The sequence below is a fragment of the Cupressus sempervirens genome, chromosome 6 (assembly GCF_028749045.1).
Source record: "Cupressus sempervirens isolate cs-2001-9-10 chromosome 6, ASM2874904v1, whole genome shotgun sequence".
Taxonomy (NCBI): Eukaryota; Viridiplantae; Streptophyta; class Pinopsida; order Cupressales; family Cupressaceae; genus Cupressus; species Cupressus sempervirens.
Window position 1 is genome coordinate 655,369,022 of NC_143123.1, and position 288,358 is coordinate 655,657,379.

Below are 288,358 nucleotides of genomic sequence, written 5' to 3' on the forward strand. Positions count from 1 at the left end.
TAAGATTTACTACTAAATACTTTGAAGTAACACACATTAGGTTTATATCCATACCATAATTCAAAAGGTGTTTGATTTGAATCCTTCATCAATTGAACTCGATTCAAGGTATGAACTATAGTGTTGATTTCTTTTTTCCAGTATTTGATAGCAACATTCTTTTCTATAATAAGGGTCCTTTCACAATCCATGACTGATCTATTCCTTCTTTCGACAATGCCATTTTGTTGAGGTGTACCAAGTGTAGACACTTGTCTTTTGATTCCTCTCTCATTGCAAAATTCATTGAATTCATTAGAATTGAATTCTCCTCCTCTATCTGATCTTAAACATTTCAGTTTCTTTCCTATTTCTTTCTCTATTCTAGCCAGATACCATTTTAACTTTTGAAAAGGTTTTGATTTGTCTTTTAAATACATAACTGTCATCATCTTAGAATAATAATCAACAAATAAAATAAAGTACTTATCTCCTATGTAGCTTTCTATGCCAATAGGTCCACAAAGGTCTATATGTATTAGCTCCAACACTTCTTCAAAATGATAGTTTTTTCTTTTGAAACTTGTCTTGCCTACCTTACCAATTTGACAATTCTTTCAGATGCCCATGCGAGGATTCTTCAGGCTTGGAATGTCTCTAACCCTTTTGTTCTTGCTTATGTTTATTGGGTTATCAAAATTCACATGATATAACCACTTATGCCATAACTAGCTTTCTTCTACTTGAGCAATGAAACATGAAATTCTATTAAGACCTAGGTAGAATAGATTACCTTTTGTTTGCTTGCCAGTCCCAACTAGATTTCCTTTCCCATCCAATAGATTGGCCTTTCTATTAATGAATTCTACCTTGAATCCAATGTTATTCAATTGAGTCACACTAAGTAGATTATGCTTGAGTCCTTCAACCCAATAAGCATTATCACATTTAAGATCATTGTTTAGTGCAATACAACCTTTACCTTTCACATAACATGGTTCATCATTTCCAAATCTAACACTTCCACCATCATAGTGTACCAAGTTATCAAATTTAGAATTGTCACTAGTCATATGGTGAGAAAAATTAGTATCAATAATCCATGTATAATTCTTACTAATATCTGAAATAAGTTCCATCTTATCATTCTCATCATCTAATTCATCCTTAACAACAATGTAGACCATTTCATCTTCTTCTTCACTACTTTCAAAATCTTTAGCAATGTAAGATTTCTTACCTTTGTCCTTGTAGTCCTTGTAGTCCTTGTAGCTTTTGAAGTCATTCTTTCCCTTGTACTTGTCATTCTTCATTTCTTCTTTGCCTTCTCCATTTGGACACCTTGCAACAATTTGACCAACATCTTCACAAGAAAAGAAGATCAAAGAAATTTTGCCTTTGTACTTCCCTTTGACCTGGGGAAATATTCTTGCAAGTAATGCTTCAATAACTTCAATATCTTCATCCTCACTGTTAGATTGCCTTTTAGATTTTGTAGCTTTCTTCTCAAGTGATAGATTGGCTTGAAATGTAGACTCAAGGTTGCTAGTGTTAGGAACATAGTTGTCATAGTTATCTAACTCAAATGTTGTCAACCTTCCGTTAGGATTAAACTACAAACTGAAATAACAATTACATGCAAATATAACCAATAATAGAAAATAATAGATCACATAGAAAATAAGACAAGACACCAAGATTTAACATGGTTCATCCAATCCCTGGGCTACGTCCACCAAATAGCAAGTCCAATATTATTATGATCTAGTGATTACAGCCTAATTACAATCTGTAATCCCTTATAGCTCAATATCGCCACAAGAATCAATTTTTACATCACAACAATGAAACAATCCCTAACCCTAAGCCCTTTTATACAAGTAATTTTATGTCGCTTTAGGGTTACAACATGTTGGCCATATGTACAGTACTTCCCTAATGAGTCACCACAAACTAAAAATCTCCTACTTAGGGACTAATCAGACTCCACACTAGACAACAATCTCCCACTTGGAGACTAATCCTGTAGCAATACCACTACCACATGGGGCTCCGACTAGATCAAACCACCTTGGACTCTGTTGTTCTTTTATTCATGTTCAGCTGAGAAGACCAACCAAAGCTAAAGAGGAATTTAGCTTCTCCCTTGGCACTATCTTTGTAGACATATTTGCTGGATTGTCATCTGTATGTATCTTATCTAAATTTAACTATCCATCATGCAAAATTGACCAAATGAAATGGTACCATAACTATATGTGTTTTATCTTTGAATGCATAGTTGAATTCTTAGCAAGATGAATGGCACTCTGGCTATCTGTAAACAAATAATTATCCTTTTGAGGATGTCTCAATTCTTCTGAGAAGAATTGAATTCATATCATCTCCTTCACTGCCTCTGTACTAGAAACATACTCTACCTCTGTAGTGGATAAAGCATTAACCTTCTGTAACCTAGAAACGCAACTCATGAGTGCCCCACCAACAATAAATACATAACTTGTAGTACTCCACCTAGTATCAATATCCCCTACCAAATCTAAGTCAACATAGGCTAGTAAGTCAGTAGTAGAGCCCCCAAAGTGTAAACAATTATTGGATGTTCCTCCCAAATATCAGAGAATCTATTTGACTACATTCCAATGCTCAATTCTTGGATGACTCATATACCTGCTAACAACTCCCACTACATGTGCAATATCTAGCCTTGTACATACCATAGCATATATCAAGCTTCCTATAGTTGAAGCATAGGGTACCTTGGACATCTTATCCTCCTCTTCTTTTGTCTTGGGACACATCTCCTTAGTCAATTTCAAATGACCAGGTAAAGGTGTGCAGACAACTTTAGCATTCTCCATAGAGAAATGTTGCAACGCCTTCTCAACATAATCAACCTGAGATAGCATCAATTTCCTATTCTTCCTATACCTACAAATATTCATACCAATGATTTGTTTCACTGCCCCCAAATCCTTCATAGCAGATGCATGTGCTAATTGGCATTTCAGCCCCTTAATCTAATCCATGTTAGACCCAGCTATAAGCATATCATCAACATATAAATATAAAATAATGTAGTTGTCATCATCCAACCTCTTAAAATAAACACAATGATCTGAATGACATCTACTATATCCATGGTCATGCATAAAACTGTCAAATTTCAGATACCATTGTCGAGGTGCTTGCCTCAAGCCATATAAACTTTTCTTCAATCTGTACACTAAGTTCTCCTTACCTTTGACCCCAAAACCCTATGGCTGAGCCATATATATCTCTTCAACTAAATCACCATGAAGGAAGGTTGTTTTAACATCAAGTTGCTCCAAATGCAAATCTTCAGTAGCCACAATACTTAAAACAGTATGGATAGAAGTTGTCTTAACAACATGAGAAAATATCTCATCAAAATCAATGCCTTTTTTCTGTGCAAATCCTTTTACAACTAACCTGGCTTTAAATCTTGTCTTACCTCCATCCTCTTCTTTCAACCTGTAAACCCACTTATTCTATAAAGCCCTTTTTCTTCTGCAAGCAACTGGCATAAATCCCAAGTCTTATTTTTCAGCAAAGAGTCCATTTCATCTTTCATTGTAGACTCCCACTGAATCTTAGTATCCACCTACATAGCTTCGTCATAACATTCAGGTTCACTAGCATCAATAAGTAAAATAAAATACAAAGAGTGAGAAAATCTTTGTGGATGTCTAATTTGCCTTGTTGACTGTATAACATTCACTACTGTGTGTGGTATTTGTTGTTGCGGTTGTTGCACATCATGAAGAATTTCTAGAACATCATCTTTTGGAGTATCATCCAGCACTACATAATCATCTTCTTTCTTCTCATGTTGCTGCAATAGATTTTTGTACACTTTCTCATTGAATATGACATCCCTGTTTCTTACAATTTTATGATTTTCAAAATCCCAAAGCCTATAACCCAATTCATTAATGCCATATCCAACAAATACACATTTCTTTGACTTAGCTTCCAGCTTGATTCTATTTTCAGAATCTATATGACCAAAAGCTTCGCAACTGAAGGTTTTGAGAAAAGAATAACTTGCCTTCCTACCAGTCCATGCTTCCTCTGGAATACCACAACCCAAAAGAGTAGAGGAACCTTTATTAATGAAATATACAACAGTATTGATAACCTCTACCCACATGTGTAAGGGCAACCTAGCATGCAACCTCATGCTCCTTGCATGCTCCATGATAGTCTTATTCATGCGTTCAACCACTCCATTTTCTTGTGGAGTCCTTGGAACAATTTTTTGTCTATGAATGCCATTAGTGAAGCAATAATCTTCAAATTCATGACTGCAATACTCGCCACCATTATTAGATCTGAGACATTTTAATTTCTTACTAGTCTCATTTTCAACCAAGGATTTCCATTTCTTAAAAGTTTGAAATACATAAGATTTTTGTCTAATGAAATAAACCCACACTTTTCTAGTTGTGTAATCAATGAATATAACATAATAATGAAAGCCACCAAGGGAAGATGCCTGAGCTAGTCTCCATACATCGGTATGCACAAGCTCTAATTTCTCTCTTTTATTTTCCTTCCCAGTCTTCACAAAACTCACTCTCTCTTTTTTTCCATACACACAACTTTCATAGAAATCTATATTAACACATTTCAGACCTGGTAGAACTTTCTTTGAATGAAGTACTTTCATACCTTTCTCACTCATGTGCCCAAGTTTGTTGTGCCATAACACTGTATCAGAATTTATAGCAGTTATTTGTTCTCCTTGCTCAACTACAACAATTGTTCCTGAACATTCATTTTTCTTTGAAAAAATTAAAGTAGACGGAACAATATGACCTGTACAAAGATATAAGATGCCTACTTTCACACCCTTTTCTACTACAAGGGAACCTTTTGAAACCTTCCAATTTTTATCATTAAAAGTAACTACACAACCCTCATCATTAAGTTTCCCTACTGAAATTAAATTCCTACTCAGCCTTGGAACATGTCTTACCTCATGTAGTAGCCAATTATTTCCATTCTGCAACTTAATCTTAACTTTTCCCTTTCCAACAATCTGATAGGGTTCATTATCCCCCAAATAAACAAGCCTAAAATCCCCTTGGACATAATCAATGAAATAACCTCTATGAGGTGTAGCATGAAATGAAGCACCATAATCTAAAACCCATGAATCATCAACACTTTCTAAAGATAGAAGAAAAGCACCTTCTTCGGATTTGTTACTTACCACATTTGCCTCCTTGTCTCCATCTGGTTTATCTCCTTCATTTTTCTTTTAAATCCAACAATCTTTCTTTTTATGCCCTGGTTTCCCACAGTACTAGTAGTCATTTGGTCCTCTCGATTGAGACCTCCTCCCTTTTGACTTTCCTCTTGATTTTCCACAATTTCTAGAATTACTTCCTCTCTTGGTTGTTCTACCTCTACTTTGTGCATTCAAATAACGTACTGATGTAGATCCACCTAAAGTTTTCCTACAAGTTTCCTCACTCAAAATAACATTGATCACATCATCATATTTTATGGTACTAGATCCAGGAACAGAATTGCTCACAGCCATTACCAAGTCGTTCCAACTTTCAGGAAAAGAACACAAAATCAAGAGAGCCCTAATTTTTTCATCAAAATTGATATCCATAGAAGATAACTAACTAGTAATAGTATTAAACTCATGTAAATGATCCGTAACAGATCCACCTTATGCCATTTTCATATTAAATAAATGCTTCATGAGAAATACCTTGTTTGAAGCAGAGGGCTTTTCATATAGTTTTGCTAGGGTTTGCATCAACTCTTTCATAATCTTTTCTTTTGTAACATTAAATGCCATTGATGGTGCTAGGCATGATCGAATGCTTCCAAGTGTCTTTCTGTACAAAACATCCCGGTCATCATTTGACATAGATCCCTTATTCTTGGTTTTGCCTTCTAATGGCTTGAATAAATCCTTCTGATAAAGATAGTCTTCCATTTGCATCTTCCATAATTGAAAGTTTTTCCCATTAAACCTATCAACCCTCATCTTATCCTCATCTTCCATTGCTTCAACTCAACTATGAGACTTTCTAGCAAATGATAACTAAAAAAAAAGCTCACTCTAATACCACTTGTTAGGACTAAGCTACAAATAGAAATAACAATTACATGCAAATATAACCAATAATAGAAAATAATAGATCACACAGAAAAGAACACAAGAACCAAGATTTAACGTGGTTCACCCAATCCCTAGGCTACATCCACCAAACAACAAGTCCAATATTATTATGATCTAGTGATTACAACCTAATTACAATCTATATTCCCTTACAGCTCAATATCACCACAAGAATTAATTTTCACATCACAATAATGAAACAATCCCTAACCCTAACCCCTTTTATACAAGTAATTTTATGCCACTTTAGGGTTACAACATGTCAGCCATATGTTGGCCACAACATTGGCCATGGCCCAAAATAAAAATTTGGGTTGTTGCCCCAAATCCCAAAGAATTTATGAAGTATGTACAGTACTTCCCTGATCAGTCACCACAAACTAACAATCTCCCACTTGGGGATAGATTAGACTCCACATTAGACAACACATTCTACATGGCTACATAGGTAGATTCGTACTTCTTCTTCCCCTAGTCCCTTATAATTCCTTGACTAGTCTAAAAAACCTCCTTTCCTCTATATCATCGTCTTCATGCTTAGGTTGTTCATGTTCTTGCCTTGTTTCATATTCCTCTTCATTAGTCTGATCCACTTATCTCCTTGGTTCCTCTCTTTCTTTTTCTAAGGCCTTTATCCTTTCAATTTGTTGAAGCCTCTCCTTTCTACTTTGCATATCCTCTCTTTCCCTTGCATCTTCTAACTCCCTCTTCTCCCTTCTCTCCCTTTCCAAGGTTTGTTCTAGCTCATCTATCCTTCTTGTCATTTTTTTTTCTGGTGACATCTCTTTTGGACTCTTAACTTATCTTCCTCAAGGGCCTACTATATACTTTGAGACCACTTGATTCATAGGGTATGAGGATTTTAGGCTCTAAGTCCAATTTGTTGATAAAAAGCTAAAGTATTACTAAGTTTCCTTGCTTGTGACTATGGCACCATAAGACTACAAGAGGCAAAACTTCAAACTAACCCTTTTCGATGACTCCAAACACTTATTCCAACCTAATAAGGTGTGATATAAGTATTTTTAAAGTTATATCCTTTTGTCTTCCTGATAAACCCCATCTTGCTCCATTTAGGCCTAGTAGCCCAATTAAGCCTCCAATAGTAGTTTATGGTCATTTTATCCAAACCTTCCCAAAAAACTTAATAAACAAATTACCTTTTCATATTACTATAACATATCAAAAGTTCACCTGCTATTTTTTTGGATCACTTATAATGTACTCACACTCTAGACTGGTTTTAAAGGTAAAATGACCCATTTTTAAAGGAAGTACCAAAATTCTCAACCCCAATCCTTGTAACTCAGGAGAGAGTTGTACTATGATCCCAATTAAGGATTTCTCATGTCAATTTTGGTTTTATGGCTTCATTTACTATCAAAACCCCAAAACCCTCACCAAATTACTCCAAAACCTAGGGATTTCTAATTGGAAGCTTTCCAAAGACTTATATGATCAAGTAAATGACCCTACACCTTCTTATTGGTCATAGAAGACTAAACCATCATCAGAACATTATTTTTCTAAGGAAAATATCCCAATATTATAAGGTAGTCACCAAATCAATGTACCTTTTATCGACCAACTTAGAGGATATCCTTACAACACTTAGTTCTCCTACCTAATTTATGTTATCAACATATTTTATATGTCAGGAAGGGTCCATTCCATTATTATTGTGGGCTCATTCATAGAATGGATCTTGTTTTCATTGAATCTACCAAATTGTTATGGAAAATGCACTAAGATCCTTAAGTGCAATCAGCACAAATGATGGAACTAATTACAAACTGATCAAATAACCATATAATAACTTGAACAAGAATAAAAATAAGATGTGTGAATAATCTACAATACAAAAAAATCACAAAGATCTTCAAATCATTCACTTTGCAATAAATAAGTATCCTTTTATTGTCAATCTTGTGATCAGTTTGTACAGTCACGTGCTTTTATTCTTCTCTGGTCACCAAATTTGGATAGGCTTGAATAAGGTGTAAGCCAACCTCCACAACTAACTCCAATCATTTGGAGTTCATTAAACATTAAAAAAAACTTAAAATATAGTTTCCCTCCAAAATGCAACTAATTTTTACAATTCAAAATTTGAAGTTGTAACTTTATTTTAACTAACTACTATTTCCTTCTAACCTATCATTACATGGGATTTCATCCTTCAAGGGTCATTTAACATTGGTATTCATGTTATACATCAAATTTGACACTTTGGGTCGCGATTGGCCTATATTACATCAAATTTAGTCCTAGGATCCAAGACCATTAGGACAATTAACCTTTAAATGTTTATCATTGCTTCCAAAGGCTATCAATAGGTCCCAATTGACCTTTATACCTTCAATATTCCATCCATTTTCCTATTATGCCTTAATGTTCGAAATTGATGGCTTGGGTGCTCCTGCACCAACATCCTACTTGCTAGGTATGTCTTGAAGCTACTTATTTAGGCAAACAATCGCATTCTAAGTGCATGTTACTAAATTTTTACACATGTTAAAATTTAATTTCACTAGTGCATCATGTTCCACGTAATGTATACATTCCTTTGTTCTCTAAATTAAATTAGTATTTATTGTAAATCATTTTCATTATGTACAGAAATTAAAGCCAAAATGTTTATTGTATTAATCATCAAATGATATCTACAATTTATGTACAATTGACGAAAATGAAATTAACATGATGAATATAAATGTATCTCCTACACAAGGCTATGAAAATAGCCTCTAATAATAATACTTTATATTCTATAAATATGTAAAGAACATTAAAAGAAAATAAAATAAATATGCAAAGGTTCAAAGGGAACTAGTCACTGCCAATAATGTCTGGTTGTGTCCCTTGCCTTGATCTTGTCGTAATGTCCACTATTTTGAGTTATGGATCCAAGTCCACTAGTTTTGATATTTCAAGCATAAAAAAAATGAGTTAGATGTAATGGATCTAAGAAATGTTGGTATCTCATCTCATGCATATGCATGCTACTCTAAAAGGCATGTTTTACATTTGCATAGAGCTGAGAGAAATATTAGTAAAAGGTCAAACATAAATGTGCCAAATCAAAAACCACATCAAGATAATCTACAAAGTATTAACTATATATGAGCATCAGAGGGATATATAACCTACATAAAACCTTTTGTTTGTATTACACTATTATCATGATCATCAAAGCATCATTCATAATAATAGAGCATTAAAGTGGACAAACTTTAATATTGTTTGAAACCTTTTGTTTCATGTTGTCATAATAAACAAAGTATTGAATGTATGAAGAAGGCATAATCTAGAGGTATGAATAATCAAGAATTAATCAAAATGATGCTAAAACTATGAAATGAATAATATTCCATGTGCAGATAGAGGTGAACATCTACCATGTGTGAAAATAATGTTACTTTTAGCAAACTTCCAAATGATTAAAACACAATATATGATATTATTGCTTGCAAGAGCTCTTCGCATTATTCAAGCATAATAGATGTTCATGTTGGTATGCTTCTCAAATAATGTTCCTTAATGAAAAGAAGTATTTGAGAATCAACTTTCCATTCACTTTAAGTATTTACTACAAAAAATTGTAAGAAGAAAGGGCACATAATGCAACAAGGGAAATCATCACAGTGTGGATGAATGGACTAAGTGCTCACAAATTTTCATCAGCAATAAATTGGAAATATTATGATAAGTATGTTGGTATATACAAATATCTTTTCAAAAGGATGATGTGAAGTCCTACAAGAAAAAAATGTTGAAAACTACAATTGGAACAATTGTTATATTTTCATTGATGTCAAATCTTATTAGTGAAACAATTTGTTATTTGACTTGTGTGTCATATCTAGATGAATGATGAAGAGGATTTGAGAAGTTAGACACAAAAATAACACCTAGAGGAAATGTTTGTTAATCTCATATTGGTTTTGACAAGTGAGTTTCTATACACTTAAGTCATTTACTTAGTTTATGTTGAACAAGTAACATATGTCGAGCATAACATATAAATTAGAGCATGCCAAGTAAATAGTGAGGACCGAATCACTCATGTACCGAGTCACTTATATTTTGAGACACTAAGTGTCGAGAAGACAATATGTGCCAAGCGATTCAAGAACCGAGCAATCAGTACATGCTAAGTCATTCAAATGCCAAGTGACATCATTAAAGTCACAGTATGTGTCAAGCACAAGGACTTCAAATGTCAAGTAACACAATTTTGTCATAGTTGTTTGTATTGGCACAAACTACTATGTAAACCATTTTTGGGCTGACTTAAGGATTGAATTAGGATATTTTGTTGATAAGGACAAATATTAAGTGGGAATCCCTATGTATTTCATGCATCCAATCAGGTAAAAGGAAGGTTAAAGCGACAATATGGATGAATCGTAGTCGTTGATTCATACCTAACCCTAAGTCACCTAGGTCTTCTTAAGGAGGACAAACCCTAAACTTCTTATGTGTGAAAAGAATGAATGAATGATCAAGGAGAGTTTTGCAAGTGCAAACTAGGACATTCATGGTGACCAAGCCATTGTGATCTCAATTGAATTGTAGAATCAATTAAAAGGAGAACAAAGGAAGGAAATATTGAATAGTAGAGAGACATCTAATCAAGAAGGATCAAGTACATCATAGAATAGAGGTGATTTATCATCAAGCATCAAAGTGCTAATTGTAGGATCATTGCTAAGACATTCTAACAGGTGAATCAGTTAAATCTCTTAACAGAGAAGTCCTAGCATGCTATATTGAAATCCTCTAACAAAGTGTTTACTTAATTGTGAGTTCAAGTCCTTTAATTAGGCACACTTCTAATAGGGTGTTGAAATCCTCTAATAGGGTGAGACCTAATAGTCATTGTAAGCTTTTAAAAAGGTAGACCTTTCAGAGGAGATCATGTTTCATGATCAAACATTGAAACCTTCATTGGATACAATTTATTGTTGTAGTAATGAAGGTTTATGGGTGTCATCCCAACCCCAATTTTACCTTCTCATTGGAGGGTTTCTGGGTAATCATATCTTGTTTCATATATGTGTGAAAGCTTACTTGTTTACATGCTTTAGATGTATATGCTTTAAATGGTATTTTAGTTTACTTATTGAATATGTGAGATGGATGTGTGGTGAATATTCTTATGGGTTAAAAGTTGCACTAATTCACCCCCCTCCCCCCCCCCCCTCTCTTCCTTGAGTTTACCTTTCCTATTTGTTATTCCAACAATTGGTATCAAAGCATAATTCTCTGAAAGTGAATCCTATCAATTTTGAGGAAAGATCTTAGAAATGGAAGTCTACAAGTTGGGAAAAGTTATTGCGAACTAGAAGATTAAAATACAACTCATTCTACATTAGTTGAATGAAGCAAGAGATGATCTAAAGAAATCATTGAGAAGAAGGAAGGAAATTTCTATTGAGGAGAAAGACACACAATACTGAGAGATGGATGCTACTAAGCTATTTGCAAATGGAAACTCTAATGAATTTGATGTAGCAGTTGCAGATCTAATAGAAAAGCATAGAACCCTAGTCAAAGAGATCAAAAATATTAAGATAGAGCAAGAATCATAAGCCATATTACTATGTGAGGTGACCAAACAGAAAAAGAAAGCTATGTAAGACAAAATCATGATTGAAGATGACAAAAAGTTTTGACCAGTAGACTGGAAGAGAAATCATCAAAGGTAACTAGCATTGCTAACATGCAATTAGAAACTTTGGGTCAAATGATGATTGCAAATCATGAACTGAAGGCCAAGGTTATTGAAATAACAAAACTAAAGTTGAAAAATGAATAGTTGAGCAATGATCTGAAAAGGAAAAAGGAGTTTGTTGAAAGTTTCAATAAACCAAATGAAGCTACCAAGTACTTTGAACAATTGATGAGATCTCCTAGATCTGACAATGATAAATTTGGATTGGAATACACAAGTACTGAAGAAGGAGAATTATCCAAAAGTGTTGAAGAAAGAAGCAACAAAGGTAAGAATTCAAAACCTACTTGTCATAATTGTGGTAAGAAAGGACATATTGCTAATGTGTGCAGGAGGAAGACTGTAAATTAGAATGTTAAGCAAAAGAGCATAGATCGCAACCATAAGTGTAACAAAAAAGGTCATCAAGCACATGAATGCATAACCAAGACCATACACACTCAAAGATTTGAAGGATATTGTTATAACTATCAGAAGTATGGACATAGAGCTTTTGAGTGCAGATCCAAACCCAAGTGGTCATCAAACAAGTAGACAAAGGTAAAGTACAATGGAAACTCTAATAATTGGGATTATAACTCAAGGTATAGTTGTCACTGCTATCAAGAGTATGGGCATGTTCCAGAGAATTGTATTAGAACACACTTCAGGAGTGACTACAAAAGATGGTTGATTTACACCACATATTTTAATTGTTTGAAGACTAGTCACATCAGTTGATATTGTCCAACAAGGTCAAAGGCACCAAGTTGTGAGTTCAACAAAGGAAAAGGAAAGGCATATATTGAAAATGTCAGAGATGAGATGAACAAGACATGGAAGAAAAAGGAGGATTGCAGTACATAAAGTGTAGATGAGATCACTTCACCCAATGGGTCAGGTGATCACACCTCATCAAACTAAGAAATCAAGAGATATGTGGGACTAATATTTAAAAGATATACCACACATTAGTTCCAAGGATTTAGTTTTGAAAAGATTATATATGCATGAATAAAGATGCAAAGTGTTATTAGAAATCAAGGAAAAATCTTTAAGTTTTGTCAGTTTTTCATGTTACTATCAAGCATCAAAGGTTTCTTATGGTTGCCGAGTAAAATTTTAGTGGATGCCAAGCTAACAAAATTGATTAGTTGAGGTCGAGCTCATAATGGTTGTTGAGTGAATGGAAAGACATGTGGATTATGAGTAAGCTAGAAATCAATTGATGTCGAGCTTATAGTTGTGTAAGCACTTAGCATTAATTGTAGTGTTTTAAGGGCTATTTGATCAATTTATGCTCATTTAACATCATTTAAATTTGAGAAATAAGATGAAGAGCTAAAGATGATCTTGATAATTTCATCTAAGCATTTGCAAGAGATTTGAACAACTATTTGACACCATTTCATCAGGATTTGTAAGGTATTTACTGAGTACCAAGCTACGTAGTTTCAAATTTTGCAAACCCTAGATATATGTGATCGCATCTAGTTCTTCTAAATAATTAAAGGTGTAGAGGGACAAGAGATTCTAAATGTTCACTTAATTCACAATGAGATCAAACAACCTATTTTTAAGGCTACTCTAGATACAGCGTATAAGCAAGATCCCTCTGGTGCATTGTCTATGATACCACTGCAAGTCTTGATAATTCAAGATGTCAGGAATTGTGACAGTTGCAAGATTGGAAGAATAGGTGATATGGAAATTGGAGAAAAATATGGAAGACTATGTGAAAATGGATCATTGAAGGAAGAATGCAATATTGTCGAGAAGAAGGAGTTAACTCGTGCCCTAGATTTTCCAGATGTCTTCAAAGCTAAGTGGATTAAGATTTTCTTAAGCAGAATTCATGATAGCTCGATATGGTTACAAAATGGGCCAGTTAAAATTACAAAGAAAATTGTTTATAGGGTAACAAGGTATCCAACCCTAGATTGGCCAAAGACTATGAGAAGTAACTCAAAGGAAGTCATTAAAAAGAACACAAGGGTTGTATGGAACAAAAGGGAAATGGCAATTGACACAATCACAGACCCCCTGATAGCTTTTGCAGTAAGGGTAATAGCACACAAGTTATATCAATCAAGTAGATTAAGTAGTGCACCTTGAAGTGCAATGGATATGGGCTACAAAATTGTGAAGAAAGATCATACTTATGATCTTGTCAAGTTGTAGTTGCAACAATTGATTGAAAATTTGGGAGCAATAAGGAAAACAAATAGTGCTCAATATAAATTCAGATCTATTCTGGTATGTATTTTCTTCTATGTTTAGAATACATTTCCTACATTTGGTAAGGTTGCATGGAAGACAAATAGATTAATTGTAGTACATAGAGGATAATTCATTGAACAATTAGGTGATAACTTTGAGTCAGTCATGACTAGTTATTTTAAATATTGTAAACAATCTATGAATAAGAGATTAAGGATTTTGGTATCATTAGTGGAGAAACATTATAATGATGTTTGCTTCCTAGTTGATACTGATCACACATATGTTCAAGCAACAATTCTTATAGTGAGATGGCTAAGGCCATTAGGTTATGATATCAATGTTGATGAGGCCTCTGTAGCAATCACATCATTACTTGTAGAAGAAGTGGAAAAAGAAGCCAAAGAATTTGGTAATTATGATTTGGCCAAATAAAAAATCACCATGCCTCTATGATCAGGAAGAAGAACAAACAGGTAAAGAAACTAAAAGAAAATTTTGGTGAAGGAGTCGAGGAAGATGATGAAGAAGAAGAAGACACACAAGCTTAAGTACCACTGGTACTAACACAAGGTCAAGGAGAGGATCAACAAGAAGAGGAAATAGAAACTACAGAAGGTGTCGAGGGAGAAGAAGCCAAGGAAGCACCTATTCTTACTAACAAAAAGAAAAGAAAGGTAAAGACACAAGCAATGACAAAACCAAAGAAGGTTGCAAAACCAAGCTAGCCTAAAACAACAACACCTACCACAAGGGCTAGTACAAGAGTCACTGCACAGAAGGCTAAAGAGGTAGCCAAGCCTAAAGAGTAGCAAGGTGGAGCACATAAAAGACCAAGAAGAAAATATATTGCTCAGGTTGTATCTAATGAGGAGAAGACTGAATTTGATGACAACAGCCAATTCCAAGTGGTGAGTCACAGTCCCTCCTCAAAACTAGATATTTTATGTGAGAACATTAGAAACAATGTTGATTTTCTAGGTTTCTCTCACATTGAATTTGATAATCTTGGAAAGATTGAGAAGAACCAAGTAGAGGAGGCAATATATGCCATGATGGATACTTTCAAGAAAGCTCCTCTAGAAATGTCCAACTCCGTACCTAAGAGTTTATATGACAGAGTTGAGAAGAAATGGCACTATTGTTTAGACACGTAGAAGAAAATTAGGGAGATAGCCTTTGCTCAAGTTATGTCAAAACTTAGCAAGGCAAAAATGTCTAAAGCCATAAAGAAACATGTTGTGATATTTTTACCTAAGTATAGGGAATTTAGCATATTACAGAAAAACATAGAGGATGTTGTACTAAAGTTCAAACAAATGTGGAAAATTACACATGGACTAGCTACAACCAAAGATGATGAACAAGAACCTATTGAGGTAGAAGATTCCTATGAACAAGGAATAGTTGAGGGAGGCACTGATATGAATATTGATGATCAAGCAATAGCTAAGGAAAAGTAGCAACCAGAACATAGTGTACAAGATACACAAATGTCGAGTGCCAGCCCTCCATAGGTGATAGGTACAAACACTAAAACTATCAAATTAAAGGATGTTTCTAGTTCTATTGATCATAAGATCAATCCCCTAATAGAGGAATATTTTTAAAGGATACTTATCCAATCTACACTACAAGACAAATTATGTGACAACCCTATATTGATAAGTGTAGATAAAATTAAGAAGTCAGAGACTATGACTATAGGGGAGGAAGTGAAAATACAAGAAACATCTACAATCACTCCTCAAGTCACAAGTGTACAACCTTCACAACCCTTAGTTGTATATCAAAGGAAGGAGACAATAGGTTGCACTGTGAATACACTCATGGAAGGCACTCTAATCTCAAAAAATGCACAAGAACTTGAAAAAGACAAGGTTGAGATAGTTGAAGAAGATAAGGTGGAAACACAAGTAAATGATGGGACACAAAGCCAAATAGGTCAAGTAGATGCACCTGCACCTCCAGCACAAGATCAAGGTGCAGCTAAAATCAAAGAGGTAGAAAAGAACAAGTCTAAAGAGACAAATTTGACACCCATTCCAAAGGATCTAGTAGCAATTCAGGCCCTGGTGACATTACCAGAATCAAGAACTCCTTCCAATCAAACTCTTTAGAGGCCGAGCACAGATGCTACACCATTGCAATTCTCAGTGTCGAGTCCTAGCTCATCTAAGGTAGAAGAGGTAATTACTTATTGAGATGTTAGTCTAGATGAAGAAATTGTATTGCCCAAGTTTTATTATGCAACAATAACAATTGAGCAGATGGGTATACTACAAGAGGCCCTAGCAAGGAAGAAACATCAAGAACTACTCAAAAGGGAGCATAGGCACAAGCAAGCTTTGATTGAGATTAAAGACATTTTCTTAGATGCATTTAGTCTCCCTACACCAGATGAAACAAATCCTATCATTGAATAATTGACCAACATATTGGAAAGAGTAAGTGACCAAGACCTAGATACTAATGTCAAATTATTAGAATGATCTGAGAAGAAGTTTCAAAACAAAGTAAATGAGAAGATATCTAGTGATATTGCACTAACACAGGTTGCATTGGCAACTAAGATAGATAGTGTGAAGAAGGTACTAGAGAACATTTTCTCTTTATACACCAAATTGTGTAATCTAAACTCTTCACATAGGAGATAAGGAATCACATCCTGAGCTTGGAGAGTCAAATGCAGTCATCTGGTGCAAAATTGTGCATGACTCTAGCTTAAAGTGATAAACACTTTCGAACCCTTTTGTAATCCCAAAGTTAGTTAGCATCATTACAAGCAGATGAAGCCAACATAAGGGCTAAACTTATTAGCATTCAATCTACGTTGACTCCTCACATGGAGATTTTACACAAGGAGCTAGGCTATGCAGAACCACTTATGAAGAAATACCCCAATCTTTCTACATTAGATGGCTTAGTACGCCTTGCTGTTGAGTTGGCCATCCAAATTAAGTCTTTGGAGTTAGCATGTGATAATTGGATGCAGCTCTTAAAATTATACTTGAGGTCCACAAATCCTTTTTGGACAAATACATTATTAGTGCATAACCCATTGACATCAATGTCAAAAAGGGGGAGTAAGAGCAAGTGGGAGAGCAAGCAAGTAGAAAATAGAGAAAGAGTATCAGTTGAGGTAAATCTACTCAGTATGAGAAAGCTTTTAATATAGAGTATAGTATAGTATAGAATAGATCAAACAACTCAGGAGGATTTATAAGATTCTAAGGTATAGGTGATGTTGCAAAATTTTGATATATTGAAATTTTGTATAGAAGTCGAGTAGTCATTTATGTTATGCTCGTAAGAATAAGAGTATTAATGTATGACCTAGTATTTTTGAGACTCATGTCAAAGGGGGAGATTCTTAATCTTAGATTGGTCTTGACAAGAGAGTTTCTATACATTTAAGGCATTTACTTAGTTCATGCCAAAAAAGTAACATATTTCGAGCACAACATGTAAATTAGAGCATGCTGAGTCACTAACATATGCTAAGTCACTCAAATGTCAAGCAAACAGTATGTACTGAGTGATTTAGGAATCAAGCAAGCAATGCATGCCAAGTCATTCATATGTTGATTGACAACATTGAAGTTACAGTATGTACCAAGCACCAAGGACTTCAAATACTGAGTAACACAATTTTGTCACAGTTGCTTGTATTGGCACAAACTACTATGTAAACCATTTTTGGCCAACTTAAGGATTGAATTACTATATTTTGTTGATAAGGATAAATCTTAAGTGGGAATCCCTATGTATTACATGCATCCAATTAGGTAAATGGAAGGTTTAAGTGGCAATATGGATGAATCACAATTGTTGATTCATACTTAACCCTAAGTTACCTAGGTCTTCTTAAGGAGGACAAACCTAAACTTCTTGTGTGTGAAAAGAACGAATGAATGAATGATCAAGGAGATTTTTGAAAGTGCAAACTAGGACATTCATTGTGACCAAGGCATTATGATATGAATTAAATTGCAAAATTAGTTAAAAGGAGAACAGAGGAAGGAAATAGTGAATAATAGAGAGACATCTAATCAAGAAGGATAAAGTCCACAACATAATAGAGGTGATCTATCATCAAGAATCATAGTGCTAATCGTGGGAACATTGTTGAGACATTCTAATAGGTGAATCAATTAAATCTCTTAATAGAGTAGTCCTAACAGGCTATATTGAAATCCTCTAACAAGGTGCTTACTTAATTGTGAGTTGAAGTCCTTTAATCAAGCACACTTATAATAGGGTGTTGAAACCCTCTAACAGGGTGAGACCTAACCGTCTTTGTAAGCTTTTAATAGGGCAAACCTTTCACAAGGTAGATCATGTTTCATGATCAAACATTGTAACCTTCATTAGATAAACTTTATTACTATAGTAGTGAAGATTTTGGGTGTCATCCCCACCTAGTTTTACCTTCTCATTGGAGGGTTTATGGATAATCATATCTTGTGTCATATATGTGTGAATTCTTACTTGTTTACATGCTTTACCTTTCCTATTTGTTATTCCAACAAGGTTGAGTTATGAGAAGAAACTAAAACGGGCACTTGATTAGTTAGACTTTGATAGGATAAAGTGATTGTTCAATCATACTACAAGCGAAGAAAATAGTAGTACTTCAGCCTTTAAGAAGTGATCGAGTATTGACCAAATGCATAGGCTTGACTGAAAAATAAAGCAAAAGATAAAGGAAATCACAATATATGTTGAGTGATGCTACTATCGACTGAGTGCTAGTATAAGATGAGAAAAAGTATTGTCGACTGAGTATCAGTATCGATTGAGTGTTAGTATACACATCAAATAAGAATGTTAGTAGTAATTGAGTAACCCAGTGATGACTGAGTGTTAAAAAATACTATTGTCCAAGGGACAACATTTTTACAATTGATGTAAGAATATCCCTAGTTGGCTTGCAATCCTACATGTTGGAGGGATTTTGGCTTGAAGATGTGGACTTGATCACCAAAGGAGTGGTGCTCAATCATTACTAGGCATAGTTTTGACCTAGGAGCTCGATAAACACTAGGAGCTCGAAATACTCTTTGGAACTCAGCATGCTTTGGGAGCTTGACATGCTCTAGGAGCTTGGCATACTCTTTGGAGCTTGGCATGCTCTAGGAGCTTTGCATTATCTGGGAGCTCAGTATTGCTTATCGTTTGGTTGATGCTCAACTTAGTTTTCTCTGGCACTTGGCTTGGTCTTGGTTCCTTTCAGTGCCCAGTTGTCTGTGAGCCAACTTTTGACATTTAATTTATGTATGGATATTTAATTGGTGTTGTAGTTGACTTGTGGTTCAACATAAATTTAATGTGAGGGATTTAATTTAAATTGTAATGAACTGGGATGACTAGTGGTTTGGTTGAGTATAAGTAAGGGGTTTTGTGGAGTCTTTAGGCATGCTGAGGATTAAGATCATCTAGCTTGGAGAAGGGGATGAAGGGTAGATGTGAACTTTGAAGAGCTAGTAGCTATGGCTTTAGAACTAGAGGATTGATTGGTGGACTTGAGGGTACAAGTGTGGATTCTTCTTGGTGTTCTTATCCAGTTGTGGTTTTGGACTAGTTGGGATTGGGATTGCAAGTTGGATCTTTTTGGATCTTGCAAAATTGTTATTATAATTGCTATTGTCTTTGTCCCTAATCTGGAAGGCCTTACAACTAGGCATATTGCATGTAAATAGTTATATCTATGAATAAAGAGTTGTGATTTGGTATCTGATCTTGCATTATTGTTGCTTGTTGTTGTGTTTTTGTTTGTGGTTATTTGCTGAAAGTTTGGACATCTCCTTTGGGGATTCTCCTACCTTGTACTACATCAGGTGGTATCAAAGATAGGTTGTTCTTGAGTGTGTGAACCGATCACTGAAGTTGAGGCAGTTTGCACTAGAATCTTGGGTTGGAAGTGAAGGTTGATCTAGTGGAGCTGATTGACCTTCTAGATTTGCGGATCTATTGCTTTGGGTTTGCAAAAATTTTGGAAGATGCCTCCAAGAAGATGGACCCTAGGGAAATTTATGATCTCAGTGATGTTGTGGAAGAAAGGATCTCTGAGAAGATTAGACTAGAATTCAAATCTAAGATTGCATTGATGAAGGGTGACGTGATTACTAAAATTGTGAGTGCTTTAGGTGGTATAATTAGGCATGCGGGTCCAAAAGATGGCTATGAGGAAGTTGTTGAAGGCTTTGAAGTTATTGGATCTAGTGGTGAGGACAAAACTGGTCATGTGGAGAGACCTATTGGAACTAGGGTTGGTTAGTTTGCTAGCTTGGGATCTCAATTGAAGATGAAGCATAAGATGGAGGTTTCTAATTTCTTAGGTACTTTGACTCCTGAAGACCTGATTGATTGGATTGGTAAATTAGAAGACTAATTTGAGCTTAAGGATGTTGAGAATCCACTCAGAGTGAGGTTGCCACAAAACTAAGTTGAAAGTGTAGACACCTAAAAATCCTTTAGAAAATAAAGTATTTTTATTTTCTGAAAAATTCCTGATGACATCATCATTTATTAATTAATTAATTAATTATTTATTTAATTAATTAATTTTTATGCCATTAAATCCTTTTATCTTAATTAAAAATATTTAATTAAGGAATCCCTCCCAAAAATGTTTAAATCTTATTTAAACATTATTTCCTTATTTATTAATTATTTAATTAATAAATTGACCAAAAATCCTAAAATAAATAAAAAATTTATTTTTTTCCCAAAAGTTGGCCAATTTCCTTATGACCAATAACCTCTTCCAAAATCTTCTAATCCTTCTTTAATTTTGATTAAAGGCTAATCCCATCATTTCTTACCCCTAATCCCAACTCAAAATATTTAATTAAAGTTAAATATTATTCCTCATGTTTATTAAAAAAGTTTTAATAAATATCTCCTCAACCCAAACCCTTGAAATAAATAAAACTTTATTTATTTCCTAAAAATCTAATTTATCCTCATCCTAAGAAGTTCTAGACTCTTCTAGAAAGTCTTTATCCTCATCCTAGGAAATTCTAGACTATTCTAGAAAGTCTTTATCCTCATCCAAAGTCTAGACTCTTCTAGAAGATGTCTTTAAACCTAATCCTAATCCCTTCCTAACCTTGTCACATTCCCTAAACATGGGTTAAGACTTACTAACCCAAGCCAAAGTTAACAAATATCTCCTCCTTCACCCACCCTCATTAAATGCCATCCACTTGCCTATCCCTAAGCTAATCCTAAACCATCCTAATCCATCCTCTAATCATTTGCACAAGCCTAAGCAAACTTAAAACCTTCCTAATCAAGTCCAAGTCGAATTTGCTCTCATCACCCTCAAAATATCTCCACCATAAAACTTTATGAAGTCCACTAGGTCATAAATGACTCTTACAAGCCCTTTTATTGCTCTTACAAGTCATTATGAGGGTCTTTATGAAGATTTTATCCCTTGAGCCTCCTTTGTTGACTCATCCTTCCCTTTTTCTCCATCCTCTCACCATGTGACATGTGTCACTCCTTGATTGGTTGTAAGGAAGCACAATCCATGTGCTCTCCTCTCATGCAATCTAAGCCCTCCATGAGCTTTTTCCCATCCTTGCATCTTAGCCCTCAATCCCTCAAGCCTCTTGCCTATAAATTGGATCCTTCCCCTTTGCAAAATAACACAATCCATGAAGTAAAGTTATAATGCTATTTTGAGAGCCAAATCCATACTAAAGCCATCTATCCACACCAAAAATCCACAATCATCCATTGAAGCCTTTGGAAGCATATTGAGCATACATCCTATCCATTTAGATAAAGCTACTCAACAAGAGAGCTTCTTATTGAGAGAGTCCATTAATGGCTCATATTCTCAATTGAGAGCTCATCTTAGTCTATCTTGAAGTTTATGAATTTTGTTTAGTTTGTAGAAGCTTTATTTAAATTTGGTTTCTATTAGCATACTAACATTGCTCATATACATTTTGGCACGCCCGGTGGGACCCCGCATGGGTCATCTTCATTAGCTTTTTTTAGTCAAGTTTTGTATGTCATTTGCTGATTTTGGCTAATTTTTCTTGTTTTTGTGATTGGTAGGATTGTATAAATTGGTTTTGTAGGTCCACATGAGCATGAAGAAGACAAAGGAACTCATAATCTATCTCATAGTGTTTGCAGATTTTTCAAGCTTATAGGTGGACAAAGAACTTGAAATTCTTCTTCTTCTTCTTGTCTATATTCTTCTTATTCCATCTACTTCTTCTTCTTCTTCTTGTGGGAGATCTTGGCCATTTTTTTTTAAGGAAGCAAAATCATACACACTTCTTTTTAGTGCTTAAAATGAACCCCCAAATCATACTTAAATCCATTGAAAAATTAAAAATTTGCAAAAAAGAAAAAATCTTTTAACAAGTGAAACTAAACCAATCTAATCATTTGCATCCTTGCAACATCAAGGTTTTAGATACATTCATGCAAAATTAGGAACACTTCATTTTTGGGAATTTAAAAAGAACTTCAAGTTTCCATTTCAAAAGGTTCAAAATCAACACTAAGTGCACACTAAAGTTCTTTTAAAAAATCTCATGAAAACTAAGAGTCCTAAATGGTTGCCAAAAATTGTCCTAAAAGCTTTGTTATTTGTTCCAAACAAATGTCTTATCGCAAAATCTTGAATGTTTCTTAGGATTTTCATGCATCAAAACAATCTAGGAATATCATTTTTGGGCTTAAAATATGCAAACTAGAACACAAAATCTTGAATGAAAACCAAAGTCCAAAGAGTCATTTTCACTTTTGAGTCCAAAACAATCTTGAATGATCTAAGGTTAAAACAAAGCACTTCAAAGTTCTTAAAACAACACACAAAATCTCAATCTTGAATGCTCAAAAGAAAACACTTGAATGTTTAACCACTTTTCTTTGAATGCATGTTGCTAAAATCACTCTTGAATGCCATGGATTAAAATCAAATTTTCCTTGAATGCATGGTTAAAACAACAAATCCAATCTTGAATTCTAAGGATCAATTAACTATTGCAATATCAAACACTTCATTTGGAGCTTCTAAAAATTGAACAAAACAAATCTCTTTTCCACATGCAATCTAGGTAAAGTTTGATTTTTGGACATTTAAGAAACCTTGTTAAGTTAAAATACAAATTTGCAAAAATCAATTTGAGTAGTTCCTTGGACTCACCTCTTTTCTAATCACCCATCAAATATTAACCATTGGTTGCAATCTCAGCGCCATTTATGGGGATGGGTCTACTTGAAAAAGGTGTTAAATGTTCCACAATCTAACTCACTCACTTGGTCTTTGAATTTTTGCTTTAACTTTATCAAAATTCTTAAATGATCAAAACTTTAGATTAAATCGATCACACTTCAAGTTTGGGCACTAAAATTGAACAACAACTGACGTGGAGAGCCTCTGGGTGCGCGCTTGAAATCGAATCTCACACACTTTTGTTTTGGGCTTAAAACAAACTCACACTCAATCTTGAATGCCTTAAAGAAAATTAATCGATACTTGACATGGAGGGCCTCTGGGTGCGCGAGTTTTCTTTTGTTGACCCTAACTCTTCTTATTGTTTGCATTCTTCGATCGATTTACTTTTGTTGGCGCTTCAAGTTGGAATAAACATTGTATCTTAAACATGAGTGCTTGCAAAGTCTAGATCAGAAAACTTAAGCGTCAGTTGGTAAAAGAACAAGCGTGTTTTTTAGCCCAAGGTCATCCAAGTCTTCTCTCCCCTTGTCATCTTTCGAGGCCATCTTGGGTGCATAAGATTAGGATCCAAAACCTTGTTCCTTTTTAGGAGGCCTACTTGGGGATTTCATCACCCCTTGGACGACCTCAACTCCAGCGTTCTGGCGGAGTATAAGAATCGGAAGGTGAATCGAAAGACACCTCTCTTGGGATCAAGATTTTGTCACTCGGGCTAAGCCTCAAGGAACTTTATACCCTTGAGAAGTGAAAGAGGAGAAGTGGGTTACCGCTCCTCTCGGCTGTGTGACATCTTTTTGGTCTCATCTACGGATTTGGGCCTCACGTACCTTGGGTATATCGAGGACTCCTTAGCTAAACCAACTGTCAGCCTTGTAGACAACCATCTAGGATGTTAATGTGTTTGAGGTGACTGATTGAAACATTTGTAGAACATACACACTCCTTGGCGCAAGTATCACTTTCTGAGAATCAAAAACTTCTATCTGGTTGTTTCTATCTATTGCTTGATCTTTTATTTGTTGAATGAATGTTTGCCAAACTTGGTCAATCCTTGCTTAGGGCATACTTAGCGTAGTCACTGCCTATTCTAGAAGTTGAACTAGTTGAAGCAAAACAACCAAGATCTCTCAAAGCCAAGCAGATTCAGAAATTGATGTCAAAGCAACCCAAACCCAAACAGAAGTTCCACAAAGTTAAACTCAAACCATCTCTAGCATACCAAGAACTTTCAGCCAAGAGAAAAGAAATAACACCAAGCCCACGAATTGCCAAACTCTACAAAGTAGAGGACAAAGCTACCGACAAAGCACTTCAAGAGGCCTGGTTAGAGCGCACCATCAAATTTAGCCAACATCCAGGAGTTAATCCTGCTTATGCCTTACCAACTAGGCATGATTTCTATGATTAGACACCCTTGTTTCTCCACATCTTCTTGGATAAGCTTCACTTTAGAGTCATTTTTGTAGAAAAGCCAGCCATCTTAGGTTATCCCCTTAAGCATTATTAGCTCATCCATCTCATTTAGAATCAAACCATCTAGCCAGCAATCAAAACCTCACATCCAAGCCTTAAAAATTGTTGTCACTTTTGCCAAAAGTTTGTCACTCCTAAAATCTTCCAAATCCATCAATCTCACCAAGGTTATCCCTTTGACAGAGCTTTGTCTAGGGTGATCCAGCTTTGTCACTTTTTATCCCTCATCACCTTGAGCTAAAGGTTGGGATCCACAAGTGGTCAATCTCGTGTTCTTCCTAAAGGATCATCAGTCTATCCTTAAGTTGACACAATCACCACCAAGCTTACACATAGGAAAGCAGACCTTTCGTGCTTTGGCAACATATCTTTGAAGTTAGAATCTCCAACCCAATCCTCCTTAGGTTTTGTCATATAGCTTTGCCTTAACCTAGGAAATCATTTGCATAGAGAAGCCTTCTCCCTTTTGCATCCATCAGCATTATTGCATCTCATCCCTAGGAGCATTTTTCATGCCACCTGTCACTCGCTTAGCCAAGAAGAAAGAAACAATGGAGCCCTATCATTTGGATCGAACAGCCTCACTCCCCTTGAGCACTCAGCCATCCTTCAGCCCAGAGAAAGCTATGCCATCATGTACTGACATTGAAGCTTTCATGAACCAACCAGGAAATGCAGTGTTGGTAAATGCCATTATAGACAAGAACAAAGAGACAATCATGGCTAATTTTCGAAGGGAAAATGTAGGAACCTTTGACTTTGGAAGACCCCCTCCATTATCAGATCCATCTCACCCATTGTTTGGGCAGCTACCACCACCCATAGGCTCTTATGATCCAAATTATCCTCAATATATGCCAAAAGAAGAGCCTCCAGCCAATCCATATGATCCAACAGACCCAAACATACCATCATCCACCCAAGTTGAAATCTCCATGCCGCAAGCCAACCCAGCCACCACCACTCCATCCTTGGTTCATACCTCTCCGCTCCAAACCCCCTTTACCCAAAATAGCTCACCGTTCACCCCCTTCACTATTGCTGCTGCTGCTCCCCAACCCAGCCTTCCAAATCCACCCATCTACCAAATCAGTGCTAGCATCTTTGGCCAACCTCAGCAATATACAACAGGGATGCCACCCATGGGGCCAAGTAATCAACCTTTCATCACCCCCAGCTTGTTCACTGCAGCCCAACACACAATCCCATCATTTCCATTAGGTCTTGGGAGCTCAATACCATTAGCCACAAATCTACAAGCTACTACCCTCACTCCACAAAGCTATCAAATCCCACAAGCTACTACCAATTTTCTACCAAGCTCTCAAGTGACCCCAGCCCCTGCCACCACTCTACCAAGCTTCCAAATCCAACCACAAAGCTATCAAACCCCATCAGTTCCATTCCCAAGCTTTCAATTCCCACCACCTCCACCACCAACTAATCCATTACCTCCAATTACCAACTACTTTTCAATGCCACTTCTAGGAGGTAATCCACCACCCCAGCCAACCACCAATTATTTGTAGATACCATCCCAAATGGGGGCACAACCCACATATATTGGTCAAACCCCACAAGCCCCCCGATCCTTTCCCCAAGCCTCTCAACCATCTTATACCTTACCTCCACAAAGCAATCCATTTATCCCACAGCCAGCTTATGTTCCTCAATCCCAACCTCAAATCCCATATCAACAGCAAGCCTCGCAGCACATGCAGCAATATGCGCCACCTCCCCCTCAGCAACCTATCATCCACCATGCAGCTGCCCAAACAATGTACAATCCCTATCAGCAAATCCCTCATAGCCATCCATATTCAGTGGCCCCATCCAGCACATACCTACCTCAAGGCACTCCTACATTGGGGGCACCCCAGCCATCACCTATCAATTCAGAATGGGAGCAAATGAAGATAGCTCTGAAAGCCATCCAAGAAGGGAATGATCCGAAGACATTCAAGTTTGAGAATGTGTGTCCTTACCCATTTGACAGAGCCATTACCATGACACCATTTCCCAAACACTTTGAGGTACCCAAATTTGACAAATTCAGAGGAAAAGGAGACCCTGTCACACATATCAAAGAATTTTACATGCACTGTCAGGACGTAGCATACAATGATGTCTTCCTCTTGCACCTTTTTCCCAAAAGCTTAGCTGGACCAGCTCTTGAATGGTTTTATAGAATCCCCTATGGTACAATTATAAACTTTTCTGAATTATCTGAGGCATTTGTAGCCCAATATGCCCATCTTGTTGAAACAGAGCTATCAATATTTGATCTTGTCCACACCAAGCAAAAAGGTGGAGAAAGCCTTGCCGAATACCTGCAAAGATGGCAAACCCTTACCACCCGCATATCCTGCACCTTGCCAGAACGCCATGTTGTGAAAATGTTTATTGATAATGCCCATCCTAGCTTGGCTCACCACATGACCATGAACTGTTTGCAAACCTACAAAGATATCAAAGAGAAAGGAATGATCCTTGAGCAAGGACTCATTAAAGATGGTGTGGTCAAGCTTTACAAGGAAGCCAACCAAAATCAATCACATTCCAATGACAAGTCTAGGTATTGGAACAAAAACAAGCACGTTGCAACAGATGGCGTCACTGACACCAGACATGTGAATATTGTTGGTCCTTCTCACAACCAGTCCAACCCACCATATCAACCAAAAAATCAACAAGCTATCAACTACCAACAACAGAATAACCAAAGCTATCAAAACCACACTCCAAGACCCAACTTTCAAGGGTCTAGCAATCAAGCTAATGCCATCAATGTAGCTGCAAGACAAAAGCCTAGATTCCAACCTACACCTAGAAGCTATACACCCCTTGGTGAGCCATTGGATGTCATTTTTGAGAAATTAGTCAAAGAAAACCTCATCAAATTTCCTCCTACCCAGCAAATTGACCCAAGCCAATCCAAAGCTGCATGGTACAAAGATAATGAGTATTGCAAATTTCATAGGGTAAAAGGTCACACTACCCTCAGATGCATGAAACTGAAAGACTATGTGCAGGACCTCATTGATCGGAAGGAAATCACTGTTGGTGCCCAAACCTCTCCCAATGCAGGCTTACAGATCTATCAAAATGCTTTTCTTCCACACCACAACCATAATCCTGGAAAAGCACCTATCCAAACCAACAACAACAACACCAACAACTATCAGCCAAACCAACAGCATGGGAAGAACAATGACCACACTTCATCCTATATAGACTATGGTAGCCTTATAGGTTGTATATCTGAGAAAGAGCCTTCCGTCAATGTTATCAATATCCAAGGACCAAACAATGAGTGTGCAGTCACCACTCGAAGAGCGCGATTTAACATCGCAGGCCCACCTGTTACACCAACACCATCAGCTCCATCAAAAAGCCAGTACAATATCTTGGAACACCTTGGGAACATGCCAGCCCAAATCTCCATTTTAGACCTTCTTCGCACTAGTCCTGTGTACAAGAACATCCTTGACAGTGCTCTCATAGAATCTCGTGTCCCTTCTAATATCAATGCTACTGATTTTCATAATCTTGTTGGACACCTCTCATCCTCATGTGCCCTATCGTTCAAATCCACCGACATACCCGTGGTCGACCCAGATCACACCCTTCCGCTTCGCATAGCCATCATGGTATCCAACTTTGCTGTAAAAAGAGTAATGATAGATAATGGATCAGCCTTGAATATTTGCACCCTAAAATTCATAAAACAAGCTGGGTATATTGAGGCAGATATCATCAGTGAGGTTATCACCATCAAAGCTTATGACAACTTGGAAAGAACCACAGAAGGAACTATTTTGCTGCCAATCAAGGTTGGGCCAGTCATCCAAGAGACACTCTGCCATGTTATTGATCTAAACCTACCATTTAACATCCTCCTTGGTCGCCCATGGATTTATGCCATGAAAGCCGTTCCATCCACTTACCATCAGTGCATCAAATTTCCGCATCAAGGCACTGAGATAACCATCCATGCCGATCCAGAACCCTTTGCTTACTGCAATGCAGTTGAAGCTTCATATACAAACCATTGCCCTGGAATTGATATCGGCACATCCATCGCCAGCTCATCCCACACTTATAATGACCCAGAAACCATCCTTGCCTCTACCCTGTCTACCGTGAAGATCAATAACAAAGGTTGTGGAGAGTATAGTCTGTCAGATGCATTTGCTGTCGGGGCACTCCCACTTGATCCACATGCCCATGGACGACCGACATATCACAAAGCTAAGGAAATTCCACCTCCTCGATACAAACAGTTTGGCCCAACAACCTTTGTATCCTCGAAAATCCCTCTTCATGAGGAGCTCACTCCAGATATCAACAAATGGTTACATAAGGATGCACCTCAAAGAAATCAAGCATGCCTTGATCACTTCAGCCAAAAGTATCCCCAAGAACATAAGCTCATCACTGACAAATGGAACTATCAAGGTGGTGGTCTAGGACCAGAAGAAAGAGGCATGCAGTGCCCCATCGACGCACACAAGTGGGAATCGAAGTCAGGTCTTGGCTTTGGCATACCCACAACTGGGGGCACCAATGAGAACAGTCACGCTTTTTCGAACATTCACCGCAACCTTGTCGAAATCGAAGACATTCCTGAGGAAGTTGAAAAGAGAGCCTACGACGATATCCTAGACCAAATCTCCCTCGGAGACTCTGTTCTCCAAGAACTATCCATCCACCTCATTGACCTACCACTCGCCCATCCACAACTCATAGATTGGGACCAACCAAGTGTCATTCACATCGATGAGTTCACATCAGAGGAGGCACTTCTAAGATTCATGGGAGCTGAAACTCCTCACAAGAAAACAAGGCCAGATTCTGCCTATATCTACAAGCTAGATCCCAAGGGGTATTTTGGAGAAAATCCCCAACCTAGTTCCGATACACCCAAAACTGGAACTAAGGTGAATCTGAGACTAGCTAAGGCAATGAAGAGAACCCCTCAGCAAGAAAATCCAGAGCCACAAGAAGAACATGAGGATTTAGCATTGCCTCCTCAAGATAATCGACCAGAGGTGTCTTCTATTCTAATTGAGGATACTCGAGAAGTCAACATTGGTTCTTCAGAGATCCCCAGACTTGTTCACATTGCTGCATCCCTATCACAAGACCAAGCTGACCTCCTCTTTGAGGTCTTAAGAGAGAATATTGGCCGATTTGCATGGTCATATCAGGACATGCCAGGACTTGATCCAAAGCTTGTAGTTCATCATCTTGCAGTTGATCCAAAGATCAAGCCCGTCAGACAAAAGCTTAGAAAAATGCACCCCAAGGTGGCATTATTGGTCAAAGCTGAATTAGAAAGAATGTTAGCTACTAAGGTTATCCGACCTATCGACTACTCAGAGTGGATCTCCAACATGGTCCCTGTCACTAAACCTTCTGGTGACATCAGAATCTGCATTGATTTTAGAGATCTTAACAAAGCTTGTCCAAAAGATGATTTTCCCTTGCCCAACATAGATATGATTGTAGATCTTACAGCTGGACATGAAATTTTGTCCCTCATGGATGGATTTTCTGGGTATAATCAAATCAAGATTGCAGAAGAGGATCAACATAAGACATCATTCACTACCCCTTGGGGAACCTTTTGCTACAACATGATGCCTTTTGGCCTAAAGAATGCTGGGGCTACCTATCAAAGAGCTATGACAGCCATTTTTCATGATCTCATCCATAGCATTTTGGAGGATTATGTGGATGATATCTTGGTCAAGTCTCATACCTTCATGGATCATCTTGCTGACTTGGAGAAAGTCTTTGATAGGTTAGCCAAATATCATCTCATGCTGAATCCCAAGAAATGTGTCTTTGGGGTCACATCTGGCAAGCTTCTAGGCTTCATAGTTTCTAAACAAGGTATAGAGATCGACCCCAAGAAGGTCAAGGCTATCTTAGACATGCCTCCTCCCCAGACACTGCGACAACTTCGCTCTCTTCAAAGAAAGCTCCAATCTGTTCGGCGCTTCATCTCCCAGCTTGCAGATAAGTGTACACCATTTTCACATTTACTAAAGAAGGATGAGAACTTCAAGTGGGATCCTTTATGTCAGCGCAGCTTCGACCATCTCAAGCAGTATCTCATCAATCCCCTTATCTTGGTTCCACCAATTCCTAGTCGTCCCCTAATTTTGTACATATCAGCAACACCTACTGCTCTAGGGGCACTTCTAGCACAGCTTGATGACTACAAAAGAGAAAGAGCCATCTACTACATTAGTAGAACCCTAGTTGGTTATGAACTCAATTACACTCCTATGGAAAAAGCTTGTTTGGCAGTTGTCTTCTCAACTCAAAAGCTTTGCCATTACATGCTAAGTCATACCATCCAACTAGTCTCCAAGATTGACCCTCTCAAGTATATGCTCTCTAGAACAGCACTTACAGGCCGTTTGGCCAAATGGGTTATGCTCCTTAGTGAATTTGACATCCAGTATGTGGATAGAAAGGCAATCAAAGGGCAAGCTATAGCAGATCACCTAGCTGATGCACCTCTAATAGATGCTTATCCGTTGATCACAGAATTTCCAGATGAGCATATCTGTCTAATTGAAGAACAACCCCCATGGAAACTTTACTTTGATGGCTCATACACATCTCATGGATCAGGGGCAAGAATATTGTTGGTCACACCTCAAGGAGATTACATTCCAAAAGCCTTCAAGCTACAATTCCCTAGCACCAACAATATAGCTGAATATGAGGCCCTCATAGCAGGATTAAAGATAGCTGTAGAATGGAACATTTTTGAGCTACAAATCTTTGGCGATTCTCAGCTCATCATCAAGCAAGCCCTAAATGAATATCAAACCAAAGATGAAAAGCTATTACCCTACAAAGAGCTAGTTGATCAGCTAACCCAACATTTTACAAAGCTTTAGTTTACACAAGTGCCTCAAATACAGAACAAAGCAGCAGATGCTATGGCTACTATAGGCTCGCTCTTGGAAATTCCCCAAGCAACTACACAGTATGAGTTTTTAGTGGAGCAGCTCCTCACACCCGCTTATGCGAATGAGGATTCAAACCGTGTTTGTATCTTGGTTGGTCCCCAATCCCCTTGGTACCATGAGATTCATGCTTACCTTAACGATGGTATCATATCCCCTCACCTCACACGTACCCAACGCCAGAACCTCATCCGAAAATCATCCCGCTATGTTATCATAGCCAATACCCTATATCGTCGGGGTTATCACGATACTCTCTCTCGATGTTTAGACCAAAATGAGGCTGCGATGGTGTTAAAGGAAGTACACTCTGGACTTTGTGGTGATCACACGAGTGGTATTGTCCTAGCGCGAAAAATCCTTAGAACAGGCTACTATTGGCCTACCATTGAAGAAGACTCCTGTGACTTTGTCAGAAAGTGTCTCCCATGTCAGCAGCATGCAAATCTTGTGCACGCTCCAGCACAGGATCTACAGCCTATTGCACCACCTTGGCCTTTCGCTTGTTGGGGCCTTGATCTAGTTGGAACTATCACACCCCTCTCATCTGATGGACATAAATGGATAATAACAGCTACAGACTATTTCACTAAATGGGTTGAAGCAGTCCCCCTAGTCTCAGCTACAGGAGTTCAGGTCTCCAAGTTCATCTTGTACCACATTGTTTGCCGCTTTGGCATCCCATCCACCATCTTCACTGACCACGGAGGTAACTTTGAAAATCTCAACATGGAAGAATTATGCACTTCCCTCCGCATCCATCACCGCTTTTCTAGCCCATATTTCCCACAAGGTAACGGCCAGGCAGAGGCAACTAACAAAACCCTCCTCAAAATTCTAAAGAAAGTTGTCAATGATTCCGGCCGTGATTGGCACCTACAAATAAATCCAGCCCTATGGGCCTATCGAACTTCCTTCCGTACATCCATAGGCACAACTCCATACTCCCTAGTCTATGGTGCCGAAGCAGTACTACCTATAGAGGTTGAACTTCCCTCCTTGCGCATATCTTTGCAAGGGCAAATATCAGATGAAGAATATAGAGTAGCTCGGCTCACCCAACTAGATCTCTTAGACGAGAAGCGACAACAAGCCTATGATCATCTCACAGTCTATCAAACTCGTCTCAAAAGGAATTTCAACAAGAAGGTGCTTCCACGACACTTTCAGCCAGGTGACATGGTCCTTAAAGAAAACATGAAAGTCCAAGCAGATCGAGAAAAGAAAGGCAAGTTTGAACCTACATGGCTTGGTCCTTATGTTGTCACTACTTCCTTTGGCTCCGGAGCTTATCAGCTATCTACACCAGAAGGAGAACTCTTGAATGATCCTACCAACATCATTCATCTCAAGAAGTTCTATGCTTGAAGATCCTTGGTATACCCAGCTTTTGAAAAATACAAAAAAAAAAAAAAAAAAATAGTAAAGAGAAATAAGCGTCCAATGGTGAAGACTTGGCAATTCAAGCGCCTTGGATAGGTACCTTGGTGAAAACCTGGTAATTCAGGCACCTTGTGTACTAAAGACTAATCCATTATCTATCACTATCTTATCCCTCATCCATTCACCCACCATCCCATTAGACACACTTGCTTGTTCCCTTGATGTTCCAACCAAATATCCAAAATCTGATGAAGCTTGTAAATACCTCCTGTACAGCTTGTAAAATCTTGTACCAAAGCTTGTATTATACCTTGTAAATCTCGTACCATACCTTGTATATCCAAATCTTGTCCAAAGCTTGTACCATACTCCAAATTGTAGATAATCTTGTATCCTAGCTTGTATCCTATCACATGCACCCAAAGAATTCCATTTTCCTTAAGCTTTTCACAAACCATCTACCTATCCACCTATCAACAATTATAGACATCCCATCCTTCACAAAACATTTCCATCTCACAAAAAACCAAAACATGAACAAACTTGTACATTTGTAACATATCTTGGTCGGTCAACCTGTACATCCTCTTTAACTTAGTACCATTGTATCTATCCAGCTTTCGTGTCATTTCATCCTTGATCAACATCTTGTACACACCACACAGCTTGTTTAGCTATTTCAATGCATCCTTTAGCTAGATCTCCTGTCACCAAAGTGTTATCCTTCTTAGTTCAGCTTGCCAGACGCACCACTCATCCCGATCCACCAACTTAGGTGCTCTCCGATAGGTCCTTGCAGGATATAGCTTTCCTCAAGTCTAATCTTGGTCCGTTAGTACCTCGTCCTACCCATCTTGTTGGCAAACGGCTCTCTTTTGGATTTTCACTTTCTTTTGATTTGGAATCTCCCCTTTTGGGTCTTGAAGTATCTTTTCCAAGCAATCTCCTTGTTCCCTCCTCAAGGTTGCCACGATCTTCCATATCATGGTATGCTGCGAATGGGGAAATTAGAGTGTAAGGTCTTGATCAAGTCTTTCTTTTGTTTTTCTTTTCTGCTTGTGGGTTACCTAGTGTCGGTTCCGCACTGCTTCCTCTGGGATTCATGTGTGATGCTTGGGCAACCCTTGCGTGTTTGTTTTGAGTCAGTTTGTCAGTCCTCTGGACAGTTGGTGAATAGGCCTTGATGTTCTTGGTAACCTTGGCAATTAACCAATAGTCCTATAGCAAATCTAGTGCTCAACTACATGGTGGTACTTCTCTTTGAAGTATCCCCTTGCTCAAAAAGCTTCAATGGAATCCCTTCATCTCCATTATCCCCCATCCATATCCAACATCCATCTCTCCTACCCCAGCTGATGCATCAGTATCTCTTTGAATCACTCCTCACTCTTAGCTTTAGGGATCCACAATCCTAGTCTTAGGGATCCACCAATCCAAATCAACCCACCAAGCCTCATCTTTCGAGATCCACAATCCTAGTCCTAGGGATCTCCGAAACCCATCTTCCACCAATCTAACTCTTTGAAATCCTGTTGCATCAGCTTTATAATCCCCTTATCCATCTCCCTATCCTGGATTCTTTTTTATAGCGCTCCGCTCCTTCATCCTCTGCAATCCCTGAGATCTTAAGCTTGCTTCCTCTTGTGCCTCTGATTCTCCCTTTATCATTCTCCCATAGTAAGAGTTTGAGCTAATTCAGCCCCTTCTCTTTGCCAATCTGAGTTTCCTTGTTCATCCGAGATTATTATACTTTTTAAGAAGCCATCGAGCCTCGCTTTCTCTCCCCGCCGCCTTCTTGAGGGGGCAACTCGCAGTCCATTCTCTCCTCTTCTACTCTAGCCTTGGGCATCTTATTTTCTTATCTTTGATGTCATGCCACTTGCGGCATCACATCAAAGAGGGGCAAAATGTAGACACCTAAAAATCCTTTAGAAAATAAAGTATTTTTATTTTCTAAAAAATTCCTGATGACATCATCATTTATTAATTAATTAATTATTTAATTATTTAATTAATTAATTTTTATGCCATTAAATCCTTTTATCTTAATTAAAAATATTTAATTAAGGAATCCCTCCCAAAAATGTTTAAATCTTATTTAAACATTATTTCCTTATTTATTAATTATTTAATTAATAAATTGACCAAAAATCCTAAAATAAATAAAAAATTTATTTTTTTCTCAAAAGTTGGCCAATTTCCTTATGACCAATAACCTCTTCCAAAATCTTCTAATCCTTCTTTAATTTTGATTAAAGGTTAATCCCATCATTTCTTACCCCTAATCCCAACTCAAAATATTTAATTAAAGTTAAATATTAATCCTCATGTTTATTAAAAAAGTTTTAATAAATATCTCCTCAACCCAAACCCTTGAAATAAATAAAATTTTATTTATTTCCTAAAAATCTAATTTATCCTCATCCTAAGAAGTTCTAGACTGTTCTAGAAAGTCTTTATCCTCATCCTAGGAAATTCTAGACTATTCTAGAAAGTCTTTATCCTCATCCAAAGTCTAGACTCTTCTAGAAGATGTCTTTAAACCTAATCCTAATCCCTTCCTAACCTTGTCACATTCCCTAAACATGGGTTAAGACTTACTAACCCAAGCCAAAGTTAACAAATATCTCCTCCTTCACCCACCCTCATTAAATGCCATCCACTTGCCTATCCCTAAGCTAATCCTAAACCATCCTAATCCATCTTCTAATCATTTGCACAAGCCTAAGCAAGCTTAAAACCTTCCTAATCAAGTCCAAGTCGAATTTGCTCTCATCACCCTCAAAATATCTCAACCATAAAACTTTATGAAGTCCACTAGGTCATAAATGACTCTTACAAGCCCTTTTATTGCTCTTACAAGTCATTATGAGGGTCTTTATGAAGATTTTATCTCTTGAGCCTCCTTTGTTGACTCATCCTTCCCTTTTTCTCCATCCTCTCACCATGTGACATGTGTCACTCCTTGATTGGTTGTAAGGAAGCACAATCCATGTGCTCTCCTCTCATGCAATCTAAGCCCTCCATGAGCTTTTTCCCATCCTTGCATCTTAGCCCTCAATCCCTCAAGCCTCTTGCCTATAAATTGGATCCTTCCCCTTTGCAAAATAACACAATCCATGAAGTAAAGTTATAATGCTATTTTGAGAGCCAAATCCATACTAAAGCCATCTATCCACACCAAAAATCCACAATCATCCATTGAAGCGTTTGGAAGCATATTGAGCATACATCCTATCCATTTAGATAAAGCTACTCAACAAGAGAGCTTCTTATTGAGAGAGTCCATTAATGGCTCATATTCTCAATTGAGAGCTCATCTTAGTCTATCTTGAAGTTTATGAATTTTGTTTAGTTTGTAGAAGCTTTATTTAAATTTGGTTTCTATTAGCATACTAACATTGCTCATATACAGAAAGGACATGTTGCTCTTTGGTGGAAAGAACTATAAAGAGGAGGAAGGTGATATGAAGATCACTAGATGGAGGTTGATGGTGACTAAATTAAAGGCTAAGTTCATTCTTGGTGAATATGAACTTGAGTTGTTTAAGAGGTTGCAAAATCTAAAGCCAAAAGATATGATTGTGAAGGATTATATCGAGGAGTTCTACAAGTTGAAGATTTGATCTAGGTGTATAGAATTGTCAAAGGAAAAGGTAGCTTGGTACAATAATGGTTTGAGATTCAATATTGGGGATGAGGTTGGTATGTTGAATATTTTTTCAGTTGAGGATGCTTATATGTATGCTCTAAAGGTAGAAGATAAGTTGAAGAGGAAAATTCAAGGTAATGCTAGCGGGAAGGAGAAGTAGGATAACTTGGCAAAGGCTAAAGTAAGTGTTGAAGGTGAAACAAAATCTTCTAATTAAAAGAGAAGGATAGATAGAGGTGGGTTTAGTGGTAATTGTTTCAGATATGGTGAAGAGGGGCATAGATCTTTTGAATGTCCTTGTGGTAGGAATGTTTCTATTGTGGATGAGGTTGTAGTCCAAGATAGTCAACTTGAGCAAGGAGAGAGTTTGCTAGCTCGGTGAGTACTGGTTGGTTTGAGGACATTGGATTCTTGTTAGAGAACTAGTTTGTTTAGGACTTGTTGTAAGTATGGTGGTAAAGTCTACAAAGAGTTGTGATTTGGTATTCGATCTTGCATTATTGTTGCTTGTTGTTGTATTTTTGATGTGTGGTTATTTTTTGGGGTTTGGACATCTCCTTTGGGGATTCTCCTACCTTGTACTACATTAGGTGGTATCAGAGCCTACAAAGTGATTGTGCATGGTGGTAGTACTGACAACCTTGTTGTTGAGGAGATGGTTTAGAAACTTGGTTAGAAGAGAGTGAGACACCCTTATCCTTATAGGATTGGTTGGTTGCAAGGTGAGCATGCTTTGGAAGTGAGGGAATAATACCTTGTTGATTTCTAGATTAGGTAGTGTAAGGATCAAGTATTGTGTGATATTGTGGACATGAATAGTTGTCATGTGTTGTTTGGTAAAGTTTGGCAATGTGATTGCAGGGTTGTGCATGATTGTGTCAAGAATGTGTTTACCATTGAGAAAGGTGGAAGTATTCCCTAATTTCTTTGCAGAATGAAGAGCTTGGTAGGAGGAACCTGAGTACTGGTAGTTGAGTTGAGTTGAGAGATTCTAAAAAGATTGAAGATCAACATGGAAAATAGACCTATAGCACACTGAGGATAGATGTGAAGAAGTAGAAGAAGAACAAGGAAAGAGAGTACAAGTTGAAGACTTGGATGATATGTATGTGAAGAACCAATTTGGGATTTATGTGTTGAATACCAAAAGATGTTTTTCCAGCTATTGAGAACATCTTTCCAAACTTGGGGTGTCTAATGCAGGAGCATCCCTGGTTGGCTAACAATCTTGCATGTTGGAGGGATTTTGGCTTGAAGATGTGGACTCGGTCAACAAAGGAGTGGTGCTTGGTCATTATTGGGCATAGTTTTAGCCTAGGAGCTTGGCAGAAACTAGGCACTTGGCATACTCTATGGAGCTTGACAAACACTAGGAGCTTGCCATACTCTTTGGAGCTCAACATGCTCTGGGAGCTCGATGTGCTCTGGAAGCTTGGCATACTCTTTGGAGCTCGACGTGCTCTAGAAGCTTGGCATACTCTTTGGAGCTCGACATGCTCTGAGAGCTTGGAATTTCTTATGGTTTAGCTGATGCTTGGCTTGGTTTTCTTTGGCACTCAAATTGGTCTTGGTTCTTGTTGGTGTCGAGTTGTTTGTGAGCTAACTTTTTGCATTTAATTTATGTATGGGTATTTAATTTGTGTTGTAGCTAACTTGTGGTTTGATATATATTTAATGTGAGGGATTGGATTTAATTTGTAATGAATTGGGAAAACTTGTGGCTTGGTTGGGTATAAGTAAGGGGTTGTGTAGATTCTTTAGGCATGATGAGGATTAAGATCATCCATCTTGGAGAATGGGATGAACGGTAGATGCAAACTTTGGAGAGCTAGTAGATGGGGCTTCAGAACCAAAGGATTGCTTGGTGGACCCAAGGTACAAGTGTGGATTCTTCTTGGTGTTCTTATCTAGTAGTGGTTCTAGACTATCTGAGATTGGGACTGTAAGTTGGATCTTGTTAGATCTTGTAGAATTGTTATTGTAATTGTTGTTGTATTTGACCCTAACTTGGAAGGCCTTATAGCCAGGCATATTGCATGTAAATAGTTATATATATGAATGAAGAGTTTTGATTTGGTATCTAATCTTGCATTATTGTTTCTTGTTGTTTTGTTTCCATTATGTGGTTATTTGTTGTGGGTTTGGACATCTCCTTTAGGGATTCTGCTACCTTGAACTGCATCAACAGTTTATGAGAAAATCATGATTTCTAGCCGATATAGTTGATTTCTTAGAATATGTAAAGTGTGTTAAAGATAAGGATCGATGATGTAGAATATTTAATGCAAGGAAAGAATTAGGTAAGTGATCAATGGATTAATTTGAAAGAGAAGTTTCTAGAAAAGGAAAGGATGAAAAACAAGGTGGACAAATTTATTGAATGTGTTGAATCTAATCAAAATTGTAAGATCTATGATGGTGTTTATGCAGAAATAGATCAAGGCACAAGAGCTAAGCTCATGTTTGTGTGAGTGGGTGTGAAGACCTAGCCAGTTTGGAGAAATTGTTGATGTTATTGACTGGTGAATCTAAGCAAGAGGCTGAATAAAGTTATGAAGGGTGATTGCTTGAAGGCTTGGCAAGAAAATCAGAGATAGAGATCGACATGAAGGCTAGTTAGTGGACTAGCTTATGAATAGAACTGTGATTTCTATTTGTAAAATGAGTTGTGCTTATTTAGATCAAAATATCTTGTTACTTTCTAACCATTGTATCAATATTGAATCCTTTAATCAAGGTTGACCTAACAGTCATATATAAATCCTTTAGTCAAGGTGGCATTCTAATGGAATGTTCTAAAGTCCTCTAACAAGGCCATTCCTAATAGGGTGATTAAATCCTTTAACAAGGTCATATTTAATAGTGAGTTTTGTAACCATTAACAGGGTTGGCTCCTAACATAACTCAATTTAGAAGAGTGAAAAGATTGGTAACATGTTAGTGGTGGTTTTTTTTTCCAAATTGGGTTTCCACATTAAATCCTAGTGTCAAACTTGTGTCGATGTTATTTGTGATGAGTTATTGTTAATGTTTTTAGATTCTAGATAGTGGAGTACTAGTTGATATTACTAATATTATGCTATAGAGACCAAGCTAATAGGTGTTGAGAGTTGAAGTAGTTTATGTGTTTGTTTGTTCAATTGGTACATCTGGACCTTGGATAACTGATTCAGCCCCTCCCCCCTCCCCCATTAATTTTAAATATTCTAACAATTGGTATCAGAACATTGGTGGTTGTAGATAAAATTTTGAAGTTACTTAAAGCTAAAGATCAAGATGTACAAGAAGGAGGTGCCAAGATTGAATAAAGAGAACTTACCTGCATGGAAAAGTTTGATGAGGCTAATTCTAGCAGGAATTGGTGATGGTGCAATACATTTTGTGGACAATGCATATGTAGCGATAACAATTATTGCTCTAACAGCTCAATAACTAAAAGAGAAGCAAGAACACAACCAAGCTATGCCTAATTTGATGACATAAAAGATTTCAAGATTGCTAAGGAAATGTGAGACATGTTATAGACCATCTATGGAGGAGACAAGAATATTCTGAGAGAAAAATCAAAGAGTTTGAGAGGAAAGTTTGGTGAAATGATAATGATGGAAGGTGAAATTATAGTTCAGTATTGTGGAAGAATAAAAGAGGTTGTAAAGGTTATAAGAGGATCCAATTGAAAGATTGAGGATGAACTGTGATCAGCAAGGTATTGAGAACTCTACTTCCTATTTATGTTATTAGGGTTTATGCAATACAAGTATTGAGATGTACTCCTAGTAATAACCTAACTCTAGAAGGCATGTTTGGTAGGCTTACTTCTTTTGAGATGTCAAATTTTGATAACTTCACCCCTACCACTATTGAATGCACTTTTAAATCACACCCAGTTCTTAGTAAGAAAAGAAAAGGAAAATGTGTGAAAAGTGATAGTTATGTTTTTTATGACGAACTTGATGAGCTTGAAGCAATGATGGCTAGAAGACTTCCAAGAGGTAGAGGGAAATTCAAAGGTAAACTTCCAATAATATATTTTTCATGTAATAAAGTTGATCATATTGTTGCAAGATGTCTTGGTAGAGAAGACAAGGATGAAAGAAAGGAAAGCAAGTACAAAGGAAGAAGAGATGGTCGAGCAATAGGAGAAAATGAACTACAAAGAAAAATGTAAGAAATCTTGTTATATTGTTGAAGAAGAAACTGATAATGAATCTGAAAGTAATGATGAAAGAAGATTATGATGAAGATGAGAAAACTACACTAATATCTTATGTGAATAAAAGTGATAGATGGATAATTGATAGTGGTTGTTCAAACCAAATGATTGGTGATAAAAGTAAATTTGAAACTATTGGACCATACAAGGGTAGTTGTGTTAAGTTTGGTAAATGATGTACCATGTCTTATAAAAGGTAAAGGATAAATATAATTGACTGACAAGATCAAGTGTGAAATTTTTTATTGGGTTGAAGAACTTAACTATAATCTTTTGAGTGTTTCATAGTTGAAGAAATTAGGATACAGAGTTGAATTCCATCGTACAAAGTTGAAGATATTTGGTACTGATGGTAAACTGATTGGAAGTGGTGATCAAACAAGAGGTAACTTGTTCTATCTAGATTTATTTGACAAGACATGTTTGTTTTCACAGTACAAAGATATATGGTTATGGCATAAGAGGTTATGTCATGTGAATTTTAACAATTTTGTGAGCATTAGTAAGATGAAGAGAGTGAGAGGTTTTCAAAAAATGAAGAAACTTGACAATACAATGTCAATTGGGAAAAATGACAAAGTCTAATTTCAAGAGCAAGACATATTCATGTAATGATATTTTGGAATTGGTTTATATTGATCTTTGTTGACCTATTGGTGTTCAAAGATATTTTGGAGACAAATATTTCATTCAATTTGTTGATGACTATTCTAGGATGATGACGATGATGTTTCTTAAAGAAAAATCTAATGCTTTTTAGTTGTTTAAGTGGTATTTGACCAAAGTTGAAAATGAAATAAGAAAGAGTTTTAAGTGCTTGAGATCTGATAGAGGTGGAGAATTTATCTCTAATGAATTCAACACATTCTAGAATGATAGAGGAATCAATAGGTAGATGTCAACAACTAGGACCCCTCCACAAAATGGAATAGCTAAAAGGGGAAATAGATCAATCATGGACTATGCTAGAACACTAATGATGGAGAAGAATGTATCAAAGAAGTATTGGAGAGAAGTTGTAAGTATAATAGTTTATACTTTGAACAAAGTACAAATCAAGAAAGGCACAATGTTACACCCTTTGAATTGTGGTATGGATATGCACCTAATGTGAAGCATTTTAAAGTTTTTTGGAGAAAATGTTATATACTAAAGGATAATAAAAATGAAAAACTTGATGCTAAAAGTAATGAAGGCATATTCCTAAGCTATTCCACTAAGAGCAAAACTTATAAGTGTTTGAACTCTAACACTAACAAAGTTGTGGAAAGTGCAAATGTGAAAGTTGATGAATATGCAGAAAAGCATGAAGTTGAATGCAAGACAAAACCTGAAGACTATAGTACATTCATATATGTGAATGAAGGTGCTCCCTGCACCCTACCTAAACAAGAGAACAAAGCTACAAAACAAAAATAAAATGGGAATGCTAAGCTACAATATCCAAATGTTGAGCAATAAAATATGGGTGCCAAGCAATAGAAAAATGATTTTGAGGTACATGTTGAAGGAGTAAAAAATTAGAAGGTAATGACAATCAAGTAAAACCTGAAACAGAGGGAGTAATGAACTTGAAATCATTTTTCAAGATGAACCTGTAGAAGAAGAAAGAAGGAAAGAACCTATACTAGAAAAATATGTGAGAAGACATCATGCACCTGAGAAAATCTTTAGAGATAAAGAATTTGAATTCATGACAAGGAAAAGACTCAAAAAAGAGGCATGTTTACTTTGTGATTTTGAGCCCAAATCAGTAAAATATTATTTGGAGAATGAGGACTAGATTCAAGCAATGAATGAAGAAATTGAGTAGATAGAAAATAACAAAATATGGACACTGGTACCTAGACCTAAGGAAAAAAATGTTATTGGAACAAAGTGGGTATTCAAGGATAAATTCAATGAAAAAGATGAAGTCACATAGATCAAGGAAAGATTGGTATGCAAAGGATATTCACAAGAAGATGGAATTGACTATGAGCAAAAATTTGTCCCCTATTGCAAGATTAGAAGGAGTAAGAACACTACTTGCATATTCTTCTTATAAAGTATTTAAGGTATATCAAATGGATGTCAAATCTACATTTATAAATGGAATACTTGATAAAAAGTCTACATTGAGAAAATAGAAGGATTTGTAGATCCTAGCAAGAAGAATATGATATGCAAACTACACAAGGCTCTATATGATTTGAAACAAGCCTGTAGAGCATGGTATGAAAGGTTACACAATTACTTGGTGAAGACTGGATTTGCAAGAACTAATGACAACATTAATCTATACTTGAAGATTGGTAATAATAATGAGGTATTGTTATCTAAGATCTTTGTTGATGATATAATATTTGGAGGAAAGGAAACATTATTCAAATCATTTGCTAAAGAGATAAAGAAGGAAGTTTAAATATTTATGTTTGGTGAGATCAACTTATTTGTTGGTTTACAAGTCTATCAAATGAAGCAAGGTATCTTTATCACTCAATCAAAAAACATTAAGGAGATAATACAAACATTTGGTATGGAAGACTCAAGACCAGTTAGTACACCTATGGCTACAAGACACAAGTTATCTAAGAATGATGATTCTATTGATGTCAACCAGACACTATATAGATCAATGATTAGAAAACTACAATATGTTGCTTATAACAGACTTGATATTGCATTGGTAGTTGGGATAGCTGCAAAATATTCTATAAGATCTAAAGAGAATCACATGATGAATATAAAAATGATACTGAGATATCTGAAAGGAACAGAAGACTATGGATTGTATTACAAGAAGAATAACAAGTTCGAGCTGAAGTTTTTTAGTGATTATGATTGGGCATAAAATGTTGATGATAGAAAAATTACAATTGGAGGAGAATTATTTCTAAGAAAGAGACTAGTTTCATGGACAAGAAAGAAGTAGAACTACATTTCTGAATCAATAGTTGAAGCTGAATATGTGGCAGCAGCAGTGAATTATTCAAGTATCATATGGATCAAGAAATTATTGAAAGGAATAAAGGAAAGAGATCATTGATCGAGTTGTTATCTATTGTGATAACACTAGTGCTATAACCATATTAAAGAATCTTGTAATGCACACATATACTAAACATATTGCTATCGAGTATCATTACTTGAGAGAGCTAGTTCAAGACAAAGAAGTAAGATTGTAATATGTAAACACTAAGGAGCAAATTGTTGATATTTTTACTAAAGATTTACTTAAGGATGCCCATAAATATCTAAGAGGTAAATTTTTTTGAAATTAACAATGGGAAAGTAAGTTTTGAGAGGGTAGGGTGAATTAACACTTAAAACTTTTACCTCTAAAACATTTCACCATACATCCATCTCATAACTTCATGTAAACTAAAATATGTAAGCATTCATCACATCCAAAGCATGAAATAAATCAACACATAACACATAAGATTTTGGTTACCTAGAAACCCTCCAAGGCGAAGGTAAAATTGGGGTGGGGATGACACCCACAAATATTCACTACTGTAGTTGTAATGTGTGGCCTATTATGGATACAAAGTTTTGATCATAAACTATGATCTACCTTGTTAAAGGTCTTCCCTGTTAAAGGATTACTAAGACCGTTAGGTCTCACCTTGCTAAAGGATTTAAACTCACAATGAAGTAAGCACTCAGTTAAGGGATTTTCAAAAGCCTGTTAAGACTACTCTATTAAGAGATGTACTCTATATCACCTATTAGAATTACTCAAAACCTTATCCTTCAATTATCACCTTACTACTTGATGTCAGATCTCCTCTTTACTGGTTATCTCTTGATCCTCTTGTTCAGATCTATCTTCTCTAACCTTTCACTACTTGTCTATGTTCTTCTTATACTGATTCTTCATTGTATACCTTTTTCCTAGTCATCTTCTCCATGTTTCTTTCACACTGGATACTCTGCTTAGTATCCTCCTTCACAATATATGTTACCCTTAGGGTTTACTTCTTTTATAAACATCATGGAGACAAAATTAGGTTAGAATCAATGGTTGTGGTTGATGCATATTGCCACCTAATGCTTTCCTCAATCTGATTGGTTGCATGCATAACATAGGGATGTGTAACATGACTCCCTCCTTATTTCTTATAATCAAAAATTCATGTTCATGTCAGCCAAAAATTATTTACATATAAGTTTGTTCCATTACAAACATCATGACATAGACTATTCACTCGGTATCAATATGCTCCGATGTTCGACCTTCACTACGCTCTATATATTGATACTCAACTTTTGAATGGCTTAACACTCACTCTTGCTTGGCCCCTAAATCAATCAATGCACTTTGTTTTCTCAGCTCCTTCTATTTGCTCAGCACCTAAGTGACTTGGAACACACTGACTACGCAGCACATACTCATGCTCGACACTAACTATCATATTACTCGGCATGTATTGTCTAGAGACTTATGCTCGACATGCTCTATTTACTTAGCTACTGATCACTTGGCTCACTCTATTCACTTGGCATACACTATGCATTCGGCTTGCACTATTCTTTGCTAGATAATGACTAAGTGTTTTGTCACTACAATATCAAAACCACAATGAGATTAACAATCTCCCCCTTTGACATGAGTGGAAAAAGCACTTCGTCATGGTATATGCATTCCTTCATGCATAAGTCAGATAATGTATCTTCTCTGCTAGACTTGTATGCAAAATCTTCAAAATTTCAAATTTTGCAAAAAAATGTTGAAGTTACCTTATTAATTTTACTCCCCTTGAGTAAATGTTTCACTTATGTTCTATAACTCCCTCTAAGTAGATATTGACCTTGAAAAAATCTTCAAAATTTTCAAAAATTGATATAATCCCCCTTTTTTGACACTTATGTCATTTGGGTGGTACACTTAAAGTGTATTTGTCTAAAATTGGCTTATGTATCTCCATAATGATTTTGAACGTTGAATCCCAATTATCAGTGGTTATATATAGAGATTGAATTTGAATTTCTAGTTGTGTTGCTAGATCAACTAAGCCTTCAGGAGTAGAAAGATGGGAATATTTTTTTTATCAATATCTCAGCATAGGCTAGTTCCTTCTACAAAACTTCCATGTAAGGGGTCAGATGGACTATTTATTGATCAATGTCCATCTTATGTTTGCATACTTGGCTTGTAACTCGGCAAGCCTACTCTATGTCATCAATAACCTCTAAAAATGTACTTGACTAGCTCCAAGAGATTGTTTCAATGTAGTACCTATCAATTGTAAATCTCCTTGCAGTTGGTCAATAGAATGTTGAGTTTCATTGGTCAATATATCAACGTTGAATAACTTAGTATGTAGAGAGAAAATATTGTTTAATACTATTTTCACACTATCCATTTTGGTTGACAAGTTAACCTATCTCAATGCAATGGCACTGGATATCTGATCGAGGACCTTTGTGTGGAATTTTCTCTTAGACCATTCCAATAATTCAAATTTGGTCTCAAGGTCCTCATCCTTTATCTTGTCAACTATGTGGAAAAGTTTCTCTATAATAGGCTTATTAGATAATGAATTTGAGAGACTAAAAGCATCAATGAAAATGTCTTTGATTTCATACAAAGCTTTATTTTCCTGGTGCTCTCTCCTTAAAATTCTTGTCTTTTCTTCCTTTGTAGAGCCTCTTGAAGAACATTAATTTCTTCAAGTGTGATTCTTGTTAGATTAAACATTGGTAATACAATCACCTCATCTAAACTTACATCCTCAAATGATGTAGCTTCAACACTCTTAGGTATACTAGTACATAGCCTTAATATCTACAATGGTGTAGCTTGAGTACTTGGCCTTTGAAGAGTCTAGTTGTTGGGAGGAGGTGTACTGACTGATAAAGTTACCAGTGTCTATATAGCTACATGTTCCTCAGTCTCAATAGTCATCTTATCATGTTCCTGTTGTTCAACCTCTATCTAATCTACATTAGGTTTCTGTGAGGTGAATGTAGGATTCTTTTCCTTATCCTTTTTCCCCTCATTCCCCTCATTGTCAATTATGACAAGTGCTAGCAACCTTGAGCTTTGTTGACTCAAAAGTAATGTAGCTTGGGTATCTGACTTCTTCTCCTTCATCTCAATAACAACAGTAGGCATTGAAAATGGTTCTTGATTAAGCTCATCTTGTTTTTCCAAGGATACAATTTGAACAATTACTTGTTCATGAGGTTCCTTCTCTTTAACATCTACAACATGTGAGGGCTCAAAAGATGTGCCTTGTTATATCTTAGTGGATGCAATATCAACCTTTTGAGATTCATCAATCCATACCAATACAAGATTTGTGCATGGTAGAAGAATATTGATGGATTCCTGTTGCAGTGATTTTATGTCCTCTTCACTCAATGGATTTACATTCTGAGTGGACTTATTAGGTATGTCTTCAATGGTTACAAACTCTTTCTCTACATTTAGGGACTGGTGCTCGACACTTGAGCATCCTATACATCTTGTGCATTTTCCTCAGTTGTTTCATCCTTTTCTTTTGTTGTATCCTCCTTTTCTCCTCTTACTATTGTGTTTTCCTTTTCTTGGTCTCCCTTCTCTTCCACAGCTTTGGTGGATAACTCATAGATAACTTTCCACAGTAACTTGCTTTGGGTTACCACCTCTTCTACTTTATTCCTCAAAATGTTAAATGCTTAGTACTTGGGAGCAAATCACCCTTTGTATTTCTCTACAACCTTTATAATCATTATTTTTTCAAGTTCAGGCATAAGGTTAAAGTAGCCTATCTAATTTTTTTTCAGTCTCCAAACTGAACTTCCACTTCTCAACTCTCTCATATAGGCTTTTAGGAATAGAGTTAGCAATCTCTAATGGAGTGCTCTTAAATTTGATCATCATATCATAAATAGCCTTTTCATGACTTTTTTATCCTCACTCCCTAACTTATCAGAATCAATCTACATTGGTCTTTACATTTTCACTTAAATTGTCAATGTCAGATGAGAGATTGTTTAAGTCATCAGATTCTGTCTTCTCTATTAGAGAAAAAGGTTTATTTTATTTTATTAATTAAATTACCTTTTCTCCCTTCTTAATATTTCACTTTATGCACCTTTTACATTCTCATTTAATAATTAATTAGTAATTATTAAATAACATTTACCTTTTAGGTTACCCTTTTTGGGTTTTGATCTCCTACTATAAGGATAGATCATTTGTAATTATATTACATCTTTTTCATTTTTGAGAATACAATTTGCATATTTTCAGAGCAAAACCCTTGCCTCCTCTTGTCTTTTTCTTCTCTGTGACATGTTTCTACATGCAAGTATTATTCTGGCTTTGTGGATTTGTATTACTCAAATCCTTCATGGTATCAAAGCTAGATCTATTGTAGCTTGTGTAGCATTTGGATAAATGAGAAAACAAGGGTTTGACAGAACAAATTTGACATTTTTTTGGCATTTTTCTTTGATTTTTGGAGGTGCAATGACAACAATTCAAAAAAAAATAATTACAGAGGTGATTTTCAAATAGCAATATCTCCCTCATACATAATCCTTTTTCCAAGTAATATTTTTTGTTTTGGGGTAGAATTTTGTGATTTACATATTGGTGCAAGTTGTTTGTGATCTCTATTTCTAAATTTTTCTTAAAACATAGAAATCTTGATTTTTACAACGTCAAAGGCTTTATTTAGGTTCATATGGACACATATTTCGGTGCTATTTTTTAAAAAAGTGCATGATTTATTGTCTACTTTCTAGATCTAGTATTAGTTTGGAGTAATATTGAGTGGAAATAGTACTTTCAACATTTGGTCAATTTTTGGCCTACAAAAAATAGTTATTTGTGATTCATATCTGAAGCTTTTTTGCTCTTCTCTCATTTATGCATTCCTTCTAGCAGTTGGGTTTTGGTTTTTGTATTGTGAGGGGAGTTTTGTATTATTGTTTCTATTATTTACATCAGTAAACCAGAAATTTTTTCAAAAACAATTCAACACCTTCAAAAACAATGATCGAGACCTCTTCTTCTCTAGAACTTTTGACCCCTCATAATTATCACACATGGAAGACCTTGATGACACTGCTTCTCTGATCAAAAGGCTTGTGGTCTTATTTAGATGTAGTGTAGCCAATTTTATAGAGGCCTTTTGAGGTCATGCAACACAGAAACAAGATGGATGAGGCAATAGGATTGATTGCCTTACAGGTCTCCGACAATCTACAGTTTCATCTTGATGGGTGCAATACCCCTCTAGTTATGTGGACCAAGCTTGAAGTCTTGTTTGGTATAGTGAATGAGTTTAGGGCACTTTAGATTGAGACATAGCTTACCTCGTTTATACTAGATTATTTTCCCTCCATTAAGAAATTTTTGATGAAATTCAAACAACTAAGATCTTTATTGCAGGGTTGTAGGAAGATGAAGACTAACACTGAGTGTATCTACCTGATTTTCTAAGCTTCGGGGAAACTTTCAAATTTTTTCTTCTACCTTCTATTCCACCAAAGATGCTTTGGGTAATAGACTTGCCATGCCAGCCTTTGAGGTTTTTGGTGATCGGTTGACTTGAGAGAAAGCTAAGCTCTCTCAGTTGGATTCTCTCACAGGCTCACAAAATCATGCATTGGTAGCTTGGCCATCTCCATGGATGAAGGAGAAGATTCATAAATCTCATTATATAGAGTCTCAGATTGATTCTAGCACTCACAGTTCATCAGGGCTACCTCCTCCTAAATGGGGTATATCAAATCCAAAAAGAACGAAATGTGCTTATTGTAATAAGCCTAATCATGATGAGTCACATTGCTATCATAAGAAGTTAGATGGCTATGCCAAACATGTTTAAGATTTGACAGCTCTCCTTCAGAAGAGCAACATTGATATCCCTTCTAATCCTCACAAACCTTCTTCATCATCATCATTTTAGTCAGATGGTAAAGATACAAGAAAGGGTTAAGCACCATGTGCAACCACTATTCTTCATTCTTCTAGATGGTTTCTCGATTCAAGTGCTTCACACCATATGGCATCTTCTTAGGATTTGTTCTCTTCTTTTGAGGCTTCTCCTACTTCACACATTTTGATGGGGAACAACACTGTTACGAGTGTATGTGGGAAAGGTTCAAATGACATTGATGATGGTATATTTCATGATGTACTTTGTATTCCATCTTTGTCCTCTAACCTTCTCTCTATTTATTAGATTACACATAGTGGGACAAGGAAGACGGTTGAATTTGCACAAGATCCAATGCACATTAGAGATGGTGAGACAAGCAATATTATTGCTACAGGGACTGTTGATCATGCTTCCCGCCTATATTCTTTCTCACATTTTGGTCCACCATCTCCACTATCAGAGACTTACTCTTTTTTTTTTATGAGAGTCTACGGAGGTGAAGTTAGGTCGCTTGAACTTATGTGGTCTTCCTAAGACTAGTGTTGTGACTTCTACACCTCCACCTCCTATTTAGATTCCATCTCTTGCATTGGATTACTCTTCAACATTGCCTACTATTGTAGCTCTAGTCATCGAGCCACCTACTGCAGTTGTTGAGGATATATTAGAGGACACACATCTCCTCTTAGATGACAGATTCAACACACCTATTATCTCACCTCCATTGAAGATTCCATTTTAGGATTCTCATGATTTCTCCTTTGAGCATCAACTAGGATTTCCAACTACACCTTACATACATGGGTTTTATCATCCTTGTCCATTGCCTTTATTTCCTTCACATTGGAGCCACATCGGTATGTTCATTGACACAAGAGTTCTTCCATTCTGGGGGGGCTATGGAGTCTCAAGCTTCTATCATGGAGGAAATAGAGTTTTTCCCACTGGATTTTCTCTATTTCTTTGTTTCATGGAGATTTAATTTTGATTGGGTACCTCATCAGGCCTTGTTACCAGGACCCAAGTTTGTTTTCAACATTGTAGTTTCCTTGTATTATTTGTAGCTGCATTATTGCTCATCTTAAGGGGGGGTGTTAGAGAAAAAGGTTAATTTAATTTAATTAATTAAATTACCTTTTCTCCTTTCTTAAGATTTCACTTTATGCACCTTTTACATTCTCATTTAATAATTAATTATTAATTATTAAATAACACTCACCTTTAAGGTTACTGTTTTTGGGTTTCAATCTCCTACTATAAGAATAGATTGTTTGTAATTATCTTACATCTTTTTCATTTCTCAGAATACAATTTGCATATTTTTAGAGCAAGCCCTCGCTTCTTCTTGTCTTTTTCTTCTCTATGATAGGTTTTTACATGCAAGTATTCGAGGACTTCATGGATTTGTTTTGTGTATTTCTCAAATCCTTCATTCTTATCATCTTAGTCACCTTGTGGATTGTAGTTTCTTCTCAGCTTCTTAGCAAATTGACTCAGATCTATTGTGGCACTTTCTCTTTTTTCCTTTTGCCTTTGTCTCTTTGGCTTTTGTAGTGGCAGCCCTTATGCTTGACCTTGTCAAAGGTGCAACTGGCTTCTTTATAGTTTCCTTTTTTTGTTTTCTTTGGTTTCTACACTGCCTTCTATTGTGCTTTCCTCTTCTTTCCAGTTTCTTTAGTTTCTTGCTTGAAATCATCTTTGTCCTCACCTAATCCTTGAGTCAATTCCAATAGTGCTTGGCCTTCTTCTTCTTCTTCTTCTCCTTCACCAAATTTTTCTTTTAACTTCTTCACCATCTGTTCTTCTTCCTTATAACTGTGGCAATTTGTAAGTTAAATCCTTGATTTTTCTTCCTCATTATTCCCAAAGGATGTAGCATCCTTGTCAATCTCTTATGCCAGCAATGTAGTAATAGCTATTGAAGTTTCATCAACATTAATTTCATATGCTAAAGGTCTTAACCATCTTACCCTTGGAATTGTTCCCTATACATATGTGTTGTCATCATCAACTACAAAACATATATCATTATAATGTTGTTCAACTAGTGACACATGAATTCTTGACCTCTACTTTATAGACTTCTTAAAGTATTCAAAATAACTGGTCATTACTAATTCAAAATTATCAATTATTTCTCAATGAGTTCTCCTATCTGTTGAGTAACAAATCTGTTTGTCTTCCATGTAACCTTGTCAAATGTAGGAAATGTATTTTGTACATAAAAGAATGTGCAAACAATGAGTGAGGCAAACTTACATCAAGAACTCTTTTCCTTTTGGATAGCTTCCAAATTTTTGATAGTTGTTGAAGTTGTAGCTCGGATAAGTCATAGTTGTGATCTCTCTTCATAATCTTATAACCTAGGTCAATGACAATGCATGAGACACTATTGAGTTAGCTAGACTAATAGAACTTGTGAGTAGTCACTCTTACTACAAACACTATAATAGGGTCTATGATGGTGTCAATTGACATTCCATGTTTGTTACACACAGCTCTAGTATTCTTTTCAATAATGTCTTTTGCATTGCTTCTAAATGTCTTCGACCTATCTAGGGTAGGATACCTTGTCACTCTATGAATGATCCTCTTAGATATTCTAATTGGTCCACCTTCTAACCATATCTGATTATCACAAATCTATCTCAACACTATCTTTATCCATTCAGTCTTAAAAACTTGGGGAAAATCTAGGGCACATGTCAACCCTTTTCTCTCTACAATATTGTTTTCTTCCCTCAACACACCATTCTCACACAACTTCTAATAAGTTTCTCTTATTTCTAAATCTCTAACCTCACCTATCTTGCAAGTATAACAACATTGTATATCTTGGATCATTAAAACCTTTGGTGGTATTGTTGATAGCACACTAGATGGATCTCCTTTATATGCAATCTCAGGAATGATACAGAATGAAGGTTGTCTCACATCATCGTTAAACAACTAGACATTAAAAACTTCCTTCCCCTCTTTCCTAGGTGTTTATGAAGAAATTACTATCATCTTGACTTTCTAGGGTTTGCAAAACATAAAACAATGTAACTCGACACAAGTTAAATACCTTTCAAATCTGTTGTATGATGTCGAGTTGCAATTGAATCTAGTTTGCAAATGCTTAAATCTCCTTTCACAAATCACCTTCATGCTCTTCAAACTCTGGTAAGTGAAAATGACTCAAAAAATTGAGTATATAGCCTTCAAAACCTTGCATTTAATGATTAGTGCATATCCAACTATTCACTCCATCACTATAGGGTTGTCTAGTATGCTCGACTATCATAGTGAGCTTGGTTATCACTACCATACCTTCATTACTCGACAGTAACTAAAAAACTTTCAATGCTCAACAACAACAAAGAAAGTAACAAAACAATAGATTTTCTCTTTTTTCTAATCACTTAATTGCATCTTTTCAATTATCCTTTTCATTACTTGAATGCTTGGAGCTAATGCATACAACTAAAGCATACAACCTCATTCAACCATCTAATGTAATTATCTTTGAAATGTGTCTTAATGCAATTAAACATGACCATACTTACCACAATAATGACAATTGTACCTTGTATTGTAGTCCCAATCATAAGTATTCCCATGATGATGTACCTTGGTTTGCTTGTTCGATGTTCACTTTGGTCTAGATCTAAATTCATATCCCTTATGTCCATGCTTCTAACAGTTGTAATAGTATCCTTCAAATCTCTAAGTGTTGATGGTCTTTGTCTTACATTCATGTGCCTGATGTCCTTGCTTTTTGTAGTTATGGAAATGTTCCTTGAATTTTTGCTTAGGATTTTGATTTCCAGTATTGCTTTTGCAGGAATTTGTTGTGTGACCCAATTTCCATAGTGATAACAAGTGGGCTTGTTGATCCTTCCATTATAGTTCCCTTTTTAACCACTTATAGATGATTCTCCTTTCTCAGTGATAGAATATTCCAATCCAACAGTGTCATTGTTTGACCTTGGTGTTTCCATCAGTATTTCAAAGTACTTTATGGCTTCATTAAGTTTGTTAAGATTTTCCTTTTCTATCTTCAACATTTTGTAGTAGGGTATTTTGTGTTTCAAAAGTTATAATCTTAATGTCTTTCCAATTTAGTTCTTGATTTGTAATCATCAACTAATTCATCATATCCAATTGAATGCTTGATAACTTTTGCACATATGATGACTTCTCTTCAAGTCTATTAGCTAGTAGTATTTTGTCTTTTTCAATCATGACTCTATCTTGTTTAGCTTTCTTTTTCAGTTCAGTTATCTCACATAACAATATTGGCTGAGTTTCTTATCCCCTCTTCAGATTCCTGACTTCATCATTTAGGTTTCCATCAAATCTACAATAGTTGCATCAAATCCATTTGATTTTTGGTCCTCAAACAATCCAGTAGTGTCTTCTTCTTGATATTGAGTGTCATTTTGTTGAATGGACAATTCTTTTCTTTTCTTCAATGACTGTTGCAGTTCATCTCTTGCCTCCTTGAGTTGATGTAGGGAAAGCTCTATTTCAATCTTCTGGTTCTCAATAGTCTTTCCCAATTTGTAGACTTACATCTTCAAGATCTTACCTCTAGATTTGTCAAACTTTCTTTTCTAGAGAACAAATCTCTGATACCAATTGTGCAATTAACAGTGGGAAAGTAAGTACTAAGAGGTAGGGGGAGTGAATCAGAACTTAAAACTTTTACCTCTAAAACATTTCACCATACATCCATCTCATAACTTAACATGTAAACTAAAATATGTAAGCATTCATCACATCCAAATCATGAAATAAATCAACACATAACACAAGATTTTGGTTACCTAGAAACCCTCCAAGGAGAAGGTAAAACTGGTGTGGGGATGACACCCACAAATCTTCACTACTGCAGTTGTAAAGTGTGGCCTATTGTGGCTACAATTTTTTTTATCATAAACTATGATCTAACCTATTAAAGGCTTACAAAGACTATTAGGTCTCACCTTGCTAAAGAAGTTAAACTCATAATGAAGTCAACACTTGGTTAAGAGATTTACAAAATTCTATTAAGACTACTTTGTTAAGAGATTTACTCTATATCACCTATTAGAATGATTCAACACCTGATCCCTTGGTTAGCACCTTATTGCTTGATGTTAGATCTCCTCTTTACTGGTTATCTCTTGATCCTCTTGATTAGATATATCTTCTCTAACCTTTCATTGCTTGTCTCTATTCTTCTCAAATTGATTCTTCATTGCTTAACTCTATCTTAGCCATCTTCTCCATGTTTCTTTCACACTAGATACTCTTCTTAGTATTCTCCTTTGCAATATATGTTACCCTTAGGGTTTACTTCTTTTATAAACATCATGGAGACGAAATTAGGTTAGAACCAAGGGTTGTGGTTGATCTATATTGTTGCCTAATGCTTCCCTCAATCTAATTGGTTGCATGCATAGCATAGGGATGTGTAAAATGACTCCTCCTTATTTCTTATAATCAAAAATTCATGTTCATGTTGGCCAAAAATGGTTTACATATAAGTTTGTACCGTTATAAATATCTATGACATAGATTGTTCACTCGACATCAATAGATTGTTTTTGAAATATCTATGGCATCTTTATATACAACCAACTACAAAGACTTTTGAAAAACATCTTTATCAGGAGCATTTTTCAAGAAGAAATATAAAAGGAAGTTACTTTACTCATATGTTTCCATAAACATGGTACAAAACAATGATGAAAATACTAGACAAGCTACACATGTTTCATTTAGACAGTGTATCATTCATAAGAACAATAGTATTAAAGGATAGTAGGGTTTGTTATTTACTGAGTTTAAAACAAAAAATAGATGCAAGAAGAAATGTATTAAGTGTTGCATGAGCTCCTAAGGTACGAATTATAAGAAACTGCATGAATAAATATTTGAAGAGATGTGGTCTCTATCACTCTTAACATTTTAAAAAGTGGTATGAGCTTAGAGGTGTAACAAAATACTAATCAGAATGATGCCATCGAATGAGTTGATTACCATTGCATTTTAGTTATTTTCTATGTGGTGTGACAATGATAGAAAAACATTAATATTAAACAGATTATTAGTAGATACTTTCCAAGACAATAGCAACATGTTTTCATCTAAGATACAACAATGAAATTCTAGAGTGATCATTTAAAATATTATCATTATAGAGAGTGGATGTAAATATAATGTACCACATAAATGAGAAACTTTCAACATGTGATACAAGGTGTGTGAGAATGTCATTGACAAAAAAGTTAAAAGAGACAAATGATTGTGAAATTCAAAATACTTGAAAATGAACCTATGACTAGTGAAGATTTTGTACTATAACTTCTATGAGAGCATAGGAGATTAAATTACATTGAAATATTTCAAGGAAAATAGGGGATACAAACATTTAGTAGAGAATAGAAAAATATAAATATATGTAAAAAAAACAACAAAAAATAAGTGTTAGAGGCATCTAGTGATCACAATGGTGTCATTTCAAAAGACAAAATGAGTTTTGTATCAAATATAGTCAAGTTCATGAATTATTAATTTCTAATAGTAGAGTGGATATTACTAGTTCAAGAAAACATGGCATCATGCAAAGGAAACAAGATCTAAAATCAATATTCCATTAATATCGTGATATTAAGAGGAAATTTATGCAAAAAGAACAAAGAAGATGCAATAATGAATTTTGAGTGGGCATTTCATGATGTATTTGTACAAAAATTAAGGTTCATGAAGAGAAAGTAACAACACTCACTACTTCCTAGTGAAACCTATGTTTTCTCCAACCCTTATGCAAATAAAATGAGGATATTGTATATAGTGGCTTTGGACATTTATACACATCACAAACATAATAAATATATAACAAACAACATGTTCCTTAATATTGAATCATTATGAAAATAATGAATGGAGAAAAAGAATAAAGAAAGCTATAGAAATGAAAAAAGAAAGAGCCCTAAATTCCTCTTTTAAAAATTTCTCATAGACCTATGGCCTTTATCCATCTACAATAGAAAAGTTTGCCTTTGGTTTTGACAGAAACAATTTATGTGGATTCTATTGGAAAATAATGGCAAACCCTTTATGAGAGAACTTCAACTTTAGCCTTCTCATTTCTTGCTACAAATAAGAGTCATTTTTATGGGAGGAAACAATTTTGCTTTTAAAGAAAATACCTATATTTTAGAGGAGAGTGACATCATACCAATACAAGTTCTTGCCTCATACAAAGACCCTAGAGGAAAAGGGAAGAACCAAACCCTTGTAGCTACACCAAAGGAACTCAACCGCTAGAAAGAGAATTCATAAACAAAAATAGGAAAATGAGATGGAACTTAAGTCGTTGTGTCAAACTCTATAGTGCAGCATGTAACTATGACCTATAAATATTTGTAGAAAAAAAACCCTGTTTGAAAATCTCACAAGCCTATGATAGTTGTGGCGGTCTTAAAAAACAAAAGGAAAGTTGATGTTATCATTTTTGTGACCCAAGATCTTTGAAACCGACAAGAGTTTTAAATGGGAGACAAAGAAAATTGCTAATGAGTGAGATGTTAACAAATATTATTTGCGAAAACCCCATTTCTCTATTTGAAAGGAGTAAAAACTTATCTTCATGGTAGTGATTCCTGTCATCAAAAACAAAAAAAAATGCTATACCGAGCTCTGTTGAAATCCAACTGAACTAACGAAAGGGGAAAATAATTTCACCTAGATATCATAATGAAAAGTGATCAGAAAAATAAATATAAAAGCTTACATATTTAAAAGGATGTTCAAGCCACAACTAGTATTTTTGTGTGAATACTTATTAGAGACTCCAAGAAATGTCGAAAGAGGGAAAGAGTACATAGTATAAGAACCCCATAAGTTGATCATCAAGCAAGTCATGGAAAAGAATATGGTCAAAAACCCTAGGCATAGGAAATTTCAAATGACTTTTAGGGTTACCTTTTGCCCTTATCTTCCCAAAAAAAAAATTGTTTAAAAGTCTTTAGGAGTCCGATCATGCTTGGATATGAATAATGTGTGTTAGGTATTATAGTAGTATATTTTTATGAATTATTCTAGACAATGTATTGATACAATACTTAGTATGTTGAATTTTTTATTGTTATTGCATTTAATTTCTCATTGTAAATAATCTTAATGAAATTGGCGTGTTCTAAATCAATTTATTAATATTAAAATCAAGAATACAATATTAATAAATATGAATTGTGACTTGAAGCATAAGGGGGAGATGTCTCTTCCAAATAATTTGCATTGAAGGTAGAAGTTAAGTCACGGTGCAATGGTATTGAGTGGTCATTACCATGTGTCAAAGGGTAGATGTGGACTTTCAATTGAAGTTGGAGACTTTTTGAGTCATTTTAGGAGGGTTCATAAAGTCTATTTGACTTGTCATCATTGTTAATCCCTAAGTTATGTTGTCTATTAGTGCCATACACTTAGTGACTCAGAAGGCAGGATTATCTAGTTGTCACTGCAACTGAGTCATCCTATATAGGTCAAGAAAAGGAATGAAGACTTGTAAATATTATAAGTCAAGTATCGAGCAATAGTTATTGTCAAGCATGCTAATGGTTGCTAAGTACTCACATGATTGTCGAGCTAATCAAAGATAACAATGGATGTTGAGTTAGGCAGAGTTTAGTAGAAGTTGTGTTTAATATAGACCAAGTTATTTAGTTTGTGCCAAGCATAGTTGAGGCCGAGGGATAGCATGAAAAATAGTTTATGCCGAGTGCCAGTATGTTGTAAGTGTCAAGTAACATAATTTTACATTTTTGTTTGGAATGGCACTAAATTTAATGTTAACCATTTTTGTTGATCTAGAAGCATGTTTTGAAGGATGAGGAGTTAATGAAGGAGGTAATTTCACATTTTGTTGAGGATCATTAGTCCCTAGGCAAGGGATTCCACCGATCAGAGAAATTCAAGGTCAAAGCAGAAAAATGATTGATTCTAGATCATTGATTTGGATCTAGAAGGTTCACCCAATCATCTATTTAAGAAGGTTCTATGATAAGTAGGAGATAATTTCTATAGCAAGTCAAATTGTGATATTGCTATCAGGATTTAACTGTGATATTTTCAGTCAAACTCATTGACCCATGTTTCATGAGTAGTGATTCGACATGAATCCATCTCTCATGAGAATAAATGGAACACTTACCACTCATTGGATCTAGGTGATGCTCACTGGGGTGAAGCACTGAGACTTCCTAGGAGGTCACCCATCCCAGTACTACTCCATCCTAAGCGTGCTTAACTACAAAGTTTCCTCCATGGTTAAACCCAAAGCTTGCAACCCCATTTACAAAACCTTCACCAAGTGTCATGCCTTATGAACCATTCATTAGAAAGCCCCTTAAGCTCATCAATTGATAAGTAGGAGATAATTTCCACAGCAAGTCAAATTGATAACCTCACGAAGGCAAAATGGAATGGCCAAGGTATGTCAATCAAAATTATTGAGGATCCAATGAATGAGTTTTCAGATCATGTGATTGGTCACAAGTTTTATCAGTTGAGCCGACTGAATAGTGTGTAATGTGTAGCTATTGACATGGGCTATAAATAGGGAAAGAAGGACCACAACTATGACTTGGCCAAGTTACAATTGATATATCTTGTAGAGAACCTTGGAGCAATTAGAAAGGCCAAGAATACTTCATGTAAGTTTTGTTCCCTCATCTTACGTATATTTTTCTATGTACATAACTCTTTTCCCACAATTGGAGATGTTGTTTGGGATAAGACCAAGTTTGTGATTGAGCAAATAAATGAATTTATTACTTAGATAGGTGAGAATTTTGAGACCATTATGGATGGTTATTTTGAAGACTTCAAGAGGAAGATGAGGAATAGGTTTAGAATACCTAAGTCAGTTGTTGATCATTATTATGATAACATATGTTTTCTTGTAGATACAAATTACACTTATGTATAGGTTGTTATACCTAGGGTGGCATGGCTAAGGCCTATGCATTATGAAGTCAATATTGATGACGTGTCAATTGTCATCACAACTTTGTTAGCTAAAGAGATTGACAAGAATGTCAAGCCATTTGGCACATATGAGACTACAAAAATAAAGATGATGATGTAGACCAGAGTCCCTAAGCTGGATAGAAAGAGAAAGAAGATGATCCAAGACTTGGAAGGTAAGCTTGGAGAAACACCACTATAGATTACTGAGGGTAAAGGTGAAGATCTTATAAGTGATGAAGATGATGGAGAAGATGAAGAAAAAGGAAAGGAACTTCTTGTTGTCGAGCCCAAAGAAACTAAAGGAAAAGTTGCAGTAGTTGAGCCTAAGGTGAAGAAGAGCTTAAAGAAAGTGGCAACTATACCCACTTCCACACCATAGAGAGTCACCAGGAAGAAGTCTAAGGCACACAAATCTTGTAGCAACCGAGCCGGTAAGAAAAAGACTAGTAAAGATCACAAGGCCAGTCAAGGGAAAATAATCCTAGGAAGAGGACATCTGAAGCTAAAGGGGATGAGCAAGGCCAACAAAAGAAACCCAGAAGAAAGCTAGTTGTGAAACTAGATGATGATGAAGCTAAGAGGATTGAGTCAGATGACTTGAGCCAATTTTAGATTGTACCAAGGAAGGAGCCTCAAGACATTGATAAGGTTTGTGATAATGTGAGGAGTTCAACAGGACTACTTGGGTTTAACCATATCAAGTATACAACTTTAGAAAAAGTTGATAAAGAGAAAATAAAATAGATAGTTATAGATATGATGGTGAATTTTAAATATACACCAACAGAGCTAGGTAAAGAATTACTAGAAGACTTGTACAATAATATTGACGTAAAATAGAAATGGGAATCTACCATAGAAAGATAAATGAGAGAGGCTACATTAGCCCAAGTTATGCCTGATTTAGGAAAGCAACATATGTCAATAGCCATGAGAGATTATACAAATAAATTTATGTCAAAGACAAGGGCATACAAAAATTTGAGAAATAAATTTGAGGATAGGGTGGAAGAAAGTTTTTGGACTAATGCTTGCAGATGTAGAGGGAGAAGAAAAGGAAGAGAAGTATGTGAAATGAAAATTGAAAATGACTTTTAGGGTTTTCATTTGCCCTTATCTTCCCAAAATTTATTTTGTTTAAAAGTATTTAGGAGTCCAATCATGCTCGGATATGTATAATGTGTGTTAGCTATTATAGTAATATGTTGTTATGAATGATTCTAAATAATGTATTGATACAATACTTAGTATGTTGATTTTTTTATTAATATTGCATTTATTTTCTCATTGTAATTAATATTAATGAAATTGATGTTTTATAAATCAATTTATTAATATTGAAATCAAGAATGCAGTATTAATAAATATGAATTGTGACTTGAAGCATAAGGGGGAGATGTGGCATCTCAATAATTTGCATTGAAGTTAGAAGTTAAGTCATGGTGCAATGGTGTTGAGTGGTCATTACCATGTGTCAAAGGGTAGATGTGGACTTTCAATTGTAGTTGGAGATTTTTTGAGTCTTTTCAGGAGGGTTCATAAAGCCTATTTGACTTGTCATCATTGTTAATCTCTAAGTCATGTTGTCTATTAGTGCCAGACACTTAGTCATTCACAAGGAAAGATTATTCGGTCATCACTGTGACTGAGTCATCTTATAGAGGCCGAGAAAATGTACGAAGACTTGTAAATATTCTAAGTCAAGTGCTAAGCAGTAGTTACTACCAAGCATGCTAATGGTTGCCAAGTACTCACATGATTGTCAAGCTAATAAGAGATAACAATGGATGCAAAGTTAGTTGGAGTTCAGTAGAAGCTGAGTGTTATATAGACTGAGTTATTTAGTTCATGCCAATCATAGTTGAGGCCGAGGGACAACATGAAGAAACATTTTATGTTGAGCGCTAGCATGTTGTAAGTGTCAAGTAACAGAGTTTTACATTTTTGTTTAGAATGGCACTTAATTCAATGTTAACCATTTTTGTTGAGCTAGAAGCATATTTTGAAGAACGAGGAGTTAATCAAGGAGGTGATTGCACATTTTTTTGAGGATCATTAATTCCTCGAAAAGGGATTCCACCAATCAAAAAATGCAAGGTCTAAGCGGTAAAAGGATTGATTCTAGATCGTGATTTGGATCTAGAAGGTTCACCCAATCATTTATTTAAGAAAGGTCTATGACCTAATTCGTAAGGTTGTCATGTGCATGAGAAGTTTGAAGGGTTGGATGCATGCAAGTTTGAAGGTGGATCAAACAGTGTAGAGACCAAGCAATATAGTGAAGTGCAAATATAGAGACATATCAGATTAGAGAGGTGATCGATTAATGAACAAAAGAGATTTGTTATCCACATATTAGTGCAAATCGAAGGATCAGGTATTGATACATTTTAATAGGTCTCTTGGGGTTTAAATATCTTGACAGAGTGATCCTAATAGACCTTTGTAAATCTCTTAACAAAATACTTAATTAATTGTAAGGTTAAATCCTTTAGTCAAGGTACACTGTATAAGTCTTGTAAGCTCTTAACATGGTGAACTTATAGCCCTAAAAAGAAAACTTTACTACTGCGATAGTGAAGATTTGTGGGTGTAATTCCCGCCGCAGTTTTACCATAAGCTTGGAGGGTTTTTGCATAACCAAATCTTTGTGTTTATGTGTTATGAGTTACTTTACATGTTTGTGAGTTATTCATGCTATTAGATGCTAGATTTGATTAAGCATTTTAGTAAATGTTCATTTAACTTATGGTATTGTTGCGATAAGGCTTAGTGGTGAAGATATCATATTAGATACTTGTTAAGTGTTAAAGTTTTCATAGATCTTGATTCACTCCCCCCCACCCTCTCAATATCTTACATTGTATGTTATATTTCCAACAATCATGTGGGCATAATGGAGGGATAGTTTGGCATTTATTTGGCATCTTTTGGAGCATCTAGAAGGTCTATATTCTGGGCTTTTAGTTTCTATTCGACCTAGGAGGTTCCACTTTTGGAGGTAGCAGTTACGAGCAGTTGGGAGTGGTGATTTAATATAGCCATTCATTTGTACTTGTTGATTATTTAGTTTTGGGCAAAGTCTTTTTATTTTCTGAGCATTGTGCTTCTTCATTTTTAGAATTGTGTTAGGTTGGAGGATGTATTTTCAGAGCCATTAAGAGCAATAATACACCATTTTTGGGTCTATCTTGTGATATATTATTGTATGCAATTCAATGATTGATGTTAAGTGTTCATTGTATTTCATTTTCTAAAATCTTTAGCATTTTTTATGTTTCATTCTCCATCTTGGAGTTATAGTGAGTTATATTCGTAGGTCATACGTTGTGTAGAGTTATTTGAAAATATCATTTGTAATTTGTATTCTTCTGATGTTTTCTTGCAAAGTCTATTTATGAAATACTTATATGAACATGGTATCCATCAAGATTGTACTTCTTGAGATAATTGTATATTCTCGAGTTGTGTTAAGAAAATTATAGTTTTCATTCTAGTATTGTTGGTGTATCACCTTATTTGTTTGTGAAAGTTTAAATGATCATAATCTTCTTTTCCCTTTCCCATCAATTTGTTTAAGTTAGTATAGGTGAAATACCAGTTGAAAACTAAGGAACCAACCTAGAATTTGGAGGTTCAACCATTCAAATATTTTATCGACAAGCTCATGGTTGTTCCCATGTTCTTCAACAATGCTAGGATTGCTAAGTGTCAGGTGCATTTTTAGGAGTCAATAGTGCACAAACAACCAAGGATCCGAGAGAGCACTTAAGAGCACTAGAGAGTTTCTCCTATGAGGTTGGGATGTAGGTAAACACCACCAAGGCTAAGATCATGTTTTTCTATTCAAAGAGGAAGAAGAAACAAGTTAATGTCCTCCTTGAAGGAAGTATGCTTGAGATTGTGGAAGAATACAAATACGTAGGAATTAACTTTCACAATATGCTCAGTTGGGAACTTGTAGAGCTAAGCATGCACAAGGAGGATGGAGAACTTCATTATTGCTATAGAATAGGCATAGCCAAACAAAACTATGGGATTGGAAAGCCAAGAAAACTCTTTTTGACTTTTGGTTGCCCCTGTTATGTTATATGGATGTGAGGTTTGGGGGAGTAACCTATCTAATCACAAATGGAAACAAATTGAAAGAATACGAAAAACATCTTATCACTACTAGCCTTCAAGTCAAATCAACAATTCCATATGAGACTCTCTTGGTTAAAAAAAGTATGTTCCTGATGGAAGCTTCAATGATTATTTGTTTATTAAGCTATTTACACAAATTTGAAAATATGGATAAACATCGTTGGCCCAAGTTAGTGGTCAATTAGAGATTAGTCCATAGAAAGAAGAGGTTGATGCTATAGAACAAGAAATGGTTGTGTAAATGGGATATTGACACAAAAAATGTTCTACCACCAATTAAGAGATAGAAAGATTTGTCCTAGAAGAATGTAGGGGCTACCACGTGTAAATATCAGATGGGTAGGAAATACCTCCACAATGGAAAGAGTGCAATCCCACTTAGGGTCATATGACGATAACAACTACTTAGTGGAAATTAATGTTAAAATTAGATTGTTAGTGGCATCGTTGAGAACCATATCTTATCATTTGTGGTGTGAGATATGTAGATGGACGGTTCCCAAGGATGATTGGCAATAAATAATTTGTATTTTCTACAATAAAAAGATCTGTTTAAACATAATGTATTTTCTGCAAGAACATTTATTTTTAGATGTGTTGCTTACGAACACCCGTGAGTAAGGTGAGAACAACTTAAAGAAGAGTTGTCTACATCAACTTTTTGACAAAGCAAAGATTGTACAAAACCAAGAAAGCATTCATAACAAGAGTGCTAACAATTAAAATAGGTTAGATTTATGACACATGGTCGATTTATTAATTATTATTATGTGTAATCGATACATAGTCCCTTAGGTCTCTTAGACATGAGTGAGATACCTTCCCTCATGAAGGCATTTGTTTATGCCCACGTCGACCAAGCCAAAAATACAAGCCAAAATTTAGGGCACTCCCTCGTCTGATTAACACTTGGCAAGGTTTTATCCCGATTATTTTAATATCCGATATGTTCGTTGATGCGATCAAACAAGGAAATATTAAAATAAAAATAATATTAATGAACATACAGGCGGAGTTCGACTGAGTGGCGTCGTCTCGTGCTTCTTTCTGAATGCAACGTGACAGAGCTCTTTAATTTGAAAACAAATTTTGTTAGATCACGTTAAATATGATTGCGATCTGAGAAATAACAGAATGGCGTTAAAACTTATGTTCTGCTTGGCATTGCTATTTATGGTAGGCCTTTATTGCAGTGTCGAAGGCGAGAACAGAATTGATCCCCAGTGGCAGCTGCTCACTCGCAAGAATTTCTCTGCTCAGATCGACCAGCACGAATTTGTGCTGCTTATGGTTACCGTTCCATGTAAGTTTGTTTTATTGTGATTCTTGTTTACAGCTACTCAAATATTTTCGGTTTAGAATTAACTTGCAAGCTGCCTGCATTTAGTTGACTCTTGTATTTATTGAAACACCGTTTTCGTTTACTATAGTCTTTTGTTTACTACCGTTATCGCCATTTGGTATTAGAAACAACTTACAAGCTTCAATTTAATTCATATATGAAATTTAGTAAACCAAGGGTTTGTTCTGCTATTTATTTGTCGATCTCTAAAATTCCCTCGGGACTCCGTCAGTTTAGTAACCATGATTGAATTGAATCTCCATTGTCACATGTACGTCACATCTACAATTGGATGTGGTAGATTATGCAATTCCAAATATCAATAATTATAAATATTGCTATACAATTTGATTGTGGGGATTTAAACACGAAACTCCACTATGAAAGTCTTGATGATTCTGATGTAGGAGTATCCTTGGGTAGTTGGCACTCCTGTATGTTGGAGTGGTTTTGACCTTGGAGTTAGAATGAATGAATGAATGAATTGAATGAAAGATTTTTAATGACATTCACGAGGCCATAAGGCTACGGGACACATAAAATTCCTAGTCAGCCTGATGTGATTTTTCCAGACTCTCTTTTGTTGTGAATCTGCATAAGTAAAATAGCCCCCTTGAGGACTTCGTTGAAAAAGGTGATACTTGGTCACTATTAGGTTGTTCCTGGTTGTAGTTTTGCGCGAGGAGCTCGGTGACCAAAGGAATTTGGTGATGCTTGTAGGAGCTCGGTGGGCGTGCTTGCTTGGTGATGCTTGGCTTGCTTGGTGGTTGTTGCTGATGCTCGGTGGTTTGGCTCATCGAATGATGTTCTTGGGAGTTTGATCGACCCACTTGGTGTATTTAGTTCGTGTTGCGCATGATTGTGACGTGGATCAGTCGTGGGATGTGTGAGGACCTATTTGGATCTTGGTTATTTATCCTATGTGGATTTAATGATTTTTGTAAGCCGACTAAGGCATATTATGTTTGTTTGGGTTCTAGATGATTCTATTTGCAATAGGGTGACTTGTGGCTGTGCAAGTGTATAAGGAGGGGTTGGGGTAGTGTTTAGAGAATTAGTTAGAGAATAGCAAAAATTCGAGGAAGGAATCTGGAGTTGCGAATTTGTATAGCCGAGTTGGTAGCTGAGTGTGGGCTTAGGAAACAAGAAGATTGTTTGGTGGCTTGCGAGCACAAGTTTTGATCTTGCTTGGTGTTTCTACCAGATTGTTGTGCTGTTACAGATCTAGGCTAGCTAGGGTTTATTGGATCTTGTGAAATATTGCAGAATTATTACTTTGTATTTGGCCGTAACCGGGGAGACTTTACAGCCTAACACATTGCATGTAATCAGTTGATTTATGAATAAAGAGTTGAATTTGGTATTAGATCTTGTGTCTTGTGTTGTATTTCCGCTGTGTGGTTATTGCTGGGGACTAGATCACCTCCATTGGGGGTGCATCTAGTCTTTCACTGCATTAGATTCACTTCCTGGGCTCATTTCATTTAATTGGGCTCATTTCAACTCTAGTCTTTATTTACTATCATCCTTTTCAATTGGGATTATGAGCATTTTAGATTTTGTGGATTCAGTTACTGTTGTAATTACTAAAAACTGGTTTGGAAAAACAATAATGCAGAGTTGGGATTGGATGCCATTTTATTTTCTTGTATGCTATTTTGTTTTCTGGGTAAATTTTGGTTGAGGTTGTGGGTTTGCTTCAGTCCAGATTAAGTTGGAATTCTTGTTGTCGTTTTTACTATACAGTGCACCAAAGTTGTGTTTGAATTTCACTCTGACTTTTTAAGGTGGATAATTGGACCTGGTTTGTGATTTTTATAGTTCTGCCTATTACAGCTAGATGTTTTATTTATTGGGTAGATCTTGGTTGAAACTATGGCTTGCCTTCATTATGATCAAGTTGGAATCAATACCTTGATTGTTGTATTACAATTATGTCTCATTTCTGTTAGAGTTACTTTCTGCCTTTTTTCAATGGGGATTTAAACATAGGTCACAGTTTAAGAGCTGTCCTATTACCATCAGACTAAGTCTGCAGCCCCTGAAATGCACTTAACAAAAGTTCCACCATTACCTCCCGTTTTTGCTGCAGTTGCCAAGAATCAAATAAGAAGTTCTATTGTTAATGGGTAGGAAGTTGAAAATATTAAGAATTGTGATATTGCTATCAGGATTTAACTGTGTGATTTTGAGTCAAACTCATTGACCCATGTTTCATGAGTAGTGATTCAGCATGAATCCATCTCTCATGAGAATAAATGGAACACTTAGCACTCATTGGATCTAGGTGATGCTCACAGGTTTTGCAAATGGGGTTGCAAGCTTTGGGTTTAACCATGAAGGATTCTCCGTAGTTAAGTGTGCTCAGGCTGGAGTAGTACTGGGATGGGTGACCTCCTAGAAGTCCTGGTGTTTCACCCCTGTTAGCATCACCTAGATCCAATGAGTGCTAAGTGTTCCATTTATTCTCATGAGAGATGGATTCATGTTGAATCACTACTCATGAAACATGGGTCAATGAGTTTGACTCAAAATCACACAGTTAAATCCTGATAGCAATATCACAATTTGACTTGCTGTGGAAATTATCTCCTACTTATCAGTATTAAGAATGATTGGAGCAGCAAGGTGAAGAGTCAAGCTTATACTTTTGATAGGTTCTAGAAATCAATTGATCTGTGGCTTTCATCATCATCACTGTATTGTATTTGGGAAGTTTGGAACTAGATAAAGCACTTGCAAGTGCACTATTGGAAAAACAATAGTGCAGAGTTGGGATTGGATGCCATTTTATTTTCTTGTATGCTATTTTGTTTTCTGGGTAAATTTTGGTTGAGGTTGTGGGTTTGCTTCAATCCAGATTAAGTTGGAATTCTCATTGTCATTTTTACTATACAGTGCGCCAAAGTTGTGTTGGAATTTCACTCTGATTTCATAAGGTGGATAATTGGACCTGGTTTGTGGTTTTTATAGTTCTTCCTATTACAACTAGATGTTTTATTTATTGGGTAGATCTTGGTTGAAACCATGGCTTGCCTTCAATTATGATCAAGTTGGAATCAGTACCTTGATTGTTGTATTACAATTATGTCTCATTTCTGTTGGAGTTACATTCTTCCTTTTTTCAATGGGTTATTTAAACATAGGTCACAGTTTAAGAGCTGTCCTATTACCATCAGACTAAGTCTGCAGCCCCTGAAATGCACTTAACAATAGTTCCACCACAACCTTCTGTTTTTGCTGCATTTGCCAAGAGTCAAATAACAAGTTCTATTGTTAATGGGTAGGAAGTTGAAAATATTAAGAATGATTGGAGCAGCAATTTGAAGAGTCTAACTTATACTTTTGATAGGTTCTAGAAATCAATTGATTTGTGGCCTTGGACATGTCAATCGGGTTCTTTACAACGCACACAATATTTTTATTTTGATGATTTTAAAAATTTAAAATAACAAGGTTTTGCAGAAAAAAAGAAGGCAACTTCCAATCTGAATGCTACTATCAAAATTGTTTTCTCTTTATATTTAATTCTTGCGGATTTTGAAATTGCTTCTTGTTAGTCTTTTAAAAAATCTTGAAAATTTAACCAAAACTTGTGGTCGACGGAGTTTTGGGTATGGAGACGATACGGTGTGTTTTTGGTATGGGTACTTGTTAGGGTCAATTTTGAGGGGATGGTAGAGTAAAGCTATTAAAAATTAGGGGAGTTTTGATATAGATAAAGAAATTTCAAATATACATATCATAAAATTGATAAAGCTTTCATCCAGTTAGCTTGTGGTAGCTGATCAGGTAAGTATTGTACACTTGCCATGTATGCTTGTCGGGGTTCGGGGGTGGTAGCCCCTGAGAAAACATTTTTTGGAGCTGACATGTTTTAACCTATTCTAGCCCTAATTTTGTAAGCTACAAAATGCTTGTATAAAATGGCTTAGGGTTAGGGATTTGAGGTGTGATGGTGATTTAGTAGCTTGTTGTAGCAGTATTGAATTGTAAGGGATTGCAAATTGTAATAAGGAAGAAATCACTGGATAATAAAAATATTGGACTCACTATTTGGTGGACGTAGCCCAGAGATTGGGCAAACCACGTTAAATCTTTGTGTCTTGTGTTCTCTTCTTGTGTGCTTCATTCTTTTATGATATTGGCTATATTTGCATGTAATTGTTATTTCTGTCTCTCCTATCCTAACACATCCTAGACATTTAAGAAGCTTAATATATAGCATCAGAGTTGGGTTAAGATTCCACATGTGGATCGATAAGCAAATGAACAAAATTCAAACGCTTTCATTGTCAATATATGACATACAGATAGCAAAATCGCCCAAAGGCCCCACGTTTCAAGCATGAAATCACATAAAATATTAAAATGTAAATACTATAAATAAACTTCTAAATAGTAAACATAGAAGTCCATAACAATATATAATTAACCATAATCAGTAGATGGTAGGTGTAAGAGTCTTAATCAAGTAGATGTGATACCCTAATCTCCTCTATCAATTGTTGTTCACTTGACCAATTGCTTCTTCTCTTGCTGATCTTCTCCTCTGGGAATGTGAAAATGGATTTCTTTTTCTTCTTTTTGGTTATCGTATGCTTAGATTAGGTTTTGGTATTGTTAGATGTGGTTTGGGTGTCCTTGTGGGCTAGCTAGCCTTTAATCTGATTCCTCACTTTAATCCCTTGAGGGCAAAATTCTTGAAGTCTTCAAATGTAGTCTTGCTTCTTCCAAACAATGAATAATGCAACATCAAAACCTCTTCTACTTTTATCCGATACTGACCAAGGTCTATTTTTGTGAATAAAATCTCATTTTGTTCTCCATATTCTGTGATCATCAATTTTATTCTTTACATGCTATCTACTCTAATCTGATTTGGAACTCCTCTCCAAGGCAACCACATGTGCGAGAAGTCTGTAGCCATGTATCTGTTCGATCTTCTCGACCAGTTCCTTCCTTGAAGCATGTCATATCCATCTGGTATGTCCACCATAGAAACACCAATGAATTGCGCAATTCTTGGATCAGCCACTAACTACTTGTGGATATTATTCAACTCTTCGATTACTGGGACCTTAGTCTTATCCAGTTGAGTGACTTTTTTGTTTGTGCTATTGGGGATCAAACCAAATCTTCCACATACATTTAATGCCATCACATTGCTTGTTGACCAAATATACCAATAAGTTCTGTAAAAGTTTCCCAGTTGTCCTTAGGGAGAGAAGAAACAGGGCTGGCTGATATTTTTCTTGGTATAAAACAATTGTATCTTGCTTGAAGTCTTTCTTCTCAAAGCTTCCTCCAACTATTGAATTTTCACTTTTAATGGTAGCCTGATTCCGATCAGTGTCTTCATTCCTTGTAACATCTTGAGTTGTGGTGGTACTTGCAAGTTTCTAATTTTCATTTCCCATTGCTTGTTGAATTACGCGCTGGGAGCTTCGTGTGGCATAAATAGAGCTGATCTATCTTGAATGTTGTTGCATGCCCCTTGACCACCATATTGCGCATTTTGAGCAAGGTTTGACTTTTGAATTGTGTTGGGTGCCCTTTGGATATTCAATATGTTTTGTGTGGCATTCAATGCAATTTGAGCAACATTTTCAGGAATAGCATTATCATCCAACTCACTCAGTTCCCCTAATCTTTGGGCATACTGTAGGGGCAAACTCAGTTTAACTTTCTTCACCTATTCAGTCACACATTGATTCAACCTCTTCAATTCATCTCCATTAGTAGTGTTTTTTGCACTTTGCTTGCATATGGACGAGTCTTTTGGATGATTTTGAACTTTGCTTTGCATTTGGTTGTTTAATGTGCTAGGATTCCTCTGACACTCCTTAGTCCTGAATTCCTCGGTATTGTTGGAGTGGTACTTGCCTTGTTCCCTTTACTAAAACACTATTTTTTAATGGACGGAAAAACATAACCTTGTTCCTCACTTGTTTCAGTTGCTGATGAAAATGGAAACTTAAAGTCTGGCATCTCTACTAGACCATTAGCTAACACTGGCTAGAACTTCCCATTTTGCTGTTCATAATTTTAAATAACGGTGTAAATGAGAACTACTCATAGTTTAAAACATGATCATGTCTTACGGTTGGCACAATCTCTTATCCAGTTACAGTAAGTGTCTCTTGATCATCTGTGTTCTTCTTATCTTCTTGGATAATATTAGCAACTACTTGGAAGTCATGACATTGCATCTCAAAATGTTGATTCATATTGTGCAATCTACACCAATTAGGTAATGTTGTTTTTGTTACGAGCGCCCTGCCAGAATTTGGTAGATTGTCCAATGGCAACACCATCTTTCTGTTGTTAGGTGTTGTGTTCCATGTCTTCTTCTGATAAGCTTGGTTGTTTCCTTGCATGTTGCCTTGATTTTCTCTCTGATTGTTTCCTTGATAAGTATTTTGCAGAGCTTGTTGAGTCTTTAACATGCTTTGCATATGATTGCTTTGATTCCTCAAATCGGTGATTTTGGTTGACAACTTTTTCATTTGCTCAACAATTTCTTTGATCTCATCCTTCTTGTTGATGTGAGTTTTATTCCACTACAACATGCAAAATCTAAAACTTAATGTTTTTGAATTAAACAATAGATACTCAATCCTCTCTTGATATAAGGTCACTTGTTAGGCTAAGCTTGCAAAGCGCGATCACAAAATGACTTTAAGGTTCTTTAAATTGTGGATGATCATTTAGTGAAATAATATGATTTTCTGGTAATGAGTTAGGGGACTTATGCTGTTCATTCAATGGATATCAACTGCTTACACTTTTAAAGATTTAGCTTCACAATGTGCAATGAAAATATGGTTGAATTTTCCAAAATTTTCACTTCAATTGAAACATGACGTCTACTACTACTTGTACTCCTAACCATAGTTGGAAAACTCGCCAAAGGAAAAAACTCGCCAAGCCCCCCAAAAGTTTAATCTGAAAAAACTCGGCAATTTTAAAAAAAAACTCGAGAACCTAAAAAACCGCTGAAATTTAATTAAAAATACATTTATTTTGCAAAATTTACTGAATGAGAAGATGCATCTAATAAGTTAATTAAAGACAATACAAAAGAAACAAGCATAGTTTAGATATATATAAATGCATAGTGCATACAAAATTGCATTCTCATGCCGAATGCTCATGACAGGAAGCAAAATAGTAAATAGTTTCAATCTGTCAAACTAGAAGTAAATACTAAAAGTCTAAATACATCAATGATCAATACAATCACATCTTCCTCTTTCCACTTGCACTAGTAGGAAAGCGAGGGGGTCTAGTCCTAGAAGAAGTGCCCCGCATTGGGATAGGGCGTGAGCTGCGTGATTGTGAACTCTATGGTTGTGCCCCCTCGCTCAACTGGCTCGGGGTCCTGGAAGAGGATGCATCTCCTCCTAATGGTAATGCCTCATCCTTTGAGCCTGAATCATCATCTTCCTCGTCCTCATCCTCAATGTCATCCATTGTGAACTGAAAATCAGTTTCAACATCCCCCTCCGTGGCTTGCCTCTCCAAATCAGCGATCTCATCCGGTGTAAACAATGGACCTGGCTCCTGTGCTGTTCAATTAGAATAAGGATCTATCTCATCTAGATCAAGTGGACTAGGTAGTTCTGAGATCTGTGCCTTTTTTATGCGCAACTTAAGATTATAGTGCACATAAACAAAGTCATTAAGCCGTTTTTGAGTCATTCTGTTTCTTTTCTTTGTGTGGATGGACTCAAATAAGCTCCAATTGCCCTCACAATGGAATGAGCTACAAGGTTGAGATAGGACTCTGAGAGCAAATTTCTTTAAATTGGGGGTATTGCCACCCCAACTTGCCCACCAAGAATCTGTAAAACAAAATATAAAAAGTTATAAAGCAATAAAAAAAGATGATAAAAAACACAACTTATCAATCAGCAAAAGTTTTAAAGTTTGACGCTTTACCTGGTGCTTGAGTAGATCTTGCTCTCTTTGCTAGCATAGAAGAGAACAAAGGACCCCTCGATTCCACATAGATTTGTTGTTCGGTCACAATAAGGTCTCGCTCCGCTTCACTGGATATCATTCTCTCAATGCATTTAGAGAGACCTTCCATGACCTCTCCATTAGGATTTGAGTAGGAATCATCAACCCTAAAACAAATAGAAAATGATATCAAGTCTTACTACAAAACCTTAAAAAGTAGAGTAAAATAAAGTCTTAGTAAAATCCCAACTTCAAGGATAATCATAGTACCTGAATTTGGGGTTGAGGAAGTAGCCTGCTGCATGAATGGGTTAGTGGAGCATATTGTACCACCTCCTATCAATTGTTTCCCAAATGGGGTCAAATCTGAGACTGTCCCCATGATAGTAACTTCTAACAGCCTCTTTCGCCTATCCATGGCCTCATAAAGACCTCCCATTGGGGATTGCTGCCCATCACATATGCGCAAGACTAGAACCAGGGGCAAAGACATCTACATTTGAAATTGAAAAATACAAATTAGTTAATAACATAGTAAGTTATGAAATAATAATGAAACTTGAATAAACTAAAAATATAATGTTTTGATTCTTGAAGTTGAAGTTACCTCCACAATCTCCTTAGCCTTTGCAAAAAAATTATCATCAAAGACTATCCGTGCCACAGCCTCTCCTTCGGGCTTCTTTGAATAAGGTGAAGCAACCCAATCAGCACACACAAACAACCCAATCAGCACACACAAACATTTGTTTCAAAGCCAATATGTGGTCAAGAATACTTTGCAACGTCAAGAAGACCGTTGCAAACCTTGTCATAGTAGGTCTCATCAAATCTTTGCCTTTAGTGGCCTTTCTCATCAAACTGAGAACCCATGGGTGATTATAGATATATTTGGTGACCCGCCTAGCATCTTCCACAACTGGACTCACCCAATCAAGTTTTTCTATGTCCTCCAAAAGGGACGTGCTGCACAAGGTGACCAAAAAAGTGTGGGATGCCTCTCTTGGAGGTTTCTACCTAAGAGATTAGCAAAAAATCAATAATTAGTTACAAATACAAACTTTCCATATTTAGTATTTACAAATTACATCAAATCTAAATTGAATACCATAGCATTACATTCATGATTCATATTGATTCGAACATAAAAATTAAATTTACCTGCTGCCACATATGCTGCTGCATTATCTGTGATTATTTGCACCACATTCTCTATTCCCACCTCCATGACAACATTCTCCAACATTAAAGCCAATATGGCTGCATTTTTCACTTTGTTGGAGGCATCAACAGATTTCTAAAACACCACATCATCTTTGCAAGCAACCAAGAAATTAATGATGGTTCTACTTCTTCCATCTGTCCACCCATCAGATAAAATGGTGCAGCCATACTTCTTCCACTCTTTCTTTTGGTCTTCTATCAATATTGTTGCCCTGCCAACCGCTTTGTCAAGCAACCTACAAAATTTAGGTGTAATATAAAAATAAAGTGTTAGTAAAAAATAGGAAATAAGTTATAACAATTAAGATTTAAAATATAACAATGAACTAAAGTGAATCACAATTATTTACAATAACTAAATAGTAAAATACTAACCTTCCACTCATATCCTCGCGATTAGGCGGCTTTTACCCTTGGCCCGATATTGTCATTGCATTCACCATATTGACCCAATAGGGACTATCAACTGCATTCATTGGGATATTGTTGAAAAACCAAAAATCAGATGCTGCAATATCAGTTTGCTCATGCACCTCCTTGAACCATGCAGTGCCCTCTAATGATGGCTGTGCTCCAGGTGTGTATCCCTGATGTGGATGGTGATGAAGAAGTAGGAGATGTAAAAGAAGTGGAACTAGTAAAAGAGATATTTTGTTTGCGGATCCGTGGGCACGAAGAGATCTTGGTATGTTCTCAAGTGCTTCTTCTTCTTCTTGCATATCAAAAGGAGCTCCTTCGGATTCAGCTATGGCTGCCCTCATAGCTAATTTCGCCCTCTCCCTATTCAATTTTTTCTCTTCAACAGCTGCAAGTAGGGCATTGATGAATCTTTTTTCTTCATCAGTTACCTTGAGACAAGGATTTGAGTCATGTCTCTTTATGCCTGCAAGGTGGTATTTGAGCTGGTTTATGCCTCCAGAAATAATTCTCTCACATGGAATGCATATCACCTTCCCAACATCATTTGGAGCTTCATAGGCATACCGCCATGCCTTATCTCTTGCATTTTTAGACCGAGTTCCTATATATCCAGATGGGCATGGTGTTTGTGGTCACTCTTCTTGCAGGTTTGTCATGTTTTCTTAATGCTTGACCACTACCCTACACATAAATTTATAGAAAAATGAATAAACAAAGTTAGAACTTACTCAACTTAGAAGTTAGAAGTTAGAAGTTTAGAACAACTAGGGTTTCAACTTTCAAATGATTCAAAGTTCAAGCATAGAGTTAAAATGATTTTAAATGATTTGAAATCATTTACAAACAATAACAAAAACAATAGGAACTTTGCTTAAAACTATAAAAAGTTTTCAAACAATGATAAGATGAACATACTTGGAAAGAAATTTTTCTTCTAGATCCGGTTGGAATCCTCTAAAATCCACTCAAATCTGCCTTGAATCACTTGCAATCAGCTAAAACCTTCTTCCCTCCACACAAATGAAAGAAACAATGAATTTTAACCTATTTAGCTATCACTGGGCGCGGGTTTCCTGAACCGCGAGTTTTAAATGAAAAGTCGCCGAGTTTTTTGTTAAAACTCACCGATTAATCGGTGAGCTTTTGGACTGTAGCCGAGTTTTCCCTTGGGCGAGTTTTTGGGCGATTTACTCGCCATGCCAAAATACTCGGTGAGTGTTTAAAACTTGCCGAGTAATCGGCGACTTTTCCATCTATGCTCCTAACTATGAATGTAAGGAATCATAGATGAACTTGGACTCTTCTAAATGTATTAATCAGCGACTCCACCCACCTAATGCAAACTTCTAAGAATATACTCAAATGGTTTTCAAATCAATATCCACCCTCTTCAATCCCATCAATGGATGCAAACTAAAGATTGGATATCAATTGAAGCTAAGTACTTTCACTAGCTCACCACAGAAGGCACTCCTACCATAAGCAAGAGGGTGGTTGCCTAGTTTATATTCGAGTCAAGCAAGTAAATATCCACAATTCTTTCATCCTAAGCTAAGTGAGGAAATATGAATTCCATCCAAGCCTTGATTGATTTTCCTTGCCTTGCATGGATGGAGATGAAGTTTGGATATGGTTTTAAGTCAATACAATCCCGACATGGATCATTTTTCCTGTGAGAGCATTATATTTCTATTTAATTTAAATAAAGGGGAAAATTAATGAAGCCAAAATTAGAAGCTTCTAGAAAGGGGACTTTCTTTTATCAAGGCATCTGCTTAAGGGAGGCAATAAGAGGCAAAAACTAAGTATAAAAGGAAGTGCGCTGCTCTTGTGAAAATAAATATTTCTGGAAGACAAAGGCAAGACAAGCTGAAATCTGAACCAAGACTCCATAAAAGGCACTTTCTTCCTTGAATTGTTCCACTTCCTCCAACTTCTCCTTCCACCCATGGCAGATTGCAGGAATTAGGGCACATTTCTCTAAAGCATTAGAAGCCTTTAGAAGGCTGTAGGCAAGGTATTTTCAGACCAAAATTGTGAAACCCTTCTTATGAAGCAATTTTCTTTGAAAATTTGTGGAAATTTACTTGCAAGGAATTTCATCCATGCATTATTACAGGACATTTGGACTCCATTTTTCTGAGTTTTGGAGGCGAGAGGAGGCTAAAAATCCATGATAGCAGACACAAATCTGCATACTTCCTAAACAGGGGCAGTTTTTGGAAAAATTCATATAAAATAATTCACCGCCCAAATCCACCAATTCTTGATTGCTGAGTCTTCCTTGGTCAAATGCTCATCATTTGCAACCAATTTCAGGCATTGGAGGATGAGGTAAATGAGTTATGAATGAAAGCCTGAAGACAACCTCTGGAAATTGATTTTTATAAACTAAAATCTGGGTTTGTTCTTTGACCACAAGCTGATCATGAATGTGTTGCAGACCGTTTTGGCATGGTTTTGAGGCTTATCTTAGGCCATTAAAGGTATGAAAATCCTAAGTTGCAGAGCCAGGTCTGCAGACATCTGCAACAGGGGAGATTTTGTTTGAAAATTCATGGAAAATTTTAAATAATTTAAGTGTCTATTCTGTCCAGACTTAATTGCCGAGTCTTCCCTTGCCACTTGCTCATCATTTGTGACCATTTTCAGGCATCAAGGAGGCGTGTTAAGGCTGCCATGAATGAAAGTCTGAAAATTATGCCCTTAAATCGGATTATGTTTACTTTACTTGGGTTTGTTTTGAGATTGCACTCTGATTGGGGATTGATTGCAGGTCTGTTGGGGGTGATTTGAGGCCCATTCTAGAGCCATTCAAAGTCTGAAACTCATGTCTTTAAACCCAAATCTGAAGCATCCATGTACAGGGGCAGATTCTGAGAAATTTCTAGAAAATTCATAACCCCCTTAAACTGATTCGGATTGAATTGGTGAGTGCTGGCAAGGTAAAAGGGGGGGCATTTTGGACTGATTTGATGCATTAAATTGGCAGATTGGATGGGCTTTTCAGACCCAAATTTGAAAATTCATTTATATGGTGTGATTTTTCTAGAAAAATCATAGATTCTTTTTAGCATGTCAAGCTTTTTTTTAATTCATTGCAGGCCATGATTGGAGGCTTATTCCCAGGCCATTAGAGGCCTGAAAACCTAAGTTACAGACCAAATCTGAAGCATCCTTACACAGGCATTTTTGAGAAAAATCTTACAACTTACCAAATTGTTAAATCACTATAAGGATTGTTGCTGAGTGTTCGTGGGTCTTTTGTGCAAAGAAAACCAGGTTTGGGGACCAATATCATCCAAAGAAGATAAGTTTCAGATGTCTGAATTTCATCATAATGATAGGGCAAGTTTTTTGTCTTGGTGGCTTTTTAATCTGATTCCTAGTCTAAATGGGGGCCTAAGTCCTGATTTGGAGTTAGTTTGACAAGTTAATAAGACAAATTTGAGGATGTTATCATGACTAGTTAGAAAATCAGAATTCAGAAGTTTGTCTAAGTATTGAGGTTCCTTGATGTCTTGATGTTCTTGCTTGCACATTGCTTATTCCTTTAACCCGCCCTACTATTATTAACCCCAGCGCCCTACAATATAGAAGGTCTGTTTGGGGGCATATCCAGTTATGTATACAGATCCAGATCCCCATAGATAGTAGGGGCAGCACCACTAGATTCATTGGATTAGTTCATTAAAACTAAGTGTGAAATTGATTATCTAATCCATAAATAAAATCAAGAACTTTAATGATCTATAACTAATTATTTCTTTAATCCTTACTAACTTCGAGCTTCGTAAAGGAATGGCAGTGCTGAAAGGATTCACAGCGAGGACAGTGCTAGTCAAAAAGCTATCCAAGGGCTTTCATCCAGAGCCCTCAATAGGTAAGGAAGGGTCACATGCACAAACATGGAACACCTTGATTAGAAGAAGTTAAAGAGGATAATGAATGTGCAAAGAGATTGCTTACCTTCACAGCTACCAGTGAAGGTAGTAAGGGCCTGTTTGGTGAGCGGAATAGGAATACGTATTCCAAAAATTGTGAATTCCTTGTTTGGATGCACCAAAATGGGATTGAAATACGAAGCAAAAATGGAATATGTATTCCATTTTTGGCCCAAAAATGGGGTTTTGCAATTCCACCAAAATAGGTGGTATTGGAATACGTATTCCTATTCCATTTTTTTTAATTTTAGAAAACATAAATTTTCGGGTCTGCGAATTCCCATCAAATATTGGCTGAACCAAACGGAGAATAGGACTACGTTCTATTCCAGAATACGTATTCCTATTCCGCTCACCAAATGAGCCCTAAAGAATGGACTTTACTAGGCAATTGGGTTTCTTCCAACCATCGATTTTAGCGAGCTCATTGTCAAACATGGAAGGAACTATGATCCAAACACTAGAACAATCCGGGCTTAAGGAAGGGTACTTGCATTCCTGAGCGAAGAGGCAATAAGAGAGACTTTTGGAATCCCCTATCACTCTGGATGTGGATCAGGACTAAGGAAGAGCCCAAGAGGCTATTTGAAGAAAGGCCACATACCTGCAAGGATATCATAAATGGGAAATGGTTCAGTGAACCAAAGAAGCATCATTCCAAACTACCAAAGAAGTTGGTGAGTGAAGATTTCAAAGATGAATACAAGGATATGGTGTTCATGCTAAACATATTTATGGGATCACCACGGGGAGCTTTCTTTGATACCTAGATGTCCTACTTCATAGAGGAGATAACAGTAAGTGAAGTAATGATAAATTGGGCCAGGGTAATAAGTGACAACATATATGCACCATTAAAGGACTTAAGGAAAACAAAGCAGTTCTACATGAGTTCTTACATAGTCTACTTATTGGCAAAGAATATAAAGTATCCAACCCTTATATGTTGGGGCAAGGTTGAGAATGGAAAAGGTCAATTCAAAATCTATGACTGCCATCCTAAGTTATAGTTACATGGAGGAGTGAGTTATAGAAGGATAAATGTCATCTTCAGTATGAATGTCATTCGCACCCTTCAAGGAGAAACACATACGAAATTATCTAAGGAGGCAATTGAATTGATTTTGCAGTGTGGAAATTGTTATACCAATTCCCTACCTTAACCTATATTAGGATCCAAGGATTTTCCTGTGAACCATACTGGCTCTTCAGGTACCCTACCAACAAAATAGTCTTGTTGGAGGTGGTAAGGCAACTTTCATAATTCAATCTTATGTAGAAGGGAAGGCACAGATAGAGGGTACTCTCAACTATCACTTTGGGAAAAAATGCTTGAGTCCTGCCCTTCATTATAGGCAATAGGGACATCAAGTGCGAATCTATAGTTTTATTAGTTGGGAACATATCATGCAAGGAAGGATTTTGATTTGTTCCAAAAGATACAAACCTACAAAGAATTGACATATAAGTAAAAGGTAGATAGGATTATTGGATGAATCTTATGGATGAAGAGATTGTGAGGAGGAAGAGGTGGTGTAGAATGTTAGCTGATTTTGTGAGGAAATTTGGGGTTTTTCCCATGCTAGAGCAACTTAAAGATGATGGTAACATACTTCATCCTAGCTATGAATATGAAAAATTCAAAAAAGCAAAGCAATTGAGCCACTTAATTGGTCACAAAGAGACGAACCCTCAGATTTGAGGATCTTGACGAGAGAAGGAATTAATAAATCAATGGCATGGGTAGACAAACAAGAAAGAAGGTTGATGAGATAGGATATCACCTCCACTTATGCAAATATGCAGAATGAGTACTCTTCTTCCAAAGGCAATGAGGGAACTGGTAGCCCTTCAAGATTATGTATTCAAGAGGCAAGACAAGTTTTAAAGTTATAGAGGGAGAGGCATCACAAGCATCGAGTTACAGAACCATTAGGGAATCCAGGAGCCACATGCACAAGACCACCATGCCTACTCCTATTCCTAGTTCTTCATCAACTAGGAAGATAAAGGCACACGTTTTGGTTGGCGATTCAAGGCAAGGCAAAGATACATAGATATTACCTTAGGGGAGTTAGGATGCAACTTCATACGCGCATTCAGTTTAGCAAGATACATAGATATTGCCATCCTCCCCTATAGTGCAGTTAGTAGTAGATTTGGGTAATGACATGAGGCTGCCTAATCTTAGCATGCAAGAGGTGAACGATGAGGTAATCTCAACATTAAAAGGATTCAATGAGACTAAGCAGAGGAATGACAATATGCACTTATTCAAGGTTTCTCAGTGGCTAAAGGAAGGCATAAAGAAAAGAAGGGAAGAAAAGGTTCCTCGTATTGAAGATATTGACACGTATTTGAGCAAAATTGGGAAAGCAAGGGAGCTTGAACTAGGAAAGAAGATTCATGGGATCTCCAGAGATGAGCAGGGTCTTGCATTGTGCATTTGGCTGTTTCTATAGGAAACAAAATGGGGATGAGATCACTCCAAATGATTACCATAACTCCCCATTCAATGTTGGACCAACGATTACAGAGCAAGAGTTTGAGGAATTGAGGGGCAATGCAGATCCTATAGAAGAAAGAGTACCTAAACTGATAAAAGAAAATGATGAGCTGGTGACAAAAATTCGATGTTGAAAGAAATCATAATCAGATATGTGAATCCAATGAGACATGAAGATACAATACTTGTCCCATATGTTCTCACTCTGTAGGGTTCTTGTTGTGCTTACAACATAATAAAGAAATAGGTAGGAGATATTAGAGGGCAAGCAAAGGATTTTCCTTTGAGTGTGTTAGCGAACAGATTGTCTTCCAAAGAAAAACATACAAATTAACCCCAAAGCCTAGATAGGAAGACTGAATATGTACTAACAGTTGGGTCACTTTGCTATTGAAAAGCGTAAGCACCCTCTAAATTTATTCGGGTACAGCTCCCTGTATATGATTTACAACGAATCAACTACACTATGATTGACAATGCTTTTAACCTGAAAGCAAGAAAGGTTTACAAACATCTATTCATAAACACAATATAGATGGGGAAAAACTAAGTAGCTAAAAGGAAATAAATGACACAAAGTCCATTTACCCAGATTTTACATAACGAAGAGAACGAAAACTAGGGATGAACTTTCCATCTTCTTGAGCAAGTGAAGAATCAAAGCTTCAAAACCTTGAAATTGAACGTATTAAGAAAATAGTGATACTAAAATGCATCTAGAGAACACTGAAAATTATACAAAGATCATAATTAGTGGGAAGATAACTGCCCAAACTCTAAGTTTTGATGTGCAATTATCTCTCAAATCTCCCTTTACTAAATTGTAAAAGATTAGACAGATCTTATTACATATTTGCATCAGAATCACTACCTAGAAGAAACATAAATTCCCTCCCTTACATTACACTTAAAATCAAGATTTCCTGCTTTTCCCAACACAAAGTTCAGAAAAAGAACAAGAGCTCTGCTCTTCCATAGCCCACAGTCTGCTTTCTTTCCCCCTTCGAAGAACTAGAAGCCCCGCACCCTTAAATCTCAAAAAGTTTATATCATCTCCCTCAATCCCAATGAGGTCAATCAGTTTTGATAACTGTGTTGGTTCCCAATACCGTAGATTCGAATACTAAGAGTCTTGCCAACTCGATGTTGGGATATCCAACTTGACGGGATTGATCCATGTGATCCAAATCCCTTGCACTTTTGGCTCTGCAAACCAAGGCAGGTGTACCTAATCCTGAAAAAACCACTTGAGCCCAAGATGCTTATTGCTTAGAATGCAAAAGTAATGAAAGCTTCCAAAATGGCAAGAACTATCAAAAGCTTTTAAGTTGAAAATTATGAACTGAGAACAAAAGTAAATGATTGTATAAATGTTTTTGAAATAAGGACAAGTATGAATTAATGCAACAAATGAATATATTAACTCTTTAGAGGAAAAGGTATGAAATAATTGCCAGCATATGGATTACGAATTATGGAAAATATAAAGACCAGTGTCGAAGGGCAATAGAGTCAGTATTATAAGTTTAAAACATACAACTTTATAAAATTCTACGCACATTAATTATAAACAATTTATTAATCAAGATGCGATAGATCAAATATATGGATGCAATTTTAAAACAGTCTGGAATGTATTTTAACTCCTGTGGTTTGGAGACAAACCAAACATAGATTCAGAAACAATTAAATATTTCTCAATATCTATGATGTTCGATTTTAAAATGCTATAACTGATCCTGTTCGCTTATCTATCATATAAGTTATTTATAAAATAAAAATAATAATTATAAAGGATGAAACTATATAATATTTTAACTCTAAAGCTTTGTGCAAATAAAATAAAATAAGTGTTTCTTACTGATCATACCAGAAATAAAATTGAACTGGAGACACTCCTTATAGGTGATCTATCCAATACAGTTTGACTTCAGAATCACATAAAAATATATTCAATAATCCATAATCCACGAGCTTTGCTTAATCGCTTATTCCTTTACCAATGCAAAATATAATATATGAAAGTGTGCATAGGATATGTAAATTTTTAAAAATATGAATATGAATTGTATTTTGGCCAATTATGGCTCATATATTTATAGGAAGCCAAAAGGCGTTGGTTGCTTCTCAAGCACCACACCTTTTCATAACAAATAACTGATCACGAAATAATTATAGAAAAAGTAATCGGTGGTTTGATAACCATATTGCCTTTTACTCCCAATAATGAAATGTTTGATCAAATATGTGGAGTCGTTTTAAAGCTTTAATCTGTGCGGGCTCCTCTCCTTATGTTTGCTTTTCTTCAACTTCATTCTGAACAATATCAAGGTGCAGGTGTTTTGATGCCGTGAATGACATTGAATCATGATGGTGGAACTTTTCTTCATGTAGGTCTTTCTCTATCACGCAAGGCTTCTTGATTGTAATTTACTTCTTATTGTCGGCACATCCTTCACGCTTGGTGACTCTTGTTTCGATTGGCGCTTCATATTTGTGATGCTCCTTCCAATCCCAATTGCTCATCTCATAGTCCAAAATCCTCATGATTGCTATGTCCTTCAAGGGCACTGGAATTTTGTTCTGTATCTACCCATTGACTTGAGTTTGGTATCACTACTGCCACATAGGGCTTTTCCTTGTAGATAACCGTATTGGAGCAGAAGCTTCTAACGCTGGGGATGTTCTATTGACTCCATGCTCAAACCTGCGATACACAAAATGTTGTTAGATTTTGTATTATTGAAACTATTATTTCCAATGCATAAATATGGTTCGTGGATCCCTTTGCCATCGTATTACTATTGATATAATCCTCATGCACACATGGTAATGAAAATCTTGGTGCCGTCACTAATATGCCATCACATATCCTCATTTCTTGCCATAGATGAGAACTCTTCTGAAGCAAAATGTCTGTTCTGGAATCTGCACATCAAGCCGTATTCTCTAGTTCTTGGTAATTTGTTCATGGGAATTGAGTTCGTACATATTAAGGACTCCAAACAGTATTGTCACTCATTCCACAATGTATATACATGCTGCTACTTCAGTATATTCATACTGTAGCTATTTGCATCAATGCATAACATCATTCGTTCCTTCAATAATAATTTTGCGTTACTACCTCTCCATTGTTCTTCTAATATAGACTTCAAGTTACTTTGCATGATTTTATTACTGAATGAGCACTAAACAGAGACAGCAAGCCCAGGTATGTTGAATGGACAATATGTGTAATTATCTCAGATATCAGTAATATTTTGTCATGACTGCATCCTCTGTCTGGCAAGTTCTTTACGTGAACTTCAATTTCTGAATCCCTTCTTGCTCTTGATTTCATATTTACTCACTCTTCAAGATAAAAAATGGAGACTAGAATTTTGGGCTCCATCAGTAGCTCTTGCTTGGGAACATATGCCCCCTGTGGGCATAGTGAGAATTCTAGTTGTCTCTAGAGGAGCAGACCAAACATCCATGCTTAACGTGATGCAAGGTGAAACTGGGTGTCCACAAGCCCCCCAAAAAAGTGAACAATACTTATTTCCTCTATCAAACACCCATTTCTGATTGTGTAACATTTTGAACCTGCTGAATGTGGTATTATATTGTTCCTTAATAAAATCTGATCCATTAACAAGTGCTAGAAAACAATCATTACATAACATGTGGATTTCATTCATCACTTGTCTTAACTTAAATCTTACCATTGCTTTATCAACAAGATTACTTGAAAAGAAATAAATTTCAGTGTCATTTAATCCTACCATCTGATCTATTGCTTCATTGATTTGATTAGTATACACAAAAGAAAAATCCTCAAAAGAAGGATGATGAAAACTTGAAAGCAATTCCTTAGGCATATTATTAACAAATGTTATCATAGTCTTCAGGGATACTTACCTCGGTATGCTACTCATCCTTTATACCTGTATCAAATACATCATCCTTATGAGCAATACTTACCAACTCTTCTTCATCAATGCAATCCTTGGCATATGACACTTGTTTAACCTTTGAGAGATCCAGATGTACACTATGTTGCTTACTATACAGAAAATCCCTTCAATTGTGCTCTTGATCAGTCATACAAGCATCCAGGTTAGTTTTTCTGCACAACTTGGTTGATCTCCATGCTCTAGATGTTGTTCTTCATAACAAAAAGGCTTTGAGGACTGCTCACAATCAGCAACTATTATTCCTCTTTTATCAAAAATCTGATCATACATGACAGTTGGAGAATTTTTAGAATCACTCTCATATGTTTTTACTTGCTGATCATAAGATGAACCTATACATATTTCATCTTCTACTTGCACATAATGAGTTTTATCCACTTCAAAACTGTCATCAAGCCTGCTATCTTCATTATAATGCTGATATACTAAAGTCCATAGGAAATAACTTTCAGAAAATGGATTCAGGAACATAGAAAACTCGAGTATACTTCCAGGAGAAATTTCATTTGATTCCTTAAGGGTGTCATTACATATGATATTAGTAAATAGCCTATGCTCACTAAATTGATCCTTTTGATGATCATCATTTGTTTTGTCTAGATAACATGATTCATATTTGGAGGAAATTTTTTGATGTTGTTCAATAACTTGTCCATCAAATGTGTCATCCCTCGACGGTTGATTTGGAACTTCATCAAAATTTGGAAGCACATATATCAAGTCACTTGTTCGTTTGCTTTGATAAGAAAAGAAATTTCTTTGAACATGTTTCTCAATGCACTTTTGATATTCTATTTCAAGTAAATCAGAGATCTCTTCCACACTAAGAAGATCATCTTCTCTATGATTATCGACATCATCTTCTTCCATGCAGACTTCATTATTGATGGGTTCTTTCTTCGACTGTTGAAAGATTTCTTCTTCATTCGAATCCGAAACATCATTATATTCTTGTGTTTCTTTGGTATCCTTCTCTTCATCTTTAATAGCTTCATCCCATAACTGAAGAAGAAGCTTTACATCAGGGTCCTTTGGCGAGATTCTCAACTTAACAATTTTGTTTAGAAATTCCATGCAACGAGGTTTGAGGTTTGATGAAATCTCATGATAAGTGTTCATCACCCCAAAAAACAAATGTGCTGAAGTCTCACTCTCATACCTTTCCAAATTGAAAAAGGCATCAAGTGGAGACATGCTAGGATCCTCTTCCATGTTGCAACGTTGATTTTCATCTTGTTCATAACACACGTCATCTGCCTCGCTTGTATCATGAAATTCATATAGGAACCATTGTTCGAATTGTTTCCAAGATGAGATGCATTCTGTGGGTAATGATTCATATGATTGTCTTGCATTGTCCTTCAAAGTCCTGGCAAACAATTTCATTACCTAATCTTCCACACAAATCTCATAATCTTTTATAAATGTATAGAATGCATCCAAATGTCAAATTGTCGATTCATCCCATTCTCCATGGAACTTTGGTAATTGTCGATTCATCCCATTCTCCATTCTCCATGGAAATTTTGCGGATAACCTGCTAGGTTCGTAATCAAAATTGCTGAAATCCAATGGCTTGATGCCATCTGGAATAAAAGGCTTTCTCTGAAATGATCGATGCATTTGAAAAAACTGTATAGCACTTCCTTTTGAGCCTTCTCCCTCAGCAAAATCACTAATGATTTAGACACTTCTTTTGTTAAAGTACCAATCAAAATACAATAGAGTCGCCACCTCCAAATGGAGGAAATGAATAATCAAGAATATGAGTTCTTCCTTCCAACAGAGTAGACTTTACCAAAGATTGAATCTGCAAAAAAACAAAAACTTAAAGAAAATCATACAATGCATCTACAAGATCAAATCTTCATAAAGCAATTTAAAATTTATAAAATAATTCTAAGAGTTTGAAATCTTCAAGGAAATTAAATGCATTGTAAAAAACTTATCAATTTAGAATTTTAAATATATCAAACTGTTTAAAAAATTAAATAGAATCTAACTCTTACTAGTCTACAATCATAAACTCTTAGAGTTTATTTTGCAACATTCCCCAGTAGAGTCGCCAATCTTTTGGTTCACAAAATCGCAGATTGGAATCCTACGAGTCTTGCCAACTCGATGTTGGGATATCCAACTAGTTATGGCCAACTTGACGAGATTGATTCATGGGATCCAAATCCTTGCACTTCTGGCTCTGCAAAATTATGAACAAAACACTTGAGCCGAGGATGCTTATAGCAGATTGGTTAGAATGCAAAAGTAATGAAAGCTTCCAAAATGGCAAGAATTATCGAAAGCTTTTAAGTTGAAAATTATGAACTGAGAACAAAAGTAAATGATTGTATAAATGTTTTTGAAAGAAGGATAAGTATGAATTAATGCAACAAACGAATATATTAACTCTTCAGAGGGAAAGATATGAAATAATTGCTAGCATATGAATTACAAATTATGGAAAATATAAAGACCAGTGCCGAAGGACGATAGAGTTAGTATTATAAGTTTAAAACATACAACTTTATAAAATTCTACACACATTAATTATAAACAATTTAGTAATCAAGATGCGATAGATCAAATATATGGATGCAATTTTAAAACAGTCTGGAATGTATTTTAACTCCTGTGGTTCGGAGACAAACCAAACATAGATTCATAAAAAATTAAATATTTCTCAATATCTATGCTGTTTGATTTTAAAATGCTATAATTGATTCTGTCCACTTATCTATCATATAAAATTAAACATAAAATTAAAATAATAATTATAAAGGACAAAACTATATAATATTTTAACTCTAAAGCTTCACGCAAATAAAATAGAATAAGTGTTTCTTACTGATCATGCCGGAAATAAAATTGAACTGGAGACACTCCTTACGGATGATCTATCCAATATAGTTTGACTCCAGAATCGCATAAAAATACATTCAATAATTCACAATCCATGAGCTTTGCTCAATCGCTCATTCCTTTAGCAATGAAAAATATAATATATGAAAGTGTGCACAAGATATGTACAATTTTAAAAATATGAATATGAATTGTATTTTTGCCGATTATGGCTCATATATTTATAAGAAGCGAAAAGATGTCGGTTGCTTCTCAAGTACCACACCTTTTCATAACAAATAATTGATCACAAAATAATTATAGAAAAAGTAATCGGTGGTTTGATAACTATATTGCCTTTTACTCTCAACAATGAAATATTCAATCAAATATGTGGATTTGTTTTAAATCTTTAATCTGTGCGGGCTCCTCTCCTTACATTTGCTTTTCTTCAACTTTAGTTTGAACAATATCAAGGTGCAAGTGTTTTGATTCCGTGAATGACACTGAATCATGATGGTGGAACTTTTCTTCATGCGGGTCTTTCTCTATCATGTGAGCCTTCCTGATTGTAATTTACTTCTTATTGTCGACACATCCTTCACACTTGGTGACACTTGTTTTGATTGGCGCTTCATATTTGTGATGCTCCTTCCAATCCCAATTGCTCATCTCATAGTCCAAAATGCTCATGATTGCTACGCCCTTCAAGGGCATTGGAATTTTGTTATGCATCTACCCATTGACTTGAGGTTGGTATCACTATTGCCATATATGGCTTTTCCTTGCAGATAACCGTATTGGAGCAGAAACTTCTAACGCTGGGGATGTTCTATTGACTTCATGCTCAAACCTGCGATACACAAAATGTTGTTAGATTTTGTATCATTGAAACTATTATTTCCAACTCATAAATATGGTTTGTAGATCTTTGCCATCGTATTATTGCTGATATAATCCTCATGCACACATGGTAATGAAAATCTTGGTGCCATCACTAATATGCCATCACATGTCCTTATTTCCTGCCATAGAGGAGAACTCTTCTCCTGATGCAAAACTTATGTTCTGGAATCTGCACATCAAGTCGTATTCTTTAGTTCTTGGTAATGTGTTCACCGACTTGAGTTCGTACATATTAAGGACTCCAAACATTACTGTTACTCATTCCACAGTGTATATACATGCTGCTACTTCAATATGTTCATATTGTAGCTATTCACATCAATGCATAATATCATTGTTTCCATCAATAATAATTTTGTGTTACTACCTCTCCATTGTTCTTCTGATGTAAACTTCAAGTTACTTTGCATGATTTTATTACTGAATGAGCACTGAACAGAGACAAGAAGCCCAGGTATGTTGAATGGACAATATGTGTAATTATCTCAGATATCAGTAATATTTTGTCATGACTGCATCCCCTGTCCAGCAAGTTCTGTATGTGAACTTAAATTTCTGAATCCCTTCTTGCTCCAGATTTCATATTTACTCACTCTTCAAGATAAAAAATGGAGACTAGAATATTGGGCTCCATCAAATTGCTTCTTGGAGATTCTTTCCCCTGAAATCTCTTTCAACCTTTTATAATTCTTTCTTGATGATGAACATCTATCTATAAGGTTTGTGAAGTTTATTTTAAATCATCATAAAGATGTGTATATAATGCAATGCGTTGTTCCTTCAAATCAAACATTATTTAGAGTTCTTGGGACCCCATGCATGAAATGTGCTACCTCGTTATAGGTGAGAAATGTAGAGATTCTGACACATGGAAGTTTTTTTTTTTTTGACACAATTTGGATATATAATCAACATGTTATTCTTTTCAGAGCCAAACCCGCTCAATACCACTCTTGCAACTTCACACATTTTGTTTTCCTCCACAATTCTTTATTTCAAAGCTCTCACATTCATTATGTGTTAATTTGTGGAGTAAGGGATTTCGGATCATTCTCCCTATTATTCTTTCCTCGAATGTCTTCATTTGGTGATGAAATGACCTCCCTACGATTACACTTTGTGCTATTGTTAGGTGTGAAGAAGAATTTAGTTTTTAGTCATCCACAATCTTGCTCCTTACATACTGGTCACACTTGATGGTTGTGCCCAAAAGCTTAAAACTGAAAAGCAGGATTGAAACTGCAAACTGCTATAAGAGGGAAACCTGATAGGTGTTCATCACTCCTCTCTATAATTGAGCATTATGTCAAGCCTTAATCGTGTCACTGTAAAGTTTTAATATGCTGAGGTCTTGATTGGTGTAAATCTCAATTTCAATATGTCTTGATAATGCAGAAGTTGAATTACAGTGGTACTGTAATTCTTATTTCTTGGTGTTTATTGATGAATGAAATAATGTACTGAAGGAAGAAAACTGAATATATCTTAGACTGATATGTATGATGATCTGCAATGTGAGAGTATGATTTCCACACTTACTGATCTACTCCACACCGTAGATAATCATATATATATATGTGTGTGTGTGTGTGTGTGCATAAAGGGAATAGACACGGTGAAGGGTTACGCTCCAATACCACCTGACAGTCACAATGCATACCAACAGTTGAGTCACGATGGTTGGTAAATAATGCAAATGCCGAAAGCAACATTAGTTAATATGATTAGTACGTGAGCAGATAAACATCTGCCTTTAACAAAGCTTCCACTCACGGTGGTAAGCATACATTGCATATTATATATCTGCCGCAATATAAGGATAAAGTCTTTTACGTGAGCATCATATGCTATCGGCAGTACAAACTGATTACATTATATAGATGCTTAATATGATATATATATATATATATATATATATATATATAGACAATTAATGGATCAGTTATGTAAGATTAATTTGAGGATAGACATAAAGATATAGATTCAGTTTCACACAAGCTAACATTCTTAACACTCCCTCTTTAGCAAGGGAAATTGAAATAAGTTTAACTTGCACAATAAGGTGTAATCATCATTATGTTTTATACTAAAAGAAAGAAAGAAGAAAGAAAACATAATGGATTTCCATGGTGTCTGGCTATCGCCCAAAAGACCCATGAAGGTTATCAATGTGTTCGGCGGAATTCGGCCCAAAGAACAAAGATAACCCAAACTTTCAAAACAATGGGTTTTCATGGTGTCCGGCTATCGCCCAAAAGACCCATGAAGGTTATCAATGTGTCTGGCAAAATCCAACTCAAAGAACAAAGATAACACCAAAATCAACCATTGGTTGAAGACAAATCAACTAAAATAAAGTCGTCACTTTATAAGAGGATCTAAACACACGAAAGGTCGTCACCTTTCACAAGAAAAGTCTTCACTTTTCACAATACAAGCTTGCAAGCAAAAATAATTTGTATTCATGAATATTAGATAATAAATGCATTTACAATAATGTCATACCAAGTTTTCCTCGGAAGTACACAATTTTCAACTTCGCAAGAGGTTTGGTGAAAATATCAGCATTCTGTTCATTTGTACTGATATAACTCAATTTAATGATATCTTTGCCGACCATTTCTCTTATGTAGTGATAGGGAGTCTCAATATGCTTTGATCGATTGTGGAAAACTGGATTTTTTGACAGCTTGATACAACTTTGATTATCACAATGAATCACTGTTGTTTTTAGAGGTTTTCCAAATAGCCCAAATAGTAGTTTCCTTAACCAAATTGCTTCATGTGCTCCCATGGAAGTAGCTACATACTCAGCTTCAGTAGAACTCAAGGCAACAACTGGTTGTTTTCTGCTGAACCAAGATATCATTGCTGACCCAAGACTGAAGCAACAACCTATAGTGCTTTTGCGGTTAGAGGAACAACTTGCCCAATCTGAGTCAGTATATCCTTCCAAATTTATCTCAACATTTTCATACTTTAATTCAAAGACAATAGAACCTCGTAAATATCTTAATATATGTTTTGCAGCCATAAGATGAATCTTATTAGGTTTACACATAAAATGACTAAGGACATTTGTAGCATAGCATATGTCGGGTCTGGAATTCACAAGATACATAAGAGATCCAGTTATTTGTCTGAAGAGAGGAGGATCAATGTCCTCAGATTTTGATGCTTCTTCTTTTAGCTTGTGTAAGTTTGTTTCCATCGGAGTAGATAAGGGCTTACTATCCATCATTCCAAATCTAGTTAGAATATCTTGAGTGTACTTTCCTTGATGTAAGAAAATGTAGTCTTTCTTCTAATTAACTTCTAATCCCAAGAAGTAGTGTAATAACCCTAAATCTTTCATTTCAAATTCCGCTATCAGATCTTGTTTACATTTTTCAATTAATTTATCATCACCTGTTATTAGCAAGTCGTCAACATATATAACAAGTATTACCATTTCATCATTTGTGGTTTTGAAGTATATGTTAGAGTTGGCTTCATTTTTTGAGTATCCAAGTTTGGATAAGTAGTCATCTATCCTTTCATACCAAGCTCAAGGAGCCTGTTTGAGACCATAGAGTGCTTTCTTGAGTTTACATACATATAATTTTTTATCTTTTATGGTGAACCCTTCAAGTTGTTCTATGTAGACTTCTTCATTAATGACCCCACTTAGGAATGCAGTTTTTACATCCATTTGATGAATCATCCATCCTTTTGATGCTGCAATTGCAATAATTGTTCTTATAGAAGTGTAACGAGCTACTGGACCAAAAGTTTCTTCATAGTCAATGCCAACTTTTTGAGAAAATCCTCGAGCAATAAATCTAGCTTTGTGTTTTTCAATACTTCCATCAGCGGTGTATTTGATTTTGTATAACCATTTTGAAGATACAATTGTTTTGTCTTTAAGCCTAGTTACAATATCCCAAACATCGTTCTGAATTATGGAATTGTATTCTTCTAACATGGCATCTTTCCACTCTTGTGACTTTAGGGCTTCTTCAGCTGTTGATGGTTCAGTTTTGTTTAGCTTAGTTATAAGAGCAGTGTAACATGATTGATTTCGAGTTCTCTTGTTTTCTTTTGAGATCTCATCTGGTTCCACATTGTTTTCTTCAAGCATCTTCCTTGCCCATAATGGTCTTTTCTTCCCATTGGTTATATTTGGTTCTCTCTCTTCAGGTGTGTGCTCCCTCTGATTTTCAGTTTTTCTAATTTCCTCATCATCTGAGATTGGTTCATCTTCTGTGCTGGTTGAAAGTTTTAAGGCAGAATCCTCTTAAAAAATTACATCTCTACTTATTTCAACTGATCTTTGTCCAGGAATATAAATTCTATAACCCTTGGAATTTTCTTCTATATCCTATAAATATACCTATCTTCCTAGAAGGTTCAAGTTTAGTCCTCTTTTCTTTGGGTATGTGAATATATACTGGACATTCGAATATTCTAAGATGACCTAGATCTGGTTTGGTCCCTGAGAAGACTTCTTCAGGTGTGGTATTCTTTAAAAATGAATGTGGACCTCTGTTTTGAATGTATATTGCAGTCTTAGAAGCTTCTGCCCAAAATGAGGCATGCATATTTTGATCATGTAACATAGCTTTTGCAGCTTCAATGATGGTTCTATTTTTCCTTTCTGCAACTCCATTTTGTTGAGGATTATAAGGTACTGTATACTCCCTCTTAATCCCAACAGTATTACAAAAACTTTTGAAGATATCAGATGTATATTCTCCTCCATTGTCTGATCTTAATTTTTTAATCCTTTTATTTGTCTAATTTTCTACTAATGCTCTGAAGGTTTTGAATTTTGATAAAACTTCATTTGATTCTTTGACTTTCAAGAAATAGATCTAGGCCTTCCTAGAAAAATCATCAATGAAGGATATGTAATAAAGGAAACTCCTAGAGAAGGTGTGGGCATGGGTCCACAAAGGTCTGAGTGGACTAGTTCCAAGACTGATTTTGATTTATGTTCACTAGAGGGAAAGGGTTTTTTTATGATTTTCCCTAGAGCACACCCTTTGCAAGTTCCTATATGAGATGAGTCTAGTTTAGGAGTACCAGAAGTTATCTTATCTAAATTAGGAAGTGAATTAAACCCAATGTGCCCAAGTCGTCTATGCCATAATTCATTAACATTGGATTTTTCGAGACTAAGGGCTTGAGTTTGAATATTGCTTAATCTATATAATGTTCCAAATTTGGACCCTATGATAATAGCACTTTTCATATTTGAGTTATTAGGCCAATATAGTACTTTGTCTTTGTTGAAGGTGACATGATATCCATTGTTGGTTAGACTTGAGATAGGAATTAGGTTTCTTTTTATGCTTGGTACAAATAAAACATCTTTAAGATTAAGTGTAGTTCCATCTTTTAATTTGATAGAATATGTCCCAATACCTTTTACAGGATAGGTAGAATTGTCTCCAATTGTAATTCCTTTAGTGATATAAGTTCCAAATGTATCAAACATATCTTTGAATCTAGAGATGTGACGGGATGCACCACTGTCTATGATCCAAGCTTCTTTATTTGAATTTACTTCACTTGAAAGTGCGGAATAGTATAGTTGATTTTCATCTTCCTTTGTTTCAGCAAGGGAGGCTAGAATTTTCTCTTTTTTTGGACAATTTCTGAAGGTGTGTCCTATCTTCTCACACTTATAACATTTAACATGAGAATGATCTTTATTAAAATTCTTTTTATTATTATTGAATTTTCTCTTTTGTTTATTCGAGACAGTGTGAAGAGCTTGATTCTCTCCCTCTTGATTTGAAGTGATCCCTCTAGAGATTAACCTTGATTCTTTTGCTATGCATTCATTTTTCAACTGATCAAACGTAGGAATTGAAGGTCTACTTACTACTTGTATGAAGGTATCCCAAGACATTGGAAGCCCTCTCAGAGCTATTAATGAAAGTTCTTGATCTTCTATTCTGTTTCCAATGGAAGATAATTGTTTCTTTGTTTCAGAATTTTTCTCAAAGTAAGAATGAATAGAATCTCCTTTTTCCACTTTAGTATTCGGTAATTGAGATTTTAAGGTGATTAGTCTACTTGAGTTATTTATCTCAAATGTATTTTTTATGGTTTTGAATACTTCATATACACTTTTGATCTCTGATATAGAAGGAAGGATGTGATCTTTAACTGAATCAACAATGATTTTCCTTGCTTTATTATTATGTCTTTTCCAGGTGAGTTTTTCGGTTTCATCTTGAGGTATTGGGATATCTTTTTCAATGTAGTCTTCAAGTTCCAGTTCTTCCAGAATCGTAATGATACGAGTTTTCCAAGAGAAGAAATTTGATGCACCTTCAAGTCTGTCTTCCACTCTGACGTTATTTGCCATTATTTCTTCCTTCAATTCAAAATTTGAGATTTCTCTACCAATTTGGCTTTGATACCATGTAAAGTTTTAACATGCTGAGGTCTTGATTGGTGTAAATCTCAATTTCAATATGTCTTGATAATGCAGAAGTTGAATTACAGTGGTACTGTAATTCTTATTTCTTGGTGTTTATTGATGAATGAAATAATACACTGAAGGAAGAAAGCTGAATATATCTTAGACTGATATGTATGATGATCTGCAATGTGAGTATGATTTCCACTGTTATTGGTCTACTCCACACCGCAGATCATCATATATATATATATATATATATATGTGCGTATAAAGGGAATAGACATGGTGAAGGGTTACAGTCCAATACAACTCGACAGTCACAATGCACACCAACAGTCGGGTCACGATGGTTGGTAAATAATGCAAATGCCGAAAGCAACATTAGTTAATATGATTAGTACGTGAGTAGAGAAACACCTGCCTTTAACAAAGCTTCCACTCACGGTGGTAAGCATACATTGCATATTATATATCTGCCGCAATATAAGGATAAAGTCTTTTACATGAGCATCATGTGCTATCGGCAGTACAAACTTATTACATTGTATAGATGCTTAATATGACATATATATATATATATATATATATATATAGAGAGAGAGAGAGAGAGAGAGAGAGAGAGAGAGAGAGAGAGAGAATATTATGTGTATATATAAAATTAATGGATCAATTATGTAAGATTAATTTGAGGATAGATATGAAAATATAGATTCAATTTCACACAAGCTAACATTCTTAACAGTCACGAGATCACTATGAAGTGATCGACAAACATTATGATCATCTTCTTTCCTGGTAGGCCACATGTTGAGTCAAAGTCTAATTTATGATTTGTTTGAACCACATGAACCGGATTTTCTCCTTCACATTATGTTGAGTTCGTAATATGATGAATTTTGTACAGCGGCTTTGGCTAGTGGATAGGATTGCACATCTTCATCTTCCAAACCACACCTCACAGTTTGCTTCCTTATTGTCACTACACAGGACAAAGGCGATATTTCCATGCATAGAGAGTTTCGTTTATCATATCTCATTCCTGCAATGGATATCGTATTCGGCTGAGGATGATATGAACCAAAGGCTTGAGGCTTGATTATATAATCAATTATTTCATTGAGTGCTCTTACTCACATGTTTCTCTCCACCATTGTGGCATTCCGTCAAAAAATTCACCTACATTCTCCAATCTGAACATGCCACACTTTATGACTGAAGCCTTTCTTAATTTGCGGGTATCATGAATTATTGGGATTGTGATGGCGACATCATTGCTGAATTTTTTAACCTGATATTGTGGAATAAAACCATCATCATCTTGTCACTCAGTTGAAGAGAGCTTCACATTGAAAACGTTTGCCGAAAATGCCACGAGGTTGCATTCGAAGTTATTGGCTCGGTCAACTGTCGTGCAATTTTTATTAGAGATTGCTTTGCTTTACTCCTCCATCGAGTTTTGAAAATAAAACTTCAATATGGGGGAATCAAGGCACACTGAGTCTCACACCAGGCTCACAATTTGTGGTTTGAGCTTGTTACTCTTCTTTTTAGCTCGGGCTTTGTCAGAGTCAATGTATCTTTAAACATTCAGATTTATACATGCGCCTTTAGTTGGCCAATTGACCGGTAGTGTATGTAACATGTGCATAATCGGTTTGGAAACAAATTGGTGTCATACCCGGTAAGCCCGTTTATAAAGAGCCTTTGAAGGCTCATTTTCTTTACACTAGATATTCCTTAAGTTTTAGGCATATCTAAAATACACTATTCATGATGAGAAATGCTTTGGTTCATCGTTGAACCCATTATAATTACCAATGTCAAGCACTTATTAATGATACTCAAGGTATCAAGATGGCTTATATCAAGATACTCCTTTTGAACCAATGTCTTCCTCCTAAACTATTCCAAAATACTCCAAATGGGAATTTGAACCTTGGATTTTCAATTAAAATGATGACTTTGAAACAGGATCTTTGAACTGAGGTTTATGCTGTCTAAAATCTTTGGAGTACATTCTTAAAGTTTGAATCTCATGATCTTGTTTTTTGAAATTCGAATTGTTGAACCACCTGAATCTCTGAGCCATTAAACTTGTACCCATGATCATGTCTCTAAACTGAAATATGAATCCGAAGTCAAATTTCAAATTAGGGTAGTTGAAACTTTTGGATCTGCATTCCAAATCTGACAAGCCGGAACTCCAAACCTGAACTTTGGACTTGAACCTGCTTTTTCAATTTTAACCACTTCGAACTACTTCGAACCATTGTTCAAAGGAGTTCAAGATCATAAATTGAAAATTTTAAATATGGGGTCTATATTGGGTACTAGCAGAGTGCATGAACAAACTACCATAATTATAGAAAAGCCCGGGGATTAGAAGAAATATGGAAGGAATTTGAGCCCATTACACAAAAGGTCATTCTCATTGCAAAGCATTAAGAGCTATGCCCACATCGATAGGCAGAGCACCTATAACTTTGGCTATTGGTATCTTTCATCAGTTACCAAGAAGACTACATATGAGTAGGGCATTGATGATATTGAAGATCCTGTCTTGGGGGTACGTTCGAAGGTCCTTATTGCAATTAAGGAGTTGCTTGATCTTGATTTTGATGTTGCTAGTGAGTTAGATTCAAAAAAGTTAGTGGAGAGGGTGGAATCACTTAATTTTAGAGGCATGGATTCTCTTGAGGAGAGTCACTTGAATGGCTTCTTGTCACTCATGCTCCATATTAATGATCTATAGTGGCATTCTTCAGATTGGGATAACATACTAGATGCGTACATGGAATAGTTGGAGGTTATGGAGATACAACATGACGACCTTCATAGTATTGACATGGAGGAACTTAGTAAAATTTTGCTTAAGTTTCTTGGTTTTGCTAGAAGGGAGAAGGGGAAGGAAGTCTATATCTTGGATGATGACATGTATTATGATTAGGCAACTTCTTTGCTTCTTATTGGTCCTCAAGCGAGCCTCTAGATTTTTTCATTGGCTTATTTTGTGGTGCTTCATTTCTATTGGCTACTTTTGGTTGCCCTAATTAGGGTGTGTAATGGATTAATTTGGGCCCTTGATTTTAAATCAATCTTGGCTGTTCATTATAATTGGGGCTCCTATATAAACCCCCACCCCCTCTCATTTCTGAAGGCGGTTGTTTGAGAATTTTTGCCAATATAATGCTAAATTTGCTGTACTTTTTATTGTTGTGTCTTGCATGGTGAATTGTTGAAATCAAGTTTGCATTATTGCATGGTTATCTACATCTCTCATTTAGAATAGAATTTCATTTCAAGTTGTTAGAGTAGATTTTGCTTTGAGTAGTTTAATTTGTGTTAATGAAAGGAATTGTGAATGTTCACTTGTTAGACTTGGACAATGCGAGCCACTAGCTTCTTACTGATATTAAGAATTACTTTGTGTGATAAGCTGATCATTGAAACACATAACCTTGATTGATATGGAATCTTTAGTTTGCATTCACTTGATGGAACTAATGGTGAAACATTAATTTGAAAATCTTTAGTATCTACTATAGAAGCCTGTACTAGGTGGGGGGAGTTGCTAGCAAGATTACACCTGGTAGAGTCCAAGTCCATCAATATTTCCTGGCATTCATTGTTAGAGGTAAAAAGTAGTAGCAGAATTTAAGTTTAAGTTAGAATCCAAGAGTTCAAAATTGATGTAGGGGCATCCTTGGTTCTTGAACTTTCCTACTCTTTTCAGTCAGTGGTTGTCAAGTGCCAATAAAAGTCACTTTGTAGTATCGACCAAGCAATCTTTCAAATGCTGAGTTGGTCGGTTTTGTCTGTTGGCCGAGTAGAAGCCTTGACCGAGTTCAAGTATCAACCAAGTCACATTATTCTAGTGTTCGCCGAGTTCATGTGTTTGCCAAGTTGCTAGTTTTGACTAAGTTGTAGATGATGCCGAGTTTCTTTGTTGACCGAGTTAGAATTCCAGTATCGACCGAGTTGCTGTTGGTGCCAAGTTCCAATTTCGACCGAGTTCTATGTTGATCGAGTTTCTTTGGTAACTGAGCTCTTTCATGTGCTGAGTAGGCTGGTGATCCTTTTGATGGTCGGTCGTGTCTTGGTCCTTCTTTGATCGAGTTATCTGTGTTCAGTTTCTAGTTGGAGCCGACCTTTGCATTTAATTCTATGATAGGTATTTAATATTTGTTGAGAGCTGACTTGTCACTTGGTTATGCATTTAATGTAAGGGTTTATTTAGTTGGTAATTTGTAACAAGTCGACTTGTGGCCATGCAAGTATTTAAGGGGGTCTTGGGTAGAGTCTTAGGATTATTGTTTGATGATGGAGATGTAGTGAAGCATAGAGAAGTCATTTAGTTGAGGGTCTTAGCATGGAGTAGCTTGGAGTGGATTTTTGCATTTGAGTTTGGAGATTTGTTCTTCTTTGAAGATGTATTCTTCTTTGTAATGGCTATAACCCAGAAGGCTGTACGAGGCATATTAGATGTAAACTTCTTGATTTGAATATATGAAATATTGACTCTTTGGATTTGAATCTCGTTCCTCTTGTTCATTTTCCGCTATGTTTGTTCGCTGGGATCCATATTACCTCCGATAGGGGTATATGTGGATTTATCTTTCATTAGGATCAAAGCTCAGTATTCCTAAGTGTGCAAACAAATCATCGAAGTGTGAGGCAGTTTGTACTAGGACCTTGGGTTGGGTGAATTCTGTTAGAGAAGAGTTTGATTTCGGAAGTACTAGCTAGTTGGTAAATTTGGTGTAGGTGGTAGATTTGTGGATTTGGCTTGCACTTGCAGAGGACCCGCCGTTCGATCATTTTTGGTATGTGTAAAGATGGTTCGTGGAAGGAGAGATGTTGATCCAAAGTTATTTGACATGTTGAGGATAGTTGTAGGCGGAGTTGAAGCTATTGAATCAGAGGAAAATGAAGGAAGATATCTTGATGATGCTGAGAGCAATGAGTATGATTCTTTTTGGGATGAATTACATGAAAGGATTGATGATCTGGAAGAGTTTGACTTGAGTTGGCAACCGAGGATTAGAAAGAAGGTTGTTTGGTCGGTTAAAGACATTATGAAGAGAAGAAGACAAATCATGGAAGTCCATGATGATTTTGTTGAAATTGATGAGGTATCTTTTGGTTTTCATGAGCAGATGGATAGATCTAATGTGGAAATTGCAGGGCATCTTGTTCTGCGCAATGAGATTACTGAGGAGAATTTCACTTATGTTGGTGAGGAATTGGAAGTTTGTCATGTCTCGAAATTTTAATGTAATTTTTTAAATTAAATTAACTAATTAATTGGTCCTAGAATTTAAATAATATAAGGAGCTTCAATTAGTTACTTTAATTGATTAATATGTGGCCCAAGATAATATTTGTATGTGTGGTTTTGATTGATTTAGTATATCTCAGACCCATTTTTATATTAGTGTTTGTTGGTAAGTGTTGCCGTCGGCTATCTTTGTACATCCTCAGAAACGTTTTCCCTGATAGGTATTTAAGTACGGCTTGTAGGTAGTCGTAGGTATGTAATTTTGGATTATTTACCCAGTACTGCAAATTCCTATTGGGTTTTTTTGTTGTTCGCCATTTCAGAAGTGAAAGATCTTCACTATTTGGTCATCTTGGTTGTGGTGGGATTCAACCCTTACCCTATTCCATTGCTTGTAATACTTTGCTTGGATCTGGCAAATCAGAGCACCATCTTTTGGCATATATTGAAGGAATTATTCCTATTCAAGTTTCTAATCTTGTATTTGATCTACTTGTGTTGTGTATGAATGAATTTGCATTCATTGTTGTACCATGTGGCATTTGGACATTTCCATACGGCTCCCTCTCGTTCGTACGACCTTCACTCTCCCACACATCTTCCACCACATCCCTGTATGACTTTCAAAAACATTTTGTACTACATTTCATTCACCATACAGCCAGCTATCTAATACTGTACGTCCAAATTGAAGACACCTCACCACTGTACGGACTGTCCTCCAGTCTACTGTATGGCCAAGACTTGGCCGCCGTACTTCCCCTCCTTTAACACCATACGGTCTCTTCATACCACTGTACAACCCCTCTCTTGCTCACTTGTACAGTATATTAGGCGACCAACAACATACAGTACAACCTTCATTCTGACCATACATCTCTATTTGGCCTTCGTACAAGTGTTTTTTCCTATTGGGTTTCTTTGTTGTTCGCCATTTCGGAAGTGAAAGATCTTCACTATTTGGTCATCTTGGTTTTGGTGGGATTCAACCCTTACCCTATTCCGTTGCTTGTAATACTTTGCTCGGATCTGGCAAATCAGAGTACCATCTTTTGGCATATATTGAAAGAATTATTCGTATTCAAGTTTCTAATCTTGTATTTGATCTACTTGTGTTGTGTATGAATGAATTTGCATTCATTGTTGTACCATGTGGCATCTGGACATTTCCATACGGCTCCCTCTCGGCCGTACGATCTTCACTTGCCCACACATCTTCCACCACATCCCCGTATGACTTTCAAAAACATTCCGTACTACATTTCATTCACCATACAGCCAGCTATCTAATACTGTATGTCCAAATTGAAGACACCTCACCACCGTATGGACTATCCTCCAGTCTACCGTATGGCCAAGACTTGGCTGCCGTACTTCCCCTCCTTTAACACCATACGGTCTCTTCATACCACTGTACAACCCCTCTCTTGCTCACCTGTACAGTATATTAGGCGACCAACAACATATAGTACAGCCTTCATTCTGACCATACATCACTATTTGGCCTCTGTACAAGTGTTTTTTCTGCACTTGGTTTGCTGTACGACGTCATCTCAAGGTTTGTAAATCGATTTAAAGAAGAGTTGTAGGTACGGGTCATTATAGTGGTATCAGAGTAGAAACTAGTTGGGAGCATCTCCGAAACTTTCGGGAACATTACCAAAACCGTTCAGGAACATTACACTGGTACCAAAGCTGGTGATCTTGCTAGCCTACTGGAATGATTGAGAGATTTTGGTACTTGGATCACACTATGGCCCTGAACAACGATGGAGAGTGGTGGTTGAAGGCACTACAAAGGATTGTCAAAGGGCTTAGTGAGGGTGTTGATCTTCCATTAGATATATTGGAACTATGTTTGTGTCAGGTGGACCAATTACCTTGAAGATTTATATAGAGAATCCTCTTGCCGATTAAGGAGGCCTTAAGTCAACCCAGGCTTTTGAGACACCATGACAAGGATAAAAGATTGACAGTTGCAGCATGTCTCAGTGAGGTCTTGAGAATTTTGGCTCCTAAAGCACTGTATGATAATAACACCATGATAGAGATATTGCAATTGATAGTTGACAGCTTTCAGAGTCTTAATGACTTCAGTAGCGACCCTTTTGGTAGGAGATCTACAATATTGAAGAATTGTGCAAATGTCAAAGTAACTAACCTTCTCTTAGATCTTGAATTGCAAAATTTGGTCCATGATATGTTTCATCACTTCTTGGTCACCATCAAGGACGATCATGATACTAAGATTTTAGTTGCTATGGAGAGTCTTATGATTTCGTGCATTGAAGATATGGATGAAATATCACAACCCATCACATCTATGCTATGGGTTGTTTGTAATCTAGAATGTATTCCCTCTATAGCACCATATAGATTGGTTAGTAATGTTTTCAAGTATTGTGAAGAAAAACTAATATCTCATTTGCACAAGTGGGAGAGATTGACTGACAGCGATAAGGGTGATACTTTACGTGAGCAGAATGAACGCATGATTATAGGGCCGCACCAAGAGGATTTTCTAAATCTTCCTACTACACCAACATGGGGAGAACACCAAAAAAATAAGAGGTTGCTTGCACGGTTCCGTACGGCTTTCAATCAACACATCTTCCACCACATCTCCGTATGGCTTTCAAATCAACACAGTGATTCATTCCCCTTCACCGTATGACCTACTAACCATACCGTATGGCCAAGTTGGTAGCCATTTGCACTGTACGAACTGACTTCCTGCTTGCTGCATTGCTATAAGTCTTCCCGTACGGCCACACTCTCCATTGCACATGTCCACCGTACAACACTTATACATGCCCACCATACACCTCTTCCACTAACCGTACGACCTCAACATAGATACTGTACACCCACCACTGCACCTTTCGTATAGCTACTTTGTACCATACGACCCTTTCCAAGGTAGTGTACGGCTGTCAGAGACACTTACCCTCTCCGTACCACACCATTTGACCACTTGATTGCAATGGGATTAGTATACAACAAAAGTTTGCGATTCTTTGGGATTGGAACATTATAGTGGTATCAGAGTAGAAACTGTTCGAGAGCATCTTTGAAACTTTCGGGAACATTACCAAAACTGTTCGGGAACATTACAAAGTTTCTATTATTTAGGATGATGTTAATGTGATTGAGGATTTATATGTTGATTTGGAGTTACGTGTTCCTCCTGTTATGGATGTTATTGATCTAGATGTTACTTGTGATGAGAAGATGAATTTATTTGCTGGTAATGTGGTTGAGGGTTTTAGAGATGTTATTGATTTGGATTTACATGGATTTACATGATGCTATTGTTGCTGATATGGATCTGAACTTATATGTTGCTATCGAGATGCTGAAGGATATGGATGTTGCTACTGATGTGGATTTTGATGATGTTGCTGATTTACATGTTGCTGGAGAAATAAGTATATGTACTATTGCTTTTATGGATTTATATGTTGTTGCTATGGATCTAAGTTCATATGTTGTTGCTGATCTAATTTTCATGTACATGAGAATGTTATTATGGATGATGGTGATGAGTAGTTGTAGATGGAGCATTGTGATTTTCAGTTGAGTGAGTATGTTGATTGGTTGGATGAGATTCTGATTTTTGGATGGACGAAGCACAGATGGTTGATTATTGATTTGATCTTTTATCCTTGATGGAGTAGAAACCTTTAGTGAAGATGAAGCTAATTGCAGAATTTTCTTTTGGAATCAAAGTGTGGGACACACTTTTCTATTTATCTGGGGAGTTTGATGCAGGAGCATCTGAAGTCTTTTCTATTTACCCTGGTAGTCTGATGCAGGGGCATCCTTGGTTCCTTAACTTTCCTAGTCTTTTCAGTCAGTGGTTGCCGAGTGCTAGTAAAAGTCACTATATTCAGTATCGACCGAGCGATCTTTCATATGCCAAGTTGGTTGTGAAGCCTTGACCAAGTTCAAGTATAAACCGAGTTCATGTGTTTTCCGAGTTGCTAGTTCTGGCCGAGTTGCAGATGATGCCGAGTTCCTTTGTCGACCGAGTTGCTGTTGGTGTCGTGTTCTAGTTTCGATCGAGTTGTGGTTCCGACCAAGTTCTATGTTAATTGAGTTTCTTTGGTAACCGAGCTCTTTCATGTGGCGAGTAGTCTGGTGAACCTTTTGATGGTTGGTCGTGTCTTGGTCCTTTGACCGAGTTATCTGAGTTTGGTTTCTAGTTGGAGTCGACCTTTGCATTTAATTCTGTGATAGGTATTTAATATTTGTTGAGAGCTGACTTGTGGCTTGGTTATGCATTTAATGTAAGGGTTTATTTAGTTGGTAATTTGTAATAGGTCGACTTGTGGCCGTGCAAGTATTTAAAGTGGTCTTAAGTAGAGTTGTAGGATTACTGTTCGATGATGGAGATGTAGTAAAACATGGAGAAGTCATTTAGTTTAGGGAGTCCTAACATGGACTAGCTTGGAGATAGAAGTTCGCAATTGAGTTTGGACCTCTGTTCTTCTTTGAAAGATGTATTCTTCTTTGTAATGGCCATAACCCGGAAGGCCGTACAACCAGACATGTTGGATGTAAACTTCTTGATTTGAATATATGAAATATTGTCTCTCTAGATCTGAATCTTGTTCCTCTTGTTCATTTTCTGTTGTGTGTTTGTTCGTTGGGATTTGGATTACCTTCGATGGGGGTATATGTGGGTTTTTCTTTCATAAAAAATCAAAGCATATTTCCATTGCACATCATAAAGCCAAATCATTAGAGTCAAGTTAACAAGTTTTTGAATGAATTAGTGCAAGTCCCCTTGACGATCCAACAAATCACATCATTTCCACTGAGCAAGTATCCACAGTAAAAGAACCTTGAAGTCACCTCAAGATCTTACTTTGCAAGCTTAGCATAAGAAGTGACTTTATATCAAGAGAGAGTTGAATATTTGGTGTTTCACTCCGAAACATTGAGTGTTTGATTCAACAGTTGCAGTGGATGAAAACTCACATCAACAAGACCTATCTTGCATTGCGAGTTTATGTGCATTCCCCTGAGTTGCACTTGGGGGGGGGGGGGGGGGGGGGGTGTTCATGTAATTAAATATTCACTAAGTACTCTTGACTTGATCATAGGATAATGCATTACTATAAGAGAAATTCTACTTTAGGTGGTGATAGTTGTTATCACATTCCACTTTATGTGTGAGTTCCACCTATCACATTATCATCCTCATCATATGGCACATACTTTATTGCATAATGGAATATGATCCACTTCCTGTGAACATGTGGCTTTTCCTTGTGCAGATGATAACTTACCTACTCCTTGTCATCTCTTATTGTCTTGCCTATATAAGTAAGCCTATTATGTACATTTTTATGTCGTCCATTGATTGATATCATTCTTTCATCTTAATGCAATTGTCTCTCCATTCTCTTGTGGAAGTTATCTTGATCTTTCTTCTAATCCTAAAACTCACCTAAAATTTTAACAAGAACTAATCAACTAGGGTGGATCATTCATGACTGAACCAATAATCTGAATGAGGTATTTTTGTTGGTTGTCATTGCAATTAAGCCATGTCATTAGTCCCCAAGGAGGTGCTGACCATCAAGTCAACAATCTCCCCCTCAACATCGACTAGGCCTTTAGCACCCACTAAAGGAAGGCTCAAACCCATGACCCAAGGGTTAGATACCAACTGTTAGCTCATTTGCCATTGCACCAAAAGCTTAAACTATCAATCCCTGATACAAGTGCCAGATATAGCCCAACCCAAGAAAGGTGGTTAAGCCATGTCACAAGTCTCCAAGGAGGTCAATACCAAGTCAACAATTACATCCTCAATTGGTCAAGATATGAACTCTTGAATTATTCGAGCAGCATATCAATAACATACTAGTTTAGTATAACCCAAATGAGAACTCAAAACGTGAATATATAGAGTGAAAAGGAAATGAGGGCAAACTTTTTCTATTTGAAACCACTACCCTCCAAAACTGATTTGAAAGTTCACACCCGTTTGAGTTCTCAAATAAGATTTATATTTTGCTTTGTCTTATTATTCCTTGTAGATGCCCCCTTTCATTATTCCTCTTAGATGCTCTCAATAGAATAAATATTTCTCCTCTTCTTCTGGGGTCCATTCTAGATGTCAAATGACCCCACTTTTACAAACAACTTGACATTGCTTGGTCGGGGGATATTTTAAAAATCACTTTATAGAGGTGAATAATAAAACCCCAAAGGAAAGCAAATAGAATGAAAAAAAAATGAAATAAGGTCATCTAGATACAAAAATTAAATAAAGTATATTTGATTGATTTAAATGCAAATTGGGTACTGTTGTGAGGTTTTCACACATCGCCCCAAATCTTGGGGACCCCCTTTTTTTTAATTGCCTCGGCAAATTTTGGATTGCCCAAATTTTGAGTTTTGAAAATTTCACGCCTTGGCACCTTCAGGACAAATGTGGGGAGGCTTAGCTTATTTTCACCTGGTTTCAACTTGATTTTCCAGAGCTATCAATTCTATCTCTAGGCTAAATAATTTTCTAAGTTAATTTCAACTTGGTAGGATAAAATTGTGAATTTTGTACTTAGGCGATTTCTTTTGAAAATTTGGTTTTAATTATGTAAATTTGGATGATTTTCAAAAGGAAAATTTTAATTAGACTTAAGTTTTTGGAAAATCTTATTTTTTTTGGTGAAAAAGGGGATTTAACTTTGTAGGATGAAGTTAAATTGCAAAATTGATTTTTGACTCTAGGGGGGCAATTTTATTGTCATAAAATTTTAAATAGCTTGGCAAAATCGATTTGGTAGAAAGGCGCAAAAAATTGGCTTTAATTGGATTAATTTGCCTTGAAAACTTTTTAGTTTTTAATGAATTTGGTAATTTAATATTGAAAAAATGGCTTTTGGTTAGCCAAAATCCAAATTTAATGATGTACTAATTACTAAACCCTCATTAAATGGAAATATTTAACACCCTCAAGGCATTATTTAATTTCTTTTTGCAATTTGGAGTTAATTGGTGAATTTAAAATGCAATTTTCTTTTGGCAGAATTAAATTTTTGAGCTAAGTACTTAATTATGGGCCATGACTTGGAGTTAATTTTGGTTTTTTCTCTCCTCTAGGACCAGGTTGGCCAGCTTAGAGGGAAAAGAAATTGGGTATAAAAGAGACCTCTTTCCCATTTCTTTTTCACAATTTATTTCTTCCTCTCCTTTATTGGGCGAATTTCCTTGAGGAGCAGATTTTTCCAGACTTGGCGATTTTTTTTTTTGGAAAGCAGTTTTCTTGCATTTGTTGGGCAATTTTGCTTGCATTTAGCCATTTTCAGGCTTGGGCGATTTCCTTTGAGGGCAGATTTTTGCAGAAATTGATTTTTGACTCTAGGGGGGCAATTTTATTGTCATAAAATTTTAAATAGCTTGGCAAAATCGATTTGGTAGAAAGGCGCAAAAAATTGGCTTTAATTGGATTAATTTGCCTTGAAAACTTTTTAGTTTTTAATGAATTTGGTAATTTAATATTGAAAAAATGGCTTTTGGTTAGCCAAAATCCAAATTTAATGATGTACTAATTACTAAACCCTCATTAAATGGAAATATTTAACACCCTCAAGGCATTATTTAATTTCTTTTTGCAATTTGGAGTTAATTGGTGAATTTAAAATGCAATTTTCTTTTGGCAGAATTAAATTTTTGAGCTAAGTACTTAATTATGGGCCATGACTTGGAGTAAATTTTGGTTTTTTCTCTCCTCTAGGACCAGGTTGGCCAGCTTAGAGGGAAAAGAAATTGGGTATAAAAGAGACCTCTTTCCCATTTCTTTTTCACAATTTATTTCTTCCTCTCTTTTATTGGGCGAATTTCCTTGAGGAGCAGATTTTTCCAGACTTGGCGATTTTTTTTTTGGAAAGCAGTTTTCTTGCATTTGTTGGGCAATTTTGCTTGCATTTAGCCATTTTCAGGCTTGGGCGATTTCCTTTGAGGGCAGATTTTTGCAGACTTTAGAGATTTGTTCTCCTTTTGTGGGCTGCGATTTGTGCCCTAGGTGACATTTTTGAGCAAATTGAGGACATCCATGCTTGGGAAAATTAAGACAAGGGCAGAACCTTCCACTCTTGGCATTTTCTTGAGGCAGATCTGATTTTGTGACATGGACAATTCATGGTGAAGGTCTGATTTTTCCCTATTTAGGACTGCATTTTTTATATCAGACTTGGTGATTTTGTTAGGAGAAGGGATGCATATGAAAGTTTGATTTTTGTTTGATTGAGCAAGTGTTGGATAGTTTTAGAGGTTTAAATTTCTAATTTACAAAGGGATTTGGAGTTCTTGAGGTCTTGTCCTAGGTTCCGAAAAGTCGCTGAAAGATTATTGGTTAAGGTGAATTTTCATCATCTAGAGTTGCAAGGGGTCCTTAAGCTGACATCCATCTTTCGTTCTAGTCTAAGGATTGCTCCTCTTGGTTCTTCTTGCCTTTTGGTCCACCACTCTACCATCCCGTAATAAGGCGACGAGCATGGAGGATGGTAGTGCAAGTAAGAATCCCAATCGGGCAAACACTAAGAAAGACAAAGGATATGATGCCCAAAACTCCCTTTTCAAAAATGAAGAGAATAATCAACACCAATATCGGTACAGTGGACATGATACAGATGAGGGACAAACTAAAGGAAGGACAATCCCCCTTGGCAAAAAGGATATACAAGAGCGGAATTGTACATGCGGCGGCTTTTCCTCCCACATTGCCTTGTCCGGAATTGATTGTGGAATGTGCATCCAAATTTGATCTAAACAGTAAGTCCATCATTTTTGATGAAGGGAAGAGAGTGTTGGCCAACATTGGCGAACAAGCAATCAAGGAAACATTCAACATTCCCCAATACAAGGGCATGACGGTTGTGATGATGGACCAAGCAACTAAATCATTTCAAGATAACCAAGAGGCCTATTACATGCATCTAAAGCAGAATTGGATACGCGAGGGAAAGAAAGGAGTTAACAAATCATCGAGGCTCACAATGGTAGATTTCAAACTAGAATATGGTGATCTTGTTGTTCTGCTCAGCTGGATCATGGGCCTAGCTCAAGGGATGCAATTTGAAAACTGGATGTACTTCTTCATTGATGAGATCGAGAAAGGGAAAAGAAGGTTTGATTGGGCCAAGATCATAAGCAAGAACTTAGAATTGCAACTCAGAACCGTGCAAAACCAAAGGCAATTCTACATGGGCTCCTATCTGTTCTACCTAATTGCTAGATTGTACAAGAGTTCGAGACTTAAGGCCTTAGGAGAAGTTGGTAGCGGACCGGGACAATATTTGATACATGAATGCTATCCGCAGCTCCATTTGCACAACAACAAGGATTACAAGATATTTTGTGATGCCTTCGCTATGAAGATATTAAGGGTACTACAAGGGACACCTACTAAGAGACTTTCACCGGAAGTAGAAGCAAGAATTAAAAAGTATGGGAGTTGGTTCATCCAATTTTCGCAGTTTACATACATTAGAGTGTCAGGAAGTACAATTTGTCCTAAGAGGCTTCCAAGGTACCCACCCGACAAGGTAGTTTTGTTAGAATTGGCTACGCAACTTGAGCACTATGATAGAATAATGAGAAACAAAGGGAAAACGGGCATTTCGTTCTCAATCGTAATTGGTAATGATAGTTGCCCAAATCGGGCCTCCTTTGAAGCCACAGAGAAGGAATTGGAATGGTATCATCTAGGATGGTACAAAGTAGGGCAAGGATTCGATCCTAATGGTCTTATCAAGGTATTTCATGGAAATGAATTGAAGCATGTTCCCACTATAGAAGACTTCTGGGCCAACGCCAAAGATGACTTTCATGTGAGAAAGCTAGCTTTCTTAAGGCTGTCGGTGAACATGATGAGGGCTATTAGATGGAAAGGCCTTGATATTTCGAATCAACTGGAGGATGATGGAAATGTGTTGAGAAAAGACTATGATACAGTAGAAGGAACATAATTGAATCTAGTAGATTGGGATGACCATCAGGATCCTTCCTTGGAGGCAGTCACAAGGGCAGTGGATTTACATACCGAGTCGTGGTATAATGAGGGACTAAGGAAGCTACAAAGACAAAGGATTCCCCTTACCTATGAGATGATGAAGCCAAAAGAGAGACAAACGAAATCTGTCGGACAAAGGAATGAAGGAAATAGCCGGCAACAGGAAATGATTAGAAATAGCAAGAAAAAAGTTTTGGAGGTAGAGAAGGGCAAAGAAATTCCAGAGCCTTCAGCCAAGAGATAGCATGCAATGCCATCAAGAGAGAGTATAATTGAGGCTAGAAGCGAAGAGGTCAATTCAAATGATAAAGGGGCCGTGGTGGAGGTGAGCTCTAATTCGGAATCAAGTGGCTATAGTGAAAGCACCTAGTACTCCCCTCTCTCAGAGAACCAACAAGGAAATGATATGGAAGAAACTAGTAGAGAAGAAGATGGACCAATTGACATCGAGGTAATAAGTCAGGAACCCGAGGTTGTTGGTGATGCTTTGTTAGTCGAACCAAATCCAGATTTGGGGAGATGCACTACACCACTATGGTTAAGACAAATGCTTATGTCAAGAGGCGAGGTGGTAACGGCCCATACAACTGAGGACATCCAAGGGTTAATGGAAAAGGGTGATAGCGAGAACCAAAAACAAATGGCAAGAACGGTGGCAAGGGTAATCAGGAGCGACAATGATGGTCACTGAAAGGTTTAGATTGCTATTCCAAGGCAGTGAATGAGATTGTGGCCCAAGAATATGAGATAGTGGAACATAACTTGGGAAGGAATACAGATGATATGGAGTGTGAGGAGGTCCAGGAAGGTATAACATCAATCAGAGAAAGGTTAAGGAAGGCAAATGAAAGGATAGTAAAGTTGGAGGCCGAGAACAAATATTGGAGAGATAGCCAGCCCATCCAATAGCTGCACCAGGCAGCCCTTCCTCAAGACAGCGGGAGCAATTTAGGAGAGATATCAGCTCAGCTACACGAAGTCAGGGATTGGATCCATGATACAATCCAAGATGGGCGAAATTTCTTGCCTTCCTTCATCTCGACATTCCAGTCATTAGTGGCTGTTAGAGACAAGTTCAGATTATTCGAAGAAGAGTGGAAAGGTTTCCTTCCCATCAGAGATTTGGCTATTCCTAGGCTACAGGCGTTCATTGGTCTACCAGAGGCATATTTGCAAAGGGCCAGGTTGGTTGATGAGAGAGGATTGAGTATAGTTGAATCTTGGTTTGTTGCATTAACTACCAGATTTAGAACACTTGAGAAAATACACAATGAGATTGCATGACACACTCCAAGTTTCGACACTTCTATTTCAACCATGATGAGCGACATTGGGGTGGCACTTGATTTTGAGGATATTAGAGAAGAGGATATTAATGAGACAGATTTTGGATCGAGGTTGGATGAGTTGGGAAAGGTTGCCATCAGGAAAAAGCATTTGGGCACCCTTTCCTCTCTCAATACTTTTATTGGATTCGTGAAAGAATATGAGAAGGATCACGAAAAGACACTACAAGCAGCAAGCAACATGGTGAAGTCAACAGAACTTAGGGCGAAGCACACACCTTGTCCTCCTATGGAAGAAGTTAATGAAAGGCTAGCTAAGTTCAGTGCCTTAGCTAAGAAAATGAAAGAAAGGGGAAGATTTATGTTAGAAGATCATTTGATGTAAGCCCAAGTGGCAAATTTCCCCTTTCTTCTAGAATAGGACAAGTGTCTATTTCTGATTGGCCACTATTTTGGTGCCTTCTCATTGGTTGCCACTTTTTGCACTTTTTTCATTGGTCCATTGACGAGGTGGCAGCTTCTCATTGGCCGATGGGGTGGCAACCCCAATTAGGGTTTTGAGGATCCAATCTGGATCGTTGATCTTGTTTTGATCTCCACCGTCTGTTGTATTTTTGGACCCTATAAAAGGCCATTTGCTCTCATTTGTAAAGGGTTGGAGAAATTGTTGCGAAGATAATACCAAAATTACTCTCTTTTTCATTGTTATGATTTGCATGTTGGTTAAGAACATTGGGTATTATTGCATGTTTTCTACTTCCACATAGTTAGATTTTCTTTCAAGTTGTTTTAAGTTGGTTGCATTTGAAGTTAAAGTAGATGGATAGTTGTATGGTAGCATTGGTAAATGTTTGATAGGGATCAATACTAGGCCACTAGCATCCTAGCGGCTGGTTGGGAAGCTTTGTGTGGTAAACTAGTTTATTGTTCCTTTGAATCATTGCACCTGTGGAAGTGAGGCCGCTGGTCAGCTCTCATTAGGTTTGATCCCCATCCATTTGCTAACCTTCCATTCATAGGAGTAGGAGTAGAATAGTGAGTAGCTGGGTAGTCGAAGCTTAGAGAAGCAAGTTAGAGGAGTAAGTTAAGTATCAAAGCACATCCATTCACCTTCCACAACCATCGCTTTCCTATCAACATCATCACTGGCAGACACATCCTTCATCACCACCACCAACATTGTCTGCCACCCACACATTTCACAAACCAAGCCACCATCACCTTCATCCCACCAAAGTCCAAGTCATCCTCGAAAGAATAGCGTAAGGCCGCCTACGTGATTATCAACAAATCACATTGATAAAACTGAGCAAGTATCCACAAGAGTAAGAAACATTGGAGTTATTCTCATATCCCATGAGCAATAACTTTTCAAGAGAGGAATTGTATGTTTGATACTTAGTATCAAATGTTCAATTGCTAATATGTTATGTAAGTGATACAAAACTCGCATCAACAGGTATGAAATGGCATCCTCATGTGGAGTGCTGATGGTGGGTAGCCTGATAGTTTGATGCAAAATTAAAATAACAAATTGTTTTCATAAAATTGCAAGTAAATACACCATCAAAATAGTCTACATCTTTCTCTTCTTAGATCTAGTAAAAATGAAGGGGGAGGTAGAGGATCCAATCCTAGGAGTCTGTTGTGGTTGTGCTTCCTTGGTGGACACAATTGTTTGTGGCTTGGCCTTTATCTTGGATGTTGATGCTACTGGCATTAGTAGTGACGTATCAACACCCTCAACCTCGTCATCCTCAATGTCATTGAGTGCGAATTTAAACCTACCTCCCTCCTTTGTAGGTTGCCTCTCCAAATTGTAGATCTCATCCTCAATAAACAATCAAGGCTACTCTTGTGATGTCCATTCATTGTAAATATCATCCAAATCTATTGGACTGGCTAGGGTTTTCTCTACCTTCCTTGTGTCCAATGAAAGATCATATTGCAAAAAGATAAGGTTATTGATGCACTTTTGAGCTAACTTGTTGCTCTTCTTCATGTGGGTAGCTTCAAACAAGCTCCAATTAGGCTTACACTTGGATGAACTACAAGGCTGACATAAGATTCAAAGGGCAATTTTTTGGAAATTTGGGATATTTCTGCCCCAATTTCACCACCAAGAATTTGCAAATTAAAATATTGAAGAGTTATAAAGAAAAGCGAGAACATATTTTAATTATTATCTACTCATCATGCGTGTGAAAGACTCCAAATATTAGATGTGGGGTTCGAGTGGTTCTTTTGCTCTTGGCCATGTTTCAAAAGAATAGCTTACCACTTGCTTCCTTGTAAATTTCTAATTCCTCCACAAAGGGGTCTCTCACTTAAAGCTTGGATATCATCCTTTAAATGCATACAATTTCACCCTCCATGACCTCTCCATTGGGATCCAAGTAGGAATCCAAGAAGAGATATAAGGGTTGAGGAAGTGTCCTACTGTTTGAATGGGACAGTGGAGCCGTTTGTTCCACCTATCATGATTTTCCATATGAGATCAAATTTGAGACTGCTCCCCTTGCTGTAATTATTGATAGACTCCGTGGCCTTATCCATGACCTCATAACGATACCCATTGGGGTTTGATCCCCATCTACCAAGCGGTGAACTCTAACCAAGGGATGTGACACCTACAATTGATAAATAAAAAAAAAATCAATATTTGAAGTTACAATTTAATAATGAAAGACTTGAATACAGACAAAAACAATATTCTTGTTTAGCAGTTACCGTCATAATCTCTATAGCTCTTTGTGCAAATAAGTTTTTGAAGAGAATGCATGCAACATCATTTCCTACAGTTTTCTTTAAATAACTTGAGACTAGCCATGCTTGACTTATGAGCATTTTTTTCAAAGCTGCCAATGAACTAATAATGTTTTGCAATGTTAAGAAAATTGTTGCAAACCTTGTGACATTTGATCTTAATAGCTCTTTCCCTTGGGCAGTTTTCTCATCAAGCGAAGAATGGTGATTGTAGATGTATTTAATGATCCTCCTTGCATTCTCTACAACTGCTATCACCCAATCTAGTTTGCCAATGTCCTCCAAAAGAAGGTCGAGGACATTTGCTGCAAAAGGTGTCCCAAAAATTATTCTTTGTTTCTCTTGAAGGATTCGACTAGCTGCCACATATGCTTCTACATTATTGGTTATTATTTGCACCACATTTGCAATTCCCACCTCCACGACAATTTGCTCCAACATTAAAGCCAAAGTATCAACATTTTTCATCTTGTTGGAGACATCCACTGATTCATGAACACCACATTAATCTTGGAAGCATTATAAAAACTAATGAGAGTTGTCTTCATTGTTCTACCACTTGTCTTGCATTAGTAAACAACCTATAAGTACAAAGTGATATTTTTTTTTAAAAGAGGGGTAAACGCTTTGACCTGGAGCTATGAACCAGTGAGGCCACAAACGGGGGACCTCATCTCCATTAGATTTGAACCTTGATGGCAAGGATAACAACTCAACCACTTAACCATCACAACATGCCACTATTTGCATAATTACAAAGTGATGTTAACTTAAGTACACAATTTTGATTTAAAACAATAGCTAAATTCAACAAAAAATTGTAATCACCATAAGCACAATAGAAAAAACAAAAATTTAGTCTAAAAATCAAAACTCCACGTAAAACATTGGAAAATTAAAACAACTAGACTAACCTCGTAGTCTAAACGAGAAGGTGCATTGTAGTCTTTTCTTTAAATTGTAAATTCGATAACCAAATTAAGCCAGTATGGATTGTCCACAACATTGAAAGAGACTTCGTTGAAGTCTTAAAAATCAGCTCAAGCAATGTTTGTATGTTCACGCGCCTCCGCATTCCACCTAGTTGCTTCCAATTATGTTGTGCTTTGGATGTGTTTTTGTGGACAAAATAAAATCACCTATACACTACGACACTAATGATGGTACTCTGCTAGAAGTAGCAGAATTGGTGATCAAGGTGATGGTAGATTTTTGGATATGTGGGCCATGAAGAGATCCCATTATACCCTCAAGTGCTCCTTCAATCAACGTTGTGTGGAACATCTTGGTAATCAGCTCTAAGATGCTCTCATGGCTAGTTTTTCCTTATCCCTTTGTTTATTTTTCTCTTCGTGGGCAACAAGTAAGGCATTAATTTCTCTTTTTATTTCCTTCGTGGCCCTGGGACAACCCCTAGCATTATGCTTGTTGATGCCTACAAAGTGGTTTTCGAGGTAGCTTATGCCTCCATGAAATAGTTATTCACATTTCATACAAACTATTGACCTAGGTTCCGATCCTTTAAAGGCATACTTCCAAGCCTTGTCTTTAGCACCTTTAGATCAAGTGCCTATATTACCAAATGTGTGTCTTCTGAGTCAAACCCTAAAGCTGAACCAGTTATAGAGGCTTTGCTATTTGCCCTTATAAATCAACCTACACATACAAAGTGAAAACCACATGTTAATATATTGATTAAAAAATTTAACAAGCAAGCTAAATTAGTTTAATTAAGTCTAGATATAGTTGAAACTTGGAGAAAGGTGAAAAAATAAAGAGTGAGGTTTTGAAACATTTTGGAAAAGTTGAGACTCTTGAGAAAAATGTGAAAAAATAATTTAAAATTGTCAAAAAATGGTGTTAAATCTTGATTAGGACTCGAGCAATTTAGATTTCTTAGGACAGACAGTATTGAGTTTCTTTAAGTATAAACCTATATGCAAGAAAAAGAAAAAAAATCGGAAACCTACTTGGGAATCCAATTTTGCTTCGAAATCCCTTTCAATGCCTTTCACTTCCATTTCTGATCAACTAAAACTGTTGCAAATGATGCTAGAGAACCTTGGAGGCTGCCTTTTTCTTGAGCAGCAAAAGACTGCTCAAAAAATGAATTACTACTCACCTTTTTGTATACTGGACCTTTTATTCTTCCATTGCAGAACAAAGTTGTCAAGTTCTTGTGAAAAACCTTCAAAAAACTATCTCATTCTTCTATTTCAAAAACCTTGTTTGTCATGGGTATTAACTCAGTTGTTGTATCTAAAACAAAATATATCATTGGCAAATAGTACCACTCTTGGAGAACACTGGAAAGTGTGCGTAGCTGTATATCTTATCTTTTAGTTTTACGGCAATTTGATCGAGGTTTTAGTTAGTTTAGGTCTTGAGGGTCTTCCTTTCGAAAGTTGAAGAGAGGTTTTACCTTGCATATTGTTTCTATTTTAAGTTGTCTTCTCAAGACAAATTAAAATGCCAATAGGTACTATGGATCTGTTTTTGTGTTGGGACCTTCTGAGATACAAGCCCATGTTTGGAAGGCACGTGAAGTTTCCTTGTTTCTTTGCAATTGGGAGTTCCTTAGCTTCGAAGGTTCGGAAAGGTTCTAGGGAGTACTCTAATTCCTTATAGGATTGTTCAACCGTGTCTCTTTAGCCTGGACATTTTATGATTATTAGGTCTTTCATTGTGGTTGATAAAGATGCTATTTATTTTTCTGGCCCAGATATTGTTTAAAAAATGTGACAATGTTCCCTTTTCATTCCTGGTCACTCATTTTGATATCTTTAGCTCTATTCTTCATTTGGGGTTCCTTTTCTTCCTTGGTTCACCATACTTAGATGTTGTGGTTTTGGAGTTATTGATCTTTTTTGATGTTACCTTTCTTTGATTCTTTGCTTTTGCTTTTGCGTTTACTTATTTTTATAGCCCAAGCTTATTTTTCTTTAGTTCTTTGTTATGGTTTGTTTAATTTTTGTGTCTGTTGACTTTATTTCATATAATTTTTTCATTCTATTTGCTTTCCTTTGGGTTTTACCATTTGTCATTCCTTTGTAGGCATATTGGAAACCAAGCTATTGATTAGGGGATAGCTAATAGATATAAAATAAAGAAAACCCTCATTGTGGGTTTTATTCTGAGAAGAATCTAATGAAAGTAAAAGGGTTAATCTAACCCTAATCAAAAACCAAATATGTTAAATTGGTCTTTGTTCTGTATCTTTCTAGTATTAAAATGAGCTAAAAATATATAAAAGAAAATCAAAACCTTTTTATGAATAACTTGGGAAATGCCATGGTGAATTCTGTGGGTTGTGATTACTGTGGTCTTTTCAAGTGTATTGATACTATGTTATATATGTGTGTGGACATGTGTAATATGATATATGCATGTACACAGTGTACACATACATATGTATGTCTATATACATGTATGTATGTTTTTCTTGTATTTATTTATGTATATCTATTTCTTAGGCCAATTACTGATATTTTGCATTCATAAACTGATGCAGGGTCTGGAGAATCCAGAGCTTTAAGGAATGAACTAGTGCAACTCATGAAATATCCGAATGCACAATTTGAAAGCCTAAGATTGATGCTGATCTACAGAAATGTTGAAAAACTTCTTGGAGATGTACTGGTTGGGAACAGAGCAGTAAATTTGTTATTCTATCGACAAGGCGAGCCATATAAATATAGTGGGAAACTAAGTGCTCAAAATATATTAGCTTCTGTTTGGCATGCTATGACAATTCCTTCTTGTGATTTACCTCTCAAACAATTGGCCATTTTAGAAGATGTGGAATCCTTTGTGCAGTCAACAGACAAAGGAGTGCTTCTACTAGACAACTGTGGATGGGCTCAAAATATATCAGGTAATGAAAAAACAAAAAAGAGATTCTCTGCCATAAAACAAACTAATTTTAAAAAATCAAACAAAGGTATTGGTAGCTTTTGGCATCCTTCTTAAAAATGAATATATGTTCATGTTTCATATTATTTTTATTTGGCAGTAAGCCAGTTTGTAGTCTATACAGGAAACTGCTTATGGGGATGTCTGAAAATGGAATGCAAATGAGTATCATTTTAGGTTACCTGCGTAAATATGATGTCCCATGTCAAGCAGAATCATGAATGAGAAATAGAAAGTGTTCATCTCTTTATTGCATTGATGTGAAGCTAGGATATTGATCAAATTAATGCACTTTCTGTTTCAGAGGAGAGTTTCAGAAGCAATAACCCTGGAACTGTTTCCAAGAAGTCAGCTCTTGCAAACCAGGTGACGCTTGGGAGTGATGACACATTTAAGTCCATGACAGTGAATAATCTAGGGAGAAACAAGCATATAGAAATGTCTCCTAAATCATTACCAATGATTGCAAAGGAGCATGAGTTTGTGACAGAACAAGAATCTTGTATGATTGCTGAAAGCAGTTTCTCAACTCCCTCAAAATATGGTTTATGTCTTGCAGATCATGACAAAGATTCAGCAAAGACAGAAATAAGTAGCTACTCTTCAAATGAATACAAGGACATCCTCTTCAATAAGTCATCTTGCACTTTAGAAGAATATAATTATTTTGAAATTCTGTATGCTAATCTGTCTAGGTTTGCAAGGGATCACATGCTTCCACCAGAGCGACAAAAGTTTGGGATTATTTCTAATAGGACAGTCATTTCTGCTCTGAGCCTCCCATTTCAGGACAGATCATCAATTATTCTACAATTTCCAGATTGTCCAAATTGCTCTAAAAGTTTTAATAAGGGAACTGATCTTGAGGAATTTGTGATGACATCTCATCCTCTTGTTACTGAGGTAGACCTCTATTTATGTTTTCATGCAGACCTTTTTGTTTTTCTTGAATTATACAGCCAGTATGTCTACTTCAAATTTTACAATATTTCACCATACATTTACATAATTTTAGAATTTCAGACTCTGAATGTAATATATTTGTAGCTGCATATAGATTTGTAGAAACCATGGATCTGCCCATTATCCTTTTAGATTTGTCAATAATTCTGAATTTTGGTTAATAACCATCCTTTATTGTGTTTTGACGAACACTTCTTTGAATTAATCACATTCCTTCATATAAGTGTCTACCAATTTTCGTTTGGCAGTTTCTTAGAGTTTCTGAAAAAGTAAAATAAATGCATGCACTTCAATGAAAATAATTCATTTCATAAGCCTATTAGTTCCTTATAGCTTGGAAACTATTGATTACTAGAAATATCTATTGCATGCACTTCAATGAAAATATGCCATCTCATAAGCCTTATAATTCTCATTTCAGATCCAATTCTACCTATTGATAGTAAAAATGAGAATATCGACAACCAAGAATTGGGATTTACAACTTAGTTATATTCCACAATTCTCCAGAAATAAAAGTTGCATTTTCAACAAATTCTTCAAAAGATACTTGATAATTGTAGTTCAAGTTTACAGAAGAGTTTATGCTGCTTCTTGTATGACCAAATTCCCAAGTTTAAATAAATTAAGCGAATTGATCTTAGGAAAAGGAGGAACCTCTGTAATTGAATGAATACGATACTCAACCCTAAGAAAGCAGAAATTGACACAGCTGACAAATAATAAGCATTGCAATTAAGGTCAATAAAAAAGGGATACTAGCTCTACATGTCTATTCAAATGCATTGGTTCACTGATGGCGAAAGTGGGAGGTGTTGGTTTCCAAAACCACAGATCAAAATCCTATGGGTCTTGCCAACTCAATGCTGGGATTTCAACTAGTTATGGCCAACTTTACAGGACTGATTGATCTGATCAAAGTCCTCTGCACTTCTGGCTTTGTAAGGCCAAGGCGGGTGTGCCTACTCCTGAACCAATCTCTTAAGCCCAAGGAATTTTTATAGCAGATAAGATAATCACAAATGCAACACAAAAATCTTCCTAATGGAAAGAAATTAAGAAGACTTTTAGTTTGCACCAATGTAAATGAATCTGAAAATGCTGAAAGCAAATTCACTTCAAAATTTCATCAATCTCTTCAAAATGTAAATACTTTGAACATGCTTTAAACATCAATGTTCTGAAAAAAAAAAGTATGATCACTTGGAAATAAAGGTGCTTACAAAAAGAGCACGTGTAAATGAATAAGTTAATTCTTTGAAAGGAAAGAGTAAAAAGCAATTGCGAATATCCAGGTTATGAATCAAATGAATACAATATGAAAATTGTAAAGACCAGTGCTTTATTTATGTGGGCAATAGAGTCAATATTATGGAAGTTTTTACATACAACTTTATAGGACAGTACGTCTTACTACCATCAGCAATCTAATCATCAAAATGCAAAGGATTAATTGTATATGCAATTTCAAGTTAGTCCAAATCAGGTTTTAACTTCTATGGTGGGAAGACCAAACAGCCAAAGACAAGGAAACAATCAAATATTTCTCTGCATCTCTGTTAATCAAACTTGAAATGCTGCAATCGATCTATATTACGATTTTGATATTACACTTTCTCACAATAAATTTAAATGACTACAAAGGATGAACTTATTCATATATTGCCTTTTTGCATTGTATAAAGAAAAACAATAAATTCTTACAGATCATATGCCAGAAATATTATATCATCTGGAATTCAGATGCCTGAAAAATGTCTCCTTTCTGACAAAAGGTTTCAATTGAATAATGCTGTATATATAGAACAACTTCTATGTAAATCTCATCGTCCCTTTTTGCACTTTGGCACCTATATATATATATATATATATATGTATATATATGCGTTTGAAAAGGTGTGAAAACTAATTATGAACCATCACACCTCTTTCGATATATCTAATTTTAGTTTAACAATTGCAACTGACATTAGTATAATCCTCAATAACGTCAAATGCCATTGATTCAAACTTCGATCAATTCAGAAATCATTATTGTTGGACCAATGGAGATGAGCGGTTGAGGAAAATTCTTTGGCTGGAGGAATTTTAACCACATTAATTTCCTATAAATTGTAAGGTAATATCACCGCTATTACACCCAATCTCTTATAATTTTGAAATCCATATCACTCCCTGGAACTGTTCCCTATTCAATAATCAAACAAACCATTCAACTCAACAACATCCGAGACATCGTCTATGTGAATTACGTCTTCAGACATGGGAGGCCTGCCAAGACAAACTGATGCTCCTTTAAACACAAACAATTCCTTGCTTTAGAAGGTGATATACATCGCAATTTTGTTGTAGCACGTGATAACTCAGTTTGTGAAATGATAAGCGTGTTTCTGTAAATCCATCACACAGTATCCAATCAAGTTTCTTTGTTTCCGACTCTTCTATCATGGTCGAGAAACCATTCTTCAGGCACTCAAGACTTCTATTTCTGACAGTTTTCGATAACTTAGTTGATTTTTTTGTCTTCCATGCCTTCCTTTTATGATGTTTCTGCCTTTTATTATTGACGTGCAATTGTTCTTTGGAGATATTTATCTACATCCAGATTTCCTGACAGCTCTGATTTGTATGCTGACAACACTTTTCAAACGCACTGCATCAGATGTTGGAGTGTCACATCTACCACTTGCTGATTGCACTGTTGAATTTGAGTGTGTAAAGTAGAACCCATTTTGGGAATCACAAAAGGAATGTCGTCGCCATTCTGGAGAAGGTGCTTGAATGTTCTAGGCCTTGTCTATCATAGCCATGAGGAAGAAGAACAATCAGCCCAGATTGACGATACCATTTTGACTCACTGCTGCTTATGAGTTGACTGAAACTTGTACATATGGTCTGTGTTGTTACAGTTAGAGGAGATTCTCTACCAAGATAAAATCGTACCCCCTGAACATGTAAGATGGGGTTGGATTTGCTGTTCACTTTGGCTACAAGACAGACAATTGTTACTTAAGACAAAATCACAATCTCCAGTCAGATTCTACGCACATTTTTATAGGACCCTTCCTATTAATACCATAAAATTAAGCCAGTGTTCAATATGCAAAATGACAGGAAGATGCATCATGTAGGGTGCAAATATTCAGTTTATGTAGGAATACCATCCAACTTCACATATTCTATTTGAATCTGTTCAGAAGATGTCTTCATCCAGAATCTGGTAATAAAGACTTAGTCGCCAATTTTATTCACAACCACGTCCGCTGGGAAAATTTTCCAGTTTGAATCCCAATCATTTTTCAAACTGACTTCTGGTCAACAATATGATTCTCCTTATAAAGTTCCAATTACTTGGCTTGATCACATCATGGTAGTCTGGCACACTTCTGCAAATCCCACATATTTTGAATACAAATAAGTCATGTTCTTATTACGAAGTAATTGATAAATATTTGCTTGATATTAACAAAGACTGAGAGGTCAATATATACAAAAGAACAAAACGATGTTTCCTTAGGAAATGATTGTAAAGAATAGAAACATTCTATTCTAGCTGACAGAATAGAAAAAATATCGTCTTCAAGAGTATGCATTAATTTGAGCACATAAGAGAATAAACATTGAAAGTACCATTAGGAGTATCTGTAGGATCCCTTACTATTGTTTCATCTGAAAAATCTTCAATAATATGTACATTAACCTGCTGCTCAGAATGCACACTTAGGCTAAGCACATCCTCTATTTGAGAAATACTCACTGGTTTTATTTTATCAATAGAACCATTAAATTTTTCTTCCATAGGCTGATTTCCCTTTTGCTCACACATTATGTGCATTTCTATTGCATCTTCAGATTATTGGGGTTAATTTCACAAAATGATTGATATCCAAAAAATAATTCTTCATGCATTGTAGCGGATAAATCTGAAAAACTCTGAAGACCAATTCTAGGTTCATCAAATGTTTTATTTTCTTGGGGTTTATCGAACATCTTTTGAATGTAAGTTGATCCACTATTCTATTCTAAGAAAAAGTCTGGGCCATTTTTCTTAACACATTTTTTATATTCTATGTCTAATAAGACAGATTTCTTCTGAGCTGAGAAAATTTTCCTCCTGATCATGATGCTCATTTATTTCCATATAAGTTTCATGATTCATTGTGGTTGGATTCCTCCTTAGACTGTCCAAAAATTTCTTCTCCGTTCAAATCTAAAACATCATTATGTTCTTGTCTCACTTTGGTATGTTTTTCCTCGTCTTCATCACCACCTTCTAATATATGAAAAAGAACCTTCAAATCAGGGTCATTTGGCGAGATTCCCAACTCATATTTTTTTAAGAAATTCCTTGCATGGAGGCATGATGTTTGATGTTATTTCATGATAAATGCTTGTCATCCTAATGAACAAATTTGCTGAAGATTCACCTTCATATCTTCTAGATTGAAAAATGCATCTAATTGTCTTTAATTGTTTAAAGACCTCTCATCTTCACTTCACATTTCGGGCCCAGGAGATTGAGATTACTTCATCCTATTTGTATCTAGGTGTTATGTTTTCCGGACCGCGTTTTAGCATGAGACCTGCTATTCAGCCCAGAGTGAATAAGGGCATGGGTTCTCTTGCTTTGCTTGAGAAACAGTGCTTCAGACATCATTTTCAGGATACCTCATCTAAGCTATCTCTCCTAGATTCTCTTGTTCAACCGACTGTTCGTTATGGTTTTGTGGTTTGGGGTCCTTCTCTCCTTAGCTCTGATTGGGCCTCGATTGAGCGGGTCCAAACATTGTTCTTTCGGCGCATTATCAGATGTCATAGATCTACTCCTCATGGTATCATTCTTGTTGAGTTTGGGGCTCATCCTTTTAGACTTGCGGCCATTTTTGATTTAGTTTGGTTTCTTCATCGCCTTCGTGGGTTTGCTGATATGGTTGGAGATCATGATCGTTACTCCTATTAAGCTTATTGCTCTTCGGTTTCCATGGCGGCTGTTGAGTCTGGTGCTCGTGCGCGGTGTTGGTATGCACAAATCTCTTCTTTGCTGAGTTCGATTGGGATTGATATTGATCGTCTCCCCCTTTTTCAGTTTTCTTTGGATGCCCCTGCTCATCTTCTCCCTTCTCGGCAGGAGTTGAATGAGCATGTTCGTCTTGATATTTATAGATGTTACATTACTGCTACCTGGGTTAACCCTCCTGGTGGATTACGCCCATGGATGTTGTTTTATGCGACACACTTTTTGGAGATCTCAGATGGGATTATTGCCCGACCTAGCTATCTTTCACAGTGTTGGTCTCATGCCTTGCGGATCTCTTTAGGTTCGTTCAGAGTTGGTTCCCACGGTCTTCGGGCTCAATTGGATCATCATATTGACAGGGAGGAGCGGACTTGATTGTTCTATTCTTTAGGGGAGGTGGAGGATGAGACTCACTTTCTTTTTCAGTGCCCTATTTATTATGAGATCAGAGGGAGGTTCTTTTGTTTGTTCAGAGAGTGCTTCTCTCTCTATGATTTCTTCAGCTATTATGATCAGAGATGCCTTGCACTGTATCTGCGTGAGGCCACTATGCTCCAGGATAATATGATTCAGACTCTACTTCCACACCGACACTCATCTACTCAGCTCATTATTGCCTTTTTTACACCTTTATCCCCCTTGTGTGGTGTGAAAAGGCCCTCTAGCTCTATTCGGCCTAGTGATCTTTCTAGATGCGTCAGATCCTGTTCTGCTTATAGGCACCAGCGACACTCTTCTGGGACAGGTCGGAGACAGTGTAGTACCTCTACGCATCGACACGTGTATCATTCTGTGACTGATTTCTTCTCACCCAAGAAAGACTCCTAGTGCTTTCAGTTGCTTGTATTTGTTTGTTGTTGTTGCTTTTCTTCAAGCACCATTGTGTGCTCCTGCTGGCTTCAGCCCTGCTTTGTTGTAATTTTTCAGTCCCATAGACCTCTTTTTGGTCTTTTGTTGGACATTAATATCATTATCTTATCTTATCTAGTGGAGACATGTTAGGATCTTCTTCCATGTTGCAATTTTGATTTTTGTCTTGTTTATTACACATGTTATCTTCCTCACTTGCATCATGAAATTCATAAAAGAACCATTGTTCAAATTCTTTCCAAAATGAGATACTTTGTGTAGGTAATGATTCATATACTTGTCTAGCATTGTCTTTTAATGTCCTGACAAATAGCTTCATCACCTAATCTTTCGCACAAATTTCATAATCTTCTATAGATGTATAAAACACATCTAAATGTTGAAGTGCTGATTCATCCCACTCTCCATGGAATTTTGGTACAAGTTGTGAAAGTTTTGGGAACAACTTGTTAGGTTTACAATCAAATCTTTTGAGATCCGACGATATGATGTTGTCTGGAATAAAAGGTTTTTAGATGCATGAAGATTTCTATGCTTCTTTGCTCTACTTAATATCTGAAAAATGTCTCCTTTCTGACAAAAGGTTTCAATTGAATAATGCTGTATATATAAAACAACTATGTAAATCTCATCGCCCCTTTTCGCACTTTGACACCCATATATATATATGCATTCGAAAAGGTGTGAAAGCTAATTATGCACCATCACATCCCTTTTGATATACCTAATTTTAGTTTAATAATTGTAACTGACATTAGTATAATCCTCAGTAACATCAAATGACGTTGGTTCAAACTTCAATCAATTCAGAAATCATTATCGTTGGAGCAATGGAGATGAGTGGTTGAGGGAGATGCTTTGGTGGGAGGAATTTTAACCACATTAATCTCCTTATATAAATGGCAAGGTAATATCACCGCTATTAGACCCAAACTCTTATAATTTTGAAATCCATATCGCTCATTGGATTTGTTCCCTATTCAACATTCTAACAAACCATCCAACTCAGCAACATCCAAGACATTGTCTATGTCAATTACATCTTCAGCTAATTTATTATAATACTATAATTTCAGATACTTTTAAATTCTTTCTTTGATGTCTGCTTTCCTGCAGTAACATTCAATGGCTAAATATGAATAACTATATATATTTTTTTCTATATACTACTATATGATATGATATGATATGATAGATTTTAATGACGTCCACGAGACTAAAGTAGTCTATGGGACCCATGCAAACACCCTCCCGAGTCAGGAGCGGAACTAGTCAGTTGTAAATTTTTGGATAACTTGTCTCTCCTTCTCTGAAGTTTGGTAATCAAATCCGCTGCTCTCTTCACTTGATCTTCCTCAAATAAATAGTTGAAGTCCTTGTTCTGCAATATTTTTGTATAACCAGATCTGATGTCATTGTAAGCCAGGCAGTCCTTGACAAAGTGCTGCTCTATCTCAACTATTCCCATATTACAAAATAAACATGTTCTGTCTGCCCACTCTTCCTTTGGAACTTGCCACCTACCAGTTTCACATCGTAGCTGATGTGAACTAGTTCTAAGTTGTGCCATCAACATTTTTGCTTTCCAGTTAATAGGTGCTCTTATATAGGCCTTTTAATCATGACTATAAGTGGGATTAAATTCTTTAATGTAATAGGATTTTTTCCGCCCTATGCGTCTTGTCTACAGAATATTGTGAAATTTTTCATTGACAAACTTTTTTATTTCTGTAATGTTATCCGGGCAAGTTTGGATGTTGATATCCCATTTTCGCATCCATTTGTCATTTTGCTTCATCCATGTGCTTTTCCGCCTCACAAGTTTTTCCTCTATGATCAACTTGGGCCAACGATGTGTTTCCAGACCTTGGGTTTTCTTTAAGTAGCTTATCATTCGGACCAAAGCAACGGCTTCTAATGGATAATAATATCATATTAATATGATATAATAACAATATATTAGTATTTTTTTTTGATTGGTGAAAGTGGGATTTTGGCTTGGCCTCCAACCAGATGAGGTCACGATTGGTAGGTGAGCTACACAACATACACATGCAGTTGGCATCCGATCTGAGGATGGAACACATGGTAGATATTTCAGTGGTAGATGTGGCCGACACTTATGAATTGATCCTAGGTAGAGATTGAGCCAGAAGGTTGAATGGATACATGGCAACTGACTTTTCTCACATGTGGCTCCCATGGAGAGGACTGGCCAACCAAATCAGAATCAATAGCACCCCAAGGTTGAGATTGACAGTTATTGAGTATGGGGAATCAAATGAAATATTGTTTGCGGAAACAAGTATGAACACCTATAGACCTAAGAAGAGAGAAGTGTTGACAATGAATATCATAAGTGAAGGAAGAGATTCCATTGAGATCCTGATCGAGTCGGATTCAGACACTTCATCTGATGATGGTGAAGGTATGTTCAAGAATTTTAAAAACTTTGTGATTAGAATTGTACAACAAGGAGTAGAATTGGGTAACCGAACATCAGTGAGATTTATTATTGCCCAACTGGTGCAAAATCCACAATGCATTCCATTTAGAATTATCTTGATCCTTGTGCACAGTTTCCTTAGAACAAGTAGAGAAGAGAATCCCAAGGGCACTAAAACAAGATGATCAACATGGAAAACAAAAAGTTGAAACTTTACAAGTTGATGAAGCAGAAAGTAGCATGATGGGTGAAACAAAGAACCAAATTACACCATCTAACTTGGAAATGAAGAAAATTGACGAATCAGACAAGTCCAGGGGTTCCCAAAAGGAGTATTAGGGAAGTGATGGAGTATGGACTTTAAGGTTTGATGGTTCCAAGACTAAGCAAGGAGCTGGAGCCGGATTTGAGTTGGTTAGCCCGACAGGGGTAACATATTTGGAGGCACATAGATTGCAATTCCCGTGCACCAACAATATAGCAAAATATGAAGCTTTGATTTTAGGCTTGTTGTGTACCATCAAGAAAGGTGCCAAGATACTTCATGTACTTGGAGATTCATATTTAGTAATTGAGCAAGTAAAGCAGAAGTTCGCTTGCCATAACAAGAGATTGAAGAGATATAGAAACAAAGTTTGGGATTTGATAGAGGACTTTGATGCCTTCAATGTCAAGTTTAGTTATAGAGTAGACAATTAGGTGGGTAATGCCCTCGCACAAGTTGCAAGCTCACTAGCATCAATTAAGTTGGACGGCTTGAAGAAATTTAGAGTTGAGTTAGCATCGGTCCCATCGACACCAGATAATGTCAAGAACATCCAAGTGTTTGAAGATGATAGACATATCCTCAAATTCTTGGCCAATTCGGATGTCTTCAGAGCACAAATCATTGATGGTGAAGTGGATGAGGAAGCAGAGATTGATTTAGAAGGAATTATGAGCTTGAAGACAAATACTATCCCAAAGGGAATGATTGAGTTGGAAAGCATATTCGACATGGACCAATTCAACAAGGTGCCATATCAACCCACAGGGGGTGATGAATGCGAAAAGGTAAATTTGGAAATAGAGGATTGTCCCAAAATAGTTCATATTGGGAAAGTTTGCACACCTAAGGAGAAGGCGGATATATTGAGTTTGATGAAGGAATTTCTAGATGTAATTGTTGAGGATATGAAGATTTCAAAACATACGATCCTTCCATCATCACACATACAATTCCACTAAAGGAAGGAAGTAAGCCATTCAGGTACCGACAAAGGCCAATCACTCCTTTGTTAGAACCATTGATATTCCAAGAAGTAAAGAAGCTGCTAAATGCGCAGATCATCTTCCCAGTGAGGCATTCAATGTGGGTCGCTAATCTCGTCCTAGTTAGGAAGAAAAAAGGAGAAATAAGGTTATGTGTCGATTTCAGGAATTTGAACAAAGCATCAGAAAAGGATAATTATCCATTGCCATCACTAGATGAGGTCTTGCAAACTGTAAATGGAGCACATATGATGTCATTTATGGATGGATATTCGGGCTACAATCAAGTGATTGTTGAAGAAGATAGATTGAAGACAACTTTCACCACGAAGTGTGGAACATTTGCATACAGGGGGATGCCTTTTGGCTTGATCAATACAGGTGCAACATTTCAAAAAGCCATGGATTATGCTTTCAAGGACTTAAAAGATAAAGTGCATTATCATTTACATGGACGACATAACAGTATTTTCAAAGAATAGAGAAGATCACATTCTGGATTTGAGGAAAGTTTTCATGAGATGTAGAAGGTTCAAAGTTTCTTTGAATCTGAATAAATGTATGTTTGGAGTCACCGAGGGGAAACTTTTGGGACATGTAATTTCAGAAAAGGGTACCATGATAGATCCAGAGAGAGTGGAGGCAATTTCCAAACTTGGCGTGCCAGCTAGCAAGAAAGAACTCAAATCATTCTTTGGAAAGATCAACTTCATGAGAAAGTTCATATCCACATTTGTTGAGATTGTAAAGCCAATGAATGACATGTTAAAGAAAGATGCAAAGATGGATTGGACTCCAGTAGCAAAGAAGGCATTTGAATAAATAAAGCAAGCTATCATCAACGCACTAGTTCTAGTAAGCCCAGATTATGAGAGGCCATTCAATATATATTCTTTCGCCTTTGATCACGCATGTGCGGCCATTTTAGCACAAAAGAATGAGGTAGATGAAGAGCACCCGATAGCGTTCATGAGTGCACCTTTCAGGGAGGCCGAATTGAATTATCCAAATGTGGAGAAACAAGCTTATGCCTTGGTGAAGGCGATGAAGAAGTTCAAGCATTACATCTTGAGAAGCAAAGTACATGCAATTGTGCTTGACATAGCAATGAAGACTCTTTTAATACAAAACAAACTTGGAGAAAGAAGAGGAAAGTGGTCGCCACTATCTAGGAATATGACATAGAAATTCAACCGATGAAATTGGTTAGAGGACAACAGTTAGCGCAGACCATGGCATCAGAGGGACTTGGACTTGTGCAACAAGTTTACGAATTGGAGAATGTGCACCCCGAGGAATGGTATCAAGACAATCAATTATTCATTAAATCATCGGTGCCCTTCACATTTGAATCCAGTACAGAAGCGAGCATTGAGATTCAAGAGCAAAAGATACATCTTGCAAGGAGTATTGTTATACAAGTAGAATCATGAGGGGATATATTTGAGATGTGTTGGAAAAGAAGAAGCTAGAAACATTTTCTTGATAAATGGGGAACAGGACATGGATCATATTTGGCTACGACACATTGGATACTAAGGGTCGAATACTATTGGCCAGCCTTGTTCAAAGACACTCACGAGCATGCAAAGACTTGTCATGTTTGCCAGACATCGACAAAGAGAGAAAGGAATCCAACAATGCCTTTGCGGCCGATTATTGAGGTGAGACCTTTCATGATGTGGGGACTTAACTTCATTGGTCCTATCAATAAACCTTCCTTGGCACAACATAGGTATATTCCAACCGTAACTGACTACTGTATTCGGTGATCAGAAGCTCAAGCTTTCAAGAATTGCACTGTTGGGATTGTCATCACATTTTTTGAGGAAAGAATTACTACTAGGTTTGGGTGTCATGTTTTTGTATGTGATAATTGTTATGCTTTCATTTCTGGCATTTGACCATGGGATCATTTTAAAATTTTCATCCGGTTACTATCCCCAAGGGAATGGCCTAGCAGAATCCACAAACAAGAACCTTTTGACTATGATCGGAAAACTTTTAGACAGGAACCCAAGAGATTGGCACACATAGTTGAGATACGCTTTGTGGGCCGATGGAACAAGAGTTAAAGAGTCCATAGGAATAACTCCTTATCATTTGGTTTATGGACAAGACCCTGTATTCTCGATTCAATTGAAAATCCCAACTTTAAGGTTCATACGGGAATACTATGATGAGAACAAAGACAGAGTCTAAGTTAGGTTGGCTCAATTGATGCAGTTAGATGAAAAAAGAGACGAAGCCCTAGAAAAATTTGCAAAACATTAAGACCCCGTTTGTTTGCTGGAATTAACCTGGAATAGGAAAACGGGAATAGGAAAATTGGAATAAATCTATTCCAATTTTGGCCCAAAATGAGAATAAATCGAATTCTAATTTTTTTTTGGAATTCGATTTATTCTCATTTTGAGCCAAAATTGGAATAGATTTATTCCAATTTTCCTATTCCCGTTTCCCTATTCCAGGTTAATTCCAGCAAACAAACGGGGCCTAAGGGATAGTAAAATGTTGGTTTGACAGAAAAGTGCAAAACAAGGCCTTCGGGATCTCTGATTTGGTCTTATATTGGGACAAAACCTATGAAAAGAAAGCAGAACGCGATAAATTTGACAAACTTTGGAAGGGTCCTTTCTAGATTTTAGAAATTATCGGGGATAATGCATTTAGACTTAAGACACTCATTGGTGAGGATGTCCCATTGCCTGTCAATGGGCAATTCCTCAAGCATTATTTCCAAGCCTAGGACTTTGTCCAGAGCCCCTTTTGTACAAAGTTAGTTTAGGTTTTCTTTCGGTTAGTAGTTAGTTTGCTTCCCGTTCTTTAGACTAGAGTTTGTTTTCGACCATTTGGCCCAAAGGCTAAAGTAGTTTCCCTTTCAGTTGGTTAGAGTAGTTTTCTTTTAGTTGTTTAGTTTAGGTGTTGTGAGGGAGCTCGATTTGATTTGCACCAAGTCATTTGACTTGGGATTTTTTTAGTTTCCCTTAGTTGGAGAGCAGTTTTGATTTTGGGCCTTTGCAAGTACAAAGGGGTTCCATGTTATCACTCGTGGGCGAAGTGTGTAGATTTTACATTTTTGGTGACAAAACGGAGTTTGTCTTGTTCATTTCTCGAATACATTTGGAAAGGTTAAGAGATTAAGTGGTATGCTTAGTCGTTAATCTATGGTAGGACTTGTACTAAATTTGGGTCAAACCTAATAGAGGTTCCTAAGTTATCTTTGACATGGTTACAACATTCTACTCACACTTAATTGCTTTGAGTTCTTGGTGTTTTGAAGTGAAGTTGGACTTAGTAAAAATCTTACACCTGTTTCAGCGCCACTGTGGTCTTCCAAACCCTCCGCAAGCTTCATTGCGTGCAAGCCAAACAAAAGATTGAGAAAAAGGAGAAATATCATGAGAAAAGAAACAAAAGAATTTATGAAAGAGAAAAGGCAGTATCAAAGTGAAAATAAAGATGAAATTTGGTTCAAGGGTGTGCAATCATCTCTACCGGTGCTATAAAAACTAATCACTAAAGATAGAACCATGATTATGGTGCCACAACTATAACTTCGTCGATGCTATAGATCCCTGACTGGCAGTGGGGCTCTATCCAAGTTGCTTTTGAAGTAAGGATATTATAATAGCTAAGTTCAATGGATCTGAGAGATTATCAAGTTCTTGTTGAGCGAGGAATAAATCATTTGCCCACACGTGAGCACCTTATGGTTAGGGTGCTTAGGTTCAACTTGATAGTTCTTTCTCTTGTTGAGTGCTTGTCCTTAAGTAGATTTACGGATAGGCGAGCCTGAAATTTTTGTTCTAAGTTGTTTTATTCTTGAAACATTCAAGAACATTTCACCAGTGGAGTCGCTAGATGTTGTGAGGTTTTCACATCGCCCCAAAAGTTTGGGGACCCCCTTTTTCTCGATTGCCTTAGCAAGTTTTTCGAAGTTGACCAAAAGTTTTCGATTTGAAAATTTTACACTTTGAACACCTTCGGTCTAGGAGGGATGTGATTTGTGTTTTTCACCTAGTGTGAACCTTGATTTTCCGGAAAATGTAATTTTATCCTTAGGACAAACAAATTTCAAAGACAACATTTTTTTCCGATGGTTAGAACAATATTCGGCAGGATAAATTTGCAAATTTTGGAACTTAGACGGATTTTGAAAATTTGATATAATTGTATAAGCTTTAGCATTTTCAAAATGAACTTTTTTAGATTTAATTGTTTTGGAAAATCTTGATTTTTTTTGGTGAAGAGAGAAATTTTTTGATTGTGAAATTAAAATTGGAAAATCGATTTTGAATGCTAGAGAAAGGATTTATTTTGGTTAAAAAATTAAAATTGCATTGCAAAATTGAAAGTGGATTAAATTGCAAAATTTCATTAAATTGGTTGAAATATTGCTTAGGAGATTTTTAAATGTTGAAAGGAATTTGGTAAATTAAAATTGAAAATCGATCTTAGCTTGCTAAATTCGATTTTAATGATATTTTAATTGCCAAAACATTGCTAAATAGAAATTTTGGCATCTCTTAGGCTTTCCTTGTTTTATTTTTGCAATTTTTGATCACAACCGACAATTAAATGGGCTAATTTCACTTTGAGCTAAGTAATTTTAGCATGGCATTTAAATCTGGGCCATTAATGAAGGCACTAATTTAATTTTGTTTTTCTCTAGGGCACGTCGGCCAGCTTGGAGGGACATTGAAATTTTGGTATAAGAGGGGCTCCCCTCTCTCTCATCTCCTCATATTCCATCTTCCTGATGTGTTGAGCGATTTTTCTCTAGAGGGGCAGCTTGCAAATTTAAGCGATTTTTTTTGGGCAAAGTTTTCCTTGCTTGGTGGCATTTTTCTTCTTCCATCTTGGGCGAATTTCTCCCTTAGGCAATTTGTTGAGGGCAGATTTGAACTTTTCTTGCTTGGATGATTTTGTTGAGGTCTGATTTTCTTTCCAAAGGCTATGATTTCAACTTTCAGATTTGGGCGATTTTGTTGGTGAGGAGGCCATTGGATCCAAGGGTTTGATTTTGGCAAATGTGGGCAATTTCAAGGTGGTTGAAATTTTGATTTTTTCTAGGGCATCATTATTTGCAAGGAGGCTTGAAATTTTTGAAATCTGTTTTGAATTTGAAGAGGGCACAGTTATTGGTAAAGACAAATTTAAGGTAAAATTCTATTCATTTTAGAGGTGAAGATTGGTTTAAAGGTGGATTCTATTCCTTGTTCTTGCTTGGTTCATTTCTCTTATATTCCTTCTTGCATTTGTCATCCACCACTTCATCATTCCATTGATAGGTTGAAGTTTGGAGAGATAAGTGTAGGTTTCATCATAGGACAGTCGGTGAGGTAGAAATAAGCTAGACCACCATAGGATTGAAGTTGGGGGATATAAGTGTAGTCCATCCTAAGATAACGAAGAGGCAGAAATTAGTGGTAGTCCCACCCCTAGGTTGAAGGTTGGAGATTGATAAGTGTAGAGATAGGACTTGGTGAGGTAGAAATAAGCGAGATTCCATCGATAGGAAGAAGGTTAGAGATTGATAAGTGTAGTCCATATCATTTAGAACGAAGGGGTAGAAATAAGTGTTTAGGATGGTGAATGTTAGTGCAAGCAAGAATCCAAAGGGAACGAATACCAAAAAGACAAAGAAACATGATGCCTAAGACCCCTTTTTCTCGAAAGTGAGGCGAATAAGTGATATCAATATCGATATAGTAAACATGATGCAGTTAAAGGACAGAATGAAGGAAGGACAATTCCCCATGGCAAAGATCTACAAGAGCGGAATTGTACACGCGACAACTTTTCCTCCTACCTTGCCTTGTTCGGAATTGGTAATGGAGTGTGCATCCCGATTTGATATTGTTACCAAGTCCATATTTTTGATGAAGGGAAGAGAATGTTGGCCAACATCGGTGGACAAGTGGTCAAAGAAGCATTTAATATTCTCTAGTGTAAAAGCATGACAGTGGTAATGATGGATTAGGCCGCTGAGTTATTTCAGGATAATCAGGAGGCTTACTTCATTCATCTAAAGTAGAATTGGTTACCCAAAGGCAAGAAGGGAGTCACCAAGTCGTCAAAGCTCACCAAGTCAGATTTCAAATCAGAGTATGGCGATCTCATTGTGCTTCTCGGCCGGATCATGGGCTTAGCTCAAGGTATGCAATTCGAAAACTGGATGTACTTCTTTATTGATGAAATTGAAAATGGAAAGAAAAGATTTGATTGGGCTAGGATTATAAATGAAAATTTAGAATTGCAACTTAGGACCGTGCAAAATCAAAAGTAGTTCTATATGGAGTCCTATCTTTTCTATCTGATTGGGAGATTATATGAAAATCCTAGACTTACGGCCTTAGGAGTAATTGGCAATGACCCGGGGCAATGTTTGGTGCATGAGTGCTATCCATAGCTTCATTTGCACAACATCAAGGATTATAAAATGTTTTATGATGCCTTTGCCATAAAGACATTAAGGATATTACAAGTGACACCTACTAAGAGGCTCTCATTAGAAGCAGAAGAAAAAGTTAAGAAGTATGGGAGTTGGTTCATTCAATTTCCGCAATTCACATACATTAGAGTAGTAAGAAGTATAGTTTGTCCGAAGAGACTTCCAAGGTAACCACTTGACAAGGTAGTTTTGATGGAGTTGGCTAGGCAACTTGAGCATTATGACAAAATGATGAAACTTAAAGGTGAGACATGGATTACCTTCTTATTTGGAATTGGCAATGATAGTTGCTCCAATCTTGTTGCCTTTGTAGCTGCGGAGAAAGAATTAGAATGGTATCATCTAGGATGGTATAGAGCAAGGCAAGGATTCAATCCTAATGGTCTTATCAATGCATCTCACAGAAATATATTTAAACATGTTCCTACTATAGAAGATTTTTGGGCCAATGCCCAGGATGACTATCATGTGAGAAAGCTAGCTTTCTCAAGATTGTCAGTGAACATGATGAGGGCAATCAGATGTAGAAGACTTCATATTCCTGATCAACTAGAAGATGATGAAAATGTGCTAAGAGAAGATTATGATACAGTGGATGGAACGGAGTTGAGTCCAGTGGATTGAAATGATCATCAGGATCTTTCCTTGGAGGCAATTACAAGGATAGTTGATATGCACAATGAGTCTTGGTACAATGAGAAGTTGAGGCAATTACAAAGTCAGAAGATACGCCTTACTTATGAGAAGATGAAACCAAAGGAAAGTCCAACAAAGTCAGTTGGATAGAAAGATGGAGGCAGTAGCTAGCAGCAAAGAATAGTTAAGAGCAAGAAGAGTTTGGAGGTTGAGAAAAGTAAGGAACATCAGGAACTTCCAGCAAAGAAACAGAATGTAGCACTGTTAAGGGAGAGCATAATTGAGGCTAGAAGCTAGGAAGATAATACAAATGGACAAGGGGCCGCGGTAGAGGTGAGCTTTGATTCAGAATCAATTGATTATAGTGATAGCACCGAGTACTCTCCTCTCTCAGAGAATCAACATGGAGAAGATGTGACAGTCACTAGTGAAGAAGAGGATAGGCCAATTGATATGGAGGAAATAAGCCAAGCGTCCAAGGCCGTTGGTGATGCTTTGCTAGTCGAACCGAATCCAGATTTGGGGAGATGCACTGCACCACTATGTTTAAGGCAAATGCTTATGCCAAGAGGCGAGGTAGTGATTGCTCGAACAATTGAAGATATCCAAGGATTAATGGAAAAGGGTGATAGCGAGAACCAGAAACAAATTGCAAAAATGGTGGCAAAGGTAATCAGGAGCGACAATGATGGTCCTAAAAAGTTCAAATTGCTATACCAACGGTTAGCCAGGCATTGGATGAGATTGTAGCTTAGGAATATGAGATAGTAGAGCATAACTTAGGAAGAATCACGGATGACATGGAATGTGAGGAGATCCAGGAAGGCATGGTTTCAATCAGAGAAAGGTTGAAGAAGGCAAACGAAAAGATTATAAAGTAGGAAGCTAAGAATAGATATTGGAAAGATTGCTAGCCTATCCAATTGTTGCATGAGGCAGCCCTTCCACAAGACAGCGGGAGCATCACAGATGAGATATCGGCCCAGTTACATGAAGTCAAGGATTGGATCCACGATACAATCCAAGATGGGCGAAATTTCTTGCCTTACTTTAACTCAATGTTCAGGTCATTGGTGGCTATAGGAGACAAATTCAGAACATTTGAAGGGGAGTGGAAGGATTTCCTTCCAGTCAAGGACTTGGCCATTCCTAGGTTATAGGCATTCATTGAGCTACTGGAGAAATATTTGGAAAGAGCCAAGTTGATAGATGAAGGAGGATTGAGTACGGTGGAGTCTTGGTTTGATGCCTTGACTATTAGATTGAGAATACTTGAAGAGGTACAAAATGAGATTACACAACACAACCCAGGCGTTGACGCTTCCATCTCAACCATAATGAGTGATGTTGGGGTTGCGTTTGATTTTGAAGATATCAAAGAGGAGAATGTCAATGAGATAGAATTTGGATCAAGATTGGATGAGTTGGGGAAGGTCGCCATCAAGAAGAAACATTTGGGCACCCTTGCCTCCTTCAATGCCTTTATCGAATACGCGAAAGAATATGAGAAGGATCATGAGAAAACACTGCAAGTAGCGAGCAACATGATGAATTTAGCTGAGCTCAAGATGAAACATACACTTTGCCCTCCCATGAAGACAAGCTAGCCAAATTCATTACTTTGGCTAAAAAAAATGAAAGAAAGGGGTAGAATTATATTAGAAGATCATTTGATGTAAGCCCAAGTGGCAAATTCTCCTTCTTCTTGGGTAGGATAGGTTTGATTCTGATTGGCTACCATTTTGGTGCCTTCTCATTGGTTGCCACTTTTTTTTTTTTGCATTGGTCCATTTATCAGGTGGCATCTTCTCATTGGCCGATGGGGTGGAAACCCTAATTAGGGTTTCTAGGATCCAATTTGGATCGTTGGTTTTGCCTCTTAATCTCTATCGTTGGCTGTAATTTTGGCCTTATATAAGGCCATTTGCTCTCATTTGTAAAGGGTTGAAGAAAATTGTTGCTAAGATAATACCAAAATTGCCTCTCTTTATCATTGTTGTGACTTGCATGGTGATTAAGAACATTTGGTGTCATTGCATGGTTTCTACTTCCAAATAGTTAAAGTTAGATTTCCTTTGAGGTTGTTAAAGTAGATTTCATTTTGAGAAAGTTGCTAAGTAAGAGTAAGAGTAGATGGATAGTTGCATGGTGATATTAGTGGATGTTTGATAGAGATCTATAAACTAGGCCACTAGCATCCTAGCGGCTTGTTAGGAAGCCTTGTGCGGTAATCTAGTCATTTTCCTGCAAATCATTGCATCTATGGAGGTAGAGCCACTGGTTAGCTTACATCAGATGCAATCCCGGCCATTTTCTAATCTTTCCATTCGTAGGAGTAGGAGTAGAGTAGTGAGTAGTTTAGTATTTGGCGCTTTGAGGAAGGAGGTTAGGAGAATCATCATTGGTAGACACACCCCCCACCATCAACATTATCTGGCACTCATATATTGTACAAACCCATCATCATCACCATCATCCAAAAATCCAAGTGATCCTTGAGTGAACAATGTAAGGCCGCCTATGTGATTACCAGCAAATCACATCAATATAACTGAGTTAGTATCCACAGGTGCAAGGAACATTGGATTTTTTCTCATGTCTTCATGAGTATTAACTTTTCAAGAGATGGATTTTGTGTTCGACATTCCATGTCAAGTATTCAATCGCTATATGTTATGTAGTGGTACAAAACTGACATCAACAGTATCAAAATGAGGAGTTGATTCCTCTTCAAAATCCTCATCTTTGTCATCTTACATTTCATCAAAATCATCCAATGCTATTGCTTTTGCTTCTTCTGTGCTGCTCTCTAATTTTGCAAGATCTTCAACTAAGGAGGATGTCATTACTATCATCTTGTTCACTGATGGTCCAATCCCCATACGGACCAATTTTGTCCATGTTTGTGGCCTCATGTGAAGCACCCTCCACCTTTCTACTGTGAAGGCAAAGATTGTACCTAAGGAAGACTAGATCATTGATTACTTTTGGATCAACCTATTTCTCTTCTTAGTGTGAATGTTCTCAAATAAACTCCAATTCCGTTCACACCCAGAAGCACTACATGGCTTGGACAGATTACAAATGGCTACCTTTTGAAGATTAGATGTGCTAGTAGCCTAATTCTCCCACCATAAATCTACAAAAAGCATTTAGAAATATATAAGTGAGTAAAAATGTAACAAAATTTTCTAATTTTTCCTTCTAGTATTGAACAAAATGATTTACCTAGTTGTTTTCCTCTCTTGTCAATTACTTGTTGTGAAGAGAAGAGTCTCCCTTGTACACCCTTGTAGATCTTGAACAATGAACATTTCTAAATTCATAAATGGTAATTGTCAAACACAACAATAAACATTTTCACATTCATATATAAGATATAGCAATAGTCAAATCTCACCTCCAACTCATCAAGAACCTTGTATTTCAAGTCACGATCAAGTACCATCATATCAATGCATGCAACACCTGCCATGACCTCTTCATCAGTTTGAAATGAATCAAAGAATTAGAATTTCGGGTTCAAGAAGTATGCCAAGGCATGTATTGGTTGGTGGAGTTGATTTCTCTACCTACAATCAATGATGCACCAAACGATTTCATTATTTTTCAAAATTCCTTCACGGTAATGTGAAATGACCTTTGCCCCTGTCCATGGCCTCATAAATGAAACCCCTTGGCATGCCTTCTCCGTCCACCATACGAAGAACCCTTACCAAAGGTTCTGTCACCTAAACAAATGAGAACAAAAATTATTACAAATCTAACCCTTAAAAGAAAAAAGAAAATAGAGTATTTTGTGTAAAGTTTATATTTGTGTTTTTTTCCTACCTTGATCAACTCGTCTTGACTTTTTCCCATCATAAAAAAAACACTATCTTTTCCGCCTCTGGTATTTTGGAGTATGTAGACTCCAACCAAGCATCAATCACAAACACTTTCTTAAGATGAGGAATGACACCAAGAATGCTCCTCAATGTGAGAAAATGGTTAGCAAGTCGTATAACTGTTGGTTGCACAAACTCCTTGCCATTTGTGTTTTCTCATCAAAGAGAGGACCCAAGTATGGTTGTAGATGAATTTAGTGACAGTTTTAGCATCTTCAACCACCCTTTTCACCCATCCAATCTTCCCAATGTCCCCTAACAACAAGTCCAAGCAATATGCAGCAAAAGGACTCCATGTGATTGTAGGATGCCTCTTCATAAGCATTCTACCTGTAGCTACATATACAGCTACGTTGTCCGTCATAATTTGGACAACATTCTGAACTCCAACTTCCCAAATCACCGCATCTAACAAATTATGCAAAGTCTCAGCATTTGTCATTTCATTTGAGCTATCTATAGACTTGAGGTTGCACCATTAGAAGCCACCAGAAAGTTGAGGAGAGTCCTATTCCATCCATCTGCCCATCCATCAAATAAGATGCTGCATCCTTTTGCCCTCCAATATTTTTTTCTGATCATCAACCAGAACCTGTTTGCTTTTCATAGCTTTCTTTAGCATTGGCCCACTTAGTCTTTAGCTGTTGGGGCCTTCACTCCTTGTCTGCAACTGTAAATGGCTTATTTTGATTTATTGCAACTATCATGGCTTTTTTTTGGTTTTTTTCCTTTTATTCATTTGCAATTCCTACTCATTAAGAAGGGCCTTCACATGTCTAATAATCTCTGGAGTTGTTTTGGGATAACCTTCTACATTTTGTCCAGTATTTTGGCAAGGTGGTATTTTAATCTGTTCATTCCACTTGTCATCCATTTCTCCTTTTTCATTTCTTTTTATTCCATACTTCCATGCTTTATCTTTTCTATTTCCTAATTTTGGGGCTTCCTTTCGAGTTGAAATTGCCATTGTTGTTATAACATGAAAAAATAAAAATCAATAGGGTTTTATGGAAAATCAACAAAAAATTGATAATGAATTGTTGATAAAAATGGTATTAATAAACAAGGAAAAAAATGCAAGGAAATAGGTTAAGAAGGGAAATTGAATATTTTTACCAGCATTTCTCTTTGTATTTCGAGATTTTTTTGATTTATAATAGATGGAAATGGAAAAAAGAGAAGAAAAATCCTTAACTAGAACCTCTTTTGTTTCATCAACTTCTCCAAACCCTAAAACCTTGTTTTGAGCAAGAACAAAGAACAAATGAGTCAAAACGTGAAAAAATTAAGTTATAAGCTGACAAGGCTGTGGCGAGAGTCTATCATAAGGTCTCAGAAGTCACTAATGTTCCCAATTTTAATTGAATTAAATAATTAAGTGGTCCCAAAAATAAAATAAAAATGAATTCTTTAATTAATCAATTTAATTATAAAATAAAGAGACAAAAATAATAATATAATATTTAATTATATATGTCCCCAAAATTAATTTAATTCTCTCTTGAACCCATTTTTATTATATTGTTCGTATGTGTTGGTCGTGTTAGCACTTTTTGTAAACCCTCGGGAGTTTCCAGAAAGGGGTATTTAATACCACCTTGTAGGTTGTTGTAGGTATGTGATTTAGAATATTTTATTTGTATTGCAAATTCTAGTTGGAGTTTTTGTCTGCCATTTCAAAGGTGAACGATCTTCCCTATTTGGATCGTTCACCTATTTGGTCTTCTGCAGTTTCGATGGGAGTGACTCCTCGCCCTACTCTGCTTTGCTTTTTGTTCAGAAAATATTGTAATTTGAAGTACTATCATTATTAATCTGAACATCTCTTGCATGTGCATTCCAATCCATTTTGTAGTGTTGATTTTCTTGCTATCTGGCATTAATGTTCTTAGGTGTATATGCAGCGGATAATTATTTGTTTGTGCTAATATCGAAACCAAGACACTTGAGCAGGTTGCCATAACTACTGTACAAGCCTAATATGAAGCTAGTATGAAGGTAGTATAGAGCTAGTAGGGAGGTAGTACAGAGCTAATACATAGATAATATGGAGGTAGTACAAAGGTAGTATAGAAATAGTACGAAGGTAGTATAAAGATAGTATAGAGATAGTACAAAGGTATCAAGCTGCCATTGAAGGCAAAGGAGTCGAATGGAGTTGGCATTGGTTGTCATATGACTAAAGAGGCCTTTAGGACATTATAGTGGTATTAGAACTGGAGATCTTGCTAGACTATTGGGATGATTGAGAGATTTTAGGATTTGGATCATACTATGCCACTTAGCAGTAATGGAGACTAGTGGTTGAATGTAGTACAAAAGATTGGCAATGAGCTCAATGATGGTATTGATCTTCCATTAGATATATTGGATGCTTGTTTCTATAGGGTGGGTCGTCATCTTCTAGATTTATATAGAGGATCCTTGCTTTGATTGAGATTGCCTTAAGACAACTTTGTTTGTTGACACTCTGACAAGGAGTTGATTTTCTTGCTATCTGGCATTAATGTTCTTAGGTGTATATGCAGCGGATGATTATTTGTTTGTGCTAATATCGAAATCGAGACACTTGAGTAGGTTGCCATAACTACCGTACGAGCCTAATATGAAGCTAGTATGAAGGTAGTATAGAGCTAGTAGGGAGGTAATGCAGAGCTAATAAATAGATAATATGGAGGTAGTACAAAGGTAGTACATAGATAGTACAAAGGTAGTATAAAGGTAGTACAGAGATAGTAAAAAGGTATCAAGCTTCCATTGAAGGCGAAGGAGTTGAATGGAGTTGGCATTGGTCGTCATATGACTAAAGAGGCCTTCAGGACATTATAGTGGGGTATTAGAGTTGGAGATCTTGCCAGATTGTTGGGATGATTGAGAGATTTTGGAATTTGGATCATACTATGCCACCTAGCAACTATGGAGACTAGTGGTTGAATGTAGTACAAAAGATTGGCAATGAGCTCAATGATGGTATTAATCTTCCATTAGATATACTAGATGCTTGTTTGTGTAGGGTGGGTCGTCACCTTCAAGATTTATATAGAGGATCCTTGCTTTGATCGAGATTGCCTTAAGACAACTTAGTTTGTTGAGACACTTTGACAAAGAGATCTTGAGAATCTTGGCTTCTCGAGTGCCATATGATAATAACATTGTAATGAGATATTGCATTTGATCATTGACACCTTTCAAAGCCTTGATAACATTAATATTGGAGAATTGTGCAAATATCAAAGCAACTTCCTCTTAGATCGTGAGTTGCAAGATTTGATCCATGGTATGTTCCATCACTTCTTGGTCACAATCAAGGAATATCATGAAAATAATGTTTCAGTTGCTATGAAGAGCCTTATGACTTCATGCATAGATGGAGGAAATACCCTAGCCTATCATATATATACTATTGGTTGTTCGTAATCTAAAATGTGTTCCTTCTATTGCAACATGTAAATTAGTCAATAAGGTATTCTAGCATTGTGAAGAGAAACTAATGTCTCATTTGCACAAGTGAGATAAATGTAATGTACCATTGGTTGCCTGAATTAGAATTTCAGGGATTAGCCTAATATTGAATCCTTGTAGGCTAATGAGGATGTTTAGAGGGTCTTCTGAGGATTGATTCATCTCCAACATTCAGCAATTTATGGATTTGACCTTCGTTCGATGTCATTTGGATTCCATTTGCCATACTTACTATGTATAGTAAGTCAGGGGTAATAGAGATGGACCCTTTCTAATTTTAGAAAGTGTATTTGGTGACATGGGGAATTATGAGGAGAGATTCCTATTTCAGACGGCACAACAATCATACAAGTATTTCAAGAAATAGTAAAGCTCAAGTGACTTAAGTGATTTATTTAAATATTTTAACTTTATAAAGTTATAAAGTTACTTAAGTGACTAAAAGACGAAATAGTCTTTTATCCCACATTGCTAAGTTGTTCAAGCCTCTCCTCATTTCAAAGTTATAAAGGAAAGCATTTGAATTGGGATTATGTTATTTTTTCAAATCCTAAGAGTTGCTTAAATGTGATTGGATATTACCTAAGGACGAAACCCCTTAAGGAAGAATAGTGAGACTAGACGTAAACCTAGTATCTCACATTTGCACTTCAGATCTGTGATTCCAAATCAATGCATTGAAGACTTATAAAAAGTGGAAGTTTAGCGGCAGAAAGAGTACAGGTGTTTGAAGTCATTTCAGGGTAACTGGCACGTACAAGTCAGTACTAGTATTCTTGTGTTTGGACGGCAGAAATACATTGCAGTTAATCTATAGCGGGGAGAGTGGTAAGAGTACCTTGCGGAAGCCTATCTTCAGGTGTTAGTGGCTCATACATTAGTCAGCGCTCTGCCTGGTATCAAACCTACAGCAGCAGGAATTCACGTGAGAGTTGGTGGGGGCTGGAAGACAGAGTGGACAGTCATCCAAGCTTCTCCAAGAGACACACTTCACAGACACCTTCAGTTGCAAAGAGTTCATGGGTCAAATACAGCACGCTGTGACAGATTACTAGTAGCTGGTGCATGTTGGAGTAACTGAGATTTAGCAGGCCCAAACTGAGATCATTAAAGACATGCCGTAGACAGCAGCACAGTTCCTTAGTTATCTGTGATTTATATCAGGTTCTCTTTATTATTTGTTTGTGTTGGTAACTTGTGTTAGTAATGTAAAGATAGACTAGTTTGCTGGGATATAGTCAGTGATTACTCCATGGTTTTGGATAGATTAAATGTTGTATGAGGTCAGCTATAGTGGAGAATAATAAAAATTCAGAACTATTATTTCTTGAGTTTTCATATTGTTTGCACATTCCTTTGGTCTCGTTACTATATTTCCGTGAGTCGGATTTCTTACAGCAGGTGCCTAGCTTAAGACTCGGGTTACATGCTAACTATTTGACTAAATACTTCTAGCCCAAACTTGATCTCCTTGATCAGAGCAAGTAGGGATTATTACAATAAACTACATGATAAGGATGAAGGCATAATCATAGGTTTGTTCCAGTTACATGAGGATCTGCTAAATTTTGCTACTGCACAGACAGTTGGAGAAAACCTAAGCCAACATGACAAAAGCAAGGTTGAAACAAATACTTGCATAGAGCTTGTCTGGTGACAACATTGAGCAATCAATTGCATGGAGAGATAAACTTAAACACTACCAGTGATCTTTTTTATGGGCATGAACATGTGAAGATTTTGGATGAGAGCTTCTATGTGTTTTATGATTGGCTTCCATGGGATGCTGATGACTCCAGGCACGACCATGTTTATATCATATAGGAGTAGCCATAGCTTGATGGAGATTTACTCTTCATTGGTACAGTGGCAGTGCTGACTGATGTGGGTATGCTTGCTGTGTTGACTAGCATGGTACCATGCCAATGGTGGCAGTGATGATTGGTACGGGTACAGTGGCAATGCCATGTGGTACGGTGACAGTGTCAGTTGGCACTGTGGGAACATTGATTGACATGGTGTCAGTGTTGACTAGTATAATGGCAGTGCTGATTGGTACAATGACAGTGTTGGAGTGCAATGCGTTCAGTTAAAGCATTGGAGCTGTGTTGATGCTAGACCATCCTCATGGAAGCAATAAGATTGACATGAATCATGAGATTCTAGAAGAGATTGGTGTGCATGATTGGCTTCCATGGGGTCCTAGTGCCTTTGGAGTCTTGGACATAGGAATGTTTATATCAGAGTGGCGCAATGGAAGGCTCATGATGATTTGCTTGTCTCACCTACATCCAAGTGTGCAGATGTGATCTTGAAGCAGCATGGAGATTTCAATAGATGCTGTTGCGAACATCTTTGCTTGGTTTGGGATCCTGGAGTGGATTGCTTGAAGGAAAGCAATCTTTGGGCAGCAAGGATATGTAATGTCTCCAATTTCAATTAAACTAATTAATTAAGTGGTCCTAAAAATTATAGAAAAAGGACTTCTTTAATTAATTAAATCAATCATAAAATAAAGAGAAACAAAATAAAAATATAGCAGTTCAATTGTGTAGGGCCTCATGATTAACTTAATTATTTCTCAAGCCCATTTTATTTTATTGTGCTTAAGTGTTGGCCATTGACACCATTTTAAAACCTTGGACAGTTTCCATGAAGGGGTATTTAATACCATCCTATAGGTTGTTGTAGGTATGTGATTTGGAATATTTTATTTGTTTTGGGAATTCTAGTTGGAGTTCTTGTTTGCCATTTCAAAGGTGAAAGATCCTCGCTATTTGGTCTTCTATAGTTTTTGTGGGAGTGACTTCTCACCCTACTCTACTTTTCTCTTCGTTCGAAACTATTTTAATTTGAAGTATTGTCATTATTAATTTGAACATCTCTTGCATGTGTACTCCAATCCATTTTATAGTGTTGATTTTCTTGCTATATGGCATTAGTGTACTTGGGCGAATATGCGGTGGTTGATTATTATTTTTTGCTAATATCGAAACCAAGTCAATTGAGCAGATTGCCATAACTACCGTACAAGCCCAGAATGAAGCTAGTACACAACTAGGAAAAAAGTAGTATGGAGCTAATACAGAGCTAGTTTGGAGGTAGTATGAAGATAGTACAAAGCTAGTATAAAGATAGTATGGAGCTAGTACAGAGCTAGTACAAAGATAATACGAAGATATTATTGAGCTAATACAAAGCTAGTATGGTGATAGTACAAAGATAGTACAGATCTAGTACAAAGGTAGTACAGAGATAATGTAGAAATAATATAGAGGTAGTATGGAGATAGTACGAGTGTGTCAAGTTGTTGCTGAAAGAAAAGGAGTCAACGAAGTTGGTATTGGCCGACATAGATTGATGAGGCCTTCGGGACATAAAGTAATTCAAGTCGCATACCTACAACAACGTAAAGGCTGATACTAAATGTTCATGTATACTCCCAAGGGTTTACAAAAAGGGCCACCAACACTTACAGATAGTAAAAAAAATAATAGGCCTGATATATAATTTAATATAATTTTGAGGCCATGTGCAATTGAACTATTATATTATTATTTTGTCTCGTTATTTTATTATTGGAAACAATTAACTAAAGAAGTCCTTTTTATATTGTTTTTGAGACCACTTAATTAATTTAATTAAAATTGGGGCTATTATAGAGTTGCAATGGACTTCCTGAATTTGTGAGATAAACTTGAGTGTAATATGCTAGATTCAACTCTTGAGTCCATGAGGAGTTGACACGGCTCACCATTGGACTTGCGAGTCTGTCCAAGTCTGTGATGAGTCAAAAGATTTTTCCAACTATGGCGTCATAGTAGCCTAGTAGGGCCATAGAATCCATAAGTACACCAACCAAATGAAGGTCTGTTGGAAACAATCAACGTGAATGCTACAACAGTTCACAATTAGCCTAGTTGGAAATTGAACTGTGGTGCCACAACCATCACAATCTGATATGAATCCCACTAATTTATTAATATTAAAATACAATTATATTATATATCTCAATATAACTATGTTATATAATTATATTAGTATAGTCACAATTTTTTAAATTATTTAAAATGATATCTTTATCTAATATAATCTAATATAATAATACGTAGTATTTTATGAAAATATTATATTATATCAATATATAATCATATAATACTATCTATTATCAAATTGATATATCTAAGTTGTGGGTATGGGTATGATTACATTTTTGGATATAGGTATGCGGGTATGAATTTTTTTTACTTGGGTATGGCATACACACACATATTTACATATATACATATGTATATATAATGTAGATATATAAATATATATTTATATCTATATATTATATATGTATATATATATATATACATGTATGTATGTATATCAAATTTCCCAAACTCAGACCTAGTCTTGGCAAGAATGACTCAACTCGTGACTTGACAAAATAAGAAAACCTTTGAAAGTTTTGAGATTTTTAACAATTTAAAACTTGTTACATGCACCCATTATTGAATAAAGCTTAAAGACACTATAACATCATCAAATAGAGCTAATTTGAACACATACATAAGCATACATCCATCACATTAGTACAAACGTAAATTTTAGTTGAAGGAATTAATGAAACATAGATATATAGAAATATAAATATTGTCAAATGTATACAAAATCCATAAAATCCATAACATCAAATGTTACTAAACTTTGTAAACACAAACAAGCCTATGGCTCATGCTGACGTTCAAGCGCAACCTCGACCTCAAAGTAGCCTATATTTCTCCTACAAAGGTGTTTATGGTAGGTCCTGACTGAGAAGCCATAGTCTATGCCTGTGAGGTGCCACTCTGATCAACATCATTTGTGCCTAATCATGCTCTATCCTCCTTTTCCATGGCTACAACTTCAACCTCTTTGTTTGACTAGTCGACCCACTATAGGTTTTCATCAATAAAGATAGGATTGGAAGAGTCAATGAGCTTAGACTAGGGATCAAACTCCTCGAGCACGATCCAAAAGGAGTCAGTGTCCAAAATTTATGTGGTCCTAAGACTAAGGTTGTAATGAATGAATACTAGATCATGCAACCTCTCCACAAACAATCTATTACATCTCTTCGAGTGGATGTTCTTGAACATGCTCTACTTATGCTCACATCCCAAAGTCTTGCATGGCTGACTCAATATGCGAATGGGAATTTAATGAAGGTGTGGGTTTGTAGGCTCAAACATTTATCACCATCTATCGGAAATAAGGAAAAGAATAAAAAATCTGTCTCATTTCGAATTCAAGGCTAAATTATAAAATCAATATGCATAATCTTAAGAATGTGAACATATATTTCTTCCTGGCTGTTTTGCTTGCTAAAATCACCCTTGCTTCATTATCGAATGCGGCCATCTTGTGCAGTGTAGTTGTGGTATCAGTAGACATCTTTTGTACTACTGTGTATAGTCCATTAAGAACCTCCTCATCCACCTTAAAAGCAATGCAGAAATACAATACTAGATTGAGGTAATAAGATGCTGCATGGATGGGCCTACAAAGTAGTATATGCTATCTCCTATCAATTATCTCCCAAATGGGGCCATACTTATCCTCATTTCCTCTATATAGACATCTAATGGCCTCCTTACCCCTATCCGTGCCCTCATATATATAGCCTATAGAGGGCTTCTTCCCATCAACAACTTGTAGGATAACTACTAGGAGCTTAGTGACCTACAAGTATTGTTTAATAAAAATAGTTAATTCACAAGGGTGCATCAAAATAAGCAAAGTTGCAAACAAAACAAAAATATGCATATAAAATTATAAAAGTAAATACTAAATTTTAAACTGTACTAAATTTGCCTGCATGATCTTTGCATAAGGGGTCCAAAAACCTGCCCCATCAAAAATGCAATCTGCCACATCCATCCTTATAGTATTCATAGCATAGAATGAGGAAGTCCACTCCTCACCAACAAACATGTGCCTCAAAGCTGTGTTTGATCTCATCAAAGATTATAGTGTGAGAAAATTTGAGACAAATCTTGTGATCCTAGGTTGAGCCAACTCCTTTCTCCCCATGTATTACCTCAATGCTAAGGCCCAATGGATGATTGTAGATAAATTTGCAGATATTTTTGGTAGATAAATTTGCAGATATTTTTGGCCCTATCAATGCATCTTTTACCCACCCAATCTTACCAATATCCTCCGACATGAGGTCAAGGCAATGGGCTGCACATAGAGACCAAATATTTTTAGATGCCTCTCCATCAAAAGTTTACTTGCAGTAATTTTAAATAAATAGTAAGTTTATCTACAACAACATAACTTGCTGCATTATCCCTTACCTCTCACACTCCAATTTCCTCCCCCATCTCACGTTTGCCTTCCTTAATAGCCTCACATAAGTATGTGGTATTTTTCATATGTGAGGAAGCATTAATGGACTTCAAAAACATATTGGATCCTTAAAATAAGGAAAAGTAATTATCATTGATCATTGATCAATCAATAAATCAAAATTTAAATTATTCAATGTGTTTAGGGAAGGAAACAAGAAAATTTAGGAGTGTCCTATTCTTCCTATCAGTCCAACCATCTATCATGATGATGCAATCCTTTTTGCTACAAGACATTCGCTGGTCCTCTACCTCAACTTTTATATCATCAACCATTTGGGCCATTTAACTGAGAATCAATAGGGGCTTTAAACCCCGCCCCACAAATGGTTATGATATCTATCATGCCTTTGCTAGTAAAGAGACCTGTCACAAATAGATTAAATAAGTATTTGTGAGAAAATTATAACAATTCATTGTGATTAATTATAAAGGAAGCAAAGTTCAAACTATACATTTTAAAATTTAGTTTTTAAACAGTCAAATAATAAAGAATTGCCTAGTTGCAATAAATGGAATGTTGCAAAAATACTAAAACTTGCAAATTGAAGCAAGGGTTGTGCACCAGTAGTGCATGACACAAAATAATTGACCAACTTGGATCTTCAAACTCTAGAACCAAAGGTAACAAAGCCACTAGGAGCAGAAGTAAAAGTACTAGAACTAGCAGAAGCACTAGGACGAAAGGGAGTCATGGAAGAACCCTCTCCAACACATCCTACAGATGCAGATGCGGATACATGAGTACCAATAGCAACTAACTCATCCATTTGTCTCTTCTTATTTTCCTTTCCTTGTTCAAATGTTTCTAATTGGACATAACAAAAGCGAACTGCTCAACATTTTCTTTTAGACATGACTTAGTATCATGGCAATGTACACTGATGATATGGTATTCAAAACTATTTATACCTCCATGTTTAATCTCTTTACAAACCGTACATCTTGTTTGATTTCTTGTTCTACCAAAAAATTCTTTAGTGTATTTCCAAGCCTCATCCTTTTTAGCATATTTCTTATGCTTAGGTTGATGATCAAGAGAGTTAGGAGGAGCCATTAGGAAAAATTACTGTTTCCGAAACGTGAAGGCTGCTACAATAAGATAATTCCACAAACAAATTACCATTTCTGCACTGTATTTAATAAAGTAATAGGAAAAACAATAATCTCTACATTTGTGCATTGTGTTTTATTTGAAATTTGAAATTTGAAAAGAAGAATTTAGAAAAACTAGCAAATCTTACATTGGTTCAAAAATATTGTAAATGCATGTTTACAATTTTTTGTAATTTCTTTATAGGATTTGCTATTATTCTACTTCTCTCATTGAACTTTTCAATTTATATTTGCATAGAAAACATTCAAAGATTTGAGAAGTTAAAAATTTAACAACAAAATGAAAAATCCATTAACATACAAAAGAAAACCAACAAGATCTATGGACTCCTTGATGCTCTCAATGCAAGCATAGTGCTGCCCCAATGTGATTTGTGAAAGCTTTTTAGCTCTTCCTCCCTGCTGGTTGCAACCCTATGGCCTTTTTCTTCCCTCATATCTCTCACTTTTTCTCTCGTCTTCTCATAACAAGGAAATAAGACACTTTTAGGTTTAGAAGGAAGAGATAAGGAAAAAGTTATTATTTTTGTTGTTTTCACACTGGCAACTCAAGCTGCCATGCAATTAGGTCAGAGGGTATAAGCCCAACGAGTCAGCTGTTGACTCATTTGTTTACCATATGGGGTAAATAGTTTAATGCATACAGATAATAGACAAGAATATGTAACACAAAAGTATTCCTTTTATTATTCGCATATATGCCAAGAGGTTACATAGTGCTTCTAATGATGATTACAACAATGATCCCAAAGTCCATTTTGGACTGTGTACATATACCATTCCGAAGGGGTGTCCCAACTGTCGCGCCTATTCAGAAATAATTAATTCTACTCGTCAGCTACATAATAATTACCTACAACATGCTAATCTACCCGTTGGCTATTTTATAACTTTACCGACAACATCATCCCCCCCAAAAAGAAAAGTCGTCTCCAGACGACAATTACAAAATATCCACCCGTGCCACTTTCTCTGCTTCCAACTCTTGAGTACACTAAGCTAGGTGTCGCTGTATTGCCTTCAACTGGATGATTAGCTCCTCCCGAGTTCTCTATGCATCCACCAAGACAGCTTCACGTCTCCAAGTGCCTCAAAGTGTAACACCCCTCTCGAAAGGCTTGCTCTATTGTTCTTTCCACCTCTGGTACACAAACACTCCATGCCTGTAGCAGCTCCAGGTCTCATCAACTAGTCATACTTCCCACGACTAATAATTGAAGCCACTAGGGGTCTAGAGGGCAATGCCCCCAGTGGGGTTGAGGGGCAGCATTTTCAAACCCACACAAAACTCCATGGAACACACATTTTTTGTGATTTTCTTCCGATTCCACACTCTTTCTGGCAATTGCTTATGTTTTATTACTTGTTTGTCTTTCCCTTCCCTTCGGCATCATGCGTTATTCATTTTGAACATTTTTTATTTGTTGTCGTTTCTTTTTTTGGCTCTTTATTTCTTTCTGTTGTACAGCTACATTTTTCTCCTTTTCTCTTTTTGTCTTTGCTGCAGGGTCTGAATTCTTTGCTTTTGAAGCAGTACACCATACAACAATCAACCTAGCCTTCCCTCTGTGTTTCGTTGTTGGTTTCTGTACGGTTAAGTTTCCACTGCAATTGTCGTACGGTCATCAGTGTTCTATACACTTGCTCTTTGCTATACCGTATGGTCTGTGTTTTGCCCAGCGATTCTCTTCCACCGTACCTTTTTCCTCCTTCGTCGCTCTTCACTCCTTCCCTTTCCACCATGTACCGTACCGTTACCTTATCATGCCTGTCTTGCACATGTGGCCTTTAATTTTTTTCTTTTTCCCTTACCATCGTACGATCTTACGTAAGATGCCTAAATATCTCTCCATCATACACCGTACAGTCTTTATTTTGTCCTTCTCCCCCTGCTGCGTACATCGTACCGTTCACAAAAAATTGTTGTGCATTCCCTTTTCCTTGCCGTACGGTGAGGGTAGTACAAGGACCATATGATGGCTTACAACTTTTTGGGGAGCCGTACAGTGACTAGAACTTCTCCATTTTTTCTTTGCTTTTCTTTTTCTTTTTTTTTTAAACTCTTTTTTTTTTTTAACATTTTGTTGAATTTTACTGCTTCTCGATATTCGTGGATGATGGAATAGTTCGCGCATGATATATTTTTAACTTGGTACTGTTCACCATTTTTGGAATTTCCTGCCCATCCAATGTCCATAGCTTTATTGCTCCATTATCACTTACTTCCCGGATTTGGTATGGCCCAACCCATTTGACTTTAAACTTCCTTGGTTTGATTTCATTCCGTTCGCTATACTTCAACACCAGCTGTCTTGGTTGAAACTTGTTTAGCTTTAGGTGTTTATCATGGCATGCTTTGCGCCTATTTTGTATCACCTCCGTGGCCCATTATGCCTGTAGTTGTTGCTCATCAAGTTTATTTAAGTTACACAATCTCTCCGTTAGGTTTTTCATATCACCCAGTTTGTTCTTGAAACTCGGTACCATGAATTCCGTTGACTGCCAGTCCTTGCCGTCAATAACTGTATTCTTGATTTTAGAACCTTCACTCCGTACTACTGAAGCTTTTATTAAACCCTTCCTCTTTGTTTCCTGTGCAGACCGTATGATGTGTTTTCTTTGCTGCCAACACTTTTCTACTATATCCGTGGTTCGATGTAACATTTTCTTTCTGTGCGGTCTATTTATTGTGCACCGTACGGTAGAATCTTTCTTTTTACTGGGTTCGTACTGTATGTTCTTTCCTTCAGCTTTTGTCGTAACCGCCTTTCCTTCTTCCGCTTCTTTGTATTCCTTCGAATATTCATTTCCCCCTTCTTTCTCATTTTTGTCGACCCTTAACATATTACAGCTCGGAAAGAGCTCGTAATCCTCCCACGGCTAGTGGAAAAGGCCGTTCACTGAATCTAAATCATTGTCCGTCAATCCACCTTCCAACCATAGGACTCTTTTCTCATTGGGTTCCAATTGTTGCTTTCCTTTATCCTCTTCGTCGGAATCAGATGATACGGCTTCTTCGCACACCATTTGTGCGTGTAAATCAATAATGAATTTTTGTCTTTTGCTTTCCATTGATAGTGTATTCTTTTTCCTGTCATGCTTAACCTTTGCTTGTACGATCCATCCTCGGCTCAGAATGGCGTCATATCCTCTCCTCTTCAATGGGATGACGATGAAATCGAGCAAGAATGACTTGTTCCAATAGTCACTGGTTGTGCAATTAGGACGCCGAGAGGTTTAATGCCATGTTGGTCTGCCATTAGTAATTGGAATGTAGGTGGCCACAACGTCAACTGTCCCAACTTTTTTCAGGTATCTTCTGGTAGGACGTTTACTCCTGAACCTCCGTCCACAATTGTGTCTGAAAGGACCGTTCGTAATATACCCATCTTTGCGACCGCTGGATGCCGTCCGGATGTGAGGGCTAGTAGAATTGGGTCCGCTGCACTTGCTCTACTTTCCTTTCCTTTACATGTTCTCCTGGTAATTTAGCAGTAGGGGCTATGTTTGTGAGTGCTGTCTGTAGTTGAGGCATTGTGAGGATCAGATCATTTAACTTGATTGATATTTCAGTTTGTAATATCTTCTGTATGATGTTTTGTTCTGCGTAGTTCCTCGTTGAGGTACTAGTAGTGTCCTTCAATTGTGATTTCTCTGCCTGCATTGCTTTCTCAATTTCTGCCCGCGCTTCCTCCAATCTCTTCTTTTCTTCCGTTGGGTTAGGGTATAGTTTTGCTTGTTTACGGGTGATTGCCAAGATTTCTTTGTTCGTGCCGATGTTGATCAAATTCACTCTTGATTTTGGGCACTTGGCATCTTCATGATCTCTAGGACTGCACCATCTGCATAACAACTTTGGTGCATGTGTTGATGTACAGTTTCGTGCAAAGTGGTCCCACAAATTGCATGCTCGGCATTGAACCATTGGGCGACCATTTGCATCGTACTGAATTCGGCCGCAGCCCCCATTATTATCGTTGGTATTGTTGTTTTGCCCTCTTTTATTATTTCTATACCCACTTGAAATGGCACTGTCATTGCTGGTGTTTCCGCTCCCTCCCGACGTGGAAGCCTCTTGTGTCAGGAGCACTTGTTGATGCCCTCTTGTTTTCATATTGAAGGGGCATTCTTTTGTGGAATGTCCCATAATCTGACAGATAGCACAGAATTGGTTTTTCGAACAGGACCCCTTCATGTGACCTTCTGTCGTGCATTCTGTGCACCATAGCTCGTTTCCCTTCCTCTCTTTCTGCATATTCTTAAATTTCTTCATCATTTTGATCATATCCTTTTGGAGAGCTCGGACCTTTTTACTGTCCTTTTTGTCACCACTGCTATCTCCTTTAGAAGACGAGCCATCTGAGTCAAATGAGCTACTTTTTTTCTTTTTTGTTTTCTGTTCACTTTCTAAGTCCATCGCCCGATTGTACGCTTTGGTGTATGATGATGGCGGCACAATCTTCATTTTCTTCCTTTACTCCGGGCATAGTCCTTCAATGAACCATCTCTTTCTTAGCCCATCTGCCAACTTACGTTCCATTTTATTTATTAATTCTTTTAGTTTTCTGGCATATACACGGACTGTTTTATTTTTCCCTTGCTTTGTGGTGTAGATTTCTGCTACTATCTCATTGTCATCTCACAACAATTGAAACTCGGTGATAAACTCCTTTTAAACTCCCGCCCATGTAGTTAATTTTTGGGGATTGGTGTCATCAAACCAATCAATTGTTACACCCCTTAGGGTTGCTGGAAATTGTCGGATCCATTCCTTTGTGTCGGTTACACCATTCGCCGTCCAAATTGTTTCGCATGTCTTACAGTGTCTGATTGGATCGGCCATTCCATCACCATCAAACTTTGGCAATTTTTCCTTTGGTTCGGCCATTACTATTCGAGTTGGAGGTATTTGTTGTACACCCGCGCTGTTCTGCACACTCGCGCTGTTTTGGTCTTCTGCGCTGTTTTAGACTGTCGTCTTAGTTCCAATAGTTGCGTTACTTGGTGAAAAAGGGTCTTCGTTAAGCGAAGTTGTTTGTTCCGAAAGTGTATCACAGATGAAGAGTTCACTCTACGCTCGTGCTCCCTTGGCACTCCAAGCGGTGCGAGTTAATTCCCTTCCATCTAGATTCTCTTCCCTTGGCATATACAGTTTAAGAAATTTCTCCCTTGTTTCTTCCACCAAATCCAACCGCTGTCGAGTCTCTTCCAACAATTCCTCATTGCTTCGGTGTTCGTCGGCAATCTGTTGAACCCTCTGTCTGTGCTCGGCCTGTTGTGCCAAATTTAAAATTTCTTGTGTGGTGCGTATTTCATCTTTTCCCTTTATCTTATTCCTATCCTTGTTAAGCTGATTCAGCATTAGTCTTCATTCCTCTGCCTTCGTTCCAGGTCCATTGGGCAACGGCGCCAAATGTTTATCATATGGGGTAAATAGTTTAATGCATACAGACAATAGACAAGAATATGTAACACAAAAGTATTCCTTTTATTATTTGCATATATGCCAAGAGATTACATAGTGCTTCTAATGATGATTACAACAATGATCCCAAAGTCCATTTCAGACGGTATACATATACCATTCCAAAGGGGTGACTCAACCGTCGCGCCCATTTGGAAATAATTAATTCTACTCATCGGCTACATAATAATTACCTACAACATGCTAATCTACCCGTCGGCTATTTTATAACTTTACCGACAACATCATTTACTTGGTAATCGCACGAGTTTGAGGGTATAACTTGGTGAGTCACAAGTTAGAGTCTTCCCGACTCAGCGAAGTATGTCCTGGCCAGCTACTCGCTTTACTCATGACGAGTCAGGGAAATCTGATCTATAAATATATACATATATACAAATTGTTTAAAATAAAAATAAAGAATTTGTAAAACTAAATATATTTGAGGGGCAAAAATCAGAGGAAACGGGTTGAAATTGACAATAAGCAAAATCATAGGGAAAATATTGCATTTTTAACATGGAAAATTGGGAATTCTTCAGATTTGTAATGTTTTGTCGGTTTCTTGATTTATGCTTCTATGTCAATGATTCCTCAAATAAGAACCTTGAGATGACTTAAAAATTGACACGGGTCAAATCTCTCATGATTATTAAAAATTCTAGACAAATGCCATCAAAGCCTTTAATGCTTATCACATTTTACAAAACTGGGTTGTACGCTGATTCCATATTGGTTAGAATTGAAAAATAAGGGTGACTTATCCCAAGTCTTTCGCTGCTGTGTAAAAACCCTAAGTAGTCAAGCATCAACTTCTTTCACATTGAACGGTTTGACATTACATTGAACACTTTCCCAACAAACTCTGTTACCACTATAAAAAAAACCAATGTATGCTCCGACAAAACTATGTATGCCAGTGAACAATGTCTGGTGTAATTTTTAATATATACTTATTTGAACTTTTTGAAGATATAATGGTTGCAAGGGAAAAATACTATATATTATTATTGCTGAAAGAAAATACAGAATTTGACAAATTATCATGAACCAAATTCCAATATTTTAATTAACAATGAAACCTGATTTTTCAGTAGCATAATCCTTTGTGTTGCCGGTTGAGGCAAGAATCCAGAATAGTTTAAAGGCAGCTTCTTTACCCAGCATTCACCTTTATCTCTTTCAACGCAAAACCACCAAGGACTCAATGACACAGTTCTGGAATGATGGACATGGCTCCAAATGGTAACGACAAGTAGAATGACAATGACGTCCAGCTCCAACACAGATTGCACAAGCTAATCGCAGGGTTAACTCAGAAAGCCATACCTATGATTTGTTATTACTCCTCCCAAATACCAATCCCATGATTCATCCAGCGAGTTGTTTGGGTGTCCAAACTGCTGTCAAACCCAAACACTGCTCTAGAATATCAAACCGTAGACCCTTTAATGTGCTCGTTTCCCTGATGGCAGTAACTTACGGGCCCAATGCAAACCGCAACTATCAAGCAATGATGGCCTTCCCTCACACCACATGTGGCTTCCAACATACAAATTGCGTTACCAGTTTTGGAATATTCTGATGATGAATTGGAGATAGGAGCCAGTGAGATCACAATCAATGCCCTCAGGTAAATTCGATGAAACCAATCTATGCAAATAATCAAAAAAAAGAATTCACTCCTTAGCCACAACAACAATAGTAGGAGGAATTACCAAATTGCTATACAATAGCAGCAATTTGTAGAACCAATCTTCATAGTAATTCTCAGAACTTAATGAAACCCTCACCGGATAATCAAGGAAGAAATATTTATTCAAGATTATTCTCCTTAGCTATAGAAGATACAGTAGGGCCAATTGTATACTTACGCACAATTGCCAAGAACTTTTCAGACTTAACCCTTATACATTAGCAAGGGCATACAATTTAGAACTCAAGAAAAAGCCACAAAGGCACAAAAAACAAATATATATTCAAGCATGCTTTTCCCAATGCAATGAGCTCTTATTTATAATCTTCCATTGGCCAAAGTTTCCTAAATAACTCCACCTTAGAAATTGTGGAAGTTTTCCAAAAGAACTCAACACGAGAAACTTTCCAACACACTTTTTAAAAATATCTCTTAATGTCATTATTATAATAATATAAACATTATTATAATAATGCAACTCAATCATTAATAAATAAATAAGAGCTCATGCAATTATTACTTTATTAATTGCAGGTGACGACCAACTGTTGAAACCACCCACTGCATTGCCAAAAATAGTAACTGCCAATAATTGACTTACTAAAAATAGTAAGTTCATAACTGAGACCCCCAAAACACCCTGTCAGCTCACGGGAGTTGCTATGATGAGCTAAATCCATCAACTGCGTAGGCCTGCCAAAATCGAAGACATTACAATCCTCTCTCCTCAAGATTGCTTGTCCTCAAGTAATCCGACATCATACCTCCATTGGGATCCCATAAGAAACAAGTGATGTCCCTGTCCTCACTGAACCAACAAAATGCCAAAACCATCAACAGAACCAATAACATGACCTACAACTCTGCACCAAGTAAATGTATTGGTGATGTAAAGGTCGAAACATCACTAACAGACAGATCCTTAGGAGATCTCAACACACTCTCCTTCATTAAGCCTACCCAATCATCCTGCAGACAATCTAGTTTAGGCTCAGACCAACTCTGTACTCAGTGCAAATCCTGAACATTTGAGTCAAATACCAACCTAATTCTATCATCATTATAATCATCTTTATCGACATCCTCATGCTGCTGTGATGACTCATCCTCAATCTCATCAGTGTAAACCCACATACCACGATTCATTGCTCCCTTCGGTCTCAACGTGCAAGTATGACCTTTAGAGAAAGGCCACTTACACCAAAAACAAAGTTGACACCTCCTTAAATCCTCTCTCGAAGTGACTTCAGATCTCTCTACTGACTTGCCCTTGTCCTCAATAACTAGTGGGGACTCCTCATCATTAGGCGGAAGAGAAGATTTCAAAGCATCCTTGCTCGAGAAGAAGACTCTAAGTCTTGTGCCTTCCTCATCACTACCTGGAGAGAAGATGGGTCTAATGACTTCACCCATCCATGGAGTGGCTCAGTCAATCCCTACATGAATAAACCATGTCTGTGCTCTGAAATATCATAAACCATGTCTGAAAGCCTCTGAAACTTACTGATGTAACTCTCAAATCCACTAGACTGCTTTAGCTGAGCCACCTCACGGAAGTACACCTTCGGATCCTTCCTATCAAATCTCTCGATTGGGTGATCCACGAACTCTTGATAGGAAGTGATCTGATCATGTTGCAAAGAAATTAGCCCATGTTACCACCAATCATGAGTAACTCCATCTAGATGCAACACTCCAAATCTAATAGCTTCCACCTCTAACATAGGATGAAAAGACAAATAAGTGTCAAGCTTATGAATCCAAGCTTGAGCTGTAACTCTCCCAATACCATCAAAGTGCTCCAACGTCATCTTACTGGCAACTTGTTGTAACTCAGTCTGTCGAGGTTGTCTCTCAGGTGCCGACCTCGCTGTGGAATGCTCTCGTTTTTGAGTTAGGAACTTATCAAAATTCAAATGATCTTTAATAGCTTGTGGTAAAGCACCCCTCTCCGTAAAGTGTGCCAGCATGTCATCAACAAAAGGAGTAGCCTCAGACTCAATACTGACTGCATCCACCTTAGGTCTCAGAAACGCGAGCCTCTGTAGCCTATCATGAGTACCAGTATGCATGTTAGCTCTGTCAACTAATCCACCACGATCCTCAACTCGAACCTGATCTACATCTCTGTACCTAACACCATGTCGGGTTCTATCCTCGACTCAAGATCTATGAGAACCAACAGAAACATCTCGAGCTCTCTCCCTACTCCGTCCTTGAGGAAGTGCTATCAACTATAGAGTATCAAACAACTGTTGTAGTACACCTGTCATTTGCTATTGTCTGGCAACAATATTCCTAAATGCCTGCAGGGCATCTGTATCAACCTCAACATTTGTAGGTCCTAATCTAGTGCCACTAGAACCACCCTGACTACCAATTGAATCTCAGGCTCTCCTTCTTTGGGAGGAAAATTATGTCCTCTTCGGGCATAGTGCATACCTGACACAAATCTCCTATCGTCAGCCATGATAGAAAATAATAGATCACATACTGACCACTAACAACTGATTTGGTGCCCAATTTCTGTAGGCTGGCAGGAAATCACTCTGATACCACTGTAAAAATCCTAAGTAGTCAAGCATCAACTTCTTTCACATTGAATGGTTTGACATTACATTAAACACTTTCCCAACAAACTCTATTACCACTGTAAAAAAAACCAATGTATGCCAGTGAACAATGTTTGGTGTAATTTTTAATATATGCTTCTTTGAATTTTTTGAAGATATAATGGTTGCAAGGGAAAATAGTATATATTATTATTGCTGAAAGAAAATACAGACAAATTATCACGAACCAAATTCCAATTTTTTAATTAACAATGGAACCTGATTTTTCAGTAGCATAATCCTTTGTGTTGCCGGTTGAGGCAAGAATCAAGAGTAGTTTAAAGGCAGCTTCTTTACCCAGCATTCACCTTTATCTCTTTCAACGCAAAACCCCGAAGGACTCAATCACATAGTTCTGGAATGATGGACATGGCTCCAAATGCTAACGGCAGGTAGAATGACAATGACGTCTAGCTCCAACACAGATTGCACAAGCTGATCACAGGGTTAACTCAAAATGCCATACGTGCAATTTGTTATTACTACTCCCAAATGCCAATCCTGTGATTCGTCCAACTAGTTGTTTGGGCATCCAAACTGTTGCCAAACCCAAATGCTGCTCCAGAATATCAAACCGCAAAACCTTTAATGTGCTTGTTTCCCTGATGGCAGTAACTTATGGGCCCAACACAAATTGCAACTCTCATGCAATGATGGCCTTCCCTCACAACACACGTGGCCTCCAATATACAAATTGCATTACCAGTTCTGGAATATTCTGATGATGAATTGGAGATGGCAGCCACTGAGACCACAATCAACGCCCTCAGGTAAATTTGATGAAACCAATCTATGCAGATAATCAACAGAAAGAATCACTCCTTAGCCACAACAACAATAGTAGGAGGAATTACCATATTGCTATACAACAACAGCAATTTGCATAACCAATCTTTAGTGCAATTCTCAGAACTTAATGAAACCCTCATTAGATAATCAAAGAAGAAATATGTATTCAAGATTATTCTCCTTAGTTACAAAAGATACAGTAGGAGAATGTTGGCCAATTGTATACTTCAGCACAATTGCCAAGAACTTCTCAAACTTAACCCTTATACATTAGGAAGGGCTTACATTCAAAACTCAAGAAAAAGCCAGAAAGGCACAGAAAGAAAAAATATATTCAAGCGTGCTTTTCCCAATGCAGTGAGCTCTCATTTATAATCTTCCGTTGGCCAAAGTTTCTTAAATAACTCCACCTCAGAAATTGTGGAAATTTCCCAAAAGAATTCAACATTAGAAACTTTTCAACACACTTTTTGGAAATATCTCTTAATATCATTATTAAATATTATTATAATAATGCAATTCAATGATTAATAAATAAATAAGAGCTCATGCAATTATTACTTTATTAATTGCAAGTGACAACCAACTACTGAAGCCACCCACTGCATTGCCAAAAATAGCAACTGCCAATAATTGACCTACTAAAAATAGTAAGTTCATAACTGAGACCCCCAAAACACCCTGTCAGCTCATGAGGGTCTCTATGATGAGCTAAGTCCATCAATTGCGTAGACTTGCCAAAATTGGGGATATTACAAGCTGCTCAAGTGCAATTTCTGTTTAAATTTAAGCAGCTGGAGTGTTTCCATGCAGTCTTTAATTACTGGAAACTCCTAAAGTGGAATCTTTGTCTATTTTAGGAGCATCTACTGCCTAGGAAATCAGAATTGAAAATAAGCTTTTGAAGAGAGGGGAGCTGGAAATTGACAATAACTGCATATTAGGAAAAATGATTTGTGGCTCCACAATATTTTTTTCCTTCTTTTTATTTACCTCCCAAAATTTATTGTAGATAATTTCATTTATTAATACAATTATTTTGATGATCAATATAATTTCAGAAGAGTGCTTAAAATAAGCAGCAAAATAAAACATTTATGGGGCCACCAGCTCCATATCTTGCTGCTTAAAAAGTTGAGCAGTGGCTGCTAGCCAAAATAAGCTACCCAGCCGCATGGGGGTCTGTCCTTACAAGACATTACATGCTCGAAACAGATTTGCCTGTGGGGAAAGAGGCTAAAGGGTATAAAAAGCCTGATGCAGTAAACATCACAGTTTAAAAAACGTTGAATTGTTCAATAGGAGAAGCAAATTTGGAAGTCCAAAACTATGAAAAATCCAGACTGAATTAGTCAAATCCAGCCAGATTTGAATTAGATCTGGTTGGATTTGGTAACAGTGGCGAGCATTCAACATTTCTCTCCCAGCTGACAAATGCTTAGAGGTTCTTGAATGTAATGTTGGCTTTGGTTTCCTTTCAGAATATACACAAGGAAACAAAATGTCATTAGTGTAATTAATTAATCATGAGGTTAGAGTTAGACAACTTAAAAATTGACATGGCACAACAAATTAAAATTCTAAATTAAAGGGCCGTGAAATCCTGCAATACTTTACACAATATACGATGCTTGTTTAGATATGCATCTCATCTCAAATAATAATCAATAATAGGGGAAGATAAAGGTATATATTTTTTATGTATGCCTTTTGGTGTGTAATTTATTTGGACAATTTAAAATAAATCAAGTTTGCCCTGATGAATTTGCTAGTTCCATGCATGTGTAGAAATTGCTATTGGTATGTTTCCAATTGGAAAGAAAACTTTTTTGGTCTATTATGTATTGGGTTTGGGGTTCTGTATCATTCTTATATTTTTATTATATTTCAGTATAATTTTACAGGAATATAGCTATCTCAATTCATGATTTGGATGAATGCTTCATTTTATTGCAGTTGAAAGGTGAGGGGTACAAGCTCATTCCTCCTCTGTCGACTGAAATCCCTTCCTTGATTCTCTTTATTGATAGGACTTCACCTTCAGCAGATTTAAGAAGAAGAAGTAAAGAAGCTCTACAAGCACTCCGGCAAGTGGCATTTTATTATGTGCAATCATTTCAGTCTGCAATGAGTACTAAGCAAAATAAAGGTGCAGGAAGGAGTCATTTAAGTTTACAGGACAAAAAGAAAATAATCTTCCCTTCCTCCAACCATTTGCAAATGCAATTTCATCAGTCTCCTGAACTGTTGAAATCATTGAGTTTGAATAAAAATAATGTATTTCAGGTAAAAGCTACTGGTGAGAAAATTCAGATTGTTAATATAAAGGGAGATGCCAATCTGTTTGGTGACTCTACTCAGAAAATTCTGGATTATTTGCTTCAGCAGAAGTCAGGCACACAGTTGAAACAAGATAGACTGGCTCTCTTAGCAAAGAAAGCTGGATTTCAGCTTTTGTCAAGTGATTATGTTCTTGATCTGAATCAACTGTCTCAGATACCAGAAACTTTGTCAGCCTTGACAGAAAAGACAAGGGGCATACCAGAAGAAGATTTAAAGAATTCAGGAAGAAAGGAAGATATAGAGGCCGAGGAACTGCCCCGAGAATTAGGAGATGAGTTGGATAATACTCATACACATATTTTTGGTGACAAAATGGGTGATACTGTTTCAGATGAGGAACAAGTAAATGGGATTAATCATCAGAATACAAATCTTGATTGCCAGCCCTCTGCAAATGTGAATAATGGCCATGCAGCAATAAAAGACTGTCCTGCTACAGCAGGGCATGATGAATATAAGAGTGAATCTTCAGAAGCTGAAGCTTTGGATGACAATAATGGTGAAAGGGGAATGCCAGAAAGAATTGACTTAGCGGAACACGTACTTTATCAAAAGGGAAGTAATAAAGATTCTGCAGATGAAGAATATGCAGAGAAGATAGATATTGGTAATCTAAAAGATACGTGCCTAGATATTGCAAATGGTGAACAAAACCTGGAATGCACATCAGCGTACAAAGATGAACATGCATTTTTTGATCAAAATGGTGAAGAATCAGAAACTCTGGATGATGCACAGGATGAAAATTATAGTGATCATATTTCATTTTTCTTTGCAGAAGGTGGAGATCAACTTAAAGAAATTTTAAGCTCAGATTTGAGTGTTCCATCAGTTGTATTAATTGACCCTGTGGATAAAACTCATTATGTTTTACCTAAAGAAGTATCTGTGTCTTACTCCTCTCTGTTGGATTTCATTGAGGCATTTAAAATTGGGACTCTTAGAGAATATAAGCGCAGCGAGCCTATTCCACCAAGTCCAAGGGAGCCTCCAAGTCCACCATTTGTGAATAGGGATTTTCATGAGATTGATTCCACTCCTCGAGTTACAGTTAGCACTTTTTCCAAGTTGATTCTTGGTTTTGAAGGCTGTAATGAAACTGTTGAAATATCTTGTGCCAGCAGTCACCATCCTGGAAATGCTTGGGAGAAGGATGTGTTAGTGCTTTTTAGTACTGATTGGTGTGGGTTTTGTAAGAGATCACAGTTGATTGTTCGTGAAATACACCGCTTCTTTAAGCGCTGTGCAAATTTTATGCATGCTGAAGGTGAGTTAGCACCAAATGTCAGTGCTCAAGATATGCCTACTTTCTCAACACCAAGGAATGGAGGTGAATTTTCTTTTGTTCTTTTTCATTGGTTATTTTAACTCGGCTGTCAGATAAACCTATTATATTACCCTGCAAGATGCTTTTTGCCTAGACATTAGTTCAACTTATTTAACTATAGAAATGATAAATTTTAAGTTCACATTATTTTGATAATTTGTGGGAGAAAACTAATCTTAGAAATATGGAATTAAGAAAGAAAGAAATATTGATGCCACAGTGACAAATTGAAATAGGTCACCGGGAATCAAACTCATAATCTCATGAGTCATTACAATTGCAAAGGCAGTTTAAGAGCCATTTGTTCTAAAATATCTAATAAAACAAGAATGTTGCAGTCCAGTAAAATAAGGATGGAACAATCTCAATCCATGAAAGCATATATCAAGGTTAAATGGAGAAGGAAGCTGTCTAGTCCTTACAACATGAGAAACATCTTTTGCATTACAATGACTAGAAGGCCACAAGGAACATCTTGGCATAGTGTGATATTTAGGGCATTTTCCAAACTGATAATTTTCTTCTCTATGATCCCAAGATGTATAAGAGTATGCTGTGCTGAAATGACATCTCTCCCATCTCCAAGATTCCCAGTACTAGACAAGAAGCCTGTAGTCTGTCAACAGTTTGTGCAGACTATGGAGTCGACTCATCCTTTTTAAATATTTTACCTTTGGTGGGCCTGAAATTGGTTCCTACCTCTGTGTAGTTACTACTTTACAACATATTTTTGCTCCTAGTTATTTCTGCTGGTTGCACTTTCGAGTCCCACTAACTAATTTGGTCAACTTCTGACATTAATATAATTCTGTCTTTGTTTGTTGAGGTAGGATAGAAGAAAAATCAATCAACCACAATATCTCTTTGGAACTCTGCTGCCATCTATGCCTGATAGTATCAGTCTCCCTGAGAAATAGAGTGAGACATTTCCAATCAGGATAAGCAGCACATCTTGAGAGGTTATCTGTTTTATCACCAAATATGCAGTGGAAATTTTCTTGGATCTTGTGATGCATTTAATTACAAACCTAACCAGAAACCTTCCTTAGCTTTTGTTTCTTAAAGAGAATAAATGCATGCTAGTACTATCTTCTCATAGGTTGAGGGGTCAGTCTCAGCAGAGATCTGAATTTTAGGTTGGAAGTCAGAGACCCTATTGCTATCCACTTCATTTTTTGAAAATTCTATTAATTTACGAGAATTGTTTGGCTGTATTGCAATTCAACTAACATGAATGATGTATAACTATTCATTCTAGGAGTAGAACATGTGGCAAGCTCCTACACAGAGAGAGCCAACTAGCTTAGCGCACTGTTGAATCTCTCATTTTTTCTGTGCAAGACCAACATACTTTACTCTCTCATCAAATTTGTTTTTTATGCACACACCAAAATGTTTACAGTTTTGCAATCAGTATGCCAAGCTACATATTTAGATTACATTAGGTTCATTAAAAACTTGATCAATGCTTTTGATGCTGAAGTCCCTATAAACTGTACTAGTGAAATTTCCTTGATGCATTGCATGCATTTCTCATGTACACTTAGATTTGTGGTTGATTACGTGACTCCACAAATTGTTGCTCTTCCTTCATCAAGAGTATTTTAAGGAATTTAAACTAAGTTACCAGATTCTCTCCTCGACCTAGGAATTCCTGGTTCAATTCTCTCAAAAGTCTGGTCCTTGTCAAATTCTGTCAAACATCTGTGACAGAGACTGAATTTCATTGGGAATTCTCCCAAAGGAACCCTGGCAAAATTCAGAATGACTTTTGAGCAACTTTGGATTCCAGCATAGGAATCCAGATAGAATTTGGTCAAAAAGCACCTTTTTGTTTACTTTTTCAAAAAGTTTTTACTGCCAAATTAGACTCAAGCATGTGATTGAACTCAAATTACTAGTCATATTTAATTTGAATTAGATGCTACTTGAGAAGAATCAGAATGTATAAAAGTGTCACATATCTATTATGGAATATATGTTTTGCATATAGGCTAACATGTATAGAAAAGTATGGATTGAACAAAATTTAAAGAGATCTTTATTGTGGTTAAATCTGGATCCAAAGCCTGCTTTCTTGGCTTTATCCAGTCTGATCCAAAGCTGCTGTCTTTGAATCACTGAGTATATGACAATTAATGTGTGAAGCTTACAATATCTCACAATATTAACATTGTCCTTAAACGGGCCAATAGCATTACTTTTTGTGATTCTAATTCACAACGGCAGAATGATGATTCGCTTGATGGTTTTTGATGATATTTGATCGTGATGGCTGATTATTAATGTTGACATTATTGTTTTCGAACTGAAACGTTGATATTGTGGTGTATTTTGCTATGTTGCTTTAAAATTAGCATAGTGGCATATGAACTTGCTGCATATATATATACACACACACGCGTGCACGCACCCTTGTACAGATGAACACAAAATGAATCCGAAACCAAACCCCCAAAAAATTGAATGAATTTCGAGCCCAGACTTCGAACCTCAACTCGTAGCCGAATCTGAATCGACAACTTAGATATTAATCAACTTGAAATTCAATGAATGAGAAATCAGATGAAATGTGTTATCTAGGAGCAAGGCTTGTCTGATGTGAACATTGTGAAGCTTGTTTCTGCCTCAGCAAGTGATAATCTTATGTATGGGATTTGTCTAAGTTCAAACATAGGCCTGTTCCATTTGCACTTATCCTATTAGATAGGCAATTGTGAACCACTACTTTCAAATTCATGTGCTCTTAGAGCGAACCTCAGTCATGCCATTTATCACTTGGATGTACCCTTTTGTGAAAAATAGTAGATTCAAATATCATACGTGAGATATCCTTCAGTATATGAGTTCTGTATGGTAAGTTTTGGACAATGTTACTTAAATATAAGATAAATGATAAACCATAGAAGTATGTTTTTTCATAATTTTAAATTTTTGTTACAACAGAGAATTTGGTGGCTGATTTTCTCAAGGATGAAACAACTAAGGGCAATGTTATGAAGGACAAATCAGCCAAGGTCTTTCCTTCTATTTTTCAGATTGACTGCACTCTAAACGATTGCAGATCACTCTTGGAATCTTTGAATCAGGTATGCTGCCAAAGATTGAGAGCCAGGTTCTTTTTGAAGGTCCCCCAAAGAATATTGTTTAGTTGAGCTATTTTCCAAATAATGTCATCCTGAAACATTGTGCATCTCAAATATTTCAATTTTGTGTCATGTATATGCACTTTTTTTACCCTTCATATAGAAGCCACTGCTAAGATATGATGGCTGATCTGAATGAAATTTAGCTTACCATTCCAAAAAATTATTATAAAAAGAAATTCAATAATTTTCTAAATAGGAGTCATCTTTCTTCTGTTAACATATGATATCTTTGCAACACTTTCTCTGTGATTGTGTGATTAGACATTCTTTTTGGTATAATGCCAACCCAAAATGTTAAATCTTTTCGCTTTTATTATTTTACCAATGTAGAAGGAGCTGTTTCCAACATTGCTATTGTTTCCAGCTGGAAGGAAGGATAAACCTGTTGCCTATGAAGGGGACATCTCAGTAAACAAAATAATTGGATTCTTGGCTGCTCATGGAAGTGTTTCTGGTCATCTTTACAGTGTAAGAGGTATTCAAACTTAACTCCTCTGCTGTCTAACGATTGTTATTTGATGAACATTGTTGGTTTTGTCTATTTACTTGGTCTCTTGAATCTTTGCCTTGATGTAAAAATATTGTAGACTCCACCATTTGCAAACATTTGCAGCAACTCATCTTACTATTAGTTGTTAGGGGTTGGTTGGTAAGTCAACTGCAATTAGACAAAGTGAGCAATATTTTAGCTAGTGATTTAAAAAGCACTAGCAGTATAAGGTAAATAAATGAAATAAGAGTCATAGAAAAACAACATTGATCGTAAGTTTGAACGATGTTCCTTGTCCTTGGAATGACATGGAGCTTGTATCGCCTAGATGCTTGTGAGTTTACCATCCTTGCCTTTCCTTCACAAAACTTCTTTCCTATAAAAAATGTCGCTTCAACAATTCATACATCTTACTATATATGTCTTCAAGGGAAAATTATAAGTTTGCGTGCCAATAATATTACCATTCTAGGTTACAAAGTACTTGATGAATATGTCAGTTCCAATTATGGAGCGGAAGACACCCTTCTAAGTTTCTTCATTATGGCATTGGGGAAAGATTTTTCCAAATTCAAATACCTCACATCTTAAATATTTATTTAATCTTGCTATTCAAGATATTTTATTTAAGTATGAGTTCATTAAATGATAAATTACACCTTGGAGTTGGTAATTTGTCTAAGGACTCACTGAATTTTAGGCTTATGTCCTTCTTTATCTTGGCCTTCTTTGAATGTACATTGGATTTGCATATAGACACATCCAAATCCATTTTCTCCTCATCAAGTTTTATAAACTGTTACAGGCCATGGGCACCTCCACATCTTTGTCCTTTTCACATTGCTCTTGTCCTTTTAAAGCTTAGACTTATTGTTCTGAAGGCTGCAAACATTTGAGTTTGTGCATGATAGCAAAGCTGGGGGACCTTATTTTCAAGGCATCTCAAACTAACGAATGCTTTCCAAGGAAATCTTGATTTCATCTAATCACACATCCTACAACATGTTGTAAATTTTGTAATTTTTGTAGGGAAGTTTTCTATCAATTGGAAGGAGAAATTTCTGCTTTTGGTGATTGCTTAAATTGATCAAGTGATTGCACATTTACTTTTTTTTTCCCTAAATTTGCGGTACAGACTGAAATTTTCAGAATAAATTTGGTTTCTATTTTTTGTAAATCTTTAGAAAATTTGCTTTAATCATGCTCTCTAAAAATTTAGATTTGAGGATGATTTCATTTTGAAATCATCCAGTCTAAGGTGACATTTGTGCATATAGGAACATGCTTGAATTCCAACACAAGTACCAATTCTCAGCATATCAACATTAATTTAAGAAATTATATTAATTTAATAAGAAAAATATTTGCAAGGCAAAATTTTTGCATACTTGGCATCTCCATGGTTCAAAATCTACTCACATGAAAACACAAGGGAAACTAGAATGCATTTTAAAAAATGTGTGATATGCCTTTTGAACTATTCTCTACTGACTATGTTGAACTCATTGTTTCATCCCCTATTTTGCCTAATTTTAAACTATTTTGTTGCTGATATTTTATGCGAAGATTGAATTGATTCTGTAATTACCCTATTCGGTTATGTCTCTAACAATGCCACTTATTCAGGCATTTGACATTTCAACAAACACTCGATAGACAACCCAATTATCACTGAATATATGATATTTATAATTCCAAAGCGTAGTATCGGAAAATGCAACAATTGTTCCCAAATTCAGTTAACCTTAGCCTTATACATTGCTCAAATAAATATTAAGCACTGGTATATAAATCTGCCATGTGAATTTGCACATCTAAATCTGAAACAACAAATGGGTCATAACAAGTTATGCATTTATTCGTTAACTTACTATGCTTCAGACAAAATATGGTGCAACAAAAAATAGAGAATTACACCAAATAGATATTGAACCTGCTCATAGCAGCCTTTTTAAATCAGAACACAGGTCTCTGAATTCCAATGCAGCCTGCTCCGATTTCATTCACAGCATCTATTAGGTAAAATACAGGTCTTTTGTTATGCATGCCAGAAGGAAAGGGTAAATCTCCAGTCTCCAAGAGGCAATAATAGGGCCAAGAAATATCAAAACGCTGCCACAGATAAGAAATGGTAGCCCAAAACATGCACAACAATGTTTTCAATTCCCCTAATAACAAAGAACTCCAACTTCTCATAAACAGTATGCCACAGTAGAGAAGTAAACAATTGCAATACCTCAGCTGCCATTGCACAAACAATTCAAGGAGAGTCAATCTCCAGGCAAGATCACAAACCCTTATACTTCAAGAAGGGCACAGAAAATCAGAACTTCAAGAAAATGTCACAAAGGGGACAGAGCAAAATAAGATAATCAAATGATAGGATGCTTTTCTCATCAAATGGGCACATATTTATAATCTCCAAATGGCACAAGTTTCCCAAATAAACTCCAGAAAATTAAAATATCATAAAGTGCCATAATAATAATAATTTATTAATTGCTTTTGGCACCCAAAAAATGACCTTTTCCATCATAACATAATATTTTGATACACAAAGCCATTGTTTCTTGTGCCCATGATATAAAACGTTTTGGCCTGGTTCTAACGAGCTATGATATTGAGGTGACCAACATACAACACCAACAAAAATAACAATCTTAGCATATTTGGATGAATAATGATAATTCAACTGTTTTGCGAAAACAACTGAAGAAGCATCAAAATCGAAATCTGACAACACCAGAGTAATCCTGATGAAGAAAGATGATGAACGAACCTAACTAGGTGACTTACTATAAATAGATGCTCTCTCCAAGATTCTTGGAGCCCAAACTAAGAGCCCGAAATAAAATTGAGAGCATCACTCAACTCCTCTAAGTCAACTGAGCTCAGCAGAACCAACAATTAATTTACTATAAATATTATGTCCCTCAAACGGAGCCAAAACACACTATAGGTTGCTAGAAAGCCAATAACCCCACAACTAAGACCCTCAAATCCCACTATCAACTCACGAGGGTTGTGATGGTGAACTAACCAAACCAATTGTAGGAACTTACTAAAAATGGGGACATTGTAGTCCTCACTCCCTAAGATTGCTTTTCCCCAAGCAATCTCAGAGAAAATTGAGCATCACAGTCCACTTGGATCCCAAGGGTAGAACTACGCACTATCCCTACTGTGTACACACAATTCTTGTAGCACTGCCACCCAAATAAATGATATCAATGAGAGAATCATTTGGAAACTGACTGTAGGCGCTGATGGCGGTAACAACTCATCAGGACTCAATCCAACTGAAATACCAACTTAGTCAACATCTAAGTCCCTATCAAACTGACACTCATACCAAACTTCACTATGGAGATGATAACGACCATAAGTAACTGAATCACTATCACCAACATCAACCTCTAATAAATTGTTCTGGGTGTGTAAATATTGCAAGTGTTCTAACTTGCAGCTGTTGATCTCATTTGCAAAAGATTGTGCTAACCCTTCCCATAATGGATGGTATGAAACTTGAGCCAACGCACACTAATGTGAAACCAAATCCTCTACTTGTGGGTCAAAAGAGAAGTGATGAGCACTCCTTACAGTGTAATGCCGATAAAAGCTCCCAATCTTTGTCAAGGGCTCATCAATATCAAATTGGGAATCAAGAGACGACTCTAATTTTTGACCCCGCACAACTATTGGCCAGGAAGGGTCCTGGGCAATCCTCTCAACAAACCCAAGTGAAAATCTTTGTTGGAAAGCATTGTAGCCAAAGTCTCTACAATCATCCCCACCAATCATCGTATAGCCTGAGAGCCCCGAATGAGAGTACCCTCATACACTCTGTATGAATCCTCCTGCACATCTGAACTCTTCAAAAGATACTCCATGAAAGACTTATGCAGTAGAAATTATATGTGGAAGCATCAATCTACTCCCTTTGCGACCTACATCTGATCCCTCTAAAAACATGACACTGCCAACTGTCCAATGCTACTAGTTGTATGAGATGAAGAAATAGATTTGCTTCCAACAAAAGGAAGCAAATCATCATGAGTGCTTGTCTACACTGATGCTCCCACCTCCAACATACCTACTGCACCCATATCCTAGACAGATGTGACTACCACATCATTGAGTCCCTCTTACCCAACCATGGAAGTGAGCTCGCCACCAACCACAATATGCAATTGAACATGGTCTGGGGCTGGTGTCGACTGTACCCACTCCAACTCCATGGTAATTGCTCACCATTTCTACCCTCCTTCCTAAAAATCCAGTTATTAGGGTGGTAGCCATGTTCACATCCTTTGGATTATTCACTTTGCCATGTAGGCCAATAAGAATACGATAAGAAGTTTTGACTTTTCCTTTTATAGTCCTAAGTCTTTTAAGACTCATTGAATGAAGGTTTTTGGGTTGCGACGATGTGACTCTCTTTTTGCTCGATCGTAGGCAGATAAGGCTTAAACGGCATGAGGTCGTGAACACGGGAAGCAATTAGATTCAATACCATTGTGGTTTCATAGATCAAAAGGCAGGCTTTCAGTTTTAAGTGGTGACATTGTGATTACCACTTGATTGCATAGTCGCAAGGAGTAAGGCTTAACCATGAGTCAAGATGGCAATGTTGCGACCTGTGCTTGTTCGCTCAGTCGCAAAGGGTTAAGAGATAACCATAGTTTAGGCTAGGATATGGCAAAAGCTTTCATTTGCTTCGTCGCAGGGTTAAATTGCTAACTTGTGGTCATGGCAGTGAAGTTGTGATTACCTCTTGATCGCACAGTCGCAAGAGGTTATGGGCTAACTGGAGTTAAGGCTACAAATCAACGAAACACCTTTTTCACATCATCGCTGAGTTAGCGTCAGGGTTAAGAGATCAAGTCGCGATGGTGTGTCATGTCTCCAATTTCTGCCCTTCCTTAGTGACAACATTTCTAGCAGGGTTGGTCTATTATCTGGTTCCCATAGGCTAGCAAAGCATAGAGGGAACCAAGCCAGGGGCTTTGAGAGTCATGCATGAGCTTCCCAAGTAGTTTGGAGGAGTAGACAACAGTTTCCTACAATTTAGGAGGGATTCCTAATTTGTAGAGATTGACTAGGAGTGGTCTAGGAGGCATTTGGAGACCTCGGCGAATATTTTGGAGACTTAGAGTGCATCTCCTATTTTTTAGGAGGCATTGCTATATTTTAGGAGGAACTCCCAGTTCAGTGACAGTTCTCTCAGAGGTGCACACAGTAGGGGAGAGTCATTGGGACTCAATTTTGGTTGATTGGGGTTGTCTCCTACTTTTTAGGAGCATCCCTAGATTTTAGGGATGGACTGCCAGTTGACCCATCTTGTTCGGCATCAGTCACAGACAGGCGACAAGGTCAAATTCATGTTTGATTGGTCATTTTGGGCCTTTTGGGACCATTTGGGAAATATTTTAATATATTTAAATATTTCCTAAGTTGGTGATTAAATAAATTAAAATAAGGTTAATAATATAACCATTTTGGAGTAATAAGGGGATTCTAGCTTCAATTGATCAGGTACACCTATGTGTTATAGCTCGTTGGAAAGGTCTCAAATTATTATACATGATTTTTACTATCTGTAGACTTTTTGGTGCCTTCAGCTATGGAATTTTAATAAATTAATGTTTTTCCTATAGCATGGACGACTTTAATTGGGAAAATGTTATTTTATTATATTTTATTTAAAGGGCAAAGTGTAATTTCCCTTTTGGGTTCGATTTACAGTTGGAAGGGGATACAAGGAGATGGAGACCTAATTTCTTATTATCTTTTGCATATTGAAAAAACTTGTTTTTGTGAATTGGCTCTGAGAGAGCAATTCTTCATCTGGGACGCAAACCCCAGGTTCTAGATTGGTTGGGACGTAGCCCTCAGCAGTTATTGGCATTGGATTCTTCAGACAGTGTGCATTGCTATCAAGGATAGAGTACGCCATTCTTTATTGTGGATTCAGGTTGCAGATTTATGGTTTCAGCATTGCAGATTGATTCTTTCAGCTAGGACGTGATCCTTGCAGTCTTAGGGCCGCCATTTGCAATAGTTACACCCCACGTGGAATATAGGGAATGCTTGTATTCAGCCTCAGATGTATCCTTGATTCATGTTCATTATTTACCATCCAGTTTGGCATCATTGTTGGATGTAAGCTCCTTGGAACTGCATTGGGTTTATTATTTGGCTTTATAAATCAGAAATCTGCCTGGTACGATTTATAGCAATTCTGATTTGGCTCTATGCTCTTATTTATTTTCAATCTCCTTTCATGTTTATTGTTCATTATTCATTACTATTGTGAAAACTATCAAAAAACACAAAACAAAAACAAAACCTTCTGCAACTTCTGTCTATTCTCAAAGACCATCAAAGAAATCACAGGAAAATATAGTTTATTAATTTAAAAACTACAGCAGATCAGCAAGGGCATCCATCAAGGATCTTTCATGGTGCGATTATAGTCAAAATTATGGCTTCGCATGGTGGTAGTGGTCAATGGCAAGTATTCATTTTCAGTTGTGAAGCTGCGAACAAAGGAGCAAGCAGTTAAGACAATGATCTTCGTAAGGTCGTAGGTGTCAAAGATGTTAAATCTTAAGTCACGACAGTGCGAAAGGCAACACATGCAATAAAGATAACATCAGTGGCAGGGTTGCAAGCATTTAACACCAGCCAGGAAATAGACTGTGAAGGAGCGACTAAGGGCAAACTAACAACTTTCGCAATGTCGCAAGGATAAAGATGCTAAGGTCCCTAATTGTGGAAATGGTGCAAAGAGCTAATTACACATTGCTTGCAGGGTCGCAACAGTTAGGGAGATAAAGAGGAGGCAAGCTGCGATGCAGTGATCAAACATGAAATGAAGGTGGTCACAGCTTTGTAGGGTTAGACAGTTAATAAGAAAATCATGTGGCAAAGCTGCGAACAGATATGAAGATATAGGGTCAACATAAGATAGAAAGTTGGCGAGTTGGCAAAATACTTAGAGGACATTGGTCCACATGGCAAGTTAGATGGATTGACTTCATTTGACCGTCTAACATGGCTGACTTGGCGTATTGAGAACAAAGCAAGTAGTTTCTTAATGGAAGTAGGTCCTTGATTGCTTGCAGCCGCTTCTCTAAGTGTTCTCCATGCTTGTTTAATGCATCGTTCATCCAATCATTGCTATGGTTGTCCATCTACCTAATCAAAATGATCATGGCTGTCATTTCTGTCTTCTCAGGGCTCAGATTTGTGCATAGGATCAGGATTTTCTACATCTAGATGCATACCCCAATCAAATCTTCCCTAGATTTGCAGTGATCATTTTCTGCAATTTTAATGATGGTAGTTGAGCTTGGCAGCTTAAGGAAGAAGTTTCTCTGTTATGCTTGAACCATAAAAGCAAGTTTTGTAAACCCTCGAGGGGTCAGTCTTTTCTCTAATTCTATAGCAGTAGTATTCTATGCTCTATTATTGTAATTCCCCTTTTGCCTGTGAATGAATATGATTCTCAATTCTATCTCCTTCCATTAATATATCGTGCAACATCTTTTGCCTTATGTTGATGTATTTCTTTCATTCTTAGGTTATATGCTGTGTCTATTGTCTTTGGATGATATAGAGTGAAGTCCCTTCTTTATACCATTTCATTGATTTCTGATCTGTGCATAATTGTTGAGTCAAAAGCTAAGATAGAATTTGTGTACCCGAGGATTATATTGATGAACTGTGCTTTCTTGGGCATAGATAAGATTGAACAATACTATTTGCTGTATCACCCCTTCTTAGATTAGAATAGGTAGTTTTCTTTCATGCATTCCTTCTCCCTTTTCCTCTGAAGAAATAGTTAGGTGCACCCTGATAGTAAGGAAGCCAGCCTTCTCTGAAGACTCAATCTCTAATTGCAAAGTCCCACACTTTCAAGATTGTTTCCATGTTGCACGAGGTTGCCTATAGGTAAAAACTTTAGGCAAGGGTGCAAACTTCCATGTCAATAGTAACCTCATCTAACTATGACTGTGACTCTTGAAGAGCCAACTGAGTACGCTGAAGAGAGTCGACACTCACCTCAAGCTCGTGGGTAAGCTCAACCACCTCCTCTTTCCCCAACAATGCCTTATAACAGGTGCTACCCCACTCCATAAGGTAATCCTTGTTAGCAACTAACAGTGAGTAATTATGCTTCAAGATCCTAATAGCCTCTCAAAGCGCATGAACCTCTGTTAGGGAAAGTCTACTATCATCGTGCTCATTTGACATAAGAGCTCCTCTACCAGATGTGGCGAACATCTGACGAATAGCATCATAATGCTCAATAGCTGAAGAGACATCACCATCACTCACCCTCAGTTGACTAGCCACGTGATGACTTTGTAACCCCTGCCTCCTATGCAAGCTCTCTGCCTCAGTAATTGCACTATGATAGGAAATTGAATCAGAATTGCTCACCAAAAGACTGCTCACCTCCTGTGCGCTCCTATCCTCGCACACATCTGCAACCGAGATACAACTACTCGGTACCTCTTTCGATTTTTAATTTAAAGAAGTGGAAGCCCTCGTTTGTAATTGTATAACTCTATTTCTCCCTCAATAGAAAGTCCCTATAAATCCTGATCTTGTGACCCATCCAAACCTCCTTGGAGTCAACATGCAATTAGTGGCAAGGGGTATCATACCCATGCAACTCATAGCATCATCAAATGGATCATCAGATGTGTCCATACCATCTGCAACCACATCTCCTAATAGAGCCTCAACTACCGACACTTGAATCTGCACACATGACTCTATGTCATGTTGTGAATCAACAATGCTAGAGCCTAAACCAATATCCACTGACTTCATTGTAACACCTAGATCACCAATAATACAACTGGGTGACTCTATATATGCATCAGTCCCACCTGAGGGAGCAAGTGCTTCCCGCAAAGGAGCAACACTGCTACAACTGACATACAAATCTCCAATAGCAATCCCCTCCTCGAGAGAGTCAAAACAATCAACAATAACTACTGCCCCAATAGCACCTGCACTATCCGCAAGAACTCTGGAATCCTCAACGCACTGAAGCTCAATGTTGCGGTCCATCAATGGCACTGACACATCCACATCTCTGTGTGGAAAGTCCATCATTAAAACTACCGATAGGACTAATGGGTGATGTACTGAGCACAGGGACATTTGCCTCTTGCATGCCAACCGATGAGAACTCAAACCTTATTCCATGCATCCTCAATGTTGGTCTCCTAAAGGCGGAAACCATATACCTTGCTGCCCTATCTACCACTGTCAAATTTGGCAGTCTTTCCACCAACCTTTGCTAATGAAGCTTAATTTTCTCCATACTCTCTCAAGGCATTTATTTTCATGCTATCTTCCTCACTACTCCGCTAGCTCCCGAAACTTCTAGGCCTCTTGTATCTATCCATAGCTGGAAAAAGATAGAGTGGTGGTCACTCCCAAAACAATAGATCTGAAATAAAAGTAACTTTCTTACCCCACATGATGACAAGAAACCGCTCTGATACCACTGTATTAACTTTGTTCAGTTATGGCTCTAACAATACCACTTATTCAGGCATTTGACATTTCAACAAACACTTGGCAAACAAGCCAATTATCACTGAATGTATGGTATTTATAATTCCAAAACACAATTTCGGAAAATGCAACAATTGTTTCCAAATTCAGTTAACCTTAGGCTTATGCATTGCTCAAATAAATATCAAGCACTAGTATATAAATCTGCCATGTGAATTTGTACATTTAAATCTAAACCAACAAATGGCTCACAACAAATTATGCATTTATTCATTAACTTACTATGCTTTAGACAATATGCTGCAACAAAAAATAAAGAATTACACCAAATAAATATTGATCCTATTCGTAGCAGCCTTTTAAAAATCAGAACATAGGCCTCTGAATTTCAACGCAGCCTGCTCTTATTTCATTCGCAGCCCCTATCAAGTAAAACACAGGTCTTTTGTTATGCATGTTGAAAGGAAAGGGTAAGTCCCCAGCCTCCAAGAAGTAATAACAAGGCCAAGAAATATCAAAACATTGCCACATATAAGAAAACAACAGTCCAAAACATGCATAACAATTTTCCCAATTCCACCAATAACGAAGAACTCCAAATTCTCATAAATAGTATGCTATAGTAGAGAAGTAAACATAGTTACACTGCCCAAGGGGACAGGGGGACGGTGGCACAGTGAAACATGGGGACAAGTTTTCGGGATGGAGTGACAAGGGGAGCCTTAATTTGGGGATGGGAGGGGTTGTATATACTATACATATAGTATGTAAAATGCTAGTTATGAAAAGATATATTGCAATATAAAATATAAAGATGTTAAAGAGTAAATACTTAAACATTGTATTGAATTGGAACATCAAACATTGAACATAAATAGTTGATTCAACAAATAGTCAACACTAGGACATCTCCCCATCCTTGGCGAAGGTGGCAGAATCTAGTGGCACCACTAGGGATGGGGGAACAAACTCCCCAAGTCTTGGGTGCGTCCTTGTCTTCGGGATGTGGTGCAAAAAGTGGGGGGGACGCGTCCCTGTGTTACTATGGAAGTAAATAATTGCAATACCTCAGCTGCAATTGCACAGATAATTCAAGGAGAATTAGTCTCTAGGTAAGATCCCAAACCCTTATACTTTAGCTAGGGCACAAAAAATCAGAACTTTAGGAAAATGTTACAAAGAGGACAAAGGAAAATAAGATAATCAAATGATCGGATGCTTTTCTCATCAAATGGGCTCATATTTACAATCTCCAAATGACACAAGTTTCCCAAATAAACTCCACAACATTAAAATATCATAAAGTGCCATTATAATATAATTTATTAATTGTTTTTGGCTCCCAAAAATGACCTTTTCCACCATAGCATAATATTTTGATACACAAGACCACTGTTTCTTGTGCCCATGATTCAAAACTTTTCAACCTGGTTCCAACAAGCTATGATATTGAGGTGACCAACATTCAACACCAACAAAAATAACAAACTCTACATATTTGGATGAATAATAATAATTCACTTGTCTTGCGAAAATAGCTGAAAAAGTATTAGAATCAAAATTTGAGAACACCATAGTGATCCTGATGAAGAAAGACAATGAACAAACCTGATAGAGTGACTTACTATAAATATACGCTCCCTCCAAGATTCTTGGAGCCCAAACTAGAAGCCCAAAATAAAAACTGAGAGCATCACTCAACTCCTCTAACTCCACTGAGCTCATCGAAAGTAACATTTGACTTACTATAAATATTATGTCCCTCAAACGGAGCCAAAACACACCATAGGCTATTAGAAAGCCTATAACCCCACAATTGAGACCCTCAAATCCCATTGTCAACTCACGATGGTGACGATGGTGAACTAACCAAGTCAACTGCAGGAACCTACTAAAAATGGGGACATTACAGATTGGTTAAATTAGTTATCTGTTATGGTTTCATGTGAAGTTGAAATGTTGGTTATTTGTTATGATTGACGAGAATCGAAAATATTGAGTTTCATTACCATATTATAATTAAACGATTGAAAATACGTTAATACCATGGTAAATTTGTTTCTTTTACAAGAATGCGAGGAATGGGTGGAAAGCATTGCCAGAGAGGCAATTGGGCATGTGGGCACGAACTTGCCATTGAACCAACAGGTATGAGTCCTAAAAACTATGCCTAAAGGAAGAGAAGGGAAGCAAGGGTATACCGAGTGACCACCATGAGCTAAATGGGTCAACACACTTAATAAGATAATGAAACGAATAACTAATAACAATTGTTACCTTTATGATTTGGGTCAACCTTATGGCTTCCTTGTTATGTCAGACATATTCTAGCATAATGATACCATGATACTTACACGTACTTGTACATGTATATACATATGTATGTATATATGCGTATATTCAAATATGACGTACATGAATGTATATGTTTACTTAAAATGTGATGTATACACAAACATATTAGAATACTACATATACATATGTATATGTCTAGATACATATATATGTTGATACAAGACAATGTCATTATACTAAAGCATTAGGAGTAATTTATTATCTCCATCTTATATCAATGTTATATTATTATTTCCATTGGCCTTGTATTGTTATTTCCATCGGCCTTTTATTTGTGTCTTTTGAAATTTCAATCAAGAATGTAACTTATGATCACCACCTTCTAGTCATCTTGCACATAACTCCTATTTAGAGATTATAGCTTGTAATCGAGCGTTCTTGAGGGAGGAAGCCTTCTCTCTGTTCTACGATAAGCATCCATACCTGCGATCTATTTTCTTCTAGCATCAGCGAGCCATTGCAAGCTCTCCTTACTTCTTCCATGTACTGACGATCATAGCCACAACAGAAGAATTGATTAAATAATTGAGGAGCCGAGCCAAGCATTCACAAGCATTTGCCAGCAACTGAGGGGGATGTACCTCTATTTTTCTATAAGCCAAGTCGTACGACTTCGACACTTTTCTTTTCTCTTTTAAATATGATTGAAATCTCTAGGATTTAAGCTTGTAGCCTTAATGATTTTTGAATATCATGAACAGTACCACATGGACGAGGATGCTTGACTTGTTTACCTATGTTGAAGTTTTCCATCATGATTGCTTGTGTTTATGCAGCTGATCTGATTTATTTGCTGTATATTATCATGTTTTCATTTCAGAACTTGAAATAATTGAAAAATAATACCAAATCTGTGCATACTTATATAGGGGTATAAAGTTATAAACCATATGAAGAGCACACAAATATACTGGGTGGGGGGGGAGTGAATCAGTATATTAATAAATTTGCCAATTTAAACTTTTATCCAAACAAATATCTTCAAATACTAAAATGAATGATTATGCACATGAGCACAATAACACAGATTTTACGTGGAAACCCAATGTGAGAGAAAGGCATGGTAAATAATTGCTTTATATATAAACTTGTTCTTTTACAATGATTTGTAGGCTTCTAACTACTAGAGGCCCCAAACCTCTATGTTTATGAGCATTGCCTCACTGGAAGTTTCAACTCCCACACTTCGCAAGCTCCGACCTATTGGAAGCACCAACTCCCTTTGCTTGTCTTTACGAGCACCAACTCACTCTACACAAACTTCTTTGCCACCTTGACCATGTTGCTTACTTCAACTGATGATGGATACTTTAATTACTCAATTTCCCATCTTCAATATGATATTTAAGAATTCTTCAACTTCAATACACACCCTTATATTTTCTTTAATATAGCAATGATCTTTCATAATATTTTTTTGCATATAAACAAATATATATCTTTAATAATATCTTTATTTTCACGTCAATATAAGTCATAGACCAATATTTTACTCCTAACTTTTTCATATCAAAAAGATCTGCATTTATTTTTGTGATACGTACTTTTCTATGATTCTTTACCCTTGTATAGTTCGTATTTATCTCTGCTCCACCAATCTGCTCTCCGTCCTATTTCATTTTACACTTCTAGTTCTTTTATCACTGGCACATCGTTCTGCACTTCTCACTTTTTATTTATTCAACATACTCTGCCATATATTTATATATATATCAGATTTTTAATCTGATTATGTATTTTCTCTTATACTCTTGTCACACTCTTCCAAAATTCCCACTTCTCTTCTTTTTAACTTCACAATGAATTCTTATTATATATATCTTCTATTTCTAAAATCACATCTTTTGAAATGAAAAAGACATGTCTCTTGACTTTTCCAATACAAAATAAGACAACACTTTAATCGCACCATTAATAAACATAGTTTATTTTAGGTTATGATAACCTTGTCTTATAATGTTTCTAAGTCTACGATATAATCTTGTGTCGTATCTGGCAGTCTTTCAAACCTTAGAGGGATTCCATGTGCTGTAAACTCCAATTGATGACTCTCCAAAGCTGGCGATCTTATTTTATTTTGAATTTGTAAACCCATCGTGACTCATCACTTAGTCTTCCATCCTTTAATATTATCGGGCTCTTTTGTGAAGCATACGTTGATTATATGAACTAGAATTCCTCACAACATCTCCAAGCTCAGACACGTCATTGTTCAAACTCGTGCTTATACAATAGGATGGTGGTGACTTCAGTTTTGATGCGTTCATTTCATACATGAATTTTGCTGGCTATTATCGACTATTCTTGTATGATTACATACTCCAGAATCAACTTCCTCTGCAGGTCCGGTGTTATTAGTTTAATCATTGGAACCATACATAGTTGTTGTTCCCAAACAATATTTAATTGGTTTTGACTGTTCTTGCCTTCTTCTCCTATATTCGTAATCGTGAAGACTTTTTGCTATCTTCTGTTGATGGCCATCATACTGGGCAATTGGAATTCCAAACTTCTCATACTGTAAGCCATTGACTTTGAAAATCTGTGGCTTTCATCATTGCAGTTCTGTCATTCACAATATCTTCCCTTTATCCAATTTTATATTTGGTTTGAATAATCGCTGCCTTCATCCACAGACTATAAACTGTAATGCAGAGTCACCGTTTGTCTTCTATCGGGAACAGTCTTTTCACTAATATATCGCACACACTTGAATTGTTTTTCTTACCTCTACTACTAGCTAGCTAACTTCTCTCTAGTCTACTAATCTCTTGAATCTAACTCTAAAAAATGAGAAGGCCTTGGGCTTTTATAGTTGTTCAATTACAATGCAGGGCCAAGATCGATTCAAGATCAAGGGTCAAAATTTATCCCTCCGAACCCTTATTAAGGTTGTCACCCTATCAACCAATTACACGAAGACACCACCCAATGGGCCAAAAAGAAAATCACAGCAACCAATGAGAAAATTATACACGGTGTAATATGATTGAATGTTCTTGGACATGTATAATAGGAATTTCCTGATCGGTAGTAGACAACTAGGTACCACCTCAACTTTTATCTTGTACACATTATCAATCGTTTCATGAAGAAGAAATATCTCTTGATACTCAACATTATCAATCTCTCCAATGTGATGGCATATTCTCAAATTGTTTCATCTTATAAAAAAATTTCTGTCTTTTTTCCTGGATTTTCTCATTGTTATGACTTGAACCACTTGCATCTTTGTGAACTTGATCTTCATCTTGCCTTGAATTTGTACTTGGATGATTTGATTCGAATCCTTCTTCTCATTTAGATTCCTCAAGCTTGAAGCCTTGGGTTTGAGCTAGCTTGAAGTCCTGAGCATCCTCTTGCTTTCTAGCTTCAATAGCTTCCCTTAAATTACTTACCTTGCAAGATGAGAGAAAGAGCTTCAAGCTCATGAAATGACAAGGATACATATGTAAGAAATCTTTGAATTTCATGAAAAAAAATTACATCATTACAAACAAAAATAGCTTAAAATTAAATTATAGATTATCTCAGAGAAGCTACATCCCTTCATTTCCATGCAAATTTTGAGATAAAATCATCCTAAAATCTGGAAAATAAGAAGCTTCTTATGAGCAATATGCTCATTTTACTTTCTTCACCACTTCTCTGGTTTTGGGAGCAAAATCTGCTATCATAATCAAAATCACTGCTATCATGTGGAAAATGTTTTATTGCTGGCTTAAGAAGGTTCAGTTTTCCCATTAAATCAACTGCCACCTTGGAAGGGGGAGTTCAATGTCTTCTTAAAGATATAATTTGCTGCCTCTTGACAATAAGTTCACCACCGAAAAATCACTGCTCTTGGATAATCTTAGTGTATTATAGAGAATTTATTTTGAATTTGTAAAAAATATTTGGAACTTCCTCTCTTATATAAGCATTGAGAAGGGAAATGGCACAACCTCCCGTATGGGATGACTTGTCCCTCTAATTAGCCAATAAGATCATATTAATTAATCGGATTTGGAACTTCCTTTCTCATGTAGGTGCTGGAGAAGTGAAAGGGGAGTTTGTTTTAAATCTGTGAAAATGATTTGGAACTTCCTCTCTTATATAGGCATTAGAGAAGTGAAAGGGCATAGTCTCCCATATGGGCCGACCTATCCCTCTGATTGGCCAATAAAATAACATTATAATCTGATTTTTAAACCTTGCAGGCCGACCTCAAACAATGGAAGAAAATGATTTTAAATTATCTATTTGCATTCAAATCGAAATTGCTACTATGTTGATGGATGAGCTTGACATAAGGGACAAAAATTGGGTGTGTGGGGGGAGAAATAATCCTCATGGGATGGTGGAAACCATCCTCCACTAAGGATTTTTTTTTGTCAACTTCTGGTTCCCCCTTCCTCACATTACATTGATACTTGATATCGCCTTCCATCAACTTCTTCTCATAATTGGATGCCAAAAACATACACCTACTTTAATAATCAACAAGGCAGAATTTCAATGAGCTCTAGGATTTTGTCAATTAGCTAGGAGGAGCTAAAGGTCTCCAAGGATCTTTGACTTGGTCAGAGATTACACATGCTCAAGGATTTTTGTCTTCTCAAGTTAACGACAAGCCTCTCCAATGCTTCCCTGAATCCATACATCAATCAACTAAGTTGTTTTTTTCTTCATTATGCCAAGGTAAAAATTCCACTAAGGAGGGATTTTATCCTTCTCAAGGAATTCTTGTCTACATTCAATACTCTGTACTTAACTGTTGAAGGTATAGGATCACTACAAACGTAATAGCACTGCCTTTTTTGGTATGTAGAGGAGACATGTCTTTGTGGTATTTTGCAAGTTAATAACCATTAGACTATATATCATGGTTACTAGGAGACCCGTCCCCCCCCTATGAGTCGCGTCTCAGAGACTTTTCGTGTCTCCGGAGACATCAAAAAAGGTTGGAGACTTCATGATGAAGTCTCTTGAAGTCTCCCCGTCTCCTAATCCAAAAAGTGAAGTCTCCCCTAAGTCTCTTGATAAAATATAAATGTAAAATATAATATTAAATAATTTTATATACTTTAGCCCTCATTTAAATGATTAAATCATTTAAAATATTTTATTTAATAAATTAATAACTTTAAAACAATTAGAAACACTTTTAAAAAATTATTCTTATTCTAAATTCCAAGTGAACCAACAATAATTAGAAATATTTGAGAAATAATTAAAACCACTAAGAACAACCAAAAATATTTAAATATTTAAATTAAAAATGTAGATATTTATGTTGTGATATTTCTATAGATATTTATGTTTACAAATATCCGATTGAACTTCCAAGATATTTATATTATAATTTATTATATCTCCTACTATTTTGGCTTCTATCACGAGGTGATACTCCTGAGTTGCAATCATTTGCAATAAGATTGTTGTCACAAGTGGCTAGTTCTTCAGCTTCTGAGAGGAATTGGAGCACTTATGGTTTTATTCATTCATTGAAAAGGAATCGATTGGTATCAAAGAAAGCAGAGAACTTGTTGTACATTCATAGCACGCTCCGCCTTCTCTCTTGTGTTGATCTGTAATGTCCCCCACTTAGCCATTTTGGAGGTATGTTGTCGTTAGTCCATTCTTGTATGGTCCCGAGGGCTAACCAGGACTTCAAAAGGGATCCTGAGGTTATTTGGCTTAGTCAAATTTAATTACAGGCCAAACGGAGTTCGTTTGTTGGGTTGTCAGGAAGAGTTACTATTTTTAGTAAGCCAATAGGGGGATGCAGTGCCTTCAATTTTCAGTGACAGGATGAGATGCGTTTTGTTGGGCTCTTTCTAATGAGCTATTATATGTGGGATTTTGAGTTTATTTGGTATATTATTTTAATGTTTGAAGTTACAACGGTAAAGTGACTATTTAAATTAAATATTATAATGTTTCATAAAGTCACTTTATAAAAATCAAGAGTCCCCCTTTTGAGTACATACATGGACTTTGTAAAAAGAAAAAAAGAAGTAATATTAAAAGTCATGTATTATCCCACATTGGCAAGACGGAAGCGTGGAGCAAGTGAGGAAGGGATTAAAAGGAAGAGGATAGCTCTCATTTATGGAGGCTTGGAAATATCAAAGAAATTGGAGAATTTTTTGGAGATTATATCTCAATAGTTTGAAGGACAAAATCCCTTCAAGCTGGAAATCTTGACGCCATTGAAAGATATGGTCTTGAGATTCAACATGGTAGCAGTCTGAAAAAAGCAGATACGAAAAAGCAGCCCGAAAAAAGCGGAACCGAAAAAGTAGGCGGAAAAAGTAATCCGTAAAAGCAGTTCAAAAAAGCGGAACTGAAAAAGCAGGCTGAAAAAGCGGGTACGAAAAAGCAGGTCGAAAAAGCAGTTCGAAAAAAGCAAAGCAGAAGGGGCAGCATAGAAGGAAATTATTTCAGCCCTCTACAACCAGGTTCTTTTGTTAGTATTGTTTTTAGGGTGTTATAAGCTTTCAGCTGTAAGCGTCCATGATACCAGCATTATCATTTTGTAATCCATGTAAATGCCAAAGTCTTGGCCATATTTCATGAGCATTGTAATTTTCATTGCAATTAAGAAGATAATAGTTGTTGGTGTCATTTAAGCAATTTAATATCATTATTTATCAGCTAGTTAGTTTGCATACCAATTGTTTGTAAAAATGCCAGTTGGCTGTAGGTGTTCATTTCTCATCCTTAGATCATATATATGCACTGAATATTGTCAAATTTAGTAGCACACTCATGTTAGGTCATTTGTGCAGTCCATTGTAGTCTTCTAGCACAAGATTTTCATTGATGCAAATTGTAAAAAGGTCATTTGAAGATAGCTGAAATACTATATCAGTCATACATCCCTTGCATGTGAATTGTTTGATGAAATTCCTTGAGCTTTCATCAGTATTTTTGAGGGCAGATTTGAGGAGGGTTATTACAGTGGTATCAGAGCTATAAGTCTTGCCATCCTGTGGAGGTCTTATAGGGAATTTGGAACAGCCAGATAGAGGGGAAAGTGTTTGACGAAATGTCAAAACACTAAAATCAGAGCTTTTTTTGTTTGAGCATGCGACAGGGGCCTTATAATTTCTGCAATACCAGAGCAAGACAAAATAGGACTTCAGACCTGCAGAGCAAACAGTCTAGTTCATCCGTGCAGGTGGACATAGAATCCAGTCATACAGACACAGAGGAGGTATTCTTTCATCAAGACATCAATATGGGTGACCGAGATGATAGGAATGCTCGGGATCCTAGAGAGGAAAGATTCTTACAGTTATTAGAGACCTTGGCACAGGGACAACGATTAGCAGAACAGAGGGCACAGGAACAAAATCAGAGAATGGAGGTTATGATGCAGATGATGGCTCGTCAAATGGGGTTGAACGCTAACATAGGTGGAGGAAATAATCAGAATGGTAATAATCAGAATGGTAACAATCAGAATAGGAATAATCAGGATGGGACACATAATGGAGGTGAACAAGTCGGGAGCAATTTCGGTCATGCACCCCAGCAAGCTAGGACAGTGAGTTCGAGGCCCATGATTCCCACATTTCCTCCTAGAGCTCTAGAGCAGCCCGTACCAGAGCCCTAGATCACTGATATACAGGACCAGTTGAGGAGAGATTGGGAAGCCGGAGGTCCAGATTTTATTACTGCAATTACCTTTAGGGAGTATATGGATGTGCAGATGAAACATATGCCACGTGGACATGACAAGAACCAGAGCTATGAGCTACGGAAGAAAGTAGGGAAACTTCAGTTACTATATTATGATGGCTCGGGGAAGTCTACAGCAAGAGCTTGGGTTCAAAAGCTTGATACATACTTTCAATTGAACCCTATGCCTGAGGAAGAAGCTATTAAGTATGCAGCAATTCATCTGGATGGGTTAGCACACGAGTGGTGGCATCATGGTATGGTCACTATGGGTCATGCACACATTACCTCATATGTGGAGTTTACAGAGAGACTGATTGAACGTTTTGATAGGAAGGATCCAGAACTACATTTCAAGGAGTTAGCTCAGCTTAAACAATGGGGATCATTGGAAACATACATTTCAGAATTTCAGAAACTTGCAGTGTTAGTAACAGATATATCTGAACGGAGGATACTGGTTCTTTTTATGGATGGGTTAGCTGATCCGTTGAGAGGGTGGATTAAAGCTTTCAACCCTCCCACTTTGCAAGAAGCCATTAAGAAAGCTCGTGACATGGATTCCTCTTCAGCTTCTAAAAATAAATTCCAGGCAAAGAGTTTCCCTTCAAGGAAAGATAAGGACAGTAAATCTTTTCGTAGAGAGGGTCAGCCACCTAAGGAGGAAAGTAAGATGTTGGACAATGAGACACTTAATGATCTCAGGAAGAAGAAGCTTTGTTTTCATTGCAGGGAGCCTTGGGATTTGTCACATAAGTGTCCATTGAAAGCAAAAGCCAAGCAGATGGAGTACTTTTCAACCAAAGAGTCAGTGGATGGAGATTCAGAGCAGTTATCAGAATCAGATGGAGATGATAATTCTTCACATGAGGAAGCACACAGTGATAGCACGATAGCTCAGTTGTCCAGTATACAGGAGGCCGTCACTTTCAGAGTTAGGGGAACTTTGGATGGACAAAGATTTGTGGCACTCATTGATATAAGGGCAACACATAACTTCATTGATGAAAAGTTTGTGACACGTAGAGGGCTACATACAGAAGAGCATAGGGGATTTAAGGTGATGGTTGCCGACGGCTTCAAAATGGACTGTACCAAAAAAATCTCCAACCTGCAGCTTCGTTTGGGAGATTATGACATGGTGGGAGATTTCTTTGTTGTCAACATTGGTGATCAGGATATGGTGCTTGGGATGAATTGGATGAAATCTTTGGAAGAGTCTACATTTAACCTCCAGAAAATGGAAATGAGGTTTGAGGCAAATGGTAAGAAGATAGTACTCAGAGGTTTGTCAGATGGGAGACTACGAGTGGTGTCACTCAAGTAGATGCAGAGTTTCTTCAGACACGACCAGGTGCAGTGGACAGCAGAGTTTAGAGTAATGCCTGAGGTGACAGAGCAACATAAATAGGAGTATCCCCCTGATGTACAAAAATAATAACCAAACATACTATGGTGTTTGGTGAGATACCTCCAGGGAGACCTCCCGATAGGGGAATCGAGCATGTTAGTGAGTTAGAGGAAGGGGCTAAGCCAGTCGTCATCACACCCTACCGCCATCCAAAGAGATATAAAGATGAAATAGAAAAGGCAATCAAGGAGTTGATTGACATGGGGCACATACGACCAAGCAAGAGTCCTTTCGCTTCTTCAGTAGTATTGGTGAAGAAGAAGGATGGTACAATGAGGATGTGCATTGATTATAGGGAACTAAACAAGAAGACAATCAAGAACCGATACCCTATTCCGCGCATTGATGAGCTTATTGATGAATTGCACGGTGCCTGCTACTTCTCTAAGATTGATTTGAGATCCGGCTACCACCAAATATAGGTTAGAGAGGTGGATGTGGAGAAGATAGCTTTTAGATGCCACTATGGACATTTTGAGTTCTTAGTCATGCCCTTTGGGTTGACTAATGCCGCTGCCACTTTCCAATCCTGTATGAATAGAGTATTTAGAGATCAGTTGAGGAAGTTTGTGTTGATTTTTTTTTGATGATATACTGATATACAACCGTACTTGGGAGGAACATTTGAAGCATATTGATGCAGTGCTCAACATTCTAGAGAGGGAGTCATTATATGCCAAGATGAGTAAATGCGAGTTCGGGATGACAGAGTTGCTCTATCTAGGGCATATTATTAGTGCAGGAAGTGTTCAGGTTGACCCAGACAAGATTAGGGCCATTCTGGATTGGCCACCGCCGAGGAACATTTCGCAACTCAAGGGATTTCTTGGGCTTTGCGGGTTCTACCGTAGATTTGTGAAGGGATTTTCACAGATAGCAGCACCACTTACAGATTTGACACGGAGAGACAGTTTCAAGTGGTCAGAGAAGGCTTAGGATTGTTTTGACAGGTTCAAGGAGCTGATGAGTACATGCCCTGTTTTAGCCATTCCATATTTCACCAGGCCTTTTGAGCTGCAGTGTGATGCCTCAGGAGAGGGCGTAGGAGCTGTCCTCATGCAGGAAAAACATCCCATCGCATACGAGAGCAAGAAATTACGAGGTGTTGAGAGAACTTACAACATCTATGACAAAGAAATGCTAGCAATCATGCACGCGCTAGCTAAGTTCAGGCAATACTTAGCAGGGAGCCGATTCATAGTAAAAACAGATCATAACAACTTGAAACATTTCCTTGGACAGAAGGATCTCAATGACAGGCAACAGAAATGGGTGAGTAAGTTACAGGCTTATGATTTTGACATAGTCTATGTCAAAGGGAAGAAAAATATCGTCGCAGATGCTTTATCCAGAAGGCCTCATTTGCTTGCTGTTGGGATAGTCATGGACGATTGGAGAGAGTTGATCTTGGCAGAGTATGCCGAGGATAGTTGAGCATCTAGTGTTATTGAAGGAACTATTCAGGATAGTCGATACACTGTTGTAAATGATTTGATCATCTACAAGGAAAGGATTTATTTAGTACCCGGGTCTGCTATGAAGCAGAAGATTCTGAGGGCATTTCATGATTCACCATTGGCAGGACATCCTGGATTCTTTAAGACATATCGGCAGGCGAGAGAGCGCTTCACTTGGAAAGGACTCAAAACAGAGGTGCTTCAGTTTGTTAGGGAGTGCCCAGTATGTCAGCAGAACAAACAGGAACATTCCTTTCCAGGTGGTTTACTACAGCTCCTACCCATACCAGAGAAGAAGTGGGATAGCATTTCCATGGATTTCATTACAGGCCTCCCCAAGGTACAGGGTTGGGATTGTATTTTTGTTGTGGTAGACAGACTGACGAAATTTGCACATTTCTTTGCGATTTCGTCCACATATTCAGCAGTACAGACAGCAGAGCTATTCTTTCGAGAGGTATTTAGATTACATGGGATGCCATGGAACATAGTCAGCGATAGGGATAGTAGGTTTATGAGCCACTTTTGGCAGGAGTTGTTCAGGTTGTGTGGAACAGAGCTAACTCCGAGTACCAGTTACCACCCCCAAACTGATGGGCAGACAGAGATAGTGAATATATGGGTTGAGGGGTACCTTCGAAACTACATTGCAGGAGAGCAGAAGGCTTGGGTGAAGTGGCTGCATCTAGGGGAGTACTGCTATAATACCTCTTTCCATATGTCTATTCAAATGTCCCCTTTCATGGCACTGTACGGGTATGATGCTCCTAAATTTCTGGATTTGTTATTTGGGGATAGTAGGGTGCCTAAGGCCAAGGATATATTGCAGGAGTGTCAGGACATTATGCGATCCTTGAAGGAAAATTTGCAAAGGGCACAAAATCAGCAGAAGCAATATGCTGATCAGCATAGGGTTGAGAGATCTTTCGAGGTAGGAGACATGGTGTACCTCATGTTACAGCCGTATAGACAGTCCTCTCTCAAGAGGAGTGGAGTAAAGAAATTGAAACCACGCTACTATGGACCATTCAAAGTAATCAGGAGAGTGGGTGAGGTAGCTTATGAGTTGGAGTTGCCTGCAGATAGTAACCTCTCGATGATGAGGGAAAACTTATCTTGATTCTTGAGGCTATACTTGACTCCAGGGAGAGGGTGCTTCGCAGGCAGACTATCAGGGAGTACCTAGTAAAGTGGAGGAACCTACCAGTTGAGGATGCGACATGGGAGGCAGAGGAGATTATTCAGCATCCTGAGTTGAGATTGCTTGGGGACAAGCAATTTCAAGAGGGGCGGACTGTAATGTCCCCCACTTAGCCAGTTTGGAGGTATGTTGTCGTTAGCCCATTCTTGTATGGTCTCGAGGGCTAACCAGGACTTCAAAAGGGATCCTGAGGTTATTTGGCCTAGTCAAATTTAATTACAGGCCAAACAGAGTTCGTTTGTTGGGTTGTCAGGAAGAGTTACTATTTTTAGTAAGCCAATAGGGGGATGCAGTGCCTTCAATTTTCAGTGACAGGATGAGATGCATTTTGTTGGGCTCTTTCTAATGAGCTATTATATGTGGGATTTCAAGTTTATTTGGTATATTATTTTAATGTTTGAAGTTACAACGGTAAAGTGACTATTTAAATTAAATATTATAATGTTTCATAAAGTCACTTTATAAAAATCAAGAGTCCCCCTTTTGAGTACATACATGGACTTTGTAAAAAGAAAAAAAAAAGTAATATTAAAAGTCATGTATTATCCCACATTGGCAAGACGGAAGCATGGAGCAAGTGAGGAAGGGATTAAAAGGAAGAGGATAGCTCTCATTTATGGAGGCTTGAAAATATCAAAGAAATTGGAGAATTTTCTGGAGATTATATCTCAATAGTTTGAAGGACGAAATCCCTTCAAGCTGGAAATCTTGACGCCATTGAAAGATATGGTCTTGAGATTCAACATGGTAGCAATCTGAAAAAAGCAGATACGAAAAAGCAGCTCGAAAAAAGCGGAACCGAAAAAGCAATCCGTAAAAGCAGTTCAAAAAAGCGGAACTGAAAAAGTAGGTTGAAAAAGCGGGTACGAAAAAGCAGGCCGAAAAAGCAGTTCGAAAAAAGCAAAGCAGAAGGGGCAGCATAGAAGGAAATTATTTCAGCCCTCTACAACCAGGTTTTTTTGTTAGTATTGTTTTTAGGGTGTTATAAGCTTTCAGCTGTAAGTGTGCATTATACCGGCATTATCATTTTGTAATCCATGTAAATGCCAAAGTCTTGGCCATATTTCATGAGCATTGTAATTTTCATTGCAATTAAGAAGATAATAGTTGCTGGTGTCATTTAAGCAATTTAATATCATTATTTATCAGCTAGTTAGTTTGCATACCAACTGTTTGTAAAAATGCCAGTTGGCTGTAGGTGTTCATTTCTCATGCTTAGATCATATATATGCACTGAATATTGTCAAATTTAGTAGCACACTCATGTTAGGTCATTTGTGTAGTCCATTGTAGTCTTCTAGCACAAGATTTTCATTGATGCAAATTGTAAAAAGGTCATTTGAAGATAGCTGAAATACTATATCAGTCACACGTCCCTTGCATGTGAATTGTTTGATGAAATTCCTTGAGCTTTCATCAGCATTTTTGAGGGCAGATTTGAGGAGGGTTATTACATGATCCTACATATATGGAAGATCCCTCAGCAAAATGGGATCAAACTGCACATGATGGAGATGTTGCAGCCATGGTGGAAGAAGCGGTTGACCCAAATGGCCTTAATGATTTGCCCCCAGTTGTACTACCATCAGAGGAACCTGAGTTGGAGAGTGATGATTTTTTGGAGAGCATGATAGCTGAAGACCTTGAGATGGATGATCACAACCTTGTGGAGTAGATGATAGTACCATTGACTTACTAATACTAGATATATTTCTATTTTTTGTTTATTGTACAAAGTGTTCATTTTTGTTTGCATATCGGCAATTCAGCATCAAACTATACTTTTTTGAATTTAAAATTTGAATATGTAATGATAATCTCAGCGATTATCAATCTGATATGATGGTGATCATATGCAATATTCGAAAAACAAATATGTCTATGAGATACAATATTGTGATCATGTGAGTTTTGAAATCTTTGACTCCATGAATCTATTTTAATTTTTAATGTGACAACACTATTATTATTTACTTTAGTCTTTTAGTCTTACAGTACTGCTATTTTCAAATTTTGTATTTACTTTTAGTATTAGACTCTTTAAGTTTAAACTATTAAAAATTTTAATTTAAAAAATAAAATAAAATGGCCGTCTCCAGGTACCCCCATCTCCTATTTGAAAAATTGCCGTACCAGTACCAGTACCGGAGACCTCGAAGTCTCCCCGTCTCTCGGTGACCTTGCTATATATATATATATATTTATATGAGTTTGTCTAATTTATGATTAACCAAATGGAATGATATTTAACCAATCACCATAGAAGGATTATCTCTAGATCAATTCAATCCGAGTGAAGGTACAACATTATCAGTCTCTCTTGGACAGGGAGGATTGTTATAGAACACATTATGCTCTCAAGCATATAGAGAGATCATCTTAATATGATATTCTTGGAATGACATATTTAAGGATATCAACTAAGTTACCAGATTCTCTCTAGCAACCCTCAAAGTCTGGTTCAATTCTGTACAAAGTCTGGTCCTTGTCAAATTCTCTCTTAGAGCTGTGAATTTGTTGCAAATTCTGTCAGAGGAACCCGGGCAGTAGTTGCAGCAAATTTTGAAGAAATTGCTGTCTAGACCTGGGCTGAATTTGGTCTCGGAACATATTTTTTAGACTTTTTAAAGTGTTTTTTGACCTCTCAATCCTAGAAAAGATGTTTATTTGTCATTTATGCATTTGTGTATGACAATGAAAATTGCTTATAAAGGAAATCCAAATTGACAATAGGTGACATCGAAATTGATGATTATAGAGGAATGTCTTTAGAAAGATATGATATGTTTGAATCCGGGACTTCAAATTTGTATCACCTCATGACATAGCCGGGTTAGAAATGGTCTAACCAATACAAAATAAAAATTCAGATAACTACACTTATCTTTTGACAATTCCTTTCATTCTCAAACTGTCCCCATGATATGGAAATATGTTCAATGCATGTGATCAAGCAAGTGTAGCAAGTTGTATTAGTGCTGAATGATGCAATTAATGTCCTATTGAATTAAAACATAGATTTAGTGATGTATTATGCTATGTTCCTTTACTATTAGTAGATTCAAGTATGGATTTATTTTTTATTCCATATATACACACACACATATATTTTTAAAAAACATATGTTTTTGTACGGATGAATTCAAAACAAGTCCGAACCCAAGCCCAAAAAAATTTAGACGAATTTCGAACCTGAATCTCGAACCTGCATCTGTATCGGAATCCGAACTTAGGATATCAACATGTATCCATCAAATTAAATGTTATCTTTTCATATCATCATAAGTATGATTCAACAAGGAATGTCAACCATATGATATTCGTCATACTTATATTCTCTTGGTATGTGTGTTGGCATCAAATCCATGATGCCTACCAAGAGAATATTTCGTATCCTAGAAGAATATGTGTTATCTAATCTCCTGGACAACAACTTAATGTAATCCATCAAAATAACAAGTCAAGCCATTGTTAAGATCGTCATCTTACAACAACCATAATCAAACATCAATGAAAGATCGTCACATGATGTTTTTCAACAGAATCATGTAGTAACTCACATGATATCCACCATGACCCATGATAGAGGGTGGACCATACGTGCTCCTAGAGGGTGGAACAAGGGCTTTTACCTAAACTTCTCTCTCACAGAGAAGAATGTATGAATTTTACCTCAAACGTCTTCCTCATTAAGTAAATCTCAATCTGTTGACTTTTTCATTGAAGGTTGCTTGTTAGACTCCCTCTGAAACAAAATGTCCAAAATCCTTCGATGTCAACTGAAGTAGATCCTCTAGCTACTTACTCTTGAACTAAACTCATAAGATCATCTGAAGAATCAATCTTGATCTTAGAACAAAATTCCATTGCAGTCTGCTCCCTCTCAATGGAAGAGGGAGCAAAAGAGCCCCTTGTCTTGTCTTTATTTCATTGTCCCGTATGTTATCCTCAACAACATTCCCAATGCATCAACCTTCTTTGCTTGGAAGAATATTCCTGTAACCAAGGAATGGAACAAGAGTACATCAAGGAAAATGTCTCTTATTATTCATATAAGCAAAAGACTTCAATAAACAAGTAATTATAATACTAAAAAATAATAAATACTTATTTGCTCCAATTAAGGCCCATATGCATCAAACCAAGCGATGATTCAGATTTGAAACTCTAATGATGTACCTTCCTTGACATCTCTCCTCTAAAGATGGTTCAAGTGGGAATGGAACTTTGCTTATTGTTAACCCCCCCAACAATGTGAAATTCACACTCATTCTATTTTATAGAGTTAGAACATTTCTTCCAATTTTCTTTAGGAGTTAGCCTGTAATCCGTTTGTGATCTTAGCATATATTTGTATGGACATGATCGTTTCTATCCCTCATATTATCACCATTGAATGAATGAAGTATAAGTTCTCACAAAAGAATAAAATACTCTGCCCTCCTCTAAAAGCATCCGGTTTAAGACTTTTCTATAACATTTCATCCAGCAAACTGTTTTTATTATCAACTTTGTTAACTTGGAATATTTGGGGCAACTACTCACATTTATTTTGGGCGAGTTTCCACTTCTTGAACTAAGTAATACGAATTATGCCATATCTCAACTACTAAGTTTGGATTGAACCAACAATACGCACACACATTGTTGGTTCAAGACCTCAATATGTCCAATAGTGATGGCAAATATATCAATTCCTTGAAATATGATCTTGACAGATTTGTTGCTTCATATGACTATTTACAATGATGCCCTCTTTGGTACATGGACAGCACGCCTGCAATAGATATGTATACCCTGACTCTATTGGTCTTACTATTTCTGTTGTAGTGACTTAAATGAAAAACATATTTTTACATAAAGTGTTACTGTTGCTTCTTTTCATGACCAGATTCCTTTTAATCTATGATCTCTTTATACACCATAATTTTTGTGCTTGCTCAATAAGATCATACATATGAATTTGAGAATGACAGGTTGAAACTTTCCCATATTTGTAAGTGGTCTATGCAGAAAATGGAATCGATAGTATAATTTGCATTATGCTCCTCTCCTCCAAGTTTGTCTTCCACTTCGACATCTGAAAAAGGCCAGGTTCGTGAAGAGTCAAGACAGACCTAAATCAAATCCATTGTTGGTTCTGAACTCTTTCCATTCATACGACAACCAAATCTGTCGTTCAGAACTTTTGTAATTTCTGTCATCTTTATAATTTCAAGATTTTTGTTTTGTTTTGTGAACAGCCGACCTTCATAGGAATGCTTCTGGTAGCACTGTTAGATAAATGGGAGAATGTTAAACTTGAGATGTCTGCTGCTTCTTGCACATTTGAGCTTCATTATTTATCATCGTCTGACACATTCACTCCTATGGTAGATAACCTTCGGCTTGGATAAAACACCTTCAATAAGTCATCAGACATATTGAGCCTTTTCTTATCGCTGACCTTTGACACATTGTAAATGCATTGTATCAGTCAAGATTGATATATATTCTCAAGATACATCGCCAAAAGTGATTAGTGAATTTCTTAAATTATTTACTAATTTGCTTATCAATAATATTGATGAACAATATATTAATTTATTTCATCAAATGATCATAATAAAAATCTTATTACAAATTGAGGAATATTATATGCCTCCTCATCCCCTCAATAATTCAACTTGTACTATGCCCCCAAGAGATGTTAAATATGCATTTGTTTTATGGAGTGGAAATTTGGGTTCCTCAAGCATAAAAACCTTTAGGTAGGGGGCGGATTCCTCCCCTACTTGAGGATTTTGGATAATGTTTCACCTTAAAACCTACAAGAACTTCATCAATCGCCCCTCATTTCCATTTGATTTCACTCTCAAATACTCTACTTGCATCATGCCTGCCAAAGGATGTTGAATTGTGTAATTTTAGGAGGGCAAAATTTTCACCACAAATAGAATAAAATTCTAGTCAATTTCACCTTCAAATATAAAAAGAACTCCATTTTCGCTTGTTAGCTCTTGACAATGCAAGTTTGAGTGTGTTGCACCCATGCTAATTCCAATTTTTCTAGGAAATTAAGGGTAGGTGGGGTATGAATCCTTGGATACGATCAGATTTTGATCAGGTGCTAGGATTTTGAATTTGCAAGTTAACCCCCCATTTCAACACTTGCCATTTTTTCAGCTCAGAAGGTGGGAATATTTACATAAATATGTCATATTTTAGCTCAAAAGGTGGAAGGATTTATATAAATATAACATTTAAGTGTAAGTCATTATAAATTTATATTTATATAGATATTGTTAGGATGCTTGAGATAGGTTTCAACTTTATAGGAGTTATAATAAAGAATATAGGTTTTCGGGGTTTTTCAAAAAATTCCAACTTCGTCAAATTTTAGGGTTTAGCTAGCCTTCAATGTGGCTTACTCCCTCAATCTATCTTGCCTTTCTAAGGGAAAATTGAAGTTGGAAAAAGCATTTTTTTAAAGGTTTTAATTCAATCCCAGATTTCGACTCTACATCCTTGACTAGCTGAGCCCAACTCTCGCTCGCATCCTTGATAGACTTGACTTTCTAGTAGGCCAGAATCATCAAACTCATCTCTCAGACTTGGAGACTTGAAAATTGCTATCAACTAAGACCACCTAAGAGCATCTAAGACCACTACTACTGCTAAAGAAAAAAGTGGGGGCCCGTAAATGGTGTGAAAACCTCACAACACTATATACATATAATTCTATAATTCAGGGTATTAATATACTCATAGCCTAATCTTTAGTCACTTGCTATACCTGTAGCAAACGAATATTCATAACCAATTCAAAGATCTTAAGATCTATATCCTCTAACAATTACAAAGTAACTGATTCCATTTCACATGACAAAGACTTCAGGAAATAACTGTATTAATATTCTGTTAAACGACTATTACTAATCCTACTATATTTTCATGTTCAGCTGATATAACGAAAAACATATTCATTGTAAACAATTTAACCATTCCTAACTGATAACATATTCAGCTGAAAAATAAAGCAACGACTATCTTCCTTAACTAAAATCATGCTTAACTGAAAGTATACATATTGTTATTCAAATTAAGATGGCAATTATCTACCCTAATTGAAATAAAAAGACTATCTAATATTCATGCTAAATGATTAACAAGTAAAAGAGTGAAAAAACATACAGTAATAATGGAGGATCCTTTATCTGGTTGTGCAAGCTTTGGCATTGGTGAGAAGAGAAGCATTGACATAGGCTTAACCTCCCAACCTCAGATCATACTTATCCCTACACATCCCAACATATTAGAATGGCCCTCCCTACCTCAAGATCGGGCTTGGGATGTTCTTCAGTACAACCATCCGACTTACTGGGTGGTTTTGAGTGCCCAATTAGTTATACCTATATAACTGATGTCTACGGACATCAAGTGATCATAGAATGACACATATGCCTATAAACTACCTTAATCAAAGATTTTTGTTTGGGTTCAACGACCCGATCACCACCTTTCGACTTGACAACAAATTCCATTACAGGGACAACATGAGCTATTAAGTGTTTCATTTCTTAGTTATTCATATCTGATTTCATTCTTGGTTCTTGTAGGTTAGCTCCACCTCTTCACCATTTCAATGGCTTCTTTGTTGGTGAATCTTAGGTGCTTGAATGATTATGATCATTTTGTTTTATTTACACCTCTTCATCATTTCATGGCTTCATCGCCGGTGAATCCTAGGTGTTAGAGAATCTAAGAGTACTCTGATCTTTGTTTCGGAAATTATGATAGCATGGTTATTGATGTTGATTCATATAATCATTTAAGTTTCTATAGCTACCATTCGATTTCATGAATGATGTTTAATCACAAAGATATTCTATGAAGATCGTTAATGAACTCTATGTAATGCAAGGGACCAACAACAAGGTATTGTAAATTAATCTCAGTTTAACAATGCATAGCCGGCTACAGTTGGATATTCTAATCAGATAAGGAAGAAGTTATGAATATGAAAACATATATTGCAGTCCCAACAATATGTAGCCGATTGCAGTCGGACATATACTTAGAAAAAGAAGGAATTTATGAAATGCGATTGTGTATATTTGTGACTTGTGATTGGGCTTGGATGTGGCTTCTCCTGTCCTTGGTCGGAACTCCTGTTAGCTATTTGTTCAACCGCTAGTTGAGACTTGATTATAGATTCCAGACGCTGGCAGAGTAAGGGAGAACAAGGTAATCTTGGTTGAGTAGTTGGAAAGAAGGTTTTGGGTGAAAATGATTATGCTCAGCTTGTAATGGGAATGTAGCAGATAATGAAAAGGAGAGAGAGTGATATTGCCTTGGTCGATTCACGGCTTAGTTGGAAAGAAGGTTTTGGCTGAAAATGATTATGCTCGGCTTGCAATGGGAACGTAGCAGATAATGAAAAGGAGAAAGAGTGATACTGCCTTGGTTGATTCATGACTTCTTAAAGGCTAGCCGAGACTCCTTAGCTTCTATCAGTTTCCAAGATGTCCATTTGAATTCAAAAACATTAATTTGATTTGAAAAAGAAGAAAATACAGAGGGAAAAGAAATAAGGAAGAAAAAGGAGGAGTTGAAGAGTTATAATTTTTATTTTATTATTATAATATGTTTTTATATACGTTCACATAAGTATATTGATGAGGCGACATCATTAGATTATATTATTATAATTTATTGGTGCCATTTCATTTTTATATTTATGTGTTCGTATGTAAGTGTTTATTGTAATGATATGATACAAATTAATAAACAATCTCTTAAGGTATGTATTAGATTTTAAATTAGATTATTTTATGTTTTTCCTATATTGTTTCCTTAATAGCTCATGCGGGTCCCATAATGTAACCTGTGGACATGTCATCGTATCCCTTCAAAGGAAGTCTAAGGTCATACCTACCGATCCTGATGACTGAATCAAACGAACATCCCATTCCGATGATCCCGTTTAGCAATGCTTCCTCTCTCTTCAATCTTCTCCTGCAATCACCCATGTAAAACATTCTCACCAAAATACTAATTTCATAGTAATTCAAAATAGAACATATTAATTGCTAATTTAAATCAACAACTACTAATCATCTAATAGTAGTTATAGGTTACCGACCATTTCATCAACAGTTAGTACAACGTATATAAATAACTAACTCATTTCACATGATCATGAAAAGAAATAATTCGTTAAACCAATAGTTATGATCAAATTGAAAATTAGAGCAAAATTTGGGATGTAACAATACCCCACGAAGAGGATATCTTGGTGCTGTGTAGGGAGGGGTGGAGTATATCTTCACAAGGCAAGTGATTCTCAAGATGGGACATGGACGACGCTTGAGGGAGTCTACTTGTAGATTGGTGTAAATCACTATACAACAAGTAAATCCTCCTCAAGATTGATGTTTAGGAGAGAAGGAATTGGGGCTTGAGTATGTTATTTGATGAATAATTTATTGTTTCTTAATTCCATTCAATTTAAATGCACAGTGATAATGTTAATCAGAAGGAATTGGCAGCTTCCTAGAAGGGAACATTATAGAGACTTAAGTAAATTGCCATTTCCAAGCACAATTTAAACCCTAGTTGGGAATTTAGGGTAAATCAAGTAAATTCTAAAAGGGGACATTACAGATATTTATGTTTTAACTCTTACAGAAGAAATTGGATGACAAAATAATGCTTTTATATAGGTTCTCTTTTTTAACAAATTTTGTAGGCACCAACCTACGAGAGGCATCAACCCCTCAAACGATATGTGAGTGCCACCCCACTAAAGGCACCGATCCTCATTCAATTTGTCAATTTTTGCGAGCACCAGCCCACTGAAAGCACCAATGCTCACAACTTAATTTGTAGGCACCGACCTACTAAAGAGACACCAATATCTCCTTCAGAAGCACCGACTTCCAAAGAAAAGTACTGCCTCTGCGTCACTCCTTAAAAAAATGTACATTATATTCCTTCACCAAATCTATATTCTATTGTTAATTCTCAAATCCTCATATTTTCTTATTCATGAATCTGATATAAATCTGATCATCAATCTGCTCAAAACTCTATTCACAAGTCTGCAATAATCCTGCTCTCATATCTCCGTCAAATTTGCTTATAATTATGATTTGTATGTGCTTCAATGTGCATGGAAAATGTTCTCCAAAGTCTTCTTTAATCTTGCATAAATATCCCTTACAAATTTGTCTCTGAATTCATCTTAATCCTGCATCGAAACCTCTCATTCTCTGTTTTATGTTTAATTTCTGCACATAATCTTCTTAGTATTCTCTCTTTGTTTGCTGATATGCTTTTATGTTTCACATACACCATCTTTACAAAATCTTATCCCCTTTATATCTTCATGTTTTCATTAAAAGATGCTCCTCTTTGAAATAGATATGGCCATTTGAATGGTCATGCTATTTACTAACAAATCTGCTTTAAATCAATCACAGTCTTTGTCCTTTTTTCATAATATCCATATTCCTCAAAGATCTGCACTTTATATGTTTGGGTCTGCTGGTGTAAAGATGATATCACTCTTTGTTCAATCTACAAATTCTCTGTCTCACACAATGCTCTCTTTATATCTTCCCAAGAATTGGAGACATCTCCTTTCACCTTTAGAACATAACACTTCATTCAATATGCTAATTGCATCTCTTTATTAATAAATATGATAATGTTTGAATGAGATATCTTTGTTCTCTACTTACATCTCTTATTCCTTTTCTATAAACTCATCTTTTCAAGTCATACCCACATCTTATATCTCTCTTTTTCATGAAAGGATGCAACTCTTAGGAAAGACACAAACCTTTGAATGGTTGTGTTCTCTATATACAAATCACTGCCTTTGAACATTTTATGTATCTTAAATAATTTGTTGTGACCTTTATATATATATATATATATATATATATATAAATAAATTTTTTATCACACGCTTCATGTATTTCATATGCCAGTATATGTCTTCATATCCCTATAAAGTGATGTGATCCTTCTCAACAGAGAGAATCACTTTACTAGTATGCTGACTTAATTTTTTTCTATAAATACTTCATAGATCTGCACACCTTTCTTCTATTTATCCAATATTCTTTCCTCTAGATCTGAAACATTCTTCATAATCTTGCTCTTATCCCTCTTCAAGAGTCTGTTCTTCAAATGTGAATGATATTCTTCTTGCTACTTAGTCATCTTCTTTTCCACTTACCTTTTATTTCTACACATCCTAATGCCTCTTTATGAAAAGAGAAATCTCTTTGTATAGAGGTGACCACCTGAAAAGTTCAAAAGACATCACTTTTTGCTAACAATTCTTTATGCTGATGGTATATTAATTTTATTTATTTATTTTCATATCAATCTGGTTTATATCTTCTTAAATTCGAATAATCTTCATTGCAAATTTTTTTTGGCATTTCCCATTCATCTTCAATTTATACCATTTCATGGTCTTAGGAAGAGGTATCCCATTTATGTAGAAAGGCAATACTTCAAGGGAAACATCCCTTGTTAACTAATCACTATAAACTTACCATCTTCAATAGACCTTTGACATCAATAACAACCTTCTTACAATCTCATCTGTACATCAACTATAATATGTATTATGTTTAGACAACAAAAACCTTTGATATCGATGACTTTGACATCAATAACAGCTTCTTCTTTGTAGCTTTGATATCAATGACGACATTTCTAACAAAGGTGTGGCAAATTGTGCGTGGGACAATTCTGATTGCAGTTCTTAAATCAGTAAGGTAGTTTTCCGTGTACTGTTATGCATCAGAAAAACCATCAACATTATGAAACAATTGACAAAAGTTTGCAGTTTGTGCTTTTTGGACATTCAAAAGATTTCTATTCCTCATCTAAGATATAAACAAGAAAGGGTATGGAATTGGATAGCTTTGAGGTTATCTGTATGTACCTCAGGATGTGCTCTGTGTTGCATAACATATTTTTATACAGTAAAGTGTGACAAGTAGCATCAGGGCAGTTCTAATGAAGGTAAAGATTCTCCTCATTAAGGATAGATGTAATTAGTTCACAAAGGGACAACCAGTGGAGAGTGAAGTGAATTGGAGACTGACCTTCTACAGCTTGGTCTATATCAATTGCCTTAGTCCTGTGCCACACTTAAATAGATTGGCTAGCCAACTGTATTTTACTGTGAACAACCTAACAGAAGCCTTCAGTGATCTGTTGCAAATATTTTCATTTACCAAAAAAACAGCAAACTTATAGCTGAAAGACATGCCTGCTTTGTAATATTGACTTTAAAGGATTATTCTCAGGTTAAAGTCAATTGTCATTTTCCACCTCTTGGGCATGTATGGAATATGCTGCTAACTCCTATTTAGTGGAATGCATAGGTGAATCATATGAGTGATATTGGTCAAAGATGGGAACACATCTAGATCAAGCTGCTTCCCATATTTGGAATAGCATCTAGGAAAAAATTCAATATGTAACAACTTGGTTTTATAAGCAAGCCAAACCCAGTAGCTGATTTAAATTTCGATGCTACATGTAAATGAAATCTATGTAAGACTACCGATGTAGGATTTTTTCATAAAAAATATTTTGTGCTGCAATCATGGCAAAAACTATCAGGGACTGAGGATGCTGATAATGGTTTCAAATTAGAATTGTGTCTAGGTGTGCAAAATTTGTTTGTTGAATGAGGTTTAGCATTATTGTCATTAATACCAAGTGTCATCATTACTCCAATCATTGGCTGCTTAAAAGGAGATGTTAGTTTCAAATTTTTTTCTTTGAGAGTAGTCAGTTCACAGTGTATTGCTTTGCTAGTTGCTTCTGGATCTGACTATCTATTAATTATAATGTCCTTCACTGGCTATTAGTATTTCATGATACTTTTGAGTTTCCTCGAGTTGTTTTTGATTAGGTAAGCAGGGATTTTGAAAGGGTCTTGACTCTTCACCATTCACTATTCGAATAGTTCAAAATTATTTTCATAAGATGCAATATGAAACCCAAAATAAAATCGTCTTCTTTTGTTATCTGTTATAAAAATAATTGTGTCAATCCTAATGAAATATTCATCTATTATTTCTATTTTGTAGGTGTCCTTTGGAATAAGATGATGCAGGATAAAGGCAATATGTGTACATCAGAGGTATCATCTTCAGTTCCAATACAAATTCAGGCTCCTCTTCAAATAGGAAGATCAGCTCAAGAGCTTTTACTGTCAACTACTGATCAGTATGGAAGCATTCAACGTCAATCAGGAGGCAGTGAAAAGTTTTATTTGCAGAGTGAAAAGCCTGCCATTGGATCTCTTCTTGTCTCTTCTGAAAAACTTCATGGCACTTATCCATTTGAAAATTCCATTATTTTAGTAGTGAATGCGAAAATTAACGAAGGCTTTGAGGGGTTAATTGTCAACAAGCCTCTTTCATGGGATGATCTGCCAAATATAGATATACACATAGAATCCACTTTAAAAAATGCTCCCATTAACTTTGGTGGTCCTCTTATTGCAAAAGGCATGCCTTTACTTAGTCTAACACGAGTTAGCAATATTGTAGATTTCAAAGAAGTTCTTCCAGGTATGTATTATGGAGGACCAGTAGCTACAAGTAAAATCTTGGAAATGATAAAGTCGGGGGAAATTCCAGCTCACAACTTCTGGTTCTTTCTTGGTTTTGCCACTTGGGGATGGCAGCAACTTTTTGACGAGTTAGCAGCAGAAGCTTGGAATCTAAGTATATACAGAGAGGGTCTTATTCGATGGCCTGCACACACGACCTAGGGATCCTGCATTGACCCAAATTCGTGCATTGCTCACTTTTCCATTAATTTGCATTATTTCCAATTATTTCCATAAAGAAACTAACTTATACACCGCAGCATGAAATACTGGAAATTTTATGCTATAAGTCTATTTGTCTTCGTCTGATGTATATCTAGGCATGCAAATCTGCTATTGGGAAAGGTGTTTACGATGATTTGTAAAGGAGGTGCAGTGCCTAAAACTCAATGGAAGCCCCCCAATGTTTGCTTCTCATTTAACATGATGCTATGTTTCTTCACACACATCGGGCAGTTTGTAACAACCACAAGATAAATTTTGTTGCTCCACAAAAATGGGCAAAGTTTATTCAGAGTGCTATTCCGGCAGCCATGGCACAGCATATTGATGGTCAACACTGTAACTTAGAAGATGTTCAATTTTTTACAATTGACATGAGCTATGAATTCATTTGTTGGACAATTGAACTTGTCTTGAACATAGAAGCACATTGATCATTTTGCTTATTGTAACATGAAGAAAGAAAACAGTTGGTAGTGGCTACACATCATTTGTGTAGGACGATATGCAAATTCTGTACTGATCATGTAGGTAATCGAAATTCAGCTTCTATGGCCATATCAGGTGGAAATTTTGTATATGAGAAGGCCAATTAATAATTATAAAATGTCCTGTAGCGGACTCGTACCATTTTTGTATCTTTTGTTGTAGAAAAGTTAGGCCTCAAATGTATATTGGGATAAAACTATTGAATGGCCATAGACTAGGCTGGCCAAGGAAAATTGAAAATAAATAGTGTTGCAACAATAATTTTTAAAAATCTGTATTAGTTTATGTGTGCATAGTTTAAGTACAAATCTCAGTATAAATACAAAACTTAAATCATAAGGCTTAATTTTAACATTGAATTTTCACAGTTTAAACTTTTGAAAGTCAGATATACAGTTAAGAGTAGCTTTCTCAACCATCCATTTTATAAATGCATGAGTTTTGTGGGACTCAAATCTATAATGTGTTCTTTCTTGTATCTCTTCATGTCTCAGTAATTCTGTCTCATCGTCGATAACTGATCTGAAACATCCTACTTGGGTATCCTAAATGTCGTTCGGCGCGCAAAATCCAGAGGGTCCAGGACTAGCATATTCTAGGGGAAAAATGACTAGTTTGTGTTGGGTTGTCCGAGTTTCAGGGTGGTTCGTGCTTGCAGACTTCCCTTGTAGACACTGACTCATTTTAATTCTTTCAAAATTGGCTGGTGATGTTTATCAGGTTGTTAACGTTTTGGGGCGGTTCATGCCTGCATGCTTTCATTGTTGATACCAATTCCTCACTTTAGTTCCTCCAAAGTCAGCTTAGTGTTGTGTTTATCAAGTTGGAGTTTTGGGAGTATCCATCTTGACATGCTCTTTCTTTTGATCCCAAAACCTTGCCTAGAAACCCAAGTAAAGTTGCTAATTGTTATAGGTTCATTGAGCTTTTAGATTGTCAGGGTTTCTCTTACATTCATAACATTCCTTTATGCATTTACCAATTCTTGAAGTTCATAAATCTATTAAAATTTTTATGCCCTTTGCATTCTTTGGACTTTTAGCGTTCACCTCTTCATCTCCAGTAGACTAGTCATCTTGATCTTCCCTCTTGAAAAGTTCAACATCTTGTCAGCCTATCACACCTTTCCTTCTCAGCCCAATTTCAGGATTTTGGGGTATCATACAATTGTGCTTTATAGAATTGACATATTTGTCTTACATTTCCTGAATGTTTGATTCCTTGACATTTTCCTTTTAAGTCTTGTAGGTTTTTAACCTTGTTTTAGTGTCTTATTCCATTCATTCTCGAAGGCCTGATACCTAATTGAGTTCTCTTTAACGTCTCTTGGAGTTGGATTTTCAACCTTTGTCATTCCCTTGGTGTAATTTCGTTTCCCCATCATGTGTTAGGTTGTTTGATATTTGTTTTCTGCTGAGATATTGGTCATGTCTTGTATTGATAGATAAGCAATTTGTGGGGAATTGGGAAGCTTGATGGTTTAATAATATCGTTAGTGTTAATGGTTTATGGCTGAATACGAGAGGATTTTACGCTTCTCATTAATTAGCATGAAGGCAAGGTTTGGTTTTATGGTCAAACACTGTAATGGTTTGTGAAGTGACTATTGTAAGGGAGTTCATTGTTTATAGGAGGTTTGACAAAATTAATGCTTGATAATAAAAAAATTGATGAAGTATAAGACAATTGTATTAAAGGTCGTAAAGGCTCATTGGTACCCAAAAATTCTAGTTTGTCATGACTTTTTATGATGATAGTCATTAAAAATAGAATGAAATGGACATAATATTGGATGGGAAATTGAAATTGATTGGTTAGGGTTGGTAGACAAGACAATAACTTCAAGGTAAAGTAGACCAACTCACTTAGGCTTGTGCTTGAGCTACCCAACAACTATGTAATCAGCACAATGCACAACACGTTCATAGTAGCAAATGCATGATAAAAATCAAAACCTTGACATAACACACAATAGAAAAATGTAAGACGTGTGGGGAATAATCCCATTTCGTCAACCTTAAAGAGTTTAAAGATGCACACAATTGAATTTTAGTGACATTCCAAACTACTCAAATGAGTTAAATCTGTTAAGAAAGCTACTTGCAGAAAACACCTTCCAAATGTCAATTTACAAGGGAAATATAAAAGATTGTAAATCTACTTTCGAACATTGAGATGCATACAGAAAATGAGAACATTGAAAAATAAATGCAAATAAGATAAACATAGACCAAATTTAACATGGAAAACCCTTTCAGGAAAAAACCTACCACCCAAAAAGCCTCAAGAAACTTTGTATTATAATAAACAATTTACATACAATAAACTCTGGTTTCTAGACAAGCTCACAAGCTCAGATTGCCTTTTACAATCAACTTGACTTTCACAACCCTCTGCCCAACAAATCCTGCAGACATTTATACACTCTGATTATGGAATTTGGTGCATTTACTGTAAAAAACAAGACGGTTACAATCCCAATGGTTACTCATCCATTTAACGGTCACTCTTTCAGTTGGTAGTCCCTTCAGCATCGGGTCACTCCCTTCGGCCTCTGAAACTCCCTTTGACATCAAGGCCTTAGACACTCCCTTGGGGCCTCAATCACTCGTACCAACTTTGTTGTACTACTTCACTATATTGAGATGCACTCAGTTCACTGAGTACACCGTCTCATATGATGTAGTGGGTACAACATGTTTTCTGTACGGTGAGTTCACCTCCACCTATGGTATGGTGGACTCACACTCCTTCACCACCGTACCCGTACTCCACCATCATACAGTAGTCACCTCCATTGTACGATGGACTTTGTCACTCCAACAATCTCCCACTTGACGAAGTGCGAAGTTAAGACCAAGATGAGAATATTCATCAGTATATCCAACTCTCCAACCATATCAAATGAATGCTTCTCAGATTTACTGCATCGACCATTCCAACAAACATAATTCTAATCATAAGAGATAACACCATCGTCTCCATCTCTAAGTTTCCATGAGCACTTGTAACTGATCAATCCATGTGAACTTAGAATGCAACACTACAAAATCACGAAGTATCCAACAAATGATCAATGTACTCAAAACAAAGAAACTAAACCAAGATCAATGTCAAAGTTCCAACAATGGCCTCATGAACATAAACATGACAACATGATCTAAACCACCTCAATCAAAGGTAACGTGCTCCAAATGAACATACCATAACCTACACCTTTATCAAAGACTCTGTTGAGCCCTTAAGATGTCAACATCTTTAGTCACATGAAGGTTAACATCTCCAAACAATACTACAACAAATATGAAATGATCCTTGCAACATCATAATCCCACGCCTTCAATATCTGCAATACTAATGAAGATTATTTACTACGTTATTGCCAACAACTCCCACTAAACCATGGTGTTGTGTTACACATGGCATCAATGTCACTACCAATAACTCCCACTGTACGGTGGTGTTGAGTCACACATGGCATCGTGACAAACATCTTCCACCAAGACTGAATTACTCTAACTAGTCATCATCAGATGACCAATTAGCCAACGTAGCACTGCTTGTATCTTCATCATCACTCTGAGAAGACTCAGAATCATAAGAACTTCCATTTTCTTCTTTTTCTTCTCTTTGCAATCCTTTCATATATGACCAACTTGCTTGTAGTTCCAACACTTCGCTTTAGACTTCTTCCTAGAACATTTAGGCTTCATGTCCTTCTTGCTTTTGTCCTTCGCTCTTCCTTGAATGATGAGAGCCTCCTTAACCACCTCAGAAGATTTGCTCCACGTCTCCTTTGACAGAAGTGTAGCAACCACTTCATCCATTTTTAATTGGGCAGTAGTACTTCCAATGGCCATCACAAGATGATCCCATGAATCAGACAACGAGCATAGCAGTAGCATGCAATGCTTTTCTTCACTAACATATACACCAACAAATGTCAATTGTGCAATCATCATATTGAATGTGTTTAAATGATCTGCTACAACTGTTCCTCCGTCCATCTTCAAAGTATACAACTTCTTTTTTAGGAAGAGCTTATTTACCAAGGATTTTCCGTGATAAATATCTCCCAATTTCTTCCACAAGGAATGTGTAGTTTTCTCCTCATGAACATTCAATAGAACATAATCCGCAAGAAATGGCCTTATCAGTCCTCTAGCATTTTGATCTAGAAGATACCAATCTTCTTGATTCATGCTTGAAGGCTTATTACCAGACACAACAACCCATAGATCACGATCAACCACTATATCTTCAACTTAAGTTTCCACAACTCAAAGTTTGTGCCATTGAATAAACATTTTCTAAACACCCACTGGAACCAAATTGACATAGAAAATAACCCTACTTGACAAGGATAACTTAGGCCCTAATACCACTTATTAGGAAAGCTACTTGCATAAAATGTCTTCCAAATGCCAATTTACAGGGGGAATATAAAAGATTGTAAATCTACTTTAGAACTTTAAGATGCATAGGAAAAACAAAAACATTGAAAAACAAATGCACACAAGATAAACACAGACCAGATTTAACGTGGGACACTCTTTCGGGGAAAAACCCACCACCCGAAAACTCACAAGAAACTTTGTATTACAGTAAACAATTTACATACAACAAACTCTGATTTTTGGTTGCGTTTACAATCAATCTGACTTTCACAGTCCTTTGCCCAATGAATCCTGTAGACATTTATACACTCTGCAATTCATTATGAAATCTAGTGCATTAACTGTCAAGAACAAAATGGTTACTCAACCATTTGATGGTCACTCTTCCAATTGGCAGTCCCTTTGGCCTCTGAAATTCCCTTTGACATGGGATCACTCCCTTCAGTCTTTGAAACTCTCTTCAACATTAGGGCCTCAGACACTCCCTTCAGACCTCGGTCACTCGTACCAACTTTCCCATACTGCTTCACTGTACCAAGATGCACTTAGTAAACCGAGTACGCCATACTCCATATGATCTAGTGGGTATGGCAGATTTTCTGTACGGTGAGTTCACCTCCATTGTATGGTACGGTGAACTCGCACTCCACCACCGTACGGTAGTCACCTCCACCTCCACCGTATGGTGGACTTCGTCAGTTCAACAAAATCTAATCCCAGTGATATTAGAGGGAAGATTCCAAAATTCCAAGGAAACAATGCTATAAGACAAGAGGAACACCTAATGTATTTTATCAACATCATTAATGAGTATGAAATTGAACAAGAGGATGTAACGATAAAGAAATTTGTGCATTCTTTGAAGAGTGCTATATAGTGGTTCAGTTATCCTCCTGATAATAACATTTCTTCTTTGAAAGCATTTGTTTCCCTCAAACTTTACTCTGGCAGTAAAATTGACTGAAAGCGTTGCTTTCCATGAACTCGCCACAATTAAAAGGTGCATCAATGAAGCAATGAAACATTTAAACGATGGTTCCATTCTCACCATGGGAAATATATCCTGGCATCTCAAACCTAATGAGTTTTTGTTTTCTATTGTATTGTGGTGCTTCTGATTCTAATATAAGATATTTCCCAAGAGATAAAAGCCCTCTTGAGTTTTATACAAACGTATGTACCACAATCATAAATATTAAGAGCATATGAGGTCATCCGATAAAAAATTGAAAAGGATTGGTGTGAAGTCCACAACTAAGTAGGATTGCACTGAGTAAAAGCCTCTTTCAATTGAGGATAATTTAGATGAGCTAATGTGATCCATAAAAGACTTCGATTATATGATTGCATGAAATGATACAAGATTACCACCTCATGGTGGATCCCCACATTTTAGTGAAGCGCAGAGAGCGCAGAATAGACCATACAACAGAGATTGGCCCAGAAGACCACAACAACCTGATAAATGAACTGCTCAAAAGCATCTAAATTTTAGACAAGACCTATTTTTATAACTTTGAATTGTTTTCTCTTTGAGAAGAGCCAAGGATCTAAGGTGGTGTTGACTATTATAATGACATCGACTACTTTGATGACTTCATTTATGATCAAAAGAAAGGTATAATATGCCATAGCAACCCTGGTTCGGATGATCTGTAAAGGTAAGCATAGTTTGCAACACTATCATTGCTAGATCATAAACTTATGAGCATTTGAAATCTCTTATGCAGTAGAGATATAAGAGGATAGGAGGACAAAGCCTTTAAATGAAAACATGAAAGTTCTCATTGATGCATTTGTTGTGTAGGATTATAATGGTTACTAATTGAAGAATAAAGTTGTCTTAGTGTAAGGTCAACGATACAGAGATATAGGGTACTGTGAAGGTATACCTTGGTGCTTTGATGATGAACAATCAACTTAGTGTGCACCCCTGCTATACCACTTTGATCGTCAATGATTGGCTGCTTCACACTTAGAAATGCCATGCCAATTTATGCAATGGAGGAAATTGGTCCATGAGTGTCACAATCTCATTGGAAATTATTTTCTGTGGATTTTAGAGAAGCGAATGTGATTGGATTGTGGAGTGATGTAGAGGTCCAGGTGGTCGCTTATTCATATAAAGTTTTTATGGACATTACAGTCGTAGGTTGTTCTCCTGAGTGGGGAATGTTTTTATCTAGAAAGTGGGCACTTTCTAATAGTGGAAGCATACAAATGGACCTATTTTATGAAACACTTTTTATTTATCTATGATGGGGAGAACATTAAGTTACTCATGAAGCAAGGATTATTGGATAAGATTGGAGACAGAGGTATAACTCTCCTCATCATGTTAACTTGCTTGATGCTAGTATTGATCACATGATAGGTTTTTTTAGTAAGGCTAACATTAAGGAAGATGTTCACTCCATTAAATTTTGATAAGGTGATGAGTGCTAGTTTTTGGACCATTTTGTTTGATAGTGCCTACTTAAGAGAAGGTAACAATGTTGGGTATCTTAAAACAATGAAAATTGTATGAATATTTTCTTTAGGTTCATCTTTTAATGTGATATTGATATTGCTAGTATGTGGCCTCATTGTTGGGATTGAATGTTATTGATAAACATGGAGTAAGATGGTTGAGTAGTCATGAAGATTCAAAGCTTGTAGTGTAAGTAGTGATTTAAAAAAAAAATATAATTGAATAAAAGAAGTTTAGCATGTACATAAATGCTATTTGGGATAACATGTAATTGCTTGATATTATTGGTATTGATTGGCTATAGAAATTAAAATGTTGAAGCTAATGTTCTTGTAGTTGTGTGTGTAATGAAAATGTCATGGGTATGCATGTTTGTATCATCAACATTTCTAAGGAATATTGGGGACTTGGGATCAAGAGAACACATAAGCCTATGAATTCTCCCAAACATAATGCTATAGACAAGACTTAATGTTATGACACTCGTGCATGAGGAAAATTAATAGATATTTGTTTAACAATTGCAAGTAGAAAATTTGAGATACATATGTAAACATTCATTATATTATCACAACATATATGGTATTACACATGAAACATAATGAATAACACATTTAAACATTAAATGAAATGTGGGATCTAAAACAAAAAATAGAATGAAATGTTATATGTTGGGTTCATCAAAATATATAGTAAGAAAAAGTGGTTAGGAAATCAACAAGGGGTTCTAGAGTGGCTCCCTATTGTAACAACCAATTCTTTATTATTGCGCACTTAAAAATAGATGAAACACTAGGATTAAGTATTAATTTAGTGCTAAGCATGTGGAATGACTCCTTTGTGTGTGTGTGTGTAAATATGACAATTGATTGGAGAAAAATAATTGAATAATACCGAGATAGAAGACATGATAGGAGGAAATAACAAGTTGCAAAATATACAAATTGACAGAACATGCATGAGTACCAAAAATAGAAACCACAAAGCACCACTGATCCATAGTTACAATTTGAATTTGTTTATAGGGAAGATGTATCCTGGGGTGTCTTATTCCTAGGAGGAGGGTGAGTACACTATCCTATTCCCAATACTCTGATTGAACACAATTGTAGATTGTTTGTCAAATCCTCTACTTTCCAGATCTGAAATGAAGTTTCCACCACTTGTTCTACATACATACAAATGGAAAAAATGTTGGCTTGAGAGGGGGTTGCATTGGTTAAACCATGCTTGAGGAATCAACCTTGAAAGAGAAATGAAATTACATGATAGGAAAACATGTAAATGTAAGCTAAATATTAGATCTACCTTGTAAATGCATATACCTCCATGAATTGATATTGAGAACATGATGTCTATGAAGATATTTGTATATTTCTCAAATGTAATTGGATTTTTTCCTTGTATTGAAATTTAAATAAGAAATAAGGACCCCTTTCACCAAATGCATAGATCTGCAAATACTCCTAAAAAATCTTCAATTTTGTTATGGTTGAGCGACTCTTTCTTTCAAGCATGGATGAATGAATCAATTTGGATGGACAAAGGATCTTCTTTCTTTTTTGAGATCTCCTGTACTTGGCTATCATGGATGAGAGGCTTTCTACAATGGAGAAGATTACTTAAAAAAATTCTTTGGATTCTTGACAAATGCTTGAAAACTTGATCTTGGATGCAAAATTATAGGAGAGCACTTGAAAATCTTGATTATAGATATCAAAATGAGTAGATACATGTTTCTTTTTATAATGTTGAAAGAGGGACACACCATCACAAATATAGGAGGAATACCAAGATTTAACTACAAAGGAAATCCAATTAGCACAAAAGGAAGCACTGATGTGTGATATGCTCAATGTGGTAGTCCCTAAGATTTTGTTCCTTCTTTCCGTAAGAGAAGGAATCGTAATGTAATGAACATAAGTGTTATGATGAAATGAAAATGAGGGGAATATACCCATCTTAATGGCTAGGAGGATGCCAATTCACTTTTGAATGCAAATTTTCAAATTGTGTTATAAACTGGAACAAAGCTAGATTCAGACCTTGAAACTAAGATCTGCCAATTTTGAAAATTAGGGGGCTTCAAGTTAAGGACTTGGAGGGTCTTGGTCGAGGTGGTGAGTTTAGGCCGACAGAGATTGGGGTTGGGATTAACCTCATCTTGATCAACACAAAATTCTAAGATTTGAAAGTTTAACATAAACAATAAACCTAAAATTTCAAATCTAATCCTGAAAACCAATAAACTTGTTCCCACACACAAGAAAGGGGAATTTTCTTGGTGGGGAGGGCTTGCCTTGGAAAAGCCCTAGTTGAGGAATCAACCTTGAATTGAAATAGATACAAATGAAAGAATGCTAACATGTAGTAGAAGTAAATTTAATAAAGAAGAATATGATAGCAATGTTGATGCAATTATGTTTAATATTGATCGAATATGTTAATGCAATAACCTTGACTCAACACAAAAACCGAAAGGAAATTATGTAAGACAAAACCTCATGTATGTGGATGCTTGAGATTCTCCCTCAAAGGTGAATACATGAACACAATGAAAGTGGATCTACTCCTTAATGGCCAACTCCACTTTCTCTAATGAAGAAAGAAGCTTGATCTAGAAAAAGGAATGCATGAGAGATAATGTAGATCGTGAATGCTTGAAGGATGTAAATGGATGCCTCGATTGCTTTCCTGAGAACTCCTACATTGCATTTGGTAGGTTGGTTGGGCATGAATCACATATTGAACTTGTAAATTACCAAATGAAGTGAGAAGGTCCCCTTTTATGCCAATTTGGGGATCAAAATCGAAAGGGTTGGTTGCTCAAGATGGAAAAGTGATAATATTTCGCATCAAACTAATAAAAAATTACCTTCTAGGTTGAGGTCAACCTTGACCTCAACCCTAAGGTGCTGACTTCTAGGAAAAGTTCTTGGATCTGAAAAATAATGCAAAATTGGGAGAGATGTGATGAGATATACATGAAAGTAGACGAAAATGCATTTAAAGCATGAATTTTGTGATAAGAGGAATCTATGCATAGAAATTGATGCCAACTTAGAGTTTTGAGAAAGATTGGAGGAAGAGAATGAGCATTGATTTAAGTAATCAAATGCAATAAAAGGTCCTAATATAGTAAACCACACTAAGGAGGGATAAAAGGTCTTACAAAGAGAGTACACAATTATTAAGATGGTACATTTAGCCCCCACTTTAGCATGAGTATAAGGCAAGTCATACTCATGGTAAATGAAGTGAATGAAGAAGAGAGAGAGATGATAGCAGTGAATTGCAACAAGATAAGACATTACTAAGTCTAAGGACAGAAGCCTCAAAACTAGGGACCTCAAATCCATATCCATGCATAAGGGCATGAAAAAAAAATACAAACAAATAAAACAAAATGGGTCAATACTAAAACAAACCCAAAATCAACTAGCAAAAGAGACCTTGACCAAAAATACCTCCTCCACTAATATCATGTTTAGAAAGACATTGCAAGAGAATAAGAAATCACATAGGAATAATAAGAACATCTCTAATCATGATGCAAACTATATCATCTAATCTACTCGAGAGAGAGAGAGAGAGAGAGAGAGAGAGAGAGAGAGAGAGAGAGAGAGAGAGAGAGAGAGAGAGAGAGAGAGAGAGAGAGAGAGAGGGCATTTCCTTTTGATCATTGTTGAGTTATTTATTTCATCATATCATTTTGTCTCTCTTTTTGTGCTAATATCTATTGAGACTCTATATCTTGGCATTGCATTAATTCCCTTAGGAATTTTTTTTACTACTCCATCCATCATTACTTGTGATTCAATGCAATAGGATATTTATTGTCTTCCTATTACAATTCCTTTGGATTTTTTCTTCACATGCATTGTAGGCTTATTTGTGGAGTCCTATATTGAGTATTTGGGTTCAATAATAAATGATATTCATCTTCTCTTTTCTAGGGATGATCCTCCTTTAGTTTTTGGGAGGAAACAATTTGACCCTCATCATCCTTCACTTGATCATCCTTTCAAGTTGACATGATTGTGGATACTTTCTTATATCATTTCAAGGAGGTCTCTTTCACTTTAGAGAAGACATTTGAGTCTTTGGATATTGCTATTCACGAGACTCAATCTTCACTTGAGATAACAAATTGCATGGTTTAGATTGTTGATATTCATTTGTTGGAGATTCCTATTAAGTTTCTAGAGATATACATTTTGAGGGTTCTTCCTATTGAATAGGGATGACTCTTTGATACACCTATGACACTATTTAATCCTAAATGGAGGATCATCATTTAATTTTCTTGGTGTATCCTCTAAATTTATCATGAAACATCTATTATGGGTGTACACTCTACATTGAGGGGACACATTTTCACTTCTCTTCCTAGTTCACATCTTAAGGAGACATGTTTATTTTTGGAGTTCGATAAAAAATATTACACGGATCAATTACTGTTAGTTCCTTTCTTTTCACCTTCTTCTATTGGGATTCATCCTAATTTGTTTGTGATATCTTCATCAACCAAGAACATAACAACACATGTGAATTCTTCAAAGATATCATGCTTAATTTAGATTCCCCTTCCTTCTTCCAATCTACAATGAGAATCATTCTTGCATTTGTACTTGGTGTATGTTCTTCCTAAAGTAAGAAATGTTGTTTGTTAGCATTGATCAAGAACTTTCCATTCTTATAGGAAGTTAATCATTAAGGGTGACAAGGGGTGAGGGGGAGGGGAGGTTATGTCTCCTTGTTTCCTTCCTATGGGGGGATTCTTTACTGTATATGAATGATGCATGTAATTATGGGGGGCCTTGGGCTACTCCATCCATCCATACATCCTTTTTTCTCTCTTTATTTTTGGAGGTGGGTTTTCCCATGTGGTTTTCCCTCTTTCTCCACTTTATGAGAGATTGCATTGTATATCTTTTGAGCTTGCAATTTGTGCAAGGATGCCTAACATGGTCTAGTAGCTGGGACCCATAATACATTGTCATCTATCTTTTGTAAGCTTAAGTGCATTACCCTAAGTTGCACTTAGAGGGGGGAGGGGTGGTGTGATTAAAATTTATTAATTATACTTTACTTAATCTTAATATATTTTTCATATTAATTACCATTGAGACACATAGGAGTTTTTACTTTATTTTAGCACATGGCATAGGAGAAAGTAACATTCACTTAGTTTTTTATCTCACAACTATTTGCTTATTAGATCTAGATATGTGTTCTTATCATATTGTCATCCTAACATTTTTGCAAAATGGAGAGTGATCCACCTTTAGTGGACATATGATTACACCTTGTCTAGTTGATATCTTATCATTTGCATATCTCCTAGTTATCGTGCATTGCCTATATATTAAAGTACATCTATGATGTATTCATCCATTATCATTTAGTCATATCATTTGATTGTACATTTTTTTCTCTTTCTTGTGTTATTTATTGAGCTTTTAAATCTTTGCATTGCATTCATTTCCTTAGGAAAATTCTTACAATTATGTGTATTTGTAAGAATTTGCCTAAGGTAATAATTCAACGCCAAGATCAAGAAGCTTAGTAGATAGCACAAGAGAGACAAATGATGATTGAATGAGAATGGATATTAGATGATTGGATATGAGATAAATACACACTAGAAGTGCCTTGTATATAAAGGCAACTAAAATGACTAGGAGTCAGCAAAGAGATAATCATCACAACTAAGCACGTGTCCACCAAGAGTGGATTATCCTCCATTGAGTACAAGAGTTTGTGCGATGATGAGAGGATAAGTTTACATAGGTGTATCTCATAAAGAGATATTGTAGACACTATGTGCTCAAATAAGTTGCTAACTCCTATGTTGTCAACAAGACAACTCATATGACTATGCATATTCCTAGGTGTCTACGTGACAACAAATATAAAAATGCATTATTCTAAGTAAACTTAAGTAAAGTTTAATAATAATTAATTATTTACACTAACATCATTTGATTGGTACTCAATGTTCTTATCAAGATTTTTCTAAAATTATTCATTAGTTTTTACATTCAATTTTTTATCTTGTTCAGTCTTTTATTATAACAGTTGTATTTCCTCCTCGTATAATATCCCATAAGTATACCTATTGAATCCCCAATATACTAAGAGGGGAGGGATGATTCACTATATCCTTGAATAATTTAAAATAGCTAATTATTTTATTGTATACCATGTTTCAAATAAAGGAATTAATAGAAAAAATCACAACACATAATATTGACATTTTGCATCGAAACCCAAGATAGAAAAAACCACATTAGTGTGTTGGATCTCATATATTATGTAATTGATTAAATAATTTAAAGGAGTGGATTGCTGGTGGGGTGACTCATTACTTGTGTGGCTTACTGCCAATATACAAAAAATAACACTAATAGATTTTACAAAAAATGAACTGATGAACACGTGCACCACATATGCATAGATTATAGTTTGTAGTGTATATAAATCTAAATTTCTTATCTAGTAACACAAAATTTATCATATATAGTTCTATAGTTTGCAAACAAAAAAATCAACATATCACATAAATCACATGTATATGTTTATGTACAAATGTCTTTACAAATATATACCACTCTTTGGTTTAGCACATATAATATATCAGTTGAATATCAAGCATTAGCTGAATGCCTTTTCTAATTTTTTGTTAGCTGGCGCAAAAATGGATAGAAGGTACCTGTTTCATGTGAGGACTGATCCAAAAATCATGTTGATAATACCTCCAATGATATGTATTGGCAATGAGAATATACACCAATAATGATAAATGTAGAAACATAATCAACATAGATAAAATTTGCATAAATATTGCGAGATCCAAAATAGTGTCATTAATGACAACCAAAACTAGGAAGGCTAACAATCTACCCCTTTGTCATTAATGGAAAAAACCAAAAAAATTGAACAATCTTTTTTTTTTAAATGAGCTATATAGTGAAAAGATGAAATGATTCCAAAACTTACCCAAAATATAGATGATCTCTAAAACTCTCCCTCAGAGGAACATATGATCTCTCATTTTTTATTTTTTGTAAATTCAAACAATTAATTCTCCCCACTTTTTAATTAGTGAAGAGGGTGCTATTGAAGTAGAAAGAAAGACAACCTTGTGTAGCTAAGGTGTAATGCCCTGCCCGGAGATCCTTGGAAACAAGGATTCAAATCAAGCCAAGATTTTTTTTTTACAAGTACGAATGCACAAGACAACATCATACAAGGATCACAAAGATCGCAACGGAAGACTTCAACACAATCCTGGCAACCAACGAATCTCCGAACGCCACTACCCAACTGACACACCCAAACAAAAGCCAACAACCACCACAACAAGATGAGGGCATAAGAAATGACCACTCATTAACAAAACATCAAGCTGGGGTAAAATGTAGAATCCTGAAATTTGGTGAAGCTTGAAATCTTGAAGCCCTGAAAATTGGCTAAGTCTGGATTTCAGAAGCCCTGAAATTTCCTAGAATCCATAACTTATCTCTGAGAGGTTTGAAACCTATCTCAAACGATTTGTCGCATATATTAAAATATATCTTAAGTATAAAAATATACGTCAACTTATACTTAAACGATATATTTTAAACCCCAAGAGACTAAAACAGAAACACAAAAATTGAATTTCAAAAGAAACCTCCCGAACTCAAAATGCAACAACATAGGCTTGAAGAACGCCCAAAAGGGTATCCAGATCAACTCTCAAAAAGATCAAAACACTACAAAAAGTGCCCACTGTTGGCACGCGCAGGTTTTAACCAAAAGGCGTGTGACACTTCTCACTAAGGGAGGGCAACACTTCTCCCTTACTGCGTGCGACACTTCTCAAGAAGGCGTGCGATACTGGAAAAGTATCGCGCGACATTTCTCATAAAGCCATGCGAAACTCTTCCAGTGTCGTACGACACTTCTCCAGTAATGCGTGCGACACTTTATAGTATCGTACGACATTCTTTCTATGGGCGTGTGATACTTTATCAGTGTCGCACAATGCTGAAAAAATGTCGTCCATAGAAAGTAAAAACACTTCTAGAACTCAAAAACGGGGAAAAACCAACAAAAGAACCTCCACACCGGGGAGTACCGGATCCACAAAGGCTCGAGGAATGAACATTCGAGTGCAAGAACAACACAAAAAGGAGAACATCCATCCATCTAAACTATAGCAGCAAAGAACACACTGAAATAAACATCGCAGTGAACTGAACAACCAAACTAAGTACGTGGTTCCTCCCAATCGTCAATAGCATCATAAGACCATCGTGGATCCTAGCCATCCCCCACGCGTAACATCCCAAGCCACCGACCAAATCGTCAGTACTGTCATAATAAGGATGTCACTACTAAAACATGCATAATAACAGCATAAAAAAATCTAACATGCTAATGATAACACATAAGATAATCCTATAGTAGATAACATCACCTATCACATGCTAAACAATAGTAAGCAACAGATATACTACTAAATCAAATAACATCATCTAACCATATGCTAAACATCATAATAAGGGAATGCGTCAAATAAAATAACATCATCTAAACATGATATACAAGCATCCCAATGAAAGCATAAATCACGAGAAACCATACTCCGAAACCCGAAGTACCAAGTGAAAACATCTAGCAACGATCGCACTAGGATAAGAGACCGTCTCTATACACCAGTCCCTAGCAGTGGTGAAGGTAGCTATGCCTCCCAACCACGTGGCACCCGTAGGTCCACACCTGCCGTGCTGATGGAGATAATGATCCAACCACAAACACACAAAAGCACAACATTCAAGGCTAACACTCATGCCAGACAGTATGATAGCTGAACCAAGAACCTAAGACAATGCAAGGAGTAAAGGTCCTGGTCAGACACTCAATAGGCTACTATGTAGGGGCTGACATCCTGGAGAGTCGCTTGGCATCAAAAAGCCCAAGCTCGGATCGTGTGTCCTCAAACTTAAACGGGTGCTCACACATTGTGTCCTCGAACTTAATTGGGTGCTCACACATTGTTTCCTCGAACTTAATCGGGTGCTCACACATTTTACTTATCTTAAGTTTTATTAACAATCACACATTTTATTTAGTTATCACTTGCTTAAAACTTCTTATCCTCCGTCAACCTCCAGTGCCATGAACGCCGAGCTGCGAGATAGAAGCCCCCTCTAGATGCTACCCTACCCTACCCATGCTCATCCTACGACAAGTGCCGTGGGCATGCATTCTCCCATCCCAACCCCAATGATCATAACTTCCAGAAAATCCACGAAAGATCGGGCCTCACAAGTCACCCAACAAATGTACGTGCACATACTCGTGTGTGGCGCACCACCATCACGAAGATCATAACACAAGGACAGGAATGAGAACACAATGCAAAGAAAACACCCAACAGAAAGCAACACGGGAAGGACGGATTCTACACGAATCCCAAAGCCAATAAAACCATACATCATTAAATCACTCAATCAGCCTCAATCCGAGAGTATGGATTCTACACGAATCCCAATGATGCAACAAGACCAAACATCATGAACTCACTTAATCGGCCTCAATCCGAGAGTATGGATTCTACACGAATCCTAGCATTCACGAACAAAAGCAAAGGTCCAAAAGAAACCATAATAGGTAACAAATCACTCAACCGAACACAACGTCGGGAACCGAACACAACGTCGGGAGTACGGATGCAACACGCATCCCAATGCAACATAAAAGTGAAAAAGTGGTCTAACTGATATCCAAACGGATCATCAAGGTCCACGACCCACATTGTGCCAAGAAAACTCGAGAAAACAGGGTAGCACGCAAAATGAGGTAAAAACTCCAAAAATTTGAAAAACTTCAAAATTAAAACCCATTTGGCCTTTGGGTTCAAAAACCCCAAAAATCCAAAAATAAATGGAATCGAACACCGTATGCAAAAACGGCCAGCATAACGGCATAAAATTCCAAACCCTCATCCCAAAAAATAGGGAAATGTTCATACTCGCCCAACCGAGTAGAACTAGCATACAGAAACGAAGGGGAACACTAGTTCTCAGCCTCCAAACAAACGGCTACCAAAAACAGAAGCAGAAATAGAGCAGAAACAATAAAACAAGAAATCCCTACCTCACAGCCAAAAGGGCAAAATGGGAATCTGAACCATAAAATAAATATCCCGCAGAAGTAGCTGAAAATCGTGGCAATCCAAGGTTTCCCCGAGCTGGATCCAACGAGCCCAACCTCGCGATGATCCCACGCCCGTAGCTCGCACAACGAACAAAACAATAAATCCTCATGAAGAGGATTTTGGGTTTTACTCTCCAACTTTCCAATTTGAAAGTGAGAAGTGAGGAATTAAATTCCTTTTTGACTACTTATTCACTTTTCGGGTGAATAATCGATTAGGGCAAATAACCAGCCAACCTAGTTAAATCCCGAATCGACCCAAACGAAAACAAGCTATTCCTATAAATAGGAATTCATCTATGGAAAAGCTGCCAAAAATTAAAATAAATCAATTAAAAATCCCAAAAATCCAAAAACACAGAAATCACCTAAATAACTTTCGCGACAATGCGAACCTCTAAATGCACAGACACGCTTACTAGTCTAATCACATAATGCAAATGAGTTCAGATTTAATAATCACCGAAAGGTTTAAATTAAACATTTTAATAAAAGATACATCGACCATACAAGGACGACATTGGTAAAATATGAAAGGCTGAATCACTAACTCCATGTGCCACTGCCAGGGATATACATCCTGCACACTAAACAACACAATCAAGTGCAATTGCATATAATAACATAGCCGAAGCAATAAATGCATTAAATCACCTAATTTAACCATTTATTTAATTATATTAAAATAATCTATTTACATCACTCACGTTCGCATAAAGCATAACAATGCAGGAATGAAGTAAATAACCATAGCATTAAATCCATCACATAACAAAATCAGAGGTATGTCCAAATACTAGATAACCAGATATCATCATAAAACACACTGTCATCTCAAAATGGCATCATCATGCAATATGATTAACTGAACAACATAGTAGTCTAATATCTATGATATTGGAATCAAAGAGTAACATTTGACCCTCAGGCCATCTCAAATGTAAAACATAACATGAGTAACAAATATCTCTCTAATCAGAAATATAACAAGGTAAATGTTCGCAGCACATAACCAAAGAATCCAACAAGAATAAACCATTTCTAATCATTAATGCATTTAATAAGGCACTTAAAACACATAAGCGAACACAGTCATAAACATGACTAACCACTGCTACAGGAACCCAGTCCAGTGTAGCATGGTAAAAGAACATAGTGCAATCTCTGCACACATCTTAGGTTAATCACGAAACAACCTCATGATACCACATCGATCCTGGTAACCACTAGCACAAACCTCAGTGAACCAAAAATCACATCATAATCTCAAAGATTAGTCAAAAGCATAATCAACGCAACAGATAAAGAAGCATAAATCCAAACACCTCAACGGTGTAGACCACTCAGGGTCACAATCATGATCTATCACAACAAAAGATCAGCAAGGTTGCATCCATCAGGATGACTTACAAAAGTCAAATGGGAGAGGCACTACATAAGGCATCAAGATGAAAAACTTTGATAGTATTCTTTAAATTTTGAAGTTCCTCTATTAATTTCTTTCTTGAGATGAAAGGGTTGAACATGTGCTGAAATGAGTAAGTTTTCTACTTTAAGAATAGTTGTTGGTACAATCTTAGAGTTATTATGAGTATTTAACACACCGAGACCTAACCAAGAAATGGAGGGAGCACAAGAATCTTGTATATTACCAAGAGAAATAGAGATAGAATCACAATATTGTTAGTTAATTATATTTTTCCACACAATTCCATTTGAGAATGAATAGGTCTATCTAGATCATTATTAATTTTGTAAGAAGTGTATGCATTCTTGATTAAAGTAGAGTGTGTGTGTGTGTGTGTGTGTGTGTGTATGTGTGTGTGTGTGTGAGAGAGAGAGAGAGAGAGAGAGAGAGAGAGAGAGAGAGAGAGAGAAGGAGAAGAGTGTGATAGACGTGAAGAAAAGAGATAGAAGAGGGAGGGGAAGAGAGATTAGATAGAGATAAAGGAGAAGAATAATTGTTGTCACTTAGGTTTGCACCCTTTTCCAAAGCCTATACATGAGGACAACCTAGTGAAACATGGAAACAACCTCCAAGCTTTGGGACTTGAACTGTGAGGTTGAGTCTCCAGAGAAGGCCGACTTCCTCTTACTATCAAGATGCACCCAACTACTCTTAGAAAGGAAAAGGGAGAAGGAGAGCATGAAAGAAAATCTATCTAATCTAATTTAAAGAGGTGATGCACCAAAATAGAGTGTTCAGACCAATCTTTTCCCATATATGCACTATTGAACCAGAATTAAACTAAAGATATACACACTCAGACTTGTTTTAATCAAATAATCACATGCAGATCTGAAAACCAAGATGAATGCCACAAGGAAGAGAGATTCACTTATATTATCATTCATAGGCCAAGGAGATACAGTCATGCAAATTATAGATCTCTACAAAACACCAGTTAGAGGCAAAGAATTCTTGCACTTTCATACCAATGGCTGAAGGAGATAAGGCAGAAATCATACAGTTCAGAGGCATAGGGGATTTTACACTGAAACTGTAGAGCAACAACAAAGAACAATAGAGAATGTTCGACCTTAATAAAATCTACAAAATTTGCCTTTATAGTTCAGGCATAACTGAGATTTTCCCTCCAAAACTATCCTGCAACCATCGCCATTAAGTCCTACAGAGAATAATCATGGAACAAATCTGAAGAAAATGTGATCTTGCTATCAAAAAATGCCTTGAGAAGACAAAAACGACGCCATTAAGCTATTCTGACCAGGTAGATGGATTGGATCGAAGGGGTGGAGTGTTTTCTCGCATTTAGCATTCATTTCCTAGTGGTTGGAATCGATCATGAAGATCAGATTCATGTAAAATCCTGGCTTTCCGCTATTTTTGGTTTGTGAATCAACATGATCAGCAGGTTAACATAACCCTGGCACTGGGATGAGCCATGTGGACCAATCAAGTCACCTCATTTTTTCACCTTGCAGGTCTTCATGCGGTTGACCATGCCTTTCTCTAATTAACTATGCCATCTTCTTAAACCCTGACCACGATGGCTACAACATAACTTCCACCCCCTTAACTATCAATCTTGGCTAGGCCTGCAAGGACATGTGTCACCTAGGCGCTATGTTGCTATGGGTATCCTCCGAGCACTTTCCCATTACGAGATAGCACCCAGTGTTGATCTTCCTTAATCTAACGTTCATGAAGACTCGCCATTTCCTGTGCTTGCCTTTAAACTTCTGGGCCCACGAAACACCTCAGCACACCTGGCAACACATGGCATCCAACTGCGGATCCATAGAGAAACTGGTCCCGCAGAAACACGTGGCGGCTACCCACTTTCCCGCATTTTTTAATTTCCTCGCATCTTGATAATGCGAGAAAGTGCCAACCCTTGATCTGCCTACATCGGACGGTGAACATAACTTGTACTTTCTAAACCTCTGAGAACATCTACCTTGACATCACCTAGGACATGTGTCACCAAACTGCTTCCCTGCAATATTTATCTTGCCTGCACCTTGATTTTGCGAGAAAGCCTCAGCTATGAATCAGATCATATCAGACGGTGAGGACTTATCTAGTATCTTCTTGTGAGGAGGGCGGGCAAATGATGTCATCTGGGACATGTGCCCTCCACTCGCTTTCTTGCATTTTTAAATTTCCTCACATCTTCATAATGCAAGGAAGCACCAACCCTTGATCTGGGGAGATCCGATGGTGCCTGTAACTCGTACTTTCTAGATCTCTGCAACCATCTGCCATGACATCATCTAGATGCATGTTAACAACCCACTTTCCCGCATTGTCAGAAGGTCTAACAAAGCTCATAATGCGAGGAAGCGGACACCAACCGATCTGCTAGCTCAACCACCACTTGTTCATCCTGTAGCCCACAAGATGGAAATAGACCCACTTGCTACGCATCACTGAGGCGCTATGTCGCTATGGGTGAGAAGAACCAATTTTTTGATAGTGCCATAGCGCCCTCCGGTGCCATAACTTGCCGTTGGAACCTGACGAAGACCCCGCGTGATGTCATGCTGTCTACGCGTTAGAAAGGGGCATTCTCGCATTTTTAAATTTCCTTGCATCTTGAAAATGCAGTGATGCGTCGACTGTTGATCCTCTGAGATCTAACGATGTGCAAGGTTACAGGCTAGCAGAAGGAAATTTAGGAAATAAGGAAATAACATAAGGTTTTTCATTCAATTTTTTGATATTTCCTGGGCATTTAAAATAATCTAAAAGCTAGAAACTAGTCGTTGGACAGGCTAGGAAGGTATTCAAAATTCAAATATTTGGCGGGGAGGCACAAAATGCAACATTTCTGGCAATTCATAGGGGATGCTAGCCTGCTAAGCATAAGACCAGTGGCCTGAAGCATCCATTGGGCTATAGAGTCAAAAAGATGCGGATCCTGAGCACTGTGAAAACCTAACCCTATCTCTGTGGCAACAACAAAATACTGAAGAAACTTTGTTTCTGCAATTGGAACCAGAAATCAAACATCTCTGCAACCTTCAAAAAAATTCAACACTTGTTGTCTCACAGAGAGACAACCCTGTGCTCGTGTACTTCTTGGAAAATAGGAAACCAACAGAAAGAAAAACTACTCTAATATGTACAAATATTTACAAAGAGAGGGGTCAAACAAACCCATTGACTGGTTTGCTAAAATAGCTGCCCTTCCTTATCAACTGGTTCCTTGTTCCATACAAAAGGACAACCAAATGGATTAGCAGGTATGACAAGCACACTACTGCATGGAATATCTCTTTCCCAATGCTAAAAATAGTGAAGCTTTCAAACACTAGGGGTTTTCCTTGTGGAGCAAAACATACCTGCTCCTCCTTGTGATAATATTCCTCATGCTCTGGAGTGAACATGACTGGGAGCAACTTGCTGATTTGTTGCAGAGCTAGATACCTTATAGGGCATCCTCTTGATGGTGTAGGGCTAGAGGAATCATCCTTGACCACTTGACTATGCTTTGCAATAATAGTCTTCAAGTGGTTTGGAAGTGGCTCCTCCTTTTGATTTTTTCCCACATCTTGTTCATGCTGCCCATGAACCATTTCCTTTGGATCTACTGGTATGGTGTGATATTCCACTTGTTGTTGTTGTGGAACATGCTCCTCATATATAGGAGATACTGATTCAATATCCATGGAAGAGAAGAGAGCATCCAACTCATCCAAAAGATCATCCTCATCATTGATCTCCTCCATTGTAGTTTCGAAGATATGCATAGGTTGGGAAAAGACCTCATGCAGGTTAGCATATTCCTCCTCAAGGAAAAAGCTATCCTTGAGGCCTTCTTGTCCATCTTCCACATCATAGAGGGTTGTCTGCTGCAGCAAATGATCCTCTTCCTTCCCTAGCAGCAGATCCTCATTCACTGGCAAGGGCTCAAAAGCCATGACTTGCTCCTCAAGAGGAGGAACAGACTTATTGTCTTCTTCTTCTTTCTCAAAAAAAGAGGGAAGCTCTTCAGATAAGAGGGTTGGGTCCTCTTCCTTTGGCTCAGTAGCCTCCTCTTTGTTCTCCTCAGTAGACTGCAACTCCTCACATGGAATCCTTGTGGGTTTGGATTCAATCTCCCAAAACTTTGTATTTGAACCATCAGAAGTCCATGCAATCAGCCCACCTAGAAATATTCTAATAGTAATAGGCTCGGGGGGTTCATGACTAGTCCAACTCTCTCTTATAGGGAATGGAGGGGCTACACTGGTAGGATCTTGCGAGGGAGGGGGCTTCCTAAAGCTTGGAATGACATATTTGGGAGAAGGGGGGGTATCTACCTCCTTGACTTGAAAATGAGCTGATTGGAGCCTCATTTCTTGCCCTCTTGCTACCACAACTTGCCTTGCAAGGTTCTCCTCAAAATGTCTCTGTTTCTCCCTCTCTTCTCCTTCTTGTTGGAGATAGGCCATCTCCTCTTGCTGTCTCTCAAGCTCCTACTGCCTTGCAAACTCATCAAGCCGCCTATCCATCTCCTCAAGTTGTCTATCCCGAGCCAATAACAGCTCATCTTTTTCATCTATCTTCCTATCCCATGAATCAATCCTCTTTTGGAATCCCAACAACATATCTTTAAGTTCTTCAATTAAGGGTGTTGGGACTAATGGAGTAGAGGCAGGTGGAAGGTCAAAGTTTTGAGTAGCTTGGTTATAAACAACTTGGGGTGGAGATTGAAATTTGGCAATATGAGGGCTGAGGAATAAATTTTTCATGATATGGGGGGGAATAATGACTATTTCTATGAAATGAATCCATAACAAAGTTTTCATAAAAGCTGCAATTTCATGGAAAACTTGAAAATCACAAAAAGATCAAAGGTGATCTTTACATACCAGCACTGTTTCTACTTGAAACTAGTAGATTTGCACTAGAGTCGCCATGGTGTTTGATTGAATGCCTCCAAAGGCTGGTAACACTAAGAATAACACCCAAATTCTTAGTGTATCAGGATCAATTGGCTAACTAGCGAACTTATAATCTTCTGACTAGTGTCCCACTGGGCGTGCTAAAAACTGTTGTCACTTAGGTTTGCACCCTTGTCCATAGCCTATGCATGAGGACAACCTAGTGAAACATGGAAACAACCTCCAAGTTGTGGGACTTGAACTGTGAGGTTGAGTCTCCAGAGAAGGCCAGCTTCCTCTTACTATCAGGATGCACCCAACTACTCTTGGAGAGGAAAAGGGAGAAGGAGAGCATGAAAGCAAATCTACCTAATCTAATCTAAAGAGGTGATGCACCAAAATAGAGTGTTCAGACCAATCTCTGCCCATATATGCACTGTTGAACTAGAATGAAACTAAAGATATACACACTCAGACTTGTTTTAATCAAATAATCACATGCAGATCTGAAAACCAAGATGAATGACATAAGGAAGAGAGATTCACTTATATTATCATTCATAGGCCAAGGAGATACAGTCATGCAGATTATAGATCTCTACAAAACACTAATAAGAGGCAAAGAATTCTTGCACTTTCATACCAATGGCTGAAGGAGATAAGGCAGAAATCATACAGTTTAGAGGCACAGGGGATTTTACACTGAAATTCAAGAGCAACAATAGAGAACAATAGAGAATGATCAACCTTAACAAAATCTACAAAATTTGCCTTTATAGTTCAGGCATAACTGAGATTTTCCCTCCAAAACTATCTTGCAACCACCGCCATTGAGTCCTATAGAGAATAATCATGGAACAAATCTAAAGAAAATTTGATCTTGCTGTCAAAAAATGCCTTGAGAAGACATAAACAATGCCATTAAGCTATTCTGACTAGGTAGATGGATTGGATCGGAGGGGTGGAGTGTTTTCTCGTGTTTAGCATTCATTTCTTGGTGGTTAGAATCGATCATGAAGATCAGATTTGTGTAAAATCTTGGTTATCCCCTATTTTTGGTTCATGAATCAGCATGATCAGTAGGTCAACATAACCCTGGCACTGAGATGAGCCACGTGGACCAATCAATTCACCTCATTTTGCCACCTCGCAGGTCTTCACGCGGTTGACCATGCCTTTCTCTAACTAACCGCGCCATATTTTTAAACCCTGACCGCGACAACTACAACATAATCGCCACCCCCTTAATTGTCAGTCTTGGCTGGGCTTGTAAGGACATGTGTCACCTAGGCGCTATGTCGCTATGGGTATCCTCCGAGCACTTTCCCATAGCGAGATAGCACCCTGTGTCGATCTTCCTTAATTTGACGATCGTAAAGACTCACCATTTCTTACGCTTGCCTTTAAAATTTTGAGCCCACAAAACACCTCAGCACACCTAGCAACACATGGCATCTAATTGGTGATCCACAGAGAAAATGGTCCCGTAGAAACACGTGGTAGATACCCGCTTTCCTGCATTTTTTAATTTCCTCGCATCTTGATAATGCAGGAAAGTGCCAGCCCTTGATCTACTTGCATTGAATGGTGAACATAACTTATACTTTCTGAACCTCTGAGAACATCTGCCATGACATCACTTGGGACACATGTTGCCAAACCGCTTCCCTACAATATTTATCTTGCTTGCACCTTGATTTTTCGGGAAAGCCTCAGCCGTGGATTAGATCATATCAGATGGTGAGGACTTATCCTGTATTTTCCTATGAGGAGGGTGAGAAAATAATGTCATCTGGGACACATGCCCTCCACCCGCTTTCTCGCATTTTTAAATTTCCTCACATCTTCATAATGCGGGGAAGCGCTAACCCTTGATCTGGGGAGATCTGATGGTGCTTATAACTCATACCTTTTGGATCTCTGCAACCATCCATCGTGACATCATCTGGACACATGTCAACAACCTGCTTTCTCGCATTGTCAGAAGGTCTGACAAAGCTCAAAATGCAGGGAAGTAGGCACCAACCAATCTACCAGCTCAGCCACCACCTGTTCATCCTGCGGCCCACAAGACAAAAACGAACCCACTTGCAACGCGTCACCGAGGCGCTATGTCGCTATGGGCGAGAAGAACCAATTTCTTGATAGCGCCATGGCGCCCTCCGATGCCGTAACTTGCCGTTGAAACCTGACGAAGACCCCGTGTGACGTCATGCTATCCACGCATCAGAAAGGGGCATTCCCACATTTTTTAATTTCCTCACATCTTGAAAATGCAGGGATGTGTCAACCGTTGATCCTCTAAGATCTTATGATGCGCAAGGTTGCAGGCCAGCGGAAGGAAATTTAGGAAATAAGGAAATAACATAAGGTTTTTCATTCAATTTTTTGATATTTCTTGGGCATTTAAAATAATCTAAAAGCTGGGAACTAGCTGTTGGATAGGCTTGGCAGGTATTCAAAATTCAAATATTTGGCAGGGAGGCACAAAATGCAACAATAATGAAGACTCATAATAGACAAAGATGGTGATGGGAGAAAAAAGATGAGATAGAGGGAATGGAGAGAGGATGAGACATGTATGTATAGACATATATACATCAATCTATATAAATATATACATATATCTATACATATGCATATACACATGATATATATACATATGTATAGGGTATATTGATTTTGCATGCTCATGTTTTAAATTCTACAAAACACAATCACATTTTAGATAACTAAAACCATATGGTAAACCCAACTTAAGCACAATGCATGTCTACTTCAAGGTAATGTTATTAGGTTTTTAATGTTTAAGAACTTGATCACGTTATGAAGAACTAGGAAATATTGACTTAGTCTTATGTAAGATAATTAGGTTTTGAAATAGTTAAAAACCCGATAGCATTATGGTCAGGTAAGAGGACTAGATAATACACCTAAGACTTGGGAACATTTCTCTCCTTTATTTATTTCTCTTTTCCCATCCTTTTTTCTTTTGGGTTGATTTCTTAACTTCCCTATTATTAGGTTTACACATCATCAAGTAGGTATTTGTAAAATTACCACCATAATTTCACATAGTTTCTCTGCTTTCTAACCATATATAATTTTCATTTTTTGGACAACATTAGCATTGTAAACTTTATTTTTCTTTACTAGTGTCTCCATAGTTCTTAGAGACACGGGTCTACTATTTTTCACCAAAATTTGACCTACTTCACCAAATTTAGAACAAATAATATATTATTATTCTAGACTATACACTTTAAAAAAACAAGTTTTTAATTTAATTTAATTTTGATGCAAGTAATCCCAGTACATGAACAAACACGTTATTTTTAAGCAACCACTTCAAAAAATAATTTAAAAAAAATACTCAACAAAAAATTACAAAAAAGTGCTCAACGTCTAGCTCCCACACTTACTTAACATTTTACAAAAAGGATTTTTCAAAACACCAAGTCTAGATATATCTTTTGTGATACACATGACATAAGTCTAGATATATCTTTTGTGATATACATGGCATACATTGGGTGGGTGCACCAAGACGGTGTGCAAAAAAGTCGACACCATGTGAAATAAGTAAAATTTATATATAACATGATCATGTTATTTATACATTTCATCAAATTCCAAAATGGGGCTTGGCTCATTACTGAGCCAAGAAAATAATATTTTAAAAACTTCAACTTATCCATAACACGATCACATTTTAACTTGATAATAATGCAATCACATTATTATTGGTAAAAATAATTAAAAATTAACTCATAGGTTAGGGCCATGTTTTACACCCAAAATCACAAACAACAAATACAAACATCAATTCCCCCCTCTAATGCGATTGTGTTTGCTCCCTCAACCTCCAAACCATCTAATTTGTTGGAAATCTTTGATGGTGCCTCAACAAAAAGGTTAGAGATCTTTCATTTTTGTTTTTTGTTGTATGTTGTATTATATTAGGTTTTTTGTATTGGTTTGAGGTTTTCTTAATCATTTGATAATTAGATACATCTAGACCCAGTAAATGCAAACAAAACTAAAGGTCACATCCTTTCAAAGAAACAAAAATTAACCGCAAAACCCTCAAGGGGCAGCCTCAAACACAAAATATCCTCAAATGGTTTCCCCTCAACAACGATCACCATGTGTAAGGCTTCCGCTAATCCCATTAGATCATGTAAACACCAGACAAGAAGAACTTATTAAATGTCTCATAGAAAATAGTACCAAAATAACTAATTTGGTTGGTAGCTTGAGGTCTTCTAATCTTGGCCATCACTCCACCCTAGCTGACACATTAGAAAAAATGGCCACTAGTGCAAATAAGGTGAATAAGGAGGTGACCAAGTGGGTTTCATTGAGGGATAAATGTCATGCATATTTTTTGGATGCATTATCCTATGATCAGGTGAAAAATAGAAACATAAAAAAATGTAAGATACACCAATCCCAATGATAGTCTTAGCCTAGATGAAACCAACCTTCAATTTCCTATTCATTGGTGTGCTCATAGGGGGATCAAAGTGGATTTTTGGCATAGGTGGTAAATGGTATTTGACCAACCACCCTATAATAATAATAATGAGGTACCCTTATATTTTTTGAGAAAATTATATTGTGGGTTTATCCTCAACGAGAAGCCATATTACTTTGAATTCTGTCAGTTCTAGGATAGAGTGAGGGGATCTGCACATGATAGACCCGAGGTTCATAGAATCACCTAGCTAGAGTAAAGGAAGTATCTAGAAAAAAACTTGTAATTCATGTTGTGCTCCCCATAGTCATGAATGACTCTATGGACTTATAGAATCTTCATGCAACCACATAATTAACTGATGTCATCATTGAGAACGTGACATAGCTAGCCCTAGGAAGGGGTACATTAGCTCCATCATCATCAGATGCTCAACCAAAGTCATCCCTACACACACCACCTCCTCCATCATTAGATATTCCATTTTCTTCAACCCCCTAGTCCATTCAACATATATGGGTCAATTACCATGGTTTGTGTGATGGGCTGAATACTGATGTGAATGAGGATGAATTGACATCCCATTCATCTTTGCATTGTGGGAAAATATGTCATGCATCTACTATTAAGGACACATCCCTTATTGATGATCTGATGATGATGGTATTTTTGGAGGGACGAAAAAGGTTTATTTATTTTTGTTTTGACATGTTATTAATTAATTTCACCTAAGATCGATAAGATTAAATAGATTTGTATTTAAAGAAGTATACATATTGATACATGATATTCAGATATTTGACATGTTTTGATATATGCAAGTTGTAAGGTGCATTGAGTGATAGGAGCACAACTCATATTGTTCATTCGAGTAGACCTACACGGGTAGCTCAAGACTCGAGGTAAAGCAAAAAATATTCATTAGAATAGAATAATACTTTTTGGTTTGAAATATTGATTCTTAATAATATGTATATTTATTTGATGTTTTATAGGGCTTGTCTGCAATTCAGGCATCCCAAATTGATTATGTGACACTTTCAACGATTAACTTTGGCTTATAGAGTTTTGCAGTATTACATATTGCATTGTTTAGAATCTTAATATAACTCATATAGTATCATATTTATTTCTCTTATGTTACTTATATGTTTTTAGGATACCCCACCTACCCTAAGGTCACTAGGAAAGAGGAAGAGATCATCGTGGATACACAAAAAAAGAAGATAAAATAGTTCAATTCTACTATATTTGTTAAAATAGATTATGATTGAAGATGATGAAATTTCTAGTCTATGTTGATGAATGTGCCTTACTTGTTTATTATAAAGGCATATAGAAACTAATGGGTTTCACATAGCTGATGAATGCACCAAAATTCCTTGATGTTCAGGAGAGGGAAGAGGTAACATTCTCATAATTTATTTCGCTTGCATTCTTGTTTATTCAAAAATATTAGAAATCAGGTTCCTTTATGACTAGATGTATTATGTTGTGACTTTTTAGAGAGGAAATCATCAGAGTTGCATCATCATCAGAGTTGCCTCCTGATACTATAGGACTACCATCAAAGTTATGCTCTAGTTCTATATACACACTTTAAACATATGCATTTTTAGTTTTAGACCAATTGTCAACACTTACGTATGTTATTAACTTGTGTTGATTGTCTTTTATGTATCACAATCCCATTCGCCACTTCTTGTGGAATATTTTCTACTTTATTTTGTTATGAGTCTTTCTTATCAAAGAGGAGATCAAACACAATAGAGGAGGGAGGTATGAATTTCCACTATTTTTGTTTAGTCAAGTGATTATTGTGTTTTACCATTTTGTTCAGTATATTGTATTTTACCATACAAGCAAACAACACAACAAATTCATCAGTGGATGTGCCTCCTACTAGCACATGAGTCCTAGCTGCATCTTTGGTAAGCGTTTGTTCTTTATTCCATGTCTCTTTTTTTTTTAGTATGTCTTAATTATAACTGATTGTGCATTAATTTTATTAATAAGTGACATAGGTTTGTCCATCTATGAGTCGGTCTCCCCCACGACATACCCCATTACGATTGATGATGGATTCTCTACCTATCCACTTTGCTAAGAGCCCCACTTGCTTAGTTTGGAACCCATTACCCTCATCATTTAGCCCTAGTGTAGAAGAACGAGATGAAGTAATCAAAAATTCAAAAATCAATGTAAATTACAATCCTCTTTTTAATTAATTTGATATTATATTTGGATAAGATATTTGACTTAGCATTTGAATTGTTCTTGCGCAAATGTAGAGTGAGCCACACAATATTGTGAAAAAGCTTCATATTGATGATCTTGCTTCATCATAGATTTTCATAGATACATTGTTGTGGTCATTGAATGACCAGTTCCTTTACATATTCAACATTTTTAGTGTACATATCAATTTTTATATATAGGTGATGCCCTATTTTGTAACTCTACTTTTGATCTATATGCTATGTTTTTACATGTACTCTTGATATTTTATCATATTTAAATTTTATAATGGAAATATGTGTTTTGACAATGAGTTTTCACAACAAGAGTAGTGGTCAAGATTGCACAGAGAGAGAGAGAGAGAGAGAGAGAGAGAGAGAGAGAGAGAGAGAGAGAGAGAGAGAGAGAGAGAGAGAGAGAGAGAGAGAGAGAGAGAGAGAGAGAGAGAGAGAGATGGGTTGCTTGGTTATCATACTCATTTGACTTGAAGTTTCTTGGTTACTTCTTTGACACCCAACATTGAAAGAAATGATTCCAGATAATGAGATATCACATCCTGAGTTGAATCCAACTCAGATTCAGAAATCCATGCAACATTTTCAATTGTTCTATTTTTCCACTTTACCAAATACTCCATGTAATCCTTTACTCTTGTGCTCTTAACAACTCTTTGCTTTAGAATCAATTCAATCTCTTCCATCTATTTCTTAGGATAATCACTTGGCACAAGAACTTCCTCATTAGAGTCATGATACTCATACAAATAAGAAACATCAAATATAATTGATATTTCCATGTCATCAGACAACTTTACTTCATAAGCATTACTATTGTCAAATCTCCTCAATATCTTACAAGGACCAAACTTCTTCATCCTCAATTTACTATATGTACCAACAAGAAATCTAGCTTTCTTCAAATGAAGCATCACCTCATCACCAACTTCAAAAATCTTATGCTTCCTTATTCTATTTGCACTATCCTTATATTATTTGTTACTATGTTCAACTTATATTTCACTTCCTCACACATAGAATTAATAACCTCAAAAAATTTGTCTCCTTCAACTCTCCTTTTCTTCTCCAACAATATCCCTCAAATCTGATATATGTATAGGATGGATTCCTATAAAAATATCAAAGTGTGTCTTTCCAATACTCCTACTCACATAATTATTATATGAAAACTCTACTTGTGCCAATACCAAATCCCGATTACTCGATTTATCTCCAACTAAGCATCTCAGTAAAATAACCAAAATTTTGTTAATAGTCTCTATCTTCTCATTAGCCTATGGAAGGAATGTATAACTAAACTCCAACTTAGTATACAACTTCTTCGACAAAGTCCTCCAGAAATAACCAACAAACTTACTATCTCTATAATATATACATTCTCCTTAGTAATCCATGCAATCTGTCAATCTCCTTAAAGAAAATATTTGCAATGTGTGTAGATTTTGAAGTTTTCTTAGAAGGTATGAAATGTGCCATCTTGGAAAATCTATCAACAACAACAAATACATAATCATTCCCTCCTATTATCCTCAAAAAGCCCTGAACAAAGTCCATTTTGATATCACTCTAGGGTTTCTTAGGTACTGAAATAGGTGTATAGAATCAAGTATTTTGACTTACCCCCTTTGCAAATTGAAAAACTACAAAAATCCTTACAAACTTTTGAACATCCTTATACAACTAAGGCCAATAATACTCTACCTTAAGCTAAATATCTTATCAATACCAAAATGTCCAGCCAAGTCTATGATTTTACTTTATCAAATTAACTCTCATAGTTCCCCTTGGTATACATAACTGAATTCCTTTGAACAACATCCCTTCCTAAATGAAATAATTTTCATACTTACTTGGTTGATCTAATAAATTAGGTTCTCTACATGCTCTCCACTACTCATAAAATTTAGGATTAGATTCATACAAAGATTTCATCTCATTAAAACCAATAAATTCAATCTTCATCTTGCTCAACAAAGATCTCCTCCTGCTCAATGCATTTGCAACTCAGTTAGTGACTTCACTCTTATGCTTGATAACAAATGTCAAATTTTTCAAATACTTAGAACCCACTTCATATGCTTCTAATTTAATTTAGGTTGACTTCCCAAATATTATAAATCTTTATGATTAGTATACAACACAAACTCTTTAGGTACCAAATAATGTCTCCACCTCTTCAAAGCTTTAACAATAGCATAGAACTCTTAATCATACACATAATACAAGCCTTTTAGCATCATTCAATTTCTCACTAAAGAAAGAAACAAGTTTATCTTTGTGACTCAACATAGCTCCAATTGCAATACTAGTTGTATCATATTGCACTTGAAATATTTTATTGAAATCAGGCAAAGCTAACATAGGTAATTCAACAACCTTCTATTTCAAAGTCACAAAACTCTTATTAGCTCCACATGTCCACTTGATTTTTAAAAAATCTCCTCTCATTGTTTCACTCGTAGTATTCCCAATTGAATTGAAAGTTTTGATGAGATTTCTATAAAAACCAATCCATGAAATGATCTAAATTCTCCAACATTATTAGGTGTAGGACAATTATGTTGGAAATCTGATTGAAAAGATCATCGTTGAAGAAGGAAGATTGTTTGTAAAGAGGGAGATTGTTAATAAAGAATGTTTTCAATCATTGTTTTGTCACTGATGTCAAACCTGCTATTTTTTAGAATGACAATTGCTTATAAGATCCAAGTACTATCACTTAGTTGATTGATGAAGAGGATTTAATCAACAAGATGTAACAAAAGTACCTAAGGAAAAGGTTGAGTTATGGTTTTTTAATGAAGTGCAAGGATCAGTTAAGACAATGGTAAAATGATGTATTGATAGTACACTTGAAGATACAGAGGTTGGCCACACTTAGAAACAATGGAAGAATAAGTTGTAATAAGATTGCTTTCAAAGCTTGACTAAGTTCATTAGTGAGTGCCGAGCAAGCTAGTTCATGCCGAGTAGATTTTCAGCTAGTGTTGAGCAAATGCAAAATCTAGTATGTGTCGAGTGAAATAGAAAGAGCCAAGAAATTTTAGATGCCAAGCAAGTAATAGGTGTCGAGCATCAAAAAAACTTAGTGGATGTCGAGTGAAGTAGCTGGTGCCGAGTAACATAGTGAGTGCCAAGCACTAGAATTTCAATAGTGCCGATCTGCTGCATTATTTGAAAAGTCAAAGATTCGGAAAATCTGAGTTGAAAAGTTTGTTACCTTGAATTTTGTGAACTAGATGGAGGATAAGGAGGATGATTTGGTGGCACAGAATTTTAGGTAAACCATTTTTGGGCAAATTCAAGAGGATTCTTCATGATTTTTCTAGAAGAAAAAAGATATGGGGTAGATTCATTGAATCCTACCTAATCCATTCGATCTAAAATTAAAAGTGGGAAGATTAAGAGTGGAAAAAGTATTCTAGACTTTTATTTAAGGATTCACAAGCCAAGAAACAAGTGTGGTTGGGGGTACCAAGTTGCAAAGTTGTTGAAGTATATTAAGGAGAAGGCATTGAGAAGGAAGAATAGAGCATAGAGACTTTGCTTTGAAAAGTGGCCATATAGAAGATTGCACTAGTACATCGAGCATGGAGACTCAAGGAGACAAAGCTTGAAAGTAGGACAAGCTATCAGAGTTGAAGAGATTGAAAGCCAGACAATGTTGTGAGTTGAAAAAAGATCTGAAATCTACAAGTTAAGTTATAAGTTGTATTAGGTCAAAAGCCCTTGTTGTTACTCTCTAACAATTGTATCAGTTAGGGTAAAATCCTATGGACTTAGGTTGGTTTAGTAACCTTTTGTAAATCCTTTTATAGGGTGGCATTTCAAGTGAATGTTCTAAAGTCCTCTAACTAGGCCCACTTCTAACAGGGTGGTTAAATCCTTTAACTCGGTTAGATTTAACAATGTGTTGTAGCCTTTAACAGGGAATCACTTTAGAAGAGTGAGAATTGAGTAGCATGTTATTGGTGGTTTTTTCCAAATTGGGTTTTCACATAAATCACTGTGTTATGTGTTGATTCTTCATGTGTTATTCTTGCATGTTGATTTTAAAGTAACTTGCTAAGTAGGAAAATTTAAGCTTGGATGCATGAACAATTTAATGGGCTCACTTTACTTGGTGGAAATATTTATTAGGGCATTTGGACCTTGAATAATTGATTCACCCCCCACCCCCCCCACCCCCCCTAGTTATTCTAAAGAATTTCTAACAATTGGTACTAGAGCCATCTGCTGATTTAGTTTAAAGGTACTAGAAGTAGGAAGAACAAAGATGTCCAAGAGAGAAGTTCCCAAGCTCAATAGAGATAACTTCACTACATGGAAAAAGTTGATGGAGCTGCACCTTGGATCAATAAGTGATCATGCACAAACCTCAATTGAAGTAGAACATGTTGATCTAGTTGTATCCATTGCAGAAGATATGAAGAAAAGGAAGGAGCACAATTAGACAATGCTGGAGATTACCTCTGCCCTCAATTATGTTGAATTTGATGGCATCAAGGGATGTGACTCTGCATTCAAAATGTGTAAAGCCCTGCCTGATATCTATTGAGGAGATCAAAATGTTCAAAGAGCAAAAAGAGAAAGCCTTAGAGGGAAGTTTGATGACATGAAAATGGAGGAAGGTGAGAATGTTGCTCAATATGCCTCTAGAATGAAAGAAGTAGTAAGTGCAATAAGAAGTAGTAAGTGCAATAAGAAGTTTGGGTGGTCATTTAAAAGATGATACTATCAATAGAAAATTCTTAAGAACCTTGCTCCCCATCTATGCTATTAGAGTTTCAACCATATAAGAATTAAGATGTGTACTAGGAAACCAACTAACTTTTGAAGGAATAGTAGGAAGACTCACCGCATTTGAGTTGTCCAACTTTGACAACTATAGACCTAAGAATCTTGAATGTTCTTTCAAGGCCAAGCTATCATTGAAAGACACCGAGGAGGAAAAACCAAAGAAGAAGAAGAAAAAGATAAAATATGCATCCAATGATAGCAGCACAGATGAAGAAGTTGTGGAACAATTGGAAGCACTACTGGCTAGAAGATTTCATAGAGGAAAAGGTAAATTCGAAGGTAAGCTTCCTATAATTTATTTTAATTGCCATGAATTAGGACATATTGCAGCAAGATGCACACAGAAGAAGAATTACAGAGAAGGCAACAAGTACAAGAACAGAAGAGAAGATGATAGCAGAGATTACAAAGACAAAGGCAAAAAGTGTTACATTGTTGAAGAAGAGGATTTTGATGAAAATGATGATGAGGTAGTCTATGTAGCCATGAAGGATGAGTCAGATGAAGATGAGGCAACGACACTGGTAACCTATCTGAACAAAAATGACAAATGGATCATAGATAGTGGATGCTCACATCACATGATAGGAGACAAAAGTAAGTTTGTTACTTTTACTCAAAATGATGGAAATAGTGTTAGATTTGGAAATGATGCTCCATGTCAAATCAAAGGAAAAGGTTCTATCAAACTTACAGAGAAATTTTCATGTGATAATACATATTATGTTGAAGGATTAAACTACAATCTACTGAGTGTGTCACAATTAGGCAATATAGGTTGCAAAGTAGAATTTGGAAACAAAACTACCAAAATGTATGACACTGATGAAAATTTGAAAGGAAAAGGAAAACAAACTAGGAGTAATTTGTTTTATTGAGATATCGAAGATGCATCCTATTTTGTTATTAGATTTGATGATGTGTAGTTATGGCATAAAAGGCTATGTCATGTCAACTTTGATAATTTGATTAGCATTAGCAAAATGAAGAAAGTTAAAGGTTTTCCTAAGCTAAAGAAACCTAAAAATACAATGTGCAAACAATTTCAACTAGGAAAGATGACCAAGTCAAGTTTCAAAAGGAAAACCTACACTTCCAAAGAAGTACTAGAGTTAGTGCATACTGATTTATGTGGTCCAATAGAAGTGCAAAGCTACCAAGGAGACATATACATAATGTTGTTTGTGGATGACTACTCTAGGATGATGACTGCCATGTTCTTAAAGCAAAAATTTAATGCATTTAAAATGTTTAAGTGGTATTTGGCCAAGGTAGAGAAAGAAATAGGAAAGAGTTTGAAGTGCCTAAGATCAGATAGAGGAGGAAAATTCACATCAAAAGTGTTTGAGACATTTTGCAATGACAAAGGAATTAAAAGACAAACATTAGCACATAGAACTCCCCCACAGAATGGCATTGTAGACAGAAGGAATAGATAAGTGATCGATTGTGCTAGAACATTAATGATGGAGAAAAATGTTGCTCTAAAGTACTGGAGAGAAGCTGTAAGTATAGCTGTCTACACCCTGAATCGAGTACAAGTCAAGAAAGGTACAAATGCAACACCTTTTGAATTATGATATGGTCACTCACCCAATGTAAAAAATTTAAGAGTATTTGGTTGCAAATTCTATATTCTTAAAAATTAAGAGTATTTGGTTGCAAATGCTATATTCTAGAAATGGCAAGTTTGATGCAAAGAGTGATGAAGGCATATTCCTTGGATATTTCACCAGAAGTAAAGCATATAAGTGTTTGAATACTAACACTAAAAATATTGTGTAGAGTGCAAATATAAATTCTGATGAGCATGTAGAAGCTCAGGTTGATGAAATCAAGAAACCAGAAGAATACAAATCATTTGTATACTTCTATGAAGGGATTCCTACTAAAGAAGAAGTTGCCAATCAAGTTGGGAATCAACAACAAATTTCAGTATTAGCCGAATCACAACCATCGTATGCCAAGTTGCATTTAGAATCCTAGTTATAGAATGAAGACAATACACATTTTGATTCTAAAATTAGTACACATGAAAGAGATGATGAAATATTTGAAAGAAATGTGCACAGTGACTCTGAAACTGAAAGATCAAACATGGAAAGAAGGACAAAACCAAGGTTATCCAAGTATGTGAAAAGACATCACCCTACTGAACAAATCATTGGAGACAAGGAAGCTAGACCAATGACAAGGAATAGACTAAGAAATGAATCATGTCTGTTGAGCAAGATTGAGCCCAAAATAGTGAAAGATGCACTACAAGATGATAATCACCATAAAGCTATGGAAGAAGAGATAGATCAGATAGAGAAGAACAAAACCTAGACATTAGTTCGAAGACTAGCAGATAAAAGTGTGATTGGTACCAAATGGGTATTTAGGAATAAGCTAGATGAGAATAGTGAGATCACAAGAAATAAGGCCAGACTAGTCTACAATGTTAGAAATGCTTTAGAATAACTGGGGGGGGGGGGTGTGTGAATCATTTATTCAAGGTCCAAATGTCCAATTCAAACTTTTTACTAAGTGTAGTGAGCCCATTCAACCATTCATTCATCCAAGCTTAAACATTCCTATTTAGCAAGTTAATGTAAATCAACATGCAAGCATAACACATGAAAAGATCAACACATAACATAGTGACTTATGTGGAAACCCAATTTGGGAAAAACCACTAGTAACATGCTACTCAATTTTCACTCTTCTAAAGTGATGCTTTGTGAAAGGCCTGCCTTGTCAAAGGCTACAACACACTGTTAAATGTGACCTGGTTAAAGGATTTAACCACCCTATTAGAAGTGGGCCTGGTTAGAGGACTTTAGAACATCACTTGGAATGCCACCCTATTAAAGGATTTTACAAATGGCTATTAAACCAACCTAAGTTCGTAGGATTTTCCTTTACCCTAACTGATACAATTGCTAGAGAGTAACAATAAGGGGTTTTGACCTGATTACAGAATACAACTCAACTTGTAAATTTTAGATCACCATTTAGCTCACAACATTGCCTAACTTTTAGTCTCTACAACTCTTGACAGCTTGCCCTCCTTTCAAGCTTTGTCTCCTTGAGTCTCCATGCTCAATATACTAGTGCAATCGTCTCTCTCTGACCACTTGTCAAAGTAGAGTCTTTGTGCTCTATTCTTCCTTCTCCTTGATGTCTTCTTCTTGACACCCTTCAACCACTTTGCAATTTGGTACACCAGCAACTCTTGCTTCTTGGTCTATGATTCCTTAAATAGAAATATGGAATTCCTTTTTTCCCTTGATTTTTCCCTCCTATAATTTCAATTCGTATGGATTGGGTAGGATTCATTAAATCTAACCCATATTTTGTTTCTTCTAGAAACATCATGAAGAATCCTCTTGAATTCACTAAAAAATGGTTTACATAGAATTTTGTGCCACCAGCTCATCATCCTTATCCTCCAACTGGTTCAAAAAATTCAAGGTAACAACTTTGTTGGCTTAGATTTGGAAAATCTTTGACTTTTCCAATAATGCAACAGCTTGGCACTATTGAAATTCTGGTGCTCATCACATACTGTGTTACTTAGCACCAATTACATTTTATTAATGCTCGACACCTAAAGTTCACTCGACAACTACTAAGATTTTTTGATGCTTGGCACCCGAACTTCACTCAACACCTAAACTTCACTCAGCACACACTAGATTTTCTAATGCTCAGCTCCAACTAAAATTTTTCTCAGCTTAAACTAGCTTGCTCGACACCCATTGATGAACTTAGTTTAAGCTTTGCAATCAACCTTATTACAACTTATTCCTCTAATGTTTCTAAGTGTGGCCAACCTCTATATCTTCAAGTATGTTGTCAATACGACATTTAACCATTGTCGTAAGTGATCCTTGCACTTTATTACAAAACCATAACTCAACCTTTCCCTTACATGCTTTTGTTACATCTTGTTGATCAAATCCTTTTCATCAATTAACTAAGTGATAGTACTTGGATCTTATAAGAAAATGTGATTCCTACAAATAGCAGGTTTGACATCAATGACAAAAAATTGATTGAAAACACTCTTTTAACATCAATCTCCCTCTTTCAATCAATCTTCTTCATCAATGATCTTTTCAATCAGATTTCCAACAATCTCCCTTTTTGGCATTGATGGCAAACCAAACTGATCAACCATTAGACCAAACTATTCAACCATGTTATCAAAGTGCTAACTAGGTTAGAACAATAAGTCAAATGTCAAAAAGTAATTGTGTTACCATCAGTTTTCACATCTCCCTCTTTTTATCTACTATCCTGATTGCTTCATTTCTACTTCTCCCTCTTAGTTTTTGTTTCCTTTTTCATTCCTTTTTGCCCTTCTTACATTCTCTCGCTCTGTATGCATTGCTCATCTTACACTATTCTTTGTCCTGATCAGCTTCTCCATCTTCTCCCTCAATTGTTGATCAAATGTTGTTGATCAGTTTTTTGACATTTCTGCCTCTTTGACAACAATGCCAAAGACATATGTTCTCAGCATCTTAACATGCAAGTGTAGCATTTGCAAGTTCTCTCAATTTCTCCCTTTGTCACTTTGCTTGTGACTGATTTGGAACTTCAACACTTTAATTACTTCAGGAATAGTCCTAAAGTAAGTATCCTCTACATCAATGTGTAATATCCTAACAATTAGCTCATTTGATACAAGGAATATTTTCTTTTTCTTCAAGTAGCTTTGGCTAGGGGTATTACCCCTAACTTGCCTCTAAGATACTCAAAAGAATCTTTAGGTAGTGCTTTTTTGAAGATGTCAAAAATCTGTTCCTTTGAGCTAACATACTCCATCTTCACTTGTTTGTCTTCCACCAATTCTCTTACATAGTGATACTTGATTGTAATGTACTTGGTTTTGGCATGCATTACAAGATTCTTTGATATATTGATAACACTTGTATTATCAATATTACCTCCCCAATCTACATCAGTGTAGGCTCTTAGCTCAAACTTTTCACTCCTCTTGTAGTACAAACCAAACTCATTAGTTCCTTTTAGGTACCTCATTATTCTCTTTATTTCCATTAGATGATTTTCTCTTTGATTTATAGAAAATCTTGCCACTATTCCAACAGCTAATGCAATGTCTGGCCTACTATGTACAACATATTGCAACTTTCCAATCATTGATCTAAACATTATCTGGTTCACTTTAGTTGACTTATCATTCTTTGATAACTTATGTCCTGTTACCATTGGCGTGCTGACTAGTTTTGAGTCTTCTAATCCAAATGTCTTGAGTATTTCCTTGATATATTTTGATTGGGTCACAAATATGCCATGCTTCAATTTATATACTTGGAATCCAACAAAGAATTTGATTTCTCCAAACATTGACATCTCAAACTCATGTTTCATTTGATCAACAAAATCTTTGCATAGATCATCTTTTCCTCCAAATATTATATCATCAACAAAGATTTTTGATATCAAAATATCTTTACCTTTTTCAGCCTTGATATACAAGTTGCTATTGTCATCTATTCTCTCAAATCCTATTTTCACTAGATATTTGTGTGGTCTCTCATACCATGCTCTAGGTGCTTGCTTCAAACCATAAAGTTCTTTATGCAATTTGCAAACCATATCCTTGTTGTTTTCATCAACAAATTCCTCTGGTTGTTCTATGTAGACTTTCTCTTCTAGTATACCATTCAGAAAATCAGACTTCACATCCATTTGGTAGAATTTGAAACCTTTGTAAGTAGCATATGCAAGTAATATTCTTACTCCTTCCATTCTTGCAATAGGGGCAAATGTTTCCCCATAATCTAGTCCTCCTTCTTGTGCATAGCCTTTGCGAACAAGTCTGGCTTTGTTTCTTGTTATTTCACCATTCTCATCAAGTTTGTTGTTCTTAAACACCCATTTGGTACCAATTACATTCTTATCAGCAGGACTAGGAACTAGGGTCCAAGTTTTGTTCTTCTCAATCTAATCTATCTCCTCTTCCATAGCTTTATACCAGTCATCATCTTGTAGTGCATCTTTCACTATTCTAGGCTCAACCTTGTTTAGCAGGCATGATTCATTTCTTAATCTATTCCTTGTCATTGGTCTGGCATCCTTGTCACCAATGATTTGTTCTATAGGGTGATGTCTTCTTACATACTTAGCCAACCTTGGTTATATCCTTCTTTCCATGTTTGATCCTTCAGCTCCAGACTCATTTTCCTCTTCTTTTCCTAGTACTTCATCATCTCTTTCATGTGTACTATTTTTAGGGTCAGAATGTGCATTTTCTTCATTCTGCAACTCAGCTTCTAAATGCAGATCGACATTCACTAGTTGTGACTCGGCTAATACTAAAATTTGTTGTTAATTCTCAACTTGATTGGCAACATTATCTTCAACAGTTATTCCTTCATAGAAGTATACAAAGGATCTATAATCTTCTGGTTTCTTGGACTCATCAACTTGGACTTTTGCATGCTCATCAAAATTTACATTTTCACTCTCCATAATCTTGTTAGCATTAGTATTCAAACACTTATATGCTTTGCTTCCAGTGGAGTATCCAAGAAATATGCCTTCATCACACTTTGCATCAAACTTGCCATTTCTAGTATCTTTAAAAATATAGCATTTACAACCAAAGACTTTGAAATGTTTTACATTAGGTGAGTGACCATACCACAATTTAAAAGGTGTTGCATTTGTACCTTTCTTGACTTGGACTCTATTCAAGGTGTAAACAATAGTACTTACAGCTTCTCTCCAGTACTTTAGAGCAACATTTTTCTCCATCATCAAGGTCCTTGCACAGTCTATCACTAATCTATTTCTTCTTTTAGCAATTCCATTCTGTGGTGGAGTATTTGGTGCTGATTTTTTCCTTTTGATACCTTTTTCATTGAGGAATATCTCAAATTATTTTGATGTAAACTCTCCTCCTCTATCTGATCTTAGGCACTTTAGACTCTTTCCTGTTTCCTTCTCAACTCTGGCCAGATACCACTTGAACATTTGAAATGCATTAGATTTTTACTTCAAAAATATGGCAGTCATCATCCTTGAATAGTCATCTACAAATAACATTATGTATTTGTCTCCTAGGTAGCTGTGCACTTCTATTGGACCACATAAGTATGTATGGACTAGTTCTAGTACTTCTTTGGAAGTATATGTTTTGCTTTTGAAACTAGATTTAGTCATCTTCCCTAGTTGACATTGTTTGCACATTGTGTTTTTAGGCTTCTTTAGTTTAGGCAAACCTCTGACTTTCTTCTTCTTGCTAATGCTAATTAGATTCTCAAAGATAACAAGACACAATATTTTATGCCATAACCACACATCATCAAGTCTAACAACAAGACAAGTTGCATCTTCCATAGCTAGGTAAAAAATATTACTCCTAGTTTGTTCACCTTTTCCTATTAGATTTCCATCAGTGTCATAGATCTTGGTAGATTTGTTTTCAAATTCTACTTTGCAACCTACATTGCCTAACTGTGATACACTCAACAAATTGTAGTTCAATCCTTCAACATGTATGCATTATCACATTAAATCTTCTCTGTAAGTTTAATTGAACCTTTTCCTTTGATTTGACATGGGGCATCATTTCCAAATCTAACACTATTTCCATCATATTGAGTAAAGGTAATAAACTTACTTTTGTCTCTTGTCACGTGATGTGAGCAACCACTATCTATGATCCACTTGTCATTCTTGTTCACATAGGTTATCAATGTTGTTGCCTCATCTTCATCTTTATCTAATTCATCCTTCATGGCCACATAGACTACTTCATCATCATTCTCATCAGAATCTTCTTCAACAATGTAACATCTTTTGCCTTTGTCCTTGTCATCTTTGCTATCATCTTCTCTTTTTTTCTTGTACTTGTTTCCTTCTTTGTAGTTCTTCTTCTATGTACATCTTGCAGCAATATGACCTACTTCATTGCAATTAAAACAAATAATAGGCAACTTAGGTTTGAATTTACCTTTGTCTCTATGAAATCTCCTACCTAGTAGTGCTTCTAACTGTTCCACATCTTCCTCATCTATGTTGCTGTCATTGGATGCATGTTTTCCTTTTCTACTCTTCTTTTTTGATGTCACCTCATTAGTGTCTTTCAATGTTAGCTTGGCCTTGAAAGTAGAAAAAAGGTTCTCAAGTCTATAGTTATTAAAATTTGACAGTTCAAATGCAGTAAGTCTTCCCACTATTCCTTCAAAGGTTAGTGTGTTTCCTTGTACATACCTTAGCTCTTGGATGGCTGAAACTCTAATGGCATAGATAGGGAGTAGGGTTCTCAAGTATTTTCTATTGACAGTCTCTTCTTCCAATTGACCACCCAGACTTCTTATTGCACTTACCACTTCTTTCATTCTAGCAACATATTGAGCAACATTTTTGTGTCATCAAACTTTCCTCTGAGGCTTTATCTCTTTTCTCTTTGAACATTCTGATTTCCTCCATAGATATCTATTAGGGATTTCCACATTTTGAATGTAATGTCACATTTTTTGATGTCATCAAATTCAACATAGCTAAGTTTAGAGACAATCTCTGACATTGCTTGATTGTGCTCCTTCCTTTTGCTCAAATCATTTGTAGTAAGAGGTCCAGCTGGGTCTACATGCTCTGTTCTAATTGATGTTTTTGCATAATCACCCATTGATCCAAGCTATAGTTTCATCAGACTCTTCCATGTAATGAAGTTGTCTTTTTTAAGCTTGGGAACTTCTCTCTTGGACATCTTGATCTTCCTACTTCTAGTACCTTGAAACTAAATTGGCAGATGGCTCTGATACCAATTGTTAGAAATTCTTTAGAATAAATGAAGGGGGGGTGTGAATAAGTTATTCAAGGTCCAAATGTCCAATTCAAACTTTTTACATAGTGAGCCCATTCAACCATTCATTCATCCAAGCTTAAACATTCCTATTCAACAAGTTACTATAAATAAACATGCAAGCATAACACATGAAAATATCAACACATAACACAGTGATTTATGTGGAAACCCAATTTGGGAAAACCACTAGTAACATGCTACTCAATTTTCACTCTTCTAAAGTGATGTCGTATGAAGGGCCTGCCTTGTAAAGGCTACAACACACTGTATTAAATGTGACTTGGTTAAAGGATTTAATCACCTTGTTAGAAGTGGGCCTGGTTAGAGGACTTTAGAACATTCACTTGGAATGCCACCCTGTTAAAGGATTTTACAAATGGCTATTAAACCAACCTAAGTCCATAGGATTTTCCTTTACCCTAACTGATACAATTGCTAGAGAGTAACAATAAGGGGTTTTAATCTTATTACAGAATATAACTCAACTTGTAGATTTCAGATCACTATTCATCTCACAACATTGCCCGACTTTCAGTCTCTGCAACTCTTGACAGCTTGCCCTCCTTTCAAGCTTAGTCTCCTTAAGTCTCCATGCTCAATATACTAGTGCAATCATCTCTCTCCGATCACTTGTCGAAGCAAAGTCTCTATGCTCTATTCTTCCTTCTCCTAGATGTCTTCTCCTTGACACCCTCCAACCACTTCACAATTTGGTACACCAACAGCTCTTGCTTCTTGGTCTATGATTCCTTAAATAAAAAATTGGAATTCCTTTTTTTGCTCTATTCTTCACTACTATAATTTCAATTCATATGGATTAGGTAGCATTCATTGAATCTAACCCATATTTTGTTTCTTCTAGAAACATCATGAAGAATCCTCTTGAATTCACTCAAAAATGGTTTACATAGAATTCTGTGCCACCAACTCATCATCCTTATCCTCCAACTGGTTCACAAAATTCAAGGTAACAACTCTATCAGCTCAGATTTGGTGAATATTTGACTTTTTCAATAATATAGTAGCTCAGCACTATTGAAATTCTGGTACTCGGCACATACTGTGTTACTCAGCACCAACTACATTTTATTGATGCTTAACACCTGAAGTTTAGTCGGGACCTACTAAGATTTTCTGATGCTTGGCACCTGAACTTCACTCGGCATGTAAAGTTCACTCAACACCTGAACTTCACTTGACACACACTAGATTTTCTGATGCTCGGCTCCAACTGAAAATTTTCTTGGCTTAAACTAACTTGCTCGACACCCACTAATGAACTTAGTTTAAGCTTTGCATTCAACCTTATTACAACTTATTCCTCCAATGTTTCTAAGTGTGGTCAGCCTCTATATTTTCAAGTATGTTATCAATACAACATTTAACCATTGTCTTAACTGATCCTTACACTTCATTACAAAATCATAACTCAACCTTTCCCTTAGGTTTTTTTTTACATCTTGTTGATCAAATCTTCTTCATCAATCAACTAAGTGATAGTACTTGGAACTTATAAACAAATTTCATTCCTACAAATAGCAGGTTTGACATCAATGAAAAAACACTCTTTTAACATCAATCTCCCTCTTTCAATCAATTTTCTTCATCAATGATCTTTTCAATCAGATTTCCAACATGCAAAGGCTATGTACAAGAGGAAGGATTAGATAATGGGGAAAAATTTGCCTTTATTGCAAGAATGGAAGGAGTAAGAGCACTACTTTCATATGTTGCCTACAATAGTTTCAACATCTACCAAATGGATGTAAAATCTACCTTTTTGAATGGTATACTAGAAGAAGAAGTTTACATAGAACAAACAGAGGGATTTTTTGATGACAACAAGGAAATGGTTTGCAAATTGCATAAAGCACTCTATGGTTTGAAGCAAGCACCTAGAGTATGGTATGAGAGACTGCACAAATATCTTGTGAAGATTGGATTTGATAGAACAGGTGATAATAACAATATGTATATCGAGGCAAAAAAAGGTAAAGATATTTTGATATCTAAAATCTTTGTTGATGATATAATATTTGGAGGAAAATATGTCTTATGAAAAGATTTTTTTGATCAAATGAAACATGAGTCTGAAATGTCAGTGTTTGGAGAAATAAAATTCTTTGTTGGATTGCAAGTACATCGACTGAAGCATGGCATATTTGTGACTCAATCAAAATATATCAAGGAGATACTCAAGACATTTGGCTTAGAAGATTCAAAACCAGTTAGTACACCAATTGTAACATGATATAAGTTATCCAAGAATGATGAGTCAGTTGAGGTAAATCAGACAATGTATAGATCAATGATTGAAAAGTTGTAGTATGTTGTGCATAGTAGACCAGACATTGCAGTAGTTGTTGGAATAGTGGCAAGATTTATTGCAAACCTAAGAGAAAATCATCTAATGGTAGTGAAAAGAATATTGAGGTACCTAAAAGGAATAGATGATTTTGCATTATACTATAAGAGGAGTGAAAAGTTTGAGTTGGAAGCCTGCACTGATGTAGAATAGGGAGGTAATATTGATGATAGAAAGAGCACCAGTGGAGGAGCACTTTTCTTAGGTAAAAGATTAGTTACTTGGACTAGCAAAAAGTAAATTTGTACCTCACAATCCATAGTAGAAGTTGAATATGTTGTTGCTGCTATCAACTACACCAATATTGTATGGATCAAACATTTGCTGCAAGGTATGAAGGAAGAGGCAACTGAACCTATGATACTCTATTGTGATAACACAACTACCATCAACATATCAAAGAATCCTATAATGCATGCCAAAATAAAGCATATTGCAATTAAGTATCACTATGTAAGAGAATTGGTGGAAGACAAGCAAGGATGGAATATGTCAGCTCAAAGGAACAAATTGTTAACATATTCATAAAAGCACTACCTAAAGAAGCATTTGAGTATCTTAGAGGTAAGTTAGGGGTGATACCCCTATCCAAGGTTGTTTGAGCAATAGTAAGATTGCCCTGCATCAAATGAGTTGAATGATGAAATATTGCAAATTGATGCAGAGGACACTTACTTTAAGATTTTTCTTGAAGTAACTAAAGTGTTGAAATTTCAAATTAGTCACAAACAAGGTGATAAAGGGAGAAATTGAAGTTCCTAAAGATGCTACACTTGCATGTTAAGATTCTAAAGTAGTATGTCTTTGGCATTGTTGTCAAAGAGAAAGAAATAGCAAAAATTGATCAAATCTACAGAATCAAATAGATAGAAAATAATCAAATAGATAGAAACTGATCAAATCTATAGAATCAAATGGACAAAGGGAGAAGTAGCTAATACCAGAATAATAGAAACTAATCAATGCATACATAGGAAGAAATAATGTGCAAAGGGAGAAATGACATGGCACATTTGAAGGAACAAAATGTAAGAGGGAGAAATAGTAGTTAAGAAGAGAAAATTTGATCAAAGTAGTAAGCTAAAGAAAAGAGGGAGTCATATAGGAACTGATTAGACATACAGAAGGAGAAGAAATAGCAAAAAGGAAACAATAGCTAAGAGGGAGAAGCAGAAGCAAAGAAATTAGGATAGCAGATCAGAGAGGGAGATGTGAAAGCTGATGAAAATAGAAAAGTCAACAAAATTTCTTTTTGGAATTTGATTTACTGTTTTAACCTAGTTAGAATTTTGATAACTTGGTTGATCAGTTTGGTTTGCCATCAATGCCAAAGAGGGAAATTGTTGGAAATTTGACTGAAAAGATCATTGTTGAAGAAGGAAGATTGTTTGTAAAGAGGGAGATTGTTGATAAAGAATGTTTTCAATCATTGTTTTGTCATTGATGTCAAACCTACTATTTATTGGAGTGACAATTACTTATAAGATCCAAGTACTATCACTTAGTTGATTGATGGAGAGGATTTAATCAACAAGATGTAACAAAAGTACCTAAGGGAAAGGTTGAGTTATGGTTTTGTAACAAAGTGCAAGGATCAGTTAAAACAATGGTACAATGATGTATTGATAATACACTTGAAGATACAAAGGTTGGACACAATTAGAAACACTAGAAGAATAAGTTGTAACAAGATTGTCTACAAAGCTTTGCTGAGAAAGCTAGTCCATGCTGAGCAGATTTTCAGTTAGTGCTGAGCAAATGCAAAATCTAGTGTGCCAAGTGAAACAAAAGGAGTTGAGCAAGTTCAGGTGTCGAGCAAGTAATAGGTGTTGAGCATCAAAAAAACTTAGTGGATGCTGAGTGAATCCACAATAGGTGTCAAGCATCAATAAAATGTAGTTGGTGTCGAGTAACACAGTGAGTGCTGAGAACCAGAATTTCAATAGTGCTGAGCTGCTACATTATTTGAAAAGTCAAAGATTCATCAAATTTGAGCTGACAAGTTTGTTACCTTGAATTTTGTGAACTAGATGGAGGATAAGGATGATGATTTGGTGGCACAAAATTTTAGGTAAACCATTTTTGGGTGAATTCAAGAGGATTCTTCATGATGTTTAGGATATTTCAACCTCCACAACTAAAACTACGACTTGTTAACCAATTCCTCTAATGCCAATGTGATATCCCCATCTTGACATATATAATCTAATAATACATAAGTATAATATAAGTATTATACTTATATTATAATGATTAATAATGTATATAAATATCATATAACTATATGTGTATACAATATATATATATACTTATATCTATTAGATATTAAAATATGATATTAATTAATATATATGATGAAATATAATATATGATTAAATATAACAAGTAATATGATGAAATATAATATATAATCATAATTAATGTATAATATAATCATCTTATTACCTTATTAATGTAATTAATATTAATGAAGGGGCATGACTCTTGGAGAATATGCATATAAATATAGGATATCACACAATGAAAAGATCATTAGAGAAGAATATATTACAAAATAGATACAAATAAAAGAGGAATACAGGAATGTCCTCAAACAGGACATTACAAGTGGTATCAGAGCCTCGAACCTGCCAGCCTGTGACATTCAGAATCTGCAAGTTTGAGAATTAAAGCATTCTATATTATATAGTGAACATAATTCAGATGATAGATTAAAATCAATATTGTGATTGAGATTTAGGAAAATATCTTTGAAGACCATAATTTATAAAGATCATCAATATGTAGATAAGTTGGTTTGTTCTCAATTCTTAATCCTTTAGCAAGCAATAATTCTTTCTAATGAAAATTGTTTTATAATGAAAACTTATTTATTTGTACAAACAATTATTGTTAATTACTATTAGTCTGAAACATTTCAGCATGACGAAGATCCCTACCCTACACATGCAAAATCACTGTAAAATCACAGTAAGATTACTGGCACACTTTATGAAAGATGTAATTATGAAGTTTCCTTGGCTTCTTTAATTTTTCCCCTTTGTGAGCAATCCAAGGGTTCCACATATAGAAATTTTAACTCTTTTAGGTTCATAAGATATAGTTTTCATCATCCCTATATAGTCTAAGTTGATAGCACCCAAACAAAAACAAAATAAATTGATAGCACCCAAACACCAACAAAATAAATTGTTAAAATTTCAATCTAGCATAATATTTTTTGAGTTGCAAAATTTATCTGCAGAGACATTTATGTTAGTGCTGCACTCTGATATTATCATTTTGAATGAGGTAACAGTTAGATGTTCATACTAGAACTTCTTTGAGAGCATCTCTGAAAATGTTTAGTTGTAATGAAAATATTAATGTTTTTTTCAAAAGAGTCTTTGCAATCACGAAACAGGTTGTCATTCCCATTATCTCTGTCCACCAGGAAGAACAACATTGTTAATCCAACTTCAATCTAGCTAATGACAAATGCATGTTTGAACATTCATTGTACCAATCGATTTAAGCAACAACAGTAAAATATGAGATTCGTTGTGTAGAAGGCCGAATCCCAATATAATTGGACTACCAAAAACTTATTTTCCCCCGACACCATAGTTTTGATTCTTTCAAGGCTCCTACAGTAGTCTGCCTTAGGCTAATTCTATAAGTGGTACATGTTTGCATTGACCCATTTCAGTTTTAGGTTTTTGTTGTTTGAATTCAAAGTCATTCTATTGAAATTTTACTTTTGCTCCATTGACTGGTTCCATCAAAGACTTCCTAAGTTCTTAAGTGGCATTTCAACTAGTCCTCTATCAAGCTTGGTATGCTATTCTAGTCAAATGAGGTGTCACAATTTTTTCTTAAAAGTTCTCAAAGGTCTTTCACCCTATTCCAAAAGGCCTAGTTTTTCTCAATCCTAATAAAAACAATTAATTGGCCTTTTAGTCATATGGTAAATTGTGCTTTCAAATATTCATTCGAAAATGCATTTACTTGAGTTAAATAAGAAATCTAACTGGCATTCATCACTGGTTATCAAATATATAAGTGTACTTTATATATTCTCTAACACTCTTTACGAGGAAATCATTTGTCTTCTTTTCAATTGACTTTTAGCGAGGCAATTAACATGTATTTTAGGAAATGTTAATAAACAAGTCTTTCCCATCTTAAGCTAAACTAGATTATTTATATTTTATCAATAGATGATATATAGAAGATGCATGAGAGAATTCAAATTTAAAAATATTGAGTATTTTTCAAAAGACATAATTATGAAATTAAAGGAAAGTGGTTTCATATTAGATAAAGAACAACATAATAGTCTTACCTTTTAATTTTTATGAGACCATCTTAAATATTTGAGTTCGTTAAATTAGGATAGATATTATAATCAAATGGAAGTGATGATAGTCCTTCCATTAAGAGATATGGACTCGATACATTTGAAGAGACTACCAAAATTTGCATATTTCAATCAAATTATTTTCAAGATTTAACAAGAGGAAGACCTTAATTAGATATGAAAATTACTTCATACTCATAAATTGCCACTTCAAACACAAAGGTGATGAGGTAAATTATATATTTTCTTTATATATTATGGAATAATTGTTAGTGTCTTTGTTATTACTGACACATTTGGTTATTGTGATGAATATTGAATAGTTTTAATGCTTACTATCAATCATTGTAATAATAATTACAAGGAAATGACATTGATTTTTAAGTTGATAATAATCAAAGAATTTTGTTAAAATAAGATTATTGAAGGACATCATCTTCCAAGATGAGATAAGTTCTGCGGTGGAATGGACCAGGTGACATCACTCAGGGTATCGGATAAAGCCTACGGGTACCGGGTAAGGCCTACGGTGATGGGATATCCCAAGGTACATCATACAAAGGCACCTTCATGGAAATAGTGATCGGAGAGAGGTAATGATAATGAGGGCGAATGGTGAGGCCCACTGGTTGGGTAATAGGGCACCCTATTATGGTTCCTCCTCCTATATTTTGATAATAAATTAAGTTTCCAACACTTCAAAAAGACTATGTATTTGATTGTAAAGTAGTTTGATAAAGGTTAAATCTGTTGTATTCTTTAAAACTAAGAATATAAATACTTTTTGTCAGGATTTGTTATAAGAAGTTCCTTAAGAAGAATAAATATTACGTCCTAAGTAGACCACCTTGATGGGTGTCATAGGCTTCCATCAAGGCCAAGAGGGCCAAAGTTTTGCTCTTGCTTAGGTAGGAAGAATAAGATTACCATCTAAGTATAACACCTTGATGGATGTCAATGGCTGCCATCAAGGCCAGGAGGGCCAAATTTCTGCTCCTAGGCTTAGATTGATTAAGACTTGACATCATGTCAACTCTATTCAATTGAGAATCTTCCAAGTAGACCACCTTGATGGATGTCAATGGCTGCCATCAAGGCCAAGAGGGCCAAAGTTTGGCTCTTGGGCTTGGTAGGATATTGGTTCAGAACTAATTTATCATGACTAATCTTTTCTTTGAAGCTATTATATACATGTACATGCTAATAACTATTTGTGTGTGTAGGATCCACAATCACAAGGTGCACTAGGGAACTATATGTTACAAATCATTCCCTTTACTTCATTGTGAAAAATTATAAAGAATGTATGATGTGTCTGCATCGTGTCTTCATTTGTCTACACCGTGTTTGCTTCGTGCTTTCATTCATTAAAGATGTATATTCCATAATTTTTTTAGAGTTTTGGTACACAAATATATTTTGTATCTATGAAGGAGTTTGTCTATCAATAATTTTGCTTGAGGACAAGCAAATTTGAGAGGGAAGGACTGTGATATCCCCATCTTGACATATATAATCTAATAATACATAAGTATAATATAAGTATTATACTTATATTAAAATGATTAATAATGTATATAAATATCATATAACTATATGTGTATACAATATATATATTAGATATTAAAATATGATATTAATTAATATATATGATGAAATATAATATATGATTAAATATAACAAGGAATATGCTGAAATATAATAAATAATCATAAGTAATATATAATATAATCATCTTATTATCTTATTAATGTAATTAATATTAATGAAGGGGCATGACTTTGGAGAATATGCATATAAATATAGGATATCAAACAATGAAAAGATCATCAAAGAAGAATATATTACAAAATAGATACAAATAAAAGATGAATATAGGAATGTCCTCAAACGGGACATTACAACCAAGTTATCTAAGTTTTTACTATCAATGATTACCTTGCAACATCTATTTGCAATCTTGCATCTGGTCTTGAACAAACTTATTTGCAAAATAGGTTCCTTATCAACTTTCTCATTTCATGAGGTTCTCCTCATCATCAAATTTCTTCCATTTAGCTAGGGCCAAAGACTCACCCAACTACCATAAAACCTTGCTCAGTTAACACAACAGAAGAAAAATGACCAAGAGACAAGGCTAGATGGAGAGAGAACAACAATTCTTTATTGATTCAACAATTTACTCCATACGTGTCAGGCTATAAAGCCTTCCCAATTGTGGCCAAATACAAGATTCAATTATAGAAAATATTATCCACGTATCTTGTGTGATTTATGATTCTTCATATTCTAAACTCTAACTCTACTCTATTCATCCTAAATCCAAGACTTGATACCCCTTTATTTATACTTTCTAAAATGGCTTATAGAAGATTCTAGATCTACATTGGATAAAGAAATGACCCAAAATAGGTTGACATGCTTCCCAATGATTGATCCCTTACATTGAATCTAGACCAAAAATTAAATACATAAGTCAACTCTCAAAGAAGTATCAAACAGATAACTTGGTGAACAAAGGAACAAGACCTCACCAAGCAGGCTTAGATAAGCCATCGAGAACACTCAGTGGATGAAGGAATAATCACTCAGAAAACAAAGTAACATATCACTTGAAAAGCTCGTGCATCATGCCAAGTTAGGACAACTTGGTGAAAGAGGATAAACACCATCCACCAATCCAACTACAATAACAACTATCAAGTAGGTCCAAAGAAGTAATAAGAAATTTCAATAAAATGAGAAGGATAACCAAGCAATCCAAGATGCTCCTAAAGCAATGAGATAAGATGGGGAGAGAGAAATATGGGAGAGGATAGAGGGAGTGGGATGAATATAAGAGGATAGGAAGAGAGAGGGGATAGGATGAGAGAGAGAGAGAGAGAGGGTATGATGAGAGAGAGATATGATAGGATGTAGAGAGAGTAGGGGACATGAAGATATCTAGAGAGAGAGAGGATCGGGAGAGATAAATATGAGTGAGGATAAGATGGATGGAGAGAGAGTAGGGGATAGAGAGAGAAAGACAAGGGATAGTATATATAGAGAGTTCATGATGTTGACAAAGAGAGAAGGGGATAGGATGAGGAGACAGAGATAGTGAGAGAGATTATGATGGAGAGATAAAGGGAGGGAGTGTGTGTGTGTGTGTGTGTGTGTGTGTGTGAGAGAGAGAGAGAGAGAGAGAGAGAGAGAGAGAGAGAGAGAGAGATGATATAAACATATTTTTATATGTGTATATATAGAGACATATTATATGTATATTTAAAGATAAAAAAAATATAAATATGTCAATATATAATGTTAATGGGAAATTACAATTGACTTTGCTTTTACAAAAATACAATGTGATCGTGTTTTGTTAAACATAAAAGCATGATCATGTTTAGGCTTAGTAATAGGTTCATTAAACTACCTAAAGGCTTGGGTTGATGCTTTCTCTCCATTTTCATTGCTTTAGACATATTTTCATCTTCTAAGATCAATTCTCATCTTTGACTTCATCAAGTTTGCAAATGGTGATTTGGGTATCTCCAAAATTTCCACCATAATCTCACACATTTTCTTACCTTCCTAACCATATAGTTTTTTAAATTTTTGAACAATATTATCATTGTGAAGTTAGTTTTTCTATATTAGTGTCTTCACAATCATCTCAGACATATGTCTACCATATTTTAAATTATTTTTAATCTACTTAACCAAATGGAAAATAAGTTACATGTTATTGTTATATAATTGATTGTATATACTTTTAATTTTTTTTGTTGATTTTAGATTATTTTGATCTAATTTATTCCCAAGGCACAAAAAGGTATCCAAATTTCAGCATGGGATCACTTTGAAAAATCATAGAAAAAACTACTCATTAGAAAATTATGAAAAAATATACAATTTCTAGATATCGATCTTACGTATCATCCTACCAAAGGGTTTTTCAAAATAATAAATATAACTATATATTTTGTGGAGAAACAACTATTTTATGTTTTTCATCAAAAATAGGAACGGTTTTTCGTGTGCATAGGGTTAGATCCACTTAATTTTATCTATTTAAAAAAAAACTATAGAAGTTTAGAAACTAGATTTAGAGTACTACTAGAACTTTTGTGTTTTACACATTTTTTCATTTTGAATGCATGACCCTCAAATGACTCTTCCAAGACCAAGTTTACCTAATTTTAGAAAAAAGGTATCCACTTATTCCCTCCATTTTTGTGCACCATCTTGGTGCACTTATCCACTATGTTATATTTTTCTAAAAATTTTAGGAATACTTTTTGTGCACAGAGGGTATGACCCTCTTAATATTATCCATTTAAAAAAAACTTTAGTAGTCTAAACTAGATTAAGAGTAACAAAATTATTATTCTTTGAAAACATCCTAATTTTGACCACGTAACTCTTGCCTTCAAAGTTAGGTTCACCTCATCTCAGAAAAAAGAAAAAAGAAAAAAGAAAAAAGAAAAGAAAAAGTGGACACATATCCCCCCTATTTTTGTTCACCATCTTGGTGTGCTTATCCTCCTAAGAAACTTAAGAGAATGACCTAATTTATGTGACTCAATTTATTTTATCATCAAAGAAATTATTTTATGTTTGTGGTGCTCCTTTTATGGACTGCCCACTAGATCTTTTTCTTTTTTTTTTCTCAATCTTGCACTTCTAAGGTATATGAGGCTCCTAATAGAATAGTAACACACACTTACAATACCATACAAGATATTGATCAATTTATTTTCTATGATCAACATTCTCAACGTATTGTTCCCCAAGCACCTAACCCTATCCTAAGACAAAAAAGAGTATGATCTTACCCATAAAATTCATGTGTTACTCCAACTAATATATTACTTTGGGGTTTTCTTATAAAATTATCAAGGTTTTATTCAAGAAACTTTGGAAATTATTACTTTTCTTCTTCTACTAGGATGATAACTATGAATATGTTAGCAAAACACATTCATGTAGATACGCTAAATTTATTACATTTTATCCACATAAAATTTCATCTCAAGAAGTGTAGGATCATTATTATCCATATTTTTTAGTTCATGTAAGTAATAAAAGCATTTGACACACTCTCACTTATATTGGGCTAACATTAAATTCTTGTAGTGATGACATTTTATGTATGATTAAAATCTATCCAACTTCTCTTATAATTTATTCTGCATTTATTTATGGATTGGATAATGCTAGTTGAAATCCTTCGGTATAGTTATTTTACCTTTAGGGGTAGGGTTATTTAATGTACTCATATTGGTCCATTTTATTCAAGTTCCTTTACAATATAACCTTACTAAGGAAATCTTTGGGTTCATACTTTACAAGTATCCTTGTTTATTTTGTTTTATTATACCATATCTATTGCTAACAATGAGGTTGTTACACTCAAGGATCACCATGATGCTATTCATTTTTGGATGAGAATAGCTATTCAATATCAATTGATCCTACCTATATAATTTTTTTAATCCTTAGATTATCTTCTAGCATAAAGACATCCATTCTTCTTGTGCCTACTAGAAATGATGTCCTTAAGATTACTTATAAAATTCAAAGTTCTTCTTGTAAGGTAAAGGATTTGAACAATACAAATCCACAAAACCTGAAGAACACCTACATATAAGAACCTATCATAGAGAAGAAAAGACAAAGAAGAGGCAAGGGTTTTTCTTTGAGAATATGGAAAATCATATTATCAAACTAAATGAATGAATGGAATTTACAATTCATCAATCCTTATAGAAGGAAACATAAAACCTAAAAGGGAAACCCTAAGAGGTAAATGATATTTAATAATTATCAAATGGGAATACAAATTCTTAAAGGGAAATCTTAAGAAGGGAGTAAAGGTAATTTAATAAATTAAATTAAATTAACACTTTAAACTAACACCCCCCTTAAGATGAACAACAATGCAACTACAAAAAATGCATGAAAAAGAAAGGAAACTACAATGTTGAAAGAAAACTTGGGTCCCGGCAACAAGGCCTGATGAGGTACCTAATCAAAACCAAATCTCTATGAAACAGAGAAATGGGAAAAAGCATGTGGGAAAAACCCTACTCCAAAAAGAGATAGAAAAAGCACAAATGATATATCTCAAGAGACTCTCTTAAAACCATAAGTACAATGAAACTCCCCATGATAGAGGCTTGAGACTCCTTCACCCCCTCCTATGTTGATGAGCATACCAATGTGGCTCCAATCTAAAAGAAACAAAGGCAGTGAACAAGAAGGGTGAAACTCCTGAATGTACTTGGTGAAGTGAGAAGACCTAGTTGATGCTCAAAGAAAAATGAATGAGAATCCTGAAATGGAATCTCCAATGGAGGTGGGATAACAAGTGTGTCGAATCCATCTGTTGGAAATAGAGATGGAGTAACTGAGAGGGGAGGGGTGAATCAGTTACCACAAAAATAAATCCACAGATCCTTAGATGTCTTAAAATATAGTTACTGCTGACACTTGGTAACCACACAAATAAATGTTGAAACTTGATAGATGTTATGTTAACTTAGTAAGCATTTAAAGTGATTAACATGCATGCGTAAAGGAAATAACATGAACACAAGAGACACTAGATTTAACGTGGAAACCCAATATGGGAAAAACCACCAAGTAACTAGTCACCAATTTTTACTCTTCTGAAGTGAGCCCTGTTAGGAGCCAACCCTGTTAAAGGTTACAAAACACACTGTTAGGTGTGACCCTGTTAGAGGATTTAATCATCCTGTAAGAAGTGGCCTGGTTAGAGGTCTTAAGAACAATTCAACTGAATTGTCACCTTGTTAGAGGATTTATAAAATGGCTGTTAAACCAACTCTATTAAGAGATTTTGAATCACTATTACAATGATTAGAAAGCAACAATGAAGTGATTTGAAATATATGCAACTTATCTTTTCTGAATACAAATCTCTATTCTGCTTCACTAGATCCTCACTGATTGAATACAACTTTACATCTCCATAAGGATATCTAATCCTTCCACAACATTCACTCATATATTCAATATTCGCTCATTCCATTTACATCCATACATTCACACTCTTATGCATCCACACTCTTACATTCTTTTGAATTCACAACTTGACCTTTCATATAAACTTTACAGATTGTCAAGTCGGCTTAATTACAAGTTACAACAACTGAAAAACATTAAATCAGTCAACTGCAAACATTGCACAAAACAATTCAACTTAATTCTTTAGAACAATAAAATTCTTCGCTGCCTGACCCAGCTTGGTGACCACTGCTCCAGAATGGTTTCTCCAGTGTTAACCAAGTGAAGCTCGGTAAACACTGCAAACCTTGCAACTTCATTTGGAGACCGAGTTAACTTGGTAAACACTGACCTTCCTTCACTTACCAAGTTAGCTCTGTAAAAGTAACTTTCTCTTTGATGACCGAGTGAACTTGGTAGGCATTGACTTTCCCTTTGTTAACCTTGGGAGCTCAGTTAACATTAACAATCTACTACAAAATCCTTTGATGCCTGAGTGAGCTCGGTAAGAGCTAACTTACTGTGTAATGTTCAGGAATGTTCGGTAGTCACTATAAATTGCTTTGCTATAACTATCTAAGCTCGGTAGACTCTGTCTGATGGCTGATGTTACATTAACAATTGTATCCAACAATCTCCCTCTTTGGCATTGATGGCAACACAACATGTCATAGCAGAATGAAATTTGAAAACAAGTCTTTCTCTTATATGGCAATACAACATGTCAACATAACAATTCTCCCTCTAAGATAGAAAACTCTCCCTCTTACAGTAATCTCCCTCTATGAAGGAATTGCATAGAAAATTCTTTATCTTAAACAAATTTCAGAGAGATATGATAGTAAAACTCTCCCTCTTTGACAACACATGCCAAAGATAACTCAACTCAAATGAATTTCAGTGTACCTTTAGTACTGATTCATATGCAATATTTCCTGATTATGCTGCATCAACTGATAGATCTTCAAACTGGTATGAGTTGATGCATCACTAAAACTTCATTTTAGTGAACTTCAGATAGGGGAGTGACCCCTAACTTACCTCTTAGATACAAGAATGCATCCTTAGGTAATGGTATTGTGAATATGTCAACAATTTTTTCCTTTGTATGAACATATTCTAATCTGATCTCCTTATCTTGCACCAATTCTCTGACAAAATGATATTTTATTACAATGTGCTTGGTTTTGGAATGCATCACTGGATTCTTAGATATGTTGATTGCACTTGTATTATCACAGAACATAACAACTGGTTCTTTGATCTCCACCTTCATGCCTTCCAACAACTATTTAAACCAAACAATATTAGAATAGTTTACTGCTGCAGCAACATACTCTGCCTCTGCTGTAGATTGGGATGTACAATTCTTCTTTTTGCTTGTCCAAGAAACCAACCTCTTTCCAAGAAAGAATGCACCTCCACTTGTACTTTTTCTGTCATCAAGGTTTCTTGCCCAATCAGCATCAGTAAACACTTTCAAATCCAGATTACCTCCAAATTTGTACCATAAACCATAATCCTCAATTCCTTTCAAATATCTCTCTATTCTTTTGATTTCCATTATGTGATTTTCTCTTGGTTTTGCTGAAAATCTTGCTACAATATCAACTGCAAGGGCAATATCTAGCCTAGTATGAACTACATATTGCAACTTTCCAATCATAGATCTATACAATGTTTGATCTACTTCTTTTGATTCATCTTCCTTGGTAAGTTTTAATCCAGTACACATAGGAGTCCCAACTGGTTTACAATCTTCCATTCCAAACTTTTTCAATATCTTTTTGATGTATTTTGATTGAGTGATGTAGATACCATTTTTATTCTGTTGAATTTGAAGACCAACAAAGAATTTGATTTCACCAAACATAGACATTTCAAATTCCTTGTTCATTTGTTCTGAGAATTCTTTGCAAAGATCATCATTTCCTGTGAACACAGTGTCATCTACAAATATCTCTGCTAAAACATTCTTATCATCTGATCCTTCCTTTATATACAAGCTACTATTATCATTTGTTCTTTGAAAACTAATTTGAATAAGATAGTTATGCAATCTTGCATACCATGCTCTAGGGGATTTTTTCAGACCGTACAATGCCTTGTGTAATTTGCAGACCATGTTCTTATCTGGATCAAAAAAATCTTTATGTTGTTCAATATAAACCTTTTCATCTAGTATACCATTGAGGAATGCTGACTTGACATCCATCTGATAAACTTTGAATCCTTTGTGAGCAGCATATGCTAGTAAGGTTCTGACTCCTTCCAATCTTGCAACAGGAGCAAAAGTTTCTCCATAGTCTATTCCTTCTTCTTGAGCATATCCTTTGCATACTAGTCTAGCTTTGTTTCTTGATACCTTACCATCTTCATCCAACTTGTTTCTGAATACCCACTTAGTTCCAATCACATTTTTGTCTTTAGGTCTAGGTACAAGAGTCCATGTCTTGTTTTTTTTTTTTTTTTCTTGTTCTATCTCTTCATTCATAGCTTCAATCCAACTATCATTTTCCAATGCATCTTTGATATTTCTAGGTTCAAAATCAGCAAGTAAACAAGTAACTTTCAACTTATTTCTTGTCATGGTTCTTTTAGATTTATCTCCAATGATCTGATCTGCTAAATGATGTCTCCTGACATACTTAGCTAATACAGGTTCCTTGCATTTTGAATGAATTTCATTATTATCCTCTTGCATTTCAACTTCAGGTTCTGTTTGTTCTGGCTTGGTAGATATTTGTTCGATAGATGTTGGCTCAGGTCCTTCAAACTCGGTAGACACTTGCTTGATAGTCACAAAATTTAACTCGGTTTGCTATGGCTCAGTTTGAACTTCTTGTAACTCGGTTACAGATGACTCGGGAGTACAAGATTTCTGATTCTTTGATGTAACTGGTACTGTATCAGGTTCAATGAAGATAAACCTTTTATAATCTTCTGGTTCTCTTTTTCTTTCTTCTTCAGTTTTTTCTGCAAACTCATCAACTTTCACATGTGCACTTTCTATGACTTTGTGAGTAGACAAGTTCAAACATCTATATGCCTTACTTTTGCATGAGCATCCAAAGAATATACCTTCATCACCTTTCACATCGAATTTGTGTTTTCTAGATTCTTTCAAAATGTAACATTTACTTCCAAATACTTTAAGGTAACTTACATTAGGTTTATAGCCATACCATAACTCATAGGGGTTTTTGAATGAGTCTTTCTTCAGCTATACTTAGTTCAGGGTATGAACTGCAGTGCTGATAGCTTCCTTCTAGTATTTGATAGCAATGCTCTTTTCAATCATTAAAGTTTTTGCATAATCCATGATGGATCTATTCTTTCTTTTAGCTATTCCATTTTGCTGGGGTGTTCTAGGGGCTGATACCTGTCTTTTGATTCCTCTTTTGCTCATGTGAAATGAATTCTCCACCTTTGTTTGACCTCAAGCATTTTAATCTTTTCCCTGTTTCCTTTTCTACTCTGGCCAAATACCATTTGAACTTTTCAAATGCTTCTGATTTGTTTCTTAGATACATGACTGTCATCATTCTTGAGTAATCATCAACAAAAAGAATGAAGAACTTTTCTCCAGTATAGCTTTCAATTCCAATGGGTCCACATAAATTAGTATGCACAATTTCTAATATATCTTCAGACTGATAGTTTTTACTTTTAAAACTAGTCTTTCTCATTTTACCAATCTAATAATTTTTGCATAGACCGACCTCAGGTTTTTTAATGTTAGGAATTCCTCTTACTTTCTTGAATTTTCTTATCTTTACCAAATTACCAAAATTTACATGACACAACCTTTTATTCCATAACCAACTTTCTTCAACTTGAGCAATGAAGCATGAATATTCACCTAGTTTAAGATAGAACAACTTACCTTTAGTTTGAGTACCTAATCCAATCAACTTTCCTTCTCCATCCAGCAGTCTTGCTTTACCATGCATGAATTCTACTTTGAATCCATTATTGAGTAGCTATGCCACACTTAACAAATTATGCTTTAGTCCTTCTACCCAATAGGCATTATCACATATAAGTTCTTTGGTTAGAGAGATTCTCCCTCTTCCTTTTATATAACAAGGTTCATTGTTACCAAATTTTACACTCCCACCATCATAGTCTTCAAAGTATTCAAACTTAGTTTTGTTGCCAGTCATGTGATGAGAACAACCACTATCTATGATCCATGTATCATTTTTTCTCATATGAGAAATGAGTGCCATTTCCTCATCATTACCAGACTCATCTTTCACAGCAATGTAGACAATTTCATCTTCTTCTTCATCATTAGAATCATTAGAATCTTTAGCCATAAAACATGTTTTCTTACCTTTATCCTTGAATGATCTGAAGTCTTTCTTGCCATTGAACTTGTATCCTTTCTTCTCATCTTTGTTCTGCTTGTTTGGGCATCTAGCAGCAATATGACCAATTTCTTCATATGAAAAATAGATTAAAGGAACTTTACCTTTATATTTTCCTCTACCTTTAGAATATTTCCTTGCTAGTAGAGCTTCAATTACTTCAAGATCATTGTCTGAACTTTGGTTTGATTCATCTTCACTTTTTGACTGAGATACCTTTTTCTTTTTACTGTTCTCCTTGAGTGAAAGCTTGGCTTCAAATGCTGACTCAATGTTCTTGGACACTGGAACATAGTTGCCAAAGTTGTCTAGTTCAAATGCAGTTAATCTTCCAACTATGGCCTCTAGGTTTATCTTATGATTTGCTTCACATCTTCTTTCTTGAATTGCAGAAACTCTGATTGCATAAATGGGAAGTAGAGTTTTGAGAACTTTACTTATAACTGTCTCTTCCTTGATATCTCCTCCAGATGCTTTGATTGCACTGACACATCTTTTGACCCTTTCAACATATTTTGCAATGTTTTCATCCTCTCTCATTCTCATTTGATCAAATTGTACTCTCAGACTTTCTGCTTTGGCTCTTCTAACATTATCATCTCCTCCATAGATCTCTTTCAGCTTTTCCCACATTTCAAAAGTAGATTTACAGTCCTTGATATCATCAAATTCTTCATAACTCAGAGCAGATGCTATATCTATCATCATAATGTTGTGGGTCTTCTTTTCAGCAATATCATTGACAGATAGTGTACCAACTGGTTCTACATATTTTTCATCGAGGTATTTTAATCCTGTGTCTCCAACAAAAGCTAGATGAAGTCTCATCAACCCTTGCCATGCTGAGAAGTTGTTTCTGTTAAGTCTTGAAATTTCTCTTTTATAAGACATCCTAATCTTTGGCTTAGATCCTTGAAATCTAATCCTGCAAGCACCAAAAGCTCTGATACCAATTTTTGAAAACATAGATGAAGTAACTGAGAGGGGAGGGGTGAATCAGTTACCACAAAAATAAATCCACAGATCCTTAGATGTCTTAAAATACAGTTGCTGCTGACACTCGGTAACCACACAAATAAATGCTAAAACTTGATAGATGTTCTATTAACTTATTAAGCATTTAAAGTGATTAGCATGCATGCATAAAGGAAATAACATGAACATAAGAGACACCAGATTTAATGTGGAAACCCAATATGGGAAAAACCACTAAGTAACTAGTCACCAATTTTCACTCTTTTGATGTGAGCCCTATTAGGAGCCAACCCTGTTAAAGGTTACAAAACACACTGTTAGGTGTGACCCTGTTAGAGGATTTAATCACCCTATAAGGAGTGGCCTGGTTGGAGGTCTTAAGAATAATTCAATTGAATTGTCACCTTGTTAGAGGATTTACAAAATGGCTGTTAAACCAACTCTGTTAAGAGATTTTGAATCACTGTTACAATGATTAGAAAGCAATAATGAAGTGATCTAAAATATATGCAACTTATCTTTGCTGAATACAGATCTCTGTTATGCTTCACTAGATCCTCACTGATCGAATACAACTTTGTAATTTCATAAGGATATCTAATCCTTCCACAACATTCGCTCATATATCAAATATTCACTCATTCCATTTACATCCATACATTCGCACTCTTATGCATCCACACTCTTACATTTTTTTGAATTCACAACTTGACCTTTCATATATACCTTATAGATTGTCAAGTTGGCTCAACTACAAGTTACAACAATTGAAAAATATTAAATCAGTTGGCTGCAAAAATTGCACAAAACAATTAAACTTAATTCTTCAGAATAATAAAATTCTTCGCTGCCCAACCCAGCTCGGTGACCACTGCTCCAAAATGGTTTCCCTAGTGTTAACCAAGTGAAGCTCGGTAAACACTGACCTTCCTTCACTTACTGAGTTAGCTCAATAACAGCTAACTTTCTCTTTGATGACCAAGTGAACTTGGTAGGCATTGACTTTCCCTTTGTTAACCTTGGGAGCTCGATTAACATTAACTTTCTGCTACAAAATCCTTTGATGCCCGAGTGAGCTCGGCAAGAGCTAACTTACTGTGTAATGTTCAAAAATGCTCGGTAGTCACTATAAATTGCTTTGCTAACCATCTGAGCTCGGTAGACTCTATCTGATGGCTGATATGACATTTGTGTAACATCAAAGACAATACACAATTAACAATTGTATCCAACACCATCATCTACGAGGAGATGTCTGTCCTCTAATATATCCCCAACAACTATAGTAGGTGGCTTGATTACTCGAGCTAAAATGGTAGGAAATGTTGAAGAGTAATCCTAAGAAATAGATAGAACTAGACAAGATGGAGGTGTAGAAGTCACAACACTGGTCTCAAGAAAAACACATAAGTTCAAGTGACCCAACTTCACCTCAATAGTCTCTCGTGAAGAAGGAGAGTGAGAATCTGATAGTGGAGATGGTGGACCAAAATGAGATAAAGAATAGAGGGAGAAAGAGTGGTCAACAGTCCTTGTAGTGACAATATTTCCCATCTCACTATCTCTGATGTGCACTGAGTCTTGTGAAAACTTGACTATCTTCCTTGTCCCATTGTGTGTAATCTGATAAATAGAGAGAAGGTTAGAGGAAAAAGATGGAACACATAGTACATCATGACATGTACCATCATCAATGTCAATAGAACCTTTTCCAAATATAGTCATAACATTGTTGTTTCCCATCAAAATGCGTGGAGTATGAGAAGCCTCAAAAGAAGAGAACGAATCTTGAGAAGATGTCATATGGTGTGAAGCACCTAAATCTAGTAACGATCTAGAAGAATGTGGAGTAGTAGTTACACATAGTGCATGACACTTTCCTATGTCTTTACCATCTCACTGAAATGATGATGATGATGAAGATTTTTGAGAAGTAGAATGAATATAAGTGTTACTCTTCTAAAGGAGAGTTGTCAAATCTAAAACTTGTTGGGCATAGCCATATAACTTCTTCTCATAGCAATGTGACTCATCATGATTGGGATTATTACAATAAGCACACTACGGTCTATCTAGCTTTGGTTTATCCCCCTTAGGAAGAGGTGGGCCTAATGTGTTGTAAGGAATAGAATCAATCTAAGACTTTGTAGGATGTGACTTACATTTCTTCTCCTTTGTCCCAGAAGATGGTCAAGCTACCAATGCATAAGTCTGTGAGTCTATGAGAGATCCAACTGAGAGACCTTAGCTTTCTCTTGACTCAAACGATCACAAAAAACCTCAAAGGATGGAATGGTAAATCTAGTAACCAAAGAACCCTTGGTGGAATATAAGGTAGAAGCAAAAATATGAAAGTTTTCACGAAGCTTAGAAAGAATCAAGTAAATGCATTCAATGTCAATCTTGGTTTTCCCACAACCTTACGATAAAGATCTATGTTATTGAACTTCATCAAGAATTCCTAAATGGAAGGAAAAGAATTGAGTACAAGAGAGGTAAGCTCTGCCTCAATCTGAAGTGCCCTGAACTCATTCACTGTACCAAACTAGTCATCAAGGTTGGTTCACATAGCTAGAGGGGTATTGCACCCATCAAGATGAAACTGTAGACTGTCAGATACCTATAAAGAAATCAACCCATTGCCTCATCCATGTTGTTCCTATGCTGCATGAACTCAAAAGGCCTTTGTAAAAATGGTTGCAATGAGTCTAAATAAGACCACAACCTTTTTGATTAGAGAAGTCGAGTCATCAAGAACTTCCATGTGTGATAGTTATGAGGGGTCATAAGTTCTAGATAAAACGAGGTTTCAGCCATTGTTTTAGAAGGTGTTGGATTTTTTTTTGAAAAAGTTCTAGTTTAGTGATGTAAATAACAAAAAAAATAATACAAAACATCCACCACAATGCAAAAACCAAACCCTAGTTGCTAGAAGGAATGTGTATACAGGAAAAGGGAAAAAAAGATTAAGTTTGAGAATCACATGTACCTTTGAGAAATACTAATGAAAATAACAAAGACTTTGAATAGTTCTTGAGAAGAGATTTATGATGCTTCTTTCAGATTGGAAAATGGAGCTAAAATGAGCAAGTTATGCCCCTGAGAAGATGGAAAGCATCATATGACTTTGAAAGAAAAATAGGTACTAAACTAGAAATAAATTCAAAAAATACCTTCACCATCATGTCCGTCTCTAAATCAACTTTCTAATTTTGTTTTTGGATCCAAAAAACATATCTATATGCTCAATTTAGAGCAAAAAAACTAACAGGGTCTCCGTAAAGCAAAGAAAAAAGTTCAAACCCTGAAAAAAAATGAAAAAAAGGCTAATCCCCTAAAGTTAAGCCCTCTGATTACCCATGTCCATAGGTGGGCGAAGCAGGGGCATGGTGGCAATGTAGTGGAGGAGGTGCAATAGATGTAACTCGACAGAGCAGTGGCAGAGCTCGATGGATGACGAGTGGTGGCTAAGAAAAGGAAGATGATGTTGGGTGAAGGAAGACAACTACAGGTAAATAACCACCATCGACAGTTTGAGGGAGACTGTAATGGTGACACCACATAGTTTTGAGAAAATCGTGGTGGTTTTCTAAGCTGTTTTCTCTTTGAGTGCTTTTAAAAAATTTTGCATCTCAATTTGTGTGGTAGAGGTCGTATGGCCTTGTTATGTAAAAATTTTTTGTCTCCCAAGTCAACATTGTCCAAAATTGACAAATTTTATATGAAAACAAGGATTTTGATGTCTTTTGAATCTAGCTATGAGGTTTGTTTGGCCTCAAAGTGCTCCAAATTTTAGAAACCCCCTATTTTCATTAAAAAAAACCAAAAATAGCTAGATCTATTTTGTCAAACCCTCGTTCTTCTTTTTCTCCAAATAAGAACAAGCTACAATAGGCTAGACTCTGATACCATGAAGGATTTTAGCAATACAAATCCACAAAACTTGAAGAACACCTGCATGCAAGAACATGTCACAAAGAAGAAAAGACAAAGAAGAGGCAAGGGTTTTACTCTAAGAATATGGAAAATTATATTATCAGACTAAAAGAATGAAGGAAATTGTAAACCTAAAAGTGAAACCCAAGAGGTAAATGACATTTAATAATTTTACTAATTAATTATTAAATGGAAATGCAAGTGCATAAAGGGAAATCTTAAGAAGGGATTAAATGTAATTTAATAAATTAAATTAAATTAATGCTTTACTCTAATAGTTAAAAATCCTAAAAAAAGGTTGATCCTAGCTTAATGCGTGTATTAACTTAGAACGATTTTATTAATAAAGGAAGAAGAATGAGAGGCATAATTGAGTTTGGCCTCAACCCTAAAGGGTGAGGAAAAAATATTCAAGATGTATACTTGGGTTAATTTGTTGCATGATGCATGTGAATTGATTTATTGAGATGCATTCAAATAACAAAGCTAATGATAAAATTATGAATCCAATCAACAAAAAACACGAATAAGAAAATATATATCCATAACAAAATAGAAACCTATAAATAGGATAAAGAGATTATCACTGATAGAAAGCAAAACTAAAGTAGGTGAAATAGGGCTTTGGGTGGTAGGTCCTAGAGTTCTTAGATTTGAAATGTAGTGACTATATTGACCTTAAAAGACATTTGAGTTGCCATTTTGAAAATCATAGTCAAGATTGGAAGGATATTCACCTTGGTCCTACAATTTTTGTCCATTCCAAGTTTGCAATTTCTCATTGTAGTATGATTTGTTAAAATGTATTGATGACTCAATTGCAATCTTTAGATTTAAATCGACATGCACAAAAAAAGAGGGAAAAAGGGTTGTTGTATGCACTTACCTAAGTCAAACCCCATGTTAGTATTCCCACCTTCACAAAATTTATAGTGATTGATAAAGAGTGGGTACCCTTAGGGGGTAGAGGTAAATGATTGAAACAATATAATGAATGATTACCTCAAGCACACAAATCTAGCTTGAATCTTGTAACATGGATGATGTATGCTTGTAGGTACATAATGCAAAATCTCCATTTGTAATGATGGTTGAATATGCTTGATATTGATCTTCAATTTTTTGCCTTGATATACTCTATAAACAAACAAAAAATGCTTAAATATCTCTCCAATAATTGTTCTTTTCAATTGAATTAAATTGCCTTAAGATTAGCACTTAATGTTTATATACAACTTGTAACTATATAATAGAAAGTTTTAACTTCCTATTATATTCTTTATTTTAATTAAATTGTTTTCCTTCAATTTTATTTATTTCAATAATTACATACATCTTTGCCTCCCTAAAATGTCAAAAACATTATGTTGATTTTTAGAATCAAAATAGACTAACAATTACTTGGTTGAACATGCATTTTTCACCATGAATAAACTAATTGTACATGCACTTTCAATTGACTAAAATTATACATGTGGGAGTTCTTAGAAGAACAACATCACCTTCTCATAACCAATATCATCACATTTTCTCATTATGACATATTCTTAAACCTCCTTAGAAATCAAATTAAACGATTTTAATCATTCTTTTACATGATCTTCTTAAATAATAATATGTCAACATGAATGTCATTGTTCTCCTCATCCCAAGCTCACCCATTACCTAGATTAAACATTGACTTCCCTTCAAACTCTTTTTTTCTTGAAGTTGGACTTTGAACTATTATGACACTGAAAAAGAAGCACATATGAAACTACAATCTACATGATACAATGACAACTCAAACAAATCAAAACAATGTGGACTTTCAGTTGGTAGAGATGTTTGCTATATTCATAGTTTAGCATGCAATGTCATTAATCAATTTGGATTCTTCCAAACCATAACTAGTTACACAAGACTTAAGGGCTTGTTTGGCAATGAGAATACAAGTGGAATAGGCATCTGTATATTCTTAAAAATTTGAATTCTTTGTTTGGATGCACCAAATTGGAATTGGAATAGGAATAAAATTGGAATACGTATTCCAATTTTGGCCCAAAAATGAGCATTTTCTGTTCCACCCAAATAGGTGGAATTTGAATATGTATTCCTATTCCCATTTTTTTAAATTTTAGAAAACATAAATTTTTGAGTCTGTGAATTTCACATCAAATTCTCAGTGAATCAAATAGGAATTGGAATAGGTAACCCCATTTTCTATTCAAGAATAAGTATTCCCATTTTTATATTCTTGCAAGAAAACAGACCCTAGAAAAACATGTTTATCCATTAATGGAATGAAGTTTAAACTAAGATATTATAATAGGAGACTCAAACTATATTTATAACTTTGAAGGGAAGGTAGCAACTTTTTAGTCTTGCATGACTTGTGGTTTCAAGCTAGTTATGACTTTATACATATCAAATATAAAATATCATTTAGATTTTTGGTAAGTTTAAATAATATATTGTCTACATGTATATTTAATTGTATTGATAAATTAATTTTAAAAATATTTGATTTGTTATTTTTTTCTATTTGATTTATTGTTTCCATTTTATCATATTCTTTTAAATATATTGTCGAGTTGCCAAGTATATGTGAATATTCAAATGTCTAGTTATATTCATCAATATTCTTTATCATTGATCAATATTTTGATTTCTTATTTTAATTTGTATTTTTACATGGTTAATTGTATTGAATCATTTTGAAACAATAGTTAATCATGACTTGTCATATAATGTCCATAATCTATTAGCAAACCTATAAATTGTTTAGGGATTTCATTTTAACAACAAATCCTCTTAGATATAAAGTTGTCACTCTTGTGAGTTCTCTTTCTTGCTTCTTGGGGACCACCTTTACCATTCATCCAACTCTAAATTTATTTTGTCTAGAGTCTTTCTTAGTTGTTGCAAAAACAATATGATGGATGATTTGCCTCTACACTTTTATAGTAACTACTACATTTATGGGTCACTCAAAGCTTAGACCTTGTGAGAGCCTTACCTAGATAATTCATAAGTTGCATTTGTGATCTTTGCATTCACTATGTCTATCATATGTCATATTCTTTACGATGGATCGATATTTTGATTTCCTATTTCAATTTGTATTTTCACATGGTCATGTGTATAGAGTCATTTTGTCATTTTGAGATACATGTATTGAGTCATTTTTTCATTTTGAGACTAGAGTTAATCATGGCTTGTCATATAATATCCATAATCTCTAGAAGCAAACCTATAAATTGTTTACAAATTCCATTTTAACACCAAGTCCACTTGGAAAGAAAGTTATCCCTCCTACCGCGAGTTCTTTTTTTTGTTTCTTGGGGACCACCCTTACCATTCATTATACTAGATATTTATTTTTTCTAGAGTCTTTCTTAGTTATTGCAAAATAAATAAGATGGATGATTTGCCTCTACCCTTTTTTATAGTAACTACTACATTTATGGGTCACTCAAATCTGAGGCGTTGTGAGACCTTACCTAGATGCTTCATATACAATTGGGACCTTGACATATTATAAGCAAATTAATCACTTTCTCTTCATCCAATCATAATTTTAGCAATGGTCAAATACAAATTGGGCATTCAATTTTTCTTGTTAATTAAGTTTATTTAATTTTTTCTTCATAAGAAGATTTGTCTAAGATAAAAGGACGTTAGCTTTCATTAATGATTTTCTTACTACCTACACTGTGGGGTATTTAAAGATTAATTGCTCTCTCTCTCTCTCAATCTCCCCCCCCCCCCACCAAATAGGAAGGAGAACTTGCATTAATTTTTTCTTATTAAGTTTTTTCATGTTTTTCCTCGTAAAGATATTTCTCTAAGATCTAAGAGAGTTATTGTAGAAGATAAAATTATCTAATTCATATATCTTAACTAACATTAATATAATGTTTCCCTTCACCAATTCAAGTGTGGGTACACTTTGAGATTTTTTAAGATCAACCCAGTAAATGATTCTTGACAACTCTATTACTAATATATCTATAAAATTTCCCCTCTTACTATGGTCTCAACATATAGTACCTGTACGATTTTCTTGGGATGTTCTATTTTACTACATATAGGGATGAATATATCTCTTTTTATTGCTCTAATTAGACTACATATGCAAATGAATATTTTAAAAGGGAAAAATAAGGAAATTTCTACATTTGTTGTCTTAAGGTTTCTCATGTTATGTAATTTCTAATTATGTGTATCAAGTGTAATTTTTAAGACTATTTTTATAGTCAGTAATGTTTCTAATTTTGCTAGCTCATCTAAAACTGCTTATTTATAGTTGTTACTATGTTGCTTCATTGTTACTTTTGTAAAAATCATGAATTCAATCCAATAAAAAATTCTAATTTAAAAGAAAAATATCTAATTATTAATTATTGGGCTTAATATTATTAATAATATAATATTAAAACTAAACTAAATTAACTAGTAGGAAAGGGCCTACAACACAGTAGTAAAATTGGAAGCCTCTTATTTGGAAGGTCTTGGGTTCAAATCTACTCAAGCTAAATAAATAATAATTAATCACCACAAATAATAATTAATCTTGGCTTCAACCTCTTACTGATTAAAAAAAATAAAAATAAAATTAGTATATATATTTCTTAAATATAATTGTCTAAAAGATATTCATTAAGGTGGATATCTATCATGAATAGCAAATTCAATATAGATATGTGAAAATTGACATGACTTGACATCTTTTAGATTAAAATAAATTTTTATATATATATATAAATAACTTGTCCATGTTCTAATATACAATGATTAAATTTATTCTTAAAAAGGCTTGTGCAAATTATATTCAAAATGCTCGTATTTTATCTCAAGATGCTCTTTTTAAAAGGAAAACAAACAAAACTCCTATTTTTGTAATGAAAGGTGCAAAAGCTTGTATATTTATTTATTAATACAAAAATGTTTAAGGGTTACATCATAAAAGAAGGCAATATATGTCAATTACAACTTCTTTAAAGCTTAGGGAAGTATAAAGAAGTATAGAAGAAGAAAGCATGTGATGTTTGAAAAAACTAACAAGAATCCAAGGAAGAAAACAAATCAACACCAACAACAAAGCCCCCACCAATGTAAATGCTTAGTGAAAAAAATTAGATTCTTTGTGGAGCTTGGCTATGAGTAGCAGGCCTATGAATGGGAGAGTCATCAGGAGAATTCATAGTTGAAGACTTCAAAAGTTCATGTTGCACCAATAGGAAAAGCATACTAACTTTGTTGTGAATTTGTGAAATTAGAGGTTGGTCGATCTCTTCCTTAAAATCGTTAAATCTCAACATATCTAATACACTAATAATATAGTTTAACTTTAGGTGTCTTATTTTAACTTTAAAAAATATATAAATTAATTTCAAGTTTCTTATTTTAACTTACTATATTTCACATATACTTGAATCATATGACATACGTAGTGAATGCAAAACTAAAATTATTTAAGTAGTAATCGTGTCTTAGCTAAAGAAAAGATAGCACCCATGTCTATCATAAAACTTTGAGTGAAAAGATAGTTTGAGTTTCTTATGAGATATTTTATTCTAATTGAATTATTTTACCTAGATATTATTTATTTCAATAATTTATAATGAATAAGAGTTTTACATCTTAATACCACTAATATACAATATACATTTGGCTGCGGGAATAGGAATAACTATTCTGGAATACTTATTATGGAATAGAAAATGGGGGTACATATTCCTATTCCTGTTTGGTTCAACCAGAATTCGATGGGGAATTTGCGGACCCAAAAATTTATGTTTTCTAAAATAAATAAAACTAGAATAGGAATACGTATTCCAATTCCACCTATCTGGGTGGAATTGCAAAACCTCATTTATGAGCCAAAATTGGAATATGTATTCCTATTTTATTTTGTATTCCAATTCCAATTTGGTGCATCCAAATGAAGAATTCAAAATTTTAAAATTTACATATGCCTATTCCGCTTGTATTCCCGTTGCCAAACGGGCCCTTAGTTTTTGAAGACCAAATACACATGGACATATATACAAAGTCTTTTTTTTCTTCAATGAATAATATCCCTTCTATTTATTTTACAAAGATAATTTTAATTTCTTATTATACTTTCAAAATTCTCAATAAAGATAGTTTTCTTAAATATCAAATTATAAATAATAATTTTACCACATATGCATAATAAATCTTACCCACAATAAAATATGTTAAACATTATTCTAATTTGAATTAAAATTGACTATATATAGAGAGAGAGACTTTCACAATTAATTAGTTGAGCATGCACGTTCAACCCACTAAAATAATAGATGTGGAAGTTGTGAGAAGAACATCAGCTTCATGGACGGCTATAAAACTCCTTATTCAACTTCTCTACATGTGACATCACCATCTCGCAAGCAATACGATCACATTTATGATGACAAATACATTACAATTCCTCTAAAATGGGAGTTACCAGTTTTATTCGTTTCCTACTGGTTTTTGTTTCATACTGAAGCTCTTATATGGACGTCACTGTTCTCGTCATGCCAATCTCACCAATTACGTAGATTAGACGTTACCACCTTCTCTTCATAAAGTTTCATAAAAAGCTTGGACTTTGAACCATTGTTGACCAGGACTCTCAAACAAATAAGGAACTCTGATATAAAATCTGTGAAATAGAAGAAAAAGAATAAGAACTCTTCAACGACAGAAAGGTAGGCCAAACTTCAGCTTGCAGAGTTTTTTATTAGTTTCTTAGAAGATTTATGATATTTTGGACTAGAGTTGCATGTGATATCATTCATCAATTTGGATTCCTACAAACTATTGAAGTCATACAAAACTTAACAGCACGTTTGTGCATTAATGGCATAAAGTCCAAACCAGGCCTCCCCCGTGAACATTGGCCTTGTGAAAGGCTATCAGAGATGGATATAACGTGTTCTTATAGATTCTCCTTTGACTAATGGTTTGGAACTTCATGGAATCACCATCATAATGTTTTTTAAAAGAATGTATAAACATCTTTGCAAAATCAACCCTTCTAAGAGGACTACTTTAGAGGTCTCAAACATGATAAGACTTGTTTTACGATGGGAACTCATTTTTCAATAATGGTTTACAATCAATACAATGGATAATCGATATAATACTAAAATGACTATATTGATATCTCAATATCTAATTAGTCCTTTGAATAGCTCACATATGATTTTGATCATGTTCATAAAAAAAAAACTCACTTTTAATCATCAATACATCATAGTATCATTCACAAAGATAGATCCCTGCTCTGAATTCCTTGCAAACTTTCGGTGTCTTCTTTTCTTATTCCATATTTCTTCTTAGTTAGTGTGGATAGGAGTAGCAAACTTATTTTTCACCTTTTTAAGCTTGGTTTGGAATTTTGATGCATTGGAGTTCTTATTGTCTAGCTCTCGAGGTGTGTGGTATTGTATGTATCGTCTCCTACACAAATTTGTCCTTTCTTTCAACCCCTCCCATCTCTTGTTTTAGCTAGTGTCGATCCACCACTAGCCCATACTTAATCTTGTCAAGCTCTCTAACATATTATTGATAGATGATAGAGTACGAACAAAAACTTTGAAGCTAAAAAATCCTTCATCTAATCAAATTGAGAAACAAAGCATTAGTGTCATAGTTTATTAAAAATGATGATACAAGTCTTCGTAGACATTATGAAACACATTAGTCATATATTAATTAATTGAAATAGAGAGAAACTTCTTTTTACATAGATAAGACCTATGCAAGAATGGTTCAGACTCCATCTTGTTTATAATTTTGAAGGGGTGATAGTGTTTTTTAAGTCTTATATGACTAATGGTTTCAAATGGCTAAAACTAGTTAATGACTTTACAAGCAGCTTTAGATGAAATATAATAAATGAGATAGATGAATAAATTACATGTTATTACATGATGATGCATGGTTACACTACAACATTTGGGGTCAAATTGCGATGACAATTTGCAACAACAATGTAATTTATGGTGATTTTCATTTTTTTTGCAATTGTTCCTCATGCCATCACAATACTGACACTGGTGTTGTAATTGTGAAGTCAACTTGATTATTAAAAAAAAAGAATCACGACATTAATCATTCCCATTTCATCAATTATGGAGAGTTGCACGCAAAAGATTATGGAGAGCTCCAAATGAGGGTATAGAGAAGTTGCAAAAGAGTGTGGAGTGTCAAGATCTATGATTGCCTAGTCATGACCTTGCTTTGCATTTTTTTTTTCCCTTTCTTTTCATTGTGTTACCATGGTATTTTTCTTATAATGCATTCTCCTCATTATTTATTCTTTCTATTGTTTCACACTAACTTTGAAAATATTCCTCCCTATATTAGATCTTAAACTTAATAAAATGATTTTTTTTGCCCATGGCATCGAATGAGCTTGACTATATTGTAATGATCTCCAGTCAATCTATGGTTGTGCCTTAGCTTTGTAATTGCATTATCGTGCCATGCCATTATGATTGATGCAGAGCTCCCCCTTATATAGGAAACTATGATGTGGTGTGGTGTTAGACTACTTCAGATACCCCAAAATGGATTCAAGAGAGTGCCCTACATCTTTGGAATAAAGTTACTCAAAAACTTAGCCTAGGCACCCAAATGAGCACAACTAGGTCTTAAAGAACAAAATCTCCAAATACTAGGTTTATGCTTGAAATGGGAACCTATGAGTTCATAGGGGAATGGAAAGGTTCCTAAAAATTCAACAAAATTGAACTGGTGGATTTGGATAGCCTGTATTGTTCCCAAAGACTATAGATAGAAAAATTGCCTTTTAGACTTAGGAGCCCCTAATTAGCACTATCAATGAGGATATTAGGGTTTAGTTTGAAATATAATTAGGAAATAAAGTTCATATATCGATACCCTTTTGGAAGAATCTTAAGATTCCAAACTTTCAGACTCCCAACTGATCAAATGATTCCCTTACCAAAAATGCAGTAATTACCCTTGTTAGGCCTAATTGCTAGGGTTTGTGAAGGAAGTATGAATTAGGTGATTGAAAAGGTTAAGGAACCAATTGGGAAACATGTAGGGATCTACTAGATATCATATTCCACCATTACAATGGTTTCATCCATTCGCCAAGTTCCTACAATACTTCAATACGAATTGCCGTGCACCAAACACATAGAGATGTTTAGCCTAGGGTTTGCTAGTAATATTAGATGCCTTGGTTTCCATCTCCCATCCTTTAGGGGTCATATAGTACATCATCGTAATTTTAATTTTATGAAGTAGAATGAAGTTACCATAGTGGGAATGCAAGTTAGGACATTTTCTCTAAAATTGGTCGCTAAATGGAGGGTTTTGGTGCACTCAAGAAAGAAACTTAGGTAAATTTTGTTGTAGAGAACTTAAAAAACCCAAAATGCCTACATCATACTACTAAGATGTTCAGGAATCCAAATCAATAATTCATTTACATGTGCCAATCTATACTAGTCTATACACTCACAAAATGCAATACTTTACAAGGAAAAATGGGATCTTTATTTGATTCAAATTGCAAAATTACATTCTCTATCTTCCACCTGCCTGAAAGGGATATTTTATGACTTGGCCCAAAAATTCCAACTGATTTTCAAAGGTTGTGACCATTGGGGACCAATAATGTGAAAGTTGACAACTTTTGGCAATTTTTGTAAATTGTGCAATCTAACCCTACTAGTACCTTTCCCTTGTGCCCTAGGGGCTTAAGACATACTATAAAACCTCTAAAAACCCCTAACCTTTGCTAGTTTTAATATGTGCCATTTAACCATAGTCAAAACCCAAGGTTTATAAAGCACCAAATGCGGACTAGATCTTGCAAACAGGCTTATTTTAGTAAGTAACTATTTCTACCAATTACAAAAGTCTCTTAGGCATGAATTCCCTCGAGTATAACTCATGAAGAGTTACATAAGATGGTTTCTCTAGAGAGTGGAGCGATAGGTGCTCTTGCACCATATTCCCTTTCTTGAATGACTCAAGTCCCACTTGAGGATAGTTATTGAACATAAGTGTCATGCTTGGCAATGCATTCTTCACTCATCCATGTAACATCTATGTCTGGAAGACCCTTCCACTTGACCAAGTAGTCTATGTAGTTCTTCTTTCTTGTCTTCTTGACCATCTTGGAATTTCAAATCTTCTCCAACTGAAGTGGTTGGGTCGGTGGAAAATCCTTGATCCATTATGCATGTTCATCAGCATCCTATATTACATCATTAGTTCATGCATCACCTTTGAAAAGGTTGAGATTGCAAACATTAAAAATAGGAGAAATTGATGCAGTTGGAGGCAATGAAATTCTATTTGCATTTTCCCCAAATTTGTATTATCTCTGACAGGGTCCGATATCCACTCTTCCTTATTTGCAATTTTGTGTGTCCTCTTTGTAGTCTTGCTTTGTTTAGATAAGCCCACACTTGATCTCCTTCTTTGAATGACAAATGTCTCTTCTTTTTGTTTGCCTTCTATATGTATTTTACAATATTTTGATTTAGAGTGTCTTTGACTTGATCATGAATTTGTTTGATCCATGCTGAGAATTCTTCACCTTGTGCACTAGTGTTGAAATCACTTGGTAAGTCTTTTAGTTCCATCACTCCTCTAGGGTGAAATCCATAGTTGACTTGTAATGATGTCTTCCCTATTGACCTGATTATTGATTCATTGAATGCAAATTATTCTTGAGGGAGGATTACATCCCATGTCTTCTCATGCTGCTTTGTTAGACACCTTAAAAGGTTGCCTAATGATATGTTTACAACTTCAATCTTCCCATCTTTTTATGGATGGTAGGCATAACTGAAGGGTATATTTATGCCCAACTTTCCATAAGGTCCTCCAAAAATGACCTTGGAATTTCACATCTCTATTTGAGATAATGGATTTTGGTAATCCATGAATCCTAACCACTTCCTTGAAAAATAGGTTAGCAATGTGAGAAACATCATTAGAGCTCTTACAAGGTACAAAACGAGCCATTTTACTAATCCTATCTACAATAACAAAAATGTTATCAAAACCTTGTCTTGTCCTTGGAAGACCCAAGAAAAATTCCATGCTCACACTATCCCATGGCTTTGTTGGAATAGGTAAGGGGTGATATAGACCTTGATTTTTTCTTACTCCCTTGGCTCTTTGACATATTGTGCAAGTTTCTACAAACTTCCTAACGTCATTAGGTAACTTTGGCCAATGATAGTTTCTCCTTAGGAGTTCTAGAGTTTTATCAATTCCAAAGTGACCTCCTAATGTGCCATAGTGCTTCACTTTGATCATATTTTCCCTCATGGAGCATCTAGGAATGCAAAGTTGTCCTCCTTTGAATAGTAGACCATTCTACAACAAATATTCAAATTATGTTGTGTTATATGCATCAGATAATGTAGAAAAAACTTTTAGAACTCTGAGTACCTTGAAGATGTACTTATCCCTAGAGTCAGTGTAGGGATAGAGTTGATTGCCCTAGAGTCACTGCAAAGTCTCCATTTTCCATTTTTTAGGGGCCAATACACTAGGGACTACACAATGGTTGAGATTCTTTTGAATAAGTCCTTTATCCAAAAAATCACTGATCTATTTGGACACCTCTACATTTTGATCTAGGGTGAGTTTATATGCAACCTTTTTGGAAAGAGGAGCACTTGGTATGAAGTCAATCTGGTGTGAGATGTCTCTTAATGGTGGGAGTTCATCTAGAGTGTCTCCTCCAATTATCCCTTTGTACTTCTGTAGTAGATTATTTACTTCTTTAGGCACTTCTTGAGTGACTACTTTCATCTTAGGTTTGAGGATTAGGGAATACCCTATTTGAGAGTCTTGGATGGTATTCAACATCTCTTGTTCACCTACCATGACTACTAACTATTCTTTGGGTTTCTCTTGGTAAAGGTCAAGGTTGAGAAGAAGATTATATTTGTGACCATCTTTGGTGATTTGGTATTTGTTAGTAACACCAACATTTTTGGCCTTAAGATCATATTGCCATGGACAACCTAGTAACAAGTGACAAATTTCCATATCTACAATTTCACGAAGGACTCTATCCTTATAATCTTTTATGGAAAAATCTACCCAAGCCTATTCATTTATTAGTGTTTGTTTCCCTTTTGTCAACCAATATACATGGGAGGGATTAGGGTGGGATACTTTCTCCAGATTCAACTTATCTACCATTTCTTTAGACACAAGATTTTTTGGTAGAACCAAAATCAATAACTACCTTACATACCCTTCCATGGCTTTTGTAGTTGGTCTTGAAGAGAGTCTTTCTTTGTGGAGGCTCTACTGGCATGAGTGCTTGAATCAGTGTCCTCTTCATCATGAGAGTAGCCCCTTCTTCACTAGTATAGTCTCTGACACTTCCATCATCATCATTCTCTTGAAAAAGATTATTTCTTCTCTCTCCTTCATTATTTTGTTTCTCGGGACACGTATTCGTATAGTGGCCCATCTAGTTACAATTGTAGCATTTTATCTACCCATTATTTCTTACGCCATTTTTTACTTTGTCATTACATGTCCTTCCTCTCTATCCACCTCTTGAACTGCTTTCTCCTTGGGTATTTTCTTTGTGAGAATCTCCTTGAGGTCTATTGCCTTGTGTTCCTTTAGCCCCATAGTTTCCTCTTCCTCTATCATTCTTTCCTTTATTTCTACCACTTTTTTTATTCCTTATTGAACTTATACTCAACCTTGAGTGCTAATTGATAGCATTGGTTTATAGTGGTAGGGCTTTTCAAACTTGATTCCTCTTGAATGGTAAGCCTTAGTCCTTTCCTATACCTAGCAAGTTTTACACTCTCTGGCTCAAGAAGTTTGGATCTCATCACCAAGTTCTAAATTTCTTCAATGTAGGTGGAGATTTCTATCTCTTTCTTCCTCAAACTCATTCTCTTCTTATGAAGTTGAACTTCATAATCCTTATGTATATAGGTCTCTCTGAGGAGAGCCACCATCTTCTTCCATGCGGTGATTGGACTCTTGTAATTCATCACCCTTTCATCTTGAGTGAAGTTCCACCATGTGAGTGTAGAGCCGTTGAGTCTAGACTTGGCAATTTTCACCCTTTGGTTCTTAGGATGTCTTCACAATCAAAGAAACTAGTTAGGGCATTCACCTAATCTATTGTAGCCTTTGAGTCTATCTTCCCATTGTATGTGGGCAAGTCAAGCTTAGCATCCATGGTTCTCCTCTCCATAGATTTTAGAGTCCTCATAAGAAGCCTCTGTTTAGTAGACATTCTTCTTCCTCCTGATCAAGGGATTCTTCATCAATCCCTTGTCTAACTTCTTTAGAGTTTTCACTACTTCTATTATGAAGCTCTTCTTTAAGCTTATTCATCTCTGGCCTCATCAACTGCATCTCCTTGTCTCTTTGTTCATCTTGCCTTAATTTATAGTCTCTCAAGTATTTCACAATCTCTACATTGGTCATCCTTGGAGATAACCTTGCTTCTTCTTCTCCTTCCATGGTTTTATCAAATTTCTTTACCCTAAGGGATCTTAGGTTGCTCCGATAGCACTTGATGTGGAGCTCATCCTTATATAGGAAACTATGATGTGGTGTGGCCTTAGAATACTTTAGATAGCTCAAATTGGAGTTAAGAGAGTGCTCTACACCTTTGGAATAAAGTTACTCAAAAACTTGGCTTAGGTACCCAAATGAGCACAACTAGAGGTCTTAAAGCATAAAATCTCCAAATACTAGGTTTATGATTGAAATGGGAACCTATGAGTTTATATGGGAACGAGAAGGTTCCTAAATATTCAACAAACTCAAACTGGTGTGTTTGGATAGTCTATATTGTTCCCAAAGGCTATAGATAGAAAAATTGCCTTTTAGGCCTAGGAGCCCCCAATTAGCCCTATCAACAAGGATATTCGGGTTTAGTTTGAAATTGTTCCAAAAGAATCAAGAAAAAAAATTTCATACATGGATAACCTTTTGGAATAAGCTTAAGATTGTAAACTTTTAGACTCCCAACTGGTAAAATGATTCCCTTACAAAAAGTGTAGCAATTACCCTTGTTAGGCCTAATTACTAGGGTTTGTGAAGGAAGTATGAATTAGGTGATTGACCAAGTTAAGAAACCAACTAAAAAACATTTAGGGATCTACTAGAGATCATAATCCCACCATTATAATGGTTTCATCCATTCCCCAAGTTCCATAGCATTTCAATACCAATTGTCCTACACCAAACACATGGAGATGTTTGGCCTAGGGCTTGCTATAAATATTAGATGCCTTTCTTTTCATCTCCCATACTTTAGGGGTCCTATAATAAATCCTTCTAACTTTCATTTTACCAAGTGGAATCAAGTTCCCACAATGGGAATGCAAGTTAGGACATTTTCTCTAAAATTGGTCACTAAATGGAGGGTTTTGGTGCACTCAAGAAAGAAACTTAGGAAAAAAATTTCTAG

General features: G+C 36.1%; 1 protein-coding gene across 5 annotated transcripts; it reads left to right on the forward strand.

The window, feature by feature from the left end:
* Positions 1-64,965: 64,965 nt before the first annotated feature.
* LOC149553901 (uncharacterized) lies at positions 64,966-207,282 on the forward strand. Of its 5 annotated transcripts, none has more exons than XM_089789247.1 (7): positions 64,966-65,320; positions 118,402-118,764; positions 119,107-119,705; positions 163,805-165,521; positions 168,465-168,607; positions 168,998-169,142; positions 205,896-207,282. In XM_089789247.1, the coding sequence occupies exons 1-7, from the start codon at positions 65,152-65,154 to the stop codon at positions 206,582-206,584; spliced, it is 3,825 nt and encodes a 1,274-aa protein (XP_089645373.1). In that variant the 5' UTR covers positions 64,966-65,151; the 3' UTR covers positions 206,585-207,282. The 5 variants fall into 5 exon arrangements, 3 of the variants coding, with proteins under 3 accessions (XP_089645373.1, XP_089645375.1, XP_089645374.1); XR_016353201.1 differs by having other exon boundaries at positions 65,022-65,320; positions 169,032-169,142; XR_016353202.1 differs by having other exon boundaries at positions 65,022-65,320; positions 169,032-169,135; positions 205,896-206,025.
* The last annotated feature ends 81,076 nt before the right edge of the window (positions 207,283-288,358 follow it).

What these genes read in the sequence shown, in the direction of transcription:
- LOC149553901 (XM_089789247.1), top strand. Translation starts at nt 65,152, where the DNA reads ATGGCGTTAAAACTTATGTTCTGCTTGGCATTGCTATTTATGGTAGGC. An exon ending in ATGGGCTCAAAATATATCAG is followed by an intron (nt 118,765 to 119,106) that starts GTAATGAAAAAA and finishes TTTCTGTTTCAG; the next exon opens with AGGAGAGTTTCAGAAGCAAT. An exon ending in CTCATCCTCTTGTTACTGAG is followed by an intron (nt 119,706 to 163,804) that starts GTAGACCTCTAT and finishes ATTTTATTGCAG; the next exon opens with TTGAAAGGTGAGGGGTACAA.